Raw genomic sequence first — 288,358 nt, forward strand, 5'->3', positions numbered from 1 at the left:
CACAAACACACACTCATACATTTTAAATCACACAGGATCTTCTCATGAGGATATTCTGTGCATACAGTTCTCTTACACATTAAACAGATATAATCACCGCATGTTTGCTCGGTCAGAAGATTGCACGGCTTTCCCCTGAACTTATCACGTGTGCGGTACTTAGAGGAAATGCTGTCGAGGGATCCAACTGGGCTCTAAATTAGTCCTGCAGAGCTCCATTCTCCATCTCAGCTTGCTGAACAGAGACAGTGTATATGTACAACGTTCATATGTCACACCAACTGTCATCACATTAAATTTTCTTTCCTCTTTCTGGTTTGTTCTGGGACAACCTCTATTTTTCAGACCTTGCTTGAACTAACAGTTCACTTTTTTACATGTTTTATGATGTGCTGTTAAAAAGAAACCTTTTACTATTAATTTTCAGTCCAGTTCTCGTATCTATTTTTTGAGGCTTCTTTTTCTTAAGCCACCTAACACTGACCTATGAATCATACAGGCATAAAAAAGCTATACTTAAGGGATGACAACAAAGTTAGCTTAGCAAAGAACCAATTTTACAAAGAACGTTATTAGCAGCCTGATGCAAAACCATATTATTTGCTTCCATCTATTTAGTTGAATCTACAAAATATTCCAATGATAACACAGTTTGACAGGCAGGAAGCATTCATCACCCCATGATGAATGGTTTGAGGATACATTTCAGCCAGTGGTATTGGGGATCCTGTCAAAAATGAAGAATTATGAACACAGAAAAGAGATGTGAAAATTTCATCAGTGTTTCCAAGTCATAAACACAATTATTCTGACTATCGTATTTAAGATAATGAGCTGATTTTAGCCCTAAAGGGTAGAAAAATAGGGAAATTTTTAAAGGTTGAAAAAACACCTTTAACAAAAATACCAACTGTTCTCATTAACACTTTTTTGTCAAAGCTGCTGTCATCTCTGAGACATGCGCAAGTTTTCCTTTGGTACCAATCTGATCCACTGTTCACTGTGCTGTGCTGTCAATCTGATAACAAGTAAATACAGGGACAGTAGTGATTCTGATATTTTCTACTTATTAATGCAGCTTATGTAGGGGAGAGCAGTGTGTCATGAGTTATGAGATGAATCACCATCAATTTGCCAAAAAATCAAAACACATTTTAATGATTACTAAATCAAAGGGATTTTTACTTTCCAGGACAATAATTTAACACAACAAAGCAGACCTTTTGGCTTTTCATGGATTTTGAAACTCTTTTTTAAAATTTGACACAATTTAGTGGGCTACATACCGAACTTAGAGGTTAGAAACAAAGTATCGAGCCTATCACGGTAGTATCGATTCAATACCGATACCAGCATTGGTATCGGTACTATCGATATTTGGATCAATCTACCCAGCTCTGCTGGTCACTGCAAAACTAAGTGGCAGAAAGGTCGTAATTAGACAAAGTGACAAAGCACAGAAAACCAAGGGGAGAAGGCTTTTAGTGACGTACATCAAAAGACTTCAAACCAGAAGGCTGTAATTTGTGTACCATGTGGACCATGAGGCTTAAGAGAAGAACATTTTGAGACAAAGTGCCCCAGCTCACCAAATTAATCTGATAAGATACCCTATATAACAGAAGTACCGGGCCACCTACAAATGATATTGACAGGAGCTGCTCGGACAGGGAAACCCATGAGATGAAGAGCCACCTCAACAGGACAAGACTCGGCGGTCCATCTGCATCTAAAGGACAATGGTCACTCTTTGGAGGATGCCAATGTTCACATTTTGGACAAAGAAGACAGATGGTTTGAAAGAGGAGTGAAAGAAGCCATCTATGTCCACGGAGAACAACCATCTTTGAACAGAGGCTTATGACAACAACTGTCTGCCATCTATAATCCAGTTTTGAGATCCATTCCCAGACACCTTAACGCCCACTCACATCTTGGGCCAGTTGACCTCAGTAAATCACATGATAGGGTGGGGCTAGGTTTCACAGTGGGCTCACCCAAAACCTTGGATGATTGTGACCCACACCAATAGGGGAATCAATAGGGGGTCCATAACCCTGATTGGGGACACTCACATAGGGCTTAAAATATGGGACTCTCCACCATTTGATCCTAGAACTGAAGAAGCTTCTCGGATGAGAGGTGAAACGTCTTCAAGGAAACTCAAAGAAGTCCAGATGCTTTTCTTTCCAAACTTCTTAGACTCCCAGCACATGGTTTGTGTGCTGATGTTAATGGCAGAGGAGGTGTGGACGTCTCCAGTTGTTGAATCAGCAGAGGGTTGCTAACATGTAGAATATCTAGCAAGGAAGAAATTTCACAAACTGACTTCTTGCAGTGGTGACATCCTGTTACAGCACCAAGCCCAAATTCAGTGGGCTCTTTACAACCCAAGCTTTCCCAAATGTTTTTAAAAACCAGTCTGCATACCTAGCTGCTTGATTTTAAACACCTGTGGCCATGGAAGTGATTGCAACACCTGAATTCAATGATTTAAATGGGCGAGTGAATACTTTTGGCGATCTACTGTACCTGTGGGAATGGGACTAAGAAAGACCTGAATTCAAAGATTAAGAAGTTTGGCCCAAAACTTTTGTCCATATAGAAAGTTTATGTCTGGAACCTCTACTTCAGCAATCGAATTAAAGCAAAAACAGCCTTCACAAATATCACAAAGTAGACACGTACTATTTGATGGAGAAGTTTTCACACCCTTTAGCGGCAGCACTTTGATGACTGTAATGAATCAATCAGCAGTTCGCTGGCGGTGAGGCTTCAAAGACAAATATAAACAGCTGCTGCAAAAATGAGGGCCACCGGGAAGGCAACATGTTGGCGACCAGGACAAGAGGAGAAGATCTCTTGTTCTTTCTTATTCTCTCCCATTTGCTTGTACTCCCTTTTATGTGTCCAACACAGCATCCTTTAATCATTTTGATTTCGAACACTGGCCCCTAATGGCTCCCAGGGGTTTGTTACATCAGCGATCTTGACAAACTTCTCCTCGTTGGGATGGTGACTGATACAGTTTTAATAGGAAATCTGTAGCCCATATCTCACGTGTGGCGATGGAAAAATGATGAAAAGCTGCATCAGGGGATACAATTAAGAGGATGAGAGAAACAAGCCTCTAGTAGACAGAACATGATGCGCGATGAGTAAGCGTAGCTAGTGGTTTTAAGTGCTCAGAACACGAGGTTTAGGCTAGATCACTTTGAGGTGTGATTATTGTACTTTAAGCTGGAAGCTGTCTCTTCTATTGTTCAACTCTCTGTCACTAGTCCACATTTAGTAACTAATAAACCAATTGTTTGATAAATCCCATCAAATCTGTAACCAGAAAGTGTCTCCACATCCGAGGAAATCACAGCGGCTGCTGTCACACCTCCCTTGGAGTTGCTTACCGTCAGCGGAGCAGCTAAATGACACTTTTAACCCAATCTGCTCACATCAATTAAAGTAAAGCTTTAAAACATTTGAGCTCAAACTGATATCCACACCGCTTTATCACGGAAATAGTTTCTCTTCACTTGGTAAGCCAGCTGTGAAATATAATAAGCCACCTAATAACTGCCGAAATGGTTATTACGGAGCATACAAACTCTAACAAAAGGATTCCTCGATTGAAAACACACACGATTTACAAGAAAAATCAAGCGCTTTGTATGAGGTGCCTCTAAAAACCATCCGCCGCACTACAGGGTGCCGCCTTTGACACGTGCCAGTCCAACTTGTTTACACTTGTTAATTGCTTAAAAGCTCTTCCTCACAACGCAGTGCAGCCATGATGGCATCAGCACACTGAGCAAACAAGGACCATTACATGATCCTTGTTTGTGCTGCTGGAGAAAACACACAGTTCAGAGAGGGAACAAGGCACTGCGAGGTAGCTAATTATGTCTGTTTGTGAATTCAAACAGAGGTCCCCCCCCCGTAATGATCCAAAGGCATGCATGGTACAGACATACATGGACTGTTGGGACGCCCATACTTTTATGTTAGGGCAAAAAGCACGTGGAAAATGGCCCTGATGAGCAATAATGTTGTTTTATATATGTTTTACCACAGTTATATTATTAATTCATAGTATTTTCCTGGATAATGAAAGGAATTATTTAGAGTGAGGATCTGATTTAAAAATCTAATGAACACAACAATATATTTTGGGATGAATCCATCACTTTGTGCTGGCCTGGCTTTTTAATATTCCTGTTTGCCCACATTCTCTGGGGGAAATACTTCTACTGTGAGCCTTGAGGCCCGACTGTCATCACAAATAGAGTCTGAGAAGGCCCCGTGGGCTTAGTTAAGTGTAATTTTCCCCAAATGACGCTCACACAGTGAAAAATGTCATTCACAATCCATTGGAGTAAGGTAATAATGTTTCATTGTTTCTTTTTTTTTTTTTTTTGATAATGGTATAAATGTAGCAGTGCTTGTTTTCCTCTCTTTGTCTCTTCAGCCTGCTGCACTCTTCCAGCATCATCAAAATGGTGTTAAATAGGCATTTACTGCACGAAGCGGGATAATCGTGTGGGGATGCTACAATGAAGGTCAATTCAGACAGTTATGTTCTCACTGTTATTGAATGTCTGACAAGCTCAGTTTCAATTCGACTAATTCTGAAATGAATTGCTGCCCAGGAGTTTTCTTAATTACTTCTTGGAGGGTTTTCCAGGCAACTTAATGTTCTGCAATCATGCAACACGCAGCACATTGTCGTGGCTAATAGCACAATGCCTCATTGACTGTTTGTTAATCTGCTCATATGAGAATACACTGGCCAAGCAATTTGTTGAATAAAGTCAGAGATTAAGCTCCGCAAATGTATGGGAGGTTCTGACTGGGCTTTTGCGTCCTCTGTGGTTATTATTGTCTTGCATTCACGCTAGTGGCTAAAAGCTAAATTAGCTAAACAATGTGAAACAAATTGTTGTGTTCATGCTTTTTCTTTACAGCTGATACAGCTGAGCTTTTGCCAGTTTAACATTTCTTAATAAAATAAACTCACCTTTAGAGTATTATATAAATATATATGCACTGGACGCTTCATTAGGTACACATGCTGGTGCTGGGATGGACTGCATTTTTACCTTTAGAGCTATTTTTTGTGTCGCAGATTCAACAAGGTGCTGGAAACATTCATCGCACAGCTGCTGCAGATTTGTCAGCTGCACATCCTCCTGTTCCTCTGCATCCCAAAGGAGCCCTTTCGGATTAAGATCCGGTGACTGTGGAGGTCATTTGAGTAAAGTGAACTCATTGTCATGTTAAAGACGTTTGATTTGAGCTTTGTGACATGAACTGTGATCCGGCTGGAAGCAGCCATCAGAAGATGGTACATAAAAGGATGGACATGGTCAGCAACAATACTCAGGTCGGCTGTGGTGTTTATGAGTTGGTACTAAGAGGTCCAGTGTTACAGGTCAATCTACATTTTTACCCTAACCTATGGGTGGTGACTGAAGGAATGACAATACAGGCTGGCTAGGCTCTCAGTGATGAGGTGAGAATGTCAGTCATTTGGATGGGGCTCAGAGTAGAGCCCCTATTCCTCCACATCAAAAGGAGCCAGTTGACTTGGTTAGGACATCTGACTAGGACTTAGGATGCCTCCTGAGTGAGGAGTTCTGGGCATGTCCTACTGAGGGGAGGCCCAGGAGTGAACCCAGGACTGAACTGAACCTTAATGAGCTGGAGGAGGTGGGCAAGGAGAGGGAGATCTGGGCTTCTCTGCTTATATATATTGTATATCAATTATAGGTGTACAGGCTGCACTGTAAGTGTAAAGCAAACCCACTTTCCTAGCATTAAAACATCAGTTATTTTATGGGGACAGGCTCTGTATGGGAGGACATAAAGTCTGTGCCTCATCATCAAAATTATTGTAGCGCCTTAGGGTGTCATTAAAAATCCTAAATGATGTGCTAATCTGAGGGGCGCCGCCTGTGTAGCTGGGGATTGTCCACATTGAGATGCAAAGCTGGAATGGAAAGCGCCTGTTTGGCTCTCTGGTTGATGCTGGAAGTTTCCTGTTTGACACAGGCTTAATAACAACAATATGGAGATTTTTTAGCTGGCATAAGCTCACGGTCTCCCTTGCTCTCCCTGTGTCTCTCGTCCTCCCTTTTTAGTGGTTTTAATATTTGACTAATTCTTGTGCAGTGTTCAGACTGAAGATAGGAAGAATGCTGTGGAGTGCACGGTGTAACCTTTTTGAAGTCGTTATTTGCCTCAAGGTCTTTTGATGCTGGGGTGTCGAGCAAAAGCGGCCTCTTTTTGAACCGCACAGACAAAAAAACATAAACCTGTCAAACTTGTGAAACAAGCGTCTCTCTGGCAGTGAATGAAATCTCATTGAGATGCATCCTTGTGGACTAATGAAACAATACTTTGAGACGCAGTGGTGGCTTCCTCAAAGCTTTTAAGAGCTTGGCCACCATCTTTTCTGTTTTGTCTGTGCAGAAATTAATCGAATTTTGCCAAGAAAACAATAGATGAAAGCTTGTCTGAGGCATTTCCTATCTGTGTGTGCATAGCTGGGCTTCTCTTTTCTTCATCTGTGTGCATGTGTGTGTGTGTGTGTGTATCCGTATCAATCTATCCAATCTCCTAGCCGACCAGCCTCTTGAGAAGTGCTGTGGCAGCTCAATTAGTAAAGCAGCCAGCAAATTACAGAGTGTTTCCCCCTTTCCTTCTGGCTTCCATTATTGTCTTCTGCTTTCATACACACTGTTTTGCACAACAGCCAACAATTGTAGTTTAATAAAATAAAATCACTGTTCTTTTCACACACAGACACACACACACATTTTTGCAGATATGAGCAGACACAAAGGCACAGAGCATACAGAGTACTGAATCACCTTTTGGCCTCAGCCATCCACACCACTGTACTCTGTGTCTGCTCAGACTCAATGGCCTGTGAAGGTGAAAGCCTGAGGAGCCAATTAGAGCACACAAAACACCCAAGCCTCCTTTTCTTTCTTCTCCATATATCGAGCTTCCGCACTCAGTAGCTCCCGAGTCCTGAAAGACATTCAGAACCTCTTAAATGTTACATTTTGTTGAATTTTTGAAATTTGTTACCATTACTTTTTTTTTTTTTCATCTGACCAACTGTCTTTTGTTCTTGGGCTCCTTATTGGCCACAGCCAGCTCGACAACCTTTTGACCCAAGAACAGAGTGGCGTCAGTAGTGGCTAATCGATTCTAGCACAATTTTCTGGTGCGATTAGACTCACGACTCCCTGGGAGGGCTCAGATGGAAGTATAGACCCCTGATCTTCTGTACAACGCCATCAACAGGCATCAAAATTGACTTGAGTCTCGTTCTTTGGAAATCTTTTTAAAGCCTGTCCACACAGGGTGTCAGTTTAGCTCATTTGGTAGAGCAGGTGACCCAAATGCCATGAAGCTAATGCAGAAGCGTCCACACAGGAAGCTGTTTGCTTGTTGCACATTACTTTGCAACTGATGGTTAGCCCCTAGCAGACATTTTAGGTTTCAGGTGCTTAGGTAACCTCAAGTAGTCAAGTAGGGATTATACCTCCTGTCTTCATGAGTCCGTTAGAGTCTACTACAATTTGCTAGGATCCCCATCATATAAATTTCGTCATCAGACAGTAAGCAAGAGGGTCCATGTGGATGTCTGCATGCCTGCCTGTTTTTGTGACCTCACGGACTTATCCACAGAGAATTTACATTACAATGCACCAACTACACTTGCTCCCCATACGATGGACTGCAAGTAGACTTGAAGTCCACCATCACTTATATTGCTCACCATGAAGTTGAAAAAAGTTTATTTCTGGCCCGGCCCACTTGACTGCTAGCGTTTTCTTCCCCCCGTCATCGCATCGAAGTCGCTGAATGTCATTGGCTGTCTATGGTTTCTGGTCACCACATCACTTCCTGCTGAGATAAAGCCTTAAGGCTGTTGAAGACATTTCTATACCTTTACTGGTTGAACCTGCTTGGGATGTTGTCATTCGGTTGAATAGCTCTCTCGCAGATGCCACCAGTAGGTGCCCTTCTATATCTACTCATGCTTAAAGAGTAAATTCTTTTGTTTTTTCAGTGGTTATGTAAAAACCCTCAGGAAGTCTTCACCCCAGTCGCCAAGCAAAGTTTTACTATTCATGTTTTTTTTAACCTAAACCCTAACAAGTAGTTTTTGTGCTTAGACTGAAGCCATGTGGCTGCACACCAACACTGCATTCCATTAACGTTTGTTTTCTCACTACTTTAGTTTGTGTTTTGTCTCTCTTCAGTTTCTCACCAACCCATAACTAGTTTCATAGATTGCTGCTTCTCCTTGAGCCTGGTTCTGCTGGGGGTTTCTTCCTCTATAAAGAGTTTTCTTCTTTCCCACTTTTGCCATAGGGTTGATCATAGGCGATTATCATATTAATGGTCTTCTCCCTCATGTCATGTGGCTCGCAAGTCTGGTAACATCAAGGACATGATCACTAATGACATCAATCATTCGATGGATTGATAACATGGTGTTCATTGTCCCCTCAATCGAATGAGATTCTAGTTTTGGGAACAGGACACACCTTGTGTTATACTACAGCATACCGGTGCTGAAATTATAAAATGCGTATTCCTGACATTATAAAGCATGTCAGCAATATGCAAACAATGCAACTGACATTTTGAGAAATACTGAGAAATACAGTATCACTGTTATGCCTAAACCCTAGCAACTAAGGCCCCAGTCACACATGTGTGCAGACCAACTGGCGACCATCTGGTAATCACTGGTCAAAAGGTTTATTTTCTAAGCGGCTGCGAGTGGTTGCTGGAAGTTTTTGGCAGTTGCTCTGAAATTTATTGTTAAAGTCCCAGTTACACAAGCTTAGAGACCTGTCACCGACCACCCGGCAACCACAGGTTTTATTCTGCAGCAGGTTCGTGAGTGATTTATGGGTGCGGGTGTTTTCCAGTTGTTTGCTGTTTTACTTGTAGTGTGCATGGCCGAAAAAGACATTTCTGCAAACTACTCACCAATTTAAACAGTGAAACTGAGAAAAGTACAGACAATTTGCTTTGAAAGTAAACATGTCAAACTTTTTCAAGTTTCACTTAAACTCGGAGAAAAAATGTCTTCCAAGCAACAATGGAACCATGCAATCTGTTAGCAACCAAAGCGATTGCAGAGAGGCACCCATTACACCCAGCAAAAGTCCACAACCTCCAGAAACCACCACCAAGCAGTTGGAGAATGCACATCTTTCCCTTGCCGGAGGGTAGCTAACCAGTCTCTAGTCCCTTTTGATTGAGACCTAAGTTGATTAGTTTAACATAAAGGAAGGGAAAGTGTTAACTTAGCTGTGTCCAGCTCCTCTCAGGATCTCATATTAACCTTGTTTCTAAAAGAAAAAGAAAAAAAACCTCGATATCTACAAGATATCTTGTTCACATAAGTGAGCTAGCTACTTTCCCCTCTTGAAATAGATGATAAAGGGATGTCATCTCTATCAAGGGGGGAAAGTAAAACTTTAAGAGAAAGAGGACTGAGGTTTCCTTTAAACTGCTGGTTGTTATGACGACCTGAAACTGTGTCTTTGTAAATGCTTCATTTGCATTCAAATTATTACCTGTAGGAATCTTTTTATTTACTGTCGGGTACCAGAATATATTTCATCTAATAAGAAGCAGCAGCTTTGTAAATTCTTCAGTTTTGACCTGTTTTGTCTCAGCAGTCCTGAAGGTAGCAGAATACACAAACAAGGGAATTAAATATTCACTTAGGCCAACATGTAAATAATTCCCTTTTGTCCTTGGGTTATTTTGTTTGTCTCTTTAATGAGTGCACGGTCTGCACCTATTCAAAATGTAACTTGCAGAAATCTGACAGCTCTGCGTCCTTCATAGTCCCAGTGAACAAAACAGACGCATGAGAACAAGCCAAAAGGTCATACTGGTGCAAGAATTTTGAGTGACGCTCAACACAGCGATGAATTTCTCATTTATTTACTTTGCTAAGTGAAAATTTCTCCCTTTTTTAATAAAACAACCTTGCCCTGCATTTTCAGTGATTATTGTTTAAGTTGGTGTTTACTGTCCTCTCACTTCACTTTGCAGTTTAAGAGTATAAACCATTACTCTGGACACATTTTAATGTAGGGGAGTTAAAATGAATTGCACTACAAGCTAATTTTTACATTTTTTCATAGTCTTCTTGCTCCAACTCTTTGATCATCAAGTGCTATTTAGGATTGTTTGTAATTTTTGCCAAAAAACCAAAAATGTAATGGAAACAGAGGTTTGAAGCTGGTGGTAGCAAGAGCGGAAACACAATTTGACAGGGGTGTGATGGTGATGAGGGGTCTGTTTTCTTCCGGTCATTGCACTCCTCGCTCTGGGTCGGCCTATCTCTTACGTGCACAGTCTAATGCCTGATCGCATGAGCCAACAGGCGGCTGCAAGCTGTGTGTCTGTGCGTGTGGGTCTGAAGTTCAGCTGTAGAGCGCATGATTTTTCAGCTGACTTGATTCAGGCTCATGGCTGCTCTCATAGTCGGATAAAACAAACGCTGGCCCCTCTCTCACCCTGGTAATCAGCACAGGCGTAAATGAGGGAACCACCTGGGATCCTCATGAGATATCAGGTCAATCAAACTCGGTGTAGGCGAGCCGTGCGTGGGCCTCTGGGCTAAACGCTGCAGTAGGGAGCTCAATAATCAGCAGTTGGCCTCAGGGGCAGCTTACTAAATGAAAGAGGATATTGGGGAGATTGTTTAGCGCTATCATCGTTCATCATCATTCCTTGGTTGGCCATAACAATACATTGCTTGGTTATTGTAGCCTCCCTGAAGAAGAGTAGCAGCTGCCATTGATGAAGATGTATGAGCTGATTGTAGAGGCTGGAGTGCTCAGGAGGTTCAGTAGGTAATGGAAGTAAATGAGAAGGAGAGGAATAAGGAGCAAAGAGATCAGTGAGTGGATACATGGATATTTCAGATTCTTTTCCTGCACTACTGGACAAAAGGCTACATCTTATTTTTTTAGCTTCTGTTGTAAAAAAGGAAAATAGCTGCAGTGTTTTACTGAAACATTAAAACAGCATTTGTACAAATCCAACAAGCTTAAAAGTCAGTATTTGGTTTGACCACCTTTAGTCTTCAGCACAGGCTGAACTCTCTGAGGCAGCGGTTGTCATTTCTTTACGTAGTCTTCAGGAATAGTTCTACAGGTCTTTTTGAATGGCTGCTTTTTGTCTTCTGAAGCAGTGTTATGATCCCACACTGTTTCAGTAATGCTGAGGTCTGGACTCTGGGAAGGCCAATCCATGACAAAGAAAAATTATTGTCATGCTGAAAAATGAAGCTGTTGTCAGTCAGATGGTTTTGCATGATGAATCAAAAGCTGATGGTACTTTTCTGTGTTCATAATTCCATCAATTTAAAAAAAAAGATCCCTACCACCACTGCCTAAAATGCAGCTTTAAACCATGACAGAGCCTCTGCTGTGTTTTACCGATGGGTGTTTCCCTTTCCCTTCCTTAAGAATGGCTTCTTGACAGCCACCTTTCCACTGAGACCATTTCTGATGAGGTTTCAGTGAACAGTAGATTAGCTGAAGGGCCAGATGCATCTATCAGGTCCTCTGTCAGGTCTTTGCTGGATTTTCTGCTGTTTCTTTCGTAAGGACATGGATTTCAGATACTGTTCATCCGCTGTAGTTTTTTGGGTCTGCCACTTCTCTCTTCTCAGATCTTCTGAGGACACTCTGCACATCGTGCTGAGCTATTCCAAGCTTTCAGCTAATAGCTCTTTGGGAATCACCTTGTTGATGCAAACAATCTTTTGCAGATTCAACTAAAGAAACTGGAATGACTGAATCACAGTTTTGTAAAGTGCCTGAAGATACAATTTAAAATGAAAGTTGTCTAATATGTGTAGACACAATGAATTAAGTTTCTTTTTTTAATGAGTGATTCATAGGTCAGTGTTAATTGGAAGGCGTGATCTGAAGTAAACAGAAGAACAAAGAAAAATGTTCAGAGGAGCCCGTGTCCAAAGAAAAACTATGAAAGACTTTGAGAAATCCTTTAGAACTATTGCTCAAGACCATTTTTGTATTGTTAGTGCGCCCAGTGTGAGGTTTTGTTTTTGGTGAGGCAGCAGAATAACTGCGATACACACAGAGTACAAACAGACTGATGAAGTAGCGAAAGAAAATGGGCCGGTTCTGCCTGGACACCCTTGAGGCAGCAGAATAGAGGATGAGGATTAAGCTGAACTCTATCTTTAACAGCACCGCCCACCCTCTCTTTAGCGAGCTAATGCAGCTACAAAGCACCACAGCCACTGCCTCGTTCCTCAAAAGATGCAGTCTTGTGGCATTACACTACACACAGGCTTTAGTTTCATCAGTGCCAGTTCAGCAAGCTGTCACAGTCAAGAAGTGAAAAAAATCAGAATAAGAGCGGACAAAGATTTTCTAATATGAACTGCTCTGTTAAACAGCAACGGGTGAGCAGAAAAAGATATGACAGACAGAGCGGGATGGCAGGTAATAAAGGTCACAAGCCGGATCCAGACTCATTGTTATTCAAGTACATGATGGGAATGAAATGCACCACAGTTAACAAAACGGCAGTTATTCCTTAAAGCGGTCCCATTTTTCCACAACAGCTGGTCCCAGCTGGCACTGCTGCCCAGATAACTTTACTTTATCTTTAATTTAGGCATTTTTAGGATGCGTCATTGTTACACTGTATTTTGAAAATGGTTAATAAGTCTGCTTAAAATAACTCGGCTACTGAAGATGTAGCAAAATAACGGGGAATATTACACAAATAACTATCAGTTTTTACTTTCATGTGACAGCATTTGTCTGCTTTTAGCGCTTTGTTTTGGTTTTAGTGTGCTGATACACATCTACCAATCATCAGTCTCATTAGCAGGCACCCATTCTCAGGAAAAAATCATATCTAATAACTGCAGTATAAAGATACAAATATCTTTTCCTGGTGGATCATAAATAAATCTCCAAATAAACTCCAGGTTTGACCAGTTGGCAAGTGGCTGCAGGCAGTCATTAGGTGAAATTGCTTGATGCACCAAAAACCTGGTGATTGCTTTGGTCACTAGCAGAATGCATGAAAATCTTGTTACTCACCAAGTACTCAGTGAGCAAAAAGGAAACTTGAGAAAGCAAACGGGAAACAGAGGCCATTCACCTTCAAATTAAAAGTTTATGCCTTACCAATGCAATCGACACCTTTCCATAAGTGAAGCTTTTACTTTAAAGGTATTTGCTGACAGGTCAGCATCTTCCATGCAAACGACAGGCAACTGTGGCAATCTGTAACAACTAATACAATCACAAAGAGGATTTTGGTGCAGCATCCTTTAACCGAGTGTTTATCAGTAACCTCGAGCAAGTACCTACCATTCAGTCTTTGGACACAGGGACATGTGGTTGCCAGGGAGTAATTCACTGGTCTCTAGGCCTGCTGGACCGAGTCTTTAGCAATTAATTTCACTGCGACAACCAACAACCTCAGCAACCATTTGCCAACCAGTTGGGAAATACTCATATTGCCCTAGCAACTGATGGTTGCCAGGAAGTCTGTGTGATTGTGAGGTTTGAGTACTAAGTCCACTCTCAGTGGTGCAAGCATGTTTGGAAACATTATAAAATCCTGAGTTTAAACTTCACAGCTTCACAGGAGACTGTGTGATCATTTGACCCTGTAACGCCTGCTGTGTTGTATTTGATACATGAGTGTTTGTGACGTTTCTCATATTTTATATCAGGCTTCAGACTCATTATTAGAATTTTGGACTACTTCTTAAGAATCTGTGTTATTTTAAGTGTATTGTAGCTTTCAGAGTTTGCAGCTTGAGTGTCTCCTCCTCCTCCATCTCTTTTCCTTCAGAAGGATTCAGAGGCGTCAGTGCTGTAGGGATACAGCTTGGCTAGTTTCTCCTCCCTTCAGCGGTAGTGCTAAGCTAGATTAAGCATGACTCGAACTCTTCATCGGCTTTTCCTAATCTCGCTCGTGGAGAGAAACTTTTTCCGGAGCTACTCCTTTAATAAATGTGATGTGAACTTGTGGAGTGTTGCGGTTGGCATCACGAAGCACAGCGAATCACGCGGGACCTTTAGGATGACACATCTGTTTGTAACGATGTGAGGCCGAAAGCCGGAGGAGAGTGACATCGTGACGGAGTGGCAGAAAAGCTCCTCGCTGCCAATGATGTCACCATGTCCCCGAGTGATGTCACTGGGGCGAGGGCGCACGGTCATCATTTGCTGCTCTTGAAATAGCCCGCCGTCTTCCTTATCTCTTCTTACCCCCACTCCTCATCTCTCACCCCTCCTTCCTTACTCACCGCCTCCTGTCATTCCCTCCTCCACGCATTTGTCCCCTTCGCCTTCTCTCCGCCACATTTTCTTTACTCACTGGACAATACAGCGGCAGCTTATCTCCGTCTCCCTCTTTCTCCTCCTTTACCTCTTCCCCGCCTCACTCTCTCTCCCTCTTTCCCAAGTCTTGTAGCAGGCGATGGGGAGGTGGGCGGAGGGGAGATGGAACGTGGGAGGATGGAGGGGGAGTCGGCGCCCAAGCTCTTTGCTAGATTAATTTGCAGGGGCACTGGGCTGCACTGCGCTGCTTACTGTACGCAGTGAAAGTCACTCAGGGATTAACAGCAGGAAGGAAGGGAACGGCCCCCACCCACTTGCTGCCTCGGCAGAAAAAGTAACCCCCACCCCCAAAACCTAACCTCCATCTCTCTTTCCTCTCACACTCAAAACCACTTTCTGTATCTCTCATACCTCTCTCTCTCTCTCTCCCAGCCCTCTTTCTTTCCCTCCCTCTCTCTCTCCATCCCATCAACCCCCTCGCTAGTTAATTACTGTAATGGGCTGGCTGCCCTTGGGGGGGGGGGGACCGGAGGAGATGCTGCGCGGTTCAGCTCCGTCATGCTTCTCGCCTCCAGCAAACACAACGGCCCACACTGTAAAAGTCTCAGACACACACACACACACGCAGCCCATTCATAAAGTTACATACTATATGTAGAAACATGACTCACATATATGAGACACATTGCTTTTGTAGCATATATGCAGTTTATATAATCTGGCACACACACACAATCACAGCAAGTACAGCAGAGGAGCAACTAGTGTTGGTGGTTTCAGTTAAATGTCACTAGTCATCTTTGGGGCACTTGCTGACATGAATAATAAGGAGGGGCAGTTAGAGTCGACTGCAGGATCGGGATGAGTTCTCAGATAGATGCATCGATACATCCATGATTGTGGGCTTCTTGTGTAGGAACTTATTGGCCCAGTTTAGGGATCAGTCAGCTGAAACACTTTGGAAGAAGCTGACAGCTGTTTGAGAAATTGTGCAACAACACACACACACATATACAGAAGCGCTCGTTAGCCTTCTATCTGTCTCTCATATACACAAAATGCCTCTCAAATACTCCACGCTGAAATACTGTATACACACATGCATTCACACATGCGTGATTACAAATGCAGTGCGCGCGTGTCGCGCTCAGTGCACACAAGCAAACATCCGGCACTGTAGGCACGCTCTCACAGGATCGTTACCACTGCCAATTACAGATGAGGGAGCATATGTCTGCGCTTACAGGAGACACTAAACAGACATGACTTTTCTCAATCAAGCCGGTTAACTTGATCATCCGTCCGGCTGACTTCTGGAAGAAATCCTTTTAACCCTTCATGTCTAGACTATTTAAGGCTTCAAAGCTGTAAGATTCAGTCCAGAGATACAGTATTTCTCATTCACCTGCCAGCAGCTGCGCATTACTAAAAGACATGAGGGAAATGTTAGCAGCCTCCCTTTTTTTATTTTGGAGCCGGTCCATTAACAGCTGAGAGACTTGGACAGGAGGAGAGTATATAACTGAGAGATTCTGGGGGTTATTGAGTACAACGAGCTATAATGGGGACACTTCTAAAGGGTGTTGGGTCCATTTTCTCGGGGAAAATCTGGGCTCTTAACTTGTTCACAACTATTAGCGATTAGAGAGACAGTGTGTGCTATCTCAAACTTCATGGATGTGTCCTGTTTTTCTTTGCTAGGAATATAAAGCAGTGATGTCAGTGTGTTGTCATTAAATACTGTCTTTCTGTCAGATTAGAGCTATGTACAAATAGAAGTAAGACACGTAAATAGGTTTTAAGGTGCAACTTAAAGGAAGAGAGCAGCTCCTGACCTGATGTATTTGGGCAGAGCCTCCGGCCCTTTAGTTTTCCAGCGGGCAACTCTGGAGCAGATGAAAGATTCAAGGATCTCACGGTACGTTCAGGTGCAAGCTCAGAGATGTAGCTGGGAGCAAGACCATGAAGAGCATTAAAAGTGGTCAGCAAAATCTAAAAATCTATTCTAAAAGCTACTACGAGCCACGTAAAGACGCCAAAACAGGAGTGGCGTGCTCCGGTTAAAAGCTGCAGTAGATTTCTTTTGCTACAGTATGTGAAAAGGCTGTTGTACTTATCTAAATGTGAAGAAATAAAAGCACGTAAAAAGCGAGCTATTCCATCTTTCCTTTTTCTCTTTGCTCTTTTGCATGTCTTCTCCTTATACAATCATTTGTGCTCACACCTTCAGCCAATTTAGAATCACCACTTATCCGAACATGCACATCTCTGAGCTGTGGGAGGAAGCCAGAGCACTGAAAGGGAGAGCATGCAAACAGTAAGTTGGCAGTGCTAACCACAACACAACAATGCTAACCTGGGTTTTTTGTGAACACTTTTAAAATTGAAACATTAGACCAAGTTCATTAATTGCACTTTTTTCTTCATTAACTCTTTTTTTTTACTCATTTATGTGGAGTTGAAGCCAAAATGTGTTTATGGGTAATCCCTCTGTGTGGCAGAGGAACACAGAGTGGGCTAAGGGTGGCAGATCAAAAGGATGTTTCTGAGTAAAAATAAATCTATTTAATTATCCCGAATCCCAAAGTGCTGCTGTGCTGAGGAAACAGTCTTAACATCAAACTGTTTCTGCTGTATTGTTGTAGAGTCAGTATTGTTGTCTCAGATTATTTTTATTTATATTTATGTATTGTTTCAGTGAAGGTAATGCCTCATCCTGTCCTGGTGACACACCTATGGAGGTATGGAGATATATAGAAGAGAGGGCAGTGGGTGTTTTAACCAGATTGTTTGGCACAATGTTGCAGAGTGAGAGGATGCCAGAGGAGTGGAGAAGAAGAGTACTGGTACTGATTTTTAATAACAAGGGTGATGTGTTGAGCTGTAATAACTACAGAGGGATAAAACTGATGAGCCATGTCATGAAGCTATGGGAAAGAGTTGTTGTTGTTGATCTAGAGAGAACACGAGAAAGTCCCAAGAAGAGGAACTATGGTGCTGCATGAGGAAGTCAGGAGTGGCAGAGACGTATGTGAGGGTGGTGGAGAGCATGAGGAAAGCAAGACAGTGGTGAGGTGTGCAGTAGGAGTGACACATGGGTTCGAGGTGGGGGTGGGATTGCATCAGGGATCGGCTCTGAGCCCCTTCTTGTTTGTGATGGTGATGCCTGGTGAGGTGGAGGTATGCTTGGAAGAGAAGGGAACGGATGAAAGTCAGAATGAGAGGGTGACAGGTGTAACAGTGAAGCTGAAAGGAGCAGAGGTAGTGAAGGTGAATGAGCTTAAATACCTGGGTCAACCATTCGAATCAATGGACAGTGCACAGAGAGAGGTGAAGAAGAGAGTGCAGGCAGGGTGGAGTGGATGGAGACGAGCGTCAGGGACAGAAGGACAGCAGCGAGAGTGGAAGGAAAGGTTTGCAAGTGAAGTGGTGAGTGAGACCTGCTATACTGTATTGTTTGGAGATGGCTGCAGGAGCTGAAGGAGGGCAGGGTTAGGGTTAGGCACAGGACAAGAGGAAGACCTCAGAGGAGGTTCATGCATGGGTTGAAAGAGGACCCACAGAGGGTTGGGGTGATGGAGGAGGAAAGATCTCATCGTGTGACCCATGGTAAACACATAAAAAGACCAAAAGCACTGAAGATAATGACAGTAAAATAGCTTTGACCTTAACAAACCAGCGTGCTTTACTTCCTTTCATCACCCAAGGCTAGATGTGAGCCTTCACAGATTTCTGTTTCCATCTGCCTACAGGTATTCATGCATCATTTTTCACCAATTTAAAAGCGTCTCTCAACTTGCAACTCTTAAGAGAAGAGGAATGACAAGGAATTTAGGATTCGATATGCATAAAAAAAAACCCCCCAAACAGTTGAAAGGGATGAAAAATATGTCCCGGATAATCAGACAGGAGGCGGGAAAGACCTCACAGCACACTGCTCTGGTGCCACTGCTCATTAAGATGATTATGATGTGAATATTTACTGTTGTTCTCCTGCTACTATTACTATGCCTGCTGCGTGATAGCCTGCAGCTATTAACTTCTCGACTGCGCCATTTAGGCTCACAAACACACACACTGCATCAAAATTTCCTCACACAAACAAGCTGACTTGCATGCATGAGCGCACACAGAGTAATGGAGTATGTCAATAACTTACCCCCGTACATGGTGTAGCCCATTACTAATGCTACAGCCACTGCAGTTCGGCATAATTTTCATTTCTGCATTCATCCTGCGTCACTTGACTTCAGGGCATTTTCTCAGAGAAAGATTAGTAAATTACCAAGCAATTACTGCTGTAAAATCAGTTTAATTTGTTGGAACATAAAGAACTGACCCCTGTTTATCCTGGTCTCTCCTATCACACTTAAAAGTTACAGTTTTAAAGCTCCATCCTGTTGTCTGCTAGCCTACACAACCAAAGCGAAACATGGAGGGTTAAAGGTAGTCTTACTGAGAGCTGGGCTCGGCGGCCGTGGTTCAGCTGAAGCCAATCACAGCTGCGATTGCTAACTGAGCCCAAGCGCTGAGCTCAGACACTTCCTCAAACTCGGGTGCCTTTTATAGCAACATCAAAAATAATAAGTCATGTTCACCCTCGTGTACCGCTGCACATAAAACTTCCCCAAATGGGCCTCAAAGTAAATAGGATCATTAACTCTTCAGCACAGTCTCCTCGATGAAGCGTGCCTGTGTGAGTGCGTGGACAGGGAGAAGGGCAGTGGAGTGGCACACGGGTTGCAACAGAGACAAATTGAAATGTACTTAACAAATGTTAAAAGCAATGTGAGTGCAGGCCACATGGTGCTGGTCATACTAGACACCTGTTGCAAGCTGTTTAGTATGAGTAACATGTGAGCCTTCTAATGTACTTTAGAGTTAATGACACTTAATAGAGATGCAGTGGGTGCTAATTTAAGGCTTTAAAAAAAATGGGTGATTTAAATATGTCACACATCTAACGCTGGTGTTAAGCTTGTGTGGAAAACCGGAAGGTTCCTGCTCCCATTGTGCTATCGTGTGTACGCAGCACTATGCAAATGACAGCAAATACAGCACATTAATTAGTGAGCAGAAGCTGGATGGTGTATTTTCGGAAAATAATGATATTAGCTGTCTTTTCATTCATGAGCCAAACCAGGTGTGATAACATCCAAAGGGCCACGCATCGCTAACACTAGCAGTGAAAAGATTACAGTATAAAAAGCTCCTAAATCACAGTTTTTTCTGATATGGATCAGTGATGACGCATACAGCATTAGAGCTGAGTTAAATGGCAGTATAGACTTACTGTAGTCAGGTCTTTTTATTTTTTGTTTCCCTTTTAAGATGTTGTGGGGGAGACTGAAATGGTTGGTTCTGGGCCTCAGACAGAATTTTACCCGTGTGGGCTAAGCTAAGCTATGCTAAGCTAAGCTAAGCTAATTCCTTGCGCCAGCTCCGTAGCCAAAGCAAAAAGATAAGGGTAGTAGAAATAGTCTTTTTTTAAAATTAAATCTATTTTTTAACTATTTGTCTGGATTTCCCCGACAGCATATTTACATTTCTCAATACATTTTCATGGAAAACTGCTGTTCTACAAACAATGTTCTGATTAAGCGCTAATGGGAAGATAACTGAACACGTGTGTTGTTTTTATTTTATTTTTTGTAGTCTGCTCTTTGTTTTCTTCTTTTTCTTTTTCTTCTACTTTCTTTTTGCTAAAAATTTCCTTTGTCTGGACTGAACTCTGAAAACACAATGTAGTGAATTGATTAAACAATTGTCACTCAGACACAATTTGCAGATCTCATTTAATCTTTTTGCAAAAGTGCGAACACATTCTCGCGCACTGAAAGACAGCCATTCATTTGTAATATGTAATATAGCCACAGGTGTCATTTCTTAAACACAACTCAAAATTGCTCACATTTGATGCCAGTGAGGTAGACAGAGAGAAGCAGAGGAGGAAGACGATAACGATTTCTCTTTCTGCTTAAATGATGCTTAGCTGGTACTAAGGAATATCCCCCAGACAGCTACATCATAAACATCACCCTGAATTATTTATACAAGGCAGGATAGATCCATGTTTTAATGCTGTTTACAGGCGTTTATGAGCCAACCATCTGAATGTAACGGCCAAAATTGAGTCTCATCAGACCAGGAAACGCTTTTGCCGATCTTCTACAGGTTATTGAGCCTGTCTAGCTTCAGTCTCCTGTCATTAGCTGACACGAGTGGCATCCAGGGTGCACTTCTTCTCCTGTAGCCCATCTGCTTAAAGGTTGGATGTGTTGTGTATTGAGAAATGCTCTTCTGCATACTTATGTTGTAACAAATGGTTATTTGAGGTATTGTTGCTTTGCTATCAGCTCAGAGCAGTCTGGCTATTCTGCTCTGACCTTTCTCATCAACAAGACATTTTCTCCTAGAAAACTGCCGCTCACTGGATATTTTTTGGTTTTTTGGGCAATCTCTGTAAACTCTAGAGACGGTGGTGTGGGAAACCCCCAGCAGTTCAGTTTGAACTTCAAGCAGGTCGTCTTGACCATGTCTACATCTCAGATGGCCACATGTGGTTGGAAAGACTTGAGTCATAGAGTAGTATGTGATGAATGCTTAAGAGTGTTATTATTTTTTAGTGGTTTGGGGTATAAGATCTAAAGTTATTGTGTGCTTTTGAACAACAAAGAGAAAGACTTTTCTGTGTGTTTAGTGTTTTGAGGAAAGCCTGCAAGGTTTCACGGAAAGTGTGGAAAGTTGAAATCAAATCCTACACACTTGACCTTGAAACAGCACAGATTGCTTTTGTTCAGCAGCGCAGACGTATAGGCGTAGGAGACACAACAAGTACAAAGCAGCAAAGTCAGTCGACTCCGTGCGTCCACTAGTCGCACTCGCTGTGAATATTTCCAGGCTTGTTTCATCTCTCTCTGCAACTGCTGTGCCGAGCGCTGGCCAAGGTGTAAAGATCAGAGGCCAGGGAGAGGCCAGCCAACCAGACAGACTGTTGGCTTTCCGCGGAGAGACTAACAAGATGCTCATGTAATGTAAATGGCTACATGAAACCAGTGCCCGGGGCAGAGTGAACCCAAGACTTTAAATGCACTGCCGCATGGTGCTAAAATATTATTAGCTGCACAACACTCCACTCTGAGTCTCAAAGAGTCCAGTAACCAAAAGGCTCAGGTGGATATAAGCATTGCTTATTGCATTCAAAGACTCTGGTCCCTTTCCACTGAGCAATGACTGCGGCCTTCATAACCATGATCAAACAGGTGTTGTTGATCAGAAAGTATTGCGGTGCGACCAGGAATCCACGTTATTGCCTCCGGTCATCTAAGGGAAAAAAACCCATGAATCATTGTCTGCTGGGAGAAGTGTGGGCGCTGTGATGGGGTTCTCATCTTTTCTCCACCGCAACCACGCTCGCCTGTGCATCATAATGTGCAGTGAGCCGCCGGGGTCATAATAACAGCAAACATACCATCAAAGGCGCCGTCTTAAAGGGAAACACTTAACCGATTCCGATGCGTCTGCAGTGTATAGACGACTCTCCAAAGTAATATCTGCGCTGTATTTACAAGTGTAAAAAAAACCCTGAAACAACATGAATAATGAAAATAAGCCTTTTGGAAATCTAATATCCTCCCACCTCAGCCCCACTCTAGCAGCCACATATTGAAGGAAATGAAACCACTTGACTGCAAGGTCATCTGCAGTGCAGCCTCTAACGAGGATTGGTGGAATTAGTAAGGAAAGTGGACAGCTGGTTGTTAAAGAGTAAGAGGGGACTTGTGAGATGTCTGCGCTACAAAAAACGTCATCTGTCATCTTCTCTGAGGCTTTAGTCTCATCTCTGCTGTAAAGTTTGCTCCATTTTTTCCCACCATCGGTTTTATTTAAATCAAGTGTTTTGCAGTCATTTTTCCTGAGAGTATTTCAACAGATTTCTCCAACACTGCTGTGGATGGTGTGCAAGCGTGTGAACGTGCCCCTCTGCAGAAAAGGCCTGCCCCGGCTCCTGGGATGCAACCGAGATATCGGTTAATGATGGACAGGTGGAAGTGAGGGGGGGAGGCAGAGCCAGAGACATGAAGAAAAGAGATCAGAGGCCATCAGACAGAGCGTGAGTTACAGAGAAAAATCTTCATTGACATGCCAAATTCTCATTTTTTCCTTCTCTCACTCCAGCTACCCAGAGATTTCCCTTGTTTTTTTTAAACCCACAGCCCTACATACATAAGATTTGAACCTGCTGTGTGACTAATAAATGTATTTACAGGGGAAGTGGAGGATGAAACGGAGGGAGGGCATGATCCACTTTTAGTTTTTAGTCTACATTTGGGGATGGACAATAAATCCTGAGCAGAAGAGTTGCGGGTCCTGAGAGGGATAAACCCACTGCTTGCTAGGGATTGGCTAGTGGATGAGTGACACATCTAGGTGGTATACACTCAGAGATTTCTCCTAGGGGTTGGTACGAGCCAGAGTCAGAAGATTTTGGTCTAAAAGAAGACGATATGAGGCTGACATTCATCAGCTGGGAACAACACTGTTCATTGCTTTTTACCTGCTGGATATATAAGTAGAGAACTTTTTGCTTAAAACAAATCATCAAATCAAGTTCAAAAGATTTCGTAACAGGAAAAAGTATCAATTAATTTAAAAAAAGACATATTTGAGGTTTGCAACCTCCAAAACACAACTACTATTTTTATTTTAGATCCAGTTCTATAGAAGAAAAACAGAGCGTCCTCTCTAATTAGTCTTACTTTATTCAAGGTGATTACAATGTTTTTAAATCATTAGCGTCTAGACGGACGATAAAGAAGGGTATGTTTTTCCATGTGATTGACAGATCGTTAGCCAACGAGCCGTTCAGTGGCCCTGGGTTTTTCAGGCAAACCCGTCCCCAGCACTGATGATGTCTGCCTTCAAAAAACTAGCAAGATAACGATGAAACCTCAGCTTGAAGCTTTACAACATGACTCAAACCAGCGACTAAGACCATCTTTAATTATTTACATATTTGGAGTCTTAATAGTCCACCTGAGTATTGCGTAAAGTATGCTGTCTTGAGTGCTATTGTTAGCGCGCATAAAGAGGACTGAACATATTATTCCCATGTATAAATATACATTTTGTGATATTTCCATATTTTCCAATAAATATCAAAAAAATCTGAGATCTCTGAACTTCTTTCATCGACAATAATAACTCCAACGTGGATCCTCAATAAGGCGTTTTCAAGGCCAACAGAGCGCGCTCTGTGCGTGTTCCATTATTCACACCACACACGTGGACGGTGGGGGATTATGTCTGAGAGTGCGGAGGAGGGAGGAGAATCGACAACTTTAAGATTGAAAACATGTTTGAGACTTGAATCCCAGCATGAACCAGCAGCAGACACACGTTTGGACAGGCAAACATTTTCGTCCTCGGTGACACAGTTTCTGCATATAAAGTTGGTTTACATGAACAACATGCATTTTCAATCATTTTCAATACACTTGTTTTCTGTTAAAAAAGCAAGAACCCTCCGTGGGCCTAACAAGGTCGTGTTTACCCCTTTAGACCAACTGTTATTTGTCTCAGAAAGTATTTGCTCAGTGTCTTGGGGTTTGTGTTATTTGACCTGAAAAACACACAAGAAAACCATTTTACACTAATATCTATGGTGTGCTCCTGCATGACTTCATAGTAAGGTGGTGTATACATTCACTTGACAAGTGAAAGGTGACTGGTTCAAATCCAGCTGAGGACAAAGCGCTCCTCTGGGGTTGTGTCAGGAAGGGCGTTTGGTGTCAAATGTGCAGTAGTACCTGTTGTGGCAGCTTTTTATGACAGGAGAGCAAATAAAGGAAGCTACATCACTCCTATTTAAACTCGCAACACTTTTCCAAACAAGCAGTTGTCATTTGTTTGGCTCACATCTCGACTTCCTGCACCGCTAGAGACCAACAAAAGTAATCTCAGTACAAAAAGATACTGCCCAAGGATCAATCTTTGCTCCTGCCATGTTCATAAATGACTTTCCTGCACATTATCCAGAGGCTGCGAATGACGTACTCGTATTAAATCAAGGCAACGCAATCATCTTGTGTTGAATTTAATAAAATCTGTTTTGTCAGTTTCTCCCTTAAAAAAGAGCCCACTTGTAGATTTTAAAATCAAGTCAAAGAATAGAATAAACAGAGGATTTAAACAAGTTTTTGCTTGCCAAAAAATTTTGGAACCACAACTCGTATTCGATAAATGTGCAAAGCAACTTTAAAGAACAGCTTGGACCAGCCTGAACTGTTTAAAGCTTATTAAACCGCCACATATACTCTTACCAGTTACTTTGTTTTGGCTGCTTGGTTGTTGGTGCCAAATGAGTTGATGGACTGACATTTTTCTCACACTACCATCTCTATAGTCTGAAAAAGGGAATATATCTAGTGAAAATGTTTTGGTTAGACGTTAGAGCTTTGAACAAATTGGAAGGTAAAAGCAACTCTATTAACCACATTTTATATCCAAGGTACGCAGACAAGCGTCTCCTTATACATCCAACTTTAGAAGCTTGTATCCACAGTGCCTTGTATCAAAGGTTCAACCTGCTGGTGGTGTAATGGTGGAGGATATTTTCTTGGGCCTCTTAGTACCAACTGAGCATCATTTAAACACCACAGCCTACCTGAGTATTGTATCCCTCTATGACATCGGTCCCCAACCCCTGGGCAACAGACCAGTACTGGTCCGTGAGTCGTTTGGTACCCGGGCCGCAAGACTTAAGGCTCAGGTGTGAAATTGATGGTTTTCAGGGTTTTTAGCGTTATTTTTTTATCGTTAACTCGGTTTCCCTTGGTCTTTTCCCGTGTATTATGAATAAATCTTTTTTTGGTCTGGTTTTATTTTGTTGTATTTATCCATGACACCTTAAAGGCTGGTCCGTGATAATATTGTTGAACATAAACCAGTCCGTGGCCCAAAAAAGGTTGGGGACCGCTGCTTCCAGCAAGATAACAGTTCATGTCACAAAGCTCAGATGATCTCAAACTGGTTTCTTGAAAATGACAATGACTTCAGTCAACGAATCTCAATCCAATAGAGCGCCTTTGGGAGATTGGCATCATGGATGTGCAGCAACTGTGTGATCCTATCAAGTCAACATGGTCCAAATTCTCTGAGGAGTGTTTCCAGGACTGAGAATTAAGAGAGTAATTCTCTTTGACCTCCTAACCCCGAAAAGATCCTCTCAGTCAAACACAACCAAAGTGTTTGTGTGGTGTGAGAAGAAGAAATCGACCGTGTCTTTACCCGCTTTACGATCACACTCGCATAGACGTGCCGCGGATGTCAGGACGGTTTCGTGCACCACTGGAGACGCTGCTTCTCCACCTTCTCCCCCACACATTTCGCCATCTCCCATCACGTCACACCTTCTCCTCCTGTTTATTCGCTCTTCCGGCACTTCTCCGACACCTCTTCACCCATGCTCACACTCCTACCGTTTCCCTTTCCATCACCCTGACCTTTTTTCACCCTCTTTCTCCCGCTCCACCTCACAGCGGCTCATACGGTACCGGAGAAGTAAACAATACCGCTGTATTCCACCCAGAAAATGAAAATCGAGGACATTGAGAAGTCGCTGGGATTGTGACTCTGTACGTGAGCATGCAGTATCTGGACCAATGCAAAAACAATACAAATTCAGGGGGTTTTGTGTGTCAGAAGAACTCAGCACAAGCCTGTACACCGTGAACAACAGCACATTATATTTTTATGTTTTCTTTTTATGTTGGTGCCAGCTTTGCCAGCTTCTTATCAAAACCAAAGTGAGCAGCAGTACAGCTCTGCATTTGGATTGAACAGGTTGGCACAGCAGCCAATCAGAAACCCCAAGTTCCCTCAGAAAAAAAGCTAGCTTAGAAACTGCATCCAACAAGCTTGGCACAAAATACACAACCATATTTTTCTTTTTTCATCCTGTTTGCAAACTCTGTTTGGAAACTTCAAACTTAGTGTGGGGAGCGTGGAGATGCTTCACTTAGCTCCGATCTGATATGGAGAAGGACTGAAGGGCAGCATCAACCTGACCAACATGTTTGAGGGTGTGGTCTGAAATGGAAGTGGTATATTGTGAATATCAGTCTCATTGTCAACCAAGTATATTTCAATGCTAGCTAAACCAAGCTGGCTGAAACGAGAAGCCAAAAACGAGAAGAAATTAGAAAGAATGACGGGCCAAAAGGTGTTACTGTACAAAACCCAATCCCACAACGTCACGCTTAGAAGTCAGAACGTGCTTGTGCTACTTAACCACAACTTTTACATTTTTATCCTATTACTACATTTTCTGGGAATTAGGAGATGGTTCGCATTGGATTTCTTGGGGAATCCTGTTTCCCAGGATTAAACCCTAGTGTTAGGATCAATTTCTAGCATTGTTTTAGATATTTTTTTTTTACGTTAAGGGCTTCAGTATTGACAGGTATCCTGCTTCAGTAGATGGAACAGAAAGCTAATTGTTGTATGTATAAAAAACTACAGGTACAGTTGAAAGTCATTTCCAGTGTTGGGGTTGATACTAAAAAAGCCAACTAATGACACACCTGTTACTTTTGTTGAAGAGTAATGCAGTACGGTAACTTGACAAAGTAATTTGTTACACTACTCGTTACATTATTTTCTTGTTACTTAGTAAAATAATCTGTAACTTATTGTCTCGTAATTAATGTTTAACAATAGAAATCTGAACACGAATCTCTATCCTAATGAGGACACATGACGAGCTGTCTCTTAGTTTTACCCCTCAGCTATGAAAGGCTGATGGAGCACTGCTGAATGCAGTACCTCGAGACCTAGGTGACATAGGACTTTCACATTCATACCATACGCGCATCTACTAAAAATCTTGAACTAATGCGAATCCCAGTGATCTTGACCTTGAGGTCAAGGTCAAAAGTCAAGTTTTCTAAAAACCTTGTGATATCTCAAGAAGGAAGTCACCTAGGTTTTTCAAATTGATAACATACTACGACAGGGGTCAGCAACCTTTAAGACCCAAAGAGCCATTAGGACCCGGTTTCCACGGAAAAGAAAACACTGGGAGCCGCAAATACTTTTTGACATCTAAAATGAAGATAACACTGCATACATTGTTTTTTACCGTTATGCTTTGTATAAACAACTATAGTGTGTTGCTTATGAAATTCATGAAGTGCTACAAAGAGACTGCTCATTCATTTGTTACCTGTTGAAGTTCAGGGTCAGGCTGCTGGGCTGGTGTCGGCATTCATTCAGCTAAGCATCACTCTAGGTTTTTGGCTAGCTTAGCGTTAGCATGCTGTTTGTGCAGATTCTTGGAAAGAGCAGAAGTTGTGTTAGCAGCAAATTGCAGTTGTTTCTGTCCTGGATGCAGGCTGCACTTTACCATCGTGCTCTCATCCTTTTGCGCAATAATAATAAAAGTAATGTCCATATCCACGCTGGAGACGACGCCACTATTTTCCTCCTCCGGCCCACAAACTGAAATGTGCTGATTAACAAATCCAAGGAATTGGACTACTGGGAACCAGTTCTCAATTTCCATCCCTACTGCCTGGCATAGAGATAACTGAAGAGCCTGTGTAGCACAAGAACAACATAATTGTAACTGTAATGTAATTACTTAAATACAGACCATTACTGCATTATTGAAATATTTTATGTTACTACAGTAACAACCAAGACTGGTCATCTCTCACCTTGTATTCTTCTGAAACACCATTAGCCTTCACCCAGGGGTGTAATTTCCAGGGGGGTTAGGGGGGTTATGCCCCCCCAATAATCAGATCCAACCAATATAACCCCCCCAATAAAATTATGAATTATCTTGCATAAATAGGCTGTTGATTTTCTTTATTCATTTCAGTTATTACCAGCAAAATAGTTGCATGTTTAATCATCTGGGAATTTACCCAGATTTATTTATTTATTTAGACAGAGATCTTGACCCCCCCAATGTTCAGCACAAAGTTACGCCGATGCCTTCACCGGCCCTCTTTGAAAGATTAACTGATATTTTAGTTAGATAGTATCTTTTGTCTGTCTGAGAGGACCAAACACAGCAAAACACAAGACAAGAAAACAGACAAGGACGAACAGAAGTTTCTAGCATAACTCCAGCATTTGCTAGCAAAACAGCTACAGAGTAGACCTGACCGTCATATCCACAGATGCTGTGATCGGTTTCCTTCTCGTGCCACTGAATAAATGGACAGAGAGAGGACTAATAGAGGCTTAAACTTCCCTTAAACCCATATAGCCCCTGACAAATAGAAAAACCTGGCTCTATAAGTTCTGCTCCAGCTAACTGTTAACACAGCTTCATGCTAGGAGAGGAGTGAGAGTCAAAACACCAAAGTTGTGCATCAGAAAAACTAAAACAGAGAGCTGAAATTCTCTGATTTTCACATGTACAACAACGTCATGCCACTTTTAATACATCCCTCATCATGACCACAGGCCCTCCTTGCAGCGGTAACGTGGACCCTCTCGGGTGACGGTTGTCCGGCCTGGCTGCCCTGTCTGCCACTGAAACGAGGGACAAATGAAGAGTTTGTCACGGGCCAGAGAGCAGAACACCTGCGAGGTCTCGCTCTCTCTCTCTTACTTCCTCACTTGCACACACACATTTACACACAGAGGGATAGAGTCAGGGCCAAGCTGTGAGTCAGAGAATCACCCCAGAGATTTGATCCACCCTTGTTTTTGTGTGAGCGGGCAGCCACACAGGAGCTGTCTCCATTTTTCAAACATCACTGGGTTCAGCACGGCACAGCGACCCGGATCACCCACTGGACCTTTGGGCGCTTCAACTCGAGTATTTTCTAGAGCACATGATGAAATTTATGTCTAGGCTGATTTAAAACTGGATTTTCCTTTTTTAAACCTCCTGCACATGTACCCACTGGCCTTTTTTGCCCTCCTTGTCAAAGGGTATGATGTCATTACAAAGTGAATATTTTCAGACATAAAATGAATTTTATCCAGATGTGGCAGATTTTTTTTCACTATAGATATGCAGCATGAAGTCATTAATAAAATATAATCGGTTTAAATAACAAAATAATCTTGTTTTTCATCCGTTGGCATAATTTTTAATAATTGAAAGGACCCTGTTTTGTCACCATAGACACAGCATTAAGTGATAGGAACTATCCTGGTTTTATTTATTACATTTTTTTTGGTAATCTTTTTTTAATTTATGGGAAAAGTACAAATAATGAGCTTCTAGTTGTTTTTTTGTGACAGAATTTTCATTCTCACGAAGAGATGTACCTTTAGCTTTTTGTAGAATCATGACCTTCAACGTACTTCTGCATATGTAAAACTCAGATCCTCCAGATTGGTGCTAAACTGTTTTTTTAGGTTATTTTTCTGTGGTTTTGAACTGCTGCCTGTCGGCAACAATACTGAGAAGAGGAAGTTCCTACTCACCCAAGAAACAATGTGTTGCATTTGCCCTCGTAAAACCACGTGCAGTTTTTACACTGAGAGTTTTGCACTTGATTAAATCAAAATTAAAAGATAGCCAGCTGCTGTGTGTAGCCATAGACAGAGGTGCTGTTTGAAAAGGGAACTTGAGCTTGAGGCCTCAAGCCAAGGCCGACAATCTGTACTCAACAGGACGGGCAGTGTACAAAGTTTGTAGTAACAGTTTGAGAAATGTAACCTTCCTAACGGGACCCCACCCAACAGTCCCTTTGCAAGTGGCGTGCATGATTCTGTTAGAGAGAAAAAGCCACTTAAGAAAAAATAAAGAGGAGTTATCCTTCTGAGGGTGAACCGAGACAGGAAAAAAATGGTGGTGAGTGATAATAACAACTAAATGCTAATGCTAGATAACTCAGTGCTGCTACTCTAACCTGAACTGTGGGGGAGGAAACTTGAATAATGTAACTTCTGCTGGCTTAGCTACTTAGCTAGCAGAGCCTAGTCATGACATCAGCAGCAGACTTGTTCGAGTAAACTGAGGGCAGGCCCTGTGAACATTTATCTAGCGTCCACACTAACTGTAGCATTGCCATTGACCATAGACCGTATTAAGCATGCATGTTGCAAGCGGTCTGGACAAACGAAGCCAATGCTGAAGTGTGTTGTTTAACCTGCACTTAACAGAAGGCGGTCAGATTGCGGTAGCTGTGAAGACACACCTCAAGACTTCAGAAACCAACAAATGACGTCCATCCTTTATACTGATCCTGGTTGTGGCTTTATGATAAAAATAAACAGTATAAAAGGTGGGTGTAGCCATTGTCACCTATTAGCTTTATTTAGCCCTTTTTTTAAGTATGAGAGTTAGTTGTTCAGCTGTCACCATGCTGCCTTTTTGGAACCAGGAGTTGCCATATTTGGCAAAAAGGGTTGCATGCTGTTCTCCCAGCTAACATTAGAAAGCTTGCTTAGCAAGCTGCTGCTACAAACTGTATGTCTGAAATGCAGGCTCAGTTAATCAATACTCAGTGCTTTATACTGATAAATAACTGACTAATAAAACACTAGAATGAAACTGAAGTGCAAACTTTTTGCATTTTCTGTAGTGCACAGGGAGCCGTAATATCGGTCAGATAACTCAGCTGAATAGCTCCAAAAAAACCACCAACAGCACAAATATGTCCCAGAGGTCCAGCTTAGTGACTCCAGGTCTAGCAGATACCAGCTGGCTACAGTCACCTGTCATTCAAAATGGCCTATAACTTTAGCATCCAGGTGGATGACATATAGAAAAGGATAAGATGTGAAAAAAAGTGTAAGAGAATTAGTTGCCATGATCTAACCAGAGCAGGATCTAAAGATCTGCAGGCCTCACGTGTCTCAGTTAAGGTCAGAGTTCATGATTCATCAATAATAAAGAGCCTGGGCAAAAATGGCATCCATGAGAGAGAACAAGGAGAAAACCACTGGTGACCAAAAAGAACTCAAAGGCTCGTCTCACATTCACCAAAAAACATCTCAATGATCTCAGAGACTTTTGGGGAAATTTCTGTGCACTAACGACACAAAAGTGAACCTTTTGGTAGGTTTGAGTCCCGTTACATCTGTGTAAAAGTAACACAGCATTTCATAAAAAGAACATCACACCTACAGTCAAACATGGTGGTGGTAGTGTGATGGTCTGGGGCTGCTTTGCTGCTTCACGAGGATTTGCTGTAACCATGAATTTTGTTCTATATCGGACAATCCTGAAGGAGAACCTCCGATCATCAGTTCATGCCCTGAACTGATGGTTGGAGTAAACTAAGTCTGCACTTCGTTAATGCTCAAACCCCTCCAATATACCTGAATTACAACAATTCTGCACAGAAGAGTGGGACAAAACCCCTCCACAGTCATGTGAAAGACTGGGTGCCAGTGATCACAAATGTTTTATGATTTTATTCTTTTAAATGAAATCATGATTTAAAAACTGCATTTTGTATTTCTTCGTCTTTATCTTTGTCTAATATAAAAACGTATTTAATGATCTGAAACATGTAAGTGTGACAAATATGCAAAAAAAAACTCAAGATGAGGAAAAATAGTTTTCCACAGCACTGTTTGTGGCCTGTTCTTTCATAAAGAATAAATTATGTTTGTTTATATGAGTAAATAAGAGGCTGGGTAATTAAACCAGCCTTAGAGCTCATTTATGGAACTAACAGCTAGATTTGTGTAACTAATGGGCTTCATATTTCTCTACTTTGTCGTAAACAGCTAATTTAACAAAAAATAATCTGGTTTTTTTTTTCATATATATATATAAAAAGAAAAGAAGTGATTTTTTTGGGCGCTCCAGATGTGAACGCTGCGCTCTGATAACTCTCAGGACGAGCTGTGACAGTGCATATGCTCATTCATGACTGCATCTCTGCATCTCGGTCGCATCAGACTGTTTTACCTTGACAGCTAGAAGTGCGAGAGCAGCGATTGATCGAGGCGGCGAGGATTCCTGCCAAATAAAAAAAAAAAAAAAAGGCGAGGAGAGCTGAAAACGAAGAGGAGGCTGATGAAATGAAATGATGAAACAGATGAGGTTTTAATCAGAATCTCTTTATGCTGGCGCTCGGCAGGAATTCCTTACTTCATCAGCTCTCTGTACCCACCCGACCAACCCCCCCAACTGGACGACAACCAACTTCCCAGAGTGCATTGCTGTGTGGCCTTTTCAATAATGTAAAAGGGGGGACAGACGAGATAAAATGAGAGAGGAAACGATTTCCTGGCACCGTGGGAGCCCCCTCTGTGACATTTACCTCTAGTGGCGCCCTCAGTGTGTGTGTGTGATGGCCCCGTGCCACACTAATGATGCCCCCCTCTGCCACGCACAGTCGAAGCACAAAACTCTCCCTCCAGTGATGCCACACGTGTCCTTTACAGTCACACTGGAAGGAAAGAAGGAAGGAAGAAGGAGATGATAGCCGAGATGGAGCGCGGAGGGGTTGAAAAGGAATCGTGTGAACAATATTTCCATCCACAGATGGAGCTGAGGAAGAGCAGAATAGGAGGGCGGCAAATAAAGGGAAGAGAAAAGGTTAGCGGAGAGAGGAGGCCGCTTTTGCCAGCGAATGGCAGAGAAGGAGCAAAGGGGGGATCGCCTCGTGCGATCTATCAGCTCCACCTGTTACTATTTCATACTTCATTAAGCGTCTCTCCTATTTGAAGCGGCGGGTGGTGTTCTCTGTCTTCGCGGGGTGTCCCCTACCCCCCACCTGGACACATGGCATCTCATTACCTCTCTGCTCCAGCTCAGGGCCTGCAGAATGTCACACAGCTGGAGTACGAGGCTCTGAAGATAGATGAAACAGAAAGGGAGAAAAAACCCTCTGAATGTCTTTAAAAAGACGGAGCCTACTGAGAATGATGTGTTTGCCCGGCATTATTATCCTGTCGCAAGGTCCGCCTTCGGTTCAGCTGAAGCACTCGGACAGATGGCGTCACGTATGCTCCGAGCGCTCTTTGATATGCAGAATTTATAGGAGAATCGCTGACTGCAAGCTGAACGATTTCTGAGGCAAACGTTCCCAACTCACGATTGGTGTCCGGTTCTTGTCCTGAAAAGCTGTCTTTGATTGTTTAATCCCATTAAGCCAATAACCAGATCGCCTCTGCTACATCAAATATAGGCGTTTCTTTCAGATTGTAGAGTTATCTGCAGATCTTCTGTCGGGGTTTTTAGACACTTTGTTTTTCTCACGCTGAATTTCCTGTGGTGGCTAGTGCTGTTTGAAATTTGCACCGCTTTTAGAGTCTCACGGTGACATTATTTAGTTCAAAGAATTTAGAATCAGTTGTCATCCACAACCACAACCGGTGGCAAAGTGTAGTGACGGTGTGGGCGTAGGGCGGCTGCAGCTTAAGTGGGTCATCTGCCAGGTGGAAAGTCCCCAGATCCTCCTGTCCATGCCAAGATACTGAACACTGTGTTGCCTCAGATGCATCAATCGGAGAGTGAGCGTATGAATGTTAGAAGTGCTTAGGTATAGATAAGATCACTGTGTGTGTGACTGGGTGAATAAGACTTGTGTTTTAGTAGAAAATAGTAGTCAAAATAGCCATCAAGGAATGGACTCCACTCGACCTGTGACAGCATCCTGTGATATCTGCACCGAGATGCTGGAGGTGGAGCCTCCATTGATCAGACAAAATAGACAGTCCTTTAAATAAGATGTTAGTTAACCTAATGCTTGCTTTTGAAAAGTTACTTAAAAATGATTTTAAAACTAGAACTCAGTAAAAGCGTAGATCCCTGGGTGGCGCCGTTGGGTCCAATCACCTAAAACATGAAAGATCTGTGCTTTGAGACTCTGGGAGGTTTGCATCAGGAAGGGCATCCAGCTTAAAAAGAATCTGTGAAAATCAAATGTGTGGATCCACCTCCACAACGACTAAAAGTTATAAAGTTAGCATCTTCTAATCGTTCAGTGTGTACTGCAGGATTAAGCTGCTTACTCCTGGTTTTAGTAGCATGATCTGCAAATTTAGCCCAGTCTGTTTTTACCTTTGAAGCTGCCTGGAGCCACACTGTCTGCAGTAACTGTGACGCAAACTTCATGCAGTCGCTGAAGAATGTGCTGGGTGTGCTAGCGTTAGCTTAAATCCTTAGCATCCAGGACAAAAAAGGCTTTAAGTGCAGAGGCAGACTTTACCTGTGCACCTAAACACACCGTAAACGATGTACTTACTCCCAAACCCCCTTTTTACGTGGCAGGAATTTAAAAACCTAAGAGGCTAGCTGCGGCTTGCTTACAAACAGCAGCCATTCAAGCGGTGAGATTTAAGGAGCAGTCACTTCCACGTGAATGTGAAACTCCACTGAATTGTAAAGTAGAAAAGCTGCTGAATGGATGTCAGGTCATTGTATTTTTCCCAATTCCTCAAATTCCTTAATTTAAGAAAGTACACACGATGAGAGGATTTGTTTTAATATCACATTCACAATGGACACAAATTCATAATGCTGTCCTGGATTCATCCAGCTCATACTGCAAACAGAAATCTATTTTAGTATCCTCATAACAAAGAAAACACCTTTTATGACTCAGTCATTATCCGACTCGCTCACGTCTCAAAGATGACTCGGTGTCAGGAGCAGACGAAAGGAGGTCACAGCTCTGTGTCGTTGTTTGTTTACGCAGAGGGGAGAGGCGGCTGACTGGTCCGCTAAATCACCTCCCTGCCAGCGGTGGTGACAAACTACCAAATAAAGTGAGAAAGTGAAGGCTCTGTCACAGATTAGGGCTGCCAAGAGTTTAAAAAGAAGACTGAGAAAACCCAGAGACGGACAGAAAACCAGCGACGAGTCTAGCTGATAAAAAAAATAATCTGGTAGCCACAGATGTGCTCTGTGCTCGTCTGCATTCAAACTTTGCAGCTTTTACTGCGTTATAAACTGCATTGTGAGGTAAGACTGTAAATCGTTATAACAACATGCATATAAATGCTCCAAAGCTTAGAGGTCTGAACCCTGCAAGGAGTCACAACAGTAATATCAGAGCTGGGTTAAAACATTTGCTCATCTGTACTGCAGTTCATTTTTTAAAATCTCCCCAGTTTTTCAATGTTAGACTTTATCTCTAAGAAAACTAACAAAACAAAAGGTGGGGTTGCAAGCCCAGAGAAGAGCGCTGACTCTCCTTGTGTGATGCTGACCTCGTGTGGATCAAACGCAGCACTGCAACCCAGCGGCTTGGCTCAAAAGCGGCACTTAAAAGTCAGTGTAAGCGCTCCTTTCTGGGCCTCCTTAATTCTGTGACTCCTGCCTGGCAGCTGCAGCCTGCCTCAGCAGCAGTTCTCTGGCCAGATCCGGCCTGCCGATCTTGGCCAAGTAGCGAGCGAGCAGAGAGGCCTTGGGTTGGTTCGGGACGGCGGGCAGCCCTCTCCTCCACATGGCCAGGATGGTGAAGGCACGGGAAGAGAGGCCGCCGCTCCCGGCTCGGATCCTCACCAGCTGAGCGGTGCTGCGGCAGAGTCGCAGGGAAAGCGCCAGCAGGGCCGTTTCCTCCTCTGAGAGCTCCTCGGACAGCCAGAGAAGAAGAGAGTCTGAGAGGGAACCTGGTTGGATGTGCAGGTGATGGATAAATGATGCATTTTTTTAGTATCTGGAGCTGAGACAGCATTAAAGAGTGTGGCAAAGAGACAATGAATGGATCGTGGAACAAGAGGGCAGAATTTCACCCACCTGTGTCCTCACATAACTTCACCTGGGCTGTAATGGGCCGAGTAAGGTTTCTCACTTTCTAAAATGACATAAATAAAAGAATGTTACTGTTTTAAGTCTTTTACATGAAGCTTAATGTTTAACTTTTTTGGGGGGGAGCGGGTGAAGTCAGACCTTTACCTTGGGTAAAGTCAGAGACAGCTTACAGACGGGATCTCCCAGAAGCTTTGTGTCCTTCAGGACAGCTTTGTCATCCCGCCACTCCAGCTGACCTCTGGTGACCTTATAAAATATGGCTGTGCCCTTGTAGTGAGGAGAGCTGTAGTTTCCAAATGGGTCCACCTCTGTCAGATGCACTAAGAGGTGATTCTTCCTCTGGCTGTGGAAGGTGATGCGCTCATGCGTGGCTTCATTTTTGTTGGTTTGAGCAGCGGCTGCAGAAAAATAAATATGCACACATTTAAAAAGAGGCATGATGCAATTATATGAAAGTGCTTTTCTAACTGAATTTGATGCTAACTGAATTTTCTAGGTTATGTTTGTAACATTTTTCCTGTATTAAACTTGTTTACTGCCAGTTTGCAAACTTGTTGGACCTTTACAGCCTCTGAAGTGATTTTGTAAAGCACTTGGTTTTCCTCCGTGCCTCTCCTTTGTCCCCTGACACATCTATATAACAAGCAACTCCAACTCAGGCTAGCTTAGAAAAGGACCAGACAGCCAACAAATGAGCTCCCAGTGCAACTCGGACTTCAAAACAAACCTCACATAAAAATAGAAACTAAATCTGAGTTCAGATGGGTTCAGATGATATTTTAAAAGCAACAGCGTTACCTTAGCTTGGCCCCTCACTATTTGCTATGTTAGGTAGCAACTGATTTGTGTTAGTAGGTAAGCTAATGCTAGCCAACATTAGCCAGAAGAAAGACAGTTTTATCAAGCAAAGCCATGGAGCAAGTTAGGGCTGTGGTGTATAAAGACAGTGTAAAAGATGTTCTTAAAAGTGAAGTTCATTAAACTGCTGCTCCTGCTTTCAAAAGGATTCTCAGTGCTGTAGAAGTCTATGGGAAAACAACCCTCAGACTTGCCTTCAGTCAGGTTATTTTACTTCATAACAATGATTCCATTTTGCAAATTTTGGTTAAAATGGGGAAAGTTTATGGGAAAATGGCCTTTCACTATGACCTTATTAAACACTTTAATGAAACTATGGCCTCAGTAACTAGTTTCAGGTGTTATCGAACGGAACATGATTTTAATTTTATAAAGTAAACCAAAATTTTCCTTTGGGGTTGTGTCAAGAAGGGCGTCTGCCATAAACCTGCCAAATCAAACATGGAGATCTACCCGCTGTGGCGACCCCCTCGTAGCATGACAGCAGCCGAAAGTAGATTTAAATATTCAATTTTATTAAATTTAAATCAAATTTATTTATACAGCGCCAAATCACAACAACAGTTGCCTCAAGGCACTTTATATTGTAAGGTAGACCCTACAATAATACATACAGACAGAAACCCAACAATCATATGACCCCCTATGAGCAAGCACTTTGGCGACAGTGGGAAGGAAAAACTCCCTTTTAACAGGAAGAAACCTCCGGCAGAACCAGGCTCAGGGAGGGGCGGGGCCATCTGCTGCGACCGGTTGGGGTGAGAGAAGGAAAACAGGATGAAGGACATGCTGTGGAAGAGAGACAGAGATTAATAACAAGTGATGATTCAATGCAGAGTTAGTGAGAAAATGACTTAAAAAGAAATACTCAATGCATCATGGGAAAGTTAAAAGCTAGGACGGAGCAGGGTATACTTTGGGGCGGGCCTATCTCATGACTGACATTTACAAGATTCTACAGTATGAGCACGTAGCGTTGATAAGATCCACCTTTTGTTTGTCTCATCCAGTTTCAAAATATCAAATACACACCGCAAGGCCATCTTTTGTATACAGTCTACTATATCTATAGATTTTAACTATAGATTTTTAAAATGTTTTAAAGCCAGTAAGTAAACGTGTGTTTAACATCGAGTGATCCATCTATCTCGTCCAGTTTCAACACACCAAGACGGCGATGGCGTAAACACTCGTCTGGAGGCTTCTAAACAGCCCATCTTTTATACTGTCTGCTGTAGTGTACCGTGGGAAACAAAAGAGGAAACATTAGAGTATTGTACTGTTGAAGCATTCAGCCGGCTGGCTGTACAAACATATCATTCATCCACTTTATTATGTGGTTACTGTCTTATGTGGTGACCAGGGGATGGAGGCTAAACCGGTTTAGACCTGGTGCTGCAGCAACTGTTTCACATTTCCCAGTATATCTTTCTTTTTTACGGCACTAGATGTGCAGTGCTCCGGCTAACCCAACAATAATAATAGCGTACAAGGATTTGCACTTTTAAATGGAGGCCTTTTTCAGTGTCACGCGCGTCCAGCCAAAGTAAACAGGCCTCTTTTAATAAGGACAATGACTAGACGGCGACAACACAAGAGCGAGCAGCTGTGTTTGAGGCTCACGGAGCTAAAAGTTGAACATCAGGATTATTTATAGATTATAACAAATAAACAAAAAAAACGAACACATTAAGCATGTATGATGTTCACAGTGTTCACTATGATAGATAAAGCTGATCATTTTCTCAGATTCACTGATAGAAACCATTGAATTAGATAAATGATGACCCAATCCTTGATGAAAAGCCAACATTAGACCTGTGAGAAGCATAAATGTATAAAAAGATGAAGATTCTCTTGTGTTTTGGGGGTTTTTTTGGTCAGGTTATGATCATTTGAAGCTTCTGTAGGAGAAGCCAGTGAGCCAGCTTCACACTTTACCTGTGCAGGTGATGTTGCCGGTGAAACGCAGGAGAAGCTGATCTGCCTCACGCATCGAGATCTCCGACGAGGTCTCCACCAGGTCGCTGTAGCCCTGAGCTCGCAGCCTGTGCAGCTCCCAGCTGAGGTCTCTGCTGGGCACAACGGCCACCAGGAGGGCGCGAGGCTCGTCTCGGCTTCGCAGGAGGACGACAGTGACGGCGTGACAGCAGACCGACTCCTCCAGCTCCTCAGCCAGGCAGGTGAGGTGACAAGGGCGCAGCGGGGAGAGGAGACGAACCACGAGCAGTCTGAGCGGAGAAGCAGACGGAGGACACGTTAAGAAGTCTAGCTCTGGGGAAAGATTAGGTTGCCGCCGAATAGGGAAAAGACTCTTTTATCGCAGGCGGGAATACAGATGTAATAGACTTAAGACAGAATGGAGAATTCATGAAAACCTACTGCACACATTTTTTTCTCCCCTGAAGAAGCTGCTTTAGATAAGAAAGAAGAGAATTATAACTCAGGATGGAAATGAGAATCCAACGTTATCACAGCTGGGCCTATTCTTTTAAACAGGTGACTAGAGTAAGACTTAATTTTCTCCTTCTTTATAATGTCTTTAGGGGTTTCTTAACACTTTAGTCTTGCCATGCTGTTCATGTGCGTATGCTCTGACATGTTAAAGCCTGGAATCTAAAGCATGTAGCTGCACCCACCCCCCCCTTATCCATGCGGCCTTGCTTTAAGCCCCTTATGTAAAGTAAAAGCTTTCTGTAAGTCTGGTTTGTTGTAGCGTAGTGTAGCATTTATCTTTATCTTGTATTTGTATTTTTTTTAATGCTGGGACTGAAGACATGGACGTGATGTTGAGAATACATGAAGCGGTGAGTGAGGAAATAATTTGTTTTCTCCTGTTTGAAGCAGAGGAAATGTTAATCGCTCTGGAAGTTCGTGCAACCTAACCTCACTGAACCAAATTAACTCGAGGATTGTTGCTTGCGTTCGCTGCCGTGTAAGTAAAGCGAATTAAAGAAACATCTGGGTTGTTGAAAAAGACAAAAAATGTGGGAGAAAAAGCCTTGTTGATGACAGAGGTCAGCGGACAATGACAAGACTGCTTTGAGTCGACAATAAGGCAACAGTAACATCGAATAACCACCCATTACAACCAAGGTGTGCAGAAGGGCATCTCTGAATGTGCTGTGTGCTGCACAAAAATGCCATTATGTATTATAAATGTATTTCTGCTGCAGGGGTCCCACAGCTGCAAAGTTTTTCCTGCACGGCTGCACAATTTAAACCTCATCATGTTTCCACCGGCGCTGAGTGTTCACAAGTAAGGATTTATGAGTTTTAGAGGGCTTTGTCCAAGTGTAGTAGAGTCCTGTTCCTTGATCCTGTGTCTCTTACTGTCACTGTGGTCAGGGGGACTGTTTTCTACGCCATCTACATGGTTGGGGGGCTTCTGATTACAGCCACTGTTGACCTGGCTGTGAGGAAAGCTCATAACCTGCTGGGCCTGTCACACACTCTCATCAACCTCGTGGGCAACAGATGTCAAAAACATGCTGTAAGAAAGCCCTTTAAGTCCTTTTCTAATAAGAATCTGCATGCATAGCTACTCTAGTAGAGTCCAAGAGAGCTTTAAACACCACTGATCCTATTTTTAGTTAAATGTACTGCCAAATCAAATAGATTTTTACTTTATTCTAATTATGCGCTCCTTCATATCTTGCAGGTTAAGTCTGCGGTAAAACAAAAACTGAAACATCTGCACTTCACTGAGAGGTTCGGGAAAACTGTTCCTCACTTTGTGCTGCTTACATATACATAAATGGGACAAATTTATATGTTTTTTTAATAGACTTCCACATGTTTCCAGTCTCAACAGTCTCCTTGACGTGACAAGACTGAGAGAAATTTACTATTTTAAGGTTTTACAGGGAGATCTCGGTTCCCCTGATAATCCAACAAACCTGGAGTCAAAGCCTGCCATCTCAGAAAAAAGGTACAAAACGACATGTTTCATGTGTTAGATTTCCTTAAAGACGGCACTGCCTTGTTTCTTTTTGCAGTCATTTTCAAATGTCATTTGTTCTGTTCACAGTTTAATTTCCCACGTTTGGACGTGTCCACGCTTTTGACTAATACGAAAGGTTTCACTTCAGGTAGCTCTAGCGTGTGAACTCTTGCCCTTCTGCGTTTAGGTGCAGGATTTATTACATCTTCCTGTGTTGTTCGAAGCGCCAGCGAATTCTGAAACTGCACATTAGAGCTGACGACATCAGGCTGAAAACGTTCAGGCCTTCGAATAAACTACAGTGGCTTATTGAGTTTGGCAGAAAGGCACATGCAAGGGGAGATATAGTAAGAAATGATCACCGTTTGCTTGAAATCTTGGAGAATGCTGTTAGGAGCCTGCTTTTGAACACAGTATTTTATTTTTCAGGTTTTTATTTTGCTGGATGGACAAACAGGACAAATCGGCCTTGGCTTCGAAAGAAACGATGCTGCAAATGAGCGCCCCGCCGACAAGTTTCGCTCTGTGGGTATCTGCTCTGTCCGTGGCTCTGCTTTGGATGCTCCTGCCTCACATTGCTCTTTGTGCAGTGATGTGGTTCGGCTGGAGAGTACGACAACACATCAGCTGAGTCAGCCGCTGTCACAGAGATGCTAATCTACCGGAACTCTTAACGAATAGGCTCAAACTTGCTCGTGCAACCTCAAATCGTTGCTTATCCCTCCAACATGACCGAAACCATCTTACATTTGGTTTTACCTCCACACAGCTGGCTTCAGAGCTTAAAGTGCATTTCTAATAATTACCTAGCACACTGTCTCCTCTCTGCTTCATATCAAATAATAATCACTGCTCACTCTGCAGATCCCATTTATCATTTTTTGTTTCCAACAACAACTCAAACACCTCCCTACCGGCTTTAAAAAAAATATGTATACATATTAAACGTGTATCTACCTGTGTGCATTGTAGACTGTATACAGAAGATGGACAATGGTTGATGTCACCACTACTGAAACTGCACACCCATTGGCTATTGACTTGCCAATCACAAATCATCAGCCAATGAGCCTATTCTAGATAATCCTCCTTTCTGACACTGAATAACTCAAACACAACAAAATTCACGTTTTATTCAAAACAAGTGGCTGATCTCATAAACTCAACAGGAAAATGTGTACATGGGTACAGACAAGAAGCTCACAGACCTCAATAGGACTGGAAGCCTTTATGCAGTCAGAGGTGTCATGCCTTGGTGCCCATTAAAGCCAGTTCAGGGTTAAGACACTTACTCATTGGCTTCATTTTCCAGTCCCAGAAGGTGCATCTATCTGTTTTATATATAGTCGATGGCGGACGTGTTTTCATGTATGTTATTTACTTCCTTGCTGTCCTGCACTACAATCAACTTTGTTGTCTATTTAAATAAAGTTAAACTGCCTATTTCCATTCGCAGGTGTCATTATTGTAAGAGGAGAAAACGTGGTGGTACAAACCTGTCAAAGTTCTCCATCAGGTCAAAGGACACCAGTCCCTTCTGCGGGCTCCTGACGGTGACTTTATCCATGACACACCACTGTTTGTCCCTTGAGCCCAGAACAACCAGCGACTCATTGGACATTTCCTTGGATTTCACAGAGGTGTCGATGAATCTGACATAGAAACAAAACCTTTTAAGATCCCTATTGACTATGTGCACGTTAGCATATGCTACTTCCGGTGCAAAAACTCCTGTGTGGAGCTTTGTTTCCGGTGTCCTATTCGCGCCTTGTTTAAGGTCCAAAACAAGTTAAGCAAATGAATGAATCAAGCGGCGATTTACATTTCTATAGATGTCTTGGGCATTTACGCAATATATCTGTAAATGATGTTCATGGACTTGTCGATATTTTGCCCCCAGGCCTCAGAGCAAAAGAGAAAAGGGATTCAAATGCTATATTTCTCAGCTGTCCCTCGTTTATTGCGGGTGTTATGTTCTAAAAATACCCAGCGATAGGTGAAATCAAGTAGCCAATCTTATTTTTTGATGCGTGGACATCGTGGACATCCAGTACTGCACTTCAGAGTCACACTGCTAGCAATCGATGCAGCGATTCTGTACTGTACAGGAGAGACGTCACGGAGGAGATCGTCTGCAGCGATCAGGACGCAGGACACAATGTGACGTAAAAATAAGCATGAAAACTTGCATTAAAAAATCCGCAAAACAGCGAGGTGAAAGGTGAACCACGTTATAATGAGGGACCACTGTAATTTAGAAGGTAAGTCACAACATACCCTTCATACATACTAATGTATAGAAACACTCACCAGCAATCGTTCATTTTTTGTGTGGCTTTTTTCACGGTTTGTTAACATGCTGTGTAGGTGTGGACATAACGGGAAACATCTGTGACTGTTGTTCATCTGTAGTTTGAATGCTGAACATTTGCCTGTTTAAAGAATAAGACCAGTCACTATACAGAGATGTGCTTCTGAATGTGGACGATGTGTCTTATGCTGCAGTGATGCAGTTCTGCTTGTGTTGAGTGATGCAAACAACCGATTGATCTAAACTCTTTAAACGTCAATCACGTGGTTACCGGCTACCGGCGAAAATAATGGAGGAAATCGGGACGGTAAGCCAATTTCTGTCTTAGCGCATTTGCGCCGCTGTGTGTTTTTGTGGTCTTCTTTTGCGGCTAATTCAGTGAATTTTGGTCTGATCGTGGTGAAACTTGGTGTGTGGAGTCAGTGATAGCTCTGGGAGCTAACCAGCCTATCTTTAACCGGTTACATGAAGTCTGAAGAATTTCTGGTTCGGTTTTGTTTGTTTAGCGGACTTCTGCGCATTTACGTAACTGCTCGTTTAATTGCGGCTTATTTTCGGTGTGTTTGGTGGTTGTAGAAATGGTTTATATGACATTTTAGCTGAGATTATGAGGTTTCTGTGGATACCACACATGTCTGGACTTATATATATAATCGTTATAACCGATTAAAGTGATCTCCTCCTTTTTGGCCCCAGTATCGGGGGCGTGGGGCTTAAGTGGTTAAACGTCAAAATCTATCATTAGATTTTTTGTGACACAACAGTGGTGAGTGTTCCCACCTTCTGCTCTTTGGAACTTAATGCAATCTTTCCGTTTTCGAGTTTTGGACATGATTTTGGAGTATATCTTTGCAGTAGCGATTTACCGCAAAGTAAAGCTACCGGAAATGTACAACCCCACATCCGGCCTCAAACCAGGATGTTAGCATTTTCTCGTGCACATAGTCAATTTATATGATGCTGTGACACATATATAATATGTTTTAGTTCAAGGACATCTGTGTCACCTCAGTCTGTGGGAAGGTGAATGATCCCATGGGGGAGAATCCCTGACAGGTTGACTTTGTTGGTCTTGTTGCTTCTCCGTTTGTCCCCTTGTTGCTTTCTTTTTTGCAGGATTTGGGGGACATGGAAGTGTGACCGTGAGGGGTCTTCTCAGGGGCCTCGAGGTCGGGTGGGTGAGGTAGAGCAGCAGGCTGGTAGACACCACCGAATGATAGGCGTAATTTCTGGACTTGACAGAAGCCAGGAGCACGGCGTCTAGCGGCTGGATCTGAAACAAACAAGGAAACAGCTGTTCTGCGTGATTTAGACAGCAGTTTAGACAAAAGCTGTTTGATATGAGAATTTGTCTATTTTTTTTCTGTTGTTCTATCAAAAGAGAGCTGTACAGAGAGGGAGGTGGCGGATTTGACGTAAGATCAAGGAACAAACTGCTGCAGTGAAGCTCATACACCAGTGTTTGGTCTCAGGAGTCAATTGAGAAATCGGCCACAGCTGTCTGTGCCTCACAGCAAGCATCTGTGAAACCTTACGTCTGCAAATCAGAAGCAAGCTTTCTGTTACTTCATCATTTCTCCTCTCTATTTCCATCTGAGTTTTGGAATCATTTCAAAGGCTTCGTCCCAAGAAGCTCTTCCTATCTCTCAATGCCAACCAGACCTCACTTCTGCAACTCTTTCTTTACTTCTACTGAAAGTAAAGTAGGAGAAAAAAGGGGTAATGACCAGGGTATTGTCATACCGTGGTTTGCGCTATTACAGGTGCAGTAAAGGATCCTGGGAGATAGTTCAGACAAACTCGAGGGTCCATGGGGAGTTTTAGTGACAACCCCTTCCTGGGAATGGTGTAGTTTTCTTGTTTTAAACAGGAAACCACTGCAAAAAGACCCACCGAGTACACCTTCACCTCTGCAAATGAGCCCTGACAAAGACAGAAAGAAACCATGGTTTAAATTTGTTACGGGCAAAACCTTTGAACAATCTTTCACCAATGAGCACGTTTTTGAAAGAAAACACTATTCTCAGTGTTTCTATGTGTTTTAGGTTAAGAATAAGTACAATTACAGGAGTTACAATTGTTACTTTGTTGCACTCATGTAAGATACAGCCACCCTCTTTCATTTCAAAGATTTTACACATCGAGTTATAATACAACAAAAACTTGGCAAGTCCTAAAATGATGTAATTATAACCACAGATAAACAAAAGCATGACTTATTATACCATGTCATTATTTCTTTAACAAAAACTAAGCCAAATATAGGAAACAGTGCATGAAAATCTACAGTAAGTACACCGAATGTTTCAATAGCTTAGAGTACCACATTTAGCAGAACTAACTTCTGTATGTATTAGTCTCTCACATCGCTGTGGAGCAATTTTCGCCTACTCTTCTTTCTAACCTCGCTTCAGTTCGTTGTGGTTTGTGGGCAGGTTTATTTGTGTACAGCTCTCACCACAGCATTTAAGTCAGGTTGAGATCTGGTCTTTAACTAGGTCATTGCAGCAGCTTTATTCTTTTCTTTTTCAGCCATTCTGTTGTAGATTTGCTGCTTTGCTTGGCATCGCTGTCCTGTTGCACGACCCAGTTTCAGCCAAGCTTCAGCTGTCAGACAGACAGCCTTAGATTTGACTCTAGAGTACTTTGGTATACAGAGGGGTTCATGCTTTACTCAATACGTGCATGTTGTCGAGGTCCTGCGGCTGCAAAACAAACCTAAGTCATCACCCCTCCACCACCGTGCTCCACCGATGGTATGAGGTGTTTATGCAGATATGATGTGTTTGGTTGTCTCCAAATGTGTTGCTGTGCTTTAAAAACAAAATAAACATCTGTACAAGGGTTCTTGTGGTTTATTCAGATACAACTTTGGAAACCTAAGCTGTGCTGACATGTTCTTTAAACAACACGAATTCAGTTTGTTATTTTAACTCACGTACTCGTATTTGTTCTTAACCAAAGATATGCAGAAACACTGGGAATACTGTTTTATTTCAGAAACCATTTTTTCAGTGCAAGATCACTAAAGTATTTTTAGGACTGCTGTAGCTAAAGGCTGATTTGAGAAATTATGTTTATTTAACTAAAATATAACAGTTTGGATGTGGGTTAAAATGTCCCAAAAATAGCGGTGTACCACAAGGCTCTGTGTTAGAGCCTCTTCTGTTTTTCATTGTTCCATAGTTTAGTTCTTTATATACATGCATCCATGAACACTTTATAGAAGACTTTTTTTCCAACTAATGTTATTCTGGAATTTTTTAAAGAAAAAGGTTCAATATACAGCGTAAGCTTATATTAAGCTTCCATAAAATAAAGTAAAATAACATAAAATAAGCATTACGTAGGAGAAAATTATGTTATTTGATCAATATTTGAACAAATATTTGTAAGTAAGGGAAAACCTTACCCTTTGTCCTCCATACACGCCCTCTGTTGCTATGGGAGCGATGTAGCTGACCCTCTTGTCCTCATCTATTATCTTCACAGCGACATCTCTGTAGCTGCTGCGATGGCGTGCTTGGAAAGGCACAACCACAGTAACGGGAAAATTAAAGGCTGCTCCATGTTCAACTTTGACCCGGATCACTCTGCTAAGCAACTCCTCTGAGCCAGTCACCATCAGGCAGCTCAGGGCGTCAGCAACCTCACACCTCAGGACTTTAGCTGCACCTGCCGGCGCTCTGATAAAGCATGCGTCTGGTACATCAGAATGGCTGCCCTCCAGCTGACCAGTGAGCCTAAATGATGTTTTTAAAAACACATAAATGCATATCTTTAGAAAAACGACTCATGATTTAAATAAAGTTTGACTGTTTGTTTCTTTTTTTTCTTTTTTTTGCATGCTTGCATTTGCTCTTAATGCTTTTAAGTAGAAATATTATTATCTTGATTTTTTTTTTAAGTGCAAACATATTAAGACTTGCTGAAATGCCGGAGCATGCACTTTCCATATCAGCTCTTTCCAGACTTAGCCTCTCCCTCTGATCTTAATGTTCTTGATTTGTTTGGCTTTTAGATGTATGTGTGCAGTGGCCTGACAGTGAACTGTGCGAAACAGCTGGCTGTGTGGAGGCCAGGAGGTCAAAAATGTGTGCGACTTGTGATAAAGCACTGCAGAGAGTTTGTCCCGTATCAGTGAGCAGGAGAAATGAGGGGAAGGAAATCATGTCCAGACTTGCAAGCCATCCCAACAGAGGGCACAGAACAAAATGCTCAACATCTTTTTTTTAGACGTGCGGTTTACTGATGTTGTCAGTATGTCGTCAGCAAGTAGGAGAAAGTATTAACTACTTTCTTTGTTTCCAACAAATGGAAAATGATGTGCTACCTCACACTGTGCATGAAACGTGTGTAAACTGACGCAGAAGAACTTTCGATTTCATTATGATTGAATAGCCTCATCAAAAAAACACAAAACTGAATGCAAACATCATAGAGCTTTAAGCAAGAGACCACAAACATGCAAGATGTTGCATATTACACTGACAGGAAGTGTGGGTTAAACATAAATACCTTAGAAGACCTAAAGGGAACCAAGACCTTATGTGTTAACAGGTTAAGTATGGTGAGCTGTGATGATTTAGTCAGCTTACCCTACGGTAATCCATTTTCTTTTTCTCTTTGCGCTCACATCTTCCTTTTCAGTCTCCTCCAGTAACTCAGTCTCAGAGTGAAAGGATTCCTCCAGAATGTCTTTTGCTTGAGCTTTGACATGTGACTCTGCCCCGTTGTCACAGTAAGAACCGCTGAAATTTGAGTCCAGTGTTTGTTCAGTGTCTGCCGATGCCTCTGTAAGCCTTCGATGAGCTCCGTCCTCAATCACCCGTTCGTGACCTGAGTCAGACTCGAGTCGATCAGGGGAGTTTAGGTGATTCTTAACGTCTTCAGGTTGCACTAAAGTGTCTGTGTCTCTGGATTCTTGACGTGCTTCACCCTCGATGGAGGCCTTATCTACAGATAACTGGTGAATCGCTGCATCCAGCTTGATAATGATGGAGCTTATTTTGTCGATTATCTTCTCTATGTCCTCTCCAACACTCAGGAAAATGTCGCTGACGGAGCTCGAACAGGGCCTGCATTCTGTATCCTCTGAAAAAGAAATTAAACTTTTACTTGAGTTTTTAAATTAGTTGCACTTTTTTACATTTGCACACCCATCACTGATTTCCTTCAGGACAGCTGACATGAGAAAGTATGCAAGCTTTCTTGTCATTTCATTAAGTAGTCTTCAGGAATAGTTCTCCAGACTTCTTGAAGGACATTCAAAGCTCTTCTTTGGATGTTTCTACCTTTTTTTCTCTGTTAAGATGATCCCACACTGCTTCAATAATGTTGATGTCCGGGCTCTGGGGAGGCCAATCCATGACTGATAGTGCTCCACTGTGTGTTTTTCTATCCAGGTATATTTTTTCAGCATTGGCAGTGTGTTTGGGATCATTGTCATGCTGAAAAATGAACCTGCTGCCAATCAGATGCTTTCCAGATTGTATTACATGTTGGATAAAAATCTGATGGGACTTTTTAAATCAAATTATGTGTTGCTGCAACAATCTACTAGTAACAAAGTGCCTAAAGATTGACAGGTTTTCTGTTATGTGTAGACACAACGCTGGTTCATCTGGCAGTAGGTGCTATCTTTACTTTAATGGTTCATAGGTTTGTTCTTTCCTCTGAAAATGGTCAGGTACAAGGACTGGACTGAAAAATAGTATATAAAAAAAGGACCCAGTGTCCAAATAAACTCTTTGAAAGAACCTTCACAGAGCCTGGAGAACTTGAGGGGGATATGAGGGTGGAGGTGTGCAACTTTGAGAGTGAAATTTAATAAATGAAAATAAATAATTGTACTCTGAGAATTCAACAATTTAATTTTTTTAAATTTCATTTTCTATTTTAAGTTTATTTTGTTGTCAGAGATGAGAAGTAACTTTTTTTTATTTTCAGGTATCTGTACTTTTACTCCCTACATGTTTAGACAAATGTCGGCACTTTCTCTTCTTACACTTTCAAAGCAGACTCATTACTTTTGGTTTATCTATAAGTTGATCTATAGTGTTTATTTCAGGGGTTAAAGTGGGCGGGAAGGACTGAAAGTATCTGTTAGTTGTGGTTGTGGTACTTCAGCATCTAGCTAGCGCTACAGAAAAGGAGGAAGCATGCAGAGAGTGCTATTTTAAGTGGCAGGTCAAATACAGTTTTTCTATCAGCTCAACAAACATCAGGAAACATGTGTGCATGTTTGTCGTACAGTACGTCTGTGAGCTAAAGCTCCAGCTGCTGTACTTCACAGGGAGATAAAAGAGTGAGAGCTAACTTCACAGAGATGGAGGAAGATCCGAAAGACAGGACAGGAGAAGAAGAAGAGAGAGTAGATTTAAAGGTAAGGACAGTTCAGTGGTGTTTGATAAACTCCTGATGTATGATGTCATAATTTGAATTGAATCTGTATATGATGTGTTTTGATAAATGATGGTCGTAGTCAGATTTAGGTTACATCAAGTGTTGCAGAGATGAATTTGCATTTACGCAGATGATGCTTAGATTCATTCACTGAATTCCAACTTTATACCAACTGTATATAAAGTATAGACAGTATAGTATCGGTGATATGTGACAGCTGGGAAGCAAGCAGCAGGTCAGCTGATCGCACTAAGAAAAGTACACTAAGAAAATCTACTGACGCTCGTATTAGAGATTATTGTGAGTTGTGATTCTTTTCCCTATGCTGATCCACTACAAGGATCGTAGTGCTCCTCCACCTGCTAAATCGCACTTTCACCCTGACTGTTCTCAGTGTACTGTTTAGCAACAGAAAATAGTTAATTATTTAAATTTTCCGTCACTGCTTGTGTCCTAGATAACAGATTCAAGCTGAGTACATTCATTAAAACTACACATTGGAATATTATTTGTATTCTTGTACACTAATATTGTGTTATTGTTATATTAATATAGTACAAGGTTTAGTTGCCTCTGTACACGAAAGGTTAGTAGACACGTCCTCCAATGAGCTACTTTTTACTTTCTTACTTTGAGTATATTTCTCAGGCTGTAGTTTTTTACTTTTACTAGAGTAACAATGTTGAATCAGTACTTCAACTTTTATTAGAGTATTTTTAAATACAGGTATCTGTACTTTAACTTAAGTAAAGAACGTCTGTACTTTTGCCACCTCTGCCTGTCGTAGCTGGATGCTGCTGAGCTCCACCCCCTGGTGGAGAGCTGCTGAGCGTGGAGGAACATTGTCTGAGGGCTTGTTTCCATGCTCTGAGTCTGCATGAATGAAAAACACTGACTTCCCTCAGCACTCCCAGAGCTCTCTTTTTGCAGTCTCTCTCCTGCTGCTCTTTACTCCTTCGTCTTCTTTCATCCTCCCTCTCATCTTCTCCTTCGTCCATCCTCCCACCCGCTGCTGCATCGTGATGATCTCCGCAGCATCGGACACCTTCAAGCTCCTGAACAGTTTCAGCCAACGCGATGAGGAGTCTGTCCTCGCTTGTGCAGTCAGGAGGCTTTTGTCCTTCCATGAGTTTATTCGCATGCAGATTCGTATCCACGCTGGACTGCAAAATGCAAAAAAGCTGAGAGTCAGAAGTATCTGCTCAGGCTTTTCTTCTGGCCTTTTTCTTTTTCAGTCCATCTTGCATTTGGCAAAATCTTTTCCCTGCTTTTACACAATTCAGCTGATAAGCATCAAATACTGATTAAAAGAGGATTTCAGTTCTTGTGTACCTCCTTTTATGTTCGAAGTCCTGCTGGGTTGCTGTGTCCTTGGCAGTGAGAGTTACTGTGTCCGGCTATCCCAGTTTACAGGCGCCAAGGCTGCATTTATCTGGCTGCCAGCAGTAAAACATGTTGCCAAGGCGACCCCTGGAGGCGTGGAAGGGAGAGACAAAAGAGGAGATTCACAGGAAGGCAGAGAGCTCTGTGCATCGCACATCTGACGGTCTCCTGCCACTCATTTCAAAGCTTGCATATCCGGCCAGTTAAAAAAACGTCACGCGAAGCCGGGAATCATTCAAAAGCACAGCAGGAAGTTCCTGGAGTTCTCCCCTGTTGGTTTGAATGCATTCACATTCATAAATCATTTGTTTTCCTAACGCCACAAGCATTGCTACAAAGGCATAGCATGTTGGGCAGCACCTAAACTATTTATAGGAGAAAAAGGCGGAGGCAAACACAACCAGTGTCATTTTGTGGGTTTCCTGTGTGGAACTTACGATGTTACAGTCCAAGCCCTTTGACTTCAGTATTAAAACAAGTTTCTTGATCCTTATTTGGAATTAAAAGAATACCCAGCATCACTGTAAGAATGGATTGGCATTCAGTGCTGTTTCAAGTCTAATCATCTTAACATTAAATAAACGAGTCCTATCAAAGTCCTTTGGTCTTGTACGGCTATAATGTTCAATGGCATTGCTCTCAGCATGCATTCAGTCCCAATCTCACAAAAGAAATCACGGGATACGTCCTGGACAGGAATCACCTCTTAACCTAACATCCCAAGTCTTTGACGTGAAAGCATTTAATGGAATTAGCATGTTTAAATTTTGATTTTCACGTCACTCTATAATAGATGTTACTAATAATAAATGACTATTATTCATCGTGCTGTTTAGAGCTGTTGCCGGATCAGGCGTCCTCAGAGGCAGGCCGCAGTACTGTAGCACTGTGTCGCCATCATGTGGCCGATGCCACACACTGCACACATTTCCCTCCTATTAAGATCTTTATTACTTTAAATAAATAAATAAAAAGCCCAGAATTTATGAAAAAACAAAGGAAAACATGAAAACGAAAATTAGAATTTTTTTCAGAAAATTAAATAAAAGCTTTATAATTCTAAATTAGCGTGGGGACGAGCTATTTTTTTTTTTAATTATAAAAAGTTAATAAAAAGATTAAATGATATAAATTGTCATACGCCCATGTTTTTTTGTTAGGGTCAAGGGTTATATGACCTTTATATATTTAGTTAACAAAAATTAAAAACCGCCATGACAAAATATTTATACTATATTTACACAACACACAAAATCTTAAAATTGTAAAAAAACAAAACAACAACAAAACAACAACAAAAAAACCCAAACAAAGTGAAAGTAAATATATTTAGTTATTTTTGTAACTTTATCTTATAAGGGATTTTCTAATTTCCATCATTAATTATGTTTTCTTGTAGCTTTTATACTTGAATGAAAATAAGCCGGAGCTTCGTTATTATTATTATTTTTTATCATCGATGCTGTTTTAAGTGAACGTGTTGGCAGCCAGCTTGCATTCCTGCCTGTGTTGAATGCATATCCCGGGGCTCCGGTATCAAGCCGGGACATGCAAGTCTTCCCAACAAATACAACAGTGCCTCCACTTTGTTATCCATATATTCTTCCTATTTATTTTATTTTTTTTATGTGTCTCAGTTTCAACTTCTTAAAAAAAAAAGAAAAATGAAAAACTCGGTGAGAGTTTAATAATAAGCAGAGAGCAGCCAGCCGATCATTAACACGATCGGAGCCTGCGGTGTTCAGTTTTACGAGCGGTCTGAGCGGAGGGAAGGTCACTGCTTGTTGGCACTGAACTCCTGAAATGGGCGTGGAGTTGCGCTCAACAGTCGGAAACAGTCGAGTGTGTAAAACCAAGAAAGAAAGAAAAAGAAAAGAAAAAGAAAAGGAGTCAACAGAGACTCAGAGAGGCGCTAATATGAGAGAAAACGGACGCAGCCGGTGCGCTAAGGTGAGCAGCTTTCCTCCCCTTTGTAAAACAGAGCGGTTAGTGTAGTGTTGCGTTTACGGTTAGAAAATAAAATAAAAACCCCAAAACGTGGGAACCGAACTGAAAATAAATAATAAGTAAATAAATAAATAAAGTCCGTTTTAGTTTTTAATGCGCCCCCACAGGAAGTGTGAGTACAGATTTATATGTGTTGCACTGCGTGTAACGAGAAGGCGACCTGAAGCAGCCTCGCTCAGACCTGACCTGCCGTGTGTTGCGATGTGTCGTAGTGGTGTGTAACGCACTTTGTGTGTGTGTCCGAAAAAGTCCTGAAAGTGTCGACACGCAAAAAACGAGCACGTAGTCACACGTGCGAGCCTCCGGTGAAAGCCCGGCTCTTAATACGGACAGCTGAGTGTTACATCATGCTAGTGATTTATCTTCTTCTACTGAAAAAACAAAAAGAAACACACCGCTGGTGACAGCAGAGGCTGGTTAAAACGTGGTAAAAGTTTGCGGGTATTTTCTCCGTGAAACCAGGAAGGGTTTGGACGATGATTTGGACTTTGTTCAAAGTGGGCTGGCTGAGAGGATGTGCGCATACATGAGGTAGGTTTGTGTGTGCATGCATGGGCGTGCATCCTCTCTGACTCACTGCCTGCACTGCATAACCATACCTGTGGTGTGGGTGAAGGTGCTGGCTTGTGGGTGACACACACACCCACACAGACATACAGCTGTCTTGTGTTGGCAGCCATTTATTTTGTAGACGGACCCCCCCCCCGGAAAGAAGTCTAACTCTATTATGTCTACACACATGCTTCATGTGCTGTTTGTCTGTCAGCTGAACTTCTCCTTTTTTTTGCCCTTTGCTATTGATCTGCACACCCTGATGTAACGTTCCACACTCCGGGCAGCAGCTGTGGATCAAAACTCCCATATCCTGCCTGTAATAATGTTTGCTTGCTTAACTGCGTGTGTGTGTGCCTTTTTATAGGTTGAAGTTTGTGTGTGGATGTGGAGCAGGTCAGGTCAAACGTGCTGGCAAGCTTCACAGAGTGCGAGCCACTACAGATCCCTGCGTGGTGCTGAGGCAGTCCTCAGAAGGGCTACTCTATAGACTCTATCGATCCCCGTTATGAGGACTTAATACAGTCAGATTTGACGTGGGACTGTGGAACAGTGGACTGCGCCACTGCCTGCATCTTCTCTGCTGATATCACACCAGAGACTCATATCACTCTGGTGATTCAAGCGATAAGAGAATCAGTTTCCGTTTGTGTTAATTTCATCAGCGTCTTGTTTTACAAATGACAAACACATGCAGTGACCCCCCACCCCCAAAATAAAAGCCTGTTTACTCAAAAGCAGAAGTAACACTTCAGGTTGCATATGCGCTGCGGGGTTGCAACTCAAGAGGAGAAGTAGCCATGACAAGAGATTGTTGATGTATCTTCCTGTGTGTGTGTGTGTGTGTGTTTGTGTGTAAGATAGAGAACTGGCAGTGAGAGACCAGTTCTGCCACTTAGTTCATCGTCTCTTCACTCTTAAGACTTGCTGGTGTCAGGATGCAGACGCTTAAAAGTAGCCCAGCATTAGAAGGGTTATGATATGTTGGCTTTGAGCTGTGGTGCCTGGATTCTTAAGCACAGTTGAGGTAAGTGCTCTGTAAAGGCTGTGCCATAGGGCCAGGCTGTGACGGTGTACAGTGTTTCCTCATAGCTCTTGCTGTTTCCTGCTGCTTCATCCAGGAGTATTGCAGATGTGCAGATTGGTGTTATTTTGGCTACATATAAGTATTCTCACAGTGACTTTAAAAAAGATATATTTAGCCACCTTTATCACTTGTTAAGGCGTACAGTGTCACCCTCAAAAGATCAAAAACTCCCACGGGCACCTTTTAGTTAAGTTTTTTGTGTACCCAGGTCAGATGTAGGGTGAGGTTCACAGAGGGCCCTTTGCTTTGTTTAGTTGTGCAATGGTTCTTTTTATACGCTTCTGTGCAGTTATTTTTACCTCTTTTGTTGCCGTCATTTGCTTTTATTTTGAGTTTAATGCATTGGCCCCAAAAAACCCCGGCATACGTAAAGGAGGATCTGACTACTACAATAATGTGAGCAATATGTAGAGAAATATCATAAGAAATTCATTGTAACTCACTTCATGGACCACATTAATGGGGAAGTGAAAATCCGATATCGTGAAATTCAGTTGTAATTGATTTGGAGGGTAAGATTGATGGCCGGCCACTCTATCATTGGCTGTTTTTTGTTGTGAGGCGATTCTTTTGGTTATTTTATCGTTTTATTTCGCAGTTTTAGCCGTCTGCGTCTTTGAAAATTCACCTTGGTAAATAACTATAAAGCACAACTGAAAGCGTGAAGTTAAAGGAACTGATAGTCAGATTGGTGCACTTTATACGCGATCTTGGATTATTTTCTGTAAATTGTGATTGAAAATCATTTCTCTGTGCAGAGCAGACGCGCGTCTTCGCAAATATTTAATTTCCGGTCGCAAAATTGCCTGACCTTATTGATCTTTTAATCTAATTCTCGACAAGAAGTGAGTGCTAGTATCTTTCAAAATATTGATCTCTTTCTTAAACTGGGTCATGTTTCCATAGCCAGAAGTGGTTAACACCATCAAACTGAACACTTAAAAAATTCTCTGTAAGTTAAATTTGTTATATGTTTGGGTAATTGCAGCTTGTTGCAAAGAACCTAACTTTATATTTTAAATTCTGTATGAGTTTGGAACTTCAAAGTTCTTGTCTGTGGATTGCTTTACCTGTCGTTTACTTTTCTCTCTTTTTGTTTTACCTTCAGAGTAAAGCTGGCCTTCTCCACCTTTCAAAAGTCTGGCAAACGTGGGTTTAGAGGATGATGTTTGCAGCTCCAGAGCCCAACCAAGAGATCGTGGAGTGGCTCTCCAGCCTCCGCTTGTCTCACTATGCCCCGTTTTTCCATCAGGAAGGTTATAAATCTCTGGAAGACTGCATGGACCTGACAGAAGAGAGTCTTCTTGAGCTTAAGGTGCTGCCGACAGGCCACCGTAGACGCATCCTCCGGAGTCTGGAGGCACTGGGGTTCAAGCAGCGGAGTGGAGGGGAAGATGAAAGTGAAGAGGATGGAGCAAAGAACTTGAGGGCTCAAAGGAAGCCAGTGCCATACCCAAGACATATCTTCCTGAAAGATAGAAAGAGGGGAGCATCATGTCAGCAACCAAAGGAAAACAGTAAGCACGATTTGGAAGCGAGTCAGAAATTACCTCCAGGAGCAGGACTGGGAGAAAAAGCTGAAAACCTTCCAAGGAACAGTTACCTCATCCCGCCTCGACCAGCCCCTCGTGACCCCAAGAACATTCAGAAATCTGCACAGACCTGCCTGCCTGCTTCCACACGTTCCAACAGCAGCAGCGAGTCCCTCTCTGCTTCTGAAATACCAGATCGAGAGATTACTACAGAAGATCCGTTGCATGGCACGAACTCCGTCGCCTGTTCTGGTGACGATGGGGGTTTTCAAGGTGAAATGGTTGAAAACTCAATTTATGAGGGGCCGCCCAATTTAAATCCTCCTGTTGGTCAGAGGCTTAGTCGCTCCTACAAACTCAGGCATCGACCTGTTCCTGAAATCCCGAATCCAACTACGGTGCCACTTCAGGACAGGTACTGCAGTTAAGTTCATTTGGTGTTTGTTTGACATTTTGGGAAAAAGGCTCACATGAGTTGGATACAATACGAGCATGTTGTTATTAATTATACTATTAATAAGCAAAAAAAGGCTTTTAAAAAAGAAGGAAAAAAATCAAAGCACATGTAAGAAAACCATATAAATGGATTATAAGAAGTCAATTAGCTTCGTTGTTTACTCTGCATTTGTGGTAAGATAAGGGGTTGCTAGCAGTAGTTTGAATATTTATGTTACAGATATGTAATTAAAGCCTCGCCAAATTTACTGCTGGGGAAGTGTTAGCTATTTGCTCATTTGTTGGTGTCACCATTTATAACAGCGAATACATAAAAAATAAAGTAAATAAGATGATTAATGCAGCTGAAAGAAAATAAATAATGTATTTAATGTAATCCTAACTGAGACAGAGCCCAGCCAACGTGTACCTGTTTTAATCTTTTAAAGGCCAGGGTTCTCCTAATTTGGCAGTTGGATGCCCTGTGCTAGCTGTAGCTTGTTAGCTTTTGGTATAGGCTTCATGTTTACCCTACGTTGGTAACAAAGAAGATACAACTTGTTGGTTTGCTTGTGTTAGTAGGAAGTTTTTGAACGACTGTACAGAGTGAAGCTAGCTATTTCCATTTCTTTACATTCTTTTCTCGGCTTAGTCATCGACAGGATGTAGCTAAGCTAGCCGTTGTTGCTAGGAATTGCTTCATATCTAAACTCAGACTCTAATTGTAATCATAGTTTTTATTTAACTATTTCCTGAAACATCTAACATCTTTATAAAGGAGTGTGGTTTATGTATTTTATTTAGTTCCTGTTTTTGTCTCTGGCAGTATCTTCATATTCTCTGCACAGCCATGAGAGGTACACATCAATCTTCTTACGCTCAGCAAGGAGTACATTTTCAAGTCAATTCCCCCAAATGTTGAACGATTCCTATAAGCAGAAAGTTTGACTTTATAAAAGTTTAGGAGCAGTTTTTGGGTCCAAATCAAACAAGTACAAATGACAAAGGCAAAAACACTTGGAGAGATGTGTTTTCATGCTGCCGTGCTAGGAATTAATGCAAAGGCAAATCTTTTTCTCTTTGTTTTCAGATTTACACTGATGGAGAACCCGAGGCCTCTAATTTCATGTTCAAATCTGCAATCCGTGCGCATTAATACCTCTTTCACTGATGTACTTTTAAACTGTGAAACTAACTTTCAGACTTCCACATCTCTTTTTCTAAAGGCCTTTACGTTAACACGGTCATAGATTTTCCCACGTGCTGCTCTGCTGGTTCTAATCCACTGATTTTTTTTTTCCTCTCTCCCTCTTCCTCCTCAGCGCACCGCCATCGCAAACAACCAGCCCTGAACACCTAACCGGCTCCGATGGTCCCACCGGTGCAAACGGCATACAGAAAGGTACACACAGTCTTTCAGCTGCATCCGCTTTATCTCTGCCATGAATATTTCATTCCACAGTAGAGGCAGCAGCGGTGCTGTTGTTTGCCCGGATGAAAGTAGGGAGAGGAGATGAGGGGTAGTGCGTAGGTGGGGTGAGGGTGTTCAGAGGCTGGTGTCGTGGGAAACGCCGGCACCCCCCTTTTCAAGAGCTGATCTCACAGGGAATATGCTCTCTCACATCTTGTCCCTCAGCGAGACCCTGGTGTGTATTTCTGTCACAGTGCTCTCCAAAGTTTTTTAGAAGTTGTTTAAGTTTGCTAAAAGCACACAGACTTGTAGTACAACCATTACAAATATGTTTTTGAATCCTTCCCCAGCCCTGTTTCTTGGGCCTAGTCGGCCCTGCCACCTGAAGTAGATGCACTCTCTTAGGATTATGCGATGCTCTTCCATGATGACAGTCTGTACAAATATGTGGTAAACACCCGTGAACGTGTCAGTCTTTTTGGGACCATATATGACCACATGGTAACATCGTCCCTCGCAGCGAATCAACAGATTTCTGTCCGCGTTTTTTGACATTTCCTTTACGCTCCTTTCTTGTTCCGTGTGCCTTTACCGCAGCAGTCTCCTGGCGGTCTTGTTTTTCCAACGTCTTCTCTGTATGGAACAAGGCAGGGAGTGAGACTTGAGAGAAAGGCACGACAGTGAAGTGGGTTGGGAGAAACGAGGAGGGGATGGATGCAAAACAGGCTGAGAGAGACGGAGGAAGAGAGGGAGCCGAGACGGTCCCAGAGCAGGGAAACGGGGAGCTCGACTAGCAAGTAAAAAACTCCCTGCACAGCAAGGCCTAGCAAGGCGTTATTTGACATATCATTTTACCCGAGCATATTTGAAGAGTTTATGCCGAGATGAGAAACACGCAGTGCAGTCTCACAGAATGATTGTTGTATTAAATCAAAACTTGCTACTGGAGGCTGGCAGAATTTTAATTAACACCTTCTCTCCTCCTCTCGAATTTTAAAATCTCATTAAGGAGGCAGTTTTCTGTCTAGTGCTTCTCTATCAGCTCTACAGCAGCACAGCAGACTGTTCAGGGTCTTCAGTAATTTGAATTAAAAAAGTATCACTTTATTAGTTACACCTTGATACTACTATGTTGGACCACCGTTTGCCTTCAGAACTCTTTTCCCAAAAAGACGGCCTACCTCGCACCCTTAATAATGAGTTTGACATATAAGTGTATATCAATAAAGACATGGTTTGGCGACCATCTGGGCTTTTCAAAGGGTAGCTGCATAGTCAGAGACCACACTAACTCATTTCTGACCCAGTCAGCTTATTCTATAAAAAGGCCTAAAATATATAAGAAATCTCTCAGTTCAGAAAAGAGCTTCAAGGGTTACTCATCGTCGGCTTATAGAGGCATAAAAAGTTAAGTTTTCATGGGATAGATTCACCAAGGTGCTGGAGATTTTGGTGCATATTGACATGATGGCATCACGCAGTTACCAGGATGTGAATCTTCTGGTCAACCATGCCCCAAAGTTGCTCTATTGGATTGAAATTCATTGACCGTGGAGGCGATTTGAGTACGGTGAACTCATCGTTATGTTCAAGAAACCAGTTTGAGATGATCTGAGCTTAGTGACGTGGTGTGTTATCCTGCTGGAAGCAGTCATCAGAAGATGGGTACACTGTAGTCACAAAAGGATGGACATGGTCAGCAACAATACTCAGGTCGGGGTTTAAATGATGCTCATTTGGTACTAAGTGGCCGAACGTGTGACAAAAAAACATCCCGCACAACATTACACCACCAGCTTCCTGAACTGTTGATACAAGGCAGGATGGATTCATGTTTTTAATTGGTTTACGCCAAATTCTGATACTACCATCTGAATGTCACAGCAGAAATCAAGACTTATCAGACCAAACAACATTTTTCCATTGCTCTTTTGTTTAAATTGCGGTGAGCCTGTGTGTATCGTAGCCTCAATATCTTGTTCGTAGCTGAGGCCACACTGGGTGCCAGTACGGTCTTCTGCTGTGTTCTTCCCCACACCTTGGTTGTAACGAGTGGTTATTTGAGTTATTGTTACCTTCCCATCAGCTTGAGGCGGTCTGGTGATTCTCCTTCAATAACAGCACAATAATCTGGTTTTGTAGACATCCTCGATCTTGGTGTGTTGACCAAATTCTAAAACTCAGGACATGTGCTCTTTTTACTCCACTTTTTTATTATTAGTTTTTGTTTCAACACTTGATTTAGTTTGAGTTAACTTTAATAACCTTGGTCTCAAACTACTGCATTTATTTCATTTTGATGGTGATTGATAAATAAGTAATCCTCAGTGTCTTATGGTACAAAGACAACTCCGTTTAGTCGTCTTTTTGTGTTTTCATCGCCTTCGCTTCAGCATATATATCTCTTGAACGCCTTGATGGAACTTCTTTAAAGTTGGCACACACATTCACTTGGATGCGAGGGCTTTTCATTTGAAGCGATTACTTGAAGTGCTGAGTTCGTATTGTGGCGAGTAGGTGTGAGTTATTCTGTGCTGGCAAAAAAATAGAAGAAAAAAGGGAGCACTGCGTGGCTCTGATGGCTGAGCTGACAGGTGTTCTTCAGTTGGGCAGGTAGAAGTACAAAGAACAAAATTCAGGAAAACTAGATGCTGTGTGGTTCATGTGTAACTATAGAAAACTACTGAGGCACTCTGTCTTTGTGTAAAACCATACCTTAAGTTTATTTTTCGAGCAAATTGGCTGGAAAGAAGCAGACTAACACACATCCTCTGAGTTTTCATCGGGATCTGTGTTGATTCAGTGATGCCGACAGTTTTTTTGCTCATGCTTTTGGTTTATTTACCTTCACATTAGATTAGCAAAGCTGGTGTCCATCGCCATGTTGGTAATGCTCTGGTCGCCCTTATCAGATTAAAAGCACAATGCAGTAGCTTGACCTGACATAAACACGACTAATTATACTCATCAGAGGATAGCCGATGAAAGCACGCTTATAATACACTCATGCTGCAGATAACATCTGCTTCGAACAGTTAGCATGCTTACCGTGATGCAGTTTAAATGCTAATTTGCTGATGTACAACTGGTGTAATGCATGAATGGAAATCTATCAAATTTTTATGTAACTTATCAGAAATGCTGATGATTAAAAAAATGCACACAACAAAGCTTGATGCGTAAAATGAAGATGAGTGTGTGCACACACTAGCTGCTATTTCTAGGTCAGCTATCAAGTTTGAGCAAAGGTGCGTTATTCATCGTGCAGCCTCCTTTGAGCTGTATTGAATCAGGTTGAGGATGACAGTCAGCTGGGTTTGATCTCCTTAAAGGCTTGTTCAAGAAAATTAACTTGCAGGCTGTGACTTAAGTTCACACCAGAGCATTGCTCACCAGTGAGATGGTGGGACAACAGCATCAGAGCTAAGTGAAAGTGTCAAAAGTCAAATTGTTATTCTAAGTAGAGAGGGGCTCTCCAAGTGTGAAACATTTGTTGCACTGAAGGTTTCCAAAAACACACAAACCGCATCGGTTGTATCAGGCAGACCAAATGTGAGAGCGTGCTCTCGGAGGATCAGTACATTAGGCTTTGCTAGCCGAGAGATAAAGAATCACACAGAATTTGTTAAACACATAACGCCACACTCCAGTCTGCAGAAATCCTGGTAAACACTAGGCTGTCTAGCAGAGGTCTCAGAGGATGAGTGGCGGTCTGTAAACCACTTCTTAGGGCTGGGAGGGGAGGGAGGGAACGAGGCCAAACTCTGGGGGTGGGATAAGACACGCCAGCTTTTCGCAGAGGATGAAAAGTTCCTGTTTACTGAGAATCCGTGTTTGGGATTTGTGGCACTAACAGAAGAGTGTATGAATTTTCCTTTGTACAAAACTGTGAGATTGGGCTGTCACAGTGTGAACCTGCTGACTCGCAATATGAAGACTGCATTCTCTGTCTGTTCAACCGTAAATGAGAACAATATCTTAGGAGAAGTGTAATTAAAAGCTGCGTTGTGACACCTGCCAAATGCTGTGTCCTTTAAATTAAAATCTTTACTTATAATACACAGTTAAACCATCTTGCACTGCAGCAAAAGAGGAAATGAATCATGCAGTGTACAAGATGATTCCCCAAATTAAAATATGCATTTCAAAAAGCCAAAATTTCTCAGTTTCAGCAAGTGGAAGCAACATTTCATCGAAGTAAAACTAGTATTATTGCATTTTACTTTAAATTAAATTTTAGAGTTTTTCCCATAAATTTAATATGAGAATTTTCATGTACTTTTTACTAAATATATAATTTAAGAATGTGTATTTTTAATTCATCCAGAAAACCTGTATTATTTATGTGTATTTGTCATTTATAACAAGTCAAACAGTGAAACAGCTGACCTGCTAGACAAACAACCAAAACTACAAAGGTTAATACCCTGTACTAAAACAGTGGACACATTGATGCATTACTGTAATAAGTGCTGGACATGTATATGCATCCATTTGCCTCCAGAACCTGCTTTGTGGCACAGACTCAACAAGGTGCTAGAAACATTTCTCTGAGATTTTGGTTCATGCTATCATGATAGTGTCACACAGTTGCCACAGATTTGTCAGCTACACATCCATGATGGGAATATCCCGTCCACCACATCCCAAAGGTGCTCTATTGGATTGAGAACTGGCTGTTCTCAAATGGCCTCCACTCACTGATTGAGTGATGGTCACTGTCAAGAGATGATTTGAGCTTTGAGACATGGCGTGTAATGCTACTGGAAGCAGCCATCGGAAGATGGGTACCCTCCAATCAGCAGCAATACTCAGGAGTTTAAGTTACTGTTGCCTTCCTGTTGGCTTGAAGCAGTCTGACTGTTCTTAACTTACCTCCCCGTAACCATAACAAGGCACTAGATACTTTCTCTATTTTGGACCATTCTCTGTAAACCCTCAAGTGACCATGGGTGCTATAGCCTCAAGCTTATAGTTCAAGAAAACTCAGAATAACAGTGGTATTTACTTCTAAGTGTAAGTAAATAAAGGAGACTTTTCATCCTTTTCCAACGAGCTGCTGTCAGTGATGGCACACTTCTTAATTTGACGTTTTAAATGTATTGAAACAAGGTGCCAGCAGCAGCATCGTTATAGTACAGTGGTAATGACACAGCATAAGTTACACATAAGCACAAAAGCAGCCTAGGCAGATTTTAATTTAGTGTAAGAATATCTAAAGTAAGTTAACACAGTAATTCACTTTCAGCTGCACAACATTTTCACATAATGAAACATAAATATGTTTTCTGCCTGGGATGTTGAGCCTTGGGTCGAGTTTTTTGACCAGCTGCTTAAAGTCCTGTTTTTCTACTGTGTAACTGCAAAAGTAATTTCTATCAACCACTTGCGCTTTCTGTCATATGGCGTGCAGCTAGCAAGGTTACGTGTTACGTCAGCAGCTGCATCACCAGTATCTCCTCCTTCACAGCCCGGATGTACTCGACTGTGTGTCTTTACCTCAAGTGGTGAAACGTGTTAGTTGTTTCAAAGCAAAAGCAGTTTTCTTTCATATTTTGAAGAGTATTGTGCTTTGTCAGAGGGTATTCAAGTAGCTTCCTCTGTATATTTTTGGAGGCAGACACACGACTCTCGTTCTCAGACATGCCCACGCTTTTCTCATAAATGCCCACACTACGCAATGTAAATGCATGGGAAAAATATTGTTATGTTATTTAAATTTACACTGGTATTATTGTGAGTGATATGATATGGCACAGCGCAACACTAGATTCGCACCTTCAAAGTGGCGTAAATCACCTTGCTTCACTGTAGTTAGCTGTTTAGCACGCAGTTGACCAGCTGAAGCAACTCTAGCTAATAAGGTTAGCTAATAATGTTAGCTTGTTAGCATGCTAACATTTTCTAAACGGCACTAAACAAAGGCCTCTCTAGTTAATCTTATTGTAGATTACTTTGTAAATGAATATTTTCTTATACAGATTTAGAAACTTTTATAGTAAAAAAAAAAATTTGAATATTAGCTAGTAAAGCACTGCTGTAGAGTTGATTGTTTCGTGCTTTAAACACTGCTAACTTTAGGGAAGCAGTGCATGAAATAAACTGTTTGGTGACTAATTTGAATTCATACAGTTTCAGTTCTGTGTCCTCCCTGCTCAGCAATGAGGTGTCACAAACAAGTAATAACAAAGTGACCCATAACTCCCTAATGTAAAGCTAGGAGAAACAAAATAATCTCCACACTAACACCAAGCTGCTGGTTGCATCTAAGTCGTTTCCCAGATTGCGACTCGACAGTCTGCTCATGAGCAGATAAAGAAGCAGAGAAACAAATGCAGAAGCTGGCAACCGATCCAGCGAGGGAAGAATGGAGGGAATCAGACAGGAATTGAATACAGCGTCATCTGGCGGCCCTCTGAGAGACCCATGAGTGGCCTGAAGGTCGCCTGATGGATGATGATTGATGGTCGCTATCTGCGCACCAAGCCTCTCTGTGGAGAAGGCGACTTTGTTGGAGTGGATTCTGTCATCAAGTAAATTGACCTCTTCATAAAGCTTACCGTGCCCTCTGTGTACTTCGGTAATGGGCTGCATTGTTTGGAAGTGTGTGTCTGTAAGGATTTCAGAAGTAGTACATTCACGTCGTAGGAGTGCGAGTGTCTACGTATATGGCTGTAGATCCTTTTAATGTCTGTGTTTGTCTCGAGGCGTCTTTACGTGTCCGAGGGTGTTTCGATCTTTGTACGCCACTGTCAGCGCGCATATCTGTTCCTCCACCCGTGTCTGTGTGTGTGTCTAGCCCTGTGGCGGCGTCTTCTGGCCCTCACAATCCTCGGGAGAGGGCGGTGTCATTTTTCACAGTGACAGGCAGCAGCCCACGCAGGGTGGCCCGGGGTCTCCAGACTAATAGCGTCTGGCCGGAGTCTCTACGCTCTTCTTCTTCATCTTCGCTTCCACCGACCACCGACCACGGTCCCTGCAGGAGCCCAGACAGAGAAATGGTCTTGGCAGCGAGGACCGCACTTTCATTTTGTGTGTTGGGATGAGGGCCGAGGCAGAAACACAGGCATGCTGAAGGGAAATTTAATTGGTGTATTTGCTTGCACGGATCAAGCGTTGACACGTTTGCTCAGATCAGTGAGTTAGTTTAATCAAAGGACACTATAACATCTGAGTGATTAAAAATTGAACTGGAACAATCCAGTTAAGCTTTCTACTTTCAAGCACCACGTTTAGGCTTTCACACTGTGTTTTGCAAGTTTCAGTGCCGTGACAAACCACCATCGTGTTGTCTCTGTGTCCTTTTTAGCTCCACTTCAAAGAACCCTGACGCCTATTGCTCCCTACGGTGAAATATTCCTGTTCAACACCCCCAAAAGTGCTCCGGTAAGACAGCGTACACTCCCACTACTGGACAGTGAGTAGCAGCTCGCCAAAGAGGAACGGACATTTCTCAGATCTTCGACACTATCTTCAGTGTTTCGGCCGCAGTCCGCACACTCAACTTCCCTCTCAGTGTTAATGCTGTCACTGTAGACACACAGAGTGTAAAATGTGCTCGTTTCAGCTTGCCCCCTGAGGTTAATAGAAATGTCACCTTGCTGCTAAAGTTAACATAGTTTAGTGCACCGAGACAATAACTGTGTCTGACTGAAAGATGGACACCTCCTTTTCATCTGATGCTAATCTCTGCTGTGTTCTGTAGGACCAAGGTGCTAAAGAAGGGCCCCACAAGGGTTTAAAGGACAAGATAAAACGGAGGAAACAGAGGTATAGTATGCTCACGTAATGCTGCTCTAGCCCACTCTGGATATATACACAAAGAAGTCCAGATATTTGAATGAAGACTGGGATGCATGCACTGCAGAGAGTTTGTTGTATAGTGGCATGTAAAGTGCTGATAACAGTATGTGGCCACTTTGCATGAGAAAAAATAACTATTGTGATTAGCTACACTACAAATATTAAATATATATATATCCTTCCTCAGACTTGTGAGAATGGGCCTTCTTAAAGAGACAGAACACCGGAATATCAATTTCTTTTCTTCTTTTCCTTCTTGCTGCCATCCTATTTAGCTGCCTTTAGTTTGCAGGTATTGGCTGCAGAGATCTGTCTCTTCTCCTGAATGTAATGAAACCAGACGGCACTTGCCTCGTGCTGGTGAAAGTGCCCCTCCCAGGTCTTACTGCAGCAGTGTTTACAGAAAGCAGTTTTATGTAGGAACCATTTTCTTTATAGCCAAGCTACATCCACCAAGCAAACGAAGCATGCAGCCTAGCTAACTTTGCAGCTCAGTTCCGGAGAACACCATTATTCCAGCACTCCTGTTAGAAACACGTGCCTCTTGTCACACTTCAGTGCACGCTTCCCTCTGCCCAGTGATACGGCCGGTTCAATAGAAAGGAAACAGTTCCCACATGAAACTGCTCACTACTTGATTGTGTGTAAGTGAAGGCAGCCGTCTCTTTAGTGACGACAGAACTGAGGAACTCGTACAGTCTACATAGATAAATATAAATACTTCAGCAGGCAATTAGCCTAGCTTACTTTTGTGCTGCATGGTTCTTTCTGTTTCTTATGCTGATTCAGTCAGTATAAGAATCAGTTAGCTGAATGATAATGACATGAGCAAATAATTAACAAGTTATTAATTCCTGTCAAAATCTGCTTCAAATCAAAATTTTTAATGTCAGTGAAATGAGGGTATTCCAAATAAGTCATGTCAGTCACACTGTTCTGTGAGTAAAGAAGCCACGCCCACCCTCTGTTCCAAACTTGTTTTTAGTAGACGAGCCAATCAGGAGAAAGTGAAGGCTGAACAAAAAGTAGCTGAACAATGGCTGCACCAAGGCCTCAGAATAATATAATTCAAAATTATTTTAAGCTGTAGATCATGCAGAGTTACTCTAATAGAGTCAACCATTCATCGCGGATGGCCGCACCTTCCTAAGCCTGGTTCTGCTGGAGGTTTCTTCCTGTTAAAAAGGGGAGTTTTTCCTTCCCACGGTTGCCAAGTGCTTGCTCACAGACAGTTATCTGATTGTTGGAGTTTTCTTTGTATTATTGTAGAGTCTTAACCATAAAATATAAAGCACCTTGAGGCAGGTGTCATTGTGATTTGACCATAAATAAAACTGAACTGAACTAAAACTGTAATGTGAAAGAATACAAATGTGAACCTGGAAGTAAGCACAATAGGGTTCTTTTAGCAAAGCAGCATTTTTCTCTTAACATGTGATGCATACACAAGGTAATTCCTGATTAACTGCTAATGCCATCTAACTATTGATGTCCTCTGTGCAGAAAAAAGACACCACTGAAGAAAGAGTCCAAAGAAAAAATGTCTCCTCCAGCTATTCCAGACCCTTACGGGGACGACTACTCCACAGTGGACGAGTGTGCTGCCGTTTTGCCGCAGGCATGTGTGGACCAAAGTTTTTCCAAGACCCCTGACCCCGCTGCTGCTGTCGGTCCAGCTGCCTCTGGCTCTAATAATAAATCCTTGATCATGGTGAATTGTGACCTCTACTCACAAGCTGCAGACTCTGTGGGGGCCGCAGAGAAAAGTGGACTGCCTGATATTTCTCCATATGCATGCTTCTATGGAGTCCCCAAACGGCAGGTGCTCAAAGTGGGTTGGCTGGACAAGCTGTCACCTCAAGGGTAGGTTACACTGCTTCATACTAGTATTTAGAGGTAGCTCTACATGCATGAAGGTCAATTTTTCTGCAGCTCCACTCTGCCTGGAGGATATTTGTATCCTCTTAAGATCAGTGCAGGTTTAGTGTATATACTTTTTTTTTTTTTTACACCTCTGAAACCCAACATGCATCTCAAATGGCCAGAAAACTGTTCTTTAATAAATTTTGCACTCTCTTCTGCTTCCCCGTGTGTCTTATATCTCGGATGATTGCTTAAAACTGATGAATGGTATTGGATACAGAAGCAAATCTATCTATAATGCAGGGCACTATCGAAAGGAAAGGAAAAAGAAGATGGGAGATAACCTCGTAGCATTGAGATGCACGATATGTCTTATTTCAGTTAGTTCAGCTTTCCTGTCAAAAACTACATTTTCTTTTCCCCGTGTCTCCCTCGCTGCTACACGTTCCACTGTTGCTTGAAGCCACAGCTATCAGTCATTTGCTTCCTTTTTATATTCTCCTTCCTCACCTGATTAGCATAAGTTTGGCAAACTGCCCTCTGGCTGTTGAATATTCAAACTGGAAGTGGCCATTTGTTTTGATTATGCTAATTGACAGCTGTTGAAACAACTCTTGACATTAATGAAACAATGACACTCTTGATGAAATATGAGTACCTGTACAGAGCGGATTACTGACTCACTGTCCTGAGATTTGGGGATTTCGCTTGATTTCTTTTTTTGGTTAATTACTTTGTGACTGTATCAAACACATTTCCACCTCTCTTTTTTTTGTGTGCAGAAAATGTGTTTTTCAGAGGAGGTGGGTGAGATTTGATGGTGAGAGTTTGGCCTACTACAACAACGACAAGGTAGGTAATGGGGGAAATATGGCCTTAAACGTCTTGCGTTGCCAAACTTTTCTCTTCCTTGTGTCCTGCTGACACACCCTCCACCGTCACACTGGCAAAGTCTGCCTCATTCCTCTGTGCTGCGAGCAGCTGAGCCAAGTTCCTAAGTGTTCCCTTCTTTCTCTCCGCCTTCTCATTGTCATCATTATTAGCTTGGCAGGGTAAAGAATGGGGGCAAGGACAGAGCGACATTACACCACGCATGATGGGCCAGCACTCTCTGTGCCCACCCAGCCATACAGTAAAGTACATTGATGTTGGCACCTGACCAGTTCTCTGGGAAAGAAAGATGGAGAGGGAAAGCCTTCCTCAGCATTTCTCTGTCCCTTTCTCTTCTCTCTCTCTCTTTCGTTTTATTCTCCCTACATCTTAAATTTCGCTTAGTATTGCCTAACTCATCTTCAGACGAAGAGAGAACTGCGTCAGGGTTGGGTGAGAGTTGTAAAAGATACTGCAGAGGCTGCCGACATACATGCAAGCACTGTTTTTCTTCAGCATTCAGTCACTTAAAACATTGACTGAATGCTGGAAATTGTAATGACAGAAGAGCTTTTGAATCATTTAATAGTTTTGATAAAATACAACAATGAATCAAACAATTTGTCCATCGACCGCCAATAATTTCTAAATGATACAAGTTCTGTGAACTGACAGACTGAAGACCGTATTTATTGTCGCCGTTATGCTACATCTGTGAGGTAACTAGGCTTGTCAATGGGTAGCGATGTGTTGTATCTATGTCAGACCCATTTCCATCTTACCTTTTTTAGGAAAAACAAAGAGTTGTCTGAATTTAGATTAAGTAAAGACCTAAACAAAATATGGAAATATGACCAAGCAATAGATGGTAATGGTTAAAACTATTTTGAGTTTAAGAGAAGCTTAATTGTAGTAGTGATAAAATCAAGTTAAGTACCAAATTGGAATCTAATCAACCGAAACCCATTTATTATTCCACATATAACTTTCTTACTGTGTGTTGATAGTTGGGGTGTGTAACCTTGATGTATCTTCGGTCACTCAATGCAATCTTGAAAAGTCTAAAGCACGGGTTGTGAAGGGCCGCATCAATGAGCTGAACTTAGTTATGCGCAATATTAATTTTAACTCCTTCAAAGCTTATTGATGCGGCCCTCCACAACAGTCCCAGTTTCTCATGTGTCCCCTTGGGAAACTCGATTGCCTACCTCTGGGCTAGAGGATAAATCCGAAGAGAAAACAACAAATGTATTTAAAACATAAAAACAGTATCGGTTTTTTAATTCGAGGGGTTGCAAAGCGGCTTTCAGACATCCAGCAACTGTAAGCAAGCTAGAGAAGTTTAAATGCCATGCTCTGTATTGAAGTTTCAAATACAAATAGAAGGGTATTGGGTGATGTGGAAATGCATTGAAATGAGCTGATCTGCAATGCTTTAAATAAGCTTCACTTGAATTTTGTAACAATGCTAGAATTTTAAGCTCAATGCTGATACTCAGTGTGTTGTATGCTGTTTTTGATGTCATAAGGGAAATAAATGACACAAAAAATTCAAGACAAATTTCACAAAAATATTGTTTTATTAGTAGCCATAGCTGCTACCTTATAATGCTAATTTAGTTGACTGTTAATGTTGGCTTTGAGTAATAGCTAATAATTTAACAGCTAACATTTATGTGTTTGTTTACTAAATCAATATTTATGATAGCTGCTTTAAAGTTGTTAAAATGGGAGCTTTAGTGACTTCTAAAATCATCATAAAATGTTGTTTGGTTTTCTGAATATCCACTGCTGTTCATGTGTTCAGCTGCTAGTGGAGGGAGGGGCCGTGTGAGTGTCTGTCTGCAGCGGTGCTGTGTGAAGTTGTGAGCCAACTTTTTATTAATCTGAGAAGTGATTTCCCGAACTAAGTGTGAACTTTAAAAAAGGGAAGTATTCCTCCATAAATCTAAAACGGTTAGCTGTCAAAGTATAACATCCTCCCAGATCTCCATGCAAAATCTACATGCTCGCTTGTACCGCAGTCAAGAAACTGTTATTGCGATTAAATATTTTCTGCATTCAGAAATTTTTGTTGCAGTATATTGGATGTGATTAAACACATACGTCAGTTTGGGGACCTGGGGGCTGACTCATAGTGGAGCTTGATGGGAAAGGCAAACATTAAATCATGTATAGAAGGAGTTGTTGGATACATGGTTAGAGTATGTGGAATTTAGCACAGTCAAACTTTTTATTATGCAAGTCTTTTAGTTTCAAGTCTGACATAATGTGCTTTACCATTATGCTCTCACTAATGACCACTGGATGTGTTTTGCAGTAGGAACAGGCACATTTACTGCGTGTGTGTGGATGTGTGTTTGAGCAGTGACCCCATATCCCCCTCCTAGGGCCAACTTGTTTTCACTGCAGCAGCATTGCACAACATCACAATCAATGATGTGGGACCTGTCTGATGCCTGCTCGTTAATCACTTACTAATTATAGCTCTCCATGCTCTCTCGCTCCCTTTGCCGCTCTCTCTCTCTTTTTCCCCTCGTTTTCCCATTCCAATGCATATGTTGCTTTATTTATCAGGACACGCTCCATCAACAGCAGGGCGGGAATCGGCAGGGAGGCCAACGAGTCAGCACTTTATACTCTGTGTCACTGTCGGTGCAGGGATGACGGTCTCTGGAAAGATGAAAGTTTGCTTTAATGTGTGTGTTTGTGTGTGTGTGTGTGTGTGTGTGTGTGTGTGTGTGAGCGAGCATTGTTGTTTAGACTTTTAAAAGTATAAAAAGACTTCTAAAGTCCTGCCAGTGTGACTCTCCCCTGTGAGACAGTAGAGGACTTCATCATGTTTTGGGTGAATGGAAAGGTTGAGTACAATGTCCCTGTCATCCTTGCTTTGTGCGGCCAGCTGAGGCCCTGCACCACCCAGCATGCCACCCACTGCCACCTCCAGAGGGTTAGCGCGGGGGTAGAAGAACATTAAAAGGAAGTCTCTCAGCACTGGTTTATGTCAGAAACTGCACTATGAGTTGGTGGCTTTCTTTCACTCGCTGTGCTGAGACGTGTATTCTTGTGACTACAAAAAAAAAAAAAAAAATGCTGTACTCCTCAAGCTACATAACCTTTTTGTTGTCTTCCTGATGTGGGGGTTCAGAATCCGCACAGCTCATCTCAGAGGAGTTGTAGTCATTACAAGATTATGCCAGTCAGAGAGATCTGAGGCAAGAGTAAATACAAGAACAAAAACGAGCAATTTTGAGAACTGTTTTCAAAGGAAAGCGATTTAAGCATGCTAGGCACTAGTTAGAGATAATTTGCAGGCTAAATTAACCTATAAACATTAAAAAGTTAAAGCAAGAAATAAAGTTAAGCTAAAATTGGTTTACACTGCATTTTTAGGCTCATATTAGTCAGTGAATTTATGTCTAATTTGGTAAAACTTAATATACAGCACATAGTTAGTAGCTTAGTGATGCTAACATGTTTACCGTGCTAATCAAATATTGACTAGATTATGTGAGATTACGCAAATTAAACAAGCTGAAACATTAAATTCTTTCTATTATGAATTAAACTTGTCCTTCATGAGCAGTAAAATGGAGTTTGAATACTACTAGTATTTTGTGGTGGCTAATTGTAGCTAATGCTACAAAGCTACACCGCTAACTAACCAAGTATCTCGCTGGTCTCCAGGCCTGTGTCACGCATGCCAGTTGACAATACTCCGGCAACTACCGGTTGTTTGGGGGGAAAAAAATGTGTATTTCCCTACGAGTTGGTGAATGATTGCTTGGTGCTCGGTGAAATTGCTCACAAAGCGGAAAACTTTGCGGTTGCTCATCAGTTACATGGAGGAGCCCGACTTCTTTGCAAACACACACTAACCACTAGCCAAGTGACAGTGAAACTGAGAAGTGTGAAACAAATTGGACACATAGATAATTCACTTTCAAAGTAATGTTGACTGAAGCAGAAATACACAACTTTTATTTTAAACGATCTCACTTCACAGTTTGTCATATTTTTTTCACATTCTACTCACAACATTACCAAAGCAAGGAGGTTCAATTTGACCTAGCCATCACAAGCAGCCCCTTGCTAACTGGTCGGAAACTATACAGTTTTTGCTGATAAGTCTTTAGGCCTGTGTCTCTGAAGCCTTAACAAATGATAATGTCTATAAAAGATTTAAACCTGGAGCATTGGGTAATGAAAGAAAAAAATGTTCTTTTATTGCATTTGCAACTGTGGTCACTGAGTTGAAGTTGCTCATAAAATTTTGACCTGATGAGGCCATCAGACAAATCTTCTTTCTTTAGTTTAAATGAGAACTGTTTGGCCTTTTTTAGTCATATCTTAAAAGACACAAGCAAAAAACAGACTTCAGTTTGGACTCTTAGATCAAGTCAATACTGATATGAGCATGTTTTTCTTTCTTTATCACGTTCTGTCCCTAGCACTCGTACACAAAAACAAAAATGCCTACATGCTAAAACATTCCCATGCTTGTTCTCTTTGCCAAACTTTCCAAAACCCAAAAAGCTCTTTTTTTTTTGTAGCTGAAACCCCCCCTTGGATCTGTCAGCACCAGACAGAACTAATCGCACTTAATCGCAGTCGCAACTTGAAGGTCTCTGGCCGCGATGATGTCATCATAGGGGTAGCGGAGGTGGCGTGGGAGAGTAGCGAGATCCGCAGTCTCACTTCTCTCTCTGTGCAGCATTGTATCCAATCTGTCTGATCAATCACGCCTTTCGCCTGATTTCGTCAACAGTGGGATTGACTTGGGAGAAAGCTGCGGGCCTGAGATGTAGTCTCCGGGGTCCCTATATTGGTGTCGTGTGTGTGTGTGCGTGCGTGCATGAAGACAGTCCAAAGCCTGGCTTCGGGGTAGTGAGAGGAGGAAGTGGAGGAGGATGGCTGCGAGGGATGAAGAGATGAGAGGCTGGGGTGGGGGATGAAGCTGGATAGAAGGCCAAAGGGGAGATGAGGTTTTAGGACAGGGGATCAGTCTTTCAGTGTGTCTGTCTGTCTGTCTGCGTTTTAGTCAGTCTGATGTGGAAAAGCTCCCTTGCAAGCCTGAAAGCTTCTCTACTTACTATCTCCAGTATCATCCTAAGATGCCTGCTCTGATGCTGAGTGTTTCTTTTTTCACTGTGAGTGTGTGTGTGTGTGTATACATCCTTAAAATTGCTTTTATTTTGACTCCCAGGACCCTGATCAAGTGCGCTAATGCAATCAAGTTCAGTAATTATTAACATACCTTTAGCTGCTCCCATTAATGGCTTTTATGCTTTAACATGTTTATAGTGAAAGCGATCTATTACTTAAATTTCTAGATTTCCTCAGCTCTTTCTGCTGTCAGCTTCTTGTTTTTATTTTATGAAATAAAATAAGCGTTCTGATTCATTTTTCTCACTCGTTTTGTTTTTTAGTCTCAGCAGGCAGTGAGCTCTAAGGAAAAATTAAAAAATAAATCCAAACCCCAGTGTACACATCCTGCCCGGCACCACATGTCAGACAAAGTCGGTGATTAGCCGATGCCACTCGCTAACATAGGGAAGCATTTGTCAAATAAACAGCCTGATATTTTGCTCAGCGGTGGGTGATGGAGGACGCCGAGCAACTTAAATCCATCAAATGATCAAATGGACAAAAACACAGCCTGAAATAAATACTGTTAAACGGATTCTGTCTGTCAGCAGTAGGAGACGGTGGTTTTAGTGTTTGCTGTTTCAATTCACAGTCAGTTCTGCTGTCCCCGAGAGAGAGGGGGAGGGGAGGGGAAAAACAGCGTAACCTCTAAACTAACACTTGGAAGGGAACCAGACTTTGGTTAAAAATGAGGATTATAATTCGACTCCATTAGGACTTTAAAGTCTAAATCTTTTATTCTGGTCTGATCCTCAGACAACAGATATGAGAGGCAGGCATTGAATGATCTTGCAACTTCACTGTTCACAGTTAGGCATAAATTATTTGGTCTTTACATGTTTAAAAACAAAATACACAGACGCCATCGACTTCTAAATACTGCAGGCAGCTCGCTGATCGTGGATGCTTTTCCCGGGAGGTGCAATTTTTCCCTCCAGCCAGTTGGTGTCCTCATGCCTCCACTGAAAATCTGAGCGTTTGAGATGCCAGAACCTTAACTCCATGCTGGTGGTAAAACCTCCTCCATCCTTTTTCTTTTCTTTTTTTTTTTTTTAACCCTCCTCCCTGTTTTTTTTTCTTTTTCTTTTTCTTCTCTCCACATGGCGCCTCTATTATTGTAGGCTTTAGCTCCATTGCTCTGCCTTAATTGTTTCCTGAAGTTTACCAGGTTGTTTTTGAAAAGAACAGAGAGTTATCCATGCAGGATAGGCAGTTCCACGCACAAAAAAAGAGAGGTAGTACCGACACTGCCCTGCAAAATGACATGGGGTGACAAACCCTATGGAGGGCCAAACGAGAGGCCCTCCCTAGGGTTTGTATGGCTAAGAATGAGCAGCTGTGGGAGTGAAGTTTGGAGTGGGGAGAGATCAAAGGGAGGGGAGGTGAGTGTGGAGGAGATCTTTTGGCAGACGGAGGTGAGTCAGGTGTGTCGGCTATGGGAGAAAGAGAGATAGTTAGGCCTCATTGCTTCCTTGGCAGCCAGTCCCCTCGAGATCAGCCTCAAAAACCTTCACGTGCATGCGGGCGGGCAGCTGCCGCCGCGGCGCATGGCGTCATCTCAACGCCGACCGCCGCTTCCCGTCACATCGCACGTCTCCGCTGACTCTGCTGGGAGAGTATTTACAGATGCACAACTCGCAATTAAACAAGTCTCTCCTGCGTGACCCCAAAACTGGAATTAAAACAATTAATTAACCCATGCCGGGGTATAATTATCCGTGCGCGGCCGCCGAGCTAATTCATCCACGCGCGCTCTTACTTTCTCCTTTCCTCACCTTCCTTTAACTTCTGGCTAAATTTAGAGAGAGAAAGAGGGAGATATTGGTGTGAAACTCCCGGGGAGAGGAACGCACACGGCTGCCTGTCGGTAATTAGGTTGAGCCACTTCTTGCCATTGTTAACATCCTGCTTTAATATGAGAAGGACCCCTTCTTGACCCTCTTAGGCGTCTTCATTTCTACATGATGTCTCTCTTTTTCCCACGCGCCTCCTCTCCTCTCTTTGTCCTCCCTCTTCTCCATTTCGTTTTCTTTCTGATCATGGATTTATCCCTTCCTCCTCTGTTTTTTTTTTCCTTCTCCTCCTTACCTCTTTTTTCTGATTGTATCACACAACGCTCTTACCATTTTCTTTCCCTTACTTCTCTCCTTGGCCTTTCACCCAAACCTAATTTATCTCTTTTTTTTTTTTTCCACCATCCATCCATCCCTCCCACTCAGCCCTGCTCTCCTTAACTGACTGTGCCGGCTGGTATATTTTTGGCTGCGTGGTCTCTAGAAATAGGTTTTTGTGGATGGCAAGGTCACTGGTTTAATTAATAATGGCAAGAGGGAGTCAAAAGTTCACATCCTTTTTTTTTTTCTTTCATTTTGTCTTCCCCACACCCTCTTTCATCCATCCATCCTTTCTTCCTTCGCTTACTCGGCACACTCTGCGTGTGACTGTGGGATAGAAGCACAGTGTTGTGCGTGGCAGACACAAACTGTTACAGTTTATACACAGAAATCAAAATTCAGGTCAAGACAACAGGAAAAGGAAAAAAACAGTCATGTCTGTTTTTTTTGTTTCTGTTTTTTTTCCTCCTTATTTTGCAATGATAATGACATTATCAGCATGAATAATGCATTCTCGTGTGTGTCCCCCCCCCTTTTTTTTTTTTTACACAGTCATGTCATTTTTCATGCCACTACAAAAGCATAATGTGCTGCCCCCCTCCCCCCACTTCCCTCTATTGCAGGAACATTATAGTCTGAGATGTTCTTGGACATTTCTGTTATATTCTCACATCAGGTTCTGAATACTGATAGTGATGCCGTCTGTCCTTGATTCTTCAGTAGTCATAATATTAAGTTTGGAGTTTTTTTTTTTCTCCTTTTTTGTCCATTCTGTCTCGTTTCCCATTCACGATGACCCAGTACTGTAATTGCCATTGTCGAGGGAGACTGTAAAGAGGGTCACGAAGCCTCCAGTGCAACATCCTCCTTATTTGGATGCCTCCACTAGAGCTGCTGGGGAGGAGGGGGGGGTAATGAAACAAAGCACACAACCAAGTCCCGCTTTACCCACTCACTTCCTGTGCTGAATCCCCAGTACACGTGTGCATGTCTCTTTTTAAATTTAAAAGTTTGTTTTCAGCTCGTAGATCTGTTTCGCGAACTCCCAGATGTCGTCTCGCCGTGTGCTCGCGTTCTTTAATGTAGCGCAGTTCACTTTTTTCGTTTGGGCATCGTTTCCTGCTTTTGAAATTCTGCACATTTCAAGTTTCCAATTCGAGGTCGGAGGTCGTGTTGATGCAAAATTATCTCAGATTCACGCGCTCCTTGTCCGAGAGCGTTTGTGCGATTTATCAAAGTTATTGCTGGACACGGAACAGGGTTGCTGCATTTCTGCAGATAAATCTTACGGCCTATTGATAAGATGGTTCTGTGGTTTCATGAGGACGTCTGTTTGAAATTGAGTGCGGTCCTAACAGACGGTAATACGACTCAGGATTTCACATCTATTGATACAAACAATGCGTCAGAAAATAATAACTGTGGGCCTACAGATGCAGATAACAGGAATAAGCAGCACTTGAATAACATTATTAACATGCGTGTGTGTGTCTGCTTGTGTTTATTTGCTATGTGTGTGTGTCCTCCTCTGTTTAGGAGATGTACTCCAAAGGGATGATTCTGGCCAGCGCTATCAGGCAGGTGCGAGGACTGGGCGACAACAAGTTTGAGGTAGTCACCTCCCTGCGGACCTTCATATTCCGAGCTGAGAGAGAAGGTACAACAAGTGCTTCCTTTTCCTCTTTGTTCTGTGGTTTTGCATTCAGCTACGAGCCACACGTGCGGTTCTTTCTGTTTGTCACTCTGACCGGCTGATTCCCCGTCTAGCCTTGTTTTTCCTCCCTCGCTCGCCCCTGTTTCTCCGCCTCTCCCCCCTCCCTTCCTGTTCGTCTCTTTCTTCTCCTACCTCGCCATCTGAATATCTGAATGCCTCCATGACAATCTTCTGTCTCACCTCCTTTTTCCTCTATTTTCTCTTTCTCTCTCTTCCTTCTCTAACACGCTTTCTGCAGTTTCTTCCTCCTCATACTCATTTTTAGTTTTATTAGGCTCATTTGTATGACTGTGAATCCTTTTGCAAAGCACCCCTGTGTAAAGAAACGGTTGTATACATTTATTTTCAGTCTTTGAAGACAGATATGGAAGGATCAAGATCCATTTAATGCCTGTGAATTAGGTACAGCGATGTGGCGTTTAGCCTCGCCTAGCATGAAGATTAATGCTGCGTTCCAGTTGCCTTGCAAGTCGGATGTTGGGACTGGGAGTGACATCACTCCCGAGGTGAGCTCTTTCCAGTGGTAAAAGTGGAAAAGCAGGGAAAAACTGGATTTGTTTTGCTCCTTAGCAACGTAGAGCCATTCATGCGTCACTAGAAAACCAGCACAGTGCTTGTTTTTTTTTCCTTGTGCTTAAAAACATCACTGCTGCCCCTTCATGGACAGAGCGCAGTCAGTGCTCTGGATATATCTTAGTTAGCAAGTCACAAATACATAACAGTGGCTGTACAAACTGCAGGTTTGACAGTTGTGTGTGTGCACTGGATTGGATTGTGAAGTCGGGATTGGTGGGGCTGCCTTGACTTTCCAACTTGGAAATCCAACCTGAGGGGGTGTTCCAGTTGAAAATTCTGACTGGGAACTTGCAAGTGCATAATTTTGGAGACCAAGATCAATATTTAGTGATTTAAAATTCGTATATTGCTGGAGACAAATTGATTTCTGTAACATTTGTTATATTGAGTTCTTTACTTACTCATTTAAACTGAGTCTCCTCGGATCAGCTGTCGTGTTTGTGGTGTTCCAAACACGTGGGAAGCTGCAGGGCGCCCCTGGTGGACAAACTTTCTCCTTTGGTTTTTTAATTTTTAAACTTCCTAAACATTTATTGGCCTTATTGCTAATTCGCATATATTGGGAAATAGTAAAATTGGCCAATATATCAGCGCCCCTCGAGTTTACTGTAGCAGAACGGCTGGTGAATGAGGAAGCAAAATTACTGAAGGGGAAACAGAATTCTGCTCTAAATTTATACTTAGTGTTAACATGTGTAGGCTGATTAAGGCCATGTTTACAACTCATGATCACTGGGCCACAGAAAGGGAATATGTCAGCGTTGTTACTGAACTTTAAGTGCAAAAGATGTTGTGTGCCATCTGTGACAACAGATATAGATATATATATAGAACCTGCGGCGGGTTGCAAGGTGGCTTGGAGAAAAAAAGCAGTTTTATTATTGGCACCTTTTTTGAGAATTTCTATTTGATTGCTTATAAGTGTGTTAAAGTTTCCACGTTAGTGAGTCTGCTGCAGTTGTGCTTCAGTCCAAGTGATGGAAATGTTATCATCAGAGGGTGACGAGTGTTTCGTGATCGCTTGTACCCGACTGTGGAGACTTTACGTTACAATACAGCTACTAGAACTATAGCAGGAGTGACTGCTTGGATGTGGAGTCTCCTGTCTCCGTGTCCATGTAACCACCACTGTAGAAGGAAATCAGCTGATGTCTTCTGTCACTGACGTAAACCAATCTGTGGGGATTGGGACTCGGTTTGGTTGAGCTACCATTACGCTTGAAAATTTTTTATTTTCTGTCCAGTGATTGAATAAATGAAAATTATGATCTGCCAATGAGTGTGCATGTGGTTATTCAAGAGGTCAGTATTGCAGGAATTCTGCTTAAATAACATCTTTCCTCCCTCTACTCTTCATCTTACTGTCACACACAAAACGCCGCACGAGTTGTCTCCGCTTATCGTCTTTGAGGTGGAAGCTTTGTCTGTGTCGGCCTTAATGAGAGGGGAAGGAGACACTTTCTGCTTCTCACCTCCCGCCTGCTTGATGGCAGTCTATTAGGCAGCGCAGGTCAGACAGCTCATTCACTAAATGAGGGTCTGTTTCTGGGGTCAGATGCTGGCTGCCCTTTGATTCATGGGAATAAGTTAGACTGCAGAAATCGAGCTCTGCGTGGTTATGGCATTGAGTGGTACAGTGTAAATACGTGAGAGCAGGTAGAGCTGAAAGATCTTAATCGACCGGGTCACCGAGACCTCGGCGCGGGTTTCTGACACGCTGACATCTGAGCCAAGAATAGAAACCTCAATATTTGACTTGCTAATAGTTATTACTGAGGATCACCTTATTGCTCTTGAAGAGCTCCACTGGTCTTTTAATGCCAGCATAATACTGGAGCAGACATTAAGCATCAGGCCTTGCACAAAATCTAACTTTTACTCTGGTATTCTGTCAGTTTAATGGTGATCAAGGCATGCCCATGAGCAGAATAACAAGTACTACATACAGTTATTCATTAATGGAAACATATATTTAAATGTTTAATGGATAATTATTTATGTAAAGAAGCATTTCATTTAAAATCTGAGCAGAAATTGTAAAAACACCCAGCGTTCGTGTGGATCCATGTAAAATGTCAGCTGAAGATGATAAAGGGACTTAATGGCACAGAAATGAACATCTTCCGTTATTTGCTCTTTAACCAAAATGCATACAAATCATTGTGAGGTGTACGTGCAGATAATAACTGAAGAAGGTCATTCCTTTAGAAAACACGACAGGTTGAGAGGACTTTTGAAAAGCTAAAACCTTTCGATGGTTACCAAAGTGTTTGTACTTGACACCATTCTAGTCGAGAAGAGCGTCATTTGTGAAGTCTCAGCACTCAAAGCCGTACTAATCAGTGCTTGTATGGAATTAATTAGCACCAAACACTTTTGTAAAATGTTTTACTGTCTCAACTAAGCGTTTTAGCCTCTTTCAGCTAATTGTGTTTTTTTTGTCTTGCAGTGTGCGGTTTCCCCGTTTTGGCCCAGTTTCACTGCTCTCATGAACCACATATAAATACAGTCAAGCATTTAGCAGCTAAAGAGAAAAAGATTGTGTAGGGATGCAAATGTAGCTTGATTTAGACGCAAATTTGCCAAAGCTGATGATGCTGGTTTGTGTTTCTTCATTTTATTTAGGTTTATCCTCATTCTCCAAAATGTACCAGAGGAAACAAGTAAATGTTAATTTTGAAGAAGAACCTTTGAATATTAGTTAGCGCAGACCTGATGTAACAAAAAGAGGTAACCATCAGCTACTACCATGGAGAAAAGTCATTAAGGATACGGACAGACAGACAGGAAGGCTGATTTTGGCCAGTACTGTTTTTTGTTTGATATATGGGTGCAAGTAAAAATAAAGTGAAGTATTAGTTTTTCGTTATCACCTTCACAAGAGCAAACTGGAGTACCCGGACAGAACCCAAACAAACGTGGGAAAAATATGCAAACTCCTTGGGTAGATGGTAGATCGGAACCCAGGACTTTCTTGCTGTGAGGCTACAATGCTAACAGCTGCCCTACTGTGGTACCAGAATATTTGATAAGTTAAATACAACAAAAATAGTTTTATATATGTATCTGATCAGCTGCTTGTTGTGTTTGTGGCCTTTCAAGCAGTTGTTGCCAGTTGTGGTGGACAAATTATGAACCATCTAGGCTCATAACATCGTGGAAGGGTGTAACTTTTAAAAATTACATCTATGGGCTGTTATAAAGGCCGACACCGACAGATTGGCAAATATTGACCAATAGCATTGACCTGCCGATAAATCGGTCGGCTTCTAGAAGAATACAGCTTCACTCTCTGTTCCCCAGTCAGTTGAAATTAGCCACACAACACGCCACAAAGGACTAAAAACGTGTCTGCATGACACTTAAAGTGTGTACCGGCTAGCTAGCTGGAGAGCTTCTTAGCGCCTCTTCTTAGGAAGAGCTTCTTCGTTACTCTTTGAGGTTGTGGCTCGTCGGTTATGTTACATCATCCCATTTTGGTAACGAAGGATTTCAGTTATATTGTGCACAGATGCACAAAAGTTTGAGAACTAAAGTGAAATGTATGGAAGCTCAAACAGGAGCCATTTTACACTATGCATATACGAGATATGATAGTGCTGGCTGCTTTGTGGCTTCCACCGAGCAAAGATTTGCATCCAGTCTTTTCATTCAGGATTTTTTTGTTTTTGCTTCACCTCTAGCTCGTAAAAAAACAACAACTTGCCCTTCAAAAACTTTTTTCATCTTTTCCCCCCACTCTGAGGACCAAGGGTGAACGACACCCCCTCCCCTCTCTGTTGATTCAGCGCATCATCATATCGATGACTGCCAGCTTCTTTTCTTTTTTTTTTTGTTTGGTCCGTTTATGAGTTGCGGGTCCTCGATGGCATCATTTATCAGGCTGTCTGATCGTCATACGTCACGCTCAGTCGTCTTGACAAGAGCTGGGAAGGGGAGAGGGCTGTCTGATTTGGAGGTGGCCTCTGACCGCTTGGGAACAGTGGGACGGCTCTCGCAAAGGTGGCGCCTGCCATCAAGAGACGAGTCTGTGAGGAGAAATGAGAGAGAGAGGGAGAAAGAAGGATAAAACTTGGCCTCATCACCTCATGCATCTTTAAACAGGCCCACTCGCCTTGTGGCGGAGAGTCATCAATCTTTGGGGAAACACATGAAAAAGAAGGAGACACGAGCAGACAGAGGGAAAGAGAAGGAGTAGGTTAGTGAAGTGGAGTTAAGGAGCTGCTGGGCCGATGCAGTTGGGGGGGCGAGAGCGGGGAGAAAATGATGGAGTGATGGTCGGAGGAGTGTGCGAGAGTGGTTAAAGGCATCCAAAAGGCATAGAAGAAGAGGGAGGAAGAGCAACAAGGGGAAGAAAGGGATTAGGCGAGGAAGTGGCAGGAGTGGATGGAGCGAGAGGCAGACATGCAATCTCGATATTTAAAAAAAAAAAGGAACAGAGAAGTAAAGGCGGAGACAGCAGGGAGCGATGAAAAGGGCAGAGCGAAGATGGAGAGAGGGAAAAGGAGGAGTGAGAAGTGAGTGAATAATTGAAGGCCACCGGAGAGAGTGTGCACACAGCTGTCGGCTGATTCCCCACTTGGTCCGCAGGTGGCCCCTTCCCTTAGGTACTGTCAGCTTGAGAGAGGAAAGATGGAAGGAGGAAGGAAGGCAGGCAGGGGGAGAAGAAAGGAGGGAGGGAAGGAGTGATGCACAGAGCGGTGGGGGAGAAGAAAGTGTGGCAGGAAGAGACGCGGCGAGGAATGATGGAAAACAGACAGGACAGAAAGGGGGAATGTTGGAGATGTGCGGAGGGGTTGCAGACAAATGCGCTACAAGACAGGAGATGAGATTTATTGTGTTTAAAAAAAAAAAAAAAAAAAAAAAGGTTGATGATTTGTATTCTGATGCTTTGGCAATTGCCTTTCCACAAGCCTGCTCGTAACACATGTTGGTTCTGCTCGAGATGACAGGAAAGACGTTTAGAGAGATGTAGAGAATGATTAAGGAAGAGCAGAGGAGCAGCCCAGAGACAAAATGATGGCAGAATTATAAACTCAGAAGGACCTGCAGTGAGACTAAAGTTTTGTATGCTGCTGTACATGTTTCACTTCACATTATTTCATACTTCGATGCTACAGTTGGGTTTTGGAGTGCTTTTTCCTCTAAGCTAAACCAGGTGAATGCTAGTCCAGCGTTCACTCTCTTTAGCTGGACGTCTTTCCTTCGCTAGCAGGTTTCTAGGAACTTTTAACGACAGCAGCTGCTCAAAGAATTGACTTAGAAGAGCTGTTGTCGCAGTAAACCACACAGCAAGCCGTTCCATTTGTGAAATAACTGCCTTGAAATGTTTTCAAAGTTATAAAGGCCACAGTTACTGCAGGGACTTTGAGTTAAGGGACTCAAGTTATCTGATGTAACACCTAGCAGAGATGTCACCTCAAAGTGATAAGTTTAAGCCTCGCCACATTTTGAGATGTATGAAGTGAGATGTATGAAAATTCACCCCCGTACAGCTATAAAAGTCCATGCATAAAATTAGTTGCAGAGCACAGAGTGTAAAATACATAAACATTTTAGTCTTTAACTTGGGCCTTCTGACATGAAAGTGTGTGGAGGCTGACTTTCTATCAGATCCTGACCAATGATGACTAGCATTAGCTAACTTTAGATAAATGCTGTATTATTGTATGTGCTGTATACGTTTTAAAACCCATTGTTTCAGTCTTTGTGGTCATGAAGGACACGGTCAACAAAAAATTATCAGGTAGGCTGTGGTGTTTAAGTGATGCTTAGTTGGTATAAAGGGGCCCAAAGTGTGCCAAGAAAATGCCTTCTACACCATTACACCAACAGCAGCTTGAAATTTTGATACTTAACCGACATTCTGAGTGTTGCAGCAAACGTTAAGAGTGGTCAGAGCAATTTTGGGGAACCTGTGGGATTTTAGCCTCACCTTCCTGTTCTTAGCTGACAAGAGTGGTACCCAGTGTGGCCCTCTGCAGAGATGCTCTTCTGCATACCTCTGACCTCTGACATTCAATTCAATTCAGTTTTATTTATACAGCACCAAATCACAACAATAGTTGCCTCAAGGCAGTTTATATCGTAAGGTAGACCCTACAATAGTACATAGAGAGAAAAACCCAACAATCATAGGACCCCCTATGAGCAAGCACTTTGGCGACAGTGGGAAGGAAAAACTCCCTTTTAACAGGAAGAAACCTCCTGCAGAACCAGGCTCAGGGAGGGGCGGGGCCATCTGCTGCAATCGGTTGGGGTGAGAGAAGGAAGACAGGATAAAGACATACTGTGGAAGAGAGCCAGAGATTAATAACATCAGCAAGACATTTTCATGGATAGAACTGCTGTCCACTGGATATTTTGTCTTGTCCAGACTATTCTCTGTCAACTCTAGAGATGGCTGTGTGGGGAAAATCCCAGCAGATCATTGCTTTCTGAAATACTCAGACTGAACAACCACGCCACATTCAAAGTCACTTAAATCAGTTTGAACTGAATGTCACATAATTCAGAATGTACAAAATCCACAGTTTGGATACGTTTGCAGGAAATTTAAATCTGATGAACATAAACAGTTTTTACTGAGGATGAATATGAGTGTAAGCCGTAATTTGTGGCAAACGTGTAGATTAAACACTAAATAATAATAGAAATGTTTGATTCAGTGTTGGTGTGTTTGGACACTGAGGTGATTGAAAGGAGAGAAACAGAAAATGGCCACAGTCCCTCAGCTTTGTGTATGTTTTATTATTTGTTTTCCTCCCCTTTTGTTTTTTCTCCCTGCTGATGGAGACCGCGTGGGCGGCTTCTAAGATCTCTGTTGAGCGCTGAGTGGACCTAGCTCTCATCTCATCCACTTTCGCTGAGGATTATCTGCCTCTCCCCTCGTCTCTCTCCATGAAAAGTGGAATAGTCTTTCAAATAGATGGCCGTGCATATATCCCTTAATAAGCGCTAGTTTTGGCCGCCGGATTTTTAGTGGCTGGCAGCAGTTTGCGTTCTTGTTCTGTGCATGCAGAGGTGAGGCCGTGTTTGTGCACCGAGCAAAAAATCATTGAGCTTCTTGTGCGAGGCAAATATTAACATACACAAATCCTAACGTGCAAGGTGTACGGGCACGCCACCGTTACTTTCACCTTCCTCCTCTGCTACCATCCCTCCTGCGCTCAGATTGACAGCTTGGGCGAGGAGGCCAGCGGAGAGTGGAGGGAAGGAGGAAGGAGCCCCCCCCCCATCTGAATAAATGAACAGGCAAATAAGTGAGAGCAGGACAGGTAATGGAAGTCAGAAAGCAGGGTGGGAAGGGAACAGTAAAGCCAAGTGATGTAAAGAGCGGTCAATAATTGAGCAGGCCTTTTATTATTGATACCAGCTCTTTGTGAATTCATAAGAGTCTGAGGAGGGGGGGGGGCTGAGCTGGGATTGGTACCGGGCAGCAGATACAGTATGTTGGTGCTCGGGTGGGGGGGGTGGTTAAGGTTGTCGACAATGAGGAGACCTGAGAGGGTAGAGGGTGTGTTTGCATGCAAATTCAAGGAGAGACACGTCCACAAAGGCTGCAGGAGGGTCAGAAGGTCACAGTCGAGGAGATGATTAAGGTCAGTTTATGACGGTGACAGGTTGACGGTGACCAAAAAATGATTGACGGGTCTCTTCCTGTGTGTGTGGAGGACACGCCGGCAGGTCGCTCTGGGGGGTGACGCAGCTCAAGTTCAAATTTGAGTCTGTCAAAGCAGAGAGGAGAAAAATGGAGGTGTAGTCTGCCTTCAAATAAAAGACCTTGAAGAATCACCTTGTTTTTATAAATACAAACTAATTTCTGTGATCATTAAAATCCTGGATATTGACGTATATTAAATTAATTTGCACCCACGTAATAAATCTGTAACGACTGTGTTTTTGGATATTTTGGGTTATTAGGCCTGTTTTTATGCTTCTAAATTTGTTCTTTAGTTTATTTATGCTACAAATAATCAAGACAAATTGCAATTGATGCACTGTTTGGGCCTTGGTGGCTAATTTGACGTCTCCTTTGAGTGAATTAGATTTTTACTCAGAAACCAGCACAGCTGACATAAATGCAGGCGGTCTTCTTTTCTGCCCACCTGGAGACGCCGTGAACAGGAGCGCGTACTGTGTCCTGCGCGCATGGGCGTGAGTGTAAAACAGGTGCGTTTTAAAATTCCCGGAGATAGGCGATGTTCCGAAATGATTTATCCGGTGACAAGAGAGGGTATCAAAAACAGTTTGGGCTGACGATTAAGATGAACTCGGAGCTCGTCTGAGCAAATTAGATTGAACAGAAAAAGGAAGTATGTGGGCTTTGTGGTTCGCTGACCAGCTTCCGTGTTGTGAAGAATATTTTTAGTGTCAGTCTTTCCATCACATGCGCCTCACTCTATGGTGTATGTCAGTGGTTACCAACCTTTTTCATCTGACATACACCCACAGCCCTGTCAGATGGATTCAAGAACCCCTTCATCTTCACTGCGCCTCATGTTCAAAAGTGTACATTTGAACTCTTTCTTTAAACTGGACTACTTTCAGTGTACCATTTATCAGTCATGGTTGGCAAAAATGTCTCAAGAATTCATCTGCTATCAGTTACTACTCCATTTACCAGCTCTAAATTAGTGACCCAATTAAACTATAGATGAGCCGAACGCTGTGTTTTAGCCAACAAACTTCCTGCCTGCCCACACTTGTAGCAAAAGGTTTACAGTGGTCTCTCGCTATAACGTGGTTCAACTTTCGCGCCCTCGCTGTTTCACAGATTTTTTTTGTGCACTTTTCCATGATTTTTGTTTTTTTTTTGTTTTTTGTTTTTTTTTTTACAGCGCATAGTGTTTTGCGTTCTGATTGGCTGTAGACCATTGTCAATCAATCTCATGCCGTGTCTCCTGTACAGTACAGAATGCGTTCAGCTTGTCAAATTTAAATAAATCGTCGATCGCTAGCAGTGTGACTCTGAAGTGCTGCACTGTATGTTTGTAAGTTTTCTCCCCAACAAACACAACAATGTCAACGAAACATCATCACCTGTAGGTGCCTTTAGTTTCATTCTGTAATGCTGGACTTGTTTCTCTACAAAGGTTTGAACTTTGAGAGTTTAAACAAGAGAGAAAAGTGTGAAAATGTTCATGCCTGTATATAAAGTATATAAAGTGTGTAGTGAGGGGTTTTACAGCCTTAGCGCATCTATAAGAATTGTAAAAAATAAAGTTGGCTCCTTCGTGGATTTCACTTATCGCAGGTTATTTTTGGAACGTAAGTCCTGCGATAAACGAGGGACGACTATACCTCACTTTTTGTCCTTTGTATGTAAGTCTCAAGTTATCAGTGCCTTACTTTTTTGTATCAATCTTTTGTATCACTTTTACTTAACTGTTCTTTTGTATCTTGCAGAGCCTGTCCTTTTTAATACCGATATCAAAAATCTGATATTGGTATTAAACTGTGATATCGATCTTTTGATATAAAAATCAAAAGATCTGTTTTTTTGGGGTGGGGGGGGGGATTTCTCTGTATATTTGTTATGTGTTTATGTACTTGTTTACATCAATCGGTTGTTGCGTGTTGCTAACTGAGAAGTTGCAGAGTATCCTCTGTGCAATATTGAAACTCATAACATGGTTGCATAGACTGATAAATAGCTAATATCGGCCGATACGATACATCAGGTAATAAATATGTCAGGCTCTATTAACATGGTTGCAAATCACTTTTTTGGTTATTGTATGTACTACTTATGAAAATCCAGTATCTCTAAATGTTAAATCAATCAATCAATCAAAAAAAATGATTTTTCAAGTCCAACTTGAGTTATACCATCCAGGTTGTTGTGATCCTGTGTTGTGTTGTGTCCTTCAGCTCATCTATGTTTTTGGCTCTGGTGTTTCTTATGTTCTGCTTGACAGTACCTCACAGCTTTTCTGTGAGGTACTGTCAAGTACCAACCTGAACCTCACCTGAACCTGAGCCTCTCTGTAAGGTTGGGTCATGTGACTTGGCTGGCCAGTCGAGCACAAGCTCTCTGGGCAGGTGCCAAGTCCTGCTGGAAAAGGAAATCAGGATCTCCATCACGTTTTTCAGCAGATGAAAGTATGACGCGCTCTAAAACCTCCCGGTATACACTTGCTGCATTGACTGACACAGTTTACCAAATGCCACCAACAGCAGCAGATGACACAGCACCTCACTTGTAACAGTTACAGCTGTTTTCCTGAAGATTTCCTTCATGGAGGCTCTTGATGCACTGGCTCCAGCATCAGTCCACTCGCCATAAAGCTCTTCCGAGTTCTCGAATTAACTTTATTCGGCGGTCCTCTCGAGGCTGTCTTCATCCCTGCTGCTTTTGCAGCTTTTCTCACCCTACGTTTCGCTTCAAGTTAACTTTTCATTACTATGGTTCAGTACAGCTCTCTGTGAACAGCCAGCCTCTTCAGCAGTGACCCACCCATAGCTTACCCTGGGTGTGAAGGGCGTTGATGCGTGTCATCTGGACAAATGCTGACTCAGCAGTCTTTCCTGTGATTGTGATTGGTTGCGAGTGCTGAATTAGACTGAGACATTCACAATATTTAATTTACTCAAACTCAAAATGAAATATTCTAATAATTTGAGATACCGGATTTCTGATTTTCATGCGTTTTTAGGCCTAAATCATCAAAAATAAACAAGAAAAAGGCTTAAAATGTTACACTTTATGTATGGGATTTATGGCAGTTTACCTTTTTTGAATTATTTTAAAAAAATTGTATGTTTAGATGAATTTTAGTCATCCAAACAGCGAGATGTCAGTGAGCCTCCTCTCCTTCGCTGGTTCAGCACACGCTGTTCTTCTTTGGATTTCTGTTCACTTTGACATTCTTCGAGGAAGACACCGAGTCCCCGCCAGCTCCAGGCTATTCTACTTTTTAAAAAATGAGATGTGGCAAAAAAGTGAAAAAGATGAATTTTCCCATCAAGGAAATCAATAAAATTCGTACATTGGCATGCTACAGCAGTATAGTTTGTTAACCTCTTTCAAGCATTTTCATTAGCCTACATTTCCAGTTGCAATAACTTTCATGTCATGATTCGTGCAGTTTCCTTCCTGTTCTTAGCAAAGAAATGTAACGGATTAAAAAAAGCAAGTCGAGAGGATGTTACACCAAGCGAAGGTGTTTCTTCATCCTGAACATTTGAGCAAAGCACATTAAACCCATGCGCGAGGTATCCAAAAATACATTTCCTGAAAGAGGCGGTGTGATGCCCCCTTTGTGACCACACACCAATGTTTGTGGTTATTCTGAGAGCATCATTTAGTCACTTTTTATATTCTGATAAACTGTCATGCTGTCAGTGCTGCTTTGTGGGTTTTTTTGCTTTTCGTATGATGAGTTGATGCTTTTTGCACATTTTCACTTGGAGGATATTTATATTTCAAAAACATAACTTATAAATTCTTCTTTAGAGGAAAAAAAAAAAAAGTACAGCATTGTTGTTTGCATAGTGTTCATATCAGCTTATAGAGTTTTTTAAATGCATTTCTTACTCCGGCTTGTGTAGAACAGCTACCGCTGTGGGTTCTGCTTTGGACCTGTGATGCGAGTCTTTGTGTGTGTTTACAATCCTTTGGTATTTCTTGTGTTTCCACTTTGCGGGCTTTGATAGCACCGTGTCTTGGGCGGTGGAGGGATGGGCTTTACAGCGTGTGCTTCATGTCTGCTTTTATGTTTGCTTGGAAAGTTGCAGAGGAAGATATCTGAGAGGCCTTTCGAGTGTACATCTTTTGAATGTAAACCCTGTGCGGAACATGATGGAGCGCACTACGTTTGAGCCATTTATCTGCACAGTAATCCAGGGGGATTTACAGTAAGTTAGACATCTCGGTGTCCCGCTCAAGGACACTGCTTGAAGACTCCAAACAACGTTAGATGTGCCATTGATGGGACAATTGACTGTTTGCTAAACCCGTCTTTATAGCAGCTATTTGCTAATGATAGGTACCCGAGGAGTCTGAGGCCTGTAAAGCTTTGGATTCGACAATGCCTTTTGTGTTTTTTTGTGGTTTTCTCAAACCCCCAAACAGCAAAAAATATAAGCAATTGACTGATTAATGTGTTTATCTGCTGCTATAGGACTCCTATATCCTGCAATCCTGTGAAAAACTAAGCGCACACCCACTTTTAGTAGCAATGACATGAATTTACTGGAAATGCTAGTTTTCAGCATGACTTTATGAGTGTCTCACTTGCTTGTGGAGGAATTTTGGCCCGTTTGCTTGTGTTCATTTATGTCTGGCATTTGTTCATACACAGCTCTCCTCAACAAAGTCGTTCATCATCTTAACGTAGCAGTAGCTGCTGTTCATTACAAGTGGTCAGCATGTGGAAGTAACAACCTCTTAAGAGTCTCTTTGATGCAATGACATGGCAGCTTTTTTTGTTTTTTTTGAAGATATTAATAATTTAAAGTGGTTATCACATTTCAGTTTGAAACGCCTGAGCGGCAGTAGATAAGGATTTGGACCTCGACGAACAATATGAACCCCAAAATAAGAATTTCAGAAGAAGTGATACACTTAAAGCCAAGATAAGCTGCTCTGTGAAATATAGTCACTCCTCTTTGTGACTTTGTTTTCTTCCAAACTTGAGACAAATTAGAGTATTCAGAGAAGTGTAGCTGCTTCTCATTAAAACCTGTACCTTTTCTTTCCCTTTTTATCGTATATTTTAATTAGGTGTTGTCTTGACTGAAATTATCCCCGCCACATTTTTGCTTGAGGCTTGCAAATCTCTGAGAAGCAGCTATCTGTATCTCCACTAGACTTAGCACTTTTCAGCTTTGCAGGATAGTGGGGGTTTTTTTTCTCCTTCCAGCGGCTGAGTTAATTTTCACCAATTGTAGCTCATCCTGTGTTTCAATTACTTTTCCTTTTAAGCTGGAGTTTTCTGTATCAGTATGCAGCAGAGGTTTAGGAGCCAATGTAGCTCACAGAAGAGATGCAAAAATGATGAATTAACACTATGATTCAAAGACTTTAGGATGCCCTGATCTCTTTTTGTCTAGTTCTCTCCCTGGCTTTTCTTGATTTCCTTCCCTCTTGTATTCACTCCTTTACACGCTCACACTTGTATCCACATGCACCATCTGCCTCCCTTTTTCTCTCGTTTCTGTCTCTCACTCATGCACGTGTCCACAGGGGAGCGCCAGGAGTGGATGGAAACTCTTCAGACGGCCACGCGCCCCCCCGCCTGCGGCTCCCAGAAGCGCTCCGGCACCCTCCCTCACGCCTCCTCCACAAACAAGCGAGGCTTGCTGGAGCTCCGCGGTTACAAAGGCAGAGTGCTGGTGTCCCTGGCGGGGAGTAAAGTCAGGCTCTGCAAAACAGAACAGGTACTTCCAACACCGTCGGGACTTCCTCTCTACAGAATGACAGCTTCCTGTTTTGGTTTTTTTTTTAAAAAGGGGAAGATGAGAGCCTATCTGAAGCAGTGGTGGCAGATGTGGAAATGCTCTTGAATGTGTAATGTGCAGAAAGTAAATATATTTGTGTGAAATTGCTTTAGGGTACACTGAGATGCATTGGGCTCTCTGGAAAGACTGCTTATAGTCACGTTGACCCAAAGCTCGATCACAGCCACAACGGGCTGAAGAAGAAATGATACAAGACAAAGAATGTAGTGAAGTTAAAGTTGACGTGTTGTGCATGTAGCTGAAAATTGAAAATTGAAGCAGATGCTGAAATGTCTTAAACCTGTATTCTTTTAAATGTCCAGCAGAGGGCAATAATTCTGTTTACATGGTTGTATGAAAGTATGTTGGAAAACATCTCAACTACTCACTTGAGTAGTTGATACATTTACGAGTTCAAGCAATAGTTTTGAGTCTTTTTGAATGGACTATGACGTTTAGGTTGTGAATTGTGGCTGTCCTGTAAGCGTTTTTGGTTTCTCGGTCAGCTCCACCCATTGCTTACAACATCAAGTTTTGAAACAGAAAGATTGGTAAGGCGAAAATGTTTAGTTTGAGGCTTTGTAAAACCTCAGGCTTGTAGACTTAGTGACCAGTCAGCAACCTCCATGTGACCACCAGTTTTTAGGGGATGGTGTGTACTCATTCATTAGCATGAAATTGGCTGCATAGAGACAGAAGGTGCCACACTGAAAGCCTCCCTATGAATACGCTTTGGTTGCTAGTATGTTGCCGCAGTTACCCGTAGTTAGCATGGAAAATGCCGACATATCTGCAAACACGTGCAAACAAGTGGTAGTGAAACTGTGAAAGTGCAATGCAGACTGGACGTTTGCCTTCAAAGCGGAAGTTGCGCGTGTTCAAATGTTGTGGTAGCAACAATAAGGCACAACATTTACTTTAAAGGCCAACGTTCTGTTTACGATGCCTCACTTTTTTTAAGTTTCACTGCAGCTCAGAGAGAGCGCTTAAAGACAAGTCGGTGTCTTCCATGCAAACTATCAGTTACCACGGCAACCTGCTAGCAACCAAAGCAAAGCACACTTTATGCAACTGAAATGCTCTGTCCCCACATGTCATCCATCCATGTGGGAACAGAGCCTTGTTTAACCCATTGGTAAAGATGGCTAAATCCATCTTTTATATACAGTCTATGTAATATTTACTATGTAAAATATGGCCTCTTTAGGCAAATCTACTTCAGTGGTGGTCTTTAAATCCAGGTTAAAAACCCATTTTTATTCACTCAGTGGGTAACTGACACTGTTATTTTATTGTTATTTATTTATTGTATTTATTGTTCTTATTGTACTTTTTATATTTCTGCTGCACAGCACTTTGGTCGGCCATGTGTTGTTTGTTAAAGTGTTACATAAATAAATAAATTATGGTATGGTAAATAATTAGCAGAGGGAAAAATACAGTGTTTGTATGTTATCTTTAACATCCACATAGTGCCTCAGTGGATGTTAGTCATTGCTTTAAATTTGCAGGTTTATGGGGACCTTTGAGGCGATAACTAAACACTCATTCAGATATTTTAATTGGCATTCATATGATTAGTATGTTATTGAGTGCATGTGTCGGGGTTCATTTGTTAGTCTGAGTCTAATTAAAAGTCTCACATAACAGGCACGCGTGGCAGGTTCACGGCATTTTGGAGGATAAGTACATCTATATATTTTTAGCCATACAGACAGATTGGAGCTAGCATGTGCACTATGATTCTTTCGATTGTTTTCTCTTCAAAGTATGTTCTGCTTATTGTTTTTGCTCATTAATTGTTTTGGATGACATTTTTGCATACAGCGTATGGCAAACATTTGAAGAGTGAGACAAAGGCGGATTTAAAAAGAAGGAAAGAGAGAGAGGGTTGCAGACAGACAAGTGTATCGCCCGCTGAAATTCTTACACTTCTGACCATCTGTCCATATGTCTGCTATTGATGGCTGTCAGCGTTCTGTTAATTTGCGGACGTGAGTCGAAGCCCACACTTGTCTGCGTGCAACTGCAGTTTCATCCGATTGAATGCAAGCTGTCAGGAGCAGACAGGTGTCACAGTGTTATTGTTTCAGTGTTATTAGCATGCAAGGATTCTCCCAACTGCAGCACCTCATCCGATCGCATATTTATGCGAGTGTTTAGTGCAGAACCGCAAGACGGGGAAGGAGGAGAGCTAAGCAGAGAATAAGAGAAGTTGACCCTATTCAAAGGTGATAAACTGAGATAAGTTTGTTAAGGTCCAAACAGTGGCAGGACTAAAATATTTACCACTGTTTGTTCCGGTGGCAGTGAGACTTGTACTGTTAGCATATTGTTGACGTGACCCCTTAAACTGTAGCAGTTTTCATCTGTTTACACTCATCATTACTGAATCTCAGATGCTGAGAGAATTAGCACCCAACCTGTTTGTTCTTTAATGAGTGAATACATTAGAAGCAGAGAGAGAGAGAGAGACGGCTTGTATGGAAGATTAAAATGTGCTTTTATAATTTATGTATTTTCTAGAAAACACTTTTTAATGTTTCTACTTTTTAGGCATTTATGTTTTATTTTTAGCCTGTTTTACTCCCAGATAAAATTGCACTAATTGAAGATGCCACTTAAGCGGTCATAAAAATACTTATCTAAATACACCCAGAGGTTTCAGGCTGTACTTTTGTGACGTTTTTTTTCATTCGTTCTGTTTTAGGACATTTGATGGAGTAATTATTTACAATCAGAATACTCAAAATACAAAACTACAACTAAAACTACAATTCAGATTCACCCTGAGGTGCCGGCTGGATCCCAGCACACATATACAATGCTGAAGTAGTCTTTTAAAATGCTGCAGCTTTACCTCCAGCTTTCTGCATTGCTTAATTGCTGAGTGATCAACTGAATTTTTTACAATCTGGTGCATTCTTGCTTTTTGCTGTTTTTAAATCACTACTCGATGCAAAGGGTGTAGTTGTTGGCAGTGTTGAAATCCTCTGGAGGGTTGATGAATGGATATAGTAGCAGCGTTTCTGGTGAACATTTGAAATCTTCAAATGAGAACTACTGATTCAGTATTACATTTGAGAGACGGATTTTAAAAAGGAATGGTCAGCGTTCAAGGAGCTGAAGTCAAGATATCTTTATTTTTGGTCCCTTTGAGTGGAGCTCTGAAAACTCCATAGTATCTTTTATTAAGCAAGCCTGCCTGGTACATTCTGGTGTCTTGCAAACTTTTTGATCCCAGTTTGTAACACAGACTTTCCTTTAAAAATTTGTAGACTCCAATCTCAAGCAGAGATACAGTATCTGCTTGAGGAATTATTTAAGCCTTATTCATATTACTTACGTAATATTAAAAGTGTTCTTAGCTTAGCTTGTCGTGACTGGAAGGGAGTGTAATTTAGTCTTACAAAGGTGAGAAAATGTACTTACTATCTTAACACGTGTGATGCTAACCATGTAATGCTAACTTGTCCACCACACACACACCCGCACACACACACACACACACACACGCACACGCACATATATATTACGCATATCTATGTGTAACATTTAAATATGCTGGCAGGCTTACTTTAAAATTTTGGATAGGGACACAGTACAGTCTGGATTTGGTGCTAATGCTAAGCTAATTTAGCTGCATGCGACACACTGAGAAATTAGCATGAAACTCTGTAAGAAAAACATGTGATCTTACTTTGAAAGTTTTTTTTTTTAAATTTTTAAACTGACATTAGCAGCTAACACTAGTGGTAACCTGCGAACTTGGCTAGTAAGTTACAACTTTACATCATCCTAGCATTAAATGGAATGCTAATTTTAGCTAGTGAAAGCTTACATGACACTCAAAGCAGCTACACCATAAACTATAAACAACTTAGCTTTATTATAGTAGCGTATATATTCAAATTATTACAAGTACTCATGAGGCTTCTTGGTGGTATTAATACTTTACATGCACATTAGCATGCTTGTTATAGGAACAAAAGAATTAAACGCTGTGTAACGCCCCTGATGTAGCTCACTTAGAGTTAATGTGCAGCTTTGTTTTGTTGTTGTGGACATTCCGTCTCCATTTTAGTCATAAAATAAAGAAGAGATAAGTTTTCTCTTAAAGTTTCCCTTGAGTCTCTCGTATTTGATGTCAGTCCAATTAAACCCTGATAGTCCCCGCTCATGTACAGCTTCTCTGTTCCCTGCCTGCTCCTGTCCCGACAGCGAGATATAACATCTGAGATGGAAAGCTACCTCACAGCCGTGATACTATTTCTTAAAGTGCCTGACACGTATTTGTGTGCATATTTGATAATGCTACATGCATTCGACTCATTTCCATCCCTCCTCGGCTCTCATTTCGTTTCGCTCGCTCTTGTAGTTTTGTTGTTTGCCTTTCATTATTTTCTTCATTAGCCTGAACAAACATCTTTGTTAGAATTCTCTTTTGGGTATCACTCCTTGTCAGCACATTTCCACTTCCTTGATCTGAGACAGCGGGAGAATCGGAGGGAAAGAGAGAATCGGGGAGAGAACAAATTAATTGTATTATTTTAGCTTACAAGCTAAATCCTCGGCATAAATGCAGGAGCAGCTGTGGTGCGTTTTGCAGGGAGGAAAGCAGGCGGCAAATGAAAGACAAGAGACTTAAGAGTCAGAAACTGAGAGATGGAAGTAGGAAGATGAAGTGAACAGGGTGGAAAGACCAGTTCGGTGCAGGGCTTGCATGAGTGAGAATCGAGCGTTGGTGGCTTTGTAAGAAAAGGAGAGAGTGATGGAGAGCAAGAGCACAGGGAGGGAGGTAGACCATAGCCCTGTTCAAGTTCAGTGGAGTGGAGTATTTAATCTAACATGATGAACGAGCTATTGGAAACATCATCCTCCCAGCTCCTCCTTCAACACCCCTACCCCATTTCTCACGGACCGTAAGCCCCGTGATGGAGCTGTGGTTAAGGTCACTTAAACACCAAGGTAAAGAAAGTCAGACAGTGCGCAAAGTGTGTCTCTCACACACACACGGTTACTCTGAGAACCATCTCTCTGCCATGCCCTGCATAGGCAAATTGGTACAAGCAGAGTGACTTGTTTCGTGTCTTATCGTGTCGTACATCACAAGTGTTCTCCACTTTGTTTTCACTCTGGTAGCTGAGGGATTGATTGATGGTTGAATGATCATATTTCTCGCTGTCATCTTGTGTATAATTTAGAATTCCTCCCAGTTCCAAGTTAAATCTTAGCTCAAATGAAAACTTTCAACATGCAGCAGAGCCTTTCCTGGTGGAGGGGGGGGGGGGGGAAGAGTACACAATGAGATTGCGACTGAAAATTTAATTAATCTTTGCTTTAATTAAATTCTCTGCTCTTCGCAAGATCTTCTCTGTGAGACTTAACATCATCCAGAGACTTGGAGGCCGTTTTGTAGAACTGATGCCGCGACTGAATTTGAGATCAAGGCTCTTCGTTTTTTTGTCCTCATACCTGATTTAGCTGAAAGATAACAAATTCAAATCTTTTGCTGTGTAACAAGAGCAGTTTTCACCTGCCTTTCTTTCTCTTTTCATACTTGGAAGTCGTGATTACAACGCTTGCATATTAAGTTGATTGCAATGGAAAACGTTTGACTAATTCCAAATTAAATACTGTTCCTTTTAGCTGCTAAATACTATCCTGTTCAGTGGTACTTTCCTGTCTCGGCTGCCTGCTGAAATGTAGCAGTGAGAGCACCAAAGGCCGCTTAGTTGCAGAAAAACTAAAACTTTGAAGATGCTAAAAATGGTCAGAAGGTAATTGCACTGTGGCGTAATGAATCTCACTGGGTTCATCAGTACAGACCACTTTGTTGACAGTACTAATTTGATTGGTTATTAACATAATAAGACTAAAACAAGCTTTGGTGAGCTGGCTACTGGTTATGTATTCAAAGACACAACAAACAGAAGAAATGGTAATCATCAGACTAGCGAGGGGGGAAAAAACATTCGAGGCTCTCCCTGAAAAAGGCGTTGTGTTGACGCGACCATATGTTAGTTTGAAACCTGCATATACCTTTCAGCACTGATGGTGCCTTTCTACATGTTACCATGTTACTTGCACAGAGATTTCTGCAGATTCTCTGACTCTTTTCATATTATGTACTGTGGATGATGAGAGATAACCAGTCTGCACATCATCATTCTGAAACTGAAAAGAGATTTTTGCAGATTGTTGAACCTCTGCCTGTCTTTACTTCTGAGAAACTCTGCCTGTCTAAGGTGCTCTTTTTATACCCAGTCACGTTATGTCTCTTTATCACTAGCACCTGGGCGACTCGACTTGACTTTATTCGGTTTCAGGCGTTTTAATGTGGGTGGGATTGTTATAGCAAGGCGACCTCAAGTATCACGACTTCATTTGTATGATACATACACGCAACACAACAATGCAGGGCATTAAGGCGATTGTATACCAGCTGGTTGATCTGTCACTAAAACGTCTGCACCTCATCGTGTAGCCATTGACTCAGCTCGCTTAGGAACTTTTGCCAAATAGGTACTATAAAAGGTACTTGGTATTGGGGACTACCACCTAATGGAAATCCCTAAGAACCGAGTCCAGCTGAGCCGAGTAGGCCAGAAGTGGCCAACTCCAGGCCTCAAGGGCCGGTGTCCTGCAAGTTTTAGATAACACCCTGGGTCAACACACCTGAATCAAATGATTAGTTCATCATCAGGCCTCTGGAGAACTTCAAGACATGCTGAGGATGTGATTTAGCCATTTAAATCAGCTGTGTTGGATCAAGGACACATCTAAAACCTGCAGGACACCGGCCCTCGAGGCCTGGAGTTGGACACCCCTGGAGTAAGGCGCTAGTGGAAAAGAAGCATTACAGACCTCTTGCCAGTTAACCTAATTAGTGACAAAATGTTTTTCTTTTGTTTTGTTTTTTTAATCTGACATCAAATTTGAAACGACTTTTATTTTTGTTCTTAAAATTACAAAATCTCTCATTTTTAGCATCTGATATGTTCTGTTTTCTCCGCTGTGATTAAATCTGGCTTCACAGGATTTGCGTTCTTTTATCCACTTTTTAAACAGCCCAAATTTTTATTTTATTTTATTTTTTTTGCATTTGAAGTTTTATATAGAGGCCGAATATAAAAGCGTTTCGCTACCAGAGGTTTTATGTCTCTGTTTACAGTTGTTGTCTATCACGTATAGCCAGCCTTAAAGCCTGCGCTGCCGTCACACTATTTTCAGTAACCTCGTGAGTCGAGCAAATGGACCAGACGGCATGTGAAGCTAAAACTGAATGTGACCACAAATTGTGACTAGACAAAAGCTCACGGTGGGGTTGCACTTACAGTAATTTTAACTTTATTGTAATCAAACACCATCTGCAGTAAGTTCACACCCGCTGCAGTGCCCACGTTGCTGTTCTTAGTCATTGCTGCGCGCACGCTCATCTGATCTCAGGTGCACACAAATAAAGATTCATGACTGTCTCGTGTGTTTGTGACACCGTCGTGTGTTGTCAGTTCTGTGGGCAGACGCTGTCAGCTGTAGTCAAATGAAGGTTGCACCGAGATGACTTGCGATGCTTCTCGTAGCTGTCTGAAAGTGGTATTAATTGTTCGTTTGCATGCTAACATTTGTTAATTAGAACAAAGAGCAGCTGAGGCTGATGGGGGAAATAAACCAAATGAATCTGACCTTCTACTGGAGCTAGAATAAAAGTCTCAGAATAATCAAAGTCCCCCTGATTGAGGTCTGTGCATGCTAAGGTCCGGGTGGACTGACACTCATTGGAGTCATGTGTTATTAGTTACACAACCCTATGATCTTTATTTTTTCCAGACAATCTCACGATGGAAGAGCTGTGAGAGTCTTAAAAGTCTTTACAGCTACCTGCAGGATCCAGTCAAGCTTTGTGAAAACTTTTTAACCAAATGACCAAAAGTGTGACTTTTATTAGTTGTTGGTTGAAACACGGCCTCAACCAATTTTGAGAATTGAAGAAATTGAACTCTGTCTTCATGCGTTCATGTGTCTTCCGTGTTCTCCACCCTGTCGCCGCCCTTCGCTGCCTCGCCGCCCGATGTTTAAAATGGTCAAGTAGTCTTTTGTCTCCATGTGTGCTCTTTTAAACTCGCCTACCCCCGTGTGAGACTGTGTTACCCTGCATGCTTTTAGAGCAGCTTTAAGTGGTTGAGTGGTCATGGAATTGGAGATAGACGTGGAGGCCTGCCTCTATTTGTCTGGGTTTCTTTCAGAGCGGCTCGGTGCTGAGAAGCGACTGACTCGGAAAGCTCTGAGAGAAATAATTGGACGCACGGCTGGAATATTCCAAACGGCCTTTGCGCAGAATTCACGAGGTTAAGCGTGAGCGAGACTCTTTGTCCTTCACGCCTTGTAACAGCTCTGGAGATTTTGTTGATATGAGCTGATTTTTGTACTTTTTTAAAATAAAAAATTAGCTTCACCTCCCTGAGATGCTTTGCATATGGACCACAGGTAGTAAGTCATACGCATGCGTGAGAACATTCGCCTTAGGGCCTTTTCCCCGCTCTCTCCTCCTATAAGCGCCATTAATGCCTCCTACCCCTCAGCAGTTGTAAAAAGGGTTATTTTTTTTTTACCTCTAATGCCTTTGCTTCTTCTCTCCATCCCTCCATCCTTGGTGAATTAATTGGAGAGGGCAGGAGGCTGCAGCACATATTGGGTAGGTAACGAGTGGTGAGGGCTGGACGGCCGCTAACACCCAACTCTCTAATTGGCTGCCTGAGTGAGATGAGGGTCATTAGATATAGGTGACTGCTTTGCCCTCTCAGCACATGCATTCAGACAGGCGTGAACGCTCATGCCTGCATGCACGCGTACACATGCAGACATCCTTCTGCTGTCATTTTTTTTTTCTTTCACGTAACTCGTTTGTCCTTCTGCGGGGCTTTTTGTGTGTTTTCTTTTACAACGCCACATCGAGCTCCTCTGCTGATCTGAATGGACGGCAACTGCGAGATCTGAAGGAGATTGCATTTCTACTCCATGACCCCCCACGCTCTCATTACAGCGTCATGCGTCTTCAAACCTCTGAACGCGCTGAACTTAAAAGAGCAACAACTGTACGCGGCTGTAATTGATAGGAGAGAGAGGCAAGTTTCCGCTGCCCCCGAGGCCCTCGCGTCAAAAGTTTCAGCTCAATTAGGGCCTGGCCGTACGAGCCTCACTCTCACATTATCTCTCTCTTTCTCTCCGTCGCTTATGTCATCCTCTTGTGAGATCAGAGTGTCTTAATTACTCATAACGCTTCACGGGATCTCTGCATGACGCTGCCTCGTTGTCCTCTCTCGGTATCGTTGCGCGGAACTGTGGGACGGGGGAGAATAATTGGTCGCGCTTTTCACTACAGTCCTCTAAATTTGTTTGAAGTAGTCTAATTGGGGCTAACGACGGCCAAATGAAGATTTTGACAACATTAGCCTCAATTGATCCAGCCCACACAATAGCAAAAAGATCAGGCTGGAAATGCTGCAGCATGAAAAAATATTTAAGTAAACTTCCATCTTGGATTGCAATCTGCAAAATCTGGCTGCTCTGAGAAGGTGGTTGCTAATTATTTAGCAAGAGATATGGCAGCGCTCTTCTTCTTCACACACACAAACACACGCACGTGTGTGTGTGTGTGCACGTCTTCTCACCGCTAGGTCGTGCGTTTCCAAAAACGCGCCTAATCAGCGTCGATGGCGTCGATTCACTTCCTCCTTTGTTTGGCGTAATTAGTGCAAATTGTTTTCGCTGGTGAAGTTAGCGCAGAAAACACACATGATTTATAGCTGGCACAGCGTGGCAGCGTTTAGTGCTCCTCACTTAAGCAGTATTTGTAATTCGCTGTTGGAGTATTGGTGTAGATGGTGTTTTATTCTGGCTTTTTATACACACAGACACACACTTTCTCTGTCAACTGCTCAGCTGACCCCTCGCCCGTCTCACCCACTCTCAGTGAGGATTATCACAACCTCCCTTCACATGCACGTTCTCCCCGGTCTCTCCCTTCCTCTGTGTTCTCGCGCTCTTTGTCACCCTCATCCTTTTGAGTCACGTTTTTTTGGCTTTGTCTCAGTGCATCAGGGATGCTTTCGAGTGTGTATTTTTCTTTACTGTAAAGTTGGAACCCCTCTGTCTTTGGCTCTGTTTTGATGTTTTGCTTATATGTGTGGGAGTGGGTGCGCTTCTTCCGTCTCCCTGTCTGTTTTTCCGTCTCTTTCTGGCTCGGAGCTCTAGGCTATAGAAAATGGTCTAAACTGCTGTGAGTGTTGAGGGTGACGTGGGAGAAGGGAGGGGCATGCAGAGTTACAGTGGAACTTGTGAAAACTGTGCCTCTGCACATAACCCCTATTTTCTGAAATGTGCCTCAGAAAACATTGAAGCTGAAAGCTCGGGTTGGTTTGGATTCCCGAGATGAAACTTTTGGCTTTAACAGAGCTTTGCTGTTATGCGCAGGTATACTCTCCCTGTCTCTTTCTGTTTTCTATTGCTTTCTATGTGTCTCACACACATACACACTTATCCCTGTGTATCTCTGCAACACACAAACACACACATCACATACAGAGTCAGTTTGTGCGTCATTGGTGAGGAGAGGAAGAAAGCCAATGACAGTTCAGCAGGTCCCTCTTATAAGTCTAACATTATATCCAGTTCCTGTGTGTGTGTGTTTATGTATATACTATATATACAGCTGTGACTGTGCTTCTTCCTCAGCGTTGACATTCAAGCCTCATTTGAGTAACAGGTTGCGACTTTAATGAGCTGACCTGTTGATCCCACCTTATTAAGCAGGGTCTGTAATTTGACCAGAAGGGGCTTGAAATACTGCCCAGTGGTTGAAGCCAAATATTTGCAGGGCCCCTTAGGGAACATTGTTTTTAATATTTTCTGTATTCATTTTCAATTTGAAGCATATGTCTGTGCTTTAAAAGTGGGAGAAATAAAGATGTGCAGGAAAGTAACACTCTTTTAGTGAGGAAAAAAAACTTTCGGAGTTTGTTTCAGTACAGTTCAGAATGCCATGTTAGGCCAACACTTCACAATCAATTTTGATGCTTATTTATTTACTAAGAAGATTGTTTTATGGATATAAGGGGCCTTTAAGAGGCAAATAAGCACAACATTAGTAGAGTCCGACCGATTTGGCAACAGGCCGATATTAGCTACTTTCCAGTCTTTCAATACCAGCATTTATAATGGTCATCCATCCATCCATCTACTCATGCATCCACCCTCTTCCACTTATCCAGTTGAGATCCATGGAGGGCTAAGAGACAAGGTCCAAGAAACTGGGTACACCCTGAACCGGCTGTCGCAGGGATAACAGATAGAAACGGACAACAATTCATGCTCACATTCATACATATGGCGAATTTATAATCACCAGTTAACCTAACCAAATGTAAGCCTTTGGACTGTGGGAGGAAGCTGGAGTACCCGGAGAGACTCCACAGACATGGGTTGAACATGTAAAACCCACACAGAAAAGCCCCAAACTTCTTGCTCTTTGTAGGAGAACCCTGAGATTATTAGCTTGTTTAATGAGCTAGAATAAAAATTTAAAAAAGCAATTCAAAGTACAGAATTTTAATTTATTAAATTACTTATTTGCATCCTTGTCAAGACTAAGCTGAGAAGATTCAAAGTATTTAATTGTGTACTTTCCAAACATGATGTTAGCGCAAATGTCATGTAATATTAGCTTAGCTTAGCTAGCCTCTCTGTTAAAAATTTAAAAGAGAGAGTTATGTTTTGTGTATTCTGAGTTATGAATAGTTTGGCCGTGCTTGTTTGTGTTGTTGCAAAGATGCAGGTGAAAAGAATAATGAAAAATGTAGAAATAAGTGTTTGTGTCCAGTTGTTTCTCTTCGGTTTTAGCCTTAATGCTAAGCTAGGCTAACGATCTTGTGGCTTTAGCTCCATATTTAACAGTCAGTTAAACAGTCAATCCTGTAATGTAAGAAGAGGACAAACAGTTCCTTTTTATATTTTTTGCTGGGAAAATGTGAACAATCTGTTAAATAGTTATAATTTTTTCTATCTTTGTGTTTGCATTTTCAGGATTACAAAGCGGGGCTGGCTGTCGCTGAAGTGGAACTGACCGCTGCCAACATCAGAGACGTGGACCGCAGGGGCTTTGAAATCAACACGCCCTTCAAAAACTTCTGGTATGTCTACTCTTCATTTGTGTTTGTGCATGGCTGCGTCACCAGCATGTGTACGGCATGTAGCTTGGCATGCAGCGGCACCTATGTTTCTGCACGCTTTTTCCACCAACAAAGAGCTATTCATGCTCGGCTGCACGTGATATTTGATTTGTCTTTTTATGTGTGTGAGAGAAGAGTGCACTCTATCCGTTTGATCTTTCAGCTCTTACTTTAACACATACTCTGCTTCTTATTTCTTTTTCATCTTCTCAAAGACGAATGTTGGAAATGATGGCGCCTCGCCTTCGATACAGACTCTCTTTTAGCCAGGTTGACATTGTACACCTCCACATTTGTTTAAATCTTACTGTAGGAGGCTGTGGGATGTCAAGCCATGATTTCCAGTCCTCTTACAAACAAATCCTGCAGGATCATCTTCTAATTCTAGCCACACAGTTTAGGAAATGCCCATACAATAAGTCTCTTGTTACACTTTATTCTAATCTCAGAAGTCCTATCTCACAAACCATCCCACTTTACAGCTACAGTAAAGGGTGAGGGCAGGGGTTTTAGTTAAGCTGCTCTCATATATTGAGGGTATTAACAGTCACACAGTATGATAAGAGTTTAGGGAACTTTCAGTCAAATAATATTCACATAGTCCCATCACAGTGGCCTCTTTCTTTCTTGTAGCAGAGGAGAGGTGGAGAATTTATTCACCAGTATCTTGTATTTTTTGGGAGTGTATATTAATGAGATGTAGCTGTTTGGAAGAAGTTGATTTCTTTCTGTTTTTGTTCTTTTTGTACGTGCTACCTGCCTAACACCTCACTTCATTTCCTCCCTTCATTTTTGTGAAATGTGCAAAAAACTATCCCTTGCTCCTTATCTGTTAAAAACAAGAGTTCAATTAAGCTGATACAGTCAAATGTGCTGATGAAGGGAGCTGGATGAGAAGTGTTCTTTTGTTAGTGGAAATGATTAAAAACACTGTTTTAGCAGAGCCTCTGAAAAAATGGAGTCAAACTACACAATAACAGCCACACATTAACTGCATCTCTGCTATATTGCAGTGATTGAAGATGCCTCTTCTGTCAGGTCTCAGCAAGTTCATGGCTAAATCCTTGACTTATTAGATGCATTTGCAGTCTTGGCTTAAGTACCAAGTCAATGACAAAAATTGTGAAAACACAACGATGCTTCATCTTCATATAGCGGTGTAGATGCCACAGGCAAGAAAACTGCTGAAAATTGAGGGGAGGAAAACCCCCCCACATATATCAGCAGTGGTGCATAAAGAAAACAACTGCAGTTCATCAACCTCAAAGACAGGTATTTGATTTAGTGCACACATTTCAACGTGTGCAAGTTTCAGCTGTTCACTTAATTATAACATCATGATGTTAATTAGCTATTCTAAGCTCATTGTGTTCAGCAGTTTTGTTTCAATATATATGTTGTTTGTATTAAGTGTTGTGGAGTTGCACAGATATCTTTTCTAGTACAGGGCATGCACATGTACACTGTGTGCACACACAAGGAGGCAATAAATATACTTATAAGGTGCTTATGTGCAGATATAACCAAGTAACTGTGGTATGCGAGTGATCTGGCTCTACAGTTGCTCTCTTGTCCCTGTAGGTTCTGGTTAGATCAGGCCTCTGCTGCAGTCACCTTCAGTTGCTGCTTGTTTGTGGGTCTCTGCATTCAGTTTTGTATTTAATAACTGATGAGCTGCCCTCTTGGGTTGAGATCAGATGACTGACTTAGGCATTGAAAAACATCCAATTGTCTGGTGAGACTCCTGCAATATGGTTTGGTTCATTATCCAGTCAGTTTTGTAGCATTTGTCTGAATCTGAGAGGGCAGTATAGCCCTGTACACTTCACAGTTCATCCTGCTGCTTCTACCAGCAGTCACATGGTCATTAAACACTAGAGACCTGTGTAGATGTTTTCTGGCAGTCTCTAATCCGTCCTCCTTGTTCTTAAATGTAACCAGTGGTTTGCACCTTGCTGTAAGCCCTCTCTATTTCCACTCATGAAGGCATCTCTTAATTGTAGACCTTGATGATGATATACCTACCTCCTCGAGAGTGTTTTTGACTTGATTAGATGTTGTGAAGGAGTTTTCCAGACTGAGAAACAATCATGTAATCATCTACTTTAGTTGTCGTGGTCAGCTGGTCGGTGCATTTATTCTTGTGAAGATTGTTGCAGACTGTTAATTTTGGCCACTGCTAAAGTTTTTGCTGTTTTCCTGGTAGATTTATGTAGTATTTTTCTGTGTAATGATGGTCTCCCTCACCTGGACTAACATCTCTTGGTACGTCACATTGAGAGTTCTAGTACCAAATGCAAGTTCTGTACTTAATTTTTGATAAAACAGTCCTCACCTGGCCATCATACTGTTGCTGGTTAGGCTCTCCAAATGTATAAAAATGGCTGTAACGATACCTGGTTAAACCCCTTGAATTAAAGCTGAAAGTTGGATTTTAATAACTTAAATGACTGTTTGATTTAAAACCATCTGCTGCAGTCACATAAAACAGTGCCATCATCCAAGAACCTGTGGACATTACTGTAATAGCGAAGGGGTTGTCCGCTGGTAAGTGATCATTGACTTTGTTCTTTGAGAGATAAAAATAATAATAAAAATCATAGCATGATTTGCCTGTTACACAGGTATAAGGTATAACAGAAGCAATGCTTCTTCCGACTAATAATACTAAACATTAGTCGTTACTTTTTGTGCTCTCTGTAGGTAAATGTGCACAATTCTGAAAAAAGCTGAAACATTTAGAGCTGAAATGATCAGTTTTTTCATAAACAAATGAATCTGCAAGGACTCGATGAAATATATAATTCAGTATCATCTTGGCCTTCTGTAGTAGATGTTGAATATGTTCAGTCTATCAACAGACAAGAGAAGCAATTTGCAAACCTTACCTCGCCTTCAAGGAAACATTGATGGACATTTTTTGTCATCGTTGGATATTTTGCAGACCAAACAGTTAATTCATGGCAGACAAATTGAGACTGAAACAAATTGCTCTGTTATGCAACCCGGACAAAACAACTTGCACAACTTTTTGCCCTGCAACGATGATGCAGGATTTCATCATTAAGCCCACCCAATCAGCGAGTTACCTGTCGGTCTGCAAGGCTCCATTTTTACTTCTCATGGTTTGTTTGTGGCAGATCTGAATAACGAGACAGCAAATTTAATATTTCATTTCTGGACCAGCTGAGCAGAACCGCAGATGTGAACGTGACCTTAGTGGTTACATATCTGAACAAACAACAAAAAAAAGTTTCTTAAATAGGAGTTCAGTCAAAGCCATTGAACCAAACTCATTTTCATTGTCAGTCATTTAATACAAATGTATGCACTTTTTACCCTTTGTATTACCATAGATGTTTTCCTTTGGGGTGTAACTAATGAGCAGCTGTGTCACAAAGTTAAGCCTGAGCTCTAATGAGACAAAAGAGAAACTCTTCTTAAGTTTGCTTTTACCGCATTTAGCAGCACTCCTGTCAAATCTCTGTGACAGAGCATCTTGTAACTCACCGCATCCGCCTCTTACAACATATAAACATATTGATCATAGCGGGGCGTACACGATCACCGTGCTTTTTTATGAAGTCTCCCCTGGGAGCTTTGTGCAGGTATCTCTGCCTCTGTAGGGCACAAAGCCTTTCAGGTGACTCGAGTCCTGTGGGCCTGCGATCAATGAGCGCGCTGCTTGTTTGTGCTGTAATGGCCCATTTAGAATACAACCGTCACAGCTGCCTGGACAAAGCACGGCTCGTTTGTTTGCGTGTGCTTTTGCACCGTTTCCTCTTTTCAGCCCTTCCTTTTTTCTTTCTTTCTTTTTTTTTTTGCGTTGCCCGTTGCCTCGCGTAAAGATTTTTATTTTTGCTCTCATTCCTCCACGTGTCTGTTGTATATCCGATCGATCTGTTTGTGTCAGCTCCCTTAATGGTCCCATCGTTTGGCACCTTCGTTAATACGCTGGATGTAATTGCCATTTTCTAAGGACCAAAAAAAACCGAACACAATAGTGAAATGAGCTCAAGTCCCCCGAATAGTTTTGATGAGATGATTTTAGAAAAGGTTAGAGTGTGTGTGTATCTGTGTGTGAGAGTGTGTATCAAATCGATTGGTAGCCCTGGGAGCGTTCTCCTACCTGCTCAAGGTGGGGATTAGTGAGAAATTCATCTAATCACTTTAAGCTGTGGAGACTCACTTTGGCTTTTCTATTGTTTTCGCTGCCGTTAAGTGGACGGTCCGTTGTGTTGGATACAATAGCAAACTTTTAAGAGTAGAGGGAATGACAATGAGGCACAGAGGAGAGGAGACGTCGGCAGGCAAAGACGTTCAACTTTGGGGAGAGAGAAAAACTTTGGGCTCATGATCAGAAAACACTTGTGCTACAGTAAAGCTACAGATAAATGCCTAGCTCAAGGGCATATTGGAGAAAATCCATGTTTGTCTGCTTTGTTTTTTTGTTTGTCTGATGTGTATTGAGGTCTTTGGACAGTTTCACGATTTTTCTACCTTGGACAGAAAGTATGTGGTAATGAAAGCTCTCGGCGGCCTGGTCTTTGGGCTGTTCTGAGTGCGGGGAGCTTTGGTTTTTGAAGGACTCATTACTGTAAAGTTTTTCAAATGTAATCTGTTGCCCACTGATTCCTTTCATCTCCATTGTATCAAGTGAACAGAAGGCGATCTTGAGGTGGATAGCGTAAAAATAAAAAAGCTCTCTCTAAAGCCATTAAGAAATCATTGCTAGAAATCACTAGGGGTAAGCGTTCGTAATTTGGAAAATGACCCTTAAAATGGTGGTTATATTTCTCTAGTCACTTCTAATATCACCGTTCCTCTGTCCATTTCTGCCGTGTTACTGTTTGCACCTGTCTGTGAAAACTGCCGGGCTTCGGTGTTGTATCTGCGCCTTATTTCTTTTTAACTGTGGATTTTGTCTGCCATCGCTTTCAGTGTAATGTTGTTGAGAAGGTCTTTTTGTGTTTCCAATGGGAGGAATGATTACAGTGTCCACTGAAGGCCACTTCATGTTTTCAGCATGTGTGCTCACACACAGCTCCAGAGTGGAACTCAAACAGCCTGTGGCTTGCGCACACTTCTACTACTTCATCTAAAAAATAAAAAACCACAAAAGACGAGAAAATCTTTAAAAATTTCCTTTTTCATAGTTTAATTGAAAAGGATAGATGTTCAAATATTTCTTACATCTAATGTGCAAAAATTCAAGTCTTTTATGTTTTATTTTTGATAAATATGGCTTTGTGAGTCATGAAAATAAGAAATCCAGTATCTCAGATTATTAGAATTTCATTTTATTTCAAGTTGGAGTAAATTACTTTTCACACAGTGTAAATACAGTGCATCTCTCAGTCTAGTTAAGTACTAACAACCATCATCATGGGAAAGACTGCTGATTCAACAGGTGTCCAGATCATGATAATTAACACCCTGCACAAGGAGGATCGCCATAGGAGGTCATTGCTGAAAGGCTGGCTGTTCAGAGTTCTCTACTGAAGTATATTAATGGAAAGTTGACTGGAAAGGAAATGTGTACAAGTAACAGGGATGACTGTAGTCTTGAGGAGATTGTTGAGAACTTGGGAGCTTTCCATAGAGGGACTGAGGATGGTTTCAGTGCATCAAGCACCAACACGGACAGTCTTGTAAGGTCTTCTGGAAAGGAGCTCCAGCTGTTGCGTTGCTAATGCCAAGCCACTCATGTACCGGCGACAATATCGGCATCTTATCTGGGCTAAAGGAAAAAAGAACTGGACTCGTACTTAGTTGGCAGTCCTCTTTTCAGAAGAAGGTAAATTTTGGATTTAATTTTGAAGCCAAGGCCCAAGAACCAGACGGAAGAGCTGAGAGGCACATAATCCAAGATTTTTGACGTCCACTATGAAGTTTCTACAACCTGTCATGATCTGGGGTACTGTGTCATCTGCTGGTGTTCTTGGTGGTTGGCCTACTGTGTTTCATTGTGTCCAAAGCCAACGCAAAATCTGCCAAGTTTTGGGTAATGTTTCCATCTTCCAATAAGCTGTATGGAGATATTGATTTCCACTTCCTTTGCCAAAACTACTACCACATGGTTTGCTGCTCATGTTATTACTGTGCTTCACTGGCAAACCAACTGATAGGAACCCTCAAAAAACAATCTTTTGTCAAGATGAAACACATCAAAGCCAAAAATTACAGATGAGCTGAAGCTACTATCAAAGCAACCTGGGCTGGACTTCAGCAGAGCTACAGGCGTTGATGCACCGATGCAGTCGCTTATGGTTCAGAAGGCCCAATAAGGTCTTCGGGGTACAAATGAAAAGACTTTTAAGGAGTTGGACATTTCTCTATTGTAAATCATTTTAGGACATGAAAACAGGATTTATGATTTTCCCGAGCTAAATGAAAACAAAAACAAAAGTCCTTAAATTGGGCACAGATGGGTGAATTTTAATTTTTTTTTTTTTAATTATTATCTCTTAGTGTGTTTGTTCATTAATAACATTGCAGATGGACATAATGATAGATGTAACTCATGTAGAATAACAGAGTTTATTTAGTGGCGTCAGTGACGGGTGGTTCGATTAATTTTTAGACTGCAGGATATAAGCTCTGTGGGATTCTCTCTGTAAAGGAGGGCAACTTTAAGAAGCGATGTTTGTTGGTTTCTTGTCAAGGTCATTGGGGCTGTATTGATTATCCACAGTTTAAAGTGCGCCACTCTCTCCGTAATAAACACTTCTGGGAATGACTAGTTGTCATGGCCAGATGAATTTTTCAAGAAATATTGAGGTTCTCCATTTAAACTGGCTGTTACTCAATATATAAGTGCTATGTTTAACAAAAACTATTTCTCATATAACAAGCCAGAGAAACTGAGAATGTCAAGCCACTAGACTCCAAAATTGGATTACCAAATTTGATAGTCATAGGGCTTTTTGTGTAAAATACATTTTCATGAGTGGGGAGTCAAATTAAATCCTTTGGTGAATGAGGAATCTTGAAGCTGACTTCAGAGAGCGGACCATGAAGGCCATGTAGGGCATTTGAAACTTAATGTTAGAAGGTCTTATTTAATGGAATTGCTTGACTTTTCTTCATGTTCACTCTGTATTTCAGATGAAATATGGAGCTAGATGAGCTGCTTAACTTACTATAAAGACTATAAACCCAATTATAAAAATATCACATTGTGCTCTGAGTAACATGAAGACTCTAGGATGTCATTGTACCTGACAAAGAAATCGTTTGCTATCTATATCTCGAAGAAATTGTTTTCCCCATTTCCTAGTTAACTGTCTCTTACCTTAGATTTAATCGACAGATGTGAGTGGCATTAAGCTTTATTGGAAAAGAAGATGGCACACGAGTATTTACACCATTTTTAGTCACAACCTTGAAGTGACTAAAAATGCAGAACCTATAGCTGTTTGAGCCTGGTTCCAAAAGCAAGTTAATTCCATGATTAACTAAAGTACACAACTTTGCAGTATTAAAAAGTACGTTTGCAAAAAATAGTTTAGTTTTCCCCATAATAACAATTTTTCAGCTGCAGGGTAGGAGTGGGGCAGTGAGCTCAAGAGGGCAGTGCCAAGGAGGCTGGAGGGACAGGTGATGGTGAGCTGACTAATAAGGTTTCTCTCTTTATATATAGTGAAGCCAGAACCCAGAGGAGGAGTGTGTGCGTGCTGACAATTGATTGGAAAGTCGTCACATTTTTCTTTCACTTCATGCTGAGAGAGGAGGAAAATGGTGGAATAGTCTACAACAGGGGTGGGGAACTCCAGGCTTCAAGGGTTGGTTTTAGTTATCACTCTGGGTCAGTACACCTGAATCAAATGATTAGTTCATTACCAGGCCTCTGGATAACTGCAAGACATGTTGAGGAAGTCATTTAGCCATTTAAATCAGCGGTGTTGGATCAAGGACACATCTAAAACCTGCAGGACACCGGTCCTTGAGGCCTGGAGTTCCCCCACCCCCGGTCTACAACTTTAGTGAGTGGAGATATCGTATTGTAGCCTGAATTTCTACCCCCATGTTTTCTAGAATAGAATCGCTTTGAAGTCTTTTTGAGCTGGTTTTCAGCTTTGCATTGTGTTGTTGGTTTTGTGTTCATATGTAAATACTAAGAGATTGTATGTATGGCCTCCTTTTTAAAGTAACAACCCCAAAACTTTCATGACAATTGGACGGAAAGCACCAGAATGGAAAGATTAGGATTTCAGATTTATGGTGCAGTGCTATTCTCCATATAGTTGAGCATCCCATCCTTACAGTGTATGGATTCAGCTTGCTGACCGACTTTAGTAGGCTTAGCTTGCCAGCACTCTACACTCTACACCAAAGGGGTTGCCATGACACCAAAAAGAGAGAGAGGACATTGTTAACTGGGTAGCTAGCTAGCATTAGCGTTACTAAGAAAGCTGGTTTTACCGGTATTGTTTGTTCATGTTTCTCAGGAATGTAGTCTTTATTTATTTTAAGGTTTAGGTTTTGAACACCTAGTTTTCTTCTTTAGGTTAGTTTTAGCTAACTATGATAACCTTTGTTCCACACTCAACCTTTGAGCCTTATTTGAGTAGAGCACTGAATGTAGCCACGCTTGACTGTGTGAAAAGCACTTCTGCAATAATAATAGCAAGTATTTAGTAGCTACTTGCTATTATTACTGCCTAAGGGTGCGATTTAAGGCCCTCGATTAAATGACTTTCAGCTTTTCTAAATGGCCAGATAATTACATGGAAGCAGCATGAAATAGCTCTGTAGTTGTAGTTTGTGGTTGCAGAGCGCCAGAGGATATAAGGTTGTAGCTATTGCTGGTAAGGGTAATTGACAGATTTCATCAGAATACAAGATTGCTTGTAAAATGTCCAACTTACAGCACAGATGCAAGAAATTATTTACCATTAGCTTGTAAAGTAGTTTAACCTCTCAATCTCATCCATTTTTAGAGGTCTTCATTAACAGAGCACTAGGTGTATGATTCAAATTCCCATTCAAAATTATTTTATTTTCCTTCCGTTTAACGCAGGGGTGGGCAATCTCAGTCCACGAGGGCCGGTGTCCCTGCAGGTTTTAGATCTCACCTTGGGTCAACACACCTGAATCACATGATTAGTTCGTTACCAGGCCTCTGGAGAACTTCAGGACATGTTGAGGAGCTAATTTAGCCATTTAAATCAGCTGTGTTGGTTCGAGGACACCTCTAAAACCTGCAGGGACACCGGCCCTCGTGGACTGAGATTGCCCACCCCGGGTTTAACGTCTGTTGTCCTTAAAGCTGCAGTCTGTTTTGTGGCCTTACTTTTGACCCAGCCTTCACTTCATATCTGAAAAAACTCTGACACCTTCACATACTCCTGTGCCGCCTCCCATCGGTCCCTTTGTGGTTTTTCGGGGGCCGTGTTGCAGTTGAGCAGACAGTGTGAGCAGTCATCTCTTTTGATGGGCCCCGGGCAGAGACCAGTGGGCACAGAACAGCTGAACCCAATCAACCTATCGATCTCGCCTGGGTTACTTGGGCGAGGCTGGCCTGGTGCACATCCTCTGCTCCAGGCTACCCTCACCTCGACACTCCCCCACCCACCCTCACCCACACCCCTCTGACTCAACATCTTCAGTCTTACTTTACACTGGTTGCCAGGTTACCATGGAGACCGCTGGTCCCATTTCTCTTGTCTAAGTGCTTCTTTCAGTCAAGCTAGGGTGCTCTCTGTCTCTCTTTCCCCTCAGTTTTATATCTCTGTCTATCTGTCATTCTCCCTGCCTGTCTCTTTGTCTCTTGCTTGCTCCTGCTTCAGCTTATGCGTGCACACAGGTTGCTTGTTACGCACATTTGGACTACATTTAGATAATACTGAGATAGTCATTACTTTCAGCAGCTTGTTCTTCAAAAAGCACACAGAATGAAACACTGTCTTCTTCATTGGAAACCTCTGCCTTCTGTCCCTGCAAGATGTCTGCATGAGGGCTTGTTAGGTAGTAACAAACTTATACTGTCAGTCTGCTTTGTGTGTGTGTTTGTGTGTTTGCACCAAAAAAAAATCTATTTACTTTGGAAAATTAATGAGAGCAACATGAGTAGATTGAAATATTTGCAAATGACATGCAGTGCTTGTATATAAGGCCTCTTGAGTATGAGCAATCCCTCTGAAATAAGACCAATAGTTGGAGAAATCTCATTAATCTCATCATTGTAGCCGGGTTATTATAGTGCATGTAAACCTAAGTGACTGTTAATGATGTATTCTCCCAAATATTCTTAATGCGCTTGGCTAAAACTAACAAATTGCCATCATGTGGCAGTAATTTCACTTACTGCACCCATGTCAACAGAAGGAGCACCATCTGTATTGCCAAGCTCATCTCACTCCTTTGCCTAGCCTTTTTCAGATTTACAGAGCTCTTGCTCCAACTCGTGCTGGAGCAACAGTGTAAATCTGATTTAAAAAAAATAAATAAATAAATAAATATATATATCTATTGAAGCTATAAATGGGTTATGTTCATCCTCTTTTTTCCATCAGCACTTTTTAACTTTTCTGGGTCTAATGTAGAAATAATATCCTGAAAGAAAGGGGAAAAAAACACTCCTGCATTAGAACTTTATAGATTTTAGAGGTGCATGGTGAGACATATTGATTTACCTGCCCCTTTCCCTCCCCCTATCAATTTCACCAAATCTATTGCAATCAAACGTAGGCATACACACTTAGCGCCCCCGTTCCCCTCCAAAACTACTCCAAATACTGCACACCCCCGTAACCCCTGCCAAGCGATACTGTGCTGTTTAATTGCTCTCTCAAATCAAATCAATAACAGTGAGGTATGTGTTGGGGTGGGGGCAAAAAAAAAAAAAAAAAAATCAATTGTTGCAGCTTCACGGCCGAGTCAGAACGGGAGAAGCAGGAGTGGATTGAAGCGGTGAAGGAATCGATCGCCGAGACACTCTACGACTATGAAGTGGCAGAGAAGATCTGGTTCAACGAGGCCAATAGAAGCTGCGCCGACTGCCGCGCGCCGCAGCCGGAGTGGGCGTCAGTCAATCTGGGTGTGGTCATCTGTAAGAAATGCGCAGGTAAGGAACACAGGTATGCTTCTCTGCTTCTTGTGCAGACACACACATGCTGGATGGAGGTGTGCATGCTGCTGATAATAAACATAATGTACATGAATGTTTTTCAGATTCACAGTCTTGTGCCAATGAAAGTCGCCCGTCAACTGGCTTAACTTGATAGCTTTAAAAGCTGCGATTCCTCATCTATGAGGATGGATCCTTGGATTATTATATTCAAGCAGTTGAATCATGAAAACACATAAAAATGTTTTCTGTGGCTGTGAATCAAATAATCTTTAATTTTTTTTCTGGGAAATATGATGGAAACAAGTCCTGGGCCTTGTAATATTTTTTTCAGCATTTCTTTATTGGTTAGGCTAACAACTAATTCAAATTAATGAAAACCCCCTATGTTAGATATATTTGCCATTAACTAGTTGTTTAATTGCATACATATCAGTAGCACAGTAGTCTTAACCCCTATTAGTCATTATAGAGTAATTATTTAAATACTGCGTATCATTAGCAGATGTGGAAGTTGTTATAAATGAATTATGATTACAAGTCTTCCTAAGGCCTTAGTGAGGCCCCACAAACGCTCACTGGTTTGTAGGGCCTCACACAGCCTACAAACCGGTGAGCAACCTTCACTCACTTGGCAAACAAGTATATTCCCAAACCAGTTGGCGAGTGGTTGTTGGAGGTTGCTGGCAATCTGTAGGTGAAACTGGCCTCAAATGTATATGGTGCTAAACAAAAACCTCCTTGCAATTGCTTTGGCCACCAGCAGGTTGTCACACTTACCTGTAGTTTGCATGACCATAAAGGATTTCAGCATAAAAGTTGTGCTTTCTGAAGCATGTTGACTGCATTGTCAGGCACAGTTTTTACTTTGACCTCTCTGTTTCTGGTTTGCACCGCACTTGGCTAGTAGCTGGCCAGTGTTTGCAGACAAGTTGACGTCTCCCATGCAAACTACAGGTAACCAAAGCAGTCTGCTATTGATCAAAGCAAGCACAAGGAGGCTTTTGGTGCAGCCGATTTCACCCATTTTCTCAGTGTTAAGGCAATTTTATCATTTATTCATTTAAATGAAAAATCATAAAAATGATTTTTCTAAATATTTATTATAAATAAAGTTAAATGAGCTTGTTGACTTGACGTAACATTTTCAGTGGGAGAAAACATACACATGTGCAACCATTCGTGTGTGACTGGGGGGGAATCACAAGTTTGCACTATGTGGCTATAAAAGGTCACGAAGCAAGGCGCAAAGCAAACCAGCTGGAAATGCCAGCAGAATATTATTTCCTCTTGTCTCTCTGAAGTCATAACTTATGGAAAGAACCAAAAAATAAACACCACGCCGCGTGTAAAAAGTTATGACCGATGCTCAGAGATGTGCCAAATTAAAAAGGGATGCATGTTAGTGCTCGGCTCCTGTCTGTGCATGTGTGGTCTGATGTGTGTGCCTGTGTGAGCGTGTCCTCTGACCAGGAGGCTGTTTTGGAATAAGATCTCAGGTGATAAGCCACTTATGGGAGTTGGCGTCTGGCCTCTGGCCTCTCTAATCTATTTGGCTATACTGGATGGCTCAGATGAAATGACAACAAAGATTAAGCCACAGGCGAGAACTTGGGGGATCCCGAACTCCTTCTTGACCCGCTAAACATGATTAGAGAGACGTGGCAGCCATGCTTGATGTGCAGGGATATCTTTTTGGTGTGTAGGTGTTTTTCTTTATTTCTTTATTTGTGTGTGCATGCCTGTACACCCCATCTTCCCCCTCCAGATTTCTCCCAGAGTCATGCAATTTAATGCAATTCTTCACCTCACCTCTGCAAAGCCTGTGTAATTGGTACACATCAGATATCCAACATCTCCTTTCAAACAGCCTTAAATGATTTCATTTGCTGAGGTGTTTAATATTACATTTTGTCAGCACGGCAGGAGCAGGAGGGGTGAATATTTGCTACGAGGGAAGCTGTCCTCACACTGTGCTCTATTTTAAATTGGGCTGTGGTCCATTTGGAATACCAATGAGTGCTCATGCTTTTAATTAGCGATCTGCTTTATTGTCATGCACAATAAAGAGAAATGCTGAACAAGAGGAAGAGGAAAGAAGTAATGAGGAGGCTAATGGTAAAAATGATCCCAGATTGGCTTTTCTTCTTTTCATGCTAAGACTGAATGGATTTTAATAGTCTGCAGCTTCAGCCTTTGATATGAACAGCTTAAAACTGCAGTATTTTCTCTGTGTTTACATACACTTTAAGAATTGATAGGGTCTGTTATATTCAGAGAGTATTAAATTAATAATAGTGTTTTTTTTTCTCTGTTTATTAATATTTACAGAGTGTTATCCGATCACAAATGCAGTAATACATAAATTTGTTCAAAGATGTTTTTGTATACTGTCCGCGTCTACCTTGAACACTTCGTAAAATAACCTTGCCCGGTCTTCTAATTATCTTTGAATTTTTTTATTTAAAAAAAACACAAAAACTTTTATTTCTCAAGTAATCTAAGGAGCTTGGAAGGAAAGAGGACTGGACTTGTCCGAGAAGCTTCTTTGGTTCTAAGAGTTCTAGGTACTCCGGCCCTAGTTGGAGTTGTTCCTTGACCCACATGTGCTGTATCTAATGAGCCAAGGTGTGAAAAAGAGTGCGGGTCATTATCAGCAGAGGTTTCGGGTGAAACCATTGTGGGACCTTGCCTCGCCCTATCATGTGACTTATTGAGATGGACTGACACAAGATGTGAGTGGGTGTAGAGGTGCCTGGGAAGGGATTTCAAAACTGGAATGTAGGTGGCAGACAGTTGGTGTCGTAAGCCACCCCCTCTGTTCAAGGATGATCGTTCACAGTGGACTCTTTCACTCCTCTTTCAAACTGTCTGTCTTCTCTGTCCAAAATGGGAATCCTTGACATCCTTGAAAGAGTGACCTTTGTCCTTTAGATGCAGACGTACAGCTCGGCCTTGTCCTGTGGAGGTGGCTCTTCTATGTTGTGCCATGTGTTTATGAAGTGGCTGTTTGGTCTCTCCAGTCTTGAGTTCTGAGCTCTCCTCGCTGCACTGTAGACACTACGTTGTTTAGTTTGTGTTTGGGAGTTTTGTCCTTGGGCTGAACCATTTTTTGTCTGAGTGTGTGGCTGTGGATATACACTGGGGATGTCATGCTTGGAGAAAATTTTCCTGAGTTTCTCTGATAAACCTGCTACATAAGGAATGACAGTGTTGTGTTTGTCCTTCCGATTCGCCCTAGTTGGTGTCTAACCTTGTTTACTGTGCATCTTTTCTGATTTGATGAAAGCTGAATCAGTATAACCACATATTTTAAGAGCTTTCTTTATGTGTGTGTTCCTTTTCTTTCCCTTTGACCTTAGAGGGAACGTTTTCTGCCCGATGTTGCGGGGTCTTGATTACTCCAAGTCTGTGTTCCAAAGGGTGGTGGGAGTCAAAGAGTAGGTACTGGTCTTCCGGTAAACTTCAATGTTGAGGTTTCCATTCTCCTCAATCTGCACAGCACAGTCCAGAAATGAGAAACTATTATCCTTTGCATCTTCCCTGGTGAACTTTGTTTCTATCCACTGTGTTGATGTGAGCAGAGAAGGTTTTTATCCTGAGTAGTTTGGTCATTTGGTCTCAGGACTAAAGAAGCTTCTCGGATGAGAGGTGAAACTTAAAGTCCAGTCCCTTTTCTTTTCAGCCTCCTTAGATAACCATGACCTACTTCTCAAGTATATTTTAGCTGTTGTTTTCTTAACTGGGCCTAACTGATCTTACTAAAATATTTTTATTTGTTTGTTAAAAAGTTGGTAAAAACCATTAGCAACTGTCTGGAGTTTTCTTTTCTTTTTTATAATAACTTTTTAACATTACTAACCCAATTTAAATCTTGATAACGCTTAAATGAGGGATTATTTATGCCATGTAGCTATAGCTGCTAGCTGTCTGGTAATTCGAGTATATTTGTCTGTGCAATGCACCCATACACGCTACAGATGCACAATGCTAACCAGGTCTGCAGTTGTTGGCTAATAACGTAGCAATCCACTTTTTCCTCTACTTCCAAAACCCCAAGGTAATATTATGCAAAATGCTAAGATCAGGGCTTCTTGACTCACTTGCTGGTGTCACGGTGACCATGTCCTGATTTTACAGTCTTCAGGTCAATCCCACCTTTTTCAGTTACTTATTTTATTTCCTCATTAAATAAACTCGTCTCTCCATCTATGCACTCATTTCTTTGTGCCCTTTCGCTTACTACCCAAGACAGCTACCATAGGAAATGACAGTGCTTCACACATATAATGCAGTAAACTTCTTTAAACCAGGATGCAACCTGTTGGCATGTCCACTGGCAACAGTTGCCATGGCAATGTGAAATTGCAGGGTTCATTGTCTTGCTCTGCTTCCTCATGACTTGTCACTGAGTGAAGGGGTCGAGAGGGGAAGGAGGGGGAATCCACACAAGCACACAAGGTTGAAAAAGTGCTCTGTGTGATGTCAATGGAGATACTGGGAAAGTTTTTAATTGGGGGTGAAATCCTTGGTGAGTTGAGCATTTATTTTTTTATTTTTTTTTGTGTGTGTGTGAAAGCTGCAGTGATGGGAATGCCCTTTTGTGTGTTGTTTTTGTTCCACCGGAAATATGAAGACATTTACAGCAACCTATTTATATGGGACGATCTCACTGTATACCTGGCGGCACATGCGCATGCACACTTCTTTCAGCTTCATTACCCTTACACAAGTGAAAATGGTCCTGTGGTGTTGCAAAGGCTCTGTGGATGTAGCATGGCAATACTCTGCTGCAAGCACCCCAAATAAAATAGTTTCACTCCTTCACAGGCAACAGGGACAGAGTCTTACTCTTTGGCCTTCATTTGTCAAGTTGGACTTCTGATCTCCAAGACTGTTATTATCCCTGACATTTCAGTGTATTCTTTTGAGATTGGGAAGAAAACAGATTTAAATGTAACCCTAGACCACACTGCTGTATCCACCCTCAATATGTGTAGAGAATAAAAAAATAAATTGTCTTAATGGCAGGGAAGAAGGTTACCTTTTTTTTTCTTTCTTTTTTTTAGTCTTTTGGGTCTAGTGCTACAGTCACACTAAGGAAAAGAGTGGTTGGAGTCTGCGGCATGACCAGAATTAGTGCAATTGTGTAAAATGAACTTCCAATCTTGCGTCCTTTGAAATGATTGTAACCACTCGTAGTCAGATATCATGTTCGAAGAGACTTTGGTGCACAAAGCAGATGATGATAAAGCAGCAATAAGGTGGGCTCAGCTTGGTGTCAGTATGTGATTGAATAGGGCTAAGTTGGCAATTACAGGAAATCTGTTTGCGTTTACACATTGATTAACTGCTATAAATCAGTGAAAATTGCAAATCTGTTTTGCATTTGCATACACAGAAATTCGCATCAACTACGTACATTCAGAGTTCAGCCATAACCTCGCACACCTGAAACAGAAGTTCTGAAATTCCTTTAAAAACAGGCTGCTGATTTAACTGCATAGGCAGGAACATAAAAAGAGTGCAACCAGCTGAGTCACAAGTTGAACTTATTAGTGCAGCCAGGCTTCGATTGATTGCATTGTGTTGGAAATCTATCAGTCAGTCCAAGTTGGACCACAATCGTTTGGAGACAAGTTGCCTTCCGTCACTCGACCCATGCAACTACCTTGTAATCAAAAGTGATCGCCCAGAGGTCAACCACTGAATGACCAGTTGGTTTCCACAATTACTTGTAGTTAGTCGCCAAATGCAAAAACATTCCAAGCAATTACCAGCAAATAGCAAAAAGGGTACAATTCAATTTTTAGTCTACTGTGACTGAGCTACAACATTTAATCTGCTATAAAGAGGAATCATCTTATAAAAGTAGTATTGTTATTGCACTAATTTGATTGAATCAATCTAAACAGCAAACTAAGGCCCTGATTTGATCAGATTTATTGATTTGCCAAGTAAAGCAAGAACAGAGGTGTGTGATATCTCCTGGGAAGATATTTTAGTTTGACATGTTGATAGGCCTGAGTTTGTTGAACTAATAATATGGTTTAAATAATCCATTGGATCATCTTTACACACACTGTCTTAATAAGATAAGACATTTATGTTCAGACAAGGTGTGGATTTTAAATTAGCACCACATTTAATGGAGACTGATCACATTGTGTATCCACTTGATATTGACGAAGTCCCTGACCTGATTTTACCAAATTAACTAAAAGGGAAACTTTTGGTTACTCGCTTTTTCATGCCAGAAGAGGTTTCCAATAGTAAGATACCGAATGAGGTTTGAAAGAGAACATGGCGTTCCACAGGATTTAACACTGGGTCCACTAATGTTTGGATGACGTGGCATACGTCGCGTTTGTGGCCACTTTGAAACTGCCCTAAAAATCTGCATGTGAAGTAACATTTAAAATGAAATGACTTCAGAGTTCGTAGTTATTGGTGCTGATGAGGAAAAACGTCTATAAAGCTTAGAAGTAGTATAAATGTGGTTCTGTCTGGATGCCCATGAAAAAAAGCGTATGGGCTCAAAACTGTTGTGACAGGAAGGGTGGCACCGTCCTTTTGTCTTTAATGAATGCACCAACTGATCACATCAAGCCTGACCAAAATGAGATGTGTCTTGGCATATCAGATTCAAAATCCAGTCTGGGAGCAATTAGACCTGTCAGTTATGTGTCCTGGTGAGTGATAAAAACTTTTTGTGAATCGCACACGGCTTAATAATAAAAATACATGCAGGGTAGTGCTACTATGCCTATGCAAGTAATGCAAATATTGACTAGTTATAAAAAATGACTTCCTAGTTAGCTTTTCTAAAAAGAAATCTCTTAAGTGGCTTATAATTCAAAGACTTCTCGCACTTGTGTTCTCTTGAACTGTGTCAATATAGCTTTTCACAGCTCATAGCCCCTCATTTTCATTTACAGCTGCTCTACTAGCGAATAGAAGACGGTAATGAGATCATGCCAAATCTAAATATAAAATTATCCGCCATTACACACAGGACAATAATTCACATTCACACATACAGCATGTTTCTGTCTAATGTATTATGCATGTGTGCTCTGTCTTTGGCCATAAGCAACCCCAGAAGCCTCTCGTTCACCCAAATAAACAGGCCGACCAACAAACACAATGAATTACTCATGATTCATTAGCAATTAATGGCCCTCGTTCTCTGCTTTCATTTCCAATTAGGAGAGCTGAGGGGACTAAATATGTCTGTTGTGAGTGAGCGAACGAGCTCGCAGTCATGCTCTGTTTCTCCATCTTGTAACTGCCTGTTTATTGTTTATTCCATCGCCAGCATTTGGTGTGTGTTTCAGCACGCCGAGGAGAACACTGTGCATATATGTAAATCATTATTTTTGCTTTTTAATGTGAAGTTTTCAGGAACAAAAATGTAGCCTGAGAGAGCCTTATGAACCCAATGGGGGAATGAATGTGTGAGCGCTTATCTGTTTGTGTGGCTGTGCGCTAATATTGATGACTGTGTCTTCATGTGTGCCAGGACAGCACCGCTCTCTTGGGCCAAGTATTTCTAAAGTGCGGAGCCTGAAGTTGGACAGCAGTGTTTGGAGCAATGAACTAGTGGAGGTAAATGTCATGTGTGTTACTCCTGTCTTTACCTAATCACATTATAAGAAAGCGCATCCATTGTACTAGTACTAATCTAAAAGACTGGGAAGATGCTTGACAGTTCAGCAATGATGATCAATGATCATTTCAAATCACAGTAATACCTCTGCAAATAATTCTCATCCAAACGTGTCACCTTGAACATGTTTTGCAACCCCTTAGCTCTTCCTGGAAGTGGGGAACAAGAATGCTAACAGTTTCTGGGCTGCTAATCTCCCCCTGGAGGAGGATCTCTACAGAGAGGCTTTTGCGGAGCAGCGGGCCACGTTTATCCGCAGGAAATACAGGGAAAGGAAGTACACGAGTGTCCTGGAGGGCTTTAATGACCTGGAGCAGCTAAACAAGGTACAGAAATTATGGATGTACTGGAGCAAAAGAAGCACCAACCAAAACTGAAGCTATAGAAGTCATGTTCTGAGGTGCAGTGGCAGTCACAAATAAATGACTTCATAAACAGCTTTCTATGAAGAAGAGTTCAGCTGATATTCCAGTTTACTGACATTACCACTATTGGTGTTGGTGTGTTTGTAGGCTGCACTGTCCACACTGTCTGCAGTGGTTGTAACAGAGTACAGGACTGTGCAAAAGTCTTGAGCAACACCTCAATTCTTTGTATTCCCTCCAAGGAACCCAGCACTCTTGAGCAGTAGTAGTTGGACACTGGCTGCTTTTTCATACATTTTTACTCTTTTTTTTTAAAGGGGGGGAGGGTTAAGCCACTTAACAATTAGGTGCCATTTTATGCTTGAATGTTTCCTAACTGTAGCGCGATGAACCACTGTTGTGTCTACTCATAATGGACAACTTATGGACAAACAATTAAAAATTGTATCTTTAGGCGCTTTGTTAGAAGTCAGTAACCTAATGAGTTGGTGGCTAAATAAAAAAAAATGGCAGCCCAAATGAGCGACTGAAGGTTGTCTCCTTAAGTAAGAGAAACAAGTCCAGCAAAGACCTGAAGCACGACCTGAGAAATCTGTTGGGCCCTTTAGTGAAACCCTCTACTTTTCAGTGAAGCTTCATCAGAAAGGTTGGCTGTCAAGCCATTCGTAAGCAAGGTGAAAAAGCTGGACTGAAAGAAATGGACTGAAAATCAGTGGCAACAGCTCTGTAGTGAGGTCCAAATTTGAAATGTTCGGTTCAAACCGAGAGTATAAAGTATAAAGGGGAGTGTCCAAAGTCATTAGTTAAGCATGGTGGTGTTGGGGATCTTGTCAAAATTGAAGGAATTATGAGCACAGAAATGTATCATCAGATTTTGATTCACCACATAATACCATCTGGAAAGCGTTTGCTTGACAACAGCTTCATTTTTCAGCTTGACAATGATCTCAGACACACTCCCAATGCAGTAAAAGCATACTTAGATAGAAAAACACTCAGTGAAACACTATCAGTCTTGGATTAGTCTCCCCAGAGCCCGGACCTCAACATTATTGAAGCAGTGAGGGATCATCTTGACAGAGAACCGAACAAACGGCAGAAACATCCAAAGAAGAGCTTTGAATGTCCTTCAAGAAGCCCGGAGAACTATTCCTGAAGTCTGCTTAAAGAAATGACAAGAAAGCTTGACTAAGAGAGTTCAGACTGTGTTGAAGAATAAAGGTGGTAAAACCAAATATAACTTTCTATACACTGTAGAAAGTCTGTTTTTGCCTTATATGGTTGTACATTACTTAATAAATCACTTCCCCTATTTCCCATTTTCCTGGCAAAATATAAAGAAACTAGAGGTGGCACAAGACTTTTGCACAGTACTGTATTTGTTGTATCTGTGCTGACTCAAGCAGTGTCTTCGTGGTAAGTTGGTAACTCTATCCATCCATTTTCTTAACCGCTTCTCCATTTCAGAGTTGTGAAAGTGCTGGAGCCTATCCCAGCTGCCATACTGCAAAAGGCCGGGTATACCTTGGACAGGTTGCCAGTCTGTTACAGATGCTTACTAGTTTGTTTATGAATTTTCCAGCAATATAATCTTACAATGATGTCATCATGTAAAGAATATAAGCTGATGTCCCACTTTCTGAAGTCCTAACAGCCTAAAAATCAGCATCAGCCACAGAAATCAAGTATTGATCGTACTCTGCAAGGAAATAGAAGAGACTTCTTCTGACTCCTCTAACCACTTTAAACAGATTAGAACATCTAACAGTACTCTGTGTATGTGACTTGAATGATTTTGTCTGCCTTTCTAAGCTGAACAAATGTGGCGAAGGTACAGCAGGTCCACAGCCGACTACCCTCACAGTCCTAAGCATATAGCAATGCCCTTAACATTAAAGCTGCCATTGACTTTGTCTTTAGGCAAAGACATGTATGCTACACCAATAACCACATTACTCTGTTGACTTGTGGCTTCTGTCCTAAGTCAGCAGTCACTCTACCTGCCAGTTTTAAGTTTTCCACATCAAAAATGCTAGGTAAAATATTAGCACCAGTCAGCATATCTTTACAGGAAACAATTATCCTTTTCTGTAATGTTGTTCCCCCAAGATAAACGTGTAAAATAAAGTCCTCCCAACTGCATAATGTAAGTAAAACATAAAAAAACACAACCCTTGCAGACCTTCAGTGTAATATTTCTCTGTCTGCTTAGCTAAGTAATTTTAATTAATGATGGGCAGTGATAGCAGGAGTTCCCCGAGCATGAAATCTGTTTTATAGCTTCGTTTGTACCTTTTAGGAAAAGTGCACATGGTACACTCCATAAGCTAAATCCACTAAACTTGAGAAAGCCCATATTTTCCTGACCTTTTGACCATTGGTAAATCCGCACTTTAAGCCTAAAGATGCCAAAGGAGAAGTCTTATCGATCTCAAGTATAGGCATGTTGATGCTTAGGCCTTGGGGTTTAGGGTTTATTGCTGCTGTAAAAAAAAGCAAAAAAAAAGCAGAGGGTCTGCCTTTTCTGGCCTCCTGTTAAGAGCTCTAAGCAGTGAAGCAGTTTCCACCGGCATCAGCATTTACGCAGATCAGCCCCCTTGTATTGTTTTCCCGCACTGAAAGAGGGGGAATGGAAATGTAGACAGGGGGAATGAGGCGGGAAAGTAAGGAAGAGATATACTAGCTAGCTAAGTGGAAAAGTGGATTAGGATCCACAACAGAAACGCTTGGGTTGGTTTTATTGCGGCTTTGCCAGCTTTCGCGTGAGCGAGCGCGTGCGTTGGGGTGTGCGGCGTGTACATGCGTGTGAACATGTGTGCTCCTTCACTTGAGATGTGTGAATTTGCTGTTCTAGTGGGAGCTCTTTGCAGGCGGGTGCAGGAGGGGAAGTGTAACACAGAGAGAGTGCAGCACCCCGAAAGAGTCAGGCCACTGGAGAGGCAGGGGCGTTTTAGTGTGTGCGTGCACGAGGGATGAAGGCAGGGAAGGGCTGGAAGTGGCCTTAACAGACTTGAAGTGTCATGGAGGCACATACGACACGTGCAGTTAGGTCTATAAGTACGTGGACATTAACACAATTGTAGACTTTATTTACTGCAAAGGACTTTTATTCAAGCATTAAAATCAATCCTTATATTGTAAATGAAGCTGGTGTGTCTGGTTATTCTTGGGTACTTATAAAACTTGGGTTTGTTAAACCACTTAAATAAAAAACTGAAAGCCTGAACATCAATCACATGTTAATTGTTTCACTTAAAATCCACTGTGGTGACCTACAGATGTAACATATGTGTGACAAAGTGCACTAAAACACTAAAAAGTCTTCAAAGCAACTCTATGCATCTCCACACAAACTAATGAATCACAAACATGTTTAAAAAAAGAGACCAAAAAAAAACAGTATTTTTAACATAAACAAGGACACGGAGTCTAATCTCATCGGACACGCTGTTCCACTTCTGTGTCACATTTACTTACTGTAACACAAGCGCGAATATGAAATAATAAAAGCTATATAAAACCTTTTTCCTCTGGGACTCCTCTCGGGACAAAGACAATAATACTAGCAGTTTCCTTATTGACATTCAAGCAGTTTTTTTGAAATCATGCGATGGCATTTCAACAGGTTTTATGGGGCTCAGGGGTCACGAGATTTACTCAGCGCATGCCGCAAATCACCGTTTAAAGTGTCATTTCAGGTAATGATGTAAAAAAAAAACAAGGTAGTGATTTATAGGTGACTGCGTCAATATGTTCCCTTACATAATCCCAGCAGTGTGTGTTGCGATAGGATTCTTTTTGTTTGCAACCCATCGTTTTTTTCCCCTTCATTTAATGCGCACTCTTCATCCCGCTCCCTCTCTTTCTCAGTCCCATTTCCCCTCCATTAGAAGCTCATATCCTAGTGACCTCCACTAACTCTCCGCAGACCACATGACCTAGAGAGTGCGGTGTCAAAGGAGCTTCTTATATCATTACACACCCTCGCACACACGCACACACTAACCCTCTTGTGGCCACGGTAATTGCTATGACACGGAAGGTCATTTCCAGAGACGATACAGAATAAGGCCAAGCTGCAAGGGACTATTTTGCCATAATCTGACCCCATCTTCCGTGTGCGGGGAAAAGACAAAGAGGCGCCCGCGTGTGTGTGCACGTGCTAAAGTAATTATATTTTTTTTAATCTTTCTTCACGTTAATTTTCGGTTATTGTGTTACTGATGAAGATATTTTTCTTTTTTCTTTTTTTTTTTTTGGCACAGCTCTGGGAACACGCATATTTGAACATCTTTATCTCAGTGCAGGGCCTTTGTGTGGGTGGCCAGGTTATATCGACGGGTACTTTTTGTTTGTGCGTGTATATGCACAAGCCTCGGCGTGCCTCACTTTCAGATGGATATTGCTTGTTTGTGGCGGATCGATGCTGCCTACTGACTCGGCTCAAAGCCCAGTGAAAGGAAAGGTTGTTCGTTGAAATTCCGCTATTTGCCACTCGACTCCACCGTTGATCCCCTTTGTTGCGGGTCATCGTGCACGGTGTCACATCAATTGACTGGACAGATTGAAATAGACAGAAAATATTTTCCCTGCTCAGACTGTATTCTTCAGACTCTTTTATCTTGCTTATCTTAGCGGGATCACTTTGTGAAACAGGTTAATGGTTCTAACAAAGTATGTCTGCATGGCCAGACACCACACTCGCTCTATAAGTACGTCTTTCTTTATTTTATAGGCGCTGTTAAAGGTGGAATGTAAAGAAGAGTGTATAGAGGAAATGTATTTATTTACCTTCCCAGCTTACGTGAAACCAGTGCGGCGTTACCTTACACCGCATTTAGTTTGATGTCAGCAGGGTCTAAAGAACACCGAGTCTGTATTTAAATGAAGGTTAAGGCTTCACAGGAGGAGATGGGAAGAAAAAGTGAAACTTACAGGAATTAGTCTGAACTGCCTCCTTCTGTTTAACCTCTTAGTGGCTTTTAGATACTTTTCTTTAAAGTGCAATACGTTAAATAAGTTGCCTTAAAAGGTGTTGGTATTGTTTTATAATAGAGTGTATTAGAATCCTAAACGGGGCTGCTTTTGGTTTTCTGTCAGGCTTTAGTTAATCTCTTGAAACCACCCGTGTTGATGTCCTCCATCACTAGACGCCGCTACTGTTACCAATCAGCCGTTATTATGATCTGCTGGAGAAGCTACATTGGTGGAGCAACCAAGCCACTGATCCCCGGCCGTATCTTGTACTGGTGGACTGGGGAGGGGACATCACAAGCTATGTGCCAGGAAGCATAAGCGGAGAAAGGAAGCCCAGCTGGCTGGCTCTCCTAATAATATTCTCTCGAGTGGTCGCTTGTCAAAAGCCTCCAGCTATCGTCGCATTTACTCTTTTGTTCATTCTCTGCCTGTCGTTCAACATGGTTGACAAGAAGTCACAGTCATGGTCTATATACGAAAAAAATACAATATCTGGGCAGCAGTAGTACTGCTTCTCATGCTTGACCGGGGGCAGACTGGATGCTACACTGACTCACTATCCCAACTTGAGGTATTACTTGAGTGTTCGGGCCAGTGTAGCTACAGTTTCTCTGCATCAAAGTAGGAAATATGTCTTTGATATAATGGCTCTGCTTTGTATTGTTATGAAGCAGGGTTATGTTTATATGCATTTTATTTTTATAAAGAAAAGAACAATAACGTCAGTGACAACATAGTAGTTACATAGTGGCTTGGCCAGCGAGACACAAATCCCTTCGGCGTTTTGTGAGGAGTGGTTTAGCAGTTTAAAACTCTTCCAAATTTTATACAGTATATAACTTTAAGATTCTCATAGGTAGTGCAAAAAAACCTCCAAATGACACAATATGGTTAGGTTGTCTGTTGTGCTGCACTTCTGGTGACTTTGCAACATATTTTGATTATTGTGGCGGCTAAGGTGGCTACAAGCTAATTGCTAGTAGCTAAGTGGCATTAACATGTGCAGTAGCCAGGTCAACATCTATAATAACTGCTGGGGGGATTTTTATTTAGCCAATCAGGAAAAGGTCTGCTTAAAGAAAAGAGTGGCTTTAAAAGGGGAGGAGCTAAAAACGTTGTGGCTGAACTGAGAGGCTGCATTTAATTTCTTTTTCTTTTTCGGTTTTCGGTAGAAATAAATAGAATTTCATGTTTCATTTTTCTCTTTTGTTTTTATGCCACACACCCCACAGTTTCAGTCATTAATGGTACACTGTAACAGTATACAAGGTCAATGCTGGATGAATAAGAATTAGAATGTTGGTATCAGTAAACTCTTCTTTGGCCGTCCGTCCATCCATCCATCCATACTTCCATCCATCCTTCCTTCCTCATAGTTTTCCTCTGCAGTAGCTTTATGCCTCTTAGTTGGAGAACACTGCTCATTATTGAAGTTTCATAGTGACTGGTGGAGGCGTACAAATGTATAAAATTCATGGAAAAACCAACCTCACTCTGTGCCACCAGAACCGCTTCAGTCTGCCTTGGCATTGATTCTTTAGGTCTCTCTTGCGTTGCTGGAGTGATGAGACACCTTTCCTCCAAAGGATACTCCTTATTTATCATTTTGATAGTGATGGAAAGCTCCCATCTGTGTTGAGTTCTGGGGTTGAATTCTGGTGACTGAGAAAGCCGTGACATGTGACTCACATCATTTTCATACTTACCAAACCATTCGGAGACCTCTTGTGTCCCCTCGATGAGTCCTGAAAAAGACCATTTCCAACAGGATAGAAAAGGTTCATCGGAGGATCAAGGTGATCACCTGGAACAACTGTGTATTGATTCGCGCTGACCCTCACTCTAAAGCAGGGCATCGAGGGTGCTCAAACAGAGCATCAGATCCTCCTCAGAGGAGGGGTCAAGGATTTTCCTTTAATTATTACCCATCTGCACACTGCATTCTTTGTTTAGGCTGATTGTGAACGTTTAATACAAGCTCTGTTTATCCATGCACAGATTACATTGTATTTGTCAGCTTCCGATATATATATATATGTATATATTCCATGCTTGGTTTGTTTTCCTGCAGGAAATTCACTCCATCTCTCTTTGCTTCATCGCAGCCTGCTGCTGTTCTTTTGTACTTTTAGCTCACTTCGTTGTGTTTCATGTCTTTATTCCCACATTTCTCTTTGTGAAAATTGTTAGTTTCATTATATTTAATATGGCCCATTTGTCCTCTTCTTATTTGCTATATTCCTTTTTTTTAGCTCAGGGTTTTGAGCTTTAATGATTCCCACTGGGAGTATTAAAGTTTGATCGCATTTTAACTTCTCTTTTGAGATCAGCGGGTGGAACTCAATTCGTAACTTTATGTGGTTTTCTGACGGCGCTTTATAGACTCTTTGTCCTCTATCAACCTGGCATTCGCGCATACACGTACGCAGCAACACCACGCTGCTCCTCCTACACAGAAAAGTGAAGCCATACTTACATTTCCAGAGATTTTTTTCACTGCCTTGTCTGGGATTTTTTTTTTTTTTTAAAGGTATTAATCCAGCTACAGAAAGCTACTTAGAAATCCAATGAGCTGCTGCTCCACTTCTTCATTCTTTTATTAGGCTATCACAGCAGGAAATGGCAAGTGGCAGGTGGACGTCCATAAATGAGATTTGTGACCACTAAAAATGAGCCTCGGGAATCTGATTCACAAACACGCCGAAACTGCAAATAAAATGTGAGCGAAACTCGCAAATAAGCTCATCACGGACCCTTGTATCTTCTTTTATGTGTGAAGGCGCTGTGTGCAGCTGTGGTGTCCTCTGATGTGCTGCAGACCATGGCGCTCGTGTTCAGCGGGGCAGATGTTATGTGCGCCACCGGGGATCCAACCTACTCCACCCCGTACCTCTTGGCTCAGCGCGCTGGCCAGAAGCTGCAGATGGAGTTCCTGCACCAGAACAAACTGTGCGGTAAGCAACTTTGTTACTGTCTCCTCTCACTTTAAAACATCCGAAAAGCGCGTTTCCACTGCGCATACTCGCTTTGCTTCAATAACGAAGGGAACGGGAGTTGTACTTGGAAACTTTTCCGTGGTCAGTGTTCAACACAGTTGAGGTGCCAGCGCAACAGAAAGAATAACTCAAGTATTCTTTTGGCAAAGTTTAAAAAAAAAAGAAAAGAAAAAAGCTGACACGTTCTCATAAATCTGTGAAAAGGCCTTTAAACCAGGTGTGCAAGTTGGACTTTTACAACCATCAGCACCACATATATTCTGCCCCTATCCCTTCTACTTTAACAAGCCAATCATGTTTAAAGCCCATACTCACCGCTGTGCCGCCACATTCATAAAAGCACAGTGGGAGTTTTTATTTTTTCCCTCCTCTCTGCCGTGAATAGGAAATACAGACAGAAAAACCCACAAATATGAAGCTGGTGAGTTTTAAGTTAAAAGTTCTCTCTCCCTTTTTCTTTTTCTCCGTCTCTCCCTCTATCCTACTCCCCCTCCTGCACCCACCTTTTGTAATACCCACCTAATGTCCCCGGTTTGGAGGCACGGCACAGATGTGCTGTGTCGTGTGGCTTCCTCCTGATGGATGTGGGGTTTTCTTCTTCTTTTTTTTGCTGATGTTAAGATCCTATTAAATTAGAGGCGCGAGCGGGGCTGCTGTTGGCTGAGGCAGGTGAGGGAGACTTTCGCGGGGACTGTAGTTTACATAATGTATGCGCCGCATCTGTGTGCACTTGCCGGCACCGAGCCTGTTAGGGACTCTCTAATTGCTAGCGTGGGTCACCTGGTTACTGTGGCAACGGCCATTACTTGGAGGTGTGCTGGCGAAGCGTGCGAGCGGACAGCCAAATAAATGCGCGCGCGCATTCTTGCGGCGCGCTTCAGATGTACTGTCCATCTGAAACGTGTAGAAAGGCCACGTCTGTGTGCTCATTATGTCCCTGCGAGTTGCAGGGCTTCATCATTAACAGGTAGATGTGTATGAACAGAGTTCTACTGTCTGAATAAACTGAACATCTATTGTGGACAAGCAGGTCCAGGTCCAGGGAGGTTACTGAAAACCAAAAATATGACTCCTGCAGACTGACTCTATTCTTCGGCTGTAATGGAGGGAACAATCACCACTGCAGCACTTTGGAAATTAGATCTAAATGACAGAGACAAGGAAGGGGCTCCTAAACGTAAAGTTTATCCAGAACAGAGACCTTAAGGATGACTAAATGTCTCTATATATGTGAAACTGGCAACATGGTACCACAATCTTTTCTTAATATCCTGAAATAGCAGCTCAGTATCCCCTGAAATTACATTTATATTTGACAGTTCTGCAGCCACATGATTTATGTTCAATACCAACTTTCAGTACCAATGTAGGAAGCAGTGTGCCTTTTATTTAGTAAGGCAGAAAGTACAGATGTGGAGGCTGTGGTGGTTATGTGGCTCTTTGCAGGAGATCAAAGTTTAGATCCTAGCTCAGCCCAGCAGTTAGGCTGGGTGTCAATTTGCATACTTCTTGCATCTTGTACTTGATGCAAAATAAACTCACACTTGTGTAGTGTGAGAATTTTAGCCTTAGGCTGTATATAAAAGATGGACACGAGAACAGTTTTTGAATATAAATGCCATCTTCTCAGTATTTTACAATCAAAAGTGAGGAACAAGGACACTGCATATGTGTGGTAGCTTTCATGGCATGGTTTAATCACAAAGTCTGCTCAACCCAAAAATTATACAAAATAAACATTTTATATGGCTTGAAAGTAGCAATTGAGCATGTAATCTCAGTCCATCTAATACTACAGTCATACCAGAGAAATCGGTGGTTGGAGATTGCAGCATGATCAGAATTACGGCAAGTGTGTGCAGTCTGTTTATCAGTCAGATTGTGATGTAAGTGGGTCAAGCTGGGGATTGAATGCAATCCGTTAGTGACAAATCAGTGAAAATTGCAGATCTACTGCTGTCGACAAAGGCAAAAACTCTTTAAATAGAAACTGGAATCAGCTGCTGACATTCACACTTCAACCAGAACCTCACAGATTTTAAAACAGAAACTCAGAAATTCCTCCACAAATAGTGACGTAGTTTGTGCAAGATGGAGACTGCAAAGTGATGTAGGCAACCCTGCCTTTATATAGGAATGTAACCAGTATAAAACCAGATGGCAACCAGTTGAGTCCACTGGTGTAAAGAGCTGTTACGCTCATTGGAACGTGCTGACTCAGATTGATTCCAACATGTTGGCAGTTTGAGTTTTTATAGATTTAATGGCAAATAAAATTATTTACAATGAAATGCTGTCTGTTCAAGTCAGACTGCCTGGTGGGGAGCAACCTGTGCAGTCACTTTGAGATTGAAGGTGCTGCACATTCAACCTCTGGACAACCAGTTGCGGCAACTATTTGTAGTTGGTCCCAAGGAGGTTGGCAACCTGTTTGATTTTAGTGTGGCTGGGCTTTTATGTAGGCGTTATGCAGAGTGTGTAGCCTCTCACTGCACACATTGCTCAGTTCTTTCGCAGTGAAGATGACAGCATATATCCATCCATCCATCCATCCATCCATCCATCCATCCATCCATCCATCCATCCATCCATCCATCCATCCTTCCTTCCTTCCTTCCTTCCTTCCTTCCTTCCTCTCTCCCTCCCTCTACAATTCAGGTTTGCAGGTGGGTTGGAGACTATCCCAGCTGCCATAGGGTGAGAAGCAGTCTACACCCTGGACAGGTCGTCAGTCTCGCGCAAAGCTAACACAGATATACACCCATTCACACTTACACATTTGGACAGTTTAGAATCACCAGTAAACCTAACCCCACTAACTGCATGTCTTTGGACGGTGGGAGGAAGCCGGAGTACCCAGAGAGAACCCACATAGACACTCGGAGAACAATAATGCAGAAATATGATGTGAGACACATTCTAGTTGTTGATTTTTATTTTTTTGAATCATAATCCCAGTTTTTTTCCTACCATTGTAGTGAGATTGAAGGTTTATATGGAGCATTTGTATCGTGCATGTGTTTGGTTCTGCTTCTGATTTCAATTTGGCTCACTATGAATGTAGCCAGCGACGCTGCGGGACTGGGACCTCTTTGTGACGATCTGCTGTACATATGCAGTCCACAGACAGGCTGCAAATGTCAAATAAGTGAGAGACAGACTTGCGCGTTAAGGTCGATTTAGTAAACGAACTACAGCCACGATCAAACATGTTTTTCATCACGGTTGCACAGGTGCCTACAGGTAGTAAAGAATTCCAAATAAAAGGCTGAGAGAGGAGACTGTCCTGCTGTTTTATGTGATGGAAAGAAAAAGAAATAGTTGTGCTGTGAAAAGATTAAACCTCACCACAAAATGCTGTCCAGACTCCCTCTTCTGACATTTTCCTACTGTTGGACGCATTGTCAGATCCCACAAAGCTGCAGAAAGCAGTGTCTGCATTGTTTTTGTGCGTGTGGGCCCCCAGAGTTTGCAGGCAGACTCGTGAAAATTTTGATTAAACAGAAAATGAACTTTTTCATTTGCTGTGTGCAGCGTTATGTCTGGCAGATTCCGGGAACAATTCAATACCCACATGACACCATCCCTACTGTATAGCATGGAGTTGACGGAGGGAGGAATAAAAGGAGAAACACAGCAGCCAATATTGAGGGCAAAACTGAGTTCAGAGCGAGTTTGGAGTTTGAAAAGACCTCAGCCTTACAGTTGAATTCTCCAGCAGGATAACGATTGAACACATGCAAGGACAGATATAGGCATTTTAAGCATTTGCAGAAGCAAACCACAATGTCTGGCTGTGAGCAATTTTTTTTTTTCTGCCCGTTTGCTTATCCTGTAAAACCCAAATTCACATAAAGAGTGACCTTCAGGCCTTTATTCGACCACCACGTCGTGCTGTAAACCAGACAAACGCGGTCTATTCCAAAACTCGCTCTCCCCGTGGTGTCAGACTGGAATGAGCCAGCAATAAACAGGCACCCTGAAGAATTCTCTCTCCTAACAACTAAACTCCAAATCGGACTGCCTCTTGGTGTGTGTGGAAAACATCGCCGCTGCCTCCATTCGCAGTGTGAATCGCGCTCCCAGTTTGTGAAAATAAGAATAAGGACAAACCCTCTATTATCCCAGGATGTGGTGAAGCCCCCCAAAAACCAAAAAACAAAGCTGCCAGCCCCACTTCTCCCAAAACCTTCTCCGCACTCCGCTCCCTCCGCGGCGGCTCATTTGTAGCCCCGGTGTTCGGACATCTGCTGATAGCAGATAGCATGGCCACTTCATTAGCTCCCTTTCTCTGCGTGTTTGTAAGGAGGGGGCCTCCATGGACCTCATTCTCATGCTCGCACCTGCTCGCCTCAAAGCACCTCGGGACACTGTAGGAGCACGTTCCTGTGCTCATTACCATCCCGGATTCTATTAAAAAGCCAATGGCAGCTTTCCGCGGCAGCGTCTCTTCACATTTTAGGAACTCCCCGAGGGCAGCTTCGTTGATGCCTCTATTCCTTATAGTCAAAGGCTTTCCCCGTTCCTGTATAAACTTCATGTCTGGTGGATCTCTACCTTCAGGAGACCTTTATATATGAAATTGTTAAAGATAATTTATAGCAGCAGTAGTCGGTGTCAAAACCTCTCCAGCGATTTAAGTCATTCTTGATTGAGGTGTTATCGTAATATTGTGTGCCATCTTATGTGTTTGAGGGCAGTGCAGCTGTATGTCCATATAACCCTGTAATGCCAGGTATTTTATATTTGATACTTGAGTTTTTGAGACTGCTACATCATCAGTGTGACGGGTGAGATTTACCTAGCAGCACTGATGTAGTGGTGCAACATTTAGGCACGTGGCTTAAATGGAAGACACGGAGGACTGGTTTGGCCAATCAAGTCTTGTGAGACCAGGTAGAACATTCAGAATAATCTATGTTCTTCTACATTATTCACCCTCTGAATATAAGACGTGATGTGTGTGGCTGGTCTTATAAGTAAAAAAGGCTGAAAAGAAGGTCCGTGGCGTCTCCAGGCAGAATCTGAGTCATTACGTTTTTACATGGACAGCAAGATCCAACAGTGAGGCATCAGCAGGGAGTGACTTGTGATTTTTGACAGAACACTTGTCAAAAACCAGAGAAATGGCTTTGTGGTCACAGCACGTGGTCACCCCTCACCAAGCCTGGTTCTGCTAGAGGTTTCTTCCTGTTAAAAGGGAGTTTTTCCTTCCCACTGTCACCAAGTTCTTACTCCTAGGGGGTCATTCATTGACAAATGTTGCCTTGTTGAGCTAGTAAGTTTACTACCTCACATTTCTTTGGGCATACCAGTACATTATTCTAATGCAGGTTTCTCTGTTTAGAGTCATGGAGTGAAAATCTTCAAGTATGTCTTTTGTTGAATGAACAGTCGCTGGTCAATTTTTTGCAGAATTCTGTAGATCTGTAGGTAGAAACATTTCTAAGAGATATAAAAGCTATTCATGTAACGTTATTATCTAGCAGCTTATAGGAAATGAAGAGCGCTCGTTCACAAATAGACTGGAATTTCAACAGTCCTTCTTCTAGTCTTACTAACCACTCAAAGCCCACATTTAAACATAAATTCAGACAGTGCTTTACTCTGTAAAGTCCTTCTCATTCATGGCCAGTTTAGAATCATAAATTATCCTAACTTGCATGTCTGCGTTCATGCTGGAAACGCGTGTAGCCACTGGGACACTCTACACAGAAAGAACCAAGCCAGAGTTTGAACAAGTAACCTTCTTACCGTGAGGTGACAGTGCCGTAAGACGTCATTAGGGTGAGCCGATCCCCACAAACTTAATGTGGGATGATGTGGGACACGTTAACAATGCTGTGGGGTGGTCAGATATATTATATTTGAATGCATCTTTGGGTTTCAGTAAGGCTATAGCATTAGATAAGCTAACCTTGGCTCACGAAATAATAAAAAGCCTTCCCATTATGTGCATTAGGTAAAAGTCAGACTTTAAAATAGTGCATGTCCTGCAGAACCAGTCAAAATAATGGGACACTGTCTCAAGATACAGGGCAGGGGAGAAGTGCTGTGCAGTCTCACATACAGGGGGACATCTGGTTTCCCAAAATGTCAATTTTAGAAGGATTTAAGTTGCATGTTGTTCTTTGTTTATTTGACCCCAGTTGAACCAGAGGGTGTCCTGTATCTGGTGCTTGGTACAGAAAGTGTTCAAATGCAGTGACGTGGCTGCTGTGAGACTAAAGGAAAGATGTCAGAAGACTGAGTCTCAATTATAGAAGACTGCAGTGAAAGAGTGGTTGGTGTCTGCAAAGATTTTCAGGTTTCAGATTGGGCTGCAGCTTTCTTACATTTTTTAAAATGACGTGTATTTGATCTTACCGAACAGACAGCGTTTTCACTTAGAGAGTGCATGTTTTTATTCATATTTCCACACCGACTGTGGGCCTAAATTTCATTGAAAGTGATATTAGAAAGGTCTTAAAAAGCATTACGTGTAACTTGTTTAAGCCTGAAAGAGCAATTTGACCGGCTATAGAAATATTAGATAATACAGCTGTTAAAGCAGCTCCTCCAGCAGATGATATCAGTGCAAAGTGTGGCATAAAGAAAAGCCTGCTCTCCTCAGGACTGCTGCACTTCTCTGTAAACACAAAACCCCTGCCATCTGAACTATTTGTGAAATGCTAAACCCCATAAAAATTGTACAAATGTTGGCTTTAGCTCACAGTTTTAACGAAACGACTTGCACATCTTGTTGCGTAACACCCGCCCTGCTAGGCATCAGCTAATGCCTACAACTGTGAGCAGAACAATGTAAACATGTAAATAGTGTTTTATGGAGGCTCTTCACTCCACCCAGGAGGCCGTTGTACTGTGAAACCGAGCCGTACAGCGATGCCTCTTACTGTTGGCATCATTCCACTCCTTAAATGACACACCATGGATTTGGAGGCAAAGAAGTTTTATTGTTGTCGCCCTAGCGTCCCTGATGCCCTGAATCTCGCGTCACATTAAAAATTTATTCGGCAGACTTTTCAGTGTGGGTAATAAAAGGAACACTCAAGCACTCACACACACACACATACATATAATATATATATATATATATATATATATATATATACACACACTAAATCAAACTCGCGTCTCTATTTCACCCTGTTGTTAGCTTCAATGCAGGACTGGCAGTTTTTTTCTGTCCTTGTTGACATTGTTTATGTTTTCGACCAATTCCCTCTGACTGTACGCAGGGCAGTAAGACGGTTAGGAGGTCGCAAAAAGCTGCTCAGTGTTTGGGTAAATTAAGGTGACGTGTCTGTTTGTGGATGGTTTTAATTTTAAAAAAGTGTTTGTGTATGTGTGTGTGAGCATGGCCTCCAGCCATACAGCTCAATAAATACAATAGTTTCTTTTTCTTTAATCATAAGAATGACTATAAGTTCACACACTGAGGAAACTTCTGGCTCTTTTTATCTTTAGCTGACTTGCGTGTTCCTTTACGCTCTTCCTGCACGTGTTCTGCATTTGTGTTATCGCTTACCTCATTGCTCTGTGCGCGCGCGCGTTTGCGTAGGTGTGTACGTGCACGTGTGTGACCGAGCTCCTCTGATTACCCCACTGTCCACTGCTTGTTGGGGACCACTTTGTGACCGTTGCCGTGGGCGACCAGATGGCTAATTGAGCACTCTGTCATGTCACCTCCCTTCACAGGGGACTGAGCCAATCGGCGCAGGCCAGACTTCTCAGCTGCCGCCCCCACAGACATCACAGTCCCATCTTAACAGAGTCCAGCTTTAGGGGCCCAGAGGGGTTGTTTAGAAAGCTCACAAAGGGAGCCTTGTTACAACTGATACCACATCAAGCCACTGGCTTATTTACATTTTGTCAACCTGAATGGTCGACAGTGGAAAACGTGTGCATGTGCGTCCGTGTATGTGTGTGCGTAGACTCACTTCCCTGCAATTTGACTGCGAAAATCATATTCCGTGTATTTATGATGCCGCAATTGGCAGACATATCCTCTGTTAGATTCACAGCTAGATTACAGATGCTGCTAACTAACTTGGCACGGCATTCCTTGGCATCACATCAAAAGTATATTACTCTTGTTACGAATAGCCAAGAAAAAAGGCCCGTGTCCTGCAGAAATGATGCTGCTGCTGTTGGGATGTTGCTTTATACCAGCTCGACTATAAATGGATGAAGGATGACGTGCATTTGTGAGCTGTTTTTCAATGTAATTTTCCCTTGAAGTCTTCATTTATATTTACTTGATAAACTTGGCCAGAATCACAGTAATGTAAAAACAAAAATGCCAACACAGATGCATGTTTATTAATTAAATAATTGATTGATTATTAGTTAGCATTAAAAGTTTTTTATACTTCTTAGATTTGTTTTTTTTAATAACTTGCTAAAAATTAATTTGGCCATTTAATAAGTGAATTTTGTACTGAAGACTAATTTTTAAACATGCTATTCAGATGTGGCCTAACTATAGATGAGTATGAAGGAGCACAGGGTGGGAAAACTTCTTCTTGGACTCTTTTGTGTAGCCTATGATGCATCAACGCCCCGAGAACCATAATTATATAGATATGCATCTGGCTGGGTGCCCATTTAGCTCACCTGGTCGAGGCTCAACACAGCGGCCTGGTTCAAGTCTTAACCGGGACCCTTTTGCTGCATGTCTTCTCCCACACTCTTGTTCCACCTTCCTGTCTAATTTTGACTGTCCAATCACATGAAGATGAAAAAATGCCCCTCAAATGGATCTCTGTGTATTTTCTCAGCTCCTTCAGTTAAAAACACAATGAAAATTCTCAGAATTTTTAATATTATTTTGACTTTTATCCCCGTATAAGATCTTTGAACCACTCCATTATAGGACCCTATTCATTTAAGACTACCTTGCAAATGCCCCCGTGAAGTCTGAGCATGTAGGTTTTCTCTTATTCAGAAATGATACTTTCCACACCTACGAGTCTGCCGGGGTCATAAATGTCGTCATGAGAGGGTGAACATGAGGCTCCGTGCAGACGTTGTGTAGTACGTCTATAAGGACTCTGCACTGCAGAGGCACCGACAACACGTGGTTCCTGCACGCAGACTGCAAAACAGTGTAATAACAACAACTTACTCAACCATGGTGTCTGAGGCTCTCCAGACGGGAGCATAATCCCAGCCTTAATGCAAACTGTATGACGTGAACAAAGCAGCAGCTGCAGAGACTTGCAGGAAAAGGGAGGTTTGATTTCCTACTTCTATAGAAAAATGAACATAAACATTATGACTGAGGGAACACACGAGCGTTATTAAGAGGACAAAAATGAGCTGAACGGATATTAAGTCATAATATTTTTCTTGTTTTGTATTCACCTTTAAGGCAGAGTTTGATCTGTTCTTATATCTCTGTAATATTGGCTAACAGTTTGCTAATAAGATGCCGCAGTAACACAGGCCCAGAGACTCCTCAGTGACCCCCTGATAACCACTCGTCTCCAGGGGGGAAAATGCGTATTCCCTTACCAGTTGCGAGTTTGCTTGCTGTCGCTGCACAAAAACTGGCATATTAGAAGAGGTGTATGGTGCTGCACTAAAAAACCTCTTTGCAATTGCTTTGGTCACCAGCAGATTACCACAGTGTCAGTGTTTCCATGGAAGATGCCAATTGGTCTGCTATTACTCACCAACTACTTGCTATATGGTTATGAGACTGTGAAGAGAGCAATGAAAACTGTAAATACGACGCACCATTAAGCTGTGGCTTTTGAAACCTATTGGTTTCAGTGGTCTTCAGTGTCACTGTTTTTAGTTTTCGCCACATTTTGCCACATTTTTATCAATTTTTGCTACCACTTGGTGATCAGGTAGCAATTGTTTGTGAAAGACTTGGCAGCTTCTAAACAAATAACGGGCTACAATAAGAATGTGCGACTGACCAAAACATTCGTAAGGCGGTTTTCCTGTCCAGTACCCTCCTTGCAAGTGATTACACCTAGCAATAACCTAAGTTTGTTTCTTATTCACATTCCTCTGTGTATTTCTAATAGGTTGCTTGTTTGTTTTAATATGAGAAAAACATTTTTTATTGTATAATTTTTATGTTTTGATATGTTTTTATGCCTGTGGAACCCTTTGAACCTTTACATTTGACATGGATTTGAAATTGCAATATATATACTGTCCTTATTTGTGTTTGAGTCTATAATTACATTTCAGTTTTTAGAGATTCATGGCTTGTTCTCTTCTTGGTCTGTTTGCACCACTGACACAATTTTGGACAGTAAAAAAAATGCTTTCTATAGAGACGTATGTCTTTTGCTGTAGTTCTTAAATGCTCTGTAAGTTATTCCAGTTTTGTAAGTTGGGCTGATAAATCCTTTCTTATTACGTGCTTACTTGATAGTTTACTTCAAAGCAAAGCGTATTAATGCACATTTGAACACAATTAGCTTGTCTGACATAATGAGACTACACACATAACAATGTTCAGAATAAGCTTTCTTGTTAAATTAACTGGCTGTTTTTCGCTGGGGAACGATACGCCGCCCTGAGAAGAGGCATTAGTGGTGTTACTAAAGGGTAGAAATGTCACTTCAATCAAAAGTGGTTTCAATTAAAGTTATTTTACCTTGCTTGATGAGGGAGCTGGAGGTAGTGAAGATAAAATCTGTAAGATATTTCCAAGGCTCTGGCAGAAAATTGAACCCCAGAATTGAAGCTAATTGAATTTGAGAATGATAAGGTTGAATGTGGGGAGCTCTTGAAGTTTGCGAGAAAAGATGAGTAGAGGCAGTTTGGAAGAAAAGGAGAGAAAAATGAGTGACTTCTAATTTTAATGGACAAAGATGAAGCGAGGACACAGTGTAAAAATTATTAGTTCTTTTACAGATACAGTACGTGGAGGACTCTGCCACGAAGTGCTCTCACAATGCTGCGTCTTTGACTTTGAAAGAGAGTGACCATGTGACAAAGTCATGACTAAATAAACACCAACTTGTATAATCATGTTTTATGCTGCTTGTGAAAAAAAAAAAAGAAGATAATACTGTGCTACTTTATTGATGCCCACGGGAAAATACTCTCCATATGTAGGTCAGAGCATGAGTTCAAGAACGGCAATTGTGAAGCCAGTGGGGATTTATTGTCTTGCTTACGGGTCCTTCAGTAGTGTGAAAGCCTACCAGAGCTGGATCGGGGATTCACATATTCGGCTTGAAGGACAGACTTTTTAGTCAGGTATTTTATACGGATGACACTTGGAGAGAAAGCTTGAATCACACGTGGGATTGGTGTTATTTTAATCTAAAACACTTTCCACATCCCAAATCTGAACGGCAAAATGAGATCTCAGCAGTGATTGGCATGCACTGGAGGCTGGTGTTAGGGGATCTGTTAGAATATCGGCTAATGCAAGCGGTGATTGTCATGTTAACATGTGGAGTAGAGCCACTGTACTATGGTTAGAGGGCAGAGGCATCACCTTGTTGCCCCTTTCAGCAAATGTTCTTTGCAAGTGAATTATTTACTGAGTGGAATTCTACAGGAGAGATATCACAAAGTTGGTGAATAAAATATAAAAAAATTACCCCAGAAAACAGCTTTGGGGGCACTCTGTTATTTTCCCATTGCCGATAAGTTCATCCATTGATGTGATTTTGCATATTGTATGATTGTGAAACCAATTTAAATGCTTACCTATCACGTTAAACAATTCTTAAAAGCTGCAGTAGGCAGAGATCTAGAAAAGCTGAACCAACCGAAAGCACCATAATAGGCATAGATATAGGCATCTTCCCTCTCCCACTGGACAGAAAATGGCATTTGCACTACAAATTAGGCCGCACTCTCACTAGGCAACACTAGAGAGTGGTTCGCGACCCACTGTAAACCTTTGCCTGACCGATTGGTAAGTGGTTGCTGGAGGTTGCTGGCTATTGGTAGATAAATTTGTTTGCAAAGAGGTATACAGTGGTCTACCAAAAAAACTCCTTGCAACTGGATTGGTTGCTAGTGGATTTCCGAAGTCGCCCATAGTGTGCATATGTCAACTACTAACCAAAAATGGGGAACAGTCGCCCTCAAAGTAAGCTTTTGAGATTCTGAGTTCCAGTGGTAACTCAAAAGTTTTGTTCAAAAGGGGAAACATTTTCCATTTCTGGACTGTCCTGCACTTCTTGCAGTTTAACCACCACTTGGCAAGTGGTTGGAGAATGTTTGGTATTTTGCATGCAGAATACAGACAACCACGGCAAGTTGCTAGTGATCAAAGCAATTACTAGGTTTTTGGTGCAGCGTTATATATCTTTGTGACCAGTTTTACTGGCTGAATACCAGCAACCTCCAACAACCACCTAGACACTGGTTGTTTTGCTTAGTGAGCTGTAGTTGGCATGGAGTTGCATTAGAGTTCAAACCTACTCTCTCCCAGGTGAAAATTTCATTGGCTTTACTCCATTGCACCACAGCTTCTTAATACTTCATTCCTCCTGGCCTCCACTTCACCTGATCTGATCTCTCTCCAGATACTTGAATAAAAATAATAAGTTATTATTATTTTTTTTCTCTAATGTTGCTTAAAAAATCTGATTACTCCAGCTTTAATTTTGCTTTGCATCCCTTGAGAAAAAGGGGTAAGAAGGTAACATAAATGGCAGTAAAGGAATGAATGAATAGACGGGTGCCATTACTTTCTTTGAGGAAAACCATTTCTTTGCTCATGTGTTCCTCCTCTGCTTCCCTTGTAGCTTTCCCTCGACTGGACCAATGGTCAGAGAACGCCTGCCTGCCTGAGGCTTCCGTCTTCATGGATGGCTTCCTCTACATCTCATCTTCATCTACCAAGGCGACGTTGGACCGTCGCGGTAGGGATGGTGAGTCAAAATGCCATTTTTGCAAATCACTGGCAAGTCCAATCCATCCATCAGTCCATTTGTAAGAAATATAAGCTGCATGTTTGTCAGAGGTCTCCTCCAGTTAAGCGCTGATCGATCAATCAGTGTCAGTCTGTCAGTTGTCAAACTGCCAATCGTTTAATCCGTACAGCAAGCAGTCCAGTCACAACGATCAATGAATTTGTCTTTCAAATGAGTTCTGCCTCGTCCTCTGGGAGGTCTTGTCAGACACAAGTATGTTAGATGAATCATCAGTGAGTGTACTACGGAAGCATGGGGCAAATTTGGAAAAAACAAAAAAACTACAACAAAAAAACTAATTAAAGAAAGAATTTGAGCACAAATCCTTTGGAAATGTACCTGAGATGCCTTCTCCAAAACTTCAAATTTCTCTTTCTTTTGTCTTCCAAGAGAGTTTAAAACTTTTAATCAGCTTCCATTTCTCACCCAACTCATCAGCTGCTGCTGAACCTCCTGCTCTGCAGTGGTCCCACTTCTCCAAACAGCTGGAGCATTTCTGGGGCCCATGGGTAATTAGGAGAAGGAGCCAGCTTTGGGTAATGCCTCTGGGGAAAGGGGTTATTGGGAAGGTGGAGGAGTGGGACGAGGAATGAGGGGATGGGGGAGAAACACTACCTGCCACTTGAATGAGCTAAATCTCCTTCATGTTCAGCATGATCTACCTCCATTTCCATTATCCCACACATGCACTGCTCTCATTGGCGGTTGTACATGCTGCCTAATGAACAGGGCTGAGGTCTGGGGAAATTGCCTCTTAGAGGAAATTGTGGAAAATTTAGCCGAGTATCTCTCGAAAAATCTCATTATCTGCACAAATGAAATTCATTTTCATTTCATTTGTTAAAGGATAATTCCAGTGTAATGCAACTTGACTCTTAATTTCATAGTTTTTGGCCAAACTTTGTATTAGCCATAATAACGTGGTTACTCACCAAGGAAATTGGGAACAAGGTGATTTCATTGCAAAAGAAAAAAGCTCGACAAGAAACCAGAATGATCAAATGACCAGTTTTGAACTTTAGAGTGTATCTGAAAGGGGGGGAAAAAAGTCAGATTAAATTATTACGCATTTGTTTTATATCCTGGCCATGTTGTATCAACAGAATGAAACAAAAACAGAATTGAGATATTATTATTATTATTATTAATGACTTGTTCTTCATGTTTTTTATCAAAATAGAAATGAAAGCAAATGAAATGGTTAAATAGTATTCTGTAACGCTATAGATCAGGGACGGGGAACTCGTCCTGGAGGTTTTAGATGTCACCCTGGGTCAACACACCTGAATCAAATGATTAGTTCATTACCAGGCCTCTGGAGAACTTCAAGACATGCTGAGGAGGTAATTTAGCAATTTAAATGAGCTGTGTTGGATCAAGGACACATCTAAAACCTGCAGGACACCGGCCCTTGAGACCTGGAGTTCCCTGCTATAGAGCCATCTACGCATTACACCTAAGGCCATGTCCACACTAATACATTTTCGTTTGAAAACGCATCTTTATACATCAGTTGTTTTGTTTGCTCTCAATTTTGACAGCCCTATTAAAGATTAATATCCTTGTACCTGCTTCAAGATAGCTTTTCATCAAATACTTTAATTTTCACTCGCTTTTGCAACTTTGTACTTTTGTGTTACTCGCAGCAACAACTCCACCTCATTGTTAGTCCATTAAAAAAAAAAACTCGGTGCTTTTCCTCAACATTTTGCCGCGACGTTTCAAAGAGCCGGAAAGTAAATAAACAGCACACAGAAATGAGGCAGGTCGAATCGTCTTGCGTTTCACGCATGCGCAGTTCTGGAATGTAAGCGTTTTCAGCCGTTTCAATGTGGACGCACAACTCTGTGAAAACGACTGAAAACGATAGTGTGGACGCAAAGTGTTTTCAGACGAAAATGCCGTTTTCAAATTTATCCGGGCTAGTGTGGACGTAGCCTAAATAAGCTGCTCAGCTATGGATATGCATGCTATGAGGCCCCCGGTGCACAGTTTCTGTGCTGAGGTGGAGCAGTAGCTACTTTTACTCATTGAGCACCTCAGGAGTTGCTGAGCACATCTACATTCACAATAAATGACCTACCAGAATAGGTCATTACTGAATGTCGGTGGACCTGTATCATATGAAAATATAAAATGTTAAGTTGCTGTAATAATAAGATAATTTTTAAACTGCATTGTACTGTTATCTTAGTAACAAGTCATATCTCTTTAATACTGGCCAAAAATACACTGATGTGGCTGCAGTGCAGTGAGAGCAACTGTGAAATGCTGATTTTTGCAGCATCATATCCTTTACTTTCCACAATAATTTCATTCCTAGTTGCATTCCTATGGCTCTGACTGTAGTGGTTTACACGTCCGCTTGGTAAGCAGAAGGTCGCTGGCTCAATCTTCCCGCTGTAGGCATGTTGAAAGTAGCTTTAGTTAAGTATTTCTTAAGGTTACAGTCTCTGCTTGAGGCCATACCACCCTGAGCATGCCCGATGGTTGGTACTTGGATGGTCGCTTGCCTGGGAATCTTGTGGCAGCTGTGGCTCAGGATGTAGAGCGGGTCATCTATCCAGTGCCTGCTCCAGTCTACATGCTGAAGTATCCTTGGGCGTACTTTGACATGAACGCAGAGTTGCCCCTGATGTATCCACCGGAGGTTGTGTGTGTGCAAATATTAGATGAGGTACTTGGATATAGAAAAAAAAGCACTTGTATGAATGTGACTGAGCGAAGGAGGCTTGTCGTAAAAAAAGCGCTTTGAGTGCCCAGTTAGCGTAGACAAATACTATATACTTACCAGTCCATTTACCATTTTGTATCCTAATATAAAAGCCGAGATGGAACGTGAGTACATGGGTTGTTGTTCCACATACAGCGGGTGTTTCAGACAGAGTATTGCTACAGGTGCCCATTTTTGTTGGCCACTGTCGTGCATTTTATACCACTTGCAGTCACCGCGCCATCTCCTCAGATAAGTGCTTGTAATATTTCCTCCAATAAATACCTTGTTATTTCATCAATTATAGAAAACCACGCAGACACGGCTTTTGTGCTTTAATGGTGCTTTAACTGCAGCTGCAGCTGCTGAAAAATTCAGAGGGGTTGGGTTCAAAACTCGGTGTGTTCCAACTTCTTCAATCACAAGGAAACGCTGTCAGGACTTTGCGAGCGCAGAGGGGTGAGGTATTTTTGAATGTGCTCTCCTGGATGCCTTTCGCTCCCAGGCTAATGGTTTGATGGTCTATAGATGCACCAAAGTCCTTAATAATTCATACAGTAGCTTGTGCTCATGGCTTAATAAAAGCACTCTGCCACAGTGTCTTAAACTTCACCTTCTTTTTTTTGGGCTTGGAGAGAACTCTAGTGAGCTGTTGTGCTTCCACTGATGGGAACTAGTATGTGAGATGTGTAAATTAATTTGGCAAGCAGTTTTGGTAATGCCTTTGAAAAGGTGGCTGGGGGGTGAGGACCAGTGTGCTGGCCCACAGTAATGAAATAAAATACACTGCCTGCTTAGCATTTGGCAGCGTGTTAAGTCAAGACACTGCTGCTAATATAGATTAGGGTTAGAAAAACAAATTTCCTTGTTTAATTTAACAGCGCTGCACCGTCCTCGGCAGCGTGGCACCACTTTACCTCCCGCTTCCTGTTGTGTTTGAGCTCGGCTTCATATCCGGTTTGTACAGTTGATTCCAGCGTCAATTAAGTCCTCCCCTTTTGAACGGGCCGAGCGGTGACTCATGCTACTCCCACACTGAAGAGCGTGCACTTCCCCGTGTGCGCTCGTGCGAGTCCTTTGAGGGGAAAGCGAGACAGTTAGTGTCTGAAATGGTGAGTGGCAGCAAGGAAATGGCACCCTCAATTTTTTTTGATTAGTTTTGTCTTTTCCCTCATCAGCAGTGCTCTGTTTTTTTTTCCCTTTCCCCAACAACACTAGCTCAGAAGAGAAGAGAGAAGAGACAGATGTGGAATTACATTTTACTGAGGACAGAAATCTGTGTGGAGAATTCAGTTACTTGCAGCTACAAAGTTGGAGTCGGGTTTTTGATAGTGAATCAAATCTTCTTTGTGGTTTATGGTAAAAATTAGCTTTCGAAGACTGCTTAAATAATTACAATTTCTAAGTAGTCACATTTATACTGCTCTGTTTTTATTTCACGAGCACTAGACAAAGCCGATTGAAACAATTTGTCTTAATCTAATGTACTTTTTGGGGTGTCTGTGTTTATGTAACTGTGCCTCCTGCCTAAATGAGTAAGCAGTGCTGTTGCTAAAGCCAGAAATACATGGCAGATAGTGTGTATTTTTTTTTCCCTTTATCTTATGCCATATCTGTCCATTCCTCCCTGTAATGAAGTGGGCTGTAATTCTGGCACAGACAGATCGTTCAGATCCCTTCAGTTTCTCGATTTCCATTTCCAGCCCCCCTGACAAGCTGTCCAGCAGATGTCTTCATCACAGATATTTTAGTCTGATGGCAAGATAGGCAGAAGATTGGTGGAAGGGGTAGAGGTGGGAGAGTGAGCGAGGGAAGAGGTTGATTCAGTGGAAGAGGGGCACAGCCTGCTATTTCGATGCATACTGAAATGGGTGCCTGCGCCGCGTCGATAAAAAGTTTCGGGGGACTTTTCGGGTAAATCTGGGCGAGCGCGGTTAAAAATAAAACTTGATACACATTCAGAGTTAAAACTTTTGAGTAAACATGTTATTCTATAACTGCGACCCATTCAGTCAATGAACAATAAGACAGTTTAAATGCCACATTGACTGGCTGATTTGTCTAATCAGCCTGCTCATCTTGCGCTCTTGGAGCATTTAGCACGTTTTACAAATTGCTGTAGTGAGAGAGGAGGTGAAGGGAAAAGGAGGAGCAAAAGGAGAAACCGAGGTTCCACATAGTAGATTTCCTCTGGAAAACACTATGCGGGGAGAGCTTTTAGTGTATAAGCTAATTGGCCCAATTTAGCGAGTGCAGGCTTGTACCACGCTTGGCTTCCGCTAGGCGTTGTCTCTGGCGGCTGGTTGTGGACTCCTGCGGAGAACGGCTGGGCCGCAGGGCCGTTGCTGTGTGTGGGGAACAGCTGGCAATGGACGCAGCTGCTTGATTGTAAATCAAGCACCATTGTTCCTGCTATTGCGCTGGTGCTTGTGTGGAAGCTAGTGGTATCCCACCCGCTAAGGAAATGCCGAACCACAAACAAAGAGGGAAGATAGATGCACATGATTGGGTGATGTGCAGATATTTGATAAAGCCAGTTTCCTGGGGGAATATCTTCAAGGGATCCAAAGGCATTCACTGCTGTGTTAGGAAGTAACTTGTGCCACACATTTTTAACACAGTTGCATTCAAGTGATTGAAACTCATTGTAGTTATTTACAGAGACCATGCCAGTATGGCACTGAAATGGCAGCATCACATGTCCTGCATCTTGAGTACAGCTTCCTTGCCTGGTTTTATAGATATTCTTCTACTTTGTGTGTCTTCTGTCTTATCCATAATCCATCAAATCAAACATTCATTCCCAATTCAAGCCCAAAGAAGATCAGTAGTGACGTCTCCAATTAGATTTTTTAAATTCTTGACTTGTGACACCTTGTGGCTCCCCCCCTTTCTACGATCTCCTCAGCGTGTTAAGGCTGTATGTGAGAATCTGTACCTGTGGTTTTGCTGCCCATTATTACGATAATTCTTCTAAAAGTGGTAGAGTAGGGAGCCCACTCATGTGTCCACTCTGATTAGACTCAGGATCCCACAGCAATTTGCTTCCTGGATTCACAGTGGGACTTTTAGCGTCTTTGTCCTTGGATGAAGAGGAAATTAAAAATGTTTTCTTTGTGTCCTCGGCATAGATGGAAGGTTTTGAAGACGTCTGTTCAGGGAGATTGGATCTAGATGCCACAAATGGCAGCGTCGCAATGATATCCATTAATATTCCTAATATCTTTCAATATTCAGGTCCGCTCGTTTGTATATTTCAAAGGCATTGTAACTTTTTATGACCTTGATGAGAAGTTTTGAACCTCTCCGGCATGTTAACCTTCAATAAAAACCAATATCTAAGAGTTATTTTGAACAAATGAAGCTCTCCATTTTGAGTTTAACTCCTGTTTTATTTTCATATTGCAACACTTTTCTTTTTGCACCTCCAACAACAAAATTTCCACCTTACAACTGGAACAGTTACTCCAGTTACTCACTGTCTACTATTTCACCTACAGGAGTAAAACAAAACCACTATTATTTGATTGTTTTAGCTGCCCAGATAAAGGCTTCATTTTCCTGGAAGATTAGCTAGAATTGCACAGTGAAAACAAGGCTTTAAGCAACCAATCCAAACACTCATTTTGTCATTATTCCATAGCCAATTCATTGCACAACCGACATTTACTTTGTTATCATGAGTTTAAAAAAAGACTTGCCTGTTGTCAGTTTAATATGTTTTAAATGTGTAGTTGTTATGGAGGATTATAATGAGACTTCTGCAGCAATACCAAATGAATAGTATAAAATATATATGCATTAGTTATGGAAAAATGGGTAAACACACCTTACGGCAGCTGTAAATGTCTAATCTCACGCAGTTTCTTATACTTTATATTACTGTGTTTGTGTCTTGAGCCACCCATCAGCTCTTTATATTTTCACCAAAATGGGAAATTTGTGCAGCAATTTCTTGGAAAATGTGCAAACATGCATATATAAATATATCATATAAGGGAAACTAGAGTTTGTACAATTCAAACGAGCTTGTCGATGAGCTTCAGCACAGCCTGAGCTGTCTCATGCAAGCTTTCTTGTCATTTCTTACAAGAAAGTTTGAAGGACTTTCAAAAATCGTATTTATTTTATGTTTTTCTATCCAACTATGCTTATACTGCTTTGGGAGTGTGTTTGGGATCATTGTCCTGCTGGGAAATGAAGCTGTTTCCAATCAGATGCTTTCTAGATGGTTTTACATGGTGGATCAAAATCTGAATGTACTTTTCTGTGTTCATATAAGATCTCCAACACCAGTGGCTTAAATGCAGGCCAACCATGACAGAGCCTCCTCCGTGTTTTACAGATGGCTGTAGATGCTCACTGTTGTACAGCTCTGCTGACCTCCTCTGTACATATAAATATGATCTAAACCAAAGTTTAAAATTTGCTTTCATACCTCTACAGACCTGTTGCTGCTGATTTTCGGCCCACATTTTATATAGCTTGGCATACCTCAGGCGTACCTTTCCCTGTTTCCCTTCTTTAACAATGGCTTCTTGACAGCCAGCCTTCCACTGAGACCATTTCTGAGGCTTCAGTGAACAGTAGACGAATCAACTGAGGGACCAGATGCCTCTCTCATGTCCGGTGTCAGGTCTTTACTCGAATATTTTCCTATTTCTTAAGGACATGACTTTCAGATATTATTCAACTCCTGCAGATTGTTTTTAGGCCTTGGACTTCTGCTTTTGTCTTCCACTTGGAGGTGACGCAGCACGCCATGCTGAGATATGTCAAGTTTTCACCAACAGCTCTTTTGCATTCCCTTGTTAATGCAAAATACTGTTTTATGCCTCTCAAACTGTTATCTTTAGTATTTTCATAAATTCATCTAAAGAAATAGGAATGTGGGAATTATAATGTTGTACATGTGCAATGAAAATAAAGGGCTATTCTATTCCATGTGTTTTTGCAACAGGCTGCTAGTAACTTAGTGCCTAAATCGTCTGTTATGTGTCGACACAATGCCGGTTCATCCCTTGAGTTATGAGCCCCTTTATGCTTGATGATTTACAGGTCAGTGTTAACCAAGACTGAGTGAAAAAGGAGCTGAAACTTTGAAAACCTTCAGAAAGCCTAAAGAACTATTACTGTAGATCAAGTTCAAAAATTACAACAAAGGCTGACTCCTTGGAAGCAAAATCTAAAGAAATGAGAGGATATTTAAGACGTTCACAGTACTGTCTGGAGTGTCCACGTGAACGCTTACCCTCTGTCGAGGCCCAGATGCCCAGGTTTAGGAGCATTTCCTATATGGAAGGGATTTGCCATTCTTTTAAGCTTAAGACTTTTTAAAGATCCTGGTTTTCACATGTCAGCATCTCCTCCTGTAACCTTGTCCGTTGAGCCTGCAACACAAAGAAGATTAAAAAAACACATTTCTTGTTTGATGAACACATTTTTTTTTGTTTTGACAATTTGCCTTTGTAAAGACATTTAACAAAAAAAACCCTGAACGTCCGCACTAAATTTGTAATTGGACTGAACGACATTCAGCAGTTGTCGAGACATTGAATGTGAACCCCAAATGTCAGCCTGGTGATTGTGCCAGCGTAAAATGTGACGGGAATCAGCAAATTCATGAGAGTTCAGCCTGTTCAACAAAGTTCCAGGCAGTAAAAGTGAAGTGAGGGTGCTTTAAAAAACAATGCCATGAAAACTTGTTTATTTATTAGTTAGCCTCATGTAAAATGCAGTAAACTGAACCGTGACTGCACCAAATAGGGACCACCTTTGCCTTTTAAACAACACCAGTTCCTCCTGGGTATATTTTATATATATATATATATATATATATCTAACAGATAACGACGTTAACTTACTGAGCAGTATGATTTATAAGAGCAGCACAGTACTGCGTGCCATGTTTAGTAGTACTTTAGTCCATACATGACCTAAACTCCCACATAACCACCACATGAACCATTACGAAGACACTTAAAAAAAAATAATTACCAATATGCCACGTTCCTGCGAGCTCATGATGGCACCTGACTTCAGTTCAGAAAACAAGTGTGCCTTTTAAGAGGATGATTGTGCTAAAGGTTTCACGTGGTACAAAGGAAACTATTCGGCTAATAAGCTATTAGGGACAGGACAGAGGGAAGGAAGGACGAAATTACAGAGGCAGTGTAGCACGAAACAACAACTTAGCTATTCTCTGTTAAGAAATGATGGACATGACATTTTCTGCAAAACCTTAGTGATTCAGGGACACATTTGAAGCGAAAGTGAAGTGCATGGCAATCTTTTCCGTCACCAAGACAACACTGTGTCCTGTCAGATAGATTGGATTGGTAATGGCTTTAAATACCAGAGTGTCTCCGTTTCTCTCTGTCCTCCCAGCCTCTCCCTCTGTACGTGTCTCTATATATGTATATATGTGTGTGTGTGTGTGTGTGTGTGTGTGTGTGTGTGTGTGTGTGTGCGTCCTACATACAAATAGAAATTGGTCGCTTTCAAATGGAGATGATGAATCTTTAGCTGTTGGAATAACTCTTTTCTTGGAAGTGAAGTGGGGTCAAAAGAACAGTATTTTTTTTAAATGCCACAGTAAGCAGTTAGGTATTAGTCACTGCATTTTTTAAGCTGTTTACAGAATTGTGTCCAAATAGTTTTTTTTCTTAGACAAGAGACACAAAGAAAAGTCTTAAAGAGACACAAAGAGAGGCAGTGCAAGGGTGAATAGAGCAAAACTGACATCCTCCTTTTCCCATGCTTATCACATCCTTTTTCTTTTAACAGCCAGTTGTAGACACTTCCTTTTTATTGGAACTATATCTGTTCCCTCAGAAACATCACACACAGTTGGCAGTGGAATGCACAATTAGCATATTCATGAGATGAATACAGTGGAAACTTTGGAGTCGCAAGCGACAGGGGGTGTGGGGTGGGAAGCTGTTTGTGTGTGTGTGTGTGTGTGTGTGTGTGTGTGTGTGTGCGAGCGTGTATGTTTGTTGCGGAACAAAAAAGCAGATGGCACGGTGACTTTGAAAATCCAAAATTAGGTATGTTTTCATGAACTTCATGCTCATTGGCTATGTAAATCGCACAGTCAGACAGTCATGAAAGACAATGTTGTGTGTGTTTTCCAGCTTTTCCTCTGAGATCATGTTTGTTGATTGAAATCTGCTTGCTGCTTGGAGTCTCTTAACAGTTCTAATTTTGAGAGTGTGTACATCTTTGCGTGCATGCGTTTGTGCGTATGCCCTCACATGCTGTGTATATTATATTTTATTGAAACTGACATGCAGTCTTCTTAAATAACTGCCATGTGGACGCAGATCTGGCTTTGAACAGCGAGATGTTCCTCACGCCGTGCCAGAAATACTTTTGATCATTTAAAAATGGAGACCACCGTCTTTCTGCCCAATTTGGACTCAACTTACATCATTTCTGAAGGGCTTTTTAAAATGTTGTGCTTTAACCACAGAGGACATTCATGGATGTAGGGAAGGAGGACATGCAGAGGGTTGGTGTGACACAAGGGTAGGATGAGACGGAGGCAGGTGACCCCTAAGGAGAGCAGCAGGAAGACGATTTATTTAACTTGAGCAGAATAGCTTTGCTTGAATCACAGTAATACTGGCTTGTGGTGCAGCTGCTCAGTTCCTCCAGTGCCTGAAAAAAGCCACTTTGGGCTCCTTTAACTTAACTTTCTTCTTATTGGCTGCTGCTCACAAACAGAAGGTCTGATCAGCAGGTGGGTGGGGCATGTGTGCTCACAACCACAACATGCACATCAGATGATGGTGTAAGGATATCCACTTGTAGGTGGTGTGGTACCATTATCTGACCAATTTGGTTTATGAGTTAACTGCACACAGAGAGAGTGTATGCAGGCGACATGTGACATTTACTCATCTGTCGCAGTTTATCTGTGAAAACTGCAATAACGTCTAATCTCTGAACTTTTAAACAGTTTTTTTTGAAAGTGTTGTTTCAGCTTGCAGAGAGTCATTAGCTGAGTTAAATAAGGTTCGAGTGGTGCTAATTGTCCCGAAGCCAATCACTCAGATTACTGCCTCTAATTAATGGCTTTTTCTGACTTTACAAACAATAGACAGTTTGTCCAGTTCTATCAAAATGCAAATGTACATTTTACAGTAGAGATAATAAACATATTGAGCTCAAATAAGAGTCCAAGCTACACATTTATCTCATGGTGGAATCACGTTTGGGATATATCTCCAAAAGACAAGGAAGGAGACTGTCCATATTGTTAGAAGTACAGTTGTATTATGCATATTGTGTGTGTGTTTTTTGTTATTAAACAAACAGCATCCATTGGCTACCAAGTGGCCAGTGCTAGCAAACCTCTGGTGGACAAAGATGTTGTCCCCGTACCTTTGTAATACCATTGTTTATCTATTCTCTTCAATGTAGAGTAATTATATCAAAAAATGTGAAATTCTGCTTTAATTCCACGTTTTCCAGGTCTTTGTTATTCACTGAGATAGCACTAGCACTTAGCACTATAGAGTGACTTAATTACTGTATTTCAAAGTGAAAGTAAATTAATTAAATAAGTCATTTTTAACATGTTAGCCTACTTTGGTAACATAAAGTAGAATCACTGTAAAACTTTAGCAAGCTAAGTAAAGCCTGTATGTACATAAAACAGAGTATTGACAACAGCAGTGATTCTCAAACTGAGTAAACGATGTTGATTGATTTTAGCTCTAATCATATTTATATGCAAAAAATAAACAGATAAATACATTATTCAGCCAACAATAAAGACTTAATGTGTTTATGATGTTATATTTTACAATCTTCAGTCTTGGTGAGGGCCTTTCCTGCTTTGGGACCTGATCAATAGTCAGTTGACTGCTGAGCTCACCTGACTATTGATCAGGTGAAGTCAATACTCAGTATAACTTTTTCACAGCAGGCATGTGACTTATAGCAGCAAGTGCACAGCTGGGGGAAGTTTTGTCAATGATGTCTGTGTTTCATCAGGTTTTTTGCATGAACACCATCGGCACCATGAACTGGCTCATGAAGATCATACTGTTGTGGCCACAGCAATGGTGACTGTTCAGAAACATTACATGGTCCCACCTAAAAACTCAATATTATTTAGTTTAGGTAGTGATGGATGAGCATGAGTTAAAAGCATCAGTGAAAGATCAGAATATTGTAATGCATATGCAGAGTATACAAACTACTTATCAGTATGTGATAAAATAGCTAAGGCCCCAGCCAACCGCATGGTAACCACTGGCGGTGGTCGCAGGAGACTGCTTGCTGCCGGTAGGTGCAGTTGACTGCAAACAGTTACATGGTGTGGCACAGAAAACTGTTGCTTGTGATTCACCAGCTTGTCTGCAAAACCTTGCTAACTAACTACTGAATGGTACTGAAACTTGAAGTGGCAACTGTTTGCCTTAAAAGGAAAAGTTGTGCCAGTGAGATATATCTTTGACTTTGAAGGCGAACTGTCACTGCTAATGGTTACCAAGCTTTTGAAGATAAGCTGGTATTTTCAGCGCAAAGCACCGGCAACCAAAACAGTCAGACTGAGCACCATCTTTGCAATTGACTTTACCAGTTGACTCAAATTCCCTCTGGGATTAATAAAGTTTCTCTTTTTCTGATTCTGATTCTGACTGCCAGCAACCTCCAGTAACCACTCCCCAACCGGGCAGGTTGTACGTGTTTTTCCACAGCAACCAAGAGGTTGAAAACAAAGCGAACTCTGGCAGCAAAAGAGCAACGTTTTTATCAGTCACCACTTTAATACAAGTTTCGACTAATGTTTAATTAGTAGTTTCAGAAGCTTTCTTACGTCCTTTTTTCTATCATTGGAATGCACCAATGGATGACTAAGTTTGTAAGTGGCCTGTCCTTATACACAGTATTTGTAATGCTGCTTTCTGTGTATGTGTGAATTTCAGACATGGCACGCCGTTGGTGTACTTTGGAAGGCGGCTTCCTGAGTTACTATGAGAGCGAGCGAAGCCCTTCAGCCATTGGCAGGGTGGACGCCACCGAAGTCATTAGCCTGGCTGTCAACCACACAGAGACGATGACTGGAGCTGGGTATGAATGCACACACAAATCAGCTAATTAGTGAAAGTGAGTACATGAAGAAGAAAATTACTCCAGTCCAAATCACAGACTAGATTTCAAAACTTTTTGTGTTCCTCTAAGCTTGAACTGATTATTACGGAGTCTTTTCAAATGAACATCAAACTCAGTTTGCCACTGTTATTTTAATATGGGTGTAAGACAGTGCCAACATTTGTTCTTTTAATGTATTTATTAAACATATATTAAACATATCGATATTCTTTTAAACTCACAATATTAGCTGTCCAGAGAGAACTCTTAAATTTCCTCAAACCTCTCAGAGCAGCAACAAACACCATCACATGTCCTATAGTAGCCCATGAGACTGCAACAGTTCTTTAAACCTTGCTCTTATTGGCTCATTGTCTTACTAAATTAGCCAACCTCTAAGTTTTGCCATGAAACTCTTCCTTAAAATCACCTCATACAATTTTGGATTTATCATTCCCTCGGTGAATCTTTCCAGGCTCCGAGGTAGTGAAGCAAAGCCCAAACCATGATGCTCCCTCTACTTGTGCTCTATCCCATGCTGTAATTAGGTTTTTCAGATGGGCTAAGGTTTTTTCCCCCGCTTTCAGACAAAACATTGTAAATTTTTGCCTAAACCTTCAACTTGAAACAAATTGATATATATCAGAGGGGAACAATCCTTCCATTAGCATCACTTTTATTCAGTGTTTTCTAACAGTGGAGCTACAAACGCAGATTTAGAGCAGATATAGCGATTTCTGCAGAGATGTTTTGTTTCTACACTTGGCCCACTCTCAGGATTGAACATTCTGCTCTTGGTGTGATCTTTGCATGATGCAGCTCTGATTTGTGTTTTTGTGGATTGGTTTACACTTTGGTCTTCATAAAGGCTTTTGTAGCTTTTTCTGGCTTTGCGCATCTCTACGAACCTTCGATGACCTTCAGAGTTGTTGCGATGTTTCACACCAATCCGTCCTTATTGTGTGCCATTATTTAGAGCCAGGGACACCTCTGCAAGTCACGCATCCCATCCTGGTCATACCAGATATTCACAGCTTTCCCTGCTATGCTGTTAATGTCGAGCATTTAACATTAATTTAAATTCAGTATGTGGGGACCGCACATAAATTACACTTTGCAGGAGATCAACAAGGTAATAAGGCTTTCATAAACACTCAACATTTAAATTTACTCTTATTCATGCACATCCCTCATACATAAGCATACGCAGCACAACCCTACAGTTAAACTGCTTTGAAATGCTTCATTTGCATCCTCTCTACTAAATCATAATTTATGTGATTGTTAAATCTGCTTTAAGGACACACGTGTCACACATACACAAAATGCATTTTGAATAATTTATTTGTTTTATTGGTTAACATCATTTTTACTGCACGTGTTATTCATATATTGCAGCGCCACAGCCTGCTTGACGTGGATGTATACCCGGGCTTCTGCTCTGTTTCTTTCCCCTCGTCGTGCGTCTCATTAGCATAACCTCAGACTGAGCATTATTCAGTTTTACAGAACCATCAGGGCTTTATGAGCGCTGTGTTTACTATTTACTTTGGTGGGGATGCAGCTTTAACTGCCACTTCCTGTGTTCGTGTTACCGTACCGCCTCACCCCGATCGCGTTCAGCACTCCTCAGTCAGATTATGATGCAGCTACACCACAAAAAAACAACAAAAAAAGTTGCTTTGACAACAAACTTTTATTTACTTATTTATTTATTTCTTGTGGAAGTGGTGCAAACACAGAAAAAAGAAACGGCAGATGTCCCCATACGTCCCCGCTCACGTGCGTCACACTCCCACTGCATCCTGTATGTGCGTTCATGTGCCTGTCCCCCCCCCATGTTCCCGAGCTCAGAGTCTGATAACGGCTTATGATTAAAGCATAAGCCAAGTCCTTAATGATAGCAGCAGATGTTATGAAGAGGAAACAATGCTTTTATTTGTAAATGTTATGTATACAGCCATTAGAGACACATCTGGCTTGCTAAAACTTTGACCTTTTTTAATGAGCTGGACACACACACACACTGCCGTGACAGGTTACACTGATAATCGTGCGTGCGTGTGTTTGGTGAGTGTGCTACAAAGCAGCATCGACTTGCACCATTTTTAGCCCTGCACATAAATCTCAGTTACAGGTCACGGCGTCCCCTTCGCAACAGCTATTATTTCTCCGTCGCTGGCGCTCATAATGGCCGTGCGTTTCACTAGATTAAGCTCTTCCTCGCTCCGTCTCAATCCCGCAACTTCCAGCGTTCCCAGCATGCCCGTGCATGGAGAGAGCCGGGACGTCTCACCTCTCCACTGTCTGCCGCTCATGAATATTAATGTATGCAGATGACACACTCCCACCAGCAGCCTATCACCGCGCTGCAGGAGGCCGTAGGTGTCATTTCCATTAAACATGGCATTTGGGTAATTTCACCGTGGCAGAGGACACCGTGAATTATAGCGCAGCCCCAAAACATACGTTGGCTAAAGTTTATGAATATTAGAAATCCACTCCTAAGGAATTAATGCAAAGGGAGTATGTTAGCTGGTGATAAGTTGACTTTTTTTTTCTCCTCGCCTAAAATTTCTTTTCTTACTCATCTGCCTGTTCTGACAAGAATATTTGTAAGTCGATTCCGACCTTCAGATTTAGCTAAAAGCCTTGGAACTGCTTCTTTCCAGTTTTTTCTTTTTCGTCCTTTTTAACTGCTTTTTTGGTGCCGTTTCATTATCTGTCACGTTCGTTATCATGTCCTCCTCTCTCACACGCACACGAGCTTTTTGGAAGAGCTTAGACGCCAACTTTGCAAGTGACATGGGTTTTCTATGTAGGGCAGGGAGTTTAGACTTTTCCGAGGTACACGGAAGCATTAAGGAGAAACTAAAAAGCTACAAAAATACATATAGATAAGTTTGTGCATATTTAAAACACAGGTAAGTCTTGTACAGCAGGTTTCCTCTGTGAGGAAGTGTTTCTTAACTCACTCTTAGTATAAAAAACTATTTTCCAGCACACTTAAAATAGCACGAGCGTGTGTAAATGAAGCCTACTTGAAAATTGAATTGAACCAATTTAAAAATCGGGTCTCTAATAAGGAGGGTCAGCTTTTTGCAGTAATGTGTGAAATATTTCCTTAATCATGGAGTTTTCACATGTGCAATAAAGGACAGAGAGCTCTTCTGATTGCTGTGATAGGGTGGCAGCATGAGCATGAAAATTGAGGGTTTCTTATTTGATTTTCATCTGTGCGAAGTAGTAGAACTGAAATTCTTACTTAAAGAGTCCCGGATAAAAAGATGACAAGTGTGGAAGAATCATATCTTTGGATATGCCTCCAAAGCTGCACAGGGAGAGCGGTTCCATCTGGTTTCATCTGGTCGACCGAGGAGGAAACTCTGACGGTCAAACTTTAGGGTGATGCTGTGATCTTCGCAGCAGTGGCATCATTGTGCGAACAAAACAAAAGCCAGACAGAGTAGATTGAGGTAAAACATGCAAAATAACAAAGACAAAGAAGAAATATATCTGATTTATGGCGGCAGAAGCATGTTATAAAGCTGTTTTGTCCCCACGGAGGAGGACACAGCTGGGAATTATCATTCTAATGTCCATGTACATCAAACTTGATGTCATACCCAAGTTTATCAGATCCGTCCTGCACAGCGTGGCGTGCAATGAAGTTTCTTGGGCTGTTAACAATTGCATAATCTGTATCATAGGTGCCTTAATTTCTCTTGTGGAAACGTGGTGGGACCAGACAGACAGCTGTACATCCAGGACAACATTTTGAACATCTCCATATCTATATTCAGATAAAGCTGACTAGGCTGTCTGATATGTGTCACTAAGACTAGATGGTCAGGCTCAGGCTCACATAAAAAGACAGACTTCAGACTCTTCTGAGGTGTAAACTAAATCACCCTTTTGGTTGACTGTGTAAGTTAAGAAAATGTTTAAAACTGCTGCTCGATTTGCACTTTAACCATCACAAAGCAAGAGACTAAATTATGTCATTATGTGTTAATTTTCTTATTTCTGTCCATTTATTTTCTTCTGCTAACCCAATTCAGGGTCACAAGGGGGGATAGAGCCTATCGCTGCCGTCAAAGGGAGGGAAGGTGGGTGCAGTCTGGACAGGTCACCAGCCTGTCACAGGGCTCGGTTAGAGAGACAGACAGCCATTCGGGCAATTTAGAATCACCAATTAGCCCAACCCCATGTGCAAGTGTTTGTACTGTGAGAGGAAGGGGTGCAAACACGGGGAGAACATGCAAACGCCACAGCAATGGATTTGAACCCGGGACCTTCTTGCTGTGAGGGCATAGGGCTAACTACTTTTTTCTGGTATATATGTGTATATAATGCTAGAATAATAGACGGTTACAGTATTAAGCGTGGTGTATGTGCAAGGAATCCCTGTGAGGCAGGTCCAGACTGCTATAACGAAACAGTCAGTGTGCAGATATCCCTAATATGAGTATTTCAGGTACACAGCACAGGCTGTGAGGACAAAAAGGCCACACAGTTGCTGTTCAAACCTCTGTTTGCGAGAGCCAAACAATGGCCTTGAAGTAGATGATGCTAGATGAACTAACTAAGCTGTAGCAGGGCCCAGTATGAGACAGACGAGGATTATTTTGAACTGTGAATCATGCAAAGCTGCTCTCACAGATACTAAGAATAAGAATATAGAGTTGGAAGTAACCATAACAGGTCCGCTTTTAAGAAATCTCAAAGTCTCGTCATCGCGCAGACTATGAATAAATCCCACTACAGGACAGAGGAAAATGAGTGACTTCAAAGTGAAATCTTTACTAAAATTAGTGTTTCTATTGTTGTGGTGTGCTTGTTACCTCGTGCGTCGCTCGCCTGCTGCAGCGTGATTGTGATCTGTATCATTTTTTGTCCTTCGTTACAGTGCATAACCAACCTAATGACTCTTTTCCCCTGCCTGAAAGTTACACAACAGCTAAACTTTCAAACTAAATTTAAATTTAAACAACAGCAAGGACAGAAATATCCCTGCAGAGCTCTCTGCTCCATGAGAACAAATGCTGCACCCTGCACCAGCGCAGGTAGGACCGAATTCTGATCACCGTTTAATAAAGGCAGGTTTTTGCAGAAACCATCTTACTGCCTTAAGCTGACTTCTCCCACCAAACTGGTGTCCACATCAACTTAAAGGCATAAAGTTTGATAACTACATGTAGTTTGCTGTTGTGCAGATAAAGTTTATCCGTGAGGTGGTCCATAGGGGACAAACCGTTTCAAACTGATGCCACGTACAACACAAAACAGTGACCCATGTTTGCTTCTTATAGCTCATGTTCTTGTGCACATCATTATTTCAACACCTTTCTGTCTCTCCTTCCTTCTAGTTTGCTTCCTGTTTCTGTCTCTCCTCTTCCCCCTCAGCCACTCCCTCCCTCTGGGACTCTCATGATGCAGCGTTCGTCTCTCATCTCTCTCTTGTCCTTTCTTTACAAAGGAATTTTCCCCAGCACATCAAGGTAACCCCGCCCCCGCCGCTCTCTCCCTCGCACTTCCTCTGGACCCCCTTTCTAACAAGCACCTGCAAGCCTCCCAGCGCGGAGGCAGCAGGGGGGGATCGCAGGGAAGGGGGAGGGCCAGGTCACGCGAAGAGCGCACAAACACCCATGTCTCTCCTGTTCCCCTGACACGCTTTAGAAGCGAGCAGCTTGGCGCTGCCGTGACCCCGGCGACACGCCACCTTAAACACCCGTCGCTGTAGCATTTAGAGCTGCCCTCGTTGTAGCGCACCAACAGAAAGGGAACTACTGCTCGCCAGTATGTACCGACCATTAAGCGAGTGATACTCTGACCCGTGCACCTTCACTGAGGGAGACGGAGGCAGAAACAACAGGAAGAGAAAGACCAACAAAGATTAATAGTTGCCTTTGGGTTACCGACAGCAAGGGTTTTACCTGCGAGTGTGGGGATGGATGAGTGTGAAACTATGTGCATACTGCCTATTCTTTTTTTTTTTCTCTTTTCACGCACATCTTCAATTTTTATGCTCAAATATGTTTTCAGGCAGGTGAATATCCGCCGATGAGCTGATCTGCAACACATTTAAGCAAAGACCTGTACGGTGAATCTTATTGTTATTCAATGGTGTTAAAACAACCGACTGCTCCTAATTTTATAAAAGCTGTCCTCTTAATGTAGTCAGTGGAGCTTGATGGGTGAAATCCAATTAAGTCTTGTGATTGTGATATACGGGAGGGAAAAAGCACCTTTGTTGTTGCTTTATTTACAGATTGCCGATGGCATTTGCGTCAACACGTAAGGTGGGATAACGCCTCATAAAGTGTGTTTCGCATTAAAAGTATAGAATGGTGGGAAAAACACTAAATACAGATGCCACACGTGAGCCAAAGTCTGTTTGAACTGTGCTGCAGTGAACATTTTTGATAATCATTTCCAGTGAAGCAGTAAAACAACTTTAATGGTTTTTGCAGTTTGCAATTAGTAATGATTCTTTGAAGGAATGTATTTATTTGTACCAGTTTCTGCCTGACCCCTTTGTTAGACAGGAACATGAAATTTTATATGTGGTGTAAGGAATTACAGCACAACAAGGCAATGTTAAATGAGTACATTGAAATTAATGAAAACTTTCTCCTTTTTTTCTTTTAACCAATTTTTGCTCCAGTCCTTGTACCTAACCACTTATAGAGGAATGAATTTTTTATTTTGTATTTTAAGCCACTTAAAACTGACCTTTGAATCATTCATGCATAGAAAAGCTAACAAAATATAAAGAAATGACCGGTATCTGTACATTGGCAGTGTGTCTCTGCAACAAGTCTGAGGCACTGAGAGCACAGCAAAGATCCCACATATAGAACATTATAGAGGCTAAATACTAACGAACTTGTGTGCCAGAGCACCATAGGAGTGGTGAATAAACAAACTCAACAGAAGTGGCCTTTAGAAAGACACTCGACTCTCAGCTGCTTCAGGAAAGCTGCCCAGCAGATCTGACTAGATTTAACGTATGTATCGGTTGTGTGAAAAGTGAAGCTAGATTTGGATGCTTCGTTAGCCGTTTTCTGTTTTTCTGTGTGCGTCTGTTAGGACGTTTTCCTTTCCTCGTATCTGATAGTGAGCCGTGCATCTCTGGCAGGGCTGTGTTTACCGTGGAGCTGTACCTGCAGACGGAGCGACTGCTGATTTTCGGAGCGGAAACGCAGGAAACGCAGCATGATTGGATCCAGGCGCTGACAAAGGTGACACAGTTTGCAGATACAGTGCACAATGACACTTGTAAACAATTATTTTCTTTGTGTCTTTAATAAGCAAAGCCACAAAGAAGAAACTGTGTGAAAGTGCTGCTGAACCGCAGCACTTGTGTCTCATACTTTTTTATCCTCAATGAGCCTCAACCTACCTTTGCTTATTTCATTAAGAGATATAGTCTCTCTTTCCCTTCCCTCACATACTGACAGAATCATTCAACACTACACAAACCTGTCCCTGTTTTATCCTCAACTCCCAGGAAACCCAATCATGGACACTGCAACACACAGCATCTTTAATCAATACGTTTTTAGACCTAGGCACAGTTGAGTGTTTCAGCTTAAATTACAGAAAAGTGTCTGAAGTATAGCAGTGAATGTGTCTACGCGTGTCTGTTTAAGGAAAATGAGGCTTCAGCTGTGCTATTAGTTTCACCTTTAAAACAAAAACAGATAAAATAGGCTGTGATGTCACCCTGCCGGGCAGTCGAGCAAGGAGGTGATGTGGGCACCCAAGTTTGTGAAGTCGAGAGCAAAGCGATATAGAAGTTTCATATTTATATCATGGATGTATCTTTCTTGAGAGGGACCTCACTTAGGATTTTTAAACTGATAAGAAAGGTGTATCCACTAAAAATCTCAGACAAGTTTGAATCTCAGTGACCTTGACCCAAAGGTTAGAGGTCAGTGGTCAAGTTTTCAGAAAATCTTATCAACGCAATGTTTTGCAATAATAATGCAAGTACTAGGAGGCTGAGGGGTAGCACTGGTCGCTGCCAGTATTTTTAATCATAGACGTCTCTAATAAATAAGACTCCTTTTTGTTTACTTATCTGATCCGCAGTGCTTCATCCCACCTAAAGTCGAGGGACTAGTGCGGAAAGAGAGTGAACTGATTGGCAGACTCCACTACAAAGAAGGTCACGACCTGTACTACTGGAGGATGGGCTGGTTTATGCTGGAAGGCTCTACCCTGCACTTCAGCTCAGGAAAGGAGGAGGAGGGAGAGGAGGAAGTACTTCAACTCAAGCAACTGCAAGAACTCAGTAAGCATTTTTTCCCTGCCTCTCACTGTGTGCTCATGCTGGGAGCTCAGTGAAGTTGCCGTCTGTATCATTAGCCAGATAAGAAGTTAGATATTGTAACTCAACGTAGGTTCAGTGGTGCATAATCAGGTCTCAGAGTCGAACAAACTTAAATTTAATGGACAGACCCTCCCTGTCTTGTTGAAGAAACTTTGCTCTAATAACTTTTTGTCCATGATAACAAAGTTTGGCTCCTGAAAGTCTTGGCTTTACTTCTCCTTTTTGACAAGTAACCATGAATCATCTTATCCACGTATATTAAAAAATGCATTACATCAATAGCAAGGTTACTGTCTTTTCTCCAGTTTTGAATTGAGACACATTTACTGCACAGAAGTACAAGTGGTTATACTTTCAAGATTATGATTTTTGCAAACATAGTATACTTGGATTCATATATTTAAATTTACAAACTCAGCCACCTAACAGTAACGACACATGTAAAGCAATTGTATAAAAAACTCATTAGACACAATGTATTATACAAGTATAATCATGTGTGGAAAAAGTCACATATACAGGACTCTGTGCAGCTCTGTGAAAATCACAAACACCCTTACTGCTTCCTTAGGAATTAAGAGGAAAAGCCATGGGACGTGGGCACCTTGTAGTCCTTGAGTTGACCATGAACTCCTCTGTATACCAAAGTATTCGAGAGTCAGATGTCAGGCTGTCTGTCTGACACCTTAAGCTTGACTGAAACTGGGTCATGCAACAGGGCAATGATCCCGAGTACAACAGCAGATCTGCAGAAGAATGGTTGAAAAAGGAAAAAATCAAAGTGTTGCAATAGCCCAGTTCAGGTCCACACCTCAGCCTGATTAAAATACTGAATACATTAGCAGAGCTGTATATAAAAAATGTCTGTAGACCTCATTGAATTGAAGCAGCGTAAAGAAGAGTGAGACAAAATTCCTCCACACTGATGTGAAATACTGATAAGAAGTCATATAGAAAACCATTACTTTAAGTTATTGCTGTTAAAGCTGGCTCATCAAACTATTGAATGACACTCGTAAACAATTACGAGTGTCGGGGTGTGCATCTTTCACAGGACTGCAGAGATTCATTTGAAAAACTTTCTTTTTTACATAACTGTAAGTATAGTTTAAAGGATTAATACCGAGACATGATTCCCAGTTCAAACATGACAGGTCCCGCCTCTGAATCCCGGACGAGCCCCCAGTTAGTCACTGCCTAACTCGTAAGGCTGTAACAAAAAGGCTTGGCACACTATTGGCAGTTCAACAAAGTAACTTTAAAGAAAAACTTGGCTACATTAAATGCAAATCTAATTAGATGTGGAAACTGGTGGGATCAGTGGTATGGACATGTATGACGGCTAGCATGCTAGCAGACAGGCAGGTGAGTGAAAGACAGAAAAACGTGGCAACAACATCTTAATAGTTTGTGAACATAGGGTCCAGGTGCTCCCAGTTGGCACTGACAAAATCTTCCCTGGACCTCAGCAATCTGGAACTCATGCAGAGAAAAAGTTGAGAGTAAAAGAGGGGATTCATTACAACAAGGATCGTGGGACTTATTTGAATTACTATAAAAACCCCAAACTTTAGTCCTGACTGCCTTTAAAAGAAAACCCATTACTGACTTATGTACACATAAAATTTACTTGAACCTAAATAGTAAAAGTTATATTGCTCTCTTAGTTAACACAAACTGTATACCTCAGCTTTCCCTGAATTGCCACAGTTTACATGAGCAAACAATCCCGTAAGAAGCTTCTGGTGGGCCTCTAATAGGCAATAAATCAGATTTTTTTTTTTTTAATCTCAGAGCCCAAAGCAACCATATCTGTTTATGCTTGATAGTGTCAGCGGTCAATTGCTGTAACTTCATGATGAATGTGCTGAGATTTGTGGCTTTGTAGCATTCGCTCTATTTTCATATACTCTCTTTAATTTCCAAAAAACTACCAATCCATAACACCCTCTTACTGCTTGCATTTATAACTACTTAATGATGTCGGAGGATGCAAAGACATTTCAGCTTCTCACACCATTACACATTTCAGCTGAATCTCACTCCTCTATCTGGCTAACTTAGTTTTCCATAATATGAAAAAGAAGAAAAAGAAAAGACATGCTCGGAGAGGAGGAGCAGAGGAGAGAATAAGAAGCTCCTCCGCTAGGATGAGGTCAGTGAATGTCAATATTACGTAATGCATCGACAGGCGATCGTCATTCAGATGGGATTCGGCTTCCCCAGAGCTGCTAACAAAATCTTTTATGAAAACATTATCTTTTTTTCTTTTCTTTTCTTTTTTTTTAGAAGAAGAATTCATTGCTTTCATAAAGCCACATAATGTTCACAGTATGAGGGTGTCACGGTAGCACTGTTCCCACAGCCCACTTACACGAATTTTGCCAATATGTTCTCATTTCTGGCAAAACTGCAAGTTATTTAAAGGACAGTCGGTGCGGAGTGGCTGCCAGTCAGCGTGGAAGGCTCAAAAGTTCACGCATAGTTTGGCAGATAATAAAGATTTTAGAACATTTCAATGGATTGCGCCAGTGTGATGTGCGAACAGAAGGAGGGGAGAATCAATGGATCTTTTTAATCCACTTACAGCTCGACATGGATCAAATCGCGCAAAGCGCCGCCCCATCTTCTCACCTGGGGCGGGATAAAGAACTGCAGTGGTGTTCATTTTTATTCCCAGCTTTCTCAAACCATATTTGTCACAGCCGGGGAGCCGTTAGCGCCAGAAGGGACTGTGTTTTGTCAGGGGATGGTAGGTTCTGGAGCACTGAAAGGATCCCTTTAGGATTCACAGTCTGTGACATGGGATTAACTGTTATTTTCTCTACAGTGACACCACCACATGAAAGGTGCCCCTGTGTAACACTCGGGGATTAAATAAATACACTTTTCAATTAAAAAAAAAAAAAAAAAACATGTTTCCAACACGGTTCACTTCAGACTGCATCAGTTTTATTTGCAACTGTGATGTCTGAGGGTTTTTTTCTTTCTTTTTTTTGCATCAGGCTGCCAGAGTTATAATCATTCCAATCGCCTCTAAAATGCATTTAAAAAAAATTTCCCGCTGACGTTAAAGCACAAGCCTTAATTTTTGTCTTTTATTCATTTTATTCTTAATTGCCTTGACTGTCATTTATTCTCTATTCAGCCCAATGACTAAACATAATGATTTATTGATCCTTGCCAGTTATTCGGTATTCATTTCTCTTGGCTATGAAGCACTTGTAACTTGTTAACAGCAACAAAAAAAGAATCATATCCCCAAAAGAATGAGAGCGCAATACGTCTTAAAACGGCTTCCCGGGGGCTCAGCTGTGTACTTGAGAGGAGATTGATCTTTTTGTGATGTCTTGTGTCAAGATATCTGCGGCACAAATAACAAGAAGCAAAGTAAAATGAGGAGAAAATGACAGATAGAGCTGGATAATCATTAACCTGTCACGGTGCACAAATCAGCCTTCCCACCCAGAACTTTGTGAAATGAAAGGTTTTCAAACAAGATAAGCACATTAAGTTTAAACTCATTCAGTGCGATTTTTCTCAGTGGATTTCTTTTTCGGCACGAAGTTAATCCCACTGCTCTGCTCAATCATCTAAAATTTGAGATAGGCATCAGCACAAGACTGCTGTCCAGCATATTTGGCAGTCACATTTAAAATGTGTCCACAACGAGGTTCGTTTAAAGGCAAAATTAGATTTTTTAAAAACTCATTTTAAGATATGCAACAATCGCCGGTCACAGCCAACACGTGTTAAAAAGTCGCTGATAATTCATGTTTAAATGGAAGCTAACATTAGAAATAGCCAATTCGGATTAGATTTGAATATTTCTATTAATGACATGCTACAATGTTACATTAATATGTTAGATGTCATTTGATTTTTCTGAACAGTATCAGTAAGTTTGAACCTGCTATTATGGAAAATAGTGAATACCATGTAAGTCCACTTTTCCAGATACATTGATGAAGGTCCCTACTGGACTTTCTTTAACCGCTTGTAGCACTTTAGAGCTCAATTTGTATGACAGATGGTGCTAATAACATATACACACGATTGCTTATAGGGTGCTTATAGATGACAAGATACAAATGGTGCCAAAACAGCATGACACAGTCTTGTTTCTATAGGAATATGACCAGATTACAACCACTTGGCAAACAAGTTAGTCAGATCTGCTATTTCAAAAAGACCAATTGCAGACGAGTTGCACTTCTCGGTGTAGTCTGACTACGTTGCTGTCAACGTGTTGGCAAATCTATCTGTGCTATAAGTTAGACTGCAAATATTAGCAAACCTTTGCTAATCTGTCTGAAAATGATTGCAGTCAGTTTGAGTCGGGCTGTGATTGGCTGGAGACGGGTTGCCCCCACCAAGTAACCTGTGTAACTGCCAACTACCACAAATGAGTGCAGTCGCTTGTTGACCACTGATTTTCCTACTTGCAGGGATATCACAAAAATCTGCTTTCTCGCTGGTGTGACAAGTGAACTGTTTTTCATTAGCCGGTAAAAGTGACCTCTAAATCAACCGAAAAATTTAAACTGGCCATCACGTGTGACAGGTAAACCAAACACAGAAATCAAACATATTGCATGGTCACACAGTAGGTACCTGCCGATCACAAGGTACCCACACCCCAAATAATACCCCGCTTTATTGTCTTTACTGTAAATAGTTCCTTATTTTTCAAAATGAATGTCTGTATGCTATACTCTCTCACTTAGTGAGCTCAGTGAACACGATCCCGATAACTTGAGTCGTTTAAAGTTCATATTACATATTCCATGAAGTTAATTTTTAAGTGTTGGTCAGTATTTGAGTCAGAAAGAAGATAAGTCGGGCTCAATGGCTACCAACTTGTCAATCGCAAGTCATTAGCCAACAAGCATGCAGTGTTATCTATCCTACAGTCTGATTCACGATAGCTACGCTCATCTTTTATTGTATGACTGAGATGAGTCATTTTTCTAAAACATATAAATAATCTGACAAACAGTCTTTTATTTACAGTATTGTTACATGCCATAGACAACCAGCAGGAGTTGCAAGCACAGGGAAAAAAATAAAAACAATCCTCTCTCTTTCTTTCCAGTTGTATTTACTGACAGCTCAGCTCCTAAGACACCACCGTGTGTAATCAGACCCGAAGCCCTGCAGAGGTGGGACGGTCATATTGTGAGCTTATCACATAATACTTGTAAAAATAAAAAGGGGAATCAAAATGGGCTAATGGAAATGTGGATTTAAAATTGCTCACATTTTGTGAACAAAAACTTAATGAAAATTTCCTCCAGGAAGCTCAGCACAAATTAAAGAGAGAACAAGGCCGCAGACTTAGTTCCTTATCACACAAACATATTAAGTAATAAAAAATTTCCAACTGAGCTGTAAGATGGATAAAAGAGGATTGCTGTGTGTTTGTTCAAACGGCTATGACAAGTGTTTTGCATTTACCTGATAACACTGTTAATAAACCTCTCTCAAGTCAATATCAATCTCTGAAGTTCTTTGCTTTCCCCTTTTGTTGCTTGGATCAGAATGAAACACTGCGCCCTTGAAAATCTGCCAAAGAAAATAAAAAGCAAATTACTTGTTAAGAGAGACTTTTGGGGATTAATAGTTTTTGCTGTTTAGCTCAACATACAAAGGCCTATACGAGTACAAAGGATTTGCTAGCCAAAATAACACTGTGATGTGTAATGCTTTTACCAGTCGTCTATCTCGCTTGTGCCAACAAATTTAATTGTGTCTGTACAGATTATTGATTAGTCTGTTAAATATTCAGTAGAGGAAATTGAAAAGTTTTTTTCTTGTCACTCTAAAGTAATGACAGTTATGGATATTTCACACAAAGAATAAACTACACACATAGCAGTTCTTAGTTTTTTGTCCTCAGCGCACCGAGTTTCTGAATGAACCAGATTAATAGTGGGGTTAGTTTTAGCACGACTAAAAGCAAAGGGTAGAAAAAGGTAGAAAATCAATATAACTCGACTTGTATAGCTTTGCAATTTATAGATTATATCTTGTTTGTTTAATCCTGGAGAAACAAAGTGTGAAGGACACTCTGAAGTTGAGTTAAAGTAACCAGCAGCAGAGTCCTTGTAGAAGCACGTCTTTCCAGTCAGCAGACAACTTATTGCCATCGAACAGTTATTTTAGGACCGAGCTCCTGCCTAAATCAATGAGGCGAGAGCCATAACTTTAATTTCAGAGGTCACCAGGATGCAAAAACCTTCCCACAAAATACAGTTTGAAAGTGTTTATCTTCCAAATGATATTCCTCCTCTGCGTACACAGCAGTAACTTACATTGTGTGCCATCCAGTCCATCACCGTTAGCTTATTCCACCAGAGTCCTAAACAAATACAATGACTGATTTTTGATTAATTAAAAATCCAATAGTCCAATGTGTCTATGGATTTTCATAAAACTTATGTGTTATTTATATACTTGTGTATACTCTACCTGATTCTGCTCATCAGGTGATTACCGTGTTTGTGGTGTTCCAAAAACATGTGTTACAAAGTGCCCTCTGGTGGAAAAACTATGCAACATCAACACATAACAGAAGCTCTTTACTTTTAAAACTTTCACTTTCAAATTGGCAAATAGAAAGTAATAGCAATAACAGCAGCCTCAAATGATGCACATTGTACCTCAATCACAGAGAACTAGACCATCTGGCAACAACCGGTAGTTAGGGAAAAATGAGTCATTGCTGGAGGTTGCTTCCTTTTTAACACAGGCCTAGAGACTGGTTGCTCGGCATATATATTTCCTGACCAGTTAGCGACTGATTGCTTGCAGTCACTAGCATGAAACTGGTCACACAGATGTGCACAGTTCTGTACAGAAAACCTTAATAATTTCTTTGGTCCTCAGTAGGTTGCCGCGGTCACTAATAGTTTGCATGGAAGATCTCAGCTAGTCTGCAAACACTCACAAATTATTTGCCATCTGGTTGCCAAAAATACAGTGCAAACAGGAAACGGAGAACATTTACCTTCATAGGCAAGTTGTGTAAAGCGCTATATAAGAACCAGTCCATTTTCCATTTACCATAGAGAAAGTTGCGGTTTTTCAAATGTGTTGGTTGCAGCGATAAGGTTTACTTGTGTCCAACATTCTCAGTTTCCAGTTTGCATTAAAGTTTATTTTACAGATAAGCTAGCATCTTCCATGCAAACTACGGGCAATAATGGCAATCTCCAGTGACCAAAGGAATCACAAGAAGGTTTTTGATGCAATACCCTCTTTGAACCAATTTCACCCGGTAACATCCACTAACCACCCACCAATTGGTCGGGGAATGTATATGTTTTAGTGATCAGTTTTCTAGGTGGTCACCAGCTGGTTTCTAGGCCTTAGTAGCTGTGGTTTTCAGTTAATAATATTTAAATGAGTAGGTAAACTATGGATTCTCCTATATATATTCTATATATTTCTATTCAGGACACTTTGAGTGCCACATCCCTGCTGTTACAAGTTACAGCACACGTACAGGATAGCTTCTTTAGAAAGTTGAATCCATATTATGGCTACAGTCAGCCAAGAAGAAACCAAATACCTTTTGTACTTTAGTAATGAGTAGATACGCCTACCACCACACTATAGAAACTCTGAAATTTAACTATACACAAAATGTTGAACATCTGATTGGCTGTTTGGGGCCAGCACTGCTATTTTTACTATTACTTACTAGATTTCTACACAGGATTTGTCTCTGTGAGGAGAAACAAAGCAACAAAGCTCATTTCCCCAAATTTTTAATCTTTTGTGACAAAGCGTGTAATTGTATAGCAAGTGTTCCTACTGAGGTACGGACCAATCTCCAAAATTCAACAGTTCATTAAGGTGAAGTCCTGCTTCTTTTTTCGATTTTGTATCTTTCTGTCTATTATGTGAGCACAACCAGTGCTCGAGTGTGATGAAAGTGCCAGATGTTGTTGCTAGGAGATTTGTGCAGAGCCTCATATCTTTTTTTGTACTTTCTCTGCTGCGTGTGATTGTTGCCATGATCCAAGCAGCTGTTTGAAGCCCCAGAAGAGATTATGGCAGAGCGCTCGAGTCCCTGAGCCCAGTTTCTGTGGATCTTACACTCTTATTCCGATTTCAAAAGATTGATTCTGCAAAAGAGGAATGCCAGTAACCTTGTATCTGTATTCTTTTCCTTTCTGTCTTTTATTTGATGTCTTAAATACTGCGCACAGTGCAATCTTGTTTAGTTGCATTTCAACCAAATTTATGTAAACCTTGATGACAAATGAAACCAGTGTTTACGCCCCACTTCCCTCGCTTGTTTAACTCGGCCGTCAGACGCTCGCACACAGCCTGAAATCATGTTTCCCATTACAACAAGGAAACGCTATTAACTCCAATGCATTTGGCATTTTCCATCACTGCACTGTTTTCTCACTTATCTCATTTTCCCAGTGTATACCTACACCTTTGAAAAGCCCAGTCAGATATGTCTAGACATATTTTAGCAGGGTGTTATTTAACTGATTTAAATAGCAAATGTATATTTAAGAGCCGATGAATGAATGCATCACCTCTCAAGTTCCATGGCGAAAGTTTTCTCGGGCTTTGGAGCAAGATCAAATAATTCTAAAGATGTTGCTCATTTGAATGTATGCCTGCATTTTCTAAACCTTGTTGCCTTTTTTTTTTAACCCCACCCCCCCAGCTGTCTCCACACATACTGAGGGTGAAGACAAGATCCAAGTCCTGCTGATGGTGGAGTGTGGAAGGTATGTCTCTAAGGGGCGGAGAGGGAGAGGAAAAAAGCCTGTGCTAATTGGAACTGTATTAGCAATACAGCAACAATATGCTTTATGCGGTCCTGTTAGCTTCGACTCAGCCTTTTGTCTTGTTAGTCCAAATGCACCTTACCTACTGTAACCATCCAAGGTAATTAAAACCTCGCCTCAGTTAGAGAGAAGGTGTGAGATGGCACGTAGCATCGCAGCCCTCACACAAGCCAACCAGTTTAGTCTTGCTTTTAGCATCGTGCAACAAAACTTTGTCTTTAATTGCTGTTTGTTTGTATGTTTTTTTTCTTTCTTTCTTTTTTTTTGTGATCAAACCTACTGGGAAACCAGCGGTTGTTTATAGACGTGTGTTCTGTAGAAGCTCTTTGGATTCCTTTAATCATGTCGGTTGTTAATTTAATGACTTAGCAGCGCGTTTCTAAATATATGAACTTAAGGTCATCGAATAGGAAGCGCCGTGTTGTACGGGCAAATCACAGGATGGCATTCTTCATCAGTAATTACTGTGTTTCTGTCTCTCTTTTTTCACATATATATAAATAGAACAGTTTACATTCATGGCTTCAACAAGATGGACTTCACCGTGTGGCACTCTGCTATCAAACTGGCTGCTGGCACAGACGGCAATGCGCTCGGCGACCAACAGCTGACTAAAAATGGTGTTCCTATTATAGTCGACAGCTGCATTGCTTTTGTCACTCAGTATGGTGAGCTACATTGTATCTCTCAGCTAAAATAGTTTGTTGTTTTTCTTTAATTTGAAAAAAGAAAGTTCTGCATTACTATTATTATGATTTCCCCTTGAGGAGCTGATTCATCCAGTGCACTGTGTTGCGATGAGAGTTTCATGCTTTCTAATGTTGTCTGGCAATGCACTGCCATTATCCTATCTCTTTCCTTTAAAAAAAAACAGTTTTAGAAGTGCGGAAAATAAATGTAGCACAACTGCACTCTGCTGTTAATCGGAGGAACGCTCCATACAAAGTTAGAAACTGCATCATACTGAGTCCTGGCTTGGTTAATGTATGGTAACTGTGGACTTTTACAGTGTCACGGTAAGTAGTGTGCTGTATAATGAGGGATTGGAATAAAAGTTAACTCTGAGTGAGACTGTGAAATGGCACAGAAGGTTAATATACCTTGCACTGACAATTTTATTCCACCTGCAATTTAGATTCAAATGTGCTTATGCAACATTGTTAAATCCCACAAGTCACACTGTCCATAAGGCTGCTTACTTTTCTATAAATGCATGCAGTCATATAGAAAATCTACATGCTGTCATTTTCTCTTGGAGATGCTACACGTCAGAGCTATTTGTCATTTGGACAGAACATGTGCAGAAGGAAGCTGGCGATTTCTTATTAATCAGCTGTCTTCTGACACTGTACCCAGGTTTGTGCCAGGAGGGAGTCTACCAGAGGCCTGGAGATCCTGGTCGAGTGTCTCACCTCCTGGAGGAGTTCACCCACGATGCCCGTAATGTGAAGCTGAGGGAGAAGGAGCACCGTCTTGAGGATGTGACTGACACGCTGAAGAGCTTCTTGTCTCAGGCAGAGGATGCACTGCTGACCAAGGAGCTCTATCCATACTGGGTGTCAGCTCTGGGTGTGTGAGCTTTCTGGCATGTGGGATGTCAAACACTATAAAGTCTGCAGAGTTGTAGGAAAGAGAGAAATACACAAGTCCACCATGCTAAACTGTGTGAATTTGCCGAGTCATTTTAAACATACTGTAAAAAACCTTTTGTGGCATGTGTTTGAACATAAGCTTTTGTAGTTGGGTATATTCATTTTATTATATTTCTTCTCTGTTTGGTTTGGTAGATGAGAAGAACGAAAGGCAGAGAGTGAAGAAGTACTCCACTTTCATAGAGAGCTTGCCAAAGATAAACAGGTCAACCCTTGAAGCCCTGCTGCAGCATCTTTACAGGTAAAAACGCACGAGATCACAGGCATCGAGCTATGACATGTTTAGCGTTTGTGTTAGTGAAGCTGTTTTATTACAAAGGTCAACTTTTACATTCTGGGAGGAAAAGTTTAAGGGTTTTTAAAAGCTCGAAACCCGAGGCGCAAAGACGACTTAAACAACATTGCATTAATAAAAATAACACAACGCAGTAAATAAGATGATAGAGCTGGTTTCTAACCACTGAAGAACTAACCCTGTACTCTAAAATGCGTCTTCTATTTATGTACGCTCGCTATCCACACTAATTATGTGCCACAGATGGAGCAGTGGAAACTGCTGCACCTACACGGTGCAGACAGAGTGGGTGAGACACAGACAGAGAGAGAGACCAGGGACTATTTTTTAATAACCATAAATAAGTGGAAGGATATCAGCCTACCAGATAAACCTGTTGAAAATCCTAGCATTTGCACGATTCTTTATTTCTCTCTAGTTTGTTGTAGCTGTTTTTATACATGGAAAACAGCTACGCTCATAAGCTAATTAGCTGCATTAGCTAACCAAATTTATCCTACCTGTGCTTAGACTCCACAGGGAGGTATATATTTTTTCTGCTATAATATAACTTTATTTCAATTTTTGTGTTGGAGCAAACCTTTATACTCTGAAAGTTATGTTCAGTGGAGGGAAAACAGTGTTGAATGCTAAGAAGATAGCTTTAGCCGTTTAAAAGTAGCACATCTAGCTGTTTCAGAGCATTATTTGAGCACCGCACAACTAGTTAGCAGCTAAAAGCTAAAGCAACCTATTTGTTAGCAAGCTAATGTAGCTAGTCAGTCCTGAGATTTAGCATAAAAACATTACTCATATCTTTCTGGATTATATGTATTTTTATATATTTTGCAAAGTGCAGTCCAAATGCTGTAGCTTCAGCTTACACAGATATAGTAACTGTTAGGAATAAAATGATTAATTTTATGATTTTTATATACACATTGCGATTTGCTTATTAAAGAGTTAGCACTCTGTGTTTTGAGGGTGGGAAGCTTCCTTTATCGCTATGACTGAATTGAATTATTGTGATTGATGTAGAGTGCACTGGGTTTGCAACATGCTTACTCATCATAACTAGTTAACAGTCAGGATGATTTTTTCTGGGCCGAGGGAGACTGAACAGAATATCCCGAACTTAGACAAACATGACATTTGGATCCTTGAGTTATCAGTAACAAAAATGCCCACGGCACACACAGGCAAAGTTGAGTACCAGGCAACTAAAGTTTTGCCATTAGTTGTTTCACTTTTTATCGCTGGTATCAGCTTCTGTCTCCTGCTGCCGGCAGCATATCCAACCACAATGCAGCTGTTAGGCATTTTTCAGTTGTCTGCTAGCAGATGGATATGACACAGAAACGTCTTCACGCAGTGTAAAGTCACAGGAGAACCAGGGTCACATCTGCATGACCCCGCATCTTCGTGATGCACAAGTTTTTCTCTTACTTTCAGCAGCAAGATTCAAAACCAGCCTAATTAGTTCAACCACTTTTGCAGCAACTTGTTGGCACTAATTGGGATTAAAAACCCATTCTTTGATAGCTACTTTGCAATATTATGCATTCGTAAGTTGTCCTAATGTTCTTATCTGACCTTGTTGCTGATGAAACAAGTGTGGCTCTCCAGTGGCCGCTCTGCGTCACAGACAAAACGAGCATAGCGGTTCAAAGGTCATGAGGCCCGAGCGGCCCTCTGGTTGCTGCTTGTCACCTGCTGATTAGCAGCATTGTTTCCTCTATTCTCCTAATGACCCCCATTTTTTTTGTTTGCTTTTTTTTTTTCTCCATCTGACCAATACTGTTAAATATTCTTTCAAATTAAGTCTGTTTGCTGAACAGTGAATGTACTGGAAAGTTGTTGTGGGGAAAAACGAAAACAAGCTGAGCAGGAAAAGATTGTTTTTGTGAGTCACTGAAGTAACAGTGTCCTTCGGTTGAAAGCGATGAATCAATTCCATATTGTTTCTAGCGAGCACTGGCATTTTTCAACTGAGACAGATTGTGTGGCTCATTATTAAAGACTCAGGCAATTAGCAAACACATAGCTGAGGTTTTACAAAACGAGCGGTGCTATTTCTGGCTGTGCGCTGCTTTTTGTTTCTTTTCATGAAAATCGTATATTTTTCCCTCAGTCGGTTACGCTGCTGAATTCTCTACTTCTTCACCTCTGGATAATTTGAACTGTGGAGATTTCTAGTAATAAATTACAGCCAGCTCGCGCGTTGTGGACTGAAACTACTGATTTACTGTTTGTTTTACCTGGAGTGGAAATGCAGAGACAAACAACACAGAAGATACAGAGCCAAAGAAAAAGCTTGCACAACTTTGATACCGTGCTGCAGCTACAAAAACCCCTTATTCCGCTTCTTGTGTTGTTTTTTAAATACAACCACACTGCTGTCTTCGTGTATCATTCACTCGATTCCCCTTGGAAACCTGCAGTGGATAGATTTAGCTCCTTTTGATATAGATTGTTTAGAGAAGACTTAATTGACTTGATGCTTAATTTGGAGCGAGGCCTGATGTTTCATTCAGCTCTCTGTGTGCTCGTGCCACAGCAAGCAGTATGAGTGGGCTTTAGAGGCCACGAGAGCGATTCAGCAAAAGATATGAGCCACTCGTGTCGACCTGCGGGTACATTTAAGGGATTTTCTAAGCATGTTTCTCTCTGTTATTCAGGATCCAGCAATGCTCCCACCTGAACCGCATGCCAAGTGAAAAACTGGCTTCCGTTTTCTCCTCCTGCCTGTTCCAGACTCGAGGACAAACCACACAGGAAATTAGTGTGGTCCACGACCTAATCAGCAACTACATTACGCTTTTCAGTGTAAGTCTGAAATGTTCTTGTGTTTTGTTTTGTTTTTCTTTTGCGTTGATAAGCACGAAAAACCGATTGGACTGAGCTCAGCTGCTTGACATGGATCTTCCTCCTGTACCTTAGATAACATCCAGTTTTATCGCATAAACACACATTGCATAAGTTATAAAAAAAGGAAAACAACCAAAAAACAAAAACAAGACGGTTGGTACATTCAGTAATATTCAACTCAGGTTATTGCCGCGTTGTGTTATTGCCAAATGTGCGCTGCACAGACAGGCGGCACAGATCTCCAGAAAACACAGATTGTATTAATAAAGGAAAAACAGGTCACCTAGAACAAAAAAGTAACAGTGGAATCTGTGGTTCAGGACATCTTTGGTTGAAGTAAAAACGAGCCCAGCCTTGTAAAGCTCTCTTCGGTATGTGTGGAGTCTTTCTGATATCACCGATATATCTGATGCTATCTTTAGGACTCAACGGCCATTTTTTTTCCTTTTGTTTCTTGTTTTCTGTTGTTGGGTTAAACGGCTTTTAACTGTGATTAAAGTTAATGTGCTGTTTATCTGCTGTTCCTCATGCCTGGCTCACGTGATTATAATCTGGACTTTTGCTTGATAAACAATATAAAGAAATGCAGATGCCTCCATACGATCCTCTTATACCTGAAATGACCTTAGCAGATTAATAATAGTCAACCACTGCAAATAAATGACATAAATAGCTTTCTATTTGTGGTTTAATATATAGAGAATTTTAAACATTGCAGAGGACTTTGAACTGTAGAAGAAGCAAAGACATCCTCACCTTTTAGACCTGCTTTGCTTTGAGCTGAGCTTCAAACCGACTACATTTCATAGAATGCATCTTACATGAATCAGTCTCTCAAGTTAAAACTTGTCTGCAACCTCCATGCGACTAAGAAATATCAGTGGTTTCCATGTGATTGCATTGAATGTCTTCACACACTAGTTACCGTGACACACTTTTGATTGGATGGTAATTCCCCAGGTTGCCTAGTTGGACCAACATGCTTCAGGTAACTGTTGTCCAACTCGGACCGACAGCAATCACTCTCAGACAGATCTAATTTATAAATGCAGATAGATTGACAACATAATGCAATTAATTAGAGTCACACTTGAGTGTAACTCATGTGTGGCGCCTCTCTTTGCAGTAAGGCACTTCACTCAACTGGTTGCCCACTGGGTGTATTCCCATGATATTCCTATATCTTGGGAATTCTCCACACCGTGAAGGCAGCATGGTGTTTTCTGTGTTTTTAAAGGATAAAAATCTGGCCTTCATTTGAAAACTTGGTGAAGAGTCGGAAAAATATAGATCTTATCCTGTGAACGCTGTCATGTTTCACAGAGTCAGTGTCAGACGTGTTTATCATTCATCCTGTAACACAGGATAGAAGCTGTAGTGAATGTGTAGACAATCAATGGCTGAGTAAAAAAAACAAAACAAAGTATCCGGATATTACCATATTGCATATCTAAACCAAGCTGCAGGCATGACTTTATTTACACACTCTTACTTACAACCATCTGGGGAGCTGAAGTGTTGTTGCCAAATCTCCACAACAGGCTTGACTTTGCTGATGTGTGGATGGGAAAGAGGGGGGGAGCTCAGGATCAATGTTACCCTTGGAGAGCCGCCTGGCTTATGGGATACGCAGCACCGACTGACTGTTAATTCCCTTCGGAACGCCCGGATCCCTCTTTTTCTAACGCAAAAGGAGGTTCATTCACTCCAAATCGGTTGGAGACGCCATCATTCGCATGACAAATAGCCATTAAGCCCAACCAATCATGAGCCCAATAGCGCCGAATATGCTCAGTGTGACCATAAAACGAGTGAGACGCTTCGCCAATTAAAGCACCAGTTCTGTGGTGGCGTCCGTCGACGGGGCCCATTATCAGGCCTAAACACACACACTAACACACACACACACATGCGCGATGAGTTTCCAAGTTTGTTTGGATATTTTTTTTCAACCCCAATCTTTGCTGCGACTCGTATAACTCCAACAAAGGAGATTGTTCTCTGAAAATGATAATGATGTTTAAAAAAAGCAGGATTGGAGAAAAAAAAGTCATTTCCCACACAGAGCTTTATGAAAGAAGAGAGTATTCTGTGTCGAGCACTCATCGCAGCCAACTTTCTCTTTCAAAATGAGGTTTTAGAAGTGTTAGCTGAGCAGCTCACTCTTTCCCAGGTTTAATCTGCTCTTCCACGTATTGCATTTAAGTGCTGAAATTAATATGACCATCATAAATGGCTGCAGGATTCTATCAAGCAAGGTGATGTTTCTCAAGTGCAGTTTACCTGATTAGAAACTTTTCTCTGGCTCAGTCTGAATTGACGTGTGTTTGTGTGTGTGTGTGTGTGTGTTTTGTGATGTTTCCAACAGGTCAGTGAAGACCAGGTGCAACAGATGGAGAGAGAGAATAGCTTCATCACACGCTGGAACGACAAGAAGGACACGACAGTAGGTCGACCCGCAGAACCCGAATGGAAATCACAAATGGGTGTTCAGTGTGTGTGTGCATTGATTTGCCTGCGTGCGTCAGGGACTCTCAAATGTGGGATTCGTTTGAACAGGTTTCCTGTTTTTCTGGCAGAAATGAAGGGAGAGGCAGGAGCAGGCGGGTGAGGAAAAAGGGCTTTGTTCCTGTTAACCTTTACAGCAGGTACTTTATGCCTGGATGCCTCAGCCGAGAAAAACATTTGGTTCAGATAACTGCGGAGGAAAAAAAAAAGATGAAATCACATGCCGCTGCTGTTGTTGAAATCTGAAATAAGTTGTTTATGAGCGCTCCTTTCTGCCCCTGCCTTCCTTCCTCAGCCTTGTCCGTAGGGTTTCACAACAACGTCGGCTGCTCTGGGGCAAAAGAGTTACTCAGTGGAAAGCAAGTGCTATTAGAAAGCCGTCGGAGGTGAAAATTGGGATGACGTTTTGATTTTGGATGTGAATTCGGAGGTCTCAAAATAGGAAAGTTATTAGTTTTTTCATTAAGAGCAATTATTTAGTGTAATTACAAGTCAGCGTGGAGAACATTTCTCTGTGGAGATAATAGGTATGTTTATTTTAGGGATGATTTGAAATTTTAGCAAAGTTAAACTTTGCTTAAAGTCATTTAATGTTACATTAACCATCTCGTTTTACTGACTCGGTTTGATCGTTTATGATCACTCGCTGGCTTTGCTGTAAAGGCCACTGCCAGACTGTGTCTGCTGAGGCCGTGGAGCAAAAGCTAAAGAGCAATTGAAGTCGGTCTGCGCCTGATAGGAAGGTGAAAAGTTTAAAGCAGTAAACTGAAATGTCCATAATATTGATCTTTGTTATGCAGAATCACCTTCCAGTTGCACTCCACTTCTAGAAATATGGAAAAAGTTGGTAAAGATGAGATTTCCCACCCACAGATAAATGCCACCCTTGTGGTTATGTATGCATGGGGTGTATTTATAGTGATGTGTGGCTGAGCTTTACATAAGCCATCATGTAAAAATCAGTACTTCAGTTGCATTTTTTTTCAATAGGCTATCTGAAAATGGTAAAAGCTGCTTTTCAGCTCTGGGTTGTTACAAAAAGGGCAGAACTCTATTAAATGCACTCTATTAAATGCATCATTCATCCTTTTTTTTCTAAACAGCAACTGTTTCAGGGATAATGTTGCATTATTATAAAAACCATCAACATTCAGTCTATAGATTCCTCTGGAGTGGAATTAATCAACAAACTCAAGAATGTGAGAATTAATTTTATCCTGAACGGGTGGGTGCTGCTTCCATCTCTGCAAAGTCGAGCAAACCTTTATAAAGAGAAGCAGCTAAATAAAGCTCCCGAGACACAGGAGTAGATTTCACAAAAACCTTTCATAAGAGCATGCTGACCTTTGTTAATTAGCACTAAAGTATAACGTAGAACTGAATCTAATGGAATATAGTTACTAAAGTATTGGGGGAAAGAGAAATCACCAAACTGACTGGGGTGTTGATGCCAGTTTTCATGTCAGTTCATCATAAAAAGCTTTAAACAGTGTCAGCCAGCATGGCTGTAGTCTAAAGAAGATTGTTTTTTCTGTATGCACTAATCCGTTTGGTGGTATGGCTGTGTCCTTAGCTGACAGGAGTGTGTGGTCTTCTGCTGCTTCAACGTATTCAGAGATGCTCTTCTGCATACCTTGGTTGCAACAAGTTTTTATCCGAGTTGTTGTTTCCTTCCTATCAGCTCAAAGCAGTCCGGTCATTCTCCTCCTAGTTTATTCATAGGAGTGGTATCATCTGGTGTCGACTGGCATTGAGGGTTACTGTTATCTACCAGGACTTCCTCACTGGTTGGACTTTTAATGTGGCCGAACTGACGTCACACAGATACATGCAGGCATTTAGGGAAGGAAACTGAACGACTGTGTAGCCTAGGCAGAAGCTGAAGTATGAATAAGAAGCTTTGCAGGACAAATGGCTCTTGGGTTTGCACTTGAAAACCAAGAGACGATTGTCTCACAGGACTCGGGGCCCTCCAGGTGAAGGTTCTGACCTCATCTGTTTCATCTTCAAGGAAGAATAGCAAGAAGAAACCCAGCAAGTGGATAGTATAGTTCGACTTAGGGAGTGAGTAAATCAGTGATATAATGAGGTGCGAGACATTGTCATGCCTTTTAAATTCGAAGTGCCACTTGAAAAATCGATGCTTGCATTTACAGCCAGGCCGAGGATGGCTTTGGTTGGAGAGATTAGAAACGGCTTCCTTCTTTACTCCATAATCTCCTTAAAACCCTTTAAAACATTTAAAACTTCCCTTTTCTTTTCTCTACAGTAATCAGCATGTTTTTTCCCCCTTAATTATCTTGCAGCCCACAGCTGTAATGTTTGTAAAGTGGTCCCGGTATTACTCCCAATACACAACAACGAAGGGGAAGGAGGAAAGGAAGATGGCCCCATATCTGTGTGTGACATTTTCACAATTACAGCTTTAGCTCCATTGGTTTGAATGACTGTAATTTTTGTGTCATTTGAGGGCCACAGGAGTAAGAAGTGGCTTCCTCCCTCTTATCATGCGATAGTTCTCCCAGCACAAAGCCAATAATGGACCTCAGTTCACCTGCACATTAAAATGACAAAAGAAAAGTAACTGTAATTTCAAGATATCTAAGAAAAAGAACCCTTGTCGTGCCCACTTAGTTGTTAATTCTCTAGAGACAGATTACTGCTCCCGCTGGACTGCCAGAAATCCAGATTAGGTGCTACAGCTATGACCCTGTACCTCAAAGAAATAAATTCATTTTCACGTTTTCACTTAACTTTTCTAGTTTTTCACACCGTCACTTTTTAATTTGATGAGCAGAGGATTAAAGCTCCAGCACTTGGAGAAAGGTGCTGTGATTTGTACCGACAAGCGAGACATTACTTGGAATTTGGCCTCTTTGATGTCGGGCAGATTTTAAAACTCTTTTTTTATTTTGCATAGCTTACATTGAATTAGAAACCTCTCTTCTTCTCTTTGTGTTTCTGCAAGTGAAAAATGAAAGTGAGAGTTACGGGGATTATTTCTGAAACATGCATGTTTCAGATCATCAATCAAATTTTAATATTACACAAAAACAACCTGAGTAAACACAAAATTCAGTTTTTAAATGATGATTTTATTTATTAAGGGAGAAAAACTATCCAACCCTACCTGGCCTTGTGTGGAAAAAATAATTGCCCCCTAAACATAATAACTGGTTGTGCCACCCTTGGCAGCAAGAACTGTAATCAAGCGTTTGTGATAACTGGCAGTGAGTCTTTCACATCGCTGTGGAGGAATTTTGGCCCACTCTTCTCTGCAGAATTACTTTAATTCAGACACATTGGAGGATTTTTCATCATGAACAGGCTGTTTAAGGTCATACCAAAGCATCTCAAACAGATTTAAGTCCACACTTTGACTAGGCCGCTCCTGAACTTTCGTTTTTTTAGGCCATTCAGAGGTCGACTGATAGTGTGTTTGGATTATTGTCCTGCTGCATAACCCAAGTGCTCTTGAGCTTCAAGGCATGAATTGTACATGGATTTCCTGGTAGTTTTACTCCAGATGTAACAGGAATCAAGCCTTCCAACAAGATCAGCTTTTGTCTCGTCAGTCCAGAGAATATTTCCCAGAAGTCTCGGGGATCATCAAGATGTTTTTTGAGATGTGCCTTTGTGTTCTTTTTGGTCAGCAGTGGTTTTCTTCTTGGAACTTTCCAGTGGATGCCATTTTTGCCCAGTCTCTTTGTTATGGTTTAATCATGAAGTCCGACCTTAACTGAGACAAGTGAGGCCTGCAGTTCTTCAGATGTTCTGGGTTCTTTTGTGACCTCCTGGATGAGCCATTGATGCTCTTAGAGTATTTTTGGCAGGTTGGTCACTCCTGGGAAGGTTCACCACCAGAGATGGGCAGTAACGCATTAGTAACATGTTACTGTAAACTGATTACTTTTTTCAAGTAACGAGTAATGTAAGGGATTACTATTGCAAAAAAAGTAATTAGATTCCTGTTATTTTCCCCGTAAGCATGCTGCGTTACTGCGTTACTAAACCGTCATGATTTTGTTCGTGAGAGTGTCTCATGACAATGACGTAAGCACGTGCGATGTCCGTGGCAACAACAGATGTGTGTAGATCGACAGTGGATAATATGGAGTGTTGGAGAGAGTACGACCATGCAGCGTTTAAAGCGTGGACGTACTGACATTACTTTAAGGTTTAGTTGACAAAAACGTTAGTGTCCGCTGTACAGTCTGGGAAGAAAACTTCTTTCTACAGGGAAAAATTAAACTTCAAATCTGAGCAAGCACCAAGCACGCCGCCACAGGAATGTGAAATTCACAGAGAAACCTCCGGATCCTCCCACTGACATGACCGCTATGGCACCGGGCAAACCTCTGCCTGCTCCACTCCTGCTAAACGTGAAAATAGATTTAAGAGCGACTGGACTTAGTGCTGCTGAATCTTTGATTTTATTTATTTTTTGCTGTGTATTACTTGCATCTATGTGAAAGAGCGAGTGTAAACACAAAAAATTATTTTATTTTATATGCTGGAATATGCAGAAAATAGGTTTAAATGTTAAACAAATTTCTTCAAGTCAACGACTGTTGCCTATAATTTAATTCTTGCTTGATGCAATGGGCATAAAATCAAAAGATTAAAACTCATTAAACAATTTTAAAAAGAGGCTTCCCATTTGATTCAATTTTATATGATGGATTATGCATAAAAATAGAATTGGGCTGAAAGATCTATTGCTTTGTTTATGTATTTAGGTTGTGTATCTTGTTTTTAAAAAGTAACTTAGTAACTAAATGCTAAATGGTAAATGGCCTGTATTTGTATAGCGCTTTACTAGTCCCTAAGGACCCCAAAGCGCCTTACACATTCAGTCATCCACACATTCACACACTGGTGATGGCAAGCTACATTGTAGCCACAGCCACCCCACTGACAGACTAATTACTTAGTCTAACTAATTACTTTTTTCAAGCAACTTGACCAACACTGTTCACCACCGTTCCAAGTTTTCTCAATTTGTGGAGTTTGGATTAAGGGACCCAAAGAAAACAACCCCCACAACATTATGCCAACAGTAGCCTGAACCATTGGTATACGGCAGGTATAAGTCATTTTGTTTATGGCAAATTCTGACCCTACTATCTGAAATTTGCAGCAATGCAGAAATCAAGACTCATCAGACTAGGTAACATTTTTACAAACTTTAATCATCTAGTTTTGATGAGCTTGTGTTAATTATAGCCTCATTTTCTTGTTCTTAACTGACAGAAGCCCCACAAACCTGCTTTTTAAAACTTTGTTTGTAAGGCATAGCCAATCACACGAGGCTTGGTATAAATGCAGGGTAGCCTTAAATTGTAAATGCTGTTTATGAATTGATGGGCTGCACTGAGGCCCAGTATAAGATAAATATTTTTGAACTGGGAATCATTCAAAACCAATCAAGTAGGACCCAAGAACAGAACAGCTGGAGATTAGTGTAATCTCAGCTGTGTCAAGATTGGAAATATTGGAAACGATGACAGCAAGCGAGAGCGGTTCTGTTCAGTGTTCAGATGTATGCCATGGGAATAGATATCACTGTATATGCTGTATATGAATACCAGCAGAAATGTAAAAATGCTAAAATGTGAGTAAATATCTGCCTGTAAAACCACCTACATTTTCAAATAAATGTATACAAAAAAAAAAACAGTAGGTGAATGAACACACAGCATTATGATTTAAAAACGTCAGGTTTCACTTCACAAACAGCAGGATTTTGTAAAGGCTTTTACCCTGAATAAACATATTTCCTTCTCTTTTGTGTGGTGGTATTTCACTCGCACAAGACTCAAAGGATACAAAAAAAGACAGTGGCTGAAAACCCATCTCTCTCTCTGCTGGGTTCATTCTTGCACTTGTGTTTTTTTTCTCCATTGCCATAATAACACATGAAAATATCTTTAGGTGCTTCTTCAAAATATTTTTAAACTGACAGCGCACTTAAAGTTAACACCTGAGGAAAGCATTTCGGTTTCGGTGTAGGTGAAACATTCGTCTTTCTCTCCCACCTTTCCGAGCGCGCCTGTCTCACACATGTTCTCTTTATTTAGCCGGGTTTTGCATTCCATTAGCGCTACCAGGATTCTGTTTGCCTCCGGCTCTCAAAACGACCTTTGCTTTTTCGAAAATCCTCCAACCATTTCTCGCCTTTCTCTCTATTTAGATTCATGCCACACAGGAGCAGAAATTTAGAAGAAAATGATTCCAATTAATCGTGCTTCATCGATGTTGGGATTCAGCTGATGTGACTCTTTTTGCCTCTGTTTGTCCCTCCTCAGTTTGCTCCGGCTGGGGACTTGATCTTTGAGGTGTACCTGGAGAAGAGAGAGCCAGAGAAATGCTGCTTAATCAAGGTGAGAGCGTGGACATCCGTACTGCTCCTGGTGTGTATTTGTGTGTGTATGTGCACCTGCTTTCCCAAAGGTCCTGGTAGTGAGGTGAAAAAAGATGGGGAAGGGGATGGAGGCAGGTGAAGCTGGAGAAAGGATGAGGGTGGAAAGACTGAGAGGCAAGGGTGGATGATAGAATTGGGCCGAGACGTCCGTGGTTTTACCTGATGGGAGTACCGCACATACGAACTAATCAAGAGACGTTTGATTTAATTGTTTGAGTAATTGCATTTTATGAGATAGATAGGCCTGTGCAAGTTAGGGGCGGTTTTTTAAATTTTGTTTTTAACAGGGTGACAGCAGGGCTCCAAGGGTGCACAGGGTTACAGAGCAGCACCATGCAGCGCAGTTTAACATTAATTCTTCATTTGTCTCTGTGGAGCAAAGTGGCGCGTTTCCTTAGTTCAGTGCCGTTCATAAAGAGTCAACTATGTAATCTGTGCACTGTGTACATAACTGAGTGGGATATTTGTGTAATAAATGGTGCACATTAAGCAGTGAAAGGCTCTTTCAAGACAAAGATGGTTGAAGGCACCGAGCCTGATCCACAGAGCTTATGATCTAAGCTTTTATATGCATAGTTTGCTTACTTTGTGTGATCGTTTCCCTTTATGCATTTATGGTAGGTCTCCCCCAGCATGCGGCCCACTGAGCTTGCAGAAACGACGCTGAATATGAGGAACGTCGCCGTTAACGCTGACGACTTTTGGACCACCTTTGAAGTCATTGAAAATGGAGAGCTAGGTATGTCAGGTTACTAACCACTAAACATCCTTCTTAGAAATGTTTGATTATTTCCACAAAAAACTCACAGGAGTTTGAATATATCAGTGCTTTTTTTAAGGACTTTCTATCTTAGGCATTGCAATGTGATAATATGGATAGAAAAGTCTGGTCAAAAATTTCAATTTATTTCAGTTTCATTTATAGGACGCCTCGAGGTGCTTTATATTGTAAGTTAGAGCCCCTATAATAATACAGAGAAAACCTCAACAGTCAAACAACCCCCTATGAGCAAGCACTTGGCGACAGTAGGAAGGAAAAACTCCATTTTAACAGGAAGAAAGCCGGAAAATGCATCGGAGTGATGCTAAAGGTGCGCTACGGGAAACGGTGTTTGCAAACTGGGGCACAGCTAAAATTATTGTGATCGTGTGCAATGAACTTGTGATCTTGTGCTATCTTGTTGTGTTAAAGACGGGGACTAGCTCTGCAATCACTTGCAGTCAGCTCTCATTTATTAACCAGCTTCGTTGCATGAAGAATGCAATAAAAAAGTAACAAGACAGAATAAGTCTGCTGTTAGTTTGGGACTAAAGGGGGTCAGGTTGTCAGTTTCCTGTTTCCCTGTTGTACAGACACATCCCAGACAAGTTGCTCTTATTTGGAGACTGTTTGGAGACTGGTTGCCTTGTGATTGAGAGGGGCAGCTCCTTGCAATTGGTTGAATGTGAAACATTTCACACCAACAGCCTTTCCTAGTGAGAAGATTGTCCTTTTTTGTTATTTTTCACTCTAATGTGTCAAAGTCATGAGTCATAAGTTTATTTTTCCTGTGAAGTGAGCCCAGAAAGCAAGCTTTTTTGTCCTCAACTTACTTGAAGGTATTTTTATTTGCTGCCTTATTTACAAGTCACTTTGAGTTTTTGTTTTATTTTTTAGTCTTGGTTGGTTTGGTTTGGATGCTGACAGCAAATATATTGAGGTTTGCTGTGATTTGTAAATGGTGCAGTCACATAGTTTGTCACTATGTGCAACACATGTAGCACAGTATACAGACATGGTGTGGGCATGAGTAATATCTGTAGACGTCACTACCTACTTACACAACCGAGCACACTGGGAAATTAGCCAATCATCAGATTTTATGTCTGTTTCTTGTTTTGCTTGATTTAAATTATAGACAATCTGAGGTGCTGTATCAAGGCCCAGCAGAGCCCAAGAATAAAAGCATTCAGCTGGAAATTAGTATAATATGTCTCTAACTATTGAACCTCACTCCACTATAACTTTTATGTTACTTTAATCAGCTTTTAAATATAACATGTAGCTCTTTCCCTCAGACTATCCAAGCTTGTGCAACAACAATCTTCACTAATTGCGACTTCTTAGAATCCATCTGGAGGAAATAAAGTAATACTGAAGAAACACCTCTTTAGCAATAAATACTTTCTGTTGGGATGAAAAGGTCATTTATTCTTTAACTGAAATGCTACATTCACAAAGACAGAAGTTTTTATGTGCACTGATCTTTGTGAAGACTTTTGCCTTTGACATTAACGTCGGTTAATGTCACGAGGTAATTTACACATGCTATGGATGTTATTATCATATGCAATTTCCCATCTTTTTCTTTTAACCCAGCTTCTGCTTTCATTCCTCAGTGCTATCATTTGGCTTTGACTCCAGACTACTATGAATAAAACTTTTATACACCTGCTGCATTACAACTAAAGGACACTTTTTCTCTGTGACCTCCAAATTTTTTGAGTAAAATGTGAACTTGCGTTATAAATGAAATGAAAGTTTCACTCTAAACTTTTCTGCCGTCACGTTCTCCGTCGGTCCAGTTAACATTGCATCACCTTTCAAGTGGCCGTTTCCATTTAGGGGCACATACAAAGATCACACTTCCTCTTATCCGAGGACCTCGTGAGAGATTATGCGATCTCTAATGAACCAGCACCTGCGAACGCGGCAGCACGCAGGGAAATTAGCCAAGCATCGTCAGTTTGATATGCACATTAATTAATCATCCTTACCGTCATACGTCATAAATTTCCTTCATCTTTCCTGCATGATCAGCCTAGAAAGATGACCCACCTCATCCTGCATTAATATGCACTGAGGCCACCTCACGCACTACACATGCTGCATTTGATCAGAACGCGGTATACGTCGAGAACGGGGCGGGGGGCCTACAGACGAAGTTGAGCTTTGTCGCGAAGTTGCTTAGCTTGCGCTCCCCCGTGCACCTCACTGAGCAGTTCACTGAAAGTTTACGCCTCACTCTTGTGCTTGTTTTCCTCCTCACAAAGTTACAGAGGACGAGCCGTCCTCTTCTAAAAATGAAGGTGTGTTGAATGCTGAATATATTTGCTGAAGGTTCAGCATATTTTCTATGCCAAAACAATACGTCTGTGGAACAGTAAATAGTTAAGCGATTTCGAAGGCGGTAGCGTGACAGGTTTTGCTCATAAAAGCATAAAGGAGGGAGGGGAAGTGCGTTAATTAGCCATTTTGGAATATAGCTACCAATAAACACTGTTATCGAGGACAATAAGCAGAAAAGGGGAGCTAATATTTGTGGGGAAATGAGGAACTAATTCCATGGCCTGGGCCTGCAGAGATTCCAGGGAGAAGATAAGCCCACTGTTATGAATAGGTTATGGCATTGTGGCTCTTTTTTTCCCTTCCTCCTTTATTTATTTATTTATTCATTTATTTTTGAAAAACCTCCTTTGGTTATGAAAAACAGGGGAGTGTAGAGATGGAAGCATCGGAGCAGGGGTGGTGGTACACAAATTATCTTCCTTTTTTTGGCTGATAGCGTGTACCCTGTTCGCCAATTAGGAGGAGATAATAGGTCTATTTTGCACATGAGTGTGTTTTTATAATCAGGCCCTGATATGCTGTAGATAATTTAATCTGTTCTGTGATGAAACTGGGGGGGAAAACAACATAATTTTGGTATTTGGCTAACTGGAGTTTGTCATGGATTTTATGATGTGGTTTTGTTTTGTGTGTTTATAATTCGTGTGAGATCACAGAACACAAAAGACCAGGTTGTTGACTTTTATGACCACTTTAGTTTGTCTTCAGACCCCTACCATCTTTGCTAAATTATTATTAATTAATTAATTCATGTATTTTTTTTTAACAGAGCGACCGTTGCACCACAGTGAGAAGATTCTTGAGCAGGTGTTGGAGTGGAGCTCCTTGGACTACCCCAGCTCTGCTTTTCTTGTTATAAAGAAGTTTGTAGGCTTCAGACTTCTTGGGAAAGGTAAAGTATACTGTAATAGTCAAAAATGAATGATGCTGTTAGCAAAAAGTCATGAATAATTAGTTTAAGTAGTTTGCTGAAAGTAAGTGACAGCTAAATGTAGTGAACTCTAGATAAGCTAGTAAAAGTAACACTTTAGCATCATTGCTTTTGAGTACAAGTAATTTACTCAAGATTGATAGTTAAAATTAAACAGCAGCAATAACTGATAGGATAAATGTAGCTGCGATAATGAATTGCTGAAATTAACAAAAATAAAATGTAGTGAACCCTGACATCTACAAGTAAACAGCTGTAATAGTTGGATAAAGTCACTGTTTTTTTTTTAAACTTCTGAAAAAAAGTACATCCTCTATAGATTATCAGGACTTGAATGAAGGCTCTAAGATTGGGTGCATACAGTCTTTGATGAAGAACAACTCACGAAGTGTCTTTATTTATTTAAAAAGCCAGAAAACTAAGTCTTACTGCTTTCATAGGAAGTAGTTTAGTTATAGTTAAGCAGCAGCCATGTGCTGCTAATCAAATGCACTTGACCAATGCATCATCGGCAAGTGTGAGCATTAAAAGGTAGAACAGAAGTCTTGAAGTTTGCTGGTCTGAAGGAATCAGATGTGTGTTAACACGATGCTAAGCAGAAACGATCTTAATGAAGCAATTGTTGCTGCCCATCATTCTGGGAAGGGTTATAAAGACATTTCCAAACAATTTGAAGTCCATCATTCTAGAGTGAGAGATTATTAGATTATTTACAAGTGGAAACATTCATGGGCTAAATGTCAGACTCTACAGGCCTCAATTAGCATGTTAAATGTTAAAGTTCATGAAAGCACATTTAGAAAAAGTCTTAACAAGAATGGCTTGTTTGCAGGTTCGATGGAGGATGTCCCTTTTCTCTTAAAAGAACATGGCAGCATAGTTCAGGTTTATAAAGTTGCATCTAACAAACCACAAAACTTCTGTGTTCTTTGGACAAAGAGGAGAATGTTTGACCATAATGCACAGCACCACATTTGGAGGAAACCAAACACAGCATATCAGGACAAACACCTCATACCAACTGTGAAGTACGGTGGTGGAGGGGTGAGGATTTGGGTTTGCTTTGCAACCACAAGACACTAAGTCTACCATAAACTCTTCTGTATAATACCCACAAACCTCCAAGAACTCAAGTAACACTTTTAAGAAAGTGAACCAAAATTCCCCTACAATGAGGAAGGAAATTATTTAAAGTTGTATTTAAATCAATTCAGAACCTAATAAGGAAGAGATCATTCTTTTTATTATGTTCCAATACGTTAAACTTAAAGTTTTAGAGCTGAAAGAGAATGTGATTTCTTTTTGACATGAGTCAACTGTAAGTATAGCTTGAAGTTAATGCTAACCCTTTTGTTGCTATTAGCCACAGTTGTTAGCGGTTTAAACATTAAGCTAAAGCAGTTGATAGGCCAGGCACTTTTAGTTATAGGAAATAGTTTGATGAAAATTAAACAAAGTAAAAATTCGCAACTAAGAATGATGGTGTTAGTGCTGTAAGTATTACATAAAATTATATAGGTATATGAAATTACAGGGGACATTAACTAACGGTGGTTAGCTAAGTAAATAAATAGTGATTGATAAAACTCATGTATATATTTAGCCGTGTGTGGATTAGAGAATATCCCCCAAAATTCAAACTTGTACGTGGTTATAGATGCAAACCTGTTACAGTTTGTTAGCTAAAGTGAATGGATATGTAGTTGAAGCAGGCAGACACAGTAATGGATAGATGCCCTTCAGTGAGTACAGTTTTAGTTTAGTTTGCTTAATGGACAAAATGTGCAGCTTGTGTGGTGGTAGTATCCAACCAAACCTGTTTATTATATGTTAAATCATATATTTTACTGAATTAAAAGCATTCATTAAAAATAAATACAGGTCAACACATTTGTGAGCAAACCCAGAGCCCCTTCAATTCTCTGTTTCACAATACAGCGTTTCACTGTTTCACAACAGATCAGAGGCATTTTCTGAAAGGCGACTATCTGAAGTTCAGTGACGGATGCTCCAAACTGCTGTCAGGGCATAAATTTCAGGACAAGTATGTTGTGCTTCATTCAGAGAAGCTGCTGCTCTACAGGGATATCAAAGTAAGTGCACTTTTGCCTTAATCTGCCGTCACATTTACAGCAAACACTCGCCGCCATGGAAACACAGTGTCTCCGGCGAACAGAGTGCGCCTTTAATCCCGGGGTAATTTAAAAGGTTATGGAGCTGCTCAAGAAAGCCAAAATGTGTTTGAATGGATCCGATACGACTACGACCAAACAGACCAAAAATCCAGCCGGTCTGCGCTTCGTCGCCCCGGCAACGTGTTTGTCTCAAGGTTCGAAATTTTCAAATTAAGAAGGAAAATTTTTTTAAAAAAGGGAAAGAATGCGACGTGTGCTTCAGAGACGACCAGCAGAACCGAGCTCCCTAGAGGGCTTTTCCTCTCAGCACATTTCTGCAGAAACATAGGATTCGTAAAGAAGTGTGAAGAAGTGTTAATAATTGATGGGGGTGCAGTAGTTCTGGCAGTAGGCTGGGGTGGTGAGGGGTAGGTGGGAGGGGGAAATGGATAAGGTTGGTGTTGTGTGTACGGGGAGGTGTACTTTCACTGAAAGCTTCATTTATTTATTTATTTATTTTAAGGTCGCACCAGAGTAGCTAATTACTGCATAAATGCAGGGGAAATTAGAAGTGTTACTGGAACTTAATTGATATTCCTTGGCCTCTGCAATTATTGCCAGGTCTGTACTTAGTGCAGATTATGCTGGATGAAACACTGAATGTGTGGTGGGTTGTGATGTGTAGGTGTCAGAGGCAAAGCTACAACTTTGATTGCGCTCGCTTTGTTCTCTTTCACTTTGTTCTTTGTCAGTTGGAAGAAGAGGTTTTTGCCGGTAATGATTTGTGTTGCGATTCTGTGGAATGGCACTTGTTGGCATTTTATTGTAGTTTTAATTATTTTGGTAAATTTAATTATTTTTTCCCCCCTTGAATTTAGATAATTATTCAAAACAATATGCGGTTTTTCCTTTGTACGCCTCCATTCTGGTGGCAGCTGGCAGTCGGGGGCATCATGTTTCGGTCCATCCGTCAGTCCATCTGACCATCCGCCCATCGTCTTGAATCCGGCATATGTCGAATGCCTAGAGGGGATTTCTTAAAATTTGACATAAGCATTCACTTTGGCTTGAGGAAAAACTGATAAGATTACGGTTGTCAAAGGTCAAGGTACGTGCGACCTCACATTCTGGCCTCACGTCCGTCTCATCCTTTTGAGCGCTTCATCCTGGGAGGACCTGGAGGGAATTTAATCATGTATGGTGCAAGCTTTCTCTTAGACTCAAGCAAACTGATTTGATAGTTAAAGGTCGAGGTCACAGTGACCTCACAAAACATGGTTTGGCCCAGAACTCAAATATTTATACACGAATTATGACAAAGGTTCCCGCTAATATTAGAAAATAAGGAGGTTTTATATCCAAAATGTCAAAGGTGAGCTCTTTCCTTTCCTGACCATTATTCAACACCATCACTCAGGAGTAGAGTGTTCACCCATTGGCCACTTTATTAGGCACGTCTCGCTGGTACCGACCTGGACTCCTTTTTGCCTTCAGGACTGCCTTAAGTCAGAGATTTTGCCCCATGTTGACATAGCATCATCGCACATTTGGTGCAGATTTAACATTCATGATGTGAATGTCCTGTTCCACCACATCCCAAAGGTGCTCTGTTGGATTAAGATCTGGTGACTGTGGAGGATGTTTGACCCTACCATTTGACTGTAACATCGAGACTTGTCAGACCAGGGAACATTTTCCAAATTTTTATTGTTCAATGTTTACTATCACTGGTTGGGTCTTCATGTGCCTCAAGGTTTAATGTGTTGTCTATTCAGAGATGCTCATGTCCATAAAGAGAGGCTATTTGAGCTACTGTTTCCTTCCTATCAGTTCAAAGCTGTCTGGTCATTCTCCTCTGACCTCTGACCTCAAGATGTCGTTTTCTTCCTCTGAGAACTGCCACTCATATTATATTGGTATTTTCTCTTTTCCAGACCATTCTCTGTAAAGCCTAGAGATGGTTGTGTGGGAAAATCCCCAGCAGATCAGCAGTGTCTGAAATACTCTAACTAGCATGTGTGGTACCATTCAAAATCGCTTAAACTCCCTTTGTTCTTCATTCTGTTGCTCAGTTTGACTCCAACTACATGCTTAAATAAATTGAGTGGCTGCCACGTGATTGGCTCATTAGATATTTGCATTAACAAGTAGCTGAACAGGTGTACCTATAAAACTGGCCACGAGTGTCTCTGTGTTTGTTGCTGAATGCAGTCTTTGCTGTGCCACCGTACCCGCTCAAAGTGTGTTTGGTTTGGTTTTGCAGAGCGCTAAAGCCGAGAAAACAATCCCACTGAAGGATGTGAAGTGTTACCTGGGCCTGAAGAAGAGGCTCAAACCTCCAACCAAGTAAGCAGCACTCACACATCCTGTATAATAAAACATCCTCCTTAAAATTGTATGACTGAGAGAAGGATTTACCCTTGTTTTTTTCTCCTGTACTGGAATAATGTAAACATCCCGATTCGCAATCTTGTATACACGTCTTGATTTGGTGCATGCTGTTAGTTTTCATCTTCACTGTTGATTAGCGAGTACAGCTGCAGTGGAATTAATTTGAAAGCACTGCTTTTAATACCTGATGCTAGGTTGTTTAAAGCAAGCAATAAACTGGGGGGAAAACAGAAATCCACTTTCTTTAAACCACAGGACAAAATGCCTAGAAGCAAAAATGTAAATAGTACACCGTGTTATTTAATTCACGGGTTTCGTGAGGGAGATTTTATTTTTTTATGTTTTGGTTCTTTGACTGTTTAAGTGAAATGCGTCCGCATCTCTGCTGATAAAATTACAGCTGCAAATGGACAAAACTAATTTGGAATAGCGGAATAGGTTTTAGTCATAACATGGAGCAAAGCATCTTCTGCAGCCTGTATAATTCCAGGAAAATGGATGTTCTGCCTTCCAGCCTGTGCTGAAGTCCTGTGTTGTGCCGCTAATGTGCATTTATTAATTTGCACCATTGTGTTATTGTTCCGCCACCGAAGGGCCTTCATTGCCTCAGAGATTTTACCGAAAAAACACAGGTCGCTTTCTCTCTTCCGCCGGTAAAACAACAGTGGCACAAATTCTCTGCTGAATCGCAGACACAACTGCCTGTGTCACCGGGGTCAGGCAACAAATACAAAGCAGATTTTGTGATTTTTCCAAACCCCCTGTGGCCATTTTTCTGGCATATTTGCATGTCGGTAATTCATCTTTACCAAAAATGGACGCTGCATTTTTATTCGACCCAGCGTTTTGAGTGTTTTGCCCTGTTAAAGTTTATTGTTTATTTGATTCCCCTTGTGTCTTCACCCCTGTGTTTAAGTCTCCCTCACCCTTCATGTGTTTCTGTCTCTCATCATGTTTCCTGTTTTATTTTGAAGAGGTCTGGTGTCACATGTTCATTGTGTTTAGTTTCACTTCCCCTGTGCCGTCATTATGTTGATTCTAATCAGCTGTTTTTCCAAGTTTTTCCATGTTCAAGGTTTTGTTCTTTGTCTATTGTGTTTAGCATTTAGTTTTTCCCAGTTTAGCTCTAGTTAGTTTAGCCTCAGTGTGCATCTGCCTTTTGTTTTGTACCTTTTCCCAGACACAAATAAACATCTCGCCTTTTGTTAAATTATAGTTTAATTCCAAGTTTTGGCATTTGAGTCCTCTTCCTCCCACCACACATGCATACATTCTTACCAAATCCGTCCTCCTGGAAGTGACGCCGTACTTCCTCTTTCCCTTCCTCTACCCTTAAAGTTTTGCCACCCACCCCTTCCCCAAAACCAGGGATGTCAAACAGATTTTACATCATGGCTCACATACACCTCACTTTAATATTAGGTGGGACCAATGAAACTCTCCATTCTGTCAGTGTAAAGAAGTTTAACGACACATTAGTGCCTGAGATATCTTAATATGTGAACAAGAAGGACAATTTCAACAGTACTTCACTGTTTTTCCACATGATGAAGAAATGCTGCTGTAATCTGAAATCTTTCAGTCTTAAATTGTAAGAAGTAAATGTGTAAAATTACAGGAAAAAATCCTGGTAGCTCGATGCCCACATGGTCCTGTTATTATAAAACAGAAAGCTTCTGTTAATTCACAGAAAATGTCCTTATTTCTGTGGACCCATTGTGAAAAACAAACAAAACCAAAAACAGACATTTTTATAGTTGATAGTGAAAAGACGGGAACGTTTCTGTTATTTAATTGTTTATCTATTACTTAATTACTTTGGTGTAGCATGAATAGCTGTACGAGAGGTCTTTGTTAGTATGAAAAGCTGCAACACTTCTAAAAGTAAAAAACTTTATGCTTATCTTTACATGTTCCAAATGCATCCAGTGGGGCCGGATTAGAGTCGTTCCCAGGCCATTTCTGGCCCTCAGGCCTTATGTTTGACATCCATGCCCAAGACCCTCCTGACCCCATCTTATTTTTCACTGTAATGAAATTCATTAAATGTAATTGCGTTTTAACAAATACAAATTATTAAACTCGGTTCCTGCAAGTAGAAAAACATTGCCGCCACTGTTTTATTTTAATGATCCTCTGTTATTGGAATTGATGACACACGCCAGCGCCGCAGCATTTCTTGTTGGTCAAACAAAGAGGACATTTATTCGAGAAGCCAAACCCTATATTTCACATCGTGCGATTATAATTCCTCATAATTTTCCCCGTGTCGGACTGTCGAGTCGAACAAAAAAAAAAGTGAGAAATGAGCCCAGAGAACGATTGTCTGCATTACGAAGTCCTTCAGGGCGAGGAAAACCGGATAAGAGAGCAGGAGTGGGAGACGGCGAGAGAGAGATGAGGGGAAAGAGGGACAGACAGAGAGAAAGATGCAGGCTGGTATCATATACTGTTGAGTGGGCTGTGGGAGAAGTCATACAGCGAATAAAGAAATAAAGACAGAGTGCTGAGGAGAATGGAGAATCATAGTGAGAGGGTTAGGAAGAGGCAGCGCTCCAGTACCTCATTAGGTTGAGGTCTATTTGTGAGCGGCCTACTGCTGGGCTGGATCTGCTGCCCTCACTCACAGGAGTGGTGCTCCAGGCTGCTGGCTCTCTCCAACCCCCCCTCTCTTCGCTTTGTTCTTCTCCCTACTTTTCTGCTTCTTTCAGCTGCTGCTGCAAAGGTTTTTGAGGAAAGCGCATTCTCTAGGAAGGTGGTCTTTTCACCTTATGTTACCCCCGCGCAGGTTAATTTACACCGAAGCGCACACGTATCCACGTATCGATGGGCTTTTGAGTGCATGGAAATCGTGGCGTGTGGGAAGAGGGTCGTTCCTTTTAGCTAACACCGCAGCTTGGTGCAGTAAACCATGTTCGTATGATCATCTGTCTTTACCCCCAGCAGATTCGCTCACCGCTCCAGCATGTCAGAAGTTCTGTGTCTTTTGCAGCCTTCCTAACAAAATATACTTTAAGGCTTATAGGTGAACAGCGTGTGCTCTGTGTATTGTACAGTTTGGCCCAGAGCATATTGATGTCTGCTCATGCATAAACATGTGGGCTGAAACTGCACTAATTAGCTTAATTAATTCTACTGTTTGGCACCCAGTGTTTGTAGGGAACTCTCTTTCCTCTTTGGATGTTCGTGAAAAGGTTTTGACCTTCTACTATCTTTACAGTACTTTCTCAAGTTGTTTAAAGTTGTTTATGTGAAGTGGGATTTTTGAACGTTCGCCGTTTCTTTTACAGAAACTTGTGAACCCTGTTTTTGAATTACACCAGTATGCAGGAAATGGCAAATTTAGACTTGCAGAATCCCAATTTCCAAGTCTGAACTGTCTCTTCCCTCTTTTCACAGCTGGGGCTTCACCATCTGCACTGATAAACAGCAATTGTGAGTAACACACTGACGTTCTATGAGTCGTGGTTGTATGTTTAACCCTTTTCTGCGTTAAACTCTAAGAATCTAACAAAAAAGAGACAAAAAAAAGAGTAATGTCCTCGCAGTGTTAGCCTCTACCAGTAACACTGAGTCAGCGTGCTAGCTTCTAGTACATCTTTTCATAGCTGTCTGTCAAACTAATCTCTGTAAGCAGGTATTAACATGTAGAATCAGTAGAAATGGGGCTGGGGATATTTACCAAAAACCTGGTGTTAAACAAGCTTCAGGTCTCAACTGGAGCATCGATGCACTCCAGCGTTATTGGTACTGCTTTCAGTAGTGGAGAACATAAGAAAATTAATTAATTATTGCTACAAAAAACATAGTTTTTCACATTTTTGTCTGACTAGCTTTGATTAGCTTCTGGCTACATGCCAACAGGTCTTTTAGCAAGTAAAGAAGGAAACATGAGCAGTTCTTTCGAACATTCGGCAAAGGTCCATCACATTTAGGCAAAAAAGTGCACAATGAATCGAAAATATGAACATGAACTAATGATTAAAAGTAATTTTTTAGTAAACTGAGAAGTGTGACAGAGTTTTTGTTGGCGCACTTGCATCCACGTAAACCCCAACACCCCCCCCACTCCGACCTCACACCCGAATTAACTCATGAGATCCACATAACTTCACTTGGCTACCTGACAAAATCTGCTACAACATTATGTAATATCTGTTATTAATTTGATTCTTTCTTCTTCAAAAAGTACTGATAAGAATACAAATAAACTCCCATCCACCCTGTGTCAGAGCAAATACCGAATGTTTCCTGTCTGACAATGTCTAGACTATCAGTTAAGGTTTAGGTACGAGTGATTATTACCCAGTGCTGATTATATGTTGAATTTAAAGCCTTCGTTATACGGGGAATATAGATTTTCACATTATCGAGTATTCAGCCAAGCTATGGTCAAAATAATTAAAATATTATATTACAGTTCTGCAGAGGATACAAAATTACAGTGATTGCACATTAATTCAGTGAATTCTATTTGATGTTAATTTTATCTGTGGACGTGGTGAAACACACTTCTGCTTTAACCTTCATGTTAATTAGTCCCTCACAAAACTTTCTGCTGTAGTTTTATCCGCTTGAATGCAAAGAGTAACATCTTATATATATGGCACTATATATGCCACATGACTTTGTTATACAGTGCTGTGAGAAACTATTTTCTCCATTTCTGATTTCTTTGTTTTTTGCATATTTGTCACACTTATGTTTCACATCATTAAACAGAGCATAACATTAGCAAAAGATAACCAGAGTAAATACTAAACTCAGTTTTTAAATAATTAGTTCATGTTTTAGGGGTGGGGATAAGGTCCCATAATACCAACCGAGCTCGGTAATTTATTGGGATTAACGACATTTTTAGGAAAGCTGAGTTCAGTTTCACTAGCCACACCCAGGCCTGATTATTGTCACACCTGCTGGATCAAGAAATCATGTAAACTGAAGCAGGCTAAAAGATCTCAGAAAGCAACACATCACGATCTAAAGAAACAGCTGAGAAACAAACTCATATCTATCAGTCTAGAAATGGTTGCAAAGCCATTTCTAAGGTTTGGGACTCCAGTGAACCACAGTGAGAGCCATTATCCACAAATAGGGAAAATTTGGAATGGTGTGAACCTTCCCAAGGATTGACGACTCACAACAGAGGTCGCAAAAGAACCCAGAGAAGCATCTAAAGAACTGCAGGCCTCACTTGTCTCAGTTGAAGTGAGAGTTCACGATTCATCAATAAGAAAAGCGATTGGGCAAAAATGGCATCCATGGGAGAGAACAAGGAGAAAACCATTGGTGACCAAAAAGAACTCAAAGGCTTGTTTCACATTTACCAAAAAACCTCTTGATGACCTCAGATACTTTTGGTAAAATATTCTGTAGACTGATGAGACAAAAGGTGAACTTTTTGGAGGGGTTGAGTCCTGTTACATGTGGAATAAAACTAACACAGCATTTTAGAAAAGAAAACAACATCATACAGCAGTCAAACATGGTGGTGGTAGTGTGACGGTCTGGGGCTGCTTCCAGAAAGTTAGTTTCTGGCCATCAGTTCATACTTCATGCCCTGAAGCTCAAGATCTGAAACACACCAGCCAGTCCACCTCTGAATGGGTCAAAAAAACATTGAGGTTTGGAGCGGTCTATTCAAAGTCTGGACTCCAATCAGATTGAGATGCTTTGGCATGACCTAAAACAGGCCGTTCATGGCTGAAAATACACCAATGTGACTTGAAACAATTCTGTAATGATGAGTGGGCCAAAGTTCCTCCACAGTGATGTAAAAGACTTACTGTCAGTTATCGCAAACACTTGATTGCAGTTCTTGCACAACCAGTTATTAGGCTTAGGGGGCAATTATTTTTTCACACACAGGGCCAGGTAGGGTTGGATAACTTTTAACCTTAGTAAATGAAATGATCATTTAAACATTTTTGTGTTTACTCTGGTTATGTTTGTCCAATGTTCAGTTTTGATCGATGATCTGAAACATGTAAGTGTGACAAATATGCAAAAAACTAAGAAACCAACAAGGGAGCAAATAGTTTTTCACAGCACTGTATGTTTCATTTCATTTCTGCTCTTTTAATAATAGCAAACCTGGAGTACAGTGCATGACAGGTATTACTTTAAACCTTCATCCTAAATTATATCTCACAAAACTAATCATTGCTGCGTATATAGACTTTATTAATGCAGATTCGCAGAATCAAAGGTGACTGCAGCTATGGCGCAGTCTTTTTTTTATTTTTTTTATTCGGTGATCCCCTCAGAAGAAACTGTGTCCAGTGCTGTGACTCACCAAGTCCAGCTGCCTGATTAAAATGGGTGTGAAAATAATGAGGTGGAAATCAGCGACTGATGTGACCAAGCTTTCTCCTCCTCAGGCATTTCTGCTGCGACAAGAGGGAGACGCAGGTCAACTGGGTGACAGACATCATCAGGATGAAGGTAAGATGACGCGCAACTAGAGAGGAAGTTAAAACAGGAGCGAGGAATTCTCTCATGCAGACGCTCGATAAGGCAATTTAATGAGCAGACGCTGAAGTGTGCGGTGTAGCTGCAGGACTGCAGGAGAACTATGTGCATCCCTCTCTCTAAGCCTTTTATTGCGGTGTCGTGAGCCAAAAATATCAGTGAATGTGACATGCACGCTGTGGACATATCCTCCTCCTTTTCCCTTCCATATTTGGATGAAAAATACCCTCAAATACAGACAGAATAAATCATATTTTTTTTACAATCCATATCTCAGAACAAGGAGATATGATAAATCATATATTTTTCCTCCCAATCATCCTTTTCCTTTGTACGGTTAGGCAGACAAAAATACATAAACAGGGGAGAGAACTGTAAAGTTTTCGAGGTCACTCAGCAATAACATAAATCACTTTATGTGGAAAAGCTGTGAGAATAAGGTCAAGGCGACTGTAACAATCACATTGTGGTACTTAGCCTCCAGATAGAGCTAAGTGTTGTCGCTGTCAGTCGCTGACACAGCACATATGACATAAATAATGCAGGGCAAAGCAAACCAAGGGGAGAACAGCTACGCACGTGTCATAATCTTGTGTTAATTTTCACTCTCGCAGTCATTTCTGCTCCCCTCCAAGAGAAACGGCGTCTTATTTTCTCATTAGACTCAACACTGGTGTCTATTTTTTGCTCATTTTCAAGTAAAAGACCAAAGTTGAACTTCACACTCGTCCTTAACTGAAAGATCGAAGGAAGATTTGCCAGCTCTGTATTGTATGCTCAGCACATTTCATCAGTATTAGCACTCTGGCTGTCTCCCTTTATGGGAACCCGTCTGCAGCAAAGTGTTGTTTATCACAGGTGCTTACTGTAAAAGCCTTTTAGTGCCTTAGTTTGGGTTAGAAAGTAAAAAGGGCAACACTGTCGGGGAGAGATTGATCTAAAGGGGAAAGCAATTTTTGTCTGTTGTTTCTAAGTGTTTCAAGGTGTTTATTTCAGTGGACTTCCCCCCTCCTCCTCGATCTTTGCAGAAGCTCTCTGCTCTGCAACAACTAAATCTATAGCAGACCGGAGCCGGCTAAAAATATTAGAATTCTCTTCCCAAATCTGCTAAATATCAGGATTGTCAGCTTCCAACGCAGAGGCTTGAGGGAAGGACGCGGGACTTGTGGGAAGGGCAGAGAGAAAGTGCAGATGAGAAAGTAGACGGAAAGCACTTGTTCTTGATTTCCCTTCCCTTACCTGTTAGTGAGCATTGTGCTCCAACAGTTTCCATAGCAACTGGCGATGGAGGACCTCATTCTGAAGCAAGGTAGAATGGGTGATGGCGGGTGTTCGAGAGTTGGGGGAGGGTGTAAAGGTCCAAGGACAGGTCCTGGCAGTGATGAAATAAGGATTTGTTAAAGCGAGACAGTTCTACAGGTTGGGGGGGGGGGCACGGTGATTTAAAAGGAGACATTGTTAAAGAGAAAGTTTAGCCGGAGATCAGAGCGCAGCCAGACTGCTGTACTGGAAGAGAGTATCATGATTCTTTGACTTCCCCTCATTATTAAAGATGCTTGTCTCAATCTGACTGAAAACGGAACCGGCACGTAGATATTTTAGACTAAGGAGCGATATCATGCTTTTTATTATTTATTCATACTTTCAAAAACAAATATTGTTGCTGACAGTTCTGTTTCTCCTTTCTTTCCTTCCTTCATTCTTGCACAGTCAAGGGCAACCATCTAGTTTTTAGTGCATCTTGGAGTCATCATTAGTCTATTCATTCATGTTATTCCTCATCTGCTCCATTTTATGTACATTACATTTTACTGCACAGGTCTCATACGTGCAGAGCTGGACCTTAAAGAGCATACAAAGACAATAAATGAAAATAAAGTGACCTTGTTTTAAATGATATATAACCCGTTTTCATGATGTATGCCTTGTGCCTTCAGTATGGTTCTGACCTTCATGCATCCACCAACTCAAAGGAAACGGCAGATCACAAATCCTCCAGAGGTGGAGCTCTAACTGAAGGGAGCAAGGTGCTGCCTCAGAACCTCAACTCTAGCAAACAGGTGAGGAACTGGTTTTTTTACCCCTTGGCCCTAAAAGGCTGATGGGGGGTATTGTTGTGGCTGGCAGCGTAAACACCTGACTTTGCGAACACAAGAATGAGGGAATGTAGGATTTTCAAATTGATAGCAGAGGTGCATCTACTAAAAAACTCAGATGACTTTAAATCTCAGTAACATTGACCTCAAGGTCCTCTGACCCTGATCCCAAAGTCAAAGGTCAGGTTTTCTGAAAATTTTGTGAATGTAATAACTCAGAAAAGGAGTTACCTTGGATTTTCACATTTATACCATAGGTGCATCTACTTGGAGGCTGAGGAGTGGTGGGTTTTTCTTTATAGCTCTTATTTGCTACTATGGTTAGGTTGGAAAGTAATTGATCAATATTAATATTAGTATTATTATTAGTTTTTCAAGAGTTTCAAAATATGGCTATGTTTGCCATAGAGCCATAGAGCGGAAGACGCACAATCTGATATCCTCGTGTTGGTGTTGTTCCTACATCAGAGTAAAAATGTTAGTCCAGGATCAGTATTCCTGCAGACCAGCCACCATACACCTAATGACACCACATCCCTAAGCTATGAGATCAACATGATTGATCAGTTGTCATGTTCATACTGGACCAACATTATTATGATGATACAGAAACAACACCAACACGGAGACCATCAGACAGACTGTGGAACACTTTTTAGTTGTATTTAGCTTTAGTTTTATTCTTGTCATCATGCATCATGCTATGACTGATTATAAGATTGAAGAGTCTGTGGTTTTACTACATCTATATCTGCCATGTTTACCTACAGACAACCGAAAGGAGGGTTTCTCTTGGAGCTCTTGGAGATGGAGAACGGAGGCCCGCCAAGGATCCTAGTCCCCACTTCAAGTCCAACACCATAGGTGCTCCAAAGTCCAATACCATGGGTCTTCCAAAATCCAACCCCATAGCTGTTCCAAAGTCCAACACCATAGGTGCTCCAAAGTCCAACGAACCATTCAAACCCCCAGCAATCCCAAACAGAAGAACTTCAGTGGATGTTTGCCTGCCTCTACGGCTCCCCTCACCATCTTCTTCCAGACACATGCAGCCCATGCCTTTGCCCGTTCTCCCTCAAAGCGGCTGTAAGACCGTCAATAAAAGACCTGCTCTGGGTGGGGAAGCTATACTGCCTCCAAGTCTGCTGAATGAACTCAACTCGGTGCTGAACAAGACTGGTCGCACTAATAAGAACAATGACTGACAGGAGGAGACAGGAGGGGGAAATTACATACAGTATCATGATCATTTTGAACAATAACACAAAGTGGGAGGAAAAAGATGACGGAAGACTGGCTGAAAGACTACACAGTATTAATGAACAGAGAACAAGTTGCTGTCATGAGTGATGATCACAGTCTTACTTGAGCTTTTGAACTTGTGTATATATATGGAGATGGCGATGCACATGGGAATGTGGAAAACAGGTGCAGGAGACTGCAAAGGTCACGCAAACCTCAGCTGGCCATGGCGCTGACCCAAGCACTACAAATTGAGATTTATATACCACTCTTTGAAAGCTAGAGAAAGTTGCGTAAATATGTTCAGCTATCAAACTCAGAAGTTTCCAGAAGTATTTCCAAATGCTTATGTAATGTCTTTTTTTCCAGCTAAAGCCTTGCCAAAGCCTGCGTTGACTCGCTAATGGAGATTTGCCGCGTTAATGCAGTTATGGCGTTGACGTCATTTTAACGAGATTAACATGGACAGCACTAATACAAATATGTAACTATAGTAATTTCAAAGCTAAATTTTCGTTATTATTGCTGCCCACCTGCAGCACCATGGCAGTCCACCAGGGGGCTGCAGCCCACACTTTGGGAATCATTGCCTTACAGGACAACATTCTCCCGGATATGTACAGTACTGCCAAGAAAATAATACATTCGTGCATGTTGATGCACAAAAAGCTAATTTGGTGTGCACAACTAATTAATGGTTTTAAATAGAAGTACGATACAATATTAGCTGGCTGTGGCACATTGGCCAAAGTGTTAGGTACCTTTATTTATTTGTAGTTGCTTTTATGGTTCTAGCAGTTTTTCTACCACTGTAACTGTTACAATTGTAACTGAACTGTAGCTCTACTAGCAGTGTTCTTGAAGCCTAAGATTACATTTTTAAACTTTGCAGGGGGCCGCCGCCAAATGTAAAATTAATGTACAGCATAAATATATAAATAAATGTGCTAATTGCTTAAACATTTAGTGAAGTTGCACATTCATGTTGAGCGTTTTCACAGACATTTGTGCTCAACATTACCCTGGATAGTTACGTTGTTAATTTGTTCCTGGACTAATCCTGGACTAACATTTTGCTAGCTTGTTTCTATGGGTTATCTTTTTTTCTGGTATTTTAAAAAGAAAAAAGGCCTGAAAACAGAAAATATCAGCATGATGATGCAAGAGATCATAATCTCATCACCACATTCAAAACAGTGATTCAGTGGTTCAAATGCTAACCAAAATAAATGCAGATAACAGAATTAAAGTTGGTTTGTATTAATCACTGATTATCAGAAAGATGGATCCATCTGTGTGGAGGAAGTGGTTGAAAGCATCTTTAGTGTGTTCTGATGTGTCTTTAGGTTATACCAGCTGACTGCTTTTTAAAGATCTGTGCATCCTCTTGGGTATAAATTCGTCTAGGGATTGTCGGAAATGTATGTATGCCTGAGATTATTGAGTGACCTATAAACAAGTAGCAGCTCTCTCAATGTCTTCTCTGGGAGTCAGTGTAAACATCAGTATTGTGCTCAGTTCTCTTGGTTCTTGTTAGAGCTCTTGCAGCAGCTTTCTGACAGAGCTGTAGATGTCTAAATATATTTTAGGGAGACTGGAGAAGATCCCTCTAAAGCATATTGATTTAGTTATTAATATGATGTTGCTTGGCCCTAAATTGCCAAAATATGTAACTTGGACTTTTGTCTTTGCAGTCAAAGTGAGAAAAATACAATATTTATGTCATTAACTAACTCTGACTCTCATTTATTTAAAGATTGACACGAAGTTTATGGGCCTGTAGTGCTTATGGGTGCTGAAAGACCCAAGTATGCTTAGTGCACCTTAAATAGCTTAAAAACAACAACAACTACAAAAACTATTTGCACTTTGTGACATTGTGTGTTATCCAGCTGGAAGCATCCACCAAAAGATGGATACACTGTGGTCATAAACAGGTGGACAAGGTCAGCAACAATACTCAGGTAGGCTGTGGTGTTTAAATGATGCTAAGTTGGTACTAAGGGTCCCAAAATAGCCCTCACACCATTACATTACCTGAACATGGCCTGAACTGTTGATACAAGCCAGAATGGATACATGCTTTCATATTGTTTACACCAACCTCTGACCCAACCACCTGAATGTCGCAGCAGAAGTCGAGACTCATCAGATCAGGCAATGTTTTTTTTCAGTTTTCTATTGTCCAATTTTGGTCAAGTTGTGTGAATTGTAGCTTCAGTTTCCTTCTGCTCTAGCCCATCTACCTTAAGGCTTGATATATTGTATGTTCAGAGGTACTGTTCTGAGCAAGAACATGCCAGTAGATCAGCAGTTTCTGAAATATTCAAACCAGCATCTTTGGTACCAACACCGGTGCTACATTCAAAGTTACTTACCGTAAGTCACCTTTCTTCCCCATTTTGATACTCAGTTTGAACTTCAGCAGGCTGTCTTGAATATGCCTACAGTTCCTGCCATGTGATTAGCTGATTATAAGTTTGTGTTACACAGGAGTTGTGCAGGTGATAAGTAAGTGATTAGGTTGCCGGAGAGTGTCGAATTAAAAAGTAGTGGCCCGAGAATTGAACCCTGTGGGACTCCACATGTCCCAGTCACATTCTGATACGTGATGTGATGCTTGCTCATAGACAGTCATCTGATTGCTGGGATTTTTCTATATTATTGCAGGCTCTTAACCTTAGAACATAAAGCACATTATGGCAACTGTTGCTGTCATTAGTCGCTATAGCAATAAAACTGAATTGAATTGAAATTGATATAAATCAGATTTTTTTTTTTTTTAAATGTAAATGGCTACAATGTATCTCATACCTGAAAGATGTGCTCTGAGGATTAAACCAGAAAACACCTAATTTACAAGTCTGCCAAAAATTAGTTTTTTGTTCACAATATCAAATGCTGCACTAAGATAAAGCATTACTAAAATTTATGTTTTGTCAAAATGAGAATAGGGCAGTAGCTTTTAACACCTTTTAATAGAAGTGACCTCCGTGATTACGACTGAAGCCAGAGCAAAAGATTTGTCCAAAAAAGACCCACTGTGTATTCAAAACATTCAAGTTCAATCAAAAAAGCTCTCTTTGTATTGCTGCTATGGAACAATGAGCTATCTAGATGATAAATGGATAAACATATACATTTATGGACACCTTTTATGAAGCTCAAGACCAAATATATGTTGCACGTAACACTTGCTAGCAGAAAACATTCATAAATTGAGAAGCGGTGCAGTCTCTCTTTCTCGTGTCACGGCTGCATCTGTTGTGCGGCGCAAATTAAACATTTCTATCTTTGCCAAAAGTTCTGGCTAAAAATTACCTTTCCTGTGTTTCCACAGAAATACAGATGGTGGGAACAGTGGAGATGGCAGAAGTGTCAGTGTGAGACTGTAACAGAATTGGAGATTCTCTCTTTTTTCCCTCCCTTCTCTTTTCTTTCACATAAATTGTCATCTCTCTACTTTTTGCAGTGAGAAAACTATAACTACAGGCAGATCCATCGGATAATTAAAGTTATTTAATATGAGTGAAAGAAGATTTCTGCGGTGGTAGAAATGTGGTATTAAAAAAATGATAAACATCAGTGTTTAATGATAATTACCATCACTTCTTTCAGGTTTATTATGCATTATGATTGCCTTTTTTTTTTTTTTTTTTTTTTTTTTTTAAAGTGTTTTCTTTTTTCATGTTCAGTTGCTGAAAGCTCACATCTGCTCTCTTCTGGTGTATAAAACAGAATAATTTAAGCTTTTCTCGCATGGTAAATCTTCTCCGAATATCTAAAGATTTAAAATTCCATTGAGCAGATATCTCCTGTATACTCAGCTGTAATCTATGTTCATCTCTGTGAGCTTTAAGAGATACTAACCAGGAGCCACAAAGAGCAACCCAACTCATGTTTTGGATTCCTGTGACCAGAAAAAGAGACTTTTTAAAAAAAATCTTTGACTTATTCATATGTAATTATATCATTATTTTATTCACAAATTATACTGGATTCTACTTTTTCTGGACTGAAACTCAAAAATAAACTCTCTTTGAATAATGTATAGGAGTCGGAAAGTGCACACGTAGGCAATTGTCACAGGTCCCTCCATGAAAAATTCATATCAACATTTTATTTTCATTATGCCTCACACGCCAGCTGCTTGTCCTTTGTGTCATGTCCTTATATTCTAATCATGGAGCGACCACATTCGTGCATTCAGAGTCTGAGCATTTCTTATTAAGGCTTTGTTTGCACTGTGGAAATGTGGGGTTTCTACACACAACTGTATATTAATTAGGTCTATGTTCATTGCACTAGCAGAAATGAATACATTCCTACTTAACAGGCCTGTTGAGAGTCCTTTTATTCCAAGTACTCTGGCTTGCTTCCAGCGCTACACTCAGTTAAAACTATTGGTTCTTATATATCATACAAAGTAATACAATACAGTAATAGAGAGCTTAACTACAAAATTTTAAAGGACATATAGAGTGCCCGTTCATGAGGAATATAGAAAAGAAAAAACCCACCAGCACTCATCTGTGCTGATAACGGTTTATTGCTTTAACGAGTCTGTCTTTTTGCCCCTTATTAAGTATAGTGAAGTTTTTTTTTTTCCTCAGAGTGCCAGTATTTTCTTTATCTTCTCACATTTGATACTATCGGACACTTTATTAGGTACTGGGTTGGACCCCCTTCAGAGCTTTCTTAATTCTTCATGGCACAGATTCAAGAAACTCCTGGAAACATTCCTTGGAGTGTCTCTGAGTTTCTGAGAGTGACCTGAGAACAGTTAGTGCTTAATTTTTACATAATTATATTAAGAGTCCCTCTAAATTACATACACTGATGCCCTGCCATCTTTACATCCACCCATCCTCCAATGCATCCTCCCACATATATTATTTACCTCTATTGTCCCCTGCGTCGGTTTGACCCAGCATTTTGTCGACTCCCTCTCGAGGCCTACGATGTACAGAGGTCACCATATGGCGTTAAAGGGGACAGTATTTAAAGAAAAAAAAAGCCCTGCCAAGGCATGAGCCTATTTAATGTGCCGACTTTGACCAAATTGTTGTGTCAGCGGCAGCTTGTGTGGCTGCAATGATGAAAATAACTTAATAAGTACATTTGCTCAAGTGTGAGGCACTGACTTTCAGATGGTAGTCATTCTATGAGGTCCACCTACACAGTCTTAGGCAACCCATTGTAAAAGCTGTGAAATTACAGTGATTTTATCTCTGTGAAGCTTAAATGGTGTTTTTGTAGTGGGAGGGACTGTCGGATGTTTGAACTGAATCTTTGATCTTTTATCTTTAGTTAAGTTGGGACTGCTTTTTCATGAATTTTAGGTAAATTAAGGCCTTTTTTAAAGACCAGAAAACACCACCGATTGAACAGAACCATATCAAACCTCTCAGTTTCTGTCACTTTAACAGACTATGTTTGCTTTCTGGAAAGAAAAGTGTCTAAATTTATCAGTGCAGATGCAAAAGAAAGAAAAATAGTTCCAGTAGCATTGTGCATGAGCATGAGTGCAGACAGGTGACAGGGCTGAGGTTTAGTACATTCATTGTCTTGGTCAAACAGAAACACTCCGACACCTTTGCTCTAAGACGTCATGGTGAACCCTCCCCCAACAAATTACAGTTATTTGGTGCCACTGGTTAGCTTGTGTCGCCGCCTGTTACCATGGAAATGTGGCTCTTAGTTGAGAGGGTGATGCATTGTTAAAGATTAAACTAACAACTCGCTGCTACTTGTTAATGCAGCCAAATTAATAATGCGAAATTATATTAAGAATGGAGCTCTCAGGCTCCTCTATGACTAATGACTACTTTTCCTTATATATAAAACTCTTGCAGAGGGCTTTTTTCCTCATCTTTTTGCACCTTTATTAAAAATCTTGTGCTTTACAGTTAACAAATTAGATTTTTTTCCCCCCATGTTATCCATCCCGGCAGTCACTGACTCATTTTCTTTATCTCTGCACAAAATGAAGTGGCAAACTCCGGACTCCATCACTGCACATCTAGTGTGGCTTTCTCCTTTTCTTGTTTGTTTGTTTTTAATTGCCTCATAATTACAGTGGCTGATTTCAGACTTCTCGACTCATGCGTTATTTGCATCGCGCCGTCAATCAGCGGAAATTTATCACTGACCACACTTCAAGTTTCAAGAGGCAGCTAAGTGATTTGCATATCATATACTGCAGTAGTGACGGGCTTCTGAAAGTCGCATCTAAAAATACAAAGCTATACTTTTTTAATACATTCAGTGAATAAAGCTGAGGCTTGGAAAAACTTAAGTACTCCGTGCTTATTGTCGCTTTACCTTACCTACAGCAAGGCATCTTTATCTTTCTTCCAGCTCTGGGAGGAGAGCTGGGAGGCATACAGTGCATGCATGCAGAGGTGTACTGTAGCAGAGTAAGGCTGAGCTGTGCGCAGTCTTCCCACAGACTGCAATGACAGTGAGAGACGGTGGGTGGAGGGTTAGAAAGTAATGAGCTGATACGCTGGTGAAACAGAGAGAAGAAATGACAAGGTATTTCAAAAAGAAGAGACGCAAAGCCCAATGATTGGACATGAGACGTTTCTCAATTAAACCTGGAGTCTGTGCAGGATTTTATTTTATTTTGAAACAACAAAAAAACAAGCCATGTTGGACTTAATCCAGTGCTGTTTGAAAATGTGGAGGTTATTGATCAGCCCTTGGCCTTCAGGAAGTCTCCACTGAGACCGCGTTCTGATCTTTCACTCCATCTTTGGTGCTCATTTGCTTTGTCTATGAATAATATAAACATCAAGGGGGGGGGCGTGAAAAAGAGCAGATGAGTGACAGATTCCAACATGGCTTTAATACCACTGTGGGCATTTACATTATTCTTGTCTGCTTGAGAAGCACTAGCTAACCTTTTTGAAATGGGCATGCAATTAAAATGTCCTTTATCTTAGATAGATGCTTACTTTTAGACGTAGAAGGGGAAAAATGGTCACCACATTGACTTAAAACACACACACATATATGTAAACAGCACAGAAATTAGGCGGTCTTCTTTGCTCTATCCCAGGCCTGCGTAAATCAAAGAAACTGTACTGTTCACTCCGACATACTGAAGCTGTATAACGCGTGTCGAGCCACGGCCCTGGTGATTTACATTTCCAGAAAGGGTAAGTCTTATATTAATGGGGCCGTCCATTTGAGCAGCTATAAATAGCTCGCTGCATGAAGTCGTCCCACTGCTGGCTGCCTTTCTTTTTTCTTTTTGCGCTGATCTGCACATTCTGCCCTCTAATCTCAATTCTATTAATGTCTCGGGTGATATTTACGACACACAGACCCTTTTAGCCTGACACGGCTGTAAAGTATATGTTCAAACCGGCCGAGCTTTATCTAATTAAAAGCCTCTGCAATTGCAATTCACCTGGGATTGAGTCTTTAAAACCTCAATCAGACCCCCCCAAGCCCCCCTCCCCCTCCACGTGCCTCCTCGTCCTCCTCCTGCTGGTTGAGGGAGGGAACAAGTCACTGCAGGGCTAATGATAAAGAAGGGAACGTTAACATTCCAATTAAACTGTGTGGGAGAACACGCCCGTAGATCATTTTCATATACTTTTTCCCATCACTGGAATTACAGGAATGCTGCCAGATGGAGGAGGTCACCGCAGTGATGACACTGTATTTGTTTTGGTAATAACATCAGCGTCCTGTAACTGACACATATTTCCAATTTGTTTTGCATACGACTGTAGGACTGTAGGCAGGCAGGTAGTTACCCAGCAGCTGCGAAGCAGACACACAAACACATTTTCTTTTTCTTTTTTTTGCCATAGAAGTCCCACTCATAACACATTATCTCATCCAGCCACAAAGCTTATGAGACACAGCAGCAAGATACCAATATGTTTTCTAGAGGGCTGCTGCCAAGCAAGAAATATTTTCATAACCTGATAATCTAACCGAATTGCCATTTTTGTTACTTTATTACTCAGCGCAACCTTTTGTTCCTGTCTGTTTTTTCTCTTTGGTGTAGTGAATGGTGGTTTGTACACCTGCTTTTATGGCAACTTTTGTAGCTTCTGCAAGGTCCTGCAAAGTGTTTACAGTGTGTTTAAGTTGTCATATGAGACCATTCCCGTCAGATGGCCCCGCCCCTCCCTGAGCCTGGTTCTGCTGGAGGTTTCTTCCTGTTAAAATGGAGTTTTTCTTTCCCACTGTCGCCAAGTGCTCGCTCATAGGGGGTCATATGACTGTTGGTGTTACCCCTCTATAATTGTAGGGTCTTTACCTTACAGCAGCAGTCCCCAAACTTTTTGCACCACAGACCAGTTTATGTCCAACAATATTTTCACGGACCAGCCTTTAAGGTGTTGCGGATAAATACAACAAAATAAAACCAGTACCGGTACCAGAGAAAAGATTATTTATTCATAACAAACAGGAAAAGAACCAGGGAAACCGAGGTAACGATAAAAACGATTAAAAAATAATGATAAAAAATGATAAAAACGCTGAAAACCATGAATTTCACACCCAAGCCTCAACTCTTGTGGCCCGGTGCCCGGGGGGTTTGACCACTATATAAATAAAATAAAATTAAAGAAAATGAACTCAGGGCTTAGTGTGTTAACCATAAACACTCCCAAAAAATAGAGGAACCGCTTATCAAACCCCCAACCATGTGATCACCTGTCAAACCTGCTCTATCACCTGACATTTTGATGAAAAAACTTCTGCTCCTGCTTTGATTTGTTGTTTGTTTCAGTGAAATGCTTCACATGTTCATGTAACACACACTTTCCTGTATTTTAGTGGCTGGGTCTGGTTCATGTTGTTATTTTTTCCCCCCGGTTGTGGAAACCGCGTTTAATTACCACAACATTAGAGCCATTTGAATCTCTTTAAAAAAGAAAGAAACAGAAAGCAAAAGAAGAGACGAGATATGTCTGGAACCAGGCTGACGTTTCCCTAAATGGAGATCAGGTTACTTGTCATGAAGAGTACAACTCAGCCTGTGAATGCAGTATAATGTATTTGGTCGTGAAGGGATGCTCTCTAAGGTCTGAAAGGAAAGTCTGCATTATGAGACGCTGCCGTGTTTGAAAGACACGGCAATTATCGGGCGTGTAGACACGATGAAGCAGTATTATGGAAATTGCTGAATTCAGATTGCTTGGAGCTTGACACAGTCTTAGGTCAGAATGTCTTTGCTTCTGCTGAGCAGCTTTTTGACCATTAATTTTTAAAATTTGTCTCTTTCAAGTCTCTCCAACCGTATGTACACTGTAAACCCGCCAGTGATTCTCTGGGGCACCCCTTTAAGATGAAAAATAAATGCTTAGGTTTAGTCTCTGCTGCGTGTACTGCTGTAGAGGAGACAATTCTAACATTGATACACCCTCAGTCGATGGATTAAAAAAAAGACGCAGAGGCAGGCTGCATCTGAAGGTCTCTGGGACTAGGTGAAGGTTCGCCCGCTTGAAAATAAAAGAGAACTGGCTGAGAGAGAGAAGGAGCTGTGAGCTGATCGGGGTGGACCTGTGAAACCCTGTGGTCATTTCCATTTAGTAATCCACCCCAGAGGTGAATTGAGAGGAAAGGCCAAGCTGACCTGTGCGTGCTGTCGCCCAATGGGGCGCTTTGTTCCAGCAGCCAGGGAACGAGCTCGGGAATGGTCCGACATACAGGGGGAAGAGGAAGGTGAGGGAAATGGGTGAGATAGATGGGACTAATAGAAAATGTGTGATTGCATATGTGAGCATTTAACGCTGTAAGAACAGAAGTGAGAGTCAGTGAGAGCGGGATAATGCTAGATGACACTGTGACCCCCTGAATCCACAGCCCCTGCATTGGCTTTCTGTTCATGCTTGGGACCTTGATTAAAGCAGGCGCCCAGCTCCCCGGAGTGACCAGCAGAGCACCACGTATGACAGTCAGCAATTTCTTGTGCACCATCATGCCCCCCAGCTCTCCAAACCACACCATCCCAAGGACACAGCTATAGATTGGACACCGTTGATTTGAATTGGAGAGACTAGCATAATTTGTTGCCTCATTCTGAGTCCATTATTTATTTATCCGCCTCTAATCGAGAATGCCAGTCCATCCACAGTAACCTTCATCTCAAGATTGTTTGGTCTAAATGAAGTTATCAACACAGGAGGGGGACGCAGAAGTGGCAAAGTGGAAGGGATTTAAACGTTTGCTTGTTAAAGATGCATAGAGTTCCAGTAGAGTGGCAGAGTATTTGTCCTCTGAAGTTCAGGCGCCCTTGGTTGATGTTTGGTATTCTTAATATCTGACATTCTGTCTATATAAACAATCCAAGGCACTAATCAAAGGGTTCAGGCTACTCATGTATTTTGCATAAAAGTAATAGGGCAGTATAAGCCTATCATAATATACAGTTGATGCAAAGATTGCATGGAGCCTCCAGTACCTAGACTTTTTATAATAGTACTCACTAATGTGTCAGGCTGTCATCAATGAATTTGCTGCGCTGGTTTTACTTTTCTATGCTTCATTATTCTCATATGACTAGTAGTCTGTGGTAGCTTTCAGATTTTATTTCGAGGCATGTGAACCTGACATTAACCTGTTTACCGTTATGGATCAGGATCAAGTAACTAGAGCTCAAGTTACATAGTTCTAGGTCTGCGACCATTTAGCAACCACTGGCCATGAGGGAAAAATGAGAATTGCCCGACTGGTTGTGAGTGGTTGCTGGAGGTGGTAGTCGCTGGGAGAACGATTGCCAGTCACGGTCAGTATTACAGTATAGTAAGTAAGTATTTGCCAACATGTATTCTTCAACAGGTTGGCAAATACATCCTTGATTACAATGTGTGACTTGACATCACCAGAGAAACCTCTGTGTTATGTCAACCAATTCAAGTTTGGTGTCATTGCTGTTACAAGTAACCAAAGAAGAAGAAAGCTAAGCTAGGACCCAATGTTAGCTAGCTTGGCTAGCAAGATGCATCCACAGACTCCTTGGCTTTGTTATCGATAAAGCTTCACTCACCCTACAGCTGACATGACAAGTGTTAGTCAGGCTAAAACAGCATATGTAACAAGCCGTAAAAGTTTATTTGTGCTGTCTTTCTAAAGTTTAATTTTGACTTTTACTTTAGCCTCATTTTAAAAATGTTTTACACTGAATTCACTTCCCGACTCTGCTTGCTATGCACTAGTTTATGCCCCCCTACAAGACTTTTTTGTGCTTGCTCTTGGCTGTGGACTGAGGACTTTTCCCACGGTAGGCTAACCACTACACTACAGAAACACTAAACAGCATTTATTGTACAGTGGCCACACTCTCCAGTTACATTGTTGCACAAAGGTTGATGAAAGAAATGACACATTCCTTTTCTCAGTTATGAAAAAGGAATGAAAAGAAGTTGCACTCTTAAGAAATAAAATGCACTTTTGCTAAGTTAAACACAATCTAAAGTTTTACAGCTACCTTACACTTGCTGCTATGTATTTGTCCAACATTTTATTGAACTGGCATTTCATTCGATCCAGCAAACCTGTTCTTTTTGGCTGTTGGAGGCCACTGGATTATTTATACACATTTATCATTTCTGACTAAATTCAGATTTGTTTAACCCATTGACCTACAGTGTTTGCGCGGCAGCATGCCTCGAGGCATTTTCAGACTAATGCATCCATAAGTCTGAAGGCACAATTAGCCAGAGGAGGAAACAATCACACAATCGCATCTCGTAATTGATATTAAGCCCCTCTACATGCAAATCATCAAAAATATCCAATTTCTCCATTTTATTTGATAAGACGCTGAACTCTATCACAATACGTATCACATACGCGCACATCTCCCTGCATCTTCCCTGAGCCAGGCTGGTCTTTTTTTTCCTCTTTTTCCTGATGGCGAGATAATGACCCTCATTGGTGTGTGAGATTTCTGATTAGCAGAACAACAACAATGACTGCTAATTACCACCTGAAAGACAAAGCTGCGCTGATAGAAGTTTCTTTCAGCCCCGTGGCGATGCAAAATGGTGTGTATGTGTGTGTTTGTGCACACCTGCATGTGTGCAGAGCTTTGTTTACGTGCATGTGGTTGATTTCCCACTAGAGGATATAAAAGAGATCGAGATAGGCCAAGGGTGAGGGGCAAGTGCTCTAGTGAGATGTAGTTAGAGAGGGAAAGAGACAGAAAGGACGGATGAACAGAAAGGCTTTGATGATAGAGTTGTTCCAGCTCCCAAAAAGAAAAAAATATACAGTTTTTCAACCCACCACAGACTCGTTTAGCAGAAAAGACACCTTCCCCGACTAGTCTGACCAGTGGACATCTGTATTACAGATCTTGTTCTGGCTAACGAACAAAGGAGAGAAAGCACACCTGACTTCAAAGCAGCACCATTGTCAGGAAACACAACTGGGCTCAACACAAAACCACGCAGTTATTTTTTTCCACCGTTGCTATGAGGTGTAGGCTCATGATAAATGTTTGAGCGGAGCTATAAAAATCTTAACACATACAAAACCCACTGCTCTGTGTTTCATGTTTTCCAGGCTAAACTTCATCTTGCTAAACTAAAAGCCCGACAGGCTTTGCTGCCTTTGTCTCCTCTGTCTCCGATGGGGGAGGGGTGGGGTCAGGCTGTGGCCTCCAGTGATTTGTGCCCCAGTGAATATTTGATTCACCTTCATTACCTTTTGGTTTGGTTCAATATGGCATGCATAATGAAGCGGAGCACCGCCACATCAAATATGCCACCTGACAGCTCGCCAAAGGAGGCGTTGTGCACCTGTAGATGGATCGTCGGCTCTTGCAGGAAAACAGAACGGACTCTCTCCCTTCCGATATCTTTTTATCGGTCTTGTAGCTTCGGCTCTACCTCACGTCTTTAATTGATCTTCCATTTCCGTAACCAAATTACAGTACGAGCGAGTATCTGATGGAGATGCCTTGGAGTGAATTGGATTAGACAGTGGAGTAATGGCTACAAACAGAGCTGTCACCCAATACGTGTTCGTGTTATCAGATTCGTGCAATGGGTCTTGACCTTTATGGCTACAGTATCCTTGAAGCTAAACACATTCTTCTTGGAAATTCATTAACAAGAAACTTTTAAACACGTCGGAGTTACGGCCCCTATAGCTGGTCTGGATTTCATGACCCGTTTCTTAGAGCGCCTGATGCTCGATAGATAGTAACCGGGTCAGTTTGCTAATTTTATAGCTCTTCTGTAATTACCATGTTAAAAAGACAGATGTGATAGTGTTTTTTAAAGCAACTGACTCAAGGGAATCTTGGGAAATGAAGGCTAAATCAATGTGCCATTATCTAGTAATTACCAATTAGGGCCACTGTGGCCCGTGTTCAGCTAAAATTGACTTGTCTCGTTTTAAATCAAAGCAGTGTTTACATATAAACCAAGCAGGTTTAAATGGTTTGCTTTGAATAACATTTTTTGATATCGTAAACTATGAAGCATCACCATAAAGGTGATAGGGTAAAAACTTTGGCAAGCTCATTCGAGCCTTTTCAATGTGGCCTCACAAAATTATCACGATTGCAACAACCGTTGGATGGACGTTGCTGCTCAGTTGCAGCTGCCTGGTCAATGATTTTCATTAACAATTTAGCAAAGTTGATGGTGGTGGTGTGTGTCTGTGTGTGTGTGAGTGAAAGACAGAGAGGGAGAGCAAGAGACAGATTTTGTATGATAAGCTTCATGTTATGGACGCACAGTGTGAGCACTCAGGTGGCATCAGAGCATCGGGCCGTATAGTGTGAGACCCTGCATCGTGACCTATGAACTTTTAACCCCTGAAATTCAATCGTACAGTTTGAGCAGGAGCTGAATAACGCGACTGAAAAATCGCACAGTTTAAGACTCTTTAACTATACACTGGGCAGTGATGTGTTTAACCTTTTCTAAGCTTGGCTTTTCTCTGAATCAAGTTTATCAGCATTTTAAATAAAGTTGCCCACAGTTTTCCCGTACAACGAATGGATCGCTTACTGCTTTAAGTGTAAAGCTCTAGTGTCGGCAGCTTTAGTAACCAGCTGATCTAGCACAATGCCAACTGAAAGACTCGTCCCAGACTTGTCCCTGCAGGTGACCAAAGTTGGTTCATTTGTTTTTTTTCACTTATACCATTTATATCTGCATTAGTTACCCACAAGCTTTCACAGTTACTCTGGTTGCCCCAGTGTTTGAACTTTCAGCTTCCCGGGGTAAACTACAGACCTGCTCACAGGCAGAACTGCTCGAAACTGCGAGTTTTAGGCTCGGAAACCAGCATAAAAGCTGATGGTGTCCTTATTCTATTGCAACTACATTGTTCATATCGTTATAAAGACATTGCCCATTACCTATTTCACTTCTCCAATCGACTGTTTCTGTCCACCCATCCTAGGATTAATCCATTTTCTCTCTCCCTATCTAACGAGCCTCTTTTCTGCTTAATTAACATTAGATGGAGCTTGTTTGTGCAGGCATGCTATTCAGGTCATGAATAAACCAGGGACTGGAACTGGTTTCTTTGCATTCTGAAGACTGTTTAGTTCTTCCATTTTCATCCTGGCTTATCGGACGCATTGTCTGCAGATGTGCGTGCGTGTGCGTGCGTGTGGTTTCCTAATGAAAAGAGGAATGCTAATGGTGGTAAAACAGTGATTTCTCCAGCTGATTGGGTGTAATGGATGGTACTCAGAGCTCCTTCATAATTGATGAGGACGTCTTGTGGATGTCCCACTGCTGCCGTGCGTTGCTGGCGGTGGCGTGCGCGCACGTCTAACCGCGGAAGCGCAGTGTTTCGGGTGGGGCCCGAGACGCCGGGGAAGTCTGCTCTTGTTATTTCTGCAGTAGCTCCTGTCAATTCCTATTAACAGAAGCACGCTCCGCCGTCTCCATAATGTATGACTGCGGATTGTGGGGAAGAATGGTGTCAGATTCCCTCATCAAATTGAAAGAAAACAAAGCCATAATCTAATTGTTTGCAAAAGGAGAATAGGATGATTAAATCTCATTGTTTTTCATTTCTCGTGCCGCAATACAAAGAGACAAGAGGAAAGGGAGAACAGGGGCCCATCACAGCGTAGGATTCTATTTAAAAATGTTAGCCTTTACTATCAAAGTTTGTCAGAGATTTGAAAGGAGGTGTGTGTGACTGTGGGGGTAAACAAAAACTCAGACACTCGGTTCACACAGCAGCATCTGATGAAACGGTTGAAACCGCATAAAGACAGACAGCCAAGGACATTTGGCTGCTGCATGCTGTCTATACAGCACATATTGTTCATCTTAATGAGAGATGGTGTTTACAGGTCGCGGTTTATGACATTGCTGCAAAGATATTTCATTAGCATTGCTAGCCAGCACAGCTAGAGAAAAACCTATTTTGAGGTGCAGAGGGGGGAGAAAAAGTGCTAAAAACTCACTTCTTTTTTTAAGTAAGTAAATTTCCAGATGACAAGGTGAGAAGCCGAGTAGAACTTTATGCCCATGTGTTTATACCTGTACGTCTTTGTGGGCTCGTATGAATATGTGTGTGTGTAAAGAAAAAACAACAACAATTGTGACATCTTCTCTGCAGCGCACCTGCAAGGTCCTGGAGAGCTAGCGCACAAACCTGCAGATTACCTCGGGGCCCCGCAGGGCCTCCCATCACTCCTACACAAACTCCTGCAGTGAAACACATCTTACTCACTCGCTCTTTCCTTCTTCCCTCGCTTTCTGTCCCGTTGTTATTCTGTGTTGTTATTCATTTTGCATCGTCGGACTCCCCCGGCACCTTCGCCGCTATCACATTTTTCACCCCGTCTTCTCTCTTTTCACTCTTTCTTGTACTTCTGCTTCCTCGCTCGCTGTTTTCCAGGAATAATGCCAACCCCATGCTTCAGTCTGTCAGCTAGGTTAACTAGCTCCTACTTGAAATTTAAAATGTGGCCTGATTGCTTTGGATTATTAAGTAGAAAGAAAGAAAAAAGCTGCGTAAGTGAGCACAGAATTGCTTCCATGTTTACAGGAGGAGGCAACACGTTCATTACACTGGAAAGCAAAAAAGGGGTTTCAACAACTTTCAATGGAATGAAAGAACTAAAGGATTTTTAAGAGCAGAAGGGTGGTGGTGATGAGGTGGGGAGGGTCCTTGTTTCTTTTCATTTTGTAGTTTTGGTGTGTAATTATACTATTATAATCGGTTAAAAATTAACGCCCAGTAAGCAGCTTACATTGTTTAGACAATCCATGGGTGAAAGGTAGCTTTTTATTCATTACCTGTTGCCTTTTTAGCAAAAGAAATTTGCAAAAGGTTGCAGAGCTGAGCGAGAAAGAGAGACAAGCAATTATAAAATGAGTATACTAGCTGATTCTGTGTTAATGGAGCAAAAAAAAAAAAGTGATGGGGCAAACGTCTCTAAGAGAAAAAGAAAAGTTTAGCTGAAGCTGAAGAGTTAACAAAGAAAGAAGCAAAGAGGACTTTCTTGCTCCTTAATAATGGATACGGGTAGAATATGAAAGTTGTTACTGCAGCGAGTCCATTCATCTACAGCTGATTTTAAGCATGCACGCCAGACACCGAGTACCGTTATTCTGTACAGCACATGATGACAAAACAGTCCTCTGCCGGTATTATTTCATATTCGCCTGTGAAAAGCGAAACAGTGGAAATGTAATGAAATACGCCTCATTACGTGCTTCAAAGCATGCTAAAAAGTAGATCTTACAAAAGCGGGAAGCGGGAGATGAGATCAGAGCTTTACCTTTTCCTTCTGCGCCGCTAAAGATTTTGAAAGTGTAATTGGTTCACATTTCATAAGATGCAATTTAAGTAGGTCCACGAGGAATTGCTGGTAAATGGTAAAGGGGCGGCGGGGCCAAAAATGTAGGAAAATGTCAGAAAATATGATAGGATCAAAAAAAAAAAGTTTGAGCAATGATGTGAAATTGGAGTTGGAATGGCAAATAAAGCAACATTTTACTTTTTCTGACAACACTGCCGTTCTGGGTTCTGACTTCCAGACGGATATCAAATTTGTTCCCGACTGGTGAAATGCCTTCATGATCCACTACCTCTCCTCAAATTGAATCTGGCTCGCTCTTTCCTCTGCTGATAATAAAGGGGGGTGGAGGGGGGAGCGGTACGTCTCAGGTTTTAAATTATAAAGGCGTAAATGTACACCTTTACGCATTCAAATGCTAGGTAAAAGACCCCCCACCATAAAAACCCCCAAAACAACAAAAGAAAAAAATCCCGTATGTTTCACAAAACATTAATTCACACCTGTGGAGAATAACTTCTCCCACTGTTTCCTTACAATCAGGCAGGATGGAGTGGATTCACGCCTCCTGCAGCAGTCGGCATCGGCGTTTCTCGTCCATTATAATGAGTATCACAGGGACTCATTTATAAAAACATTCTGACACAAATTTATGCTCACCATCAAATCCAAGCCAAAGTTGTGATCTATAAAAAATTGATCCCAATGCCAGATTCCTTGGGCTACACCGACAGTCTCTGATTAAAAAAAAAAAAAAACCCTTCATAAATTACTGTTTTTATCCAAGATCCAAAAGCTATTTTTATTTCTTGCTTCCTCATAATGACATGGTAGAATTTGGTTCTTTCAACTTGGTCCCCTTGATTCTAGTAGATGTGACAGTTTTCATCTCTCGGGGTGAAAATAATTCGCAAACAAGTTTTTCTTCATAATTTATTAAAGCCACTTGCTGCATTTCCAGCATTCAGAGGGTCACGTTTTGTCACGCTTCTGTCCGAAATCTACAAGATGTCAGGAAGAAAAAACTGGACATTAGTATGAGGTTAAGATGGGGAAAAACATGTCAAATGTAACCATAACCACTTTTTTCTTTATTTTACATCAATACCTGGCCAGAGTATCAGCATTAACGGAATAGCCATGCCTACCTAAGAGGCAGCGGTGGAACATCTGGCTCCAAAGCAGGCCGAAACAAGGCACAAACTGCATTTGTGTGGCTCAGTCTGAGTGTGACATTGCTGGCTTCAGTGGAATTCCAGGCCTGCTGCCTTGTCTGTACACACTGTGGTTGTATCTTGTTTGCTGTACAGTACTGCTGTGGGTGATCATGTGGAACCCAGACTGGTGCGCTGGCCATGTTGTGTGTGCTGTCATCTCAGATGTGCACAGAACATTGAGGAGTCACAGATCACTACCCCTCGGGGAGATGGAGTTTGTGTGTGTTAGAGAGTGGGGAGTGTGTTTGTGTGTGTGTGTGTGCGTGAGAAGCTGGTTGTTATTTTACTCCTCATGTTCTGAACTACCTCCTTCAGCCTTGCTGTCAGCCTGCCTTGACACCATTACCTGATTGACTCAAGCCACATATGAGAGCTCCACCTGAACAGATTCACATAAGCACATTAAGGCAGTAACAGGGGCCTGCAAATGCAAACATATTAGCCTTGATTTTGATTTTGCAGTCCCCCATTTTCATATCCTGCCAATGTCCCTTGAGGTGAGATAACGATTAATCTCTATAAACAGAAGAAATCTCTAACCAAGGAATAATATTTCTGTTACCAAAAGTTCATTTGTAGTCACTTTTCATACAGGCCAATCATGTTGGATTGCACATTCAGGTATAAAGAGAGCATGAAGAGAGACTACATTTGCTTCAATTTCCAACCATCAGCAATAATGTAGCATTTTATTAGCCCTTTTTATAGTGAATTTACATTTATAAAAAACAACCAGTCGACAGAACAGGAAGTCTTAGCCAATCTGCAACAAGCTTGTTTCTAAACGCTCGGCTTTAAAGCTCTGAAAACGTTGATAAATTAGACATTTTAGCAGCTAAAGAACAAGATAGTCAGAGCAAGGAGTTGAAGAAAATAAATATTTTATTATTATTGCATGTATTAGTTGATCTCTTTGCAACTTATTTCACCCAGTGACTGTCAGCAACCAGTTGCCAACTAGTTGGAGAACAAACATTTTTCCCGAGTGACTGAAGGCTGACAGGTGAACAAGTCTCTAGGCCAGCCGTGGCTTTAGCTTTGTGTGTATCATACTTAAAGGGGATTGTAATAATAAGCGTAATCTTCTTGTATGCTCAGATTACTATTACACTTTTGTAGTGGAATATAAACATGTAACTGTACAGTATGTGTAGCTGGATCAAGGTCTGAAGGTGTCATGAACTGTGGTTCGCACACAAGCGGGACCCAAGAGCACACACAATACGCTTTAATGTGGGCAAGTTCAAGTTTTATTCACACAACAAAAACCCGAGACAACCCAGGGAAATGAGTAACTAGTCGAAAGAAAACCAGGAAAGCAAAGTGGCACAGGGGAGCCGTGGTCGAGACCGTGGGAGGCTGCAACAGAAAGGGGGAAAGGTTACTAGAGTGCAGGGCGAAGGCAGTCTGGCTTACAATCTGAGCCGGACCGTGGAACCCGGATAGGGGAGTACGTCCGTGGAAGGTAAGTCCGAGGAGGCGGAGACGAGAACAGGTGGAATACTCGGAGGTCCAAGCGGGCAGGAGGACAGGCAGGTGACTAGCGCAGCACGCCGGACAGAAACCTGAGAACACGGAGGTGAAATTAGCACAGCTCATGCGACACTAAGCACATACAATGGTTCAGCGGTTACCAAGTTACCACTGTGAAGTGACTGATGGACTAGCGTGGAGCAGCTGTCTGTGCAGGGTTAAATACTCCTCCACCAAATCGCCTGGGATGAGATGCAGGGGGTGTGGCCGCCGGGGCATCCAACGCACTCCTCAGGCACAGAGCCACGGACCATGACAGAAGGTTTGTCATTGACGTCTTTGTTCTTCTGGGATATTTTTCACTTGGGTTACAGGCAGGTTCCTGAACATCACATGTTACTGTGTCATGCAGTGTTTATAGTTTTTCCTTTCCTCATCTGCCTGATATAGCATCTTATAGTGTGTCAGCATGTTTAATATCGGAACACGCTGACACACTATAGATTTCTGTGAGAGAACTTAAAGCATACTTAGCCACAGGTTGAGACCAGCGGTTAATCCTCCTTTACTATGAAAATCTGTATTTGGAGTTCTGACTGTGTGGGTTTGGTGACACTCAACAGGGCACCGAAACAAAACCAGAAAAAACTCTGCCCAGTTCAGTGATGCATTTATGGCTAATGCAGTCCACCTTTAATCATCACTTTGACTGATGGCTGGAAAATGAATTAGCTGATGAGAGAAGTAATGTTTGACTGGCATTCGGAGCTTTTAGGCATCAGCACGTCATCATTAGTAAACGCGCGGCATAGCACAACACAACACATACAATATCTGCACTGGTGGCGTGAAAAGGATTTTCCATCTGTCTCCAGCTGTCCGTCAGTATGCTATGCACACAAACAGAAACACACACGTCGACAATAAAGACCAGGCAGTGATGGGTTTTACATCGCTGCGAACACGAGATATGACTAATCATGATTATACGCGAGCAGTCTATTCCGGGCCGAGCGAGCCTATCGCTGCATAATCAGGGGAAAAGGGAGAGGGAGAGAAACTCCTGTCACAGATATTCGGGTGGAACCTAATATTTGCATAACTGTGTGTCAGATAAGGGGGGAACTATTATAGCGTGGCACAGCCATAACCAGCGGGCATACAGGCAGCGAGGCATTATGGGGGCTGATTGGGGATGGTGTGTGTGGTGATTCCATTAAAGATCCCCAGCAGATGCAGTGGATTGAGAGTTATGGTGGAAAGTGTGTCAGACCTTTCATGCAGAAACACTGAAAGTATTTCTGTGTCTGGTTTTGAATGCAGTGAATAATGAGCAGTTTATGACATCAGTTCTGCCTCGCATCGTGGAAAACACCCAAAGAAGTCACAGTGGGGTATGCATACAGTTGATAATATTGTATTGTACACTTTGCTGGTCTCATAATCCCCTTAACTCTTTGCTGTCTCGTTCGCTGAGTGTTTCATGCTGAAAAGCTGATCGTCACTTTAAATCCTTTTTATTTTTAAAGTTCTGCAGCAACTAACTTTTAGGTTTCTGTCACAGCAAATGAGTGTCGTGGAGAATTATCAACACAGGCAGCTTTCAGCATGTCACCTCCTCTCTCAGTATGCAGGCACATGATTCTGTCTAGACAATGGTAGACAGGCAGCTGCCTGCGAGCACACTCACACACAGACATGCAGACTCTCACCGCAAAAGCATTCTGTCCCTTTCTTCTTGAGCAGTTGCTTTGGAGCACCAAAACTAATAGATGAATGTGCTCGGCCTATCAATCAAGCGGGACGAACAGGAAATCAATAAGCACAGGCAAACATTTAAAGGAATGCGACACACACACACACACACACACACATAATCTGAGCTGTGTGAATTTCCCTTTCATGGACACAATAGGGTCCTGGGGAGATGGCTACACATTGACCCAAATTTTCTTAGCCGAGGACCCGCGGCTTCCACTTACAGTCACTCCGTCACCTTCAACCTGTTAATCAGCAGATTCCCTTCTTAATATTAATAATAATTCCGAGTTCTGAGTCGACACTAGGGGTTTGGTGGTGTAAAATGATTTGTCAGACACCAGATCCTGGTTTACGTTCAGTCTGATGTCTTTATTTTGTTTTCACTTGAAGGTTAAAAATCATAATCTGTATATCAGAGATGTACACAAACACCATGCCATCACCCACGGGCTTCTCGGCTCTTCTTCTTCTGTTAAAAGTGCAGTGAGTCATTTTTGAGATTATTTACTAGAAAACAAAAGTTGGACTCATAAACATACATGATGAGTTTGCAATTACATCTTCCAGCAAACTGATTTGTTCTCATAAACTTAGAATGAATCCATTAAAAGCACAAAGGAGTGGGCACCAGTTTCTGGAAGCCATGAATACCATGCATGAATACAGTGGCTGCATACATAGTATACATAGTATGCCTTATGAATAACTTTTAATTTAAAGATCACATATAGCCCTTTCAAATTATATATGGTCATTCAGAATTTTTATTTCCATCTCTTTCTTTATGGCTTTCTCCTCTAACACTCCTCCCTCTCATTCTCATTTCCACATTATTCTCCTCTTCCTCACCTCAAACCTCATCTCCTGAGCTCTAGCATACAAAAAGATGCTTATTTATTCCTGATGTTCCTGATCTCACTTAGTTATTGTAGACATGCGACCCTCACGTCTCCAGGGAGCTGATAACGAGCCAACTAAACAACAACAGCTGGCTATAAGCTAACATTATCCCAGCTAATGTTAGGCTTGAGTGTTTTAAAAATTACTTTCCCAGTTTGATTACATTCTCACATTGAACAAGAATTTATTAGCTAAGTGTTCAAATCCAACGATGTTAGAGTCACTTCAGATAAAGGTGCACTATTACTGGCTAACAGCGGCAAAAAACAGCAGCGCTTAGCGACAGAAAAGCTCACTCAAGCTAAGTGTTGCTTACGTCAGGCAGGAATAAGCTTCAGTGACCCACTGACTCGTATTGTTGTAGAGCCTTCGTCTGGACACATATTGACAGCTGAGGTAAACAGCTCACTGGCAGTCTACACTCGCTACAGCTGAAGGACAGCTAGACTTGTTTATCCTACATTGACTGCTATAAGCTAATGCTAGCCAGCGTGGTTAGCAAGCAGCATTCACAAGCTCCATCGGTGTAACTGCACGGAAACATAACTGCTAATCAGTGCAACGCAACAGAAAAATAAAATCTGGACTAATTTGTCTAATTTGTCAACGTTTTCAGAGCTTTAAAGCCGAGTGTTTAGAAACAAGTCTGGACTAAGTGGACTGACTCTGACTCCACTTAGTAAGCCCTATTGCTTGTCGGCTAATTGTGCTAAAAATGCTCGACAAACACCACAAACATGTTGCAGAGGTCGAGTTAAGTGACTCAAATCATTAAAAGTGAAGCAATCCAGCAGGTCTGAAGCATCCATACCTCTACTTTAAGACAGGTGAGCCACTTGCCTGTTTATCCCTGCAGAGTTTATCCAATGTACCAGTTCATTTTAAAGCTGAAATTTGGGATTTTTACCACAATGCAAGTATGAGTGTATAAATGTGTGAGAACTGACTCCTGTCTTAAGTGGCTATTGGAGGAACTCCAGTTTTGGGCACTCCTGCTCTGGCTTTATTTTTCAACCCCAGGCGTTGCCAGTTGGTTATAATATGCCTTTTCATAACGTTAACCGCTTACTCAGAGCATTTAAATGAGACACCGACGGATCCTTTTCCTACAAGCATCAATTTGGGAGTGATACCTGGGACGTCACAGCACCAGTGCCAAAGGACACCCAGTGAGTATATGCGAGGCTGCAGCTGCTGTGACAAAATTGCAGCATTTATGGGAATGAGATTCAGAGACTTCCTTCAGTCACTTTTTTCTCCCGCTCTTCGCTTTCCTTGCACGTTTACATCCCCACAGCCCAGATAAATGCGCAACACAGCTCCTTTTACGGGCACGAAACATGGCATTTGAGACACACGAACACAAAGGCGGAGAGCAAACAATAATTAACGAGACAAAACTTTTGCTGTTTTGTTGACAACAAAGCGAGCGGATGAAAGGGCAGAGGGAAACATCTGGAAAGTCTGATGAGGGCCTTTCAAGTGGGACAAGAGATGAAAACTCCTGCCTTCCAGGCATATTAACAAACGCTTTAAAAGGAGACCCACTCCTTATTGAGGAGGGGGGCCCTTTCAGTGGGGCCTCTTTGCTGTGCTGGAGTTTTGTTTTTCTTCATCACCAAACAGTCAAAGAGAATTTGTGAGCAGAGCTTTAGAACAATCTGGGTCTATATTTAGAGAAACGAATGAATCCACAGGCACAGGCAGTAATCAGATAATTAGGAAAGCAAATTAAAATAGACAGATACAGTCTGTTTGCTGGAGGCCATGTTTAAATTCCGACTCCTCTCCCCTCTCTTCCTCCGTTTCTGATTCTTTTCAATCTGTTAACTCCACTCTTGTGTCCCTCTGCACCTCGAGCTACATCAGTGCAATCAATACCGAGGTACGTTTTCACTGCACATCTTCACTTTGACAGATTAATGGATCTGTGTCTGTGGACTGCTTTTTTCTTTTTTTGTATGTGTGCAAGCTAAAACGGTGTAGTGTTTTCATTACATTTTACATCCCTCTGTCCAGCGACTGTGGCCCGTGGCGTTATTTCTTCCCCCAGTTCGTCAAAGTCACGGGGTCAGAGCTTGGAGCGTCTAGCCTCAAGCTGCACATGTAAAGATTTGCTCCCCCTTTCTAGCTCCGAACTCGATGGAGCAGACCCAGAGCAGTCTATCGATCTTTATCAAGAGATGTCCACCATCATGATGTTTTCCCACTGAATCTGTTTTCATGACAACAGACATTATTCATCAAATCTTTGCAACTGCATTGTTCCCCTCACCTCCATTTGCCTGGAGCTAAATGCCACAGGAAGTCTTTCTGCCTTTTCTGCCAGGCTTTGCCTTTTTTTAGCTCCACATCGACTGAATGGTCTTTTTATATTCATCACGGCTGATGGTGCTTCCTTTTCAGTCTGGTCCAATCTGCAGATCAATTACTACGTTTTTGTTCTTCGGTACAATACTCCTGCACTTTGCTTTCAGTATCTCTGGAAAATGACTGATTTAGTCTTCAGGGTCTTTAAACTGGCAGACTTTTGTTGGCGATGCCGTGTGATCGTCTAAATAAAACAATGTTATCACGGACAAACAAAACTAGCAACGGCATTTCTGTATAAAATGAAATATTAATGAGCAAATAAGCAACAACCACGGGGAAATTATGAAAGAACATTCCCAGTCATTACTTATTAAGAAGTTCTAACGCTCGAGCTCATTAGAGTTTTATTCGGTGCTGCTAAACTTTGATTGGTGCGTGAGATTCCCTCTCTTCAAATGAGTCAACAGAAGTCAACAGACTTCTGAGTCAACGGACTTCTGAGTCAACAGAAGTCCAAAACCACCAAAATTGTGGCTACTGTAGGATTAATTGTTCAAACGACGGCCGATGACCTTTGAGAGCACCTTCTTTTCCTGGTTTTTATTTTGCTATAATCTGCTTCTTGCTTTATGTTGATTGCAAGACATCCATCAAATATTTTACTGTTTTCGTTTAAGTGAGGCACTCATGGATGCCAGCTGTCTACAGAGCACTTTACGGGATGTTTCTGTGCAGTTATGCTCCAACACTACAATCATTTAATTACTTTTTGGGTTCACATAAAGTCTTGGATCGTGCTCACACGTTTTGATTTACCCCGAAAAGAAGAACAGTGTTTCTGAAATTGTTTTCCTTAAGTTTTAGCAACATGTATTTGTCAATCATAGTCATCGTTAGCATTTACCGTACAGTTTACTGGGTCAGTTGCACAACAGAGAAGCACAAAACACATGTTTTTGTGTTTTAAACAAGCATTCAAAATGATCAAATGAAGCATCGACTGATCACACGTCTTTTGTTAATCACTCACTGCTAGCTGGAAACTGAACAGCATTGTAACAAAATTAGAATTAAAATTAGATTTTACCAACTAAAAGAGGCTTTTTGGCAAAAAAGTAATAAACTGAGATAGTTGTTACTAAATACACTCACTACTAGTGTTGGGGGCATTATTAAAAAGAAGTAATTCATTAGACTATTCGTCACATTTCTTCCTTATTACTCTATAAAATGACCTGAAATGCGTTATCACGTAATTACCAGTTTGTAGTCCCACAGTCCCACACACCAACACATATCCCCATCCTGTCTTTTCGTATTTATATGTGAACACAAAGTAGAAACACAAAAGAAAGTTGAGAACTAGCTGCAGTGATTGCACTTTAGAACAGGAAGAAATGGGCCACAACCCTGAGTGCTCATCACTACTTTTTACTTTTAAAGATCAGGCTCTGGTTGCTGGGCAGGGCTGGGGTCAGAAAACACTCAGCTTTATGATCACTCTGGATTCTTGGCTAGCTTAGTTTTAGCATGCTATCTGTGCAGATGTTTGCAAAGAGCAGACGTTGTGTTAGCAGTATAATGCGATTGCTTTTGTCCTGGATGCAGCTTGCACTTTATCATCGCTCTTGTCATTTTTGTGCCATAAAAATAAAAGTAATGTCCACTCTCTACTCATGAAAACCCACTCCACTGGTTGTCGCACAAGTATGCAGGATAAAAAAAAAAGTAATGTACTTTGTAACATGTTATACCCAACGCTGCTCACTGCTCCTTGCTAGCACCAGGTTGGACCCCTTTTGCCTTCAAAGTTTCTTTAATTCTTTATGGCACAGATTCAACAAGGTTCCTGGAAACATTCCTCCGAGATTTTGGTCCATATTCACATGACAGCATCATTTTCATGATGTGAATCTCTCAAAAGTGCTTTATTGGACAGAGATCTGGTGACTGTGAGGCGACATGAGTACAGTGAAGTCATTGTCATGTTTAAAGAAAGCAGCCTGGGATGATTTGACTTTTGTGACATGTTGTGTTATCCTGCTGGAAGCAGCTATCAGAAGCTATCAGATGAGACTCATGAGACTAGGAAACCAGTTTTGATTATCCCATGTCAACGGTAGCCTCAGTTAGAGTGGTTATATGAGTTACTGTCACCTTCCTAATATGAGCTCAAAGCATCTAGCCATACTTCTCTGACCTCTGATAACAGTGAAGCATATAAACCATGAGAAAAAAATGCAAATGAGAAGAAAAAAGCTGCAAGGAGAACATGACTAGGATCCTTGACGAGTATCTAGACAATCAGCCAAAACGTACAAAAGGAAGGGTGCTAACTGAGCACAGGCGGTATGGAAAATTGGAGGGAAGCAAGGGGTGGAAGTAGAAAAAAGATTTCAAAATAAAACAGGAAGTAACTTAGAGAGAAGCAAGAATCCAAAACCATGACAATTAGACTTGACATTTGTTTATATACTCTGTTTTTGAAGAAATGCGCTGATGCTTTGGATATAACAAAAAGGAGAGCGAGAACTAGATGGAGCCTCTTCACTTTTGCCACTTCCTTTCTTCACATACTTTTTGCACACAGTGTGTGCATCATAAAAGTGCTCTCTATTTACCGTTCCTATGTTGACATTTGAGAGCTGACCTTTGAAATCAAACGGTCGCGTAAGCAGGGACCAGGGATGGCATTAATGAGGGAATTTGGCGCATAGTGTCGATTTAAAAGTCCATTAACTTTGCAGAGCTCTCTGCATACCAACTCTGCTCTGTGTTTTTCCCCAGTCTACCACAGCTAATTGCCATTCTGGGTAGGGATGGCTATAAAAGTTCCCGTTTAGCCATTCACAGAGGTTCCTAGGTGCACCTTGTGGTGTATGAGACAATATAAGCCTTTCTCCAAATAAATAAGATAACGGAAGAAACGGGTCTATGGGGACAACTGATTCTGCATGCTGAGCTCAATAGTTAGTAACAGATGTTATCAAGAAGTAAATTCCTGATCCCCTCTGTGCAATTTCCATGTTTTTGTCTCTTGGAATCGCAACAAATCATCAGCAGAGGGGGATAAAGGGGTGACAGAGAGAAATATTTCCACCAAAAAAAGAAAAAGAAAAAAGATAACGCATGTTTTCTGCGGTTTACTGTGGGGAAAAGTCTGGACAATTTACACTCAACTTTTTTTGCTTCGAGGATAATGGATATCAGAGGGAGGGATGAATGTTTGTGGTTATTACTGTTCTTTCTTTACGATGCCAAAATGCATCTCTAACCTGCAAATGCAAAGCAGGTAGATTTGAAATTTTGAATCACTATATTGAATTCTTTCTTCCATCTTTGTTTCTTTTTTTCTTTTTTTTTAGCTAAAGACAAAAACAAGCTAATACATATTATTATTAGAAGTCACCTGCCTGCCCATATTATTATTATTGAACTGTATTAGGGTAGCTTTGCATGAATAATATGAGTGACTGATTCATTTGAAACATGTAAATATAAATAAAATAAATACAAAATATTGTAAACAGAAAAACAAACTAAAAAGAATAACTCTATAAACCACACAATTTACATGCTTAAAAAGGTGTAGGATGAAGTTTACACTTATCTAATCCTGCTGTCTTTAATACTATTAATTCATACTGTTAATTCTGATCTGTCACATGCTTTACATCAGACAAAATGTGCTTTTAATGCAACTAGCAAACAAACAAAGGATAACAGGTATCCTTTCATTTTCATAAATCCATATTTTGCAATGGACTCCTCAGTTGCTGCCAGGGAAGCTGAAATGCTATAACATAACATGCTTGCATAGCGTATAGTGAGGTCACATAACTGCATCACACAGGCGTTTTGATAGTCAAGTCAGCGTAGATTGCTGTGCATTTCTATAATCTACTCCAGGTTTGCATCCATTTTTATGTCAACTCACAATTTAGCCTTTTTAATTATGATTTTCAGCCAAAAATTGCATTTAAGTAAGAGTTTGCTATACAAACAAGATCTAAAGAAGAAGTAAATGAATTTAAAAAATGACAAAAATGAAATAATTATTAAAATATTCTGTAGGAGCTCTGTGGCCTGTGCTCGGGGTTTCTCCTGTTAATCGTCTCTCTCAGGGGGAGATGTAGGCCGGAGCTTCCTTGCGGGTCCACCTGCAGGTGGAGTTGTCATTTCCTGGGCTTTCTCTCCTGCACCTGCTGCTCATGGTTTAATCAGCTCATGGTATTTATGGACCGGCTGCTGTTGCTGCTCTCTGCCAGATTGTTGTCACCGTCGTGGTAGTAAATAGGCCTCTTTTGTTACCTCCTTGTTCTTCGCCTGGTAATTCTCTGCTCCCGTTTGCCTGTGTCAAACCACCGAGTTCGCAACCCTGCATAACTTCGAGGAGTTTAACAAGCAAAGGCAGATCAAATCAGCTGTCAAAAAAAAAACTGTGACTTACTTGAAACTTACCTGCCTTCCCACTCTCAACTAAATCTCTTGTTTCCTTGGTGGAATTCCACCTGCCTGGGCACTCAAATCATCTATTCAAGAAAACAACAAGTGAGGCCTTAATCTAATCACAAGCTTTGCAAGATCTTACCAGTCTCACCTTGGCTGTTGTTAACATCTCCTGCAGCGAAGGCTCCCTCCCGAGCCACTCACCGGTTCTCTGATCATTCCTCCTTCCTTTTCAATAAAAACCTCTTCAAAGTATCTGACTCTGTCATAGTCTGCACTGCTCAGTCTTGATTTCTTTAAATCCTAGCTCTCTCAGCCCTTCTAGGTGCCACCTAGAAGGGTTTGGGCTCGTGATATCTACTCTCCAGCCTGCACACCTGCTTGTCACCTGCTGGACTCACGGAGCAGCTCCAACGTTCAGTCTTTTTCAGGTTATCGTCCAACTCGGACTCATCTGCGTGCGGCTGAGGGGGTTACAACCCACCTGCCTCCCTTGAGTCCACTTCCCGTGAAGAAGCCCAATCAGCTACTCACCTGCCGGTCCCACTTGCCTGCTCACCCTCCAACGTACAGGATTCGCTCCCGATGTCTGACCAGTGCTTTCATTTTTCCGGTGTTCCAAGTAAGCAACTGAAAACAATTCAGCACATTCATTTATCACATTTCCAACCATGGAACACCCCTCTCCTCTTTCACTGGGTTGCTGACCCGGGACACCAGACCCTCCCTGAAAATTCTTGTAAAGAAAATAAACTCTGTTATTTCCCAGGTCCTGCTTAAGTCTAATTTAGACTTCTGCTGGGAGTCTTTGTAGTGCCTACAGTGTAAGCTAAACGAGTGGCTAACATCGTTGCCATTTATGCCTGTGCTTGTTGCATTACGTGCTTTAATTACTGTGCGATCATATAAAAAAATGCTGGAATTTTTCTCCCTCCCTCTTTGTTGTGGTCAGTTGTTTCGGATGCAACATATTTGTTCCCTTTAGTTTTCTTAGATTCCCTCACTTTCATTGCAATACTTTCAGCAATCTCCCTCCAGGAGTTAGTTGACATTGGTGAATCCTTACATTCATTACATTCCTTATACTGAGGTGGTGATTGTTATTTTCTCACTGATAAATTCAAAAACCGTGTTGGAAAAATAGAAATGTACCACAGGAATACATCGCATCCACCTAGAGACGTAGATGTCATGTGACGTTGTAACTTACAGTGTAGACTTTCCTCTGAAGCATAAATCAGGCGTAAGAGTCGGCTCTTATAAATACTTCCCAGTGTCATGTCAGAGTCCGCTCTTTGCATCCAGATTGTGCTGAAATATGACAGCAAGCAACAAATTATCTACCAAAAATAAATTAATGGGTTAAAAATAAAAGGTAAAGAGTTGAACAGACTCTTGTATTTGCAGTTCTTTGTTATAGTTACATGTTATATAGTTATATGTAACATAATTGTAGCAAAGAAATGATTCCCCCCAATATCTACTTGTGTTGGAATAAAAACCCCTATAGTAGAATAGGTGCTTTTATTTAACCTCTCCACGGTGCAGACTTGGATGTACATTACGTACATATGGCATGCATGTCAGGACCGTCCTTGGTCCTAAAAAAGTCCATACCATCATTTCCTCAAGTGTCTGTTGTTTACACGTGTGCCTGTGTGTTTATGCTCGTCTAAGTCTCTTCCCAATCCTCCTGTCTTTGTGTTTGCCCCGAGGGCTCCCCTTCATTTCCCCTTCACTGAGGGGAAGCCATGTGTAAAGATGCAGCTCACCCCCATTCCCACAACAAGACACACAACACAAAGAGCAAACGGCGCCTTCGACTGCCGTGCACTCAGCTCTATTACATGTCAAAACGAGCCGCAGTCATGAAAGCCTGCAAACACTTTTCAATAAAAATGTGACACATATTGTTTCCAGGAATTCACCGTTTGCAGACGGGAGCCTTGTAACTCTTGATTTTGTTTTCTCTGGCGCAGAACGTCCTTGGGGAAGCAACGGTAGCATTTTACTGTGAAAGCGCCTCATAAACACCTGTGTACTTTAAAGGAAAATACAAAGTCTTCATTTCTGAGAATGAAGCCATTTTCCTGGGAGTCAATATTGCAACCGACAGCAGTAGATTGCTCACAACATGCAACTTCTTGCTTCATATTCTCTCAAAGTTTTGGGTATGTTCTCCATCAGCAGCAGATGTTTGTGAATCCACATGGTGTCTGAATGGCGTACCCGGCTCGCCCGGCTTTTTTGACACCAAAAAAAAAACATGGAACCAAACAAATTGAATCCACCACTTCCCAACATCACTGCAGTATCCCATTTGCGGTTTGCAACTGATAGGATTCGCAAAGGGATAATGCGACCTGCAGGGGACCTTTGTGGCGGGAAGGATGTGGGGAATAAAGAAAATAACCGACAAAAGGCGGACCGAGCTGATCGACACATGAAGGCTGAGGATGTTGCATAGTGTGCAGCGCCTGTGCCTGTGAGCCAAGTGTGTATCAGCAAAATGGCTGTATTTGGGATCTTTCTATTCCCCTCAAATGAAGTTTGGTTTCACCATGTTGAAAACCTCTTCCTCCATGTTTCTGAGTGTAAAAACCTCAGAGTGACAAGAGTACGAAGCAATTAGGCTGTTTCTCGGCTGTTTTTGATAGAGGTGTTTCTTCCTTCCGAGCCCATCTGCTACCATGAGCACAAGTTTCTTTTAGATGAATGAGGCTTTTGAACCAAAGTATGTGGTGAATAAACATCCCGGACAAAGCTCTTCTTATTGAAAGATACAGCAGGCCCTCTTAGAACTGTTAGAGTGGCTTTACTAAGTACCTTTTATATGGGTGCACCTGATGCTGTGTGTCCATTCACTGTTGAGGACATGCAGGCTTTCACAGAAAGGCGAGTGCAGCTGCCCAAACTGTATGGAAAGATTATACCTGCAACGCTAATTAGCCCTCCAAGGTCCAAGTCATCAAAGATGCTAACCCTCTCATATATTTTGAAAATAAGATTTGTTTTTAATTAATTAATTAATTTTTTTTTAAAGAAATGAATATACTTTTTGATGTATGTGAGTTTGAAAGATTAGATTATTGTTTTCCTTATTAACAGGACTTCATAGAATTCATAAAATGAAAAATGACACATTCTAATTCCTTAGGTTTAGACAACCTGGACCTATGTTGTCACACTAGCCAGTAATCTACAACATAGTGTTCATTTCACATCACTCGAATGCTGATGTTGAAAAATAGCTAGCCATAATAGTCAAGATTACCTAAAACTAGCTAACAAAAGTTAGAAATGTAACTTCCAACAATCTTAAATATGAATCTTTTAGTAATTTAGTGATTTGATTCAATTAAATGTAATTTATATAGTGCCAAATCACAAAAACAGTCACCATGTTTCTTATTCTAAGGCAAAGGCCCTACAGAAATAGAGAAAAAAAATCCAAAACGTGGCGACAGTAGGAAGGAAAAACTCCCTTTTAACAAGAAGAAACCTCCAGCAAAACCAGGCTCAGGGAGGGGCGGGGCCACCTGCCGTGGTTGGTTGGGGGTGAGGGGAGGAAGACAAGACAAAGACACACTGTAGAAGAGAGCCCGAGATGAATAATAACTAATAATTAAATGCAGAGAGGTGTATAAAGAAATAATGAGTGATAAGAGGTGAGTGAGTGAAACGGTGTATCATGGGAAGTTCCCACCAGCTTAGACTTGTTGCAGAGTAACTAAGGGAGGATTTAGGGTCACCTGATCCAGCCCTAACTGTATACTTTATCAAAAAGGAAGGGTTTAAGCCTAATCTTAGGAGTAGCGAGGTTGTCTGTCCTGAATTTAAACTGGAAGCTGGTTTCACAGAAGAGGGGCCTGAAACCTGAAGGCTTTCCCTCCCATTCTACTTTAAAATTTTCTAGGAACAACAAGTAAGCCCAGAGTCTGAGAGCGAAGTGCTCTAATAGGGTGATATGGTACCATAAGGTCATTAAGATAAGATGGGGCCTGATTATTTAAGACCTTGTATGTGAGGAGCAGGATTTTGAATTCAATTCTGGATTTAAGGGAGCCAATGAAGAGAAGCCAATATAAGAGAAATCTGCTCTTTCTTTGTGTCAGTACTCTTGCTGCAGCATTTTGGATCAACTGAAGCATTTTCAGGGAGTTTTTAGAACAGCCCAATGAATTACAGCTTATAAGTAATAAATGCATGAACTAATTTTTTAAGCATAAGGCAGTAATTTAACTTGGAGCCATTACTTTAACGTTGTTTTAGTGTAACATGCAAAGATCATAGTCGCCTGCTGTAACCTTTATGTATGCAGAAAAATGCTTTCATCCAGCAAAAGTAATTACTGTTGAAGGATCTTATGTGGCAGCACAGCAGCAGTGAGTTTACTGAGAAACAAACAAACCAAAAGAAGAATTTAAAGAAAAAAAAAAAACACGCCGACGATACTCTAAAGCTTGGGTTATGATTTTTAGCAGGAAACAGCAGGAACTGTAAAAATCAGGGCAAGACACGGCGGTGGAGAGACATCCAGTAGAGAAGATCTGAAGATCATCACAGTGAGATTAGAGAAGGTACAAAGTTTGCATTTAGCTGCTTGTTGCTGAATCTTCCTGTAAGGTTAATTATTGCACTGAATATGGGCATAAAGCTCTAAAAGAAGCCCAAACCAAACACTTGGAATGATCAGGAATCTGAAAGTAATAAATGGCTACAACTTTTAGACTCTGACGCTTCAGTGCACCTTCAGCATTATCCACTGTTTTATGTTTACATGCATATACTTGTGAATGCATGTGACGTGACGCAGGCTCTCTGACAAAAGCAGGTTTGAGACAACTGCTCTCGTAAATCCCCCCCGCCCCACCCCGCCCTCTGCTCAACAGCATATTCAGTTATCAAATATTGAAGATGCTCATTTAGTCCATTTATGCAGTTGACTTACTGCACCGGGCTGTGTACGTTCATTGGCTTCCATTACACTCTTTAATTTGGACACCATGCTGTCTGGAGTATTGGATTCAAAGAGTGAAGAAAGGAGCGGAAGATTGATGTTGGGGGCTCAGACAGAAGTGGTAAGAGGTTCAGGAATAAATTGCAGCTACACGGAGAGGGGGGTAAAAGAAGTGAGGGAGGGGAGAGAGACGGAGAGAAAGAGGCTGAGTAATAGGGGAAACCTGCCGATAACTGATAGAAACACGGCGAGGCCTTTGCAGTCATCGAAAGCCAATTTCAACCCCGCACGCCCATTAATCCCATTGCTGTGATAACTGAACTGCAGCCCCCTCCTCCTTTTCTTTCCACTAGTCGTGTCTCCCCACTTCTTACCTTCTGTTTCTCTATTGACAGATGGGACGCGACGCACAGTGAGCCAGGAGGGCCGTGATAACAGGGCTTTCATATCAAGTTGCTCCATTATTGAGATGCAGAGAGGTATCGAGATCGCTGGCTTTCTTGTCAGAGTTTGTCACTGTCTCAGATTCACGGCACAATGCCGAGAGGAGGGCAACACCGGAGTGAGAGGGTGGGATAAGGAGAAAAAGGCGAAGGGAAAGAGGGAGGGGAACAGTGGATGGGTACTTAGGAGAAAACAGAGCGAGTCAAATGGTGCTGAGGCAACATTTTGGGGGCTCAAGAGATGATCCGAGAGTGGTAGGAGGTAAAAAAAAAAGATATATATATGTATCTTAAGTGAGACTCAGGTGAAGAGATGAACAGTGTTTTATGTGCTTCTTCACAGAGCTGGGTAGGTGGCAAGATGGAGAAAGGGATAAATATCATATTCAGTCATAAAGTGAAAAATCTGTGTCTTGAATTATTTATTCATGGATTTCATGGAGAAGCAGTAAGAGACACATACAGGGAGCGCGAGGAGGCTCTCTTGACAGAAAACACAGGAAATGGACTCCATTTGTCATCTGTTGCGATGGAGATGATGTTACTGGCCGTGAATGCGCCTGACCTTTGTTTTACATGTCCCCTAAGCTGGCGACAGAACATCTATCACCGCAAACCAAGAGTTCTCGGCTAAAAATGGAGAGGTTCGCGCTCGTCTCTATGGAGATGCTTATGTTTGCGAGCGTTTAGAGGGAGCGAGACATGCTGAATGGCGGTTGCCATGAAAATAAATGTCTAAAATGTTCACCACAAAAAAAAAAAAAATCGTCCCTTTGTAACTTTTTTCCTGCCACCTCCCGCCTCTCCTGCTTTGATGATCTCGGAGCATCATGAGAAAAGCGTGGATCATTCAGAAATGCATTGTGGATGTAATGGCGGCTTTGTTCTCCGAGAAGGCACATTTAAAGGGGATTAGTTGTGTGCAGACAGGATCCCCCCTCCTACAACCCTTTGATGCCTAATGATGGGCGGGCGTTTGGATTGATCTGGCACTGTGTGGGCCAGATGAAAGGGGAGTTTTAGACAGGGATCTGCTGCTTTCCTCTAGAGGTCTCTCCTCTCTGCTCCACCCATTCATCCAAGTCTCTGCTGTGGATCTACCTTTCACTCTTGATGTATAAATGGTGCGCTGGTGTTTATCTGCTCCCAGGCTCCTCTATTCGCGCTTTACCCCATCCATCATCTGTCAGCGCGGTGATTTATTCAAAAGAAGCCACCTCTCTCGAACCTTGATTTCCTTTATGCTCATTTTTTATTCGCTAATTTCGTCGGCGGCCTCTTGTTTATTGCCACTTTCCCCTTCCAAAACCCTTAATTTTTGATCTCCTCTTCATCCCCCCCTTCTCTTCCGCTGCTCCTCATTTGTTCCCCCAGCCTCATTTAAATAAAATATCACAGGAATTTCCCTATTCAATTAACCGCTCAGGTCATGTTCAAGCTCTTGCTCCCTGTGCTTACCCGAGCTCCTCTCGCTCTTCACCGTTTTCTTGATCATCCTCTCTCTGCAGGGAATTATGTGCTTCTAATCCATCAATTAATGATATCAGCGCATCATTTCTCTGCCCCATTAGGGGCTGTGTCATCGTACGACTAAGTACATAACCCCTCCAATCGCCTGAGCTCTAATATCAAATCCAATCTGCTCCTCCTGCTTGCTGTCTTCAGCTTCACACAGCCTTGCAAACTGCATGAGGATGTCTCCCAAGCTGGCTACCTTGTAGGCTTTCTTTTTGAGAAAAGAAACCTATTTTGTGAACATATTGTTCATTTTAAGTGGAAAGAAGGTCACAAGATCCTTTCAGATTAATGAATTTACATCCTACCTGTCCTTTAAGCCTTGAACTTGAATAAATAAATAAGTAAAATTTAAAAATCACCTGGTTGGGATCTAAATGAAGTTGTTGTTCGTAAGCAAGTTTTTGTAGAAATTAATTTTAAAAAGCCATAAAATGCATCCGCAGAATAACAGAGAACTTTTTTATTCCTTTCTTTCACAATAAATGCTGAAAGCTTTGTCAGAGTTTTGAGGTTTATCACTCTCTGATGCTAAGTGCTGCTTATTTGTTGAACACATGAACGAGTGCAATTACCAGTGCAGATCTCTGTTCTTCATCCCTGATGACTGCAGGATCACACGGTTCAAAATAATGAGGTCTTGTTTACCAGAGATTCCAGGCAAAAGGCTTTGATTCCTGCAAAAGTTGCCCTCTCTGAGTTTACGTGCCAAAGGTGAAACGCTGTAGACGGATTTGCAAAAACACCGCAGACACGAGCGTGCATGGCTCTGGCTTAAGACGGAGAGACGTGGGATTCATCTGATCGAACAGCAAAAGTATTTGTTATGGTTGTAAAAGATTCACGCGTTGCTGAGTTTAGAATGGAATTTATCGGATTTTGGCTACTAGTGCGTCACTGCGCGCCCACTCGGATCACACAAACAAATCACCCACTCAGCTGTCTCCCATCAAAAAAAATCTTAAACACATAAACTCACCCAGGGGAAGGAAGCAGAAAGTGTTTCATTCACTCCGGAGAAGAGGCCATCAATATTTCACGGCCCTTAGGTGAACGTGCCAGCCTGGCAGACTGTGTGCTAATTGAAAGGGAAAGGGGTACACTGATTGTATGAGGCCATTCCTTTGAAGTGGGCCTCCTCCATTTTAAATGTTTAAGTAGCGCCTGTCTGAGTCCTTCCGGCTCCAAAGTCGATGCCGCCTCTCAATGAGAGTCGAAACACCTAGCTAGCTACTCGCAGAGGGCTCCGCTTTGTAGCATCTGAAGACTTGCACAACTCAATTCATGGCTTTTTTAATTCAGAAAGACAAACAAGACTGTGTAATGAAATAAATAATTCATAACTTGTATTGTTGGAGCGTACATCTATAGGGACAGATAAAGTTAATGACACGTAGGCAGTGGAAGATTTTAAGATGGGGGGAGGGTTTCCTTTCTGGTGGCTGGCTGTAGCATTACAGCACCTCTGGGTAAAATCCACAAAATTAGAATGAGCTCATATAATGAAAGAATAGCAATCAAACAAAAAGAAAGTAACATGAAGGAAAAGTGGTATGGAAGTCAAAGGGGTGGGGGTGGGTGGGGGGTTCCCTCATGAACGGCAACAAATACGCAGCATGCAGGGAAATCAGCAGGGAACGTTTTGCTTAGACGTACTTAATAAAAAACTGTAAATTCCCGTTTGAGTGAATTAACGTCATCAAAAGTATGTGAAGAAAATGTCTCTGTGCTGAGATATTAACTAGAGTTGAATTAACTCCAGGCTGTATTTTCTTGTGATACCACTTTGTGCCACAATTCAGTGTAATGAATAAATTGCACCTTTATTTAACCGGGCAAGTCATTAAAGCTACAGTTAAGTGTTAAGTGGGCCCACCCAGTGAAAGCCCCCTTTCTGTCAGTGCAGTGAAGCTTCACTATGCATAAATAGTAAATTAGAGAAAAGTGTCAGTGTGATTTAAATTATTAGAGAAATGTGTAAAATTACAGAAAGAGAAAGTTTCTGTTAATTCAAAGACTATATGCTTTTTTCTTTTTTACTGTAGACACATAAAAAACAGCAACTTTTCGGTCATTTAATTGTTTATCTGTTGCTTGATTACTTTGGTGTGGTATGAATGGCTTCAGGGAAAGTCTTTGTCAGTAGGAGAAGCTACAAAACTCCAAGATTTATGCTGGGTTGGAGTCTTTGGCGGGGGGACAAAACAGTGGCTGGAGACCATGGCAGAGACTGCAACCTTGTGCAGTAAACAGGTGATCTTATTGTGCTTGAAATGGTTGTTTAGAAGATGAGGACCAGGTCTGTGACCACTTGCAGTTAATTACCTTTAAACCGAATTTGGTGCGTCAAGATGGTGATTAAGAGAGAAATATGATGGACGCAGTGTTTTTTAAATTGCTGAAAAAATGTCGCCATCTACATACAGAGAAATTCACTACTTAAAGTCCACCAAGAACCTCGTAAAAGTGAAACAGAAATTCCTCAATGAATACAGATATACTTGCTGGACGGTGGCGATTCCAGTGCAAAAAGACTTGCTTTTAAATACTAATATACTAGAATACAACCAGCTGGCAGCCATTTATGTCAGTTATGTCTATTACAAAGAGACATGGACACTGAAACATGTTGCTAATCTGTGTGCATTTATGAAGTCGATGGCAATTGTTTGAAGGCCTTCGCCGATCTGTGTGAGAGTAACTGCAGGCGGTCTAAAACAGATTATGACAGTTTGGAGACAGGTTGCCTCCCACCGACAACCTGTCCAATCTCCTTAAAAGTGGTCACCATAGATACTTGCAATGAATTGAAGAATCGCTGTTGACCAATAATTTTCTTCACAGTTTTTTTTCAACAACCTTTTTTGTGTGACAAAACCTGAAGATAACGAAATAAAGTGCATGAGGACAAAAATTATCACGAAAATTCGACCAAATGTCAACAGACTGGAGAGAAGAGCAGATGCACTTCTCATTTGATGTCAAGGAAAATAAGATACTTTGTAAACCGTAAAAATAAAATAAACCTTTGCACATCTAGTGACTAAAACTAGATGATGTTTTAGTCAAAAGACTATGACTAAAACTAAATCCAAATTTGCTGTCAAATGCAGTCATTGGACAACAATCGACTTTTCCTACTCACAAGCAGTTTGCCATCCCATTTTTACTCTAGTTCGACTGAGCCATAAGGGCACATTCTTATTACAATGGCATCCAGGCAACAGGAAAAACCTCTGGGAGAAACAGGAGTATACAAAGAAAGCAGCCTTGATTTCCAAACTGGAGCCTCCTGTATATGTTGGTGGTGCTTCATGGACGCCTACGCATTGCTTTAGCACCTTCCTGACTTTGAACATCCATCACTGGTCTAGTAGATACTGCACCCTTACACTTTCAGTATGGTCACCTGATCTCAAACTGCTTAGCCTCTTGTTTCCTCCTAATTAACCACCAGAAAACTAATACTTTATGGTTCTTCATGGTGATAAATGTTACCAGTGTTACTTTTAGCAGACAGTTCAAAAAACAATGAACATATTGGGACGGCTATTCCCAGAAGTGAAGGTTATTGACAGGCCTCAGGAAATAGCTGCTACTGGTCATTAGGGACTACTTGCTGGAATAATCGGTGATCTGCTCAAACAGTGTTAATAAGCATGAGTTGAACATGCTGAGGACATTTGCAATGATTTATTTGACTATGTAAAATCCTGTTACTGTAACCAAAACTTCAGAGTTAATGCTGCTGTAGTTAGATGGCTATATTATATTGCTGGAATATGTACAACCTGTGATGAGGGGTAGTAACAAGTCAATAACATTGTTCAATTTTGGGGTGTCATAAGCAAAAATGATTCCCTTTTGTACAGCATTTGTAGACTATGGTATCCTACTGTATTAACACTGTTGATTTAAAGCAATTATTAACCGTTGCATGTGATTGGTTAAAATCATTTTCAGTGTGTAAACAGTTTTCCTGGCCAGTTTTTTTACCCACTAAGTTGCCACATGCAAACTGACACCAATAATCAAAGAGGTTCTGTAATGTAATCAAGAATTCAATGCTTGCTGCTATCTCCATTGTAAGAAACTCCATCATTTGTCAACTTCCGATCTGCCAACAATGCGCGACGCACCCCTCTGAACTCTCTACCCTCTCTGTCTTTTCCCTCGTTTCTGTAATCATCAGCCTCTCTTTCTCCTGCTATTCCTTTGCTTTCCATTGTCCACACACCCTCCACCCTAATATTTAATCACTGCTTTCAGTTTTCATTTCTCTCCCACTCTTCCCTGCCGTGCAGAGATGTGTGCTGATAAGGGCAGGGAAGGGAGCATTTGTTGCAAGGGGGGATTGAGGAGTTCAGCTGAGGAACATTTAGTGCTGATAAAGAAACAAGTTGAGTGAAGATAGTATAGGAAAAGGAGACACAGACAGGTGAGGGGAGGTGTGTGCTTTCTTCCCTCCATCTACCAGCAGTGGTAGCTGGCTGAGTTGCCAGAACCGTAGAGAGTGTAGTCTTTAGAGGCTCTTTTTGAAGTTGAGCCTGAGGATTACCATGGTTGCTTCCTCAGCAGTGGCAAACCTGTGTCTGATTCCTGAGACAGGGAGGGAGAGACAGAAGCAGGAGGAGAAGAGGAGAAGAGTTAAAGTTAAAGCCCTGGGGAAATGGTGAACACATGCAATTGAAAGTTACCGGTGTGAGACGACAAAAGCAGGAGAAAGATTCAGAGAAGAGAGGGTGAAAGTGTGCTTGAGCTAGTGCTGATGAATTCTCACGATCCTCCAAAGAGAAGATTCATGAGTCACTAATTAGTCACTTGCTTGTTCATTATTTAATACCATTCAACTGTGACTCCAGGTTAGGAGGTTCCTATCCAGAGTTCCTTTATCTACGTTTATGTCTTAACTGAATGACCTTTCAACAAACCAGTCGAAAAAAGAGAAGAAAAATGGCGCTAACAAACCACTAAATCAATTAGTCCTTCCTTCACAAAAACGACTCATTATATTTGACAGGCTTGCATGACAAAGACTACATTGCGTGGGCTGAAAAATTAAGCCAACATGGAATTGCAAAAATCTGCAGTTCCCTAAAAGGCCATGTGAGACTGGCAACAAGTTGCCCAAATTTACAGTATTTTTTTCTTCATTTTCAAAAAATCTTCTTCACTGTTATTATGACAGGAGAACAGCAAGAAAGCTGGGGGAGACACGCACCAAGTGGCTCTAGGTAGACTCGAACCCAGGCTGCTCCATTAGCTTTACAGCATAACTGTTGTCTATTTAACCAGGTGAGCTATGAATCGCCCCAGAGACAAGCATTTTTACTTAAATGTCTTCCCTTTATGACCTGGAATCATTTTTTTTTGTTTGTTTGTTCTTTTTAAATTTTAAATTTGCCTTGTTTAAGTCATATTTAGGCTTAATGCTAATAGGGTGTTTCCTTTTTCAGTCCGAGATAGGTGCTATTTTTTTTTGTTTGAAGTTTTGATGCTCTAAAAGACTCCAAAGCTTTGGCTGTTTAGTTTCACATATGAAATTCTTGTTTTAACCCTGTTTTTTATTGTTAACTAAAGCAAGTATTCCATTTAACATTGTGGTCAAACATGGATACGTCTCGCTAACCTAGCTTGGTAACCTAGCTTGCTAGCTAGCTGCATTGTCAACTGGTAACTTCAGAGATGTGAGAGAGAGCGAGATGGTAAACAGAACAGAAATGTCTGGCAGTGTTTTATGGCCGAACATGAGACCTTATGAGCTAATCATGTTGTTGCCCTGATGTAATAAAGATGTGAGTAAGTGTACTTCTATTTTATTGGCTTACTGTATCCATAATTAATTAGCATTGCATTTGTTCAGTGCAGCACAAGCTTTATGAACCCATTTTTGGGGTTCACAGATCCTGTTAAAATCTAACTTATAGCTTATTCTCCTTCATTTAGATAGCACTTAAAAAAAACCATGCAAATAACTGCCCAGAAATGTTACCCATTTGGGTTCTGAGAATGAGACTCGCTTCCCAAACCCAGTTATTTTTGTTTAAGCACTCCTGGAAAAAGCTGTAAGTATTCACAGTTACTGCAAATAAAAGATATTTGTCCATGCTTAATCACTTTCCTTGACCTGGACTGCAAGGTTTTTGCTTTACTAATTTTTGTGTTGCCATCCTAATACAATATTAGCAGAACAGAGGTAATAAAAATTCTTGTTAATACACACATGTCGTCTCACACCCAGAGGGTCCTGGGTTCAAATCCTGTCTGCAGGTATAGAGTTTGCATGTTCTCCCCATGTCTCCGTGGGTTCTCTCTGGCTTTTTCCCCACAAACCACAGACATGCGTGGCGTTAGGTTAATTGGTAATTCTGAATTATCTGTGGTTGTGAGTATGAATGGTTCTTTATGTGCCACAGATTGGGGACCTGACCAGGGTGTAGCCCATCTCTTGCCCTATGATAGCTGGGATCGTCTCCAGCTCTCCTGCCAACCCTCGTTTACACATGCCTGTAAATACATGTAAAGCTTTTAATTAAGCATGTAGACCACGTTGAAACCAGGTGGAATAGCTGCAGCAGTCAAGTCCTGCAAATTAGACCACAACATCATGTTTCTGATTAACACACACACACACTGTACATTATATTAGTATAGGCTGGGTTTTAGTCTTTGCAAAAAAGCTTAGAAAGGGTCAGTTAAGGTTTTGTCCATTATCACTGTTGCAGTGGTGCAGGTGGAGAACGGGAGGCTGAGAGGAGATAGAGATAAACACAATGTGTCTGACAGAAAGATGGAGGGAAGGGTTGGGGGAGGTGTGGGGTTTCTGAGATGGATTGATATCGCTCGTACGCCGCTCGCCCCAGCGTCCACGGGCATGACACAAAACAAAGCATAATGGGTTGGAGCAGACCATGTGTGACTGGGTAGAGAGAAGCCAAGGGGAAGGGGCAATGGAGGGAAGATGGTGGATGGAGAAAATAGCTATAACTCAGGAGGAGACAAGAGGGCATGTGGAAAAAGACAAGGCAGACTTTTTGTATATTGTACTCTCTCTGATAGCATCAGTTGATTTTATTAGAAGACTTCTGCTAATATCTGTTCTGTCACCTTAATTTACATTCCTCAGCGCATTGGCAACATGGCAGCAGAGCTAATGAATTCAACTGCGAATGAAAGAGTGAGAGGCAGGGAGGAATGAGGGAGAGAGAGGGAGAGAGAGTCATTCTGTGAGAAGAGCATATCGCATACCGAAGCAACTCCTCCAGCCGCTGACTTGGAAATGAGTCACAGTACTCTGCTCGACTAATAAAATCTACAGTGTTATACTGTTTCTCCTTGTTTAACACCAAGGCAGAATGTGTTGGGTCATAACAATGAGGTGGTAAAGATGTTTTGAATATACTTCTCTTAGTGGAGCTCCCAGGGTTTGATTCCCTTAAGCACCAGCAGAGGGGGGTAATGATACATTAAAGAGGTTGGAAGGCGGGTGCTTTAGAGGCGTCTCATTCCAGGAAGACCTGATGGCAAAGCATTTTTGGAATTAAGCGAAAAATAAACATGTGCCCTTTGTGTTCTTCAAGCGCTTGCACTTTTGACTTTTACGGTTGCATTTAGCGTTTATTAGACTTGTTTGTTTTGCTTGTGTTAGCTGCTCTTTTGACTTTAAGCACCAGCAAGAGGGTTTATTAGTCATTAAGCAAGAAAGATACCAAGGGAAGGAGGAGACTTTTCCCAACTTAAAGCTATTCAGAGGTGAGGTGGAGTTCAGATAATCCAGTGTAAAAAAAGAAAAGAAAAAAAGACACGCCTCCTCATACACGGGGTACAAGCAGACCCATATGCAGACTTTCCTTTCGGTCTCTGTGCGGCATGTTTGTGTGTAAAGGTGTGTGTGCCGAGGGGGTTTCGTAGTGTATTTGCAAAGCGACTAGAGTGCATAACGCCAACAACACACGAGAAAGCTTCAAGCAAAGCAGTGCTGACATGCAGGATTATGTGCTGCTTAACGCTGCATCCATAAACAAATCAACACTGAACTGGAGACATTTCAGCCCCAACATCTGTGCAGCACTGCAGATATTTACAAGTATTCTCCATGTAGTTTAAATGTTACCCCTGAAATATGCATACTCTCACTGTATAGAATTGCCTCTTACTCCTTACGATGCTAATATTGGGTATACTGTGGCATCTGGCACTGGGAGATTGGCTGTAGATGCTTTGCGTCCTCTGGGTTGTGGGTGGGGCCTCTGTGGACCAGACTCACGTCCCACAAATGCACGACTGGACTGGATGAACTTTGTGTCATTTAAGCCTTTTTTTGAGTGGAATTTTGCAGCAATGAGAGATCGAATGGGCTGCTCAAGGACGCAAGGTAGCTCTGTGTATGCTGTGCACTAATGCATACATGCCAAAGTAACGCGCAATCCATTCTTGGTCCTATGACCTCAGAATTGTGAATAACGCTGTAGCAGATCAAAGCATCTTTCCTTTTAATATTGGTCTGCAGTTTCCTAATGTTCTCTCTGTACAATGACGGTACAAGTCGAGCACTTTCAAGATTTTTCTTTTTGTTCGCACTGACGGTACCTCTCAGTACCAAACACATTCATTCTTCCTGAACGCGTCACAATTTAACCATGTAATTTCCACAAAAGTCTCATTATTTTCTTTTTTACACTACAGTTTCCAGCAAACATTAGGGGCTATTTTCAGAAGCGTATTAACACAGATTTGTTGCTACAGAGTATTTATGGCAGTGAAACAATGTGGGTGGGAGTGACTCAAAACAATGCAAATGATCATGTCGTGCTTTAGATAGTGCCTTTATAATACTATGTGTCCAAGTTTCTTTGGATTATATCAGGTTCTAGATAGTTGAGTTATGAAATGTAAAAAAATACTTAGTGTAAAAACCCTGCTTCTATTTGTAAAATCTCATTAAGAAGAAACTTTAAAAAAATGATTGCTTCCTCTCTTCCACAAAAGCTGTTTGTGGACAAGAAGGCAAACTTTATTCAAAATTGGAGAGGGTAAAACTTAACAATAGTCATTATTTATTATTGTATTGTGATGAATAAAGTAAACCATACAATTATGATGTTTTTCTTTTGCCAGCCTTTGTATTCTTGGACTGTAGTTAAGGAACTACTCAGAAACTCATTGTTGCAATATAAATTGTAGCTTTTGGAGCTAACAACATACAATTTATCCACAATGACAATGATGCATGGGACATGAAAGGGACATTCGCTTAGAACACACTTGTGAAACATCTGCCGTCTGCATGGCAGTATGAAAGGTACACAGTACAATACATAGAAGAGGCAGCCAGTCATATAGTAACAGCTTCAGCACCGCTGTTTGCTGCATGGGCGTAGTACAATGAATCAGGAATCAATTACCTCTAATCAAGTATATGCCACGCTGTCACTGCATGTAGTCGAACTTTTAATGTAATAAAGCAAAGAATCGGAAACAAGCCCAGGCTATCCATCAAACCCTGCAGGCATATTATTTTGAAAATGACAATTAGTCATATAATAGCTGTTAATTGTTCCACTTTCTTCCTGTACCTCAGCCAAGTGGAAGAGAGAGAGTCACAAAGAGAAATCTGTAACTTGTTTGTCACTGTACTATTTTTGAACTAGTAAAACAAACACAGTGCTGACAACCCAACCCTGCACGAACAGCCAGCCTCCTGCAGAAAAGAAGACAACTCAAGACAAATATTTCCTTTCTGACGTAACATATTTCCATAAACGAAGCTATTGTGGCTCTGCGGCCTGGGCTGACTTCATTCTAATGCTTCATATCAAGTGGACAGTCTGGGTTGACTTTTGTAAATGTTGGGCAGATGAAATAAAAGTTCACATGACTACAATTTTGATAACACAACTTCTTGATTTTGCTGAAATAACTCTTTATAATCTTTAAATTCAATTTCCATCAACATAGAAGCTGCAAAGTCTCATTTCAGCCAGTCCACCCAAAAGCCAAAAGAGGCTACGTGTAGGCCGAACGCCAGTTGGTTAAAAGGTTGGTGTTCATCATTAAAAAGGTACCAGAAAGACTAGCCAATGTCAGCCATAGAGAGTTTGCTACAGCAAAGTTTCTTGTACACTATATAGAGAAAAGTACTGGACCATATCTGTTTTGATTCAGCTGTTTTCAGTCCTATTGGCACAGTGGAATAAAATCAAGCACCTAGCAATGCAATGCAGTCTGCCTTTACAAGCAGTTGTAAAAGAATAGCTAAAGTTGGTAGACCCTATTTTGTAAAACTACAAATCAATGTTTGCGTGGGGGGTGGGGGTGGGGGGGGACTTTAATTCCTTGGGGATGTGTCATTCTGTTACAGCTGAAGAAGAAAACAGGAATTTAAATTGAAATGAATGATCTCAAGTTGACTCGAGCTATCGAAGCTATGTGAAAATGATAATAAAAGGTAAACAATAATTTAAATTTATGAAACAAAGTTCTTCTACATGAACCATACTGGAGCAAAATTATCCCCATCTAAAACAATAAATAAACTGGACTGTTTTTCAGATGAATAGAAAATAAATGAAACCATTACTTTAAATAAAAATGTAACTAGGATCCATATGAATGTGTGAGATGAAAACAAAACAGGATATTACCTAGAACAAACATTCAATAAACAAGCTTTCATTTTAAGTGCAAATAACAAAAGCAAAACCGCAGGAAGACTAATTCTTATGTTGTATTTCGAAAGAAACCACATGTTGATCACAGTCTTTATCATCATCATCAAACCTCTTCTTCTTGGCTTTTTTAGCGAAGGTGCCTCCCTTCTCCAGCCCACAAATCTTACCTTTATCCTGAGCACATTTATTTCAGTTTTTTCAGTTTTTATGTAATCTACCTGTCACTGTGGCATGGGCTATTTTCCTGATGTCATCCCATCGTACCTGTCAGCAGACGTTACTCATTGCAGGAGACTGATGAGCCCACAAACGTTAGTTCTTCTCTAACATGAAGAAGCTTAGCTGGCTACAAATTAAGAAAAGTTATTTTAATTCACCCCAAATATACTGAGGCTGACCTTGCAGTTTGCTGGGCCCTCTAGTGGTTGTGTGGACCGTGTGCATCTGCACATTCCCCATATTGTTTTGCAGACATGTGACCACTAACCACATGATGTTAGCTTGTCTGCCATTTTGGATGCGTGACAGTATAAGAACAGGTGAATGGGACCACATGGGCCTCGAGAAACGTCAGTGACCACCCACCAAGACACCGTTCCTGAGGTACAAATTTCAGACTGGCTGCTCGAGGCTGATGGCAGATTGCTTTGACCACTAGCACGTTGGTGTGCTTTTAGTTTGAAAGCAGCTCACGTACCTGTCTACACCATCCAGTTAGTCTCCGAGGTGTAGTGAAACTGTGAAAAGTGCGGCACAAATGAAAAAAAGGTTTGCCCACAATGTAAAATTTCCATCTTTCGAACCATGTGGCTGAAGCGCTAAGGCACAACTTTTACTCTGCAGGTGAACGGTCTCCATTTCTAGTTTGTGCCACACTTTTTCAAGTTCTTTAGCGGTTAGTATTGATTAGTATTTGCAGAGAAATGTGAAAACCTACAGGCAGACATGGCAATCTGCTAGCAACAAAAGCAATCACTGGTAACTTTTTTGTGCAGCACATTCTTTGCAATCCATTTCACCCAGCGAGAGCCAGAAATCTCCTGGAGCCACTCCCAATCGGTTGTGGAATAAACACGTCTCCCAGCAACAAGTGCTTGTATCGTGTCTTGAACAGTGTGCAAATTGCGTCATGTGAGGAATGGCAAAAACAAGAAATAACTCAGTTTATCTCACTGCTAACCAAAGCTCTGTCATCTTGCCTCATGAATGACTGGTTGTTGTTGCACGATTATGCTAGCAAAGATACTGTCCAGGCTTTAGGCATCGCTCTCACATACACTATGGGGGCATATAAACCATAAATATCCATAACATAGGTAGAAAATACAAACTTAACCCAAAGCATAGAGACAACTTTACAGCAAATACATTATATTAAAAAAAAAAAAAGAGAAAAAGAAAAAAAGAGATAACAAATCTTGCAAATCCTCTGGGAAATGAATCAGACCTGTGATGTATGTTACAAAGAGAAACATACAGAGTTGATGATTCTGCGATTAGCGTAGCAGGTGCATGTTACATGATAAAGATACTAGCAATGAGTTAATTAGGATTAGCATAGTACACCTTGATCATGTAGGAGTGTTGTTTTCATTTCTCCTGTATGGGGTGGGGGGAGAGAGCTGAGGAAGCTGGTGTGTAGCCGTAGGATATGAGGTAATTAACTTATCTAACAGAGACATATTCTTGAGGTGCCTCTTCCAGAGAAAATTGGCTTAGACATTCTTTTCACGCCCCATATAGGCAACTGGAGCAGTTTGAAATAATACCACTGTAATGGGGACAATATAAGTGTATGACTAAAATAGACACTCATTAAGTAGTAATATCTCTGCAATGATATAATGCAATCAGAAGAAATCGGGTGGGCAGTTGCCTGAAAATACATTATAAAATATGTGAAGTATATTTGGATCAATTAAGCCATTTCTTAAGTAAAGAATTGAGCAGAAGCAAAAAAAGAAAGGAAAAAAAAAAATCATCAAATAGTGTTGACAGCAAAAGGCATTTAAGTTAATATGCTTGCTATGCTACACTGGTTGCAGTTCTGCATCAAATTCACATCAGTGCTCTCCACAACTACTGTGGGAGGTTGTAAACAGTGAACCCGGTCCACGGGGGGGTACCGGAGTATGATGAATGTATTGGCACAGCCGACTCTGTGTTGCTCTTGTTCTCTCCAGTCATTCGGAACATCAAGCGCTCGCCGGTGTTCCCTGTGACTTTGCTCCAGTGGATGTAGGTGTATGCCGCCGGCAAGTTGCAGCCACCTAAGGAATTCCCAACATAAGGGCCAGACTACGGCGGCTCAGATTCCCCTTAGATTTGTCTTTTCTCTGTTTCTTATGAGTCTTGATGAAAACTACCACATAAAGATTTGTTAAGCACCAAAGCCTCCCAAAAATATGTCAGGTATTTCTGTTCGCTCTCCTGAATGCCCAAAAAAATCTCACAGACATAAGACCCGCAACAGAATTTTATTTTCTCTAAGCATCCTTGAACAAGAGCGAACTTGCATTCCCGGGCCATCAGCTAAACTCACAACAACCAGCAACTACACTAAGTGCGATTTTTGCAGCTCTTTGCTTAGATGACTCACTTGATATATTTTATGAACACTCCATTTTAAGAGGAAAATATTTTTGCTACCTTTATCTGATATCTGTTGTTACTTGTTTCGTTGTACATTAAAGGTACAGTCCGGGTTTTTTCTTTTGAGTTAATTAAAAAGAATTGAGTCTTGTAAATGTATAGTGATTAGTGTATAAGTATGTCTTTAAACAAAATAATATACTCTCATAAATTTGGAATCAGTCCATTAAAAATATATAGGAACAGGTGCTGTTTTGCAGAAGCTGCCATGTTGCCCTGCTATCTTGAATATAGTGGCTGAGATGGACATTGCTGGTCTGCCTAATCATGTTTTATGTATGTGGCTGGAGACCGGACATATATATAATACACCAAAGGTGGAGGAGACTCATTGCTGTTCGTTTGCCATGGATTTTAATTACACTTTTAAGTGGTTTCTGCACCTTCAGACTCAAGATGCGATGGATCTTGCCTATGTTTTATTATCTGAGAAGGCGTCCCTGTCACCAAAGAAGCAAAAACATGAAGGGAAGAGACAAAATTGCACCAGTTTGGGAAAAATGTCATCCTATTCTTCCTTACCTCAGTCCTCATCTCTTCAACTAAAGTCAGTGTCCTAACATACAAAAATGTGCATAAATCTGTATTTATTCCCAATGTTGTTTCAACTACTTATTATCAGCAGACTGCCAGCTAACTATCACTCTTTCCCTCTAATAAACAGTTTGATTACATTCTTGAATCAAATGAAAGTTTTTTCCAGTACATGTCAGAGTCCAGCAATGTTCGATCCACGTCAAAGAATGTTTAACTGACATCAGCTAACAGTAGCTAACAGAGGCTAACAGCAGCTATCAGAGGCTAACAGCAGCTAATAGAGGCTAATAGCAGCTAACAGAAGCTAATAGCAGCTAACAGTGACAAAAACAGCAGCATTTTCCAACTAAAAAATTTAGGACATCCTGAACAACTCACCTCAGTATTGCTGTCACTTGACTAGACCACAGGTGTCGAACTCCAGGCCTCAAGGGCCGGCGTCCTGCAGGTTTTAGATGTGTCCTTGATCCATCACAGCTAATTTAAATGGCTAAATTACTTCCTCAACATGTCTTATAGTTCTCCAGAGGCCTGGTAATGAACTAAACATTTGAGTCAGGTGTGTTGACCCAGGGTGATATCTAAAACCTGCAGGACACCGGCCCTCGAGGCCTGGAGTTCGACACCCCTGGACTAGACAGACTAAGCAAATGTGGACACCCTGTGATCTGAAAGCCTAAACAGATAAATCAAGAAAACTCTGGGAAATGACACACTATGATTGCCTATTTTCCAATATGAATGTGGACATGACCCATCTGCAGGACACTACAGTAACATAAGTACATGATGTCATTAAACAGACACAGAAATAAAAATGAAAACTGGTGATCACCAATGGGAATACACAACAGAACATAAGACACTTTGACAAAGACCAAAGGGAAGACAGAAGAATTAATATACAGAGTGCTGATTAGGTCAAAGAGTTGAGGAAGGAGAGACTAACAAATCAGGACAATCAAGGGGGTGGACAGGAAGTAAAACTAACGCGGACATGAAAGAAAACAAATGTTAAAGGTGAAACAAGGAAAAAAGCCAAAGGAAACACATTGAACATGAAGACTCAAACTAAATGTGAAGACGGCAAAAAAGAAATGCAGGAGGACGAGATAGGATCAGAGAGGGAAGCGCTGAGGAAATAAAACTACTATCAAAAAATCAAATCAAGAAATCAGACATGAGCCAAAGCACAGGATTGCAGAACTGAAACTCATCGGTAGAATAACCATAAAGTAAGACCATGAATCAAAGACTCAGAGATGTCACAGGAAATAAAGCTTGCAGTCTGATAGAATAAAAGAAATCAAATGAACACAGACATCCGAACTTCAAACAGTGGAATAACAGCCAAACAGAATGACACCTTTTAAAATGAATGAACTGTCATTCACAAAGGGTGCCCACGCCCCAGGAACCTTGATATGTCCAACTTAAAAAGTAAAAACACACGTGCAGGTTACAGGTTTGGCATCAATCACATAAAGAACAAATACACTGTTTTGCAGTATGTAGAGTACAGGCTTCCAAACATCTTGCAAGCAAAGTGTAAGCTTAAGCTTGTTTTTAACCATGTTACAACGCTTATGTATTACCCTTTTCTGCTAAAACAGTCGAACTTATTTCAGCTGCTTTCCCGTCTGGTAATCATCTTTATGTTCCAACACATTTCTTTTTGATTCAGGTGTTTCTTGTGAGACCACAGTTTGATTGAATTGTTGGCTTTTGTTAACTACAGCAAGACCTAAATCAAACCGTTGGGCGTTGTCTCAATTTGTGAGATAAAAATACCCTCCAGTCACACAGTGATAATCTGTAGGCAAAATTAGAAATGAGTAAATTGCAGGGACGGCTCAAATTGAGCGGTTTGAGCGGTCTTGCCTCTACTGAGGTGGTTTGGACATGTGCAGAGGAGGGAGATTGGATATATTGGACAAAGGATGTTAAAGATGGAGCTGCTAGGCAGGAGGAAAAGGAAGACCAGAGAGGATGATGATAGGGCGAGGGTGAGCTGGAAGAACTATAGACTATAGAGCTTGATTTACTTGTTATGACTGACTACCACAGTTAACTGCTGCTTAGATGATAAAGGATTAACTCAAAGTTGGGGAAATAGTAGCCTGCTATGAGAAAGTATTGCAATCTCACTCTCATCCTTCTTTAGTCTGATATTACTCCTACTCTGATTACCACGAGGGATGGAATTTCATTTTTCCTAACCGATTGCTAGCGACCAGTCTAATGCGTGACTGATTTCACGTCACTTGAAATCAGAACTGATGTGTACCCACGCCAGCCACTTTTTTGAAAACACAATTCATCATGTTTATTCAGTAGCCATGCCTCAGGTGCGCTGAAAACTTGCAAATGCTGGCCATTTTAAATATCCTTGTAAGTACGTACGGCTTGACAACGGCATTAGTCTCGCCGTTGTTGCAGATTGGCTGATCGTTACTCCTCCCACAGCTCTCAGCGGACCTTTGATGTATTTTTCTTGATGCCAGACAAAGGAGTCCTTGATAGAATAGTGAATTTCCCTTTACCTGGATTCATCCAGACTTGGTGTGTCCGACTGATCAAATCTGAATAAAGTATTCTGTAAACACGTAAAATACAAATGCATTATCAAGGGGCTGAAAGGGTCCAGTGAATAATCTATTATACTACACTGTTAAAGCAGTAACACAGCTGGTAGTTTAGCAGTGAATGATCACAAAGAGCTCAGGTATACTGCAGTGCTGAGGGCGTCCTATCTGCCTAATGTGAGATGTTTTGTTGTCCCAGTTCTCTCATTTGCGTCTCTTTTCAGTGATGAAGTTGCAGAACTGAAGTATCCCGAGGCAAAACGAAGGCACAAGATTGAAGAGACGCTTCCCCTTTGTTGTAATTAACTGTCACTATGTCTTCCTCACATCTTAGGAAATATTAGGAGCCTTAAAAGCCCTCCTGCCAGGTGTAACGGCTTGGACTTGAGGTAACCAGGGTACAAAAAAAAGGAAGACAGGGTTGAGAGCCACAGCTGTGCTGCAGAGTACGTGCTTACCTGTACCCAGCTGTCATCTATAATCAGACTCCACTGTGTTCTTATAATGGACCTGATATACCGGTGCTCTTACAGTGTTTGGCAGCTTGTCTCATGTTTCAGACAGGCAGTGTAGGAGGCGGATGGACACCCATGCTGCTTTGCAATCTGAGCAGGATTTCCATCTGACCGCACATGTTAACCCTGGATTACTTGACATCTTCTTGGTCATGTTCAAATTTTCAAGACACGCCGCACGACTGAGCCACTGTTGCCTTGCTTTTGAAGAGAAGTGAAGCAGAATAATCCACATTGCTTCAGTAAAGTAAGGACAAAACTGGCGGATGCAATTGGCTTCCAATCAGATTCAGTTGGGATTAAAAGTTGTTATTTTTGACTTTTTCCCCTGTTGATTTGTTGCATCTTTTTTCATAGTAATAAAAGTAGCACAGTATAGTCTTTGTCTTTGCACACATGCAGATACTAAAAGTCCTAAAAGGGTAGCATGATTGCTATAGCATGAAAGGTAAAGGTTGAGCAGACTAAGCTTACTTCGAGCATGCTTTTACTTTGAAATTTGGCAAAGCCAAGAGGTGGTTTGATATTTTTTGCAGAAGACACAAGTAAACACTTCATGTCATTTTTGTTCTCCAGTTTATTTAACATAAAACACAGCGTATCTGCCAATTCGCAGTTCATTTGGAATGGTTTGATGCTGACTTCCTAAAATGCCAAGGACAGACCAACATCCCACACTGAAATGATCTTGAATGAATGCCTTGCACATAAATATTCTGTTACTTTCATAAAACACCTGGATCTTCCTTTACTAAATAAAAGCTTTGTTAAAAAGTTTCATTATCAGGTGACACTAAATGTTTCACCCCTGGTGCTACTTGAACTGCTAACGTTGAGAGCAACCGTTCTGACAATTTTAACTGGCCAAATAATCAGTGCTTCCAGTCACAAAAAGCAATGCCAGTGGAGGAACGAGTTTGAATAATATATATCTGAAAGAAATCATCCCACATGTGACAGTAGAATAAACACAATCCTCGATTATGGCATGGTACAACAACAAACATTCAACCTACATAAAGCTTAATATATCAATTTAAATTTATTTAATGTTCACAGTTACCATAATCAGAATGCAATTTTTTTAATAAGCAAATGCCAAGTTCATTTTCAGCTTTCAAGAGAATAGATAACGCAGAGCAGGTCACCTAATAATCAGAAGGTTGGTGGTTCAATCCCCCTCTGCTCCAGTTGTGCCAAATATCCTTGGGCAAGATACTAACCTCAAGTTGCTATCTGATGCATCCATCAGAGTGTGAATGTGTGCGATTGTTAGATAGAAAGCAAGTGGGAAAAAAGTGCTTGTATGAATGGGCGAATGGGACAATTTGAATAAAGCGCTTTGAGTGCTTGCATAGAGTCGAAAAGCACTACATAAGAACCTCTCAATGTAACAGCAACAAAGTTTTATTTAGAAGAATCAGATAGATAATTTAACATCTGTTATTTCTCTAAACAACTTATAAAACTGAATCAATTCAAGCAGAAATGGTTCAGGAATAATTTCAGGATGTAGCAATGAGTTTGAAGTGTTGACTTGGCCTCTGTATTACCCAGATCTCAGTGCAATAGACCACCTTTGCGATGTTCTGGAGAAACACCTTCACAGGTCTAGTCCATGCCTCGATGGATCAGTGCTGTTTTAGGTGCAAAAGGGGGGACCGACACAATATTAGTTAGGTGGTCAGAATGTTGTGCTTGTTGGTGTGTATATATAAAGCTGGTGCACAGTTCCGTTTAGAGCAAATTCCTAAAAAAGTCAAATGTGGGTGGTTGCTCAGCTGTCTTGAACTATGCAGGAAGCGCATGGTACCAATTTGAATCCCTTGCAGCCACTTTGCTAAAGGCTCTTGCATAGTTAACGCTGTTCTGTGTAGAGCTAGAAACCTGCCCCCAGTGGCCGACATTTTGGCAGACCATATCTAACAATATGTACAGTTTTCATGGATCCAAGTACTGGGCTCAGAGACAAATGGCCCTAAAAGGAACATAGGCTGCACTACTTTTCCAGTGAGACTGCTTAATATTCATCCACACACAACTTAAGCCTCCAGAGTAACCGGAGAGATTCCACAATCACATGAATGTACTAGTTTCTTGCAAGGCAGCTGGATTGTTGCCTGTTTTGCTCGATCAAAATATCTCATTAACTAGTCGGGGTCCTGTGAGAAACTGCAGTCACCTGCTGTTCTGTCTTAGGTGTGATGATAGTAACCCATCAATGATTTTCAAGCTTACATTTGTTTTTTTAAAAAAAAGCACAATTTTGCATTTTTTTACTCATTTCATTGGTTCCCTAAACATCCAAAACCATCAATATAGAGGTTTTCTTTGGTGATTTCAGCAGCAGATTGGCCTCTACCTGGAGGCTACATCAACACTGTCTGCGGATGCCAAATTATGCCACCTGAAGTGGAACATGGTATAAATTTTCTGGCTGTTTTCCAGGGTGATATTAGAAAACATGGTGGCAACCCAGCACTCTGTTGCTCTGTGTATTTAAGATTTGCAGCAGAGAAGACTTATTATCTGTCTAAACAGTTTCTTTGCATCCCCCAGAGGTAGTCTTTAAGTTTCAACATGAAGGCACTATCGTTCTTATCATTCTTCTCATTTGGATGCAGGGTTCATCTTTCATAAGCCGTTACTTGCCCTTGGCCACCCTTCATGCACGCACACAAACGCACATGCACACAAACCCTCCAAGCTAACATCATATTGAAGTTTTACAAAAGTACCTGTGGCAGTCCTCAAGACAATTAAAAACCCAAATTTAACAAAGCAAATAGTCTGACTGAAATGTGCTGCTCACAATTTAGCAACTTCGTGGTGAGCGTTCCTATTTTCTTTCTCTCTGGCTGTAGAAAAAAGAGATTTCACTATAATCCTTCCTGTCATAGATAGGGACTGGTCCAGGCACCCGCCTCATCCTCCTGCCCGAATCTCCACACATACAGAGACATCCCACCCACTTGTGCTACAGTAGCGAGGCTTTTGCGTTAAAGAAAGCATGCTTTGTTGACGCTGGGGTTAATCCTGGCAAAATTGTCCTCACGCCGGAGCAAGTCGGGCTGTACCTGATCATCTCAGTACAGATGGAGCTGCTGTGTCAGTAGCTGGCCTGCTCGGCAGTTGGACAAGGGTGGCCAGTTTTGTGTTCACCCCGTCTAATCCCTCCTGCAAGACCGCTTGAGCACTGTTGCTAACTTTATTAGATTTGTGCAATAATGTGAAAATGGGCTGGCGAAACAGCTTGTCGGGGTCCTTCCTGTTCCTTGGCCTACTTTACTATTAAAGGTCAGCAAAAGGTTAGGGATTCTACACACCTGAATCTGCAGCTTTTTCTTCAAAGTGTTGGATTGGAATGAAGAAATCCCTCCTCGCAACACAATCTTTCTCAGCTTCTGGCCATCTCTTTTGGCCCTTCTATTGCATCTTTCTAATATTGAAAAAAAAAATGCTTTAATCAGCTATATTTCGCAGGCAGAGTAACATATCTATAAAATTAAATAAGGAACCTGCTGCTTATTTCTTTTGGGCATTTTGACAGGTTTTTAATCTAAAGACGTTGTCTTCAGGCCAGCCAAAGCCAGACATTTTGTACTTGTTTAGGGGGGCACAACCCACTGACATGTGACTGATGCACAAAGACACAATGCATCTCCTTCTGACCTTCTCTGTTGTTCTCTATCAGCACTCTCAAACATCACGTCTGTAGTGCTCTTTCTCAGTATGAAGCCATACTGCTGCTCATTGATCATCAACGTGCTTCTTTGCCTAGCTTCAGCACCTCTTTTTCATAGCTTTGTGTTACAGCTCAGCAGCTTTATTTCTTTGTAGTCACGACAGCTCTGCACATCACTCTTGTTCTTGAAAGAAAAATCCAGCAATATAGTTTTAAGTAACAGTGTATAATTGTCATGGTCCCTGTGCCTCTTCGGCTGGCTCACACCAGGCCACATGTTGTTTTGTTTTTTGTTCTCCCTCCCTCTCTCCTCCCTCTCCTCTCTGCCTGGGCGGAGCTAATTTTGGGCTCCCGCCTTTGGCCCACGCACCTGGCCTGATTACCTCCTGCTGCTGCTCATTGACCTGGTTTCCAGCCACTACTTAAGGCGGTGGCTCTGAGCTCGCATGATCGTTGAGCTATCTGATTTCGTGTTCCCGGCACAATCCTCTCAAACGAGTTTGTTCTCGAGTCTCCCTTCGCTAGTGTTCCTGACCTGTTCTCTCGTATATAGATTTCCCGAACCTGTCCCTGAACTGGTTTGGAGTGCCTGTTGCTGGAGGGGCATGGAGTGTGGAGCAGTATGAGTGTGCAAGCAAGAAGAAGAGTGTGGATTCCCTACCTTCCCCCCCCCTGGAGCCCTGGACCCTCTGCCCCTTCACCTTGCATATATTCTGCACTGTGCTCGTTGTAAATAAACTTTTAAACTTCTTCTTAGTGAAACTCAAGTCTGCACCTGAATCCGTTCCATCCGTCCTGACAATAATATTGCATTGCCCTGAAAGTGCTTGTATTAATTAGAGATGGAAAACCCTATCCCTCAAAGGATTCACCACCTCGCGAGGTTCTTGATATCGGATCATCTCCACGCAGGTAACGTAACAAAAATGTTACTTTCACAAACCTATGAGTAACTTAAAAATCCCACTCAAAACTTGCAAATGTTCAAAATGAATTGTGTTGCTTTGCTTTGCCCCAAGGAGCTGCCTAATTAACAAAAAAAGTGGCAATTATTACTTTATGTAGTTGCTAATTGGAGCTTGTCTGAAAGGGGAATATGAAATGCCAAGGAAATTAGAGATTAGCGCATTACAGGGCTGTTAATTTATGGCCTATTCCGCCATGGAAGTTCAAAACGAGGAAATCTGCGACGTTTCTTTACACATAAATGGCATTTTATCATCTGAGGGTCACAAAAGAAGCGATCCTGCTGCCTCTAACAAATAAACATGTCAAATGATTTTCATCCTAAATGAAATGGAGACACTTCATTAAGTCTATTATACATTCTGATTAAATTTCTGTGTAACATTAAATTAATGAAGCACACGCCCAAAGATAACTGAAAGCTATGCAGATCAAACTAATATACATGTAAGTAATTAAATTGATGAAGGGAATTAACTATCATTGCTAATTACATACTTGTGCTTTGGTTTGTCTTAAAATTCAAACAGAGCAGAATGCATCTTCATCCCAGCATGTGTGAACTGCACACACACACACACACACACTCATGATAAGCATTAGCAGAATAAGCCTTTTCATGCCTCATGGAGATCTATTTCTTCTCACACCTGCTGAAACATTAATTAAAGGCACAATTGTCCGAGGCAAGCGCGCAGTGTATATAATACGCGATAACCCTTCAGGGACACACAGGGTGTTCTCGCTAAGCATAATGTCACTGCAGTGGGGATATTTCTTCCAGTGTCTAACCTTTTCCACCAGCTGAGCAGTCGTGAAGGTTTGGTGCAGATCTGCTTAATTTGAATTAACTTCAAAAGGAAGAAGTGGTGCAGCCATCAAGAATCTCTACACTCTCGCAGAAGTGAAACTGGGAATGTGTTTTAATGATCTGTGGACGACATCAGTGGGTGGTTGAGCAGCGAGATTAAAGTTAAAGAACTAAATTTGTTGGGTTAATCTTTAGATGTAACACTGATTGCAGATATTATACACTGCGTTACTGAGGTGTGAAAATGGAAATTACATAGACACGTTAAATGACTAATGATGCCAAAAAGGTGTATTGATTACCCTCAGTGTGCAGTATATACACTGTGCTGCGCTGCATTAGCATTTCTTTGACTAAGCAGAGGTTGCAAGTATAATTTTTGACATATCGTGTCAGTACTAGTTGTTGGAAACAGCCTGTGGAAACCTCATGAAAACACAAGCCTTCTAAAATACAAATGTATTAAGTACCAACCTGTGGCTGGTTAGGGTTAGAGCAGAGGTCCCCAACCCCCAGGACACGGGCCCTGGGTCTTTTCCTGTGTGTTATGAATAAGTCTTCCTTTTTTTGGTACCGGTACTGGTTTTATTTTGTTGTTTTTATCCGCGACACCTTAAAGGCCGGTCCGTGAAAATATTGTTGGACATAAACTGGTCCGTGGTGCAAAAAAGGCTGGGGATCGCTGGGTTAGAGGACATGAGAGGCATGGGAACACAGACGGCAGGAAAAACTAGAAACATAAAGAAAGACAGGGAGTATTGCAGCCTGTACATTTACAGCTGAACTCATGACTATTTTCACTATTTTGTCTCAAATTAGAACTCACAATGTTGCAAAAGGAGTTTTTTCCTTATCTGAGGCCCGTGCTACGACACAACATTTGGGCTTATCCAGGTAACTTCGGGGGGGGGGGTAACCCTTCTGTATTACAAAGGTGCTTCACTTCTTACTTATGCTGCAGACCTAACCTGGTTATGTTACAGATTAAGGTTCTAATCAGGTCTCTGGAAAATAGATTTCTGGAAGAATCATTTGGTTCTGAAAGTTTTTGTCTTTCCCTGATGAGAATCAATAAGAAATATAGATTCTTAGATGCAACTTTATTCCTTTTCTTTTTTCCCTGTTGGCTACAAACAACTTTACACATATCTTAGTATTCTATAAACATTAATATAGACTCCCACTTGTACTTGTGGACCTTATTGGAAATTTGCAGGTAGCCTGACCTGGAACTTGAGAATAGTTTGGCAGCACACCAAGATCAGAATCCTTAACTCCGATGTGAAGTCGGTGTTACTCTATGGTGCAGAATCTTTGAGGATGGCCTTCATCAACAGATGCTTAAAGAAAATTTTGACAATCTGTTATCCTAACAAGACTTACAATCACGGCCTGTGGGGAAAAATCAAAAGCAAATACCTGTAGAGGATGAGATAGGAATAAGCTGGAGATGGATATGACGTACACATACACACATCGTCAGACAAACCCTGACCTGGAACCTGCATGGGAGGAGAAAAAGACGCAGGCCGAATAGTATGTGACGACAAGACTTTCAAAAGGATTGAGAGAAGTCGGGATGCATCTGGGGTCAGATTGATACAATGGCTTAAGACTGAACACGTTGGAGGACCCTTGTCAACAGCTTATAGCCCAGGAGTGGTGTCAGACACGACCTATGTTTGAGTTCTGTTTTTATCTTCTTTTTTCTCAGGTCATTAAACACCACCAAAGCTAAAGCCTAATAAATATAAAGTATAAATATTAGTATAACTGAATAAAGATTAGAATCCTGTGTCTCAAAGACAGAGCACTGTCATCATACACAGCTGGCATTTTTGCCGGCTTCAAGTAAGATCAGCTTCAAAAAGATCAAAATGCTCAAATTTGCAAACATTCATACAGTTTAATGTTAAACTACTGTTACGGCGTCTTTCCTGTTACGGCCGCTCACACTGCTTCTTTTTCTGCAGCAGCTCTGCAGGTTTCAGCCTATAAGTTACGTTTAACCTCTTCATCTTTATGTTTTTTCAGCAGACCTGTCCGTATTTGTGATTAGACACATGCTTCCAGTGCCACTAATGGCGTCCAGACTTTACTCAGCGCTAAAAGTGTCAGAAAATCCCAGTGCAGAACACAACCCATGAAGCAGACAAGCAGGGTTGGCGATGTAGTAAATCTGACCGAGCTGAGCTGGTATGAGTCTGTTATAAATATCCGATGACGTGCCATCTTCCCCTGGTAAGCCAGATGTTTTCGGACATATAGTTTGTTGCGCACTGTCCCCCATTTGAACAAGAACCCTTTTAAATGAAAATGCGATACTTATTACATTAATTTCATAAAAAATGCTAGAGGACAAGCAGTCACTGCTGGGTACTCTGTGTTCTCGTCATGTTTTTGTATGTTTTCACACGTCCGCTTCATTTTATATTCAGTGACAGGCATGCCTGCTTTGTCTGAGTGTGTTTTCGTCCCAGCGGAGCCCAGAGAACATTTTGAATTTATGGAAGAGGATGTGCAAGTATGAATATTTGAATTTGGACGTGTAACTGGCCGCAGTCTTAAAAAAAAGAGCTTATAAGCAAACTACACCTGTGGCTCATTGTTATAAATTTACGCGACACATCTGTATCGAGTTATTGCTTTTTTTTTTTTTACAGTAAGCCCTCGAAAGAGTCAGTTTCTGCGTACGCGTCACTTTAACTGATGCCTCACAAGACTCGTATGAGACTTTGACATTGCTTCATCTTACAAGCAATTTGTCTTACTTTTATTTGGTAAATTGATCAGGCACACCACGTTCCAATCTTAATATCTCATTTTGGATGCAACAGACTCGCACAATTCACAATTCCAGCCTTCGCTGCCAGGATTCGCTTGGAAACAATCAGCCTGCTTGCATCCACGTTGTGGTTACTAATTCAGACTGCAACACATTAATGCATTTCTCAAACTGGGTATTTTGTCCTATTTACCTGCTGTCTATACTGTTACAAATGCACACCGGCCTTTTTGTCCCCCCCGTTTTTTTGGCATTCTTGAAACCCGCCGAAAGGTTGGCTTTGATGCGCGATAGTAACCCCAGCCTTATAATAAGCATTCAGCATTTTCGTAATGACATTGTATGACATTATGATTCATCGTGACCATTATTTTTTCGTTCACTGCGTTATGAAGCTAATTAATCACATTGTTTTCAAGGAAAATTGAGTCTGAAATGGAATTTCAGCCGCGGCGTCTCAAATGACACACTTGTTTACTGCTTCGCTTTGCAGGCAGAGTCGCGACTGTGCCTCTTTCATGATAAGCACAGTCATTGTGAATAAAAAAAGGTGCGCACAACATTTCATCTCACTAAATGCAACTTTTATTGCCCCTCCCCCACCCCCACCCTTTTTTTCCACCCATGTCAATGCCTAATGGCTTTGCAATTGGCTTTTAAAAGCTGCCGTGTTTTGGCCTTTACCCCTCAAACAGGTTTTTTTTTTTTTGCGTGTGTGTGTGTGCTTTCACCTTCCGCAACAGCGTATTTCTCTCTGCTCTTTCTGTCACAGCACTTTGCTCAGAGAACACAATTAAATTTGTTTGACTTGACCGGTAAATACAGGAATGGTCCACTCAGTTCTAAAAAGCACACCGCGCTCAAATGCTGAAGTAGTCCAAAGATAGAATTTGAACTTAGCCATATGGGTTGTTTGTGGTTGCTGTGCTCTCTGTGAAGGCCATTAGCTGCTCTGACCTGTGCAGTTAAGAGGTGTCAACTATGATTTGCTATTGTACATCTCTGGTCTCCATGGTTCACTGCTGATGGTTTTTAAAAGCCCCATTGGGTTGCTCTCGATTATCATCTACTTAAGGGCCATCGTTGTTCATGGCTCTCTGTCATTCACTTCACCTACATTTGTTCTTCGGATTCAAAGCCAGACATCGGGGCTTGCTTTCTGACTGTATACCGTTTTTCGACCTTGGCCTCGGTACTAGGACTTTTTTTTTTTTAGCACTTTGTGGTTCATACAGATTGATATTTTCAGGCTGAAGCGATGAGTGCCACAGTTTCTGACTGAACCGCTTCAGCTGCCCAATGGGAAGTTTGTGGAAACATGCTTGCATCAGTAATCTTTCCCTCTTACTTTCTGATTCTGATGTTGTGCTGCTTCTTGAATGAGAGAAACTTCTCACAAAGATTAGCGCTAGCTTGTTTGTAAGAAGAAAAAGCTTACTAATTGCTAATACTTACTAATATGGAAATTAGCGCTAGCTAAGATGCTACTGCTAATTACTAACACTTACTAGTATGCTAATTAGCGCTAGCTAAGAAGCTACCACTAATTGCTAATACTTATTAATATGCTAATTAGTGCTAGCTAAGAAGCTAGTGCTAATTAGCATACGTCTGTGATTGCTCTTTGGAACAATATGTCACTTCTGGCTGTAATAAAACTAGAACAGCATTAGCCAAATGCTAATTTTGATGCTTCAAAATGAACTGTGACGTCACAGTGGCAGCATGCATCTTTTATATACAGTTTATTCTCATCTCTTAAATACCAGAGGCTTCATAATTCTTGCAAGTACACCTTATATTATCAACTATATAATCATCTAGAGTTTCTCTCAATCTTTTTTTTAGACACACTTAAGCACATGATAATTTTTCTCCAGGAGAAGAGCTCTGTCATAGAACCTTTGTCTTTGTGTCTAAGAGCATAAGACAGTTCAAATTACCCTGGCCAACAAGGTGATGATTATGCTGTCGTCTTGCCTTTGTGCGCTGCCAATTATACTTCCAGAGGCAAAAGAATTTTCAACTCTCAGCCAATCAACACACCAGTTGCTTCCTTTGATAGTCAATTCCTGAGCTGATGCCTTAAAGAAAAGCCTTGTCTTTAAAATTGCACACTTTCCCTCAGCCTGTGAACAGGAATCAGGGTGATCAGGGTGATCAGGGTGAACGGTTATGACATTAAACAGACATGGTGGAATTTCACCTTAACACCTCGACCACTTTTGTATTTAATTTTCAAGAAAAATGCAGCTCAGGTTTTGGTAAAATGCTAAAATGAAAGCATTTAATCTGAATAGCTTAAGGAAGATTTTTGTCCTTAACACGTAATATTGGAATTATAATTTAATCAAGCTTCAACCCTGTATCCATGTTTCAACAAATAAGCAATAATGATCAGGGCTTTCCATGTATCTACAATAATTTAATGCAATTCAGCTGAAACAACATTTTCCATAATAGAAAAGAAAAAATAATAATTCATTGCATTGTATTTATTGAATATTCTTTAAATAGTGGAATCCAGTATATATTTTTAAGGTTGCCCTTGGCAGTTACGGTATTAATGGAAAAAAGCTGGGAATTTGACCTGTGACTCTGGTTTGATATTAGACTGATGACCAGCCGGCATACTGATTTTCAACATTTACTTAGTTTCAGATTATTTAAAAACTTTCTGGGTAAAATGATGCTAAAAGATGTAGTTATAGGTGTGCATGTGGTCAGCAGTGGTTGCCCAAAAAACCTAACAAAGTGAAAATGAACTTTATCCTTATGCAGAACAGTGTGTAAAAGTTAGATGGACCATCTAAGTATGAAAAGTGAAGCCTATGTGAAGGCGCTTAAAAGCTGGTTCTTTATAGCGGCCACCAGGGGGCGACCCCTATGGTTGTCAAAAACCCCCCACCTCCCATTATGTCCTATTGTGGTTTCTCCGGTGTCTTATTGCACGTCATGCACAAGATTTATCATACATATAGGCACATACATACTAGATGTGATAAAACCATCAGAACAGATAAGCAATACATATTTTCACCAAGCAACCAAAAGGCAAAATGCTGAAGCTGGCAAGGAAAGCCTTCACAAAGAAGATTCGGATCATAAAGAGGGAACCATCAACTCCTTCCACAATCTGCAGGCTCCGCCCACCATCTTTACATTAGTGTTTATTTCTCTTCTCATTATACAATATTAAATAATGAATCAAGGTTTTAGGCTGCTTTAAACACACTACCAACATATGATCTTATAGAATATAATGCATTATTATAGATGAAACAGGATATAAAATATTTAACGTGGCTTAAACCTTAAACATATGGCGCAGTAAGAGTATTCCATACATTAACAGCACACCGACAGGGGAGATTTCTTGGCAGAATAAGTATGCTTACTGTTGATACAGTGTTGCTTGCTAAGTGTTTTCATAATGCGTTTTACTAAAGCAAAGCATCAAAATATTGGTAATGACACGGGGTGGAGGGAGATGGGGTGGTGTCGATATCCTGCAAGAATCAAGGGATAAGATTTTCAAAATAAAAGAATTGACATCATGAGTTTGTTTTTAAAACTGGGGCAAAAGTATTTATTCTGCTGCATCTGTGAGTGAGTGTACATCCTGTTTTGTAGTCATAACATTGATTGGCCACTATGCCAGAAAAGAAGCACATTTCATTTTCTTTGGTTTGTGTCCAAACCATTAAGCTGGAACAGTCAGAATTTCTAACCTTTGCTGGAAAACATTCTGCAGGCACACTGCTATTTTTTTTTTTTTTTTTTTTACACATGGTGGTCCAACCCAAGAAAATACTAAACATGTTATTATTTATTGATTCAGCTAAACTAAATCCAAATAGTGCACATGCGATTTTGATTTCTGCCAAGACAACGATGCAGAAAAATAAGGAGCTTCTTCAGGCACGTTCGTTAGCTACATGGGGCGGCTGTGTCTCAGGAGGTCAGGTGACTGTCCAACAAGCTGAAGATTTGAGCCCCAGCTTGTCCAGTCCACATTTTGAGGTGTGATTGAACAAGATACCGTGGCTTTTAGTCCGAAAAAGCTGTTGTGAGTGCAAAGCTCCTTTTTAAAAAGCATTAGAAACACTGATATTTAATGTTTATTAAAATTTCTATTTCATAACTTTTTGTTGTCACATTCAATCCCGTTTTTCTTTCCTCTATTTTTTGAATACCATAGAATCATCACAGCTTGAATTAGTGTTCGCACAAGTGCTTTTTCTCTTACTTCTTCCTCAGTTTCCTGTTTACCTCCCCTGCCCGTGGCTGCACTGATAGACATCTGCGTTGCGGGGAGAGATCCATCCACAGGGGTTGAGGGCAATGCTGGAATAAATGCAGGTGAGCGGGCGAGAGGCAAGCTGCACATGGAATTGCTCACAGCCTACCCTCGCACACTGTGAACCCCTTACCCCGATGATCTGCTGTTCCCCCCAATAAATAACACATTGTTGAAACTGTGCCAAACTGACAGGCCTTCAGCCCTTCAGTTCCAACCCTGCAGTGTCTGAGGGAAGAACAAAATACTTTGATGACTGCCAAACAGCATTTTATTTTCTTTCATATTGAGGAAAATGGATTTTAAGGGATCCGTAACCTCCTTTAACACTGACTTTCGAGAACGCCTCATGCAGTCTGCATAAATCCCCTTCCCCTCCACTTCCCTCTGTGGCGTCTTCACTTCTTTGTCCAGCTTCCTTTTTCTGTCTCTCTTGCTCTGTCATTGTTCCCCCGTGGGCTGAAAATGCTAATTCTTTCAAAGGAGTCATGGGATTTTGCTTGCCTCGGTAGCTCTCCTCTCTAGATTCCACATTGGATGTGCTCCATGATGTGTTTTTGCCCGTGATGGAGTGTAAATTACATTCTAAAACAGAAGTGCATCCATAGATCACAGCGAGAGTTCACTTGTTAAGCAGACGCACAGGTGTCGCTTCTTCTTCTGTGCTCTCTTTGCTCTTCTTTCTCTGCTGCTAATGGGGATGCATGCCCAGCCATCTGTGAAGGACAAGGGAACCTTTTGGCCGAGACAAATCGCTTTGGAGCAGGGCTGCAGTCTCCCACACCGCCTCCCCGTCCCCGTGCTCTCCGCGCACACACACAAAGATGAACACAAATGCGTGCACGCTGTCCCTCTCCTCCGGGGTAACAAGGGAAGCGTTTGCATTGGGTCCATAGTGTTCCATCAGGAGTCAGCCAACTGAGCCACCAATCTAATCCCCAGCAGCAGCAGCCCACATGGCCGCACTGCCAAGTTCCAATTAGACCCATAAAAAAAAAAAGTTGTCCAGTTTTCCTGAATGGGGACCTTTATGAGGGGGGAGCCCAGCCCTGCGTGACCCGCCGTCCACCCGATATAACAACGCGGCTATAAAAGCAACGCAAGACGGGGCAACAGGCCAGAACTATAAGACACCCCCTGGGGGAGGTGTGGGGAGGAGGGGCTGACACTAGAAACACAAGAAACAAACAAAGCACTTTCATCACAGTGGGAAAGAAAATCACTGTCTGTTCAGCGAGCTCCAGCGACTCAAAGAAACAAAGTTCAACCTTGGTTTGGGGGGGGGGCTCTGAGACCCGTAAAACCATTGCTTAGAATAAGTGACAACTGGCAGGTTTATCAAAGCCCCGGGTGCTGAAGTACACAGAACTCCCATTTTTCAAATTACAGTGGCTGGCTCGTTGCACTGCAAGATATGCCAGTTTGTTTGGTGGGTAATCCTCTGCAAGTAATGTATCATTTGAAGTGAACTGATTTTTAGTGGGTCAGAGAAGCCAATAAGCATTTCTGTGTGAGCCGTAATAGTCGACGTTTTCTTGATCCAATCCCGTGTTTCACAGCTGTGAATTTGACAATTAGTATTAGCAGCTTTTACTATCGAACCCGAGCCGTGTGCAAAAAGCTGGCTGGCAACGGCGAAGCACCACTGATCAGAAATTGGGACTACAGAGCTTTTCCTTGAGTTAGAGGCTGACGAAAAAGCCATAACAATGGATTTATAGCTCCTATCTTCTATAAACAGCACCAATATACAGTAAATGGAGACAGGTCCTTAACAGTCCTAGCTCTTCAGAGGATTCTGCTGACAGCGGTGTCACTGATAGTGTCTGCGTGTACGGATCTCTGCGTGTGGAGGGGTGCTGCCTGTCCAAACCGAAATGTCCTCGGTGACCTTGCTAAATAAAGACCAGTAGATTGAGTCATCCGCTCTCCCTGTCCATTGCTGAAGCGCTGAGGCTTGAAGTATACATTTGCACGCCGCATTACACCTTCTAATAGGCAGTCAGTCAAAATAACATGCTGCCTGAAATGTCAGCGTTTACCTTTTGTAATGACCAAGCTTTCACTGAAATTAATAGATCCTCAAGCTCATCTCTGGAGCTGAGTGTCTTCGTACTGTCAGAAGCAGAGACCCTGAAACCACCAACCCCACACCGACGCGCACACATCCCATAATACCTGGGCAAATATCAACTCTCGCTAACTGCGACTTCCTAGCAGCAGGAGTCGATGAGACGTTTTAAGATGGCATTGTTAACTTATCATTCGGATTTTATGGAGGCATCGAAATGATCATCGCTGGAAGATGCTGCGTGAAAAGATCCACGGTGATGTGCTGACACGTAGGCTTGTAGTATAGATAATATTTTAAAAATAATAAATGGTTATCACGCATATGATCATATCATAAACAAGCCAGCGTCAGCACAGTCGCGGTCAGACTCACTTTACTGTTTATTTCCCCTCTCATCCATTTAAGCAACACAGTTGTGACTAACTAAAGTGAGGCGTCTGCTGCTGTGGCTGCAGAGACTTCTCTCGCTGGGAGAGGCTCACTTCACACAACAAACTTGTTAAGTTGAACCGAGTCACTCCCACAGGTGCGTACAAATTGTTGTTATGCAGTTGAGTGAAGCACTGGAGACGGGGGAACTGTTGAGGACTTAATTCTTAATTTAATTACCGAATTGTTGTCTGCCTCTTGCTGCTGCTTCTCCACTCTGCTGTCTAAGCCTGCTAAGCTAGCTGCTTCATTAAAATGCTCTTTTGTACCTTGTGTTTGGACTCACGGGTGTGTAAAGGGTGTTGGTTCATTGTGCTGTAAAAACGGATTATTGTATATATTTTCATGCTGGTTTAGAAAAGTATATATTTTTACTACTTTCTATAATGGGGTCACTAATGAATTACAACTGTTTATACAGTATAGTTTTTTTATGTTTTAATGTGCTTTATTCACTTTGTTGGTGCTGTTACATCCTGCCTGTTGTGTTAATTCATTTGACATTCAAGCTGTATGCACCACCACTCTGCATCAACATGCTTCACATTGCGCTCAGTGCTAAATGTCTTCATTCATCAGTAATAAATAAAATTAAGGATGATTCTGACTGAAAGATCTGTATTTCCATTGATGCCTTTTGGCATATAGTGAAACTCTTATATTGCATCAACCCTAATTTATACATTTCATTTTAGGGCCTCTAATAGTTTAAAAGTTACAACGATATCTCACTCCTGGGTTAGACGTAACATTATCAATTACGATACTGATTAGGTTTGACACCCCTAATACACTGTACCTTTGATACGATGCTATACAAAAGCCCACACCGTGACGGATCCTCCACTCTGTTTTACAGATACCTGTGACTCTCTACAGATACCTCTCTATGTGACCTCGGCCATACATACAAATGATGATTTGAACCAAAAATGTAAAGTTTGGATTTTTTCCTCCGTGTTTCCCTCCCTTAAGAATTGCTTCTTGACACTGAGACCATTACAGACGAGACTTCAGTGAACAGAAGGTCCAGATGCATCTCTCAGGTCCTGTGTTGGGTCTTTCCTATTCCTGGAAGGATGTGACTTTCAGATACTGCTCACCTGCTGCAGATAGGTTTTTTTTCATCCTCCACTTGTTCAGTTTCCTCAATGTTTTTGCGTCTTTAGCATTTTCGGTAGATGCAGCTACAGAAATTGTGTGTTTGGGGCAGGCTGATAGTAACAAAGTGTGAGCCACAATTTCAAATAGGCTCTTTGATCAGTTATCTGTGATCTGTAGACACAACACTGCTTCATCACACGAGTTTGTTACTTCTTTACGCTTGAACAAACCATAGGTTAAAAAGGTGGCTTGACAAACAAAAAATATTCCTCTGGAAATGGTCAAATACAAGCGCTGGATTGAAACTGAGTGGAAAAAGCAGCCAATGTTCAAGGAAAGATGTTGAAAGCCTTGAAAACTTTTGCTCTAGCCCAGCATTCCCCAACCTTTTTTGCACCACCGACCGGTTCATGTCCGACAATATTATCACGGACCAGCCTTCAAGGTGTCACGGATAAATACAACAAAATAAAACCAGTACCGGTACCAAAAAAAAAAAGATTTATTTATAACACACAGGAATAGACCCAGGGAAACCGAGTTAACGATAAAAAAACGAAAATGAACCCCCCCCCCGCTAAAAACCGATTAAAAACCACACCTGAGCCTTAACTCACATGGCCAAGTACCAAACGAGTCATGGACCAGTACCAGTCTGTGGCCTGGGAGTTGGGGTCCTCTGCTCTAGACCTCTTTAAAAATGACAAGACTTTTGCACAGTAATGTACCTCACACCACCAACGAGCTTTACTTCATTCTGGATCAATCTTTAACGATTTACAACCACCGTCACACACAGTCAGACACACATATCAGTTCAGTCACACCGACGGGTGCCTCATCGCCCTCTGTGTTAATGCCGGTCTCCTACAGAGTTGCTCTCTTTCTACCAGCGGGAAAAGTAAACTGTAAGACCCACATTCACCACAGAGTGACCATGAATGGCTATAGGTTCAGTTTTGTTCATAAAACTGTCAGAGAAGGAATTTGACTCTGTTATTACCCAGACAGACATACAATGACTGCTTTAAAAGGCAAAATGATCATCTGGTCAGATCCGAAAATTAACCAAATGGTCGGGGGTAAGATCACATCCAAAATCTGAGTTGCTCAAAAGATGTTATCTGGATATTCTGGTTATGCCATTAACACAAACACAACTACACTATAATATATGCATCCCTTCATCCTTTCTCCTCCAGTATGTTTTCTGCTCTTTTTGAAACTCAGTCAGTACTTAAAGATTCCTCTTGGCTACATTCAATGATCATATGCATAAACAGAAGTTGTTATTAGTGTGCCACCGGAGTGCATTGATGTGTATTCATGGGTCAGTGGGAAAATGTAGCATCTGCCCTCACCTCCTCTACTGTTGTTCCCATATACACAATAAAATGAAATGTTAATGGATGCTAATGAAATGGCTAATTGTGGATTCGGTGCAACCATGCGAAGCTCACACTCTAGGCCTTGCTGTTCATCGTTTATCACGCAAACTCCTCTTGAGAGTTCGAGGGGGTAGGAAAAAAAAGCCAGGGAAATAATAATAATAATGATAATAATAAACATAAAAAGCAAACAATGAAACAATTATGCATGCAGACCTAGCGCCACGCAGGTAACCTGCTGCGCGGTGAGCGTCACGCCGGCTCAAAGGTGACATTCCTTTGTGCTCGTTCCACAGATTGCAGAGCAACTTTTTCGATGGCGAGATGGAAAGGTAGCTCGCAGTAGGCTTGCCGGCGGCGATTTTTCACCTCAGCAACAGTCTTGCTTGTCAGTCCCGACAGAGACAGCCGCCGAGGCCTGCTAAAGCTGAGTAAAGCTCGCGGCTGTCTTTATCTCTCGGCCTGTGAGCCCAGAGTGGTTTCAGGCAGTGATTAGTGAGGCAGATCCCACGTGGGTCACACTTTTGCTAGAGGAGATCAGTCCTGGAGATTTGAGGCATCTGGGCACCTTTGTAGTAGAAGCATGTGAGTGACAAGAGAAGAGAGGAGAGGTGAACGAAATGGAGACTGGAGAGAAAAGAGAGACGGGCAGATGGAGAAGAGGTCTAGGTAGTAGCAGGAGGAGATGAAGGCTGTATGATTAGTCTGTTCAGGGAATAGAAGAGTTGGGTATTTTAGGTGGAAGAAAAAGCAGACTAGTTTCATACGCTGCATCATATCACTGTAGGCTGTTTTAGAACACCTGCAAATAAGTAAATAGGTATGAGCCAACCCTGACACAATGCCCATGAAAAGTATTTCACACAGAGGGTCTTTTGTTATGTTTTTAAATATTTTTTGGTATGCCGTAGAAAGAAAATGTTCTTTTTCCACTTTGACCCATTTTTCCTTTCTCCATCAGTATGATAGTGTTATAAAAGTAGTTTGAATTCTTTTGAAATTCACTTTTTCACCTTCCAGCTGGGAGCAGATCCGTACCACCTTTACATCTGATGCCTTTGTAATCTGAAACTACAGTGCAGCGATTAACAGACTGTATTTTCAGTTGTTTTAATCCCTGTAGAGGTCACCTCAAGGTGCTTTATACTGTGTGATGAAGACCCTGCAATACACAGAATATATATATATATAAAAATAACAATCAGACGTGAAGGGAAACTAATCTTCAAAGTGAAACAGGACAATATTAAAAGGGACTAATGCAGACATGAATACTAAACTCATCACTAGAACAGAATTAAACACAGATACCAAGTGCTCAATAAGAACAGAAATCACTCACATTATATTAGAAGAAAGCAAAGCCAGAAAAAAACTGAGATCAACCGTGAGCGTTAAAAACAAACCGACTATGTTAACTACTAATCTTGTAATTATGGCTGGAAAAGCCGCGTTCCTCGGCTGTGCTACGTGCTTCCCCGTCCTCCCTGCGTTCCGAATGTTGCCGTCCTTGCAGTGTCAAAGCAAAAGTTGTTAAACCAACAGCACGATGCTTGAAGAAGAGCAGGGGTGACAAAGTGTAATTACTTTTGAGCAGAAGAGATCGTTGTTTACTTTGATGGTCGATTGTAGATTCGCATTCACCTTTTATCATCCAGGACAGCCGATTCCACAATCTGCTTAAATGGCAGCAAAAACTAATGGCCTGCAGGAGATAGCCCATGACTTTTAAATGAGGAATTTTTGACTTTTAAATGTCCTCGTTGTATCGGAGAAAGTTGGATTTCGAAGAATTTCTTTCTGGTTTGTTTTTGCGAAACACGTAGAAGGGAGCCGTGGCCTCTTCACATTTCCCTTTGCTTGTCTTTTCATAGCGAGGCGCTGTAGGCATTTCTTTTAAGATCATGTTAATTTCCATTCACAATGTGCTGAATGATTTTTTTAAATTTTTTTTTACAAGGAGTAGATCAACGATGGAAACCTTAAACATTGAGCATTCACGCTCAGACTAAGACGTCGCACGCAAAGGAAAAATAAAGGTCCCCGTATGTGGCTTGACCTCCCGTTTAATGAAATTCTATTGAGCCTGCTTATTGTTAACAGTACAATATTAGTAATCCCAGGCTACAAACTAAAAGAAACTCGACAAAGCAGGAGTGTGTAATAGGAACGTGCTTCAAGGAGTAATTTATGACAATAAAAATCAGCATTCAGTCTCATATTCTCATGGCTCTTGCTTCAGCTTTATAGTGCTAATTATGCCCATTACAGTGTCATTGATCCCCCAGCACCACCACCACCACCACCACCCATCTTTGCTGGAGAAATAGTACACCCTGCCATTTGCCTAATAAGGAAGAAAGTTGTTCCATTTCACTGGACTAACCTCCCATCTGCCTTTATGCTGCTAAATGAAACTGATTTGCCTTAAAGACAATGCGTCTTAAATCTGGAAGGGAGACACGCAGAGGGAAAGAGAGGGAAGGGGAAAGTGGGAGAGGAGAATCATAAGTGGGCACTTATGCATATGTTTGATAAAGATAAGTGACGTCCCATCTAGTGGTCGTTAATGAGATCTTTTGCAACAGGAAGATGTATGTGGCTGTGGTGTGGCGCGCACTAGTGGGAAATGACTGCTGAAGGGGGCTGCAGAGGGAGGCACTTCATCATGTATAATTGCTACCTTGTACACACTGGGTCCCCAAAGGCTCTGGCTTCTCTGCAGACACCCAGGACCTTCCTCCTTTAAATTTCTCGTCGCTCTTCTTCCTCCTCGCTCGTTCTCTGCTTGCATTTCATCTTTTCCCCCTCCGCCGTCGCCCCCTTCCTCCCTGAGTACATTATTTCCTGTTAAACAATGCTATAGAACAATGTCTTGCTGGTTTGAGCATCTGAATACAAGCTTGATTAATCAGGCGAAAACACAATGACTTCCTCTTTGCCACGGGTCCCCTGTTCCCTTCAGTTTCATCTGTAGGAAGTTGGGTTTTTTTTGTCTATGCTGTGCATTTATTTTTGGGAAACAAAGTAAATCAAACAGAAGTAGCGGCTCTTTTATCTTGCTTAAGCTGTAACACTTTGCAGCACGGTTCATCTTTAAGAAGAATTCTCTGAAATGGGACACCATGCTAAGAACAACTGCTCCACTTCTAACATAAGTGAAAGCAAACAAATAAATCTGATGCGTTTTCTTGTTCTAGTGGGACGCATGGACGAGTTTTTCAATGCAGCATAATTGCGAATTGAGCTTTTTTTCTCCCCCCAAAAATAAAACCTCAACAGCCGTGCTAATCAGCTAACATTGTGTCACAACCCCCCCCTTTTTTTGCTAGCATTTTGCTGTGTGTTCATCAATTAGCAAATAAAGAGGATTTTTGCATATTTAGACAATTATGGCTTAATGATGAGTCTCTGAGTGCAGAAATATTCAGAGCAGTCTTAGGAATGGCACAAGACACGGCACATTTGTGCGAGCCCTTCACAGGATTTTGATTGATGAGTCTCTGTCTGTCTGTCTGTCTGTGCGTGTCCCGTCGTGTAACATCCAACACGTAGTCGCGAATCTCATTCACTTGCAGCAGGCGTCGGCTTCAACAATACATCGATTAATGGGAAAAATCCAAAGTGGCACCAGCAAATTTGGCACAGCACCCTGACGCCCATTCAAGGGATGGTGGGAACACTGGCACGCATCGAAAGCAGTTTCGGTAGGGGCTGTTCGTGTTGGCAACAAGGAGTGGAGCTAAGTGCAACCATCAGCCAGTCCACGCAGATTGCATGGCACATCAGCGCTGCTTAGCCCTTCCAGGAATGGAAAGGGTTTATTTCTTGCCAGAACTGCGGAGCAGCCATGTTCGTAGCAGGTTAGCCTCTGTGCTGGGTACATCAGGTAGGCTTTGGCAAATGAGAGGGATGGAAATAAAGGAGTGCATGACTGGATCAGCAGATGGGGTGTGGGTGGGGGGTGTGTGGGGGGTTATTCTTTACTTGGTGCCATGCAGCTGCAACAGCAGATAACATATGCCAGAGAAAGGAGGGCAGACAGAGGCTCTGTAAACCATGATAATCCAAACAATGTTTTCTAAAGGAGGGCCAATACTAAGCCTAATGGTACTTCAGTCGAATATTATCAAAGGTACTGGACACATTACAATGCAAATGTGTTTGTTTTGTTGCATTTACATGCAACAATAATAACACTGCCGCCAAAATATATATATCTGTTTTTACAAGTGCATCAAATGACCATTTGTCATAATACTCCTGCTGTCATGGCTACCCAGAGAGAGCTTTTGATTGTTTTTTTTTTTTCCCTGCCCAAAAAATAATTTGTTTATTGACTTACCAAATTAAATTCAACCAAAGAAATTACAGCCATAAGTCAGCTGCATCACCTCGGACTGCAATTAAAATTGAATTTCAAGATTAAATTTGCCTGGCAGGCTACAAAGAGGCAGCGATGCAGAGTGCTATCTGAGAGCAGCTGTGGATGACAACAGGAGGAAAAGAGGGAAGACACAGCCATTAAAAGCAAACTTTAAGTAGTCTGTAATGTAACCACTCGACTGTATGCTATAAGAAATTACATATAACTCGTATTTATTTTTCTTGTTTTGTTTAATTTGATTTATTTTTTTGTGGTTGGAAGCTAAAAGTACAGACTGCTAAAGCAAGTCAAACCTGCACCATTAATATAATCAGCTTTAACCAGTAAATATGATTGAGCTGAAGCTACAAACACCTCGTGGATGTTCAAAGAAGAAGAATCTAGTCAGGAAATAATGGTAAAATGGCAACCTAAACTTCATATCTGTTGCATGAGATAGCATAATATGTAATATTTCAGCTTCCTAATCAGAATGGCATTTAACTGCCTTGTTTTTCAGTAGCTTGTAGAACCATCCTGAGCAGCATAAACCTTAATGGTTTTCTGTTTGACTTTGTCCGTCCGTCACATCGTTGTTGAGGAATTTCGGCCCACCCTGCTTTACACTTCTGTTCATTGAAATTTGCAGGCATGTGTTTATGTACAGCTTTCTGAAGGTCCCACCACAGAATTGTAGTTAGTTCGACGACTTTGACTAAGTCGTTAAAGCATGTTGATTCTTTTCTTTTAGTCATTCGATTAGATTTACTGCTGGGCTTGGGATCATTGTCCTGTTCAGACAAGTTTTATCTGTCAGTCATACGGCCTCACGATTGACTCTAGAATACTTTGCTATACAGGTGTGTTCATGGTCAACTCAATGACAGCGGGGTGCCCACTTCCTGTGTGGGCAAAACAAGCTCATCACTCCCACCATCACCGTGCTTGACAGATGGTATGAGTTGTTTGGGTTTCTCCAACTGTCCAAACATCTGCACTTTGGTCTTGTCTCTCCCAAAGGACATTGTTATCAAAGTCTTAGTCTTTTGTTCAGATGCAACTCCTTGGAGAGAAGAGTCTTTCTCCTGGAAACCCATGCTTGTTCAGTCTTTTTTAACTCTGCTGCCTTGAACTAACAACTGAGGCCTGTAGAGTCTCAAATGTACCTCTTGTTTTTTTTCCACTTTCTGTGAGCATTCCACTGTCTGACTTTGGGGTGAATTTGCTAAGATGTCAACTCTTGGGAAAATTGTGACATTGTGCTAACACAGACCTGAATGATCCAGACCAGCAAAGAGCCAGAATCTCTGCTTTAATACCGGGGATCACACTTGATGACGATCAGTTAAAGAGTAGTAAAACCTGGCCGCTACATACCCTCTTAATCCCTATGAAAGTAAGTAAAGGTGTGCTTAGTTTTTCACAGGACTTCATGGAGTCCTATGAAAATCCCTGTATATCAGCGTTCTCAGGCTATGTAAGGCTAAGCACTCCAACGAGCACCAGGTCTTTGCTGACTGTGTAAACACAGCTCACAGGAGAGAAATATTTTTAAAAGAAGGACAAAGAAAAAGTAAAAGAAAATGTGCATGATAGCTGCAATTATAGTTAATATTTCCTCACATACAACTATTCCTAAAAATTTCACTTTGACTTTGAATTCGGTACAGATGCAATTTCTTTGCACGGTTTTTCTTTGCTTTAATAATTTATTTTTTTGAATGTTAGTCGAAGATGAAATGTGCTATTAGAGTTGCATCAAAACACTACCTTTATGCTAATTATAAAACTTTACAGAAGCCCTCCTGATGAATGTTCGGCAGCACTACGTTGCCATGCAAACTTGTAATTCCTTTCCTTACTTATAATTTTTTTGGGATCCTGCACACGTCTTTGCAAAAGGTGCATGTAGTTTAAAGAACTTTCTGTGTACGCTTCACACATCTTCCCGTCACATCCATATTAATGGCTTGTCATTTTGCCATAGACAAAAATGCTGTAAGCTGAGTGAAATGAGAAGCCGAGTAAAGGGCCAAATCGTGTCTGCAGCATGTCCAAACAAACAGAGCAAGAACAGTTGGCCAACTCTTCAACAATGGCTCTGCCTATCTTGTGCAATGGGTACCTAGCTCTTACAGCAGCTGCCAAAGCCACTTCAAATGGCCCCCACTTCAGACAAGATCCTTTAGAATAGCTTTGAACACAATCAGGAGAGTGAGGCTAAGCCGTCAGAGGGACTAGCTTGTATAATTTCCACGAATATGCAAAGCCTTTGAACTCCAGTGTGTGTAGAAAATCACGCCGTGTTGTAGTTTACAATGTGACTGCAGATGATGGAGAATTATTGATTAATGAATGGGTGATAAGCCTTATGAAAGAGATTGATGGTTTGATGTCTCGCCATTTTCATCTTGCTTTTCTATTCACTGGATGTGTAATGTCAATACACACGACTCACTAAAGTGTGTATGGATGAGCCACATATCTTCAGTAGCAGATACAAAGTAATTGCCGTAAGAGTAAAAATAGCATCAAGCGTGCATTACAACGCAGAGGAGTCACTCCTATCAGAAGCTGCTGATTTCCTTCTTCAACCTTTCCTCAGAATGGACTCTTTAAAAAGGAAAAAAAATATGGCACTCAACAATAGGCTGCTGTATGTGTGGGTGTGGGGAGTAGGAAGATAATACACAGGCTCCACTGCATGAGAGGGCCTTTGTGCAATCGCCTAACCAATGTGGGCATCTCTTAAATATTACAGCGTAGCATAGACTTCTCAGTATTCAGCATATATGATGCAGCGCAGTGTCCATTTGGTAAAATTAAAAAGGCGTTCAGGCAGTAAATCCTCACTCACATTAAAAGTGTTGAATACACTGGGGCAGCATTGGTTCACAGAAATGCTGTTCAAATCACACATAGAAAATACATTTCCCCCCTATTTTCTTTTCTATTAGCTTCATGATAGCAGCAGCACAGTGGTGCAGCGGTTAGCACTGACTCCTCACAGGAAGAGGGTTAATAGGCTTTTGCATCTTCTACCTGTGACTGTGCGGGCTCTCTGTGGATTCTCCCACTCCCCCCTACAGTCCAGAGACATGCATGTCAGGTTAACTGGTGAGTCCAAATTGGCTGTAGGTGTGATGCTGAACATGATCAGTTGTGTCTCTCTTTGTGTTTGTCCTGTGCAACCTGTCCAGGGTGTAACTCGCCTCTCGGCATATGACAGCTGGGATAGGCTCCAGCCAGCCTGCGACCCTGAATTGGATAATCGGATGATAAAGGGTGGATGAATTACCATTAATGCTTTGTTTTCTTGGGAACCATGGTGCATACTCTCTATATATTAAAAACACAGATCCTAACACAAAACATATTTCCTGTTGAAATGCATTACGTACAAACCCGTGTTTACTTAACAATTAATCTCCATGTTCATAAAAATTAGATTAATTTCACAACTGTTCCACAAACATCCTAAAGCCAGTAACTAAAGCAATAGTGTAATAAATAATTTAATGAGTATTAGAAAATTCTAAAATTTTAAACTTTAGTCATTAGCCACTCTTATTTATTACTGATTGATCACACACTCAAAAAAAAATATTCTTCATGCTCAATAAACAATGAAGCGAAACAGTCGAACCCCACTTAGTCATGTATTCAGGGATTCACCTGTTCGTCGAACGTAGATCCAAATTATTCTCAGAAAATTTGCCTATTCACAGATTTTTTCTGTGGAGCATATCTAAAAATAATCTACTAATTATTTTCATTAGTATGATAGTTTAAGCCGGTGTCCAACTCCAGGCCTCGAGGGCCGGTGTCCTGCAGGTTTTAGATGTGTCCTTGATCCAACACAGCTGATTCAAATGGCTAAATTACCTCCTCAACATATCTTGAAGTTCTCCAGAGGCCTGGTAATGAACTATAAATTTGATTCAGGTGTGCTAACCAAGGGTGTTATCTAAAACCTTGAGGACATCAGCCCTTGAGGCCTGGAGTTGGACACCCCTGGTTTAAGGTATATTTGTTGTTTGAACTATTAAAATAGGCAGTTATTAGTGTTTTTAGAGAGGGTCTCAAGTATTCACGGATTACAGCTATTCCTGGGTGGTTGTGGTCCCCAACCTGGGGGTCGACCGTATCTATAAGATAAAAGGATTATTTATAATTAATCATCAAGGAAAACATGCTTGGTATAAACTGAATGTAAACCAGTCAAACAGATTCCATTAAATGTAAACATGTATATTTTACTTATGTAATAAAATTAAATGGAAAAAAATTAGTTAAAAATCTGCATTTTGAGCAGATTGTTTGTGCGTTTGGATATAAAAAAATGAATGGATGGATGTTCTCTCACAGTATTACATGGTCCCAAGAACAATGCATGGACACCATTCAGCAGTGTAAATAAATGTTTCAATAAATGGTTTAAAATAGTTTTTTTAGCAACTGAGCTAAGCTAAATTGACCATTAGCAAGTTTTGCTGCCTTTTCAGTATTTTTTTTAATGTCTTGTAATCATAAAAAAGGCCAATTACACCCTTAGAGACGTAGAGTCATAGTAGAGTTGTACCACTAATCTTGATTGTGCAGCAGGTTTGTGCGGATACGTGAATGCCACTGTGGTTTGACCACAAACAAATGTTTTTATAGAATTATTAAATCAATTAAATCACATTTTAATTCGTATTCGCTTAGCCAATCTGGTAATCTGCCTGCTCCCGTCAATCAAACACAGAAAACAACATTTTACTCCAGTAGCGAAAAAGAAAAACAAGTATTTCTCACATAATTATAACTATTTAGTAATTATAATCAAAAATAATAATCAAAATAATAATAACAAGCAATAGAGAAATAATTTTCTATGAAAAAAAAAAAGATAATCTGACCAGTATTTTACCCACGAGATGGGATGAAAGCCCAAGAACCAAACTTCACAAACCTTAGTCCACATTACCGACACTGAATATTTTATTTAATGCAAACCTTGAAAGCTGAAAAGGTTTACATAGAAGACCGTCAGCTGAGTAATGTGGATTATTCCAAAATCTCCATTTACATACAATTATGTTTAACGTTAATCATCTGTGCAAAGTGTTTGTGTCGTTCGGGAAGAGGCTAGTCTGATTAACAACCTATGAACCTGCACATTGTGGGAACTCGTTCGTAGGAATTAATTTACTCTGCACATCGGAAGACTCCTAATTATCAATTGTACATCATGTATTACAGTAACCCGTTTGACCTCCAATTACAATAGCACCAATCAGAGTGGGGTTAATTCCAAGCGACGATCAATTTGGCCCAATCATTTTTGCTCCACTCCCATGGGTGCCCGAGTCACTTTGAAGCAAGTAAATGCATTTCCAGCAGCCCACATCAACATATTACCTTGTTTTACTGACTCTGTTAATAGAACGCATTTATCAAAACCACGTTGCATATTGCCGTGCCTCCAAATGCAGCGTTAATGACACTGTGCTAAGTGCATTCTCATTCTCATTGAGATTTATACAAAAGCACCATGACTGTGTTGTTTGTCTGTTGATGTTTTTGTTTTCTGTTTTTTTCTGTGTGCGTGCTCATTGCTGTGACTGATTTCTTGGTCGGGCTCAATCAAAACGTTGTCCTCTGCTGCAAATTAACTCCTGCAAATGAGAACAAGCAGTAAAGGTCATCAGTCAATCTGTGAACATCCAATCTTATTTCTTATTTGAAGTTCAAGAAAAGTGTGCATGAAGTTCTGCCTGAGAGAAAGCAGCGCTCGCATTAGTTTGTAGTGTATGTGCATCCTACAAGAGCGCGCTTTAAAGGAAGGCCACATGTTGTCTCCTGAGAACGGTTTCTGCTGAACAGCCAATAGCAGTTGTCTTTGAAGGCAAAGTACAATGGAGAGGGAAACAAAAGCTTTGCTCTGCTGTAACCAAGGAGTAAGTAGGTAGGCCTAAACAATGACAGCATGTCCTTGAGTTATAAATATATAATATCCCTCAGGTGGCTCTGGGAGACAGCAGCTTCTGATTGGCTTTGGTTATAAATCATTCATTACAGTTCGCATCAATAATTAATATTCCAACCAAGCCTGAATCCTTTATGTAAATACTGTCACACGTTAGAAGGTTACCATTGTAAACTTGCACAGACAGCAGTTTGTGAACTTTTTGATTGCCAGCTTAGGATGCCGTGTTTGCGTCTGCATTCTCTTTAACTAGCCTGCGAGATAATGCGGCACAAGGGCAGCGAGAATAACCTATAAACACCGCGGGGCTGATCAGATATTTCGCTTGTATCAGGGTGTACTGATCTTTGATCGATTACAGGTGTCTCTACAAACCGCGTGACAGTTGAGAACTGTAAAACAATCACAAGGATGGATGGTTTCTGTTAAAACCACAAGAGGTTTATTGTGTGTGTGGGGGGGAATCAGCAGACAAATATCTTTCTTATTATATTGGATTGTTTGGTTAAAGCTGCCAGCACAGCGTCTAAGGCAGGGACCAGCTGTGTAGTCTGACAAACTGAGTTAGAAATAAGGGTCCTTCCTCGAGTCCGATTTTAGCAAATGTTACAGTGCTTACGGGGCTTTTTTTATACCTCAAAATGTAAACATGCCTACATGTAACAAATAAATAAATGCATTTAAAAATTAATGTGATAGCCATTCATTCACGCTGAGGATTTAAAGAACAGTGGTAACACTCTTATGTAGAACCATTATGGTCTTTTCCAGCTTCATATTCTTATTTTTAGACTCTACTAATATAGCTTTGCATGATTTAATATAAGTAAAAATAACATGGATCTGTGTGGGATCTCAATACAGACCTTCAGTTTTAAGCCAACATTGATCTGATTGGCTGACCCTTGAAAACAGAAGGTCTGAACATCCGGTTTATACAGGAGTTAATCCTGAGGTTTTGTGATTATTTTGGACTTTTTTAAGTTTTATAGTCGAGCTGAATTTCAGTGATTCCTGTAGTGAAGGTTTAGATTTCTCTTCTTTGTTTGGTTCTTCTGGTTTTTTAATACTATGAATCCCAGTTATGGTAATATTGAGTCTTGGGTTATGCTATGCTATGCTATGTCAGTCTTCACTTTTGTAATAATATTGCTCTTGGGCTACTTCCTATTTTACTTTTCTAGTTATTTGCTTTGTGTTTTACTTCCTCCCCCATTTCATTATTTTTCAAATTAAAATGTTTTTGTTTTTTTTTAATGACATTTACCAAAAAGGGATCCTGACAGCGTTCTCGCCAAACTTCTTTGAAACTCTGAATATCCGGACAATATCCGGATGAATATCCGGACAGACGGATGTGGATGTTGTTTCCATGTAGAACAGAGGTCAGGAGAGACGTCTCTTAGTGAGAAATACAGATCAGATTATTACAATGAAGGAAGTGCACACATTCTTTTTTTAAACAGTGATAAGTAATGTGGTTAGTACACAGTTATGACACATATCCACACAACATCTTCCCATATACAGACTGGTGTTACTGGAACATGTTTAAAGAAATATACTTTTTAAGCCATTTATGGCTTTGTGCATCTAAATTTTATGTTATTGTTGCATGGTGGGCTTAACTCTTAAAATTACTCCCTTTATATCAGCAATGCCGGCATCAAAAACCATTTAGCTCACCAGGACAAGCTGTGGACCCAAAAACATGAAACTATGGATTTGGATGTTTTTCCTTCTCATTCATTTTTATCTATTCTAATTGATAAAGAGATAATAGAAAACAAAGACTGAACACAAAATTTCTCTCGTCTAACAACGATCTCCAGGTGATCTTTAAGAGATGTGTTAATCCGACAATACCACAGTGTCTGTTCAGCTTTCATACTGGGACTACTTTTAAACCAGGACTAGATGCTGAAAGAAGATTGACAGC

General features: G+C 41.4%; 3 protein-coding genes and 1 long non-coding RNA gene across 10 annotated transcripts; 2 read left to right on the forward strand and 2 right to left on the reverse strand.

Moving 5' to 3' along the window:
- Positions 1-34,788: 34,788 nt before the first annotated feature.
- Positions 34,789-51,813, reverse strand: dthd1 (death domain containing 1). 3 transcript variants are annotated; one of them, XM_013273884.3, is made up of 11 exons: positions 51,413-51,813; positions 50,356-51,062; positions 47,786-48,281; positions 46,600-46,930; positions 44,931-45,110; positions 44,195-44,460; positions 42,373-42,528; positions 38,875-39,164; positions 36,220-36,473; positions 36,061-36,118; positions 34,789-35,933 (listed from the first exon to the last, which is right to left on the reverse strand). In XM_013273884.3, exons 2-11 carry the CDS (start codon positions 50,717-50,719, stop codon positions 35,623-35,625), a joined length of 2,706 nt encoding a protein of 901 aa, XP_013129338.1. In that variant the 5' UTR covers positions 50,720-51,062; positions 51,413-51,813; the 3' UTR covers positions 34,789-35,622. The 3 variants fall into 3 exon arrangements, with proteins under 3 accessions (XP_013129338.1, XP_013129339.1, XP_005454454.1); XM_013273885.3 differs by lacking the exon at positions 51,413-51,813 and having other exon boundaries at positions 50,356-50,755; positions 50,925-51,340; XM_005454397.4 differs by lacking the exon at positions 51,413-51,813 and having other exon boundaries at positions 50,365-50,755; positions 50,925-51,339.
- On the forward strand, positions 39,177-42,312 carry LOC112843437 (uncharacterized). The gene is made up of 7 exons (XM_025902083.1): positions 39,177-39,432; positions 39,709-40,192; positions 40,282-40,426; positions 40,595-40,644; positions 40,739-40,864; positions 41,064-41,223; positions 41,306-42,312. The coding sequence occupies exons 2-7, from the start codon at positions 40,074-40,076 to the stop codon at positions 41,531-41,533; spliced, it is 828 nt and encodes a 275-aa protein (XP_025757868.1). The 5' UTR covers positions 39,177-39,432; positions 39,709-40,073; the 3' UTR covers positions 41,534-42,312.
- On the forward strand, positions 49,147-208,683 carry arap2 (ArfGAP with RhoGAP domain, ankyrin repeat and PH domain 2). Of its 5 annotated transcripts, none has more exons than XM_019354343.2 (33): positions 49,147-49,572; positions 55,730-56,568; positions 57,911-57,990; positions 65,309-65,385; positions 65,705-65,769; positions 67,306-67,665; positions 68,448-68,517; positions 77,334-77,454; positions 91,277-91,470; positions 103,612-103,718; positions 114,626-114,825; positions 122,351-122,436; positions 122,641-122,823; positions 130,619-130,793; positions 143,573-143,698; positions 156,395-156,539; positions 163,702-163,804; positions 164,658-164,859; positions 173,591-173,654; positions 174,219-174,382; positions 175,071-175,283; positions 175,502-175,607; positions 178,319-178,466; positions 180,877-180,954; positions 187,325-187,399; positions 188,062-188,179; positions 191,319-191,441; positions 193,440-193,573; positions 195,858-195,940; positions 199,385-199,420; positions 202,366-202,429; positions 204,394-204,516; positions 205,323-208,683. In XM_019354343.2, exons 2-33 carry the CDS (start codon positions 55,784-55,786, stop codon positions 205,755-205,757), a joined length of 5,043 nt encoding a protein of 1,680 aa, XP_019209888.1. In that variant the 5' UTR covers positions 49,147-49,572; positions 55,730-55,783; the 3' UTR covers positions 205,758-208,683. The 5 variants fall into 5 exon arrangements, with proteins under 5 accessions (XP_019209888.1, XP_005454456.1, XP_005454457.1 ...); XM_005454399.4 differs by lacking the exon at positions 49,147-49,572 and adding an exon at positions 52,627-52,925; XM_005454400.4 differs by lacking the exon at positions 49,147-49,572 and adding an exon at positions 53,389-53,513 and having other exon boundaries at positions 205,323-208,494.
- Positions 208,684-225,035: 16,352 nt separating this feature from the next.
- Positions 225,036-228,626, reverse strand: LOC112843065 (uncharacterized). Its single transcript, XR_003215181.1, has 3 exons — positions 228,218-228,626; positions 225,410-225,622; positions 225,036-225,332 (listed from the first exon to the last, which is right to left on the reverse strand). It is a non-coding gene; the product is annotated as an uncharacterized LOC112843065 (long non-coding RNA).
- Between the last annotated feature and the right edge of the window lie 59,732 nt (positions 228,627-288,358).

This window comes from Oreochromis niloticus, linkage group LG3 (genome assembly GCF_001858045.2).
Source record: "Oreochromis niloticus isolate F11D_XX linkage group LG3, O_niloticus_UMD_NMBU, whole genome shotgun sequence".
Lineage (NCBI taxonomy): Eukaryota > Metazoa > Chordata > Actinopteri > Cichliformes > Cichlidae > Oreochromis > Oreochromis niloticus.

Coding starts and splice junctions, on each gene's coding strand:
- arap2 (XM_019354343.2), top strand. CDS start 55,784: ATGATGTTTGCAGCTCCAGAGCCCAACCAAGAGATCGTGGAGTGGCTC. Junction 57,991..65,308: donor TGCAAACGGCATACAGAAAG/GTACACACAGTC, acceptor TGTCCTTTTTAG/CTCCACTTCAAAGAACCCTG. Junction 193,574..195,857: donor TGCTCTACAGGGATATCAAA/GTAAGTGCACTT, acceptor TTGGTTTTGCAG/AGCGCTAAAGCCGAGAAAAC.
- dthd1 (XM_013273884.3), bottom strand. CDS start 50,719: ATGGAAGGACAAAAGCCTCCTGACTGCACAAGCGAGGACAGACTCCTC. Junction 48,282..50,355: donor GACAGGCAGAGGTGGCAAAA/GTACAGACGTTC, acceptor TTTCTTTTTCAG/AGGATACAGAATGCAGGCCC. Junction 39,165..42,372: donor CTGATGGAGAACTTTGACAG/GTTTGTACCACC, acceptor TTCTCCGCTCAG/ACTGCTCGTGGTTCGTCTCC.
- LOC112843437 (XM_025902083.1), top strand. CDS start 40,074: ATGCCATTATGTATTATAAATGTATTTCTGCTGCAGGGGTCCCACAGC. Junction 40,427..40,594: donor ACAGATGTCAAAAACATGCT/GTAAGAAAGCCC, acceptor CATATCTTGCAG/GTTAAGTCTGCGGTAAAACA. Junction 40,865..41,063: donor CCTGCCATCTCAGAAAAAAG/GTACAAAACGAC, acceptor TTCTGCGTTTAG/GTGCAGGATTTATTACATCT.